The 276,308-nt window shown below is 46.8% G+C and overlaps 2 protein-coding genes and 7 long non-coding RNA genes across 15 annotated transcripts; 7 read left to right on the plus strand and 2 right to left on the minus strand.

Annotated features, from left to right (window-relative positions):
• The first annotated feature begins 1,417 nt into the window (after nt 1-1,417).
• Nucleotides 1,418-31,159, plus strand: KCNJ1 (potassium inwardly rectifying channel subfamily J member 1). Of its 3 annotated transcripts, XM_019421401.2 has the most exons (4): nt 1,418-1,598; nt 4,029-4,084; nt 13,487-13,638; nt 28,756-31,159. In XM_019421401.2, the coding sequence occupies exon 4, from the start codon at nt 28,777-28,779 to the stop codon at nt 29,893-29,895; it is 1,119 nt and encodes a 372-aa protein (XP_019276946.1). In that variant the 5' UTR covers nt 1,418-1,598; nt 4,029-4,084; nt 13,487-13,638; nt 28,756-28,776; the 3' UTR covers nt 29,896-31,159. The 3 variants fall into 3 exon arrangements, with proteins under 3 accessions (XP_019276946.1, XP_019276944.1, XP_053756238.1); XM_019421399.2 differs by lacking the exon at nt 4,029-4,084; XM_053900263.1 differs by lacking the exons at nt 1,418-1,598; nt 4,029-4,084 and adding an exon at nt 12,353-12,415.
• Nucleotides 31,160-39,528: 8,369 nt separating this feature from the next.
• Nucleotides 39,529-42,566, minus strand: LOC128776196 (uncharacterized). The gene is made up of 2 exons (XR_008421252.1): nt 42,481-42,566; nt 39,529-42,148 (listed from the first exon to the last, which is right to left on the minus strand). It is a non-coding gene; the product is annotated as an uncharacterized LOC128776196 (long non-coding RNA).
• LOC109250368 (uncharacterized) lies at nt 41,282-47,262 on the plus strand. Its single transcript, XR_002073009.2, has 3 exons — nt 41,282-41,602; nt 41,787-41,926; nt 43,731-47,262. It is a non-coding gene; the product is annotated as an uncharacterized LOC109250368 (long non-coding RNA).
• An 8,067-nt stretch (nt 47,263-55,329) lies between these two features.
• On the minus strand, nt 55,330-185,314 carry FLI1 (Fli-1 proto-oncogene, ETS transcription factor). Of its 5 annotated transcripts, none has more exons than XM_019421395.2 (10): nt 185,055-185,314; nt 183,773-183,853; nt 111,208-111,419; nt 100,403-100,557; nt 95,906-96,109; nt 86,690-86,755; nt 62,170-62,235; nt 60,436-60,495; nt 58,481-58,528; nt 55,330-57,219 (listed from the first exon to the last, which is right to left on the minus strand). In XM_019421395.2, exons 2-10 carry the CDS (start codon nt 183,809-183,811, stop codon nt 56,690-56,692), a joined length of 1,380 nt encoding a protein of 459 aa, XP_019276940.1. In that variant the 5' UTR covers nt 183,812-183,853; nt 185,055-185,314; the 3' UTR covers nt 55,330-56,689. The 5 variants fall into 5 exon arrangements, with proteins under 5 accessions (XP_019276940.1, XP_053756240.1, XP_019276942.1 ...); XM_053900265.1 differs by having other exon boundaries at nt 183,746-183,853; XM_019421397.2 differs by lacking the exons at nt 183,773-183,853; nt 185,055-185,314 and adding an exon at nt 177,720-177,830.
• LOC128776197 (uncharacterized) lies at nt 72,382-86,825 on the plus strand. The gene is made up of 3 exons (XR_008421254.1): nt 72,382-72,587; nt 72,914-73,010; nt 86,590-86,825. It is a non-coding gene; the product is annotated as an uncharacterized LOC128776197 (long non-coding RNA).
• Nucleotides 148,172-152,302, plus strand: LOC109250366 (uncharacterized). The gene is made up of 3 exons (XR_008421253.1): nt 148,172-148,740; nt 150,663-150,825; nt 151,909-152,302. It is a non-coding gene; the product is annotated as an uncharacterized LOC109250366 (long non-coding RNA).
• On the plus strand, nt 174,930-178,880 carry LOC109250365 (uncharacterized). The gene is made up of 3 exons (XR_002073006.2): nt 174,930-175,121; nt 177,333-177,870; nt 178,421-178,880. It is a non-coding gene; the product is annotated as an uncharacterized LOC109250365 (long non-coding RNA).
• Nucleotides 185,315-211,988: 26,674 nt separating the features above from the next.
• Nucleotides 211,989-225,377, plus strand: LOC109250362 (uncharacterized). The gene is made up of 3 exons (XR_002073004.2): nt 211,989-212,144; nt 223,154-223,288; nt 224,137-225,377. It is a non-coding gene; the product is annotated as an uncharacterized LOC109250362 (long non-coding RNA).
• A 103-nt stretch (nt 225,378-225,480) lies between these two features.
• On the plus strand, nt 225,481-231,902 carry LOC128776198 (uncharacterized). Its single transcript, XR_008421255.1, has 2 exons — nt 225,481-225,983; nt 226,144-231,902. It is a non-coding gene; the product is annotated as an uncharacterized LOC128776198 (long non-coding RNA).
• Nucleotides 231,903-276,308: the final 44,406 nt, after the last annotated feature.

The raw sequence follows: 276,308 nt of genomic DNA on the forward strand, positions 1-276,308 counted from the left end.
TGGGTGCAGGAAGGTTATCCTACTGGTGGAGTTGGGATACCTGCTTCGGCAGGCAGAGGACAACACAGCTGGAGATTGAGAAAGGAGGTACTTTTGGAGAAGGGGTGAACCCAAGGACAGAGGAGCAAGGGTGGAAATTGGTGTGTTCACAAGAGACCTTCTGTGAAGGGGAAAAGTCATATTTAGCACGAGCTTTGAATCTCTCTTCTTTTCCCTTTTCCTGTGCTGTTCCACAGACTAGGTCTCTTAACGATCAAACTTCACATGGGAAATACTATTATAAGCTGTTTACTGACACCTGCTATATTCTCTTTCTTTTACTGAGATAACTGATTATTCTTACAAATGTTTGAAAAGAACATTTCCTTTTTCCATGTAATCATGCACTCATTTCCATTTTATCCTCCTTGTGAAAATCGTGATCTATTAACTCTCCTGTGTAATTGAATGGCGTCAGAATCGCTGACACGTGGCCTCGAAACTATGGTGCCACTCTCCAGTTTCTGCCATTCTTTCAATCGCTGAGACAAATAAAGTCCGAAACCTCGTAACGTCTAGCGTGGTATTGATTGAAGAAGGGTTCAGACAGTAAAGGGATGTGTGACCTGCCCATATCCTTGCCTCCACCCCCCCAACTCCTCCATGAAAACAATGACCGCTTATTAAGGAGACTGTTTTCTGATGCTCCAGGGAGTGACAGTGAAATGAGTGACAGTCCATGGAGGACACACATGACAAGGAGGAACACTAAGAGAGCATCGCAAGGGGGGCAACACAAGATCTTGTCTCCCTTAGGATGGTCTAGAGGGAGGCGGGGCCTATGGGGTGGGGGTGGGAAGGAGATAAGAAGGGTGATGCTTGGGGCATGTTGACTTCCATGAGTGTCGATGCCAAGTGCATTACATACATTATCTCACTCCCCACCATGGACTTCAGAGGATAAGAATCTAGGAATTTGCTCTCAGGTAACATAGTTGGTAAAGCAGGGGGTTGCTCCCACCTAGCCAGTTCTGTAAAGTCCCTGCTACAAAGCTCTACATTGTGTTGGGACCAGGGAGACAGATGAATGGTCAAGGGAAGGTCAGGGCAGCTTGACCTTCTGTGGTCACTGAGTGAGCCATTGAGCAGGAAAGCTTTGGAGGGGCTCCCTGGGGACCCCAAACACCCACACCTGGGGGCACTTACCCTATGTGCACATGTGTGCAACCTCATGAATTTGACTTGGAAATCTGTCAGCATCAGAGAATTGACCTTGTGGTTCCAAGTCATGGCTCCATAAACAAATCTTTCTTAATTAGCCCTGGCAGCTCAACACCTCTGGTGTGTCTAGCCCATTTCACTGCCACGCCTACTCTTGTTGGATCCAGTTCTAAAGTAAACTATGTTCTTTGAGAGCTCTTGCATACACATGAGTTGGCAGCCGGTCTGAGCTGACCCATAGACTCTTAAAAACCAACAGGGCCTCAGCACCCTCGTCTGGGATAACCAAACTCTTGGACCAAAGGTGCAAAGTCTTGCCCACATCAAGGATCTGGCTGCTTTCTTGGGGACCAAGAGATTGGGTTTTTGTTTCTACGCTTACTCTGGCAATCCATGAGGTAAGGGGGAGAAATGCCACACCGCCTCTGTAGAAAAGAAAAGTTAATTCTGGTGGAAATTTAACCCTCTTTTCCGTACCTCAAGTCTAGACAGACCACCTACCACTCCGGGGGATTAGAAGTGTGGTTTTAACTTGCTCACTTGATGCTCTCTAACTCCTGTCACATATGGATTACAAACTGTGAGCTTCATCCTGCTGCCTCTTGGCCATTTCTCAGCCCAGAGCTGGAGCACAGCAAGAGCCTCTGATCCCACCATGCCTGGTTCCATGGTCTTCCCCTCTTGGTAGTAGAGATATGTTCAGGGATTTGGTCCCTGATGGCATCCTTTCCATTGCTGCAAGAACTTGCATAATAGTAGGACCTCTCTTAGTGCTTCTCCATCATGAAGACGGAGGATAAATGTGCTAATGAGGTCTATTATGGAAAAGATGCAATGCTTACCTGGGTCAGATGTGTTGGTAAGACATTTTGCTTCCCTTGTCCCAAATGCCTTTTCTTCCTTTGATGAAATGTTGCCAGATTAAGAGTGAATGCATTCGGATTTCTCAACATTTATTCAATTCCCTACATTTCTGCTGTGACAAGTGCTTTGTAGCAGTGAATGGCAAATGTTTCCCTATGCTCTGCTTTGTAGAAACCCCAGAGTGACCAGGCACGGAGCCCCCTTCTCCAAACATCTCTGTCGTATAGATTATGCATAGTTGCTCAGAAGAAGTTTGTCTTTTGCAACAGACAAGACTTTGGGGAAAAGTTTTTCTTTTTCTTTAGTTGGGCATACAAAATAGAGCAAAACATGGTGATTGTGATCAGGGGGCCATTTCAGACAAAAATGTATCCAGGTCTGCCAGTGGGTGCCCTTTAGTCATGAGCTTGGCTTGCCGTGTCTCACTCTATGCTGTTTTGTGACAATGTATTCTCACTCAGTCAGCTTCAGTTTCTTCAAAGCAGGGTGAGGTAGGGGCATCTGAGAAGGTGTGAGCCATTGGAAAAACATTCTGTGTATATATATATATATATATATATATATATATATGTATATATATATATATATATATATATATATACACACACACACACACACACATACACACACACATATATATAATGTATACACACATATATATGTATATATACACACACTCACATATATATCATATATACATATTTGTAACTTAAAGGCATAAAGATTGATTTTCTTCTGTGTAAGGAAGCACCCCAAGTCAGTTTAGGGGCAGGGCTAAATTTGCAAGAAGCGCGGTAAGTGGATTACTTGTGAATGGTTCTTGGAACTTGGGTGACTTTCAGTTTTCTCTGGTTTTTAAAAATTCAATATTTAAAATACTGTAATTGCCAAGAATGCTTTGCTCTACAGAGCCGAAATTCAGAATTTCTCATGCATGTCACTTTCCTGTTGTCAGCAATTCATTTTTCTATGCTAGGTTACAAATCTACCCTCGACCTGTTCACAGCTCAGTGATTTTCCAAAGATTTCGGCTTCGACTCTCATGCTTTACCTTTTACCTGCCCCATGACTCCTGTGGATTTAGTGTTTCCTAATTCCTTCTCGTCAAGTTTTCACTGGGATCGCTTCTATATCTCAGCAGCTTGACCTTGAGTGTGACCCAAACTTCACCTCTCTCACTTCTACCATTTAAGATGCTAATAATGACTATTGCTTTTCTTCTCTTGAATAGTGTCCTCATTAATATTATTATTATACATATAGGTTTCCTTCCCTCATTTGCCTTTCAACAAGCTTATAATGAGTGCTCATGATGTTGTGGGAACTGTGCTTGGTCCTGGGAAGTTACTGAATAGCTCTGGTTCTCACGGCACTTACAGTTTAGGGGGTACATACACGGAAACAGGTGATTACCCTCTAGCAGGATACATACGATGATGAATAAGTCCTGCTACACGCAGTGTAGTCGTGATTTAATTGTTACATACATAGGAAGGACATCCTACTGTGCCTGAAAAAGACTTCATGGAAGCATGATCCTCAACTCCTTGGGTAGACAGGATGGAGCCTGCTGGGGGCAGGGGGAAAAGCATTCCAGAACAAGGAAATAGCACTTAAAAATATGAAGGCATGAGAGATGGCGGCATATACAAGGAATATGAAGCTGGTGTGGCTGGGGATGGGTGGTAGGGGGAGGGGTGAGGAAAGATGTCAAGTGTCAAGTCACTATGGAATGAATTTATTGGCACAGAAATCAAAGTTTGCCCAATAATCAATTGAAGATAGTTGAGAATAGTAATTAGTTTTAAAGACATCTATTTAATGCCTTCTTTTTTCTCCACACTAGCTGGGTGTTTTCAGAGGGGGAAGTGATGGTCAGCTTGATAAGAGGCTTGAAGCAAAGAAAGCCCAAAGTGGCCATCTACCTTCATCTCAAGGCCAATAAAATCACTCTGATTTTACAGGTTGAGAAAAGAACGTACTGGACTGTGGAATGTGATGACTTAGTCTAAGTCAAAATGTAAGATGAAAGGACATAGACCTTCCCAGTCTGCTCTGTCTTTTGGAATCTATAAGATTCATGAATGCTATTAGCTCTGCTCTAGATAGCAAAAAAGTGGCTGGCTTGATTATGTAGTTCATAATCTTCATGAACAAGCAGGGAGTATATGGAAACTGGAAAAACAAAACAGAATAAAACCAAACCAACAAAACACCTTCAAAAAAGAATGAAAGAAAAAAAGAAAGAAAGAAGGAGAGTAAGAGAGGGAGAAAGAAAGAAAGAAAGAAAGAAAGAAAGAAAGAAAGAAAGAAAGAAAAAGGACGAAGGAAAAATTAGTGTGAAGACATATAAGAGGTAGACCCCTAGACAAGTCAACAATAAACAGAAAACAACCTTAAGGTCAAAGGGCTCATAGGAGTCAGTTCTTGGTTCCAGATGGAATGATCCTAAGCCCTCCTTGCTGAATTTACTATGAAGGATGTTCAGAGCAAGTGTCACTGTCTTTGCTGTTGCCTTGTCAGAATCTGTGAGCAAATAGAGAACATTGCCCTCACACGTGAAACTCCCTGGTTCTGTTTGAAAATAACAGAAAAAAAAAAACAAAACAAGAATAATACAGAGTCTGGGCAACTTCAAGACTACTAAGAATCCAAGTCGTTTCTCCTGGAAACTCTTATTAAGGGCTCTAGCTGTTAATAGAAAATTCAACCTAATAACATCACAGTAAAACACCAGAACATTGGAACTAACTTTAAACAATAATTCTAAAGGTTCATCAAGTCCATTTCACCCATTATGCAAAACAAGAAACTATGGTCTAGAGTAGTGCAGTGACTTTCTCAAAATCCCTGAAAAATACCAATCTGAATGTATCCAGTGTCACTTTCGGTCAGTAACTTCCTCACTCAAAGAAACCTGTTGTTATTTTCCCAAATTGGTTCCCCAGGATGCAACAGTCTGCCTCAGTGTGCACATATCTGTCCCACATTACATTACATTCTGTAGTTATCAAGCCTTGTAAATTCTGCATTCTAGTTAGATGTATGTAAATTCTGCATTCTAAGGTTCTTCTTGAATACTCTGTGAAACGCAAGCCAGAAATTTCCATTTATTTACAATTTCCCAATCTCCACCACCCTCCCTCACTTCCAATTGCACAAACACCAACGTTTCTTTGCCTGAGTTCAAGAATTGTATTTAGCAGGGTGGATCAATGTGGCACCATATCCCCAGGGAGCAGATTTAGATATGCAACTCGACACCATTGGTAGCAACAGGTTAATATTGTCTTTGCATTTAGAACAACCAAAGCTCTCTCAGGTGACTACCCCTAGGGGAAGACTCATGGTTCACTGCCTTTGATTAAATTCTTGGGAGCTTTCTGGCTCTATCCAGATCTGCCATTTGTCCTTGAGGAGCACGACAGTGTCTGGAAACTATGAATAACTGTTGCTACCTTCTCACAGGAAAAGACTCCCTGAAATCTGGCCCCTTGGCGATCAAGTCCGATGATGTTATGTTCAGAGAGATAAGAGTAATCCCAGTCTTGTGCTGGACGGCTCATTCAACCATTTCAAGGATCAAGGTATTCTGTTGGTTAGGGAGCTAAGCCACTGATGAATTATGCATACAGTATGGAGAGCTTGACTTGGATTCAGAGATAAGTCACAGGAATGGCCAGAAGGTCACCTTAGAAGGAAGCTTTCTGTATTGGGCTTTTCTAAAGTGTGAAGACCCAGTCCCTACCCTGCAGAACTTTCGGTCTCACTGGAAGGACAGGTGTGAGTGACAGGCAGAAATGAGGCACGTTCTAACTGGTGGGACTCTCTTACCGAGTCTGTTTCTAGGGTGGCCTGAGAGAGGTGGAGTGGTTGAGGAGACAAGGCTTGTCTCCTCTCCCAGCCACTCCATCCCCCCAGATGGGGGGAAGAAGAGGAGACCTGAGAGGCCCTAACTAAGAATGCATACCTGGACTATGTCCAAGAATCCCTTCAGGGTCTGGGGATCTTCATGTTCCCTTGCATTGTCTTCAGGCATTGTGTGTGAGACTCAAGGCTTCCTTCTTCAGCCAAGGCAAATGCTCACCTCTGTTAAGACTCGGACGAGAGGAAGTCCACCGAAGAAAGAGGCTGGCTGAGAAATAGAGAAACATGTGCACAGGATTTGGCTTTTATTCACCTTTTCATACATGTGTTCCTTTGGCTGGGTGTTTCCAGCCTGTGGTGGTATTTGCAGTTTTGGATTTCTACAGACAAAGACGCTTAAGTGTCTAGTGGCAGTGTAGGGAGAGGTGTGGTGCAGGGGGGGATGTGGGCCCAGTCTTGGCAGGCGCCTGGAACAATGTGAGTGGACAGATCCAGGACTCAGGGCGGGAAGCAGCCCCATTCCTCCCAAGGAGTCTGCCCATCGTGGCCTGGAAGTAAAGATGGGAAATGGGTCATCTTTTGAAAAGTTTGGCCAGGGGTGGTGGGCTAACATTGCTTTCCAGTGTAGGAGGGGGCTGGTTTTCTCATGCCTACTGAAGACAAGATGACGGTGGATTCAAACCTCAGCCTCAGGATTTGAGTAGATATCAAGGAGAAGCTTGGGCTGTAGCGGTGTTGAGAGTTGGGGAGAGATCTCAGAGGGAACTAGAATCCATATGTCTGTTTGGGAAGTTGTTCAGGGGCTCCTCACCAATATGCTCTTGGAAGTCTCTTTCCATCCCCAGGTCCCAGAAAGGGGTGGAACATGAGCTCCTGACTCTTGTCTTATGTCCTTGTACCACAGAAGTGTACCCTCAATGACCCCGCTCTGTCTAGTGGCTTAGAGAAGCAGATACGTGTTTCTAATGACACACAGTTTAGGTGTGTCCCAGGGACAGCCACCTCTGGCTACCTGTCCCATTCAGGCTTTCTTCAGGCTGCCTGGGCCTCCAGGATAAATGGGCCTTGTAGCTTCCTTCCTGCCTGAGGTCCCAAATACCCCAGAGGTGCCATAAACCCCGGGCAGCCAATAGATCAAGGTTTTCTTCACCTCCTCTGTGCCCTGCCTACTCTTGGCCCTGCTGCTCCAGGCTCTGGTGTCCTCACTCCTGAATGTTGGCTGTTCTGTTCTAAGTGATCCAGCCCCTCTAGGGGTGCCATTCTAACCACCCTGCCCCCACCCAGTCCCCTCCATCCCTCCTCAGTTACCAGCGAGTGCTGCCGCAGGAAGCAGACCTCTTCGGTCCCCTCAGCTGGCCACTTCACTATAGCAAAGTCTGGCGGAAGCTGGCCTGCAGTGGATGTGTCTTTGCCTGCTTAGCCATGTGGGCAAGGCGGGGCACGGGGACTCTAACAGCCAGACCACAAAGGCTAATTTCCAGATGCAGATACAGTAAAAACAGCACTAGTTGTTGATTAGTGACCAGATGCTGAGCCATTCTAGACCCTGTCCGTGGCTGGGGATGGAGAGGAGGTACAACACCCAACAGAAAGAGGCTGGCTTCACCCCTGCGCTGATGACTCTCCTTGCCCTGGAGTCACTAAAAGTAATCCCATTGTTCACAGTGCAGTTTTGCTTTTCAAAGTATTCTAGGCAAGTCCAGCGATGTGGTCCCCATGTCTCAGGGAAATTACTGCACCGGGGCACAGGTTGTGAGCGACCGGTCACATGAGTTGGTCAGGGGAGAGCTGGGTCACATGGTCTCCACGGATCTCCCTTGGCATCACACCTGGGTTTCAGAGCCTCTCACTTTCTGGAGCAGCTCCAGACTGGTTTCTTCTTTCCACTCTCCTTGCATCATGCTAGCTCCTGGCCCTGCAGCGAGAACCTCCACGCTGTGGGTCTCCGGGCCCCTTGATCAAGCTGATGTGAACTACAAGGACCTACCCCTGCAGTGGCAGCGGGCTACTTTTCAATATTCCAATTGATGATACTGCCACTTTTCTTCCGATAGAATCTTCTGGAATCCCTGACATAGTAATAGCAGAAAGACTTCCTGAGTTCTTCAGTGCTTCTCTTCCTGCAAATCACATCCATATTTTAAAATGCGTTCATTTCCACACTTATTCACTCCATGCCACTACACCTATGGATTGTCAGGCACTTATCTGAGGCAGATAGTTATCGCTTCTATTTTAAATTGTCAACATAGGTAAGATTCTTCATTGGAAAACTGCTATAGCATCATATTACCCTTTCAGTCAAAAAGTCCTTCCTTATGTCTAACCGAATGAACTCCCTATTGCTACAATTCCAACTCACTTTTGTATCACCCATCTGGATTTTCCCAAACTCTACATCATTTTATCTGTATGATGCCCTTGGAGGTAGCTATTACTATTACTATTATTTGACAGATGGGAAAACTGAAGCTTGATCTGTGCCCATCCTAGGGTGGAGGCAGACCTCCTTTCAGAACTCTCCTGACATTCTAGAACTCTCCGAGCAATGCCCTGGGAAGGAGTCAGCAGGTGCTGCTGCAGGGAGTGAGGGAGGGTGACTCTGAGCTTACCCTTGGCCCCAGTGAGTACCTTCCCTCTCTCATCTTGGCGTTGCTACCCTCACCATCTTTGGTGGCCCATGCCCTCCCGATTACCAATACTTGTCAAGGTTACCTGCAGGTACTGTGACTTTCTTAACCCTCATGATGATCTATATTATTGTGTTTATTTGGTTTCTTTTTTATTTTATTATCTGTTCAGCTCTCTCCATCCCCCTGAATTTCGATCTTTTTCATACTATATCCCAAGTGCCTAGCACAGAGCCTAGTAAGTGATAGACTCTCAATAAATATTTTTTGACGGAGAGATAACAAGGAAGAATAAGAAAAGGAAGAACAAGCAAGAAGGACAGAAAGAAGGGAAACAATTGAGAGCCTGACTTTTCCCCTCTGCCTTTCTGCCTTTCCTCCCTTACCATGGACATTGGAATTCATCCATTAAATGGGCCAAATCTTATGGGACTTGTGGTAGAAGGATCTAGAAGACTTGGGCTCTCATCCCAGCTCTGCCTCCTATGAAACTTCCCTATGCCTCAGCTCCTCTCCTGTAAAACAGAATAATTATATCTACCTCACGGGGCCATGGTGAGGATAAAACAAAATAAAATTTTGCATTTCTGCAAAACCAGTTTCTGGCACATGGTAGATAGTCAGCAAAAGTTGTTCCCTTTCCCCTACAGTAACTTCAACCTTTTGACCTCAATCCTGCAAAGTAAAATCAAACCCTGCAGCATGCCTCCAACCACATAGGAGAGGCTATCTTCCCAGCTGGTATGAGGATCTTATAGAGAATACACCGCCAGCCTTCTGTCTGTGCCAAAAAAGTCACATTGGAACGGATGCATTTTAATGAGCTGCTTCTGGTAATTAAACCCAAGGGACATATATACCAGCTGAAACTACAGTAGGCTGAATTCTAACTTTCTAGCTCTGTGAACTTGGATTAATAACTCGGCTTCTCTGATCTTTGGTTTTCCCCTCTACACACTTGGAATAATAATGATGGTGGAACTATTAAGTGTGAGCATGGAGAGGGCCTGGAATGTAGTAAGGCCATAACGAAAATTTGTTTATTTATTTATTTATTTATTTATTTATTTATTGTTTTTAGATAGAGAGAGAATGAGAGAGAGAGTGCACAAGCTGTAGAAGGGGAGGGAGAGAGAGAGAGAGAGAGAGAGAGAGAGAATCTCAAGTAGGCTCTATGCCCAGCGTAGAGCCCACCGTAGGACTCCATCTCACAACCCTGAGATCATGACCTGAGCCGAAATCAGGAGTCGGTTGCTTAACTGACTTAGCCACCCAGGCACCCCTAGTAAGGTCTGTAAATGTTAGTTTATGTTGATCCACGGGTTAGAAGAAAAGCTACCCTCAAGACTAAACTAGATGCAAGAAAACTTCAAGGAACATTAATTAATTGCCAGTTACTTTTATACATCTTGTCTCTTTTCATCTCTGAATAACATGAAAAGATACAGCCCCTTCCCATTCTCTTTCATTCATCAGTTCATTCATTCCACAAACACTAGCTGTAGCCAGAGAGATAACGGGTCGTTCTAATAGTGAAACACGGTGGTGTGTAGTTGACTTATTTAATGCTATTCTGGATATCTTTCCTTTCAGGGCTCAGCCCTAGATTGCACAATTCCTGAAGGAGAGGGGCTTTTCTCTGGGTGCTTCTGCTTGGCCAGTAGAGTACCCCCTGTCCTTTCTTCCAGCTGCCCTTGCCTGCTAATGGGAGCCATCATCCCAGGGCCTCACTGCAGGCTTGCACTCCGATGGCTCTTTCTATTTCAGCCACATTTTCTTCAGCTTCTCTGAGCCTTTGCACATGGTTCAGCTGCTTTTTCACTCTTAAAACCTCCAAACCCAAGACCAAGTAAATCGATGCTAAAAACGGGCAGTTTTTTTTATCCCATAAATGAGTTCTCAAAAACGCATGCATTTCTTATACACATTTCCAAGCACAGTATTGAGTTCATAATACATGAGATATATGTGCCACTACACATTGTAGAAAACCTAAGCTTAACTTTAAAAGATGAGAGAACAAAAGCCCACAAATGCATGCAATGCTTATGAACATTCGAGATCTCCCTGCTACTTATCGGCGTAGGCGTTTATGAATTTACCACGTGTCATTTTCATGCCATCGCTGGATGTTTATTTGGTCATTAGTTGGGTGAGAAAATAAGAAATGTGTTCAGCTGTAACTTGGAGGAAAATAACTTCTCTTTCCCTCTCTCTCTCACATGCACAGCCCAGTGGGTGCCTTGGATATTAAGTGGTGAACAGATCAGAGCAAGTCCTCACACTGTTCTTTCAGCCAGGGGAAGACACAGGCTTTCACTCACTTAAGAAATATTTCTTTTGGGGCGCCTGGGTGGCGCAGTCGGTTAAGCGTCCGACTTCAGCCAGGTCACGATCTCGCGCGGTCCGTGAGTTCGAGCCCCGCATCAGGCTCTGGGCTGATGGCTCGGAGCCTGGAGCCTGTTTCCGATTCTGTGTCTCCCTCTCTCTCTGCCCCTCCCCCATTCATGCTCTGTCTCTCTCTGTCCCAAAAATAAATAAATAAAAAAAAAAAAAAAGAAATATTTCTTTTAATTTATTATTTATTTAAAAATTAAAAAAAAAATATTTGTTTATTTTTGAGAGAGAGAGGGAGACAGAGCATGAGCAGGGGAGGGGCAGAGAGAGAGGCAGACACAGAATCTAAAGGAGGCTCCAGGCTCTGAGCTGTCAGTACACAGCCTGATGCAGGGCTCAAACTCACAAACCGTGAGATCATGACCTGAGCTGAAGTCAGATGCTTAACCAACTGAGCCACCCAGGTGCCCCTCAAGAAATGGTCCTTGTGTTCCCACTATGGATCTAGGTGCTGGGGATTCAGAGGAGAACGAGGCAGGCTGCTCTCTGGGAGTGAATGTTCTAGCAGAGGCGAGATAGGAGGTAAACATGTAGGAAAGAGGGAAACAAACAAGATGCCATCTGTAGTGACAAGATGGGAAGAAGTGAAAGCGGAATGGGGTGGCAGTGATATGAAGGGGTGCTGGGGAGAATGGCAGAGTCTGGGTCATATAGAGCCTTGAGGTCATAAGGACGAGAGGAAGGCAAGAGAGGCTTTAGCAGGGTGGTAACTTGATCTGATTTACACCATTAACACCTCACTCTGATGGTGGGGAATGTATCATGGGGAAGAGGGAGAGAGAGCACAGAGATCCTATAGCCCCCTCAAGAACTTACGTGGTTTGGACAACAGGGTTGGGATGAAGAAGACAGACAGGTTCTGAACATGGTTTGTCAAAAGAGCAGACGAGGCTGGCTGATGAATCGTGCTGGCGCAGGGATGACAGAAAGGGAAAGGATCAAGACTGAATCAAGGCTTTGCTTGAAGTAGTGGGTGGTTGTACCATTGACAGAGCTGAGGAAGTCCCCGATTAAGAAAAATAAATGTAACGTAGGTTGTATTAGGTGCTAAGAAGGAAAAGAGGAGGGTGCTAGGAAAATGTTTTTGGAGAATTCTCAACCCAAGATGACTGTCCCCAGGTATGATGTCCTGGTATGTGGTTGGGGGAAGGTGCACTTTTCACCCCCAGCCCAATGGTCATGGGCAATGAACCTCTGCTAAGAGCTTCTAGAGAAAGGATTGTGCCAGGCGCATCACCAAGGCCCATGCTGCAGCTGCTGCTGTATCTGGAAATCTGGTAATGCTAACCTCAGAGGGGATTCAATTGGTTTGGCACAATTACATCTCCGTGGTCTAATCCAATTTCATCAATTTATGGCCAGTTTTTTTTCTTCTGTTCCTCAGCCTTTTCTCTCCTTTGTTAATTTTCCCCTAGAAGCCAGCCAGACAGACAATGTCTCCTCCTTCTGGGTCTCAGGTATGCAAAAATACACCGTATCAGTCCTCTTTAAAGCATCCCAGAGCCCCTGTCACCCCCTCCTAGAGGTTCTGGTGGGAGGCCCTTTTAGATGAGCCAGTGGGGACAGAGACGTGGGAGGCAGAAGAATGTTACCCGAGGCCTGGCATCTCCCCCCAGGCAAGACTGCATGGCCTTCCCAGCATTTCCTGTGCAGTTCATACAGACACTTCCGAGCTGGTCCTGGAGCCAGCCGCCTGCTCAGATCCAGACTGGGAATTAAAATTATCCCCCAAATGCCAACTCAACCTTTGGCTGCCTCTTCACCAGGAGTCCTCGGCCCTCCATGCAAGGGGACCCAACATTATGAAGTTTTTAATGTACTGGACCCTCTGCTGGGTGTCCTGACACTGATTCCTGCCTCAGCGTTGGGAAACTGGTATTCCTAGTTCCATTTTTTAATGGTGAACACTTGGGTTCTGAGAAGCAAATTAATTTATTCTTGCTGACAAGTGGAAGGAGTGGAGTCCAGGACAAGGCCTACACCCCCCTTACGGCCCGCCCCTTCACAACCTTCAGGATGCCTGTTGGACCCCATCTTTGCTTTGCCCACCCCACCCGCTGGACTTTTGGGATGATGTTCTCAGTCTTAGTGCTGCCCACGGCTCTGACCTCATACCCTCTGGGTGCCCGGCAGCGATCATTGAGGTCAGTGCTAAGCCCTGGAGTCAATCTCTTTGTCATTCCTAGTGGTCTTCCTCTTGTCTCCTCCATCTTGACCGGCGCAGCACAGGGGAGACTTGGCGACATGGGTCGGGGAAGGACGAAAATAATGGTGGCAATACCCATCACTGAAAATGGGGACAGCTATTGGGAGTCTGGTGGGCATATGGATGGACAAGAACCAGAAAACAGTGGCTTTGGCTGGAGGGTATACCATTCAGCAGAGTCATAAGACCGACACATCAAAAAGAGAAAAAGACACAGAGAGACAAGGAAAACAAGCAAACATAAACAACTCACGATGAACTCTAAGATCTTTACTGTTCCTCAACTCTTCTTAGTGACTTTTCTTTCTTTTTTGTTTTCCAGGTTTAATGAATTACGTGGGGACACCGGCCATATAAAAACACAGGCAGGCACTCAGTCTTGGACCAGTCAACCACGGAGTTGGAATTCAGGTCTGACCCAGGACCACGGGTTCCAAGGTGAGAGACTCTGGGGCACCTGCACGAACTCTCCAGGTAGACTGGCCTTGTTGCTTTTCACAGGAATCAGTGCTCATAATAGGACAGGGGCTATATTTCAGTCCCCCACCCCCAACCTCATGTATTTATGATACTTGGTAAGATCAGCTTTGGTCCTGATATTGTATCATCAAACAGCTCATTATGGTCTATATTAATCCAGGTGAGGATTTTTTTTATTTTAAGGCAGGCAACTGAAAATAGAAACAGGGTGGACTGATACATTCTTTCTTGCTCTTTTTTTTTTTAAGTTTATGTATTTATTTTGAGAGAGAGAAAGGGGGAGGGAGGGGCAGAGAGAGAGAGAGAGACTGGGAAAGAGAGAATCCCAAGCAGGCTCCATGCTGTCAGCATGGGGCATGATGCAGGGCTCGAACACACATGAGATCATGACCTGAGCCAAAATCAAGAGTCAGACACTAAAGACACTTACCCAACCCAGGCGCCTCTCTTGGTCTTGACAGTGGTGCTTGTTCAAGAAGGGTGCAAGGGAAACCCAGCCCTGCCTTTGAGAAAGGGGTCGACCTCTGGGAACACACAGTGGGTAGTTTTTTGTCATTCCCCTGAGAGGCTGTGAGTCCGGGCTCCACACGGCTCTGCCCTCAGCAGTCACCCACAGAAGCAGCGAGAACACCGCCCCCCCGACCCTGAGCCAGTCATGCTCCATATCCCCTTCTTCTCTCTCTTTGGTGCGTGGGGGAGTAGGGGGAAGGAATGATATGGAGGGACTTGGGGGCAAGGAGGGGCTTTAAATGGTCGCATGGGATTCTGGCTTGTCTGTGAGGTAGTACTGAGTTTCCAGAGAGGTCATTGTAAATGAGACTTGAGTTATTAATGTTGCTGGCTCCAGGAATCAAAAAAAAGGGGAGGGGGGCAAGAGGACAAGCAAGTGATGAGGAGCATGTGAGCATGGGGGTTTGCAATGAGGCCGGGTGGTGTTAGCACAGAGTGAGGTCAAGGCCACCTCTGGGCATCCCTTCAGATAGCCTGGGAGTCCATGGACCTGCCTGCTTTGGGGAACCATAGATCTGGCTCCCCATCACACGAATTTAGCCTGAACTCCAGGCCTGGGATACGTGAGGAGCAAGTGGGCAGAGCTGAGATGGCCCTTCACCCCGGATCTGCCAGGTCAGGGTCATACCGTGTGCGGTTCTCAGTCCTGGGAAGCCCAGGTGAGGATGGGCGAGCCGGAGGCACCCACGCTCTGCCTCAACCACTCTACCCATCACCACCTGGCCAGGGTGGGGAAGAAAAATTTCTCCCCCAGATAAGGGGAGAAGAGACATCTCTCCATATTCTAGTAGAGATTCTATGTTAGGAGCGAGGGGAAGCAGGAAAATCTCCCTGTACCTCCAGGCTCTTGTGACCAAGAAAATCATTTTGATGGTAGGGCCTCCAAAATCACAGCGACGACCTGCTGCAGGAGGGAGGTGCCACCTCCAGCCCAAGCCCCAGAAAAGGCCCTGGGGTAGCGCTTCTGGATACAATCCACCCACTTCAAGTATGCCATGGTGGTTGGCTTAGTATGTTCACCAAGCTGTGCAACTCTCACCACGTCAATGTTAGAGCATCGTCATCCCCACAGAAAGAAAGTCCATAGTCAATGTTGGAACATCGTCATCCCCGCAGAAAGTCCATACCCGTTGGCAGCCATTCCTCTCTACCTGCTACCCTGCAACTCCCAATCCGACTTTCTCTCACCACGGATTTGCCAATTATAGACATTTGTACAAGCACAGTGCTTTCAAGATTCTTCCTTGTTGTAGCATGCATTAGTACTTCCCTCCTTTTTTATGGCCGAACAATATTTCATTGGATGGCTGTGCCCTGTTTCTCTTATTGATTCATCGGTTGAGTGACACCTGGGTTGTCTCCACTTTCTGGCTACTGTGACGAACGCTGGTATAAACATTCGTGTGCAAGTTTTCATGGATGCGGTGTATTTTCCCTTTAATCCCCATGACAACAAATGGGCATCATATTCCTGATTTAGTAGGAAAAGCCGCAGCTCAGAGGTGAAGCGACAACTTTGGAGACAGAGAAGCTTCTTTCGATTTGGTCTGATCATGACAGGAGGACAAGTAAGAGGAAATAAGGTGGGGCTCCACCTTGCCTTTCCAGGTCATTATACACACCATTGAGTAAAAAGAAATGGCAGGAATGAGAGAAAGTGCGTCAGCAGGTCCGCTGTGGGCTCCACTGGCCTTCTTTTGGGAGGCGGGTCTCGATGAGAGCCTCACGCTTGCCCTGCCCTGGCGCGGTTCTAAGGTCTGGGAAACGTCCCCCCTTTCCCAATCGCCTCCTTGTTTCGGTGGCAGACAAGAGGAGCAGTCAAGAGTGGCTCAAAACAACTGCTGGGGTAGCGCGTTAGGCTTGTGAGGACTCAGGTGGGACGTCTGTGCAGCAGTGCCCATTTTGAGAAGGTTCCTGAGGTGAGCTCTGCCCGGTCCCGGGAAGAGCCCCAAAGAGAGGAACTCAGCATGGGCCCAGGGGTGGCTCTATGGCATGGAACAAAAGGGTCACAGAGGCTGCTGGCTCTGCTTGTCTCTGCCCCCAGGGCTTTCCCAGAAAGTACTTGGACCTGGGAGTGTGGGTGACGTGCCGCCCCATTAATGTAGCTCCAATGGCTAGTTGGAACCCAAGCCAAAGCTGGTAATCATTGACCCTCAGAGGCTCCCTGGGGCACAGCAGTAGAATCAACAGGAACACTGGCTCTCCAGCTAATCCCCTGCTCTGTGGTTTATCCTAGAGGCTTGCCCTTCTCATCACCTTTCTAGGACGCATGATGTTCTTGTAGCCTGGACCCTGGTGTAGAGAAGCCCAGCATTAAAGGCATTGCAGATAATGACGCGACTGGGTCTGTCAATCTGCCGGCTGTAACTTGAAAGGAAATTAGTGTTGAGATGCTAGCACTGCGGGTGTGAACAGCTTGATCCCTTTCCATAGCCCAGTGTCGTCCAAGCCCTTTCCAGCCATTTGCAAGATTGATACGAATGGCCCCATTTCTTTGATGAGGAAATCGACACACCGAGAGGCTAGGCAGTACCCAGGGTTCGAGCTAGTAAGTGACCGACACCAGATCCAAACCCCACATACTGACTTCTTAAATCCTTCCTGGGAGTCACTTGATGCAGCTCTGATAGGGAAACAAACATAAGCTAGAATGTGAGACCAGAAGGCATCCAAAGTTCCCTCCAAACTCAAGAACCTGGTATTCTTTTTTTTTTTAAGTTTTTTTTTTTTCAATGTTTGTTTATTTTTGAGAGAGAGAGACAGAGCACGAGCAGGGGAACAGCAGAGAGAGAGGGGGAGACAGGATCCGAAGCAAGCTCCAGGCTTCGAGCTGTCAGCACAGAACCCGATGCAGGGTTTGAACTCACAAACTGCAAGATTGTTACCTAAGCCGAAGTCGGACACTTAATGGACTGAACCACTCAGGCGCCCCCAAGAACATGGTGTTTTGTCTCTTGTCTTTTGCATGTCTATCAGAGCTGGGTTATACCAACATGATACCCCTTACCTTGGGGACAGAGTCATGAATTCTAGTTCCCAAGTGCCATTACTCAGGTATTAGTTGAATTAGTCCCCTAATTTTAAATTGCCATTTGGAATTCTATAGGTTTTCTTAAAAATGAAGTGCACTTTCTTGCTGCAGATGCTCAGGAAAGTATGTTCAGAGCCTACAGACCACACGGAATTTATTCGTTTCTGGGCTGGAAAGACAGTTGATGTAATTAAACCGCAGGGAACTAAAAGGGTCAGATTAATGAGAGAATTCCCACACTAATAACAGTGTGGGATGAAAAGATGAAATTTAAGAATTATTTCATTCTGGATGTGTCTAGTTTGCAAAAAAACAAACTCCTCCCAACACATCCCTTTACAAGATAAACATGTGAGAGGGTGATTATTTTATTTGCCAAAATCATTCTTCACTTTATAAATTATTCCGTGAAGGATTCCTTTAAATATCTAATATCCTAATGCATATGTGATACGACTTACTGTTTATAAGCGATTTCTGTTCTCATACCATCTTCCGAGAACACCATAGAATTGGTTCCAGGATAAGATTACCTGTCAAGACATGGACAGAGACATTTGCCCTGTCATGGAGTTCTTTTGAATCGTAATGAGGCTAAAAAGGCCATGAGACTAGAAAGGTCTTTGGATTGTTGTGTGAATTCAGTTTTCTGTCACAGGTTCACTAGAAACTGGATTCAACAGGTAATGTAGCAGCACTCAAGAGGTCCGGCCTGCGTGCACAGGAGGGGTCTTAGAACTGATTCATCTGCCCATTCCTTTGTGGCGAAGTCCCATCTGTTCCTGGGAGAGACGGACCCAGGAGTCTCTAGGGATCTGTCCTCTCTCTCCAGACGATAACCATATTTGCTGTGTTTCACTAGGTGTCTTCCCTACTGTGATTCCACCCCAATCCAGCGTGCGTCCCGATAGAGGCAGGTCGGCATATTCCACACCCAAACCCGGGCCAGCTCTGTTGGCCACGGCAGGTTTCAGTTATACGGGAAGCTTTGAAAATCATCTCCTTGCACCTCTTCACACAGAGGCAGGTGGCATGGACTTCTCTGTGAACAAGCCAGCGAACCACCCAGGCTAGAAGAAACCAGATAAGGGTTTGGTTATGAGGAGTGTGAGGCCACAAGGCCGGATCATCTGCCCTGTCCTGGTGCTGTGGAGACAGAGTCCTGCCATTAGAGAGCGGCGTTAGGCTCTATTCCCCTCCCCACATCCCCTTCTGGAAAGTAAGCACTTTGAGCCATTCACACCTCACTGTATTGATTTATCTCCTTGGCAAATACTTACTGAGCATCTACTGTAGGCTGGCACTGAGCCAGGAGGCACTGGGGATATAGCAGGAGAGGAGATGGAGGGGGTCACTGCCTCCAAAGCAGCATAAAAGTAAACACGTAGGTTAAAATGACTGTAAATACTACCCCCAAAAGTCAAGAGTGCAATCGACTATCGCAAGGGGGAGGGAACCTGATTTAAATGGGGAGGGGCTTGGCCAGGGACTCTTCCCTCTTTGAGAGACGGACATTTATGTTTCTTTCTGAAACCAGGTAGTCAGTCTGGGGTTTGGAGGAGGGAGAGCAGAGAGCCAGGTGCTCCCAGCAGGGGAAACAGCACATGAGGCCAGATCGGAAAGGTGAAGTGACTTGCCCCCATTTCTGTAGTTGGTGTGAGGCAGAGCCGGCTGCCCAATGTCTGTCTTCTGTGTCTGTATCCCCGGCTGTTGCCTAGGCGTGCCCATGGCACTCAGTGAGTGTCGTTGAACTGACCGACTCTGAGGCCAGGGTGCCTGGCCCTCCTGCTCGAGCAGTGAGGACCCAAGGTTCGACTCACGATCACTGGCAGATTCTCCTCTTCCAGTGGGGAGGAAGCTCCCTAGCCTCCCTCACTAGCCATCACTCCCAACGAACCTCTGACCATGGAAGATGAAATGGCCGCACCCTGTGGAGATGCAGAAATATCTCCAGGCGGAAGATGGCATTGCCATAACTTCAGGCCACCGCCTACAATTAGCTCAAGCTATGACAATCTAGAGATTAGGACAATCTCTAGAAGCTTCCAAAGAAAGCACGATGCTCGACAACACATCTTCAGCAGCTTCCACGGTTGTGTCCTAATCACTTTGGCATCATGACCTTTCTGAACTCCTTCTGGCGTTATGAGGTCCTTCTGGTGACATTGGGGTGCGTGGCCTTCTCCCCCAACATGCACTATCAGATCCAGTCCAGTTGAGCCTGGACCCTCTCCATGGGGGCCCCCATGGCGTCACACATACTCTGCCTCCCTCAACTTTTCTGGTGCTTTGGCCCATGCTCTTTCTTGTCCCTGGAAACTTGTCCCCAGTCCGCCAACCCAAACCTTCAGGTTTTGTGTCTTCCAAAAAGGTTTTGTCTCTTGCTGGTTCTTACCTTCTATGTGCTTTCTGCATTAGGCAAGGAAACATGTGGAAAATCACCATGCCTGGTGCAAAGTAAGTAGGTGCCGAATAAATGCGTGCCTTCCCTGTGCCTTGTTCAGTAACTATTTTGAGTATGCCACTGGGCTTAAAAGCAAGGGCTTCTCAATCAGGCAGAGCTACGTTCTTCTAATCTTTGCTCTTTGGGCTTTTTGCTTTATGACTTTGAGGAAGCTTGCTTAACTTCTCTGAACCTCAGTTCCCCATCTCGTAGGGTTATGATGAGAATCAAATAGTAACATGTACGTAAAAGATTTCACTCTTCTGCCGGCGCCGACATTGTAGGCTTTCTGGGCCCCACAGTTTCACGGCTCCAACCGGGCACCATCTGCATCATGCTCTAGAGGGCGCTGTTCACACAGAATGCAGGAGAGGCGGTCAACAGGATCCTAAAGCCCTCCATGATGTCTTAATAGCCATTTCCCACTCCCTCTCGGGAGACTTTTCTCAGCCCTAGTCTTTCTCTTCATTCAGTTTGAGCTGTGCAGCTTCGTTTTCACCTTGACTTCCTCTGTTAGCTGTGGCTCAGTCCCCTCATACCCGATGCCTTCTTGGTAAAGAGCTGAAATCTATGAAGTTTAGAAGAGAAGAATTCTTAGAAAAACCTCCGGCACAGAAACCAAGTAGATCCACCTGTGTGGCTGTGAGTTTCTCTTATCTTCTAGTGCTTTCTCACTCTGCTGTCGCCACTCCTCGCAGCCCCCAGGGGTGCGTTGCTCTCTCTTCAAAACTGTGAGCCAGCCAGAGATGAAGTGCCTCCTTTTGGTCCTTCTCTGCAGAGCTGAGACATGCTGACATTTGCTAAATACCTGAAGTTGCAATGACAAAGAACAACAAGGAAGCAGTATTGAAAGTACACACAGAATAAGCGTCTAGCTTCCAAAGCATAGGTTTCTGACTCCAAGGCAAATGCACGCCGTCACCAGAGACTGGTAAGACCCGCAGACGTCTTGCTTGCGTCCAGCTTCACTAGCTCCCGGGCTGACTGGATTAGTGGGAACATCACACCTCTTGACACTTGCTGCTAGGACCCAATCCAGATGCCATGAAAAAATATAAGTTTTTGCGGTGAGAGTGTAAGGATCTTAGGACGACCAATTGTCGTGGTGAATACGATAGCTAGATAGAATTTAAAAGCTGCACCTGAAACTTTTAACTCCTTTTAGTGACTTTGGGTATTTCAATTTGGTTATTTCCTTGGTTCTGCACATCCGGATACAAAAGCAAACAAATGTGTAAAGTGACCATATGGCTTGTAAAATGGCCTATGACTTCTTAGCTATACCTTTTCTTCTGTGCGCTTTTCTGTCCTTTGGTGGTGTCAGTGCCTTCCAGCCGAAGAGTGCCAGGAACATCCCTGTAGTTGAACAAGCTGTTTTTTTGCAACTAGTGACAACACAGACCATGAATTGTGGGAAGCCTCGTGGAGTGCTAGAAAATACTTAAATAAGGGGCACCTGCATGGCTCAGTCGATTAAGCGTCTGACTTCGGCTCAGGTCATGATCTCACAGTTTGTGAGTTCAGGCCCCACGTCGAGCTCACTGCTCTCAGTGCAGAGCCTGCTTTGGACCCTCTGTCCCCTTCTCTCTCTGCCCTCCCCCACCTCGCACATGCTCTCTCTCTCTCTCTCTCTCAAAAATAAACATTAAAAAATTAAAAAAAGAAGAAGAAGAAAATACTTAAATAAGATATAGGCTAGTTTAAGCAATTTGGGGAAGATTTAAAGAAGTAACACTTTGCTCTGGGTTAGATGCCAGGAACTCAGAGTAATGTTATGGTTGAATATGTCAGTAAATCTTATCATCTAGAAGCGGGGGGTGGGGGGGAAGACGGGTGTGCAGCCCAAGTTGTTATTGGTGAAGAAGCAGTGATCACCTTTATTAGCCAGGACTAGGGGGATTGGGGTCATTTTTGTGGTTTGGACAATGTTCAGACATGATTACGGAGTCGCCCTGTGTGATGCTGATGTTTTGAGAAACTGTTTGCGTTCACCCGAACACAGAGCCCTCACTGGGAAAGCCAGGACCCAGCTCCCAGAAGCCAGGGCTGCTCTTCTCCTTTGCAGTGGGCATATGTGCACGTATTCAGTAGTACGATCAAGTCCTAGTCAAGGTCTGTGGTGGGAGAAGGACAGCGCCACCCCCGGTACCACTCTTGGGGGTATCTGGGTAGGCTTGTTAAGAATAATTATCATTCCTTCTATTCTCTTTCCACCTCTGCAAGGTAAGGCTTCTGCCCTGGTTATAGACAAATCCTTTATTCATTCATTCATTCATTTAATTTTAGAGAGAGAAAGAGAGAGTGCAAACAAGGAAGAGGGGCAGAGAGGGAGAGAGAGAGAGAGAGAGAGAGAATCCCAAGCTGGCTGCACACTCAGCGCAGAGCTTGATGTGGGGCTCGAGCCCACATCATGACCCTGCAATCATGACCTGAACCCAAATCAAGAGTCAGACGCTCAACCAAATGAGCCACCTAGGCACCTCAGACAAATCCTTTATAAAAGCATGTTCGCTATTCCCAGGTTTTCGGTTCCACGTGGGAAGATGGGCTCTGGAGCCAGTACAGTTCATAGGCATTGATGCATTGGCCGAACCTTTGTCTCTTTCCTGGAAGCCTTTGCCTTCCCCTGACTGCTGTCTCTAATATAGCCCATTTTAACTCCACACAGTGTAGACTTCGCGTGGCCTGGGTCAGTGACACCTCGTTAAACTGTTACACACATTTACATTTGTAGACTAATAGTAACAGTTCTGACTATTTATTGCCTAACCACTGCATTCTGGAAACTTTGGAACTCTATGTATGGATGACATTTAAAACGCACTGCAACCTTTGAAAGTATATTTTAGCAGCCATTTCAGAAGTGAGGAAACTGAGGCTCAGAAAGACTAAGTGGCTTTCTCAGGTCACCTGGTCATTAAGTGGCAGAGCTGGGATTCAGTCCATGTCTGTGTGTACCCAAGCTGGAGTTCCTTCCACCTGCCACGCTGCCTTTGGTTATCACCTGTGCCGGGAACATCCTGGACCAGGTTCTCTCATCCTTTCTTGGTCCCCATGCCTGGCACACCTCTGCAGTTATTCAGATAATGCTACTGGACCAGCTGGCTCCAGAAATGTCTACAGAACACGGTGTCCTTTATGAGATCACCGATACCCTCAGATCTTGTGGTCCCCTGGCTCTTGTTCCCACAATCTTTTCGTTGGAAGGAGCCAGGCACCCAGGAAGGCCTGTGCTGCATTCTCACCCTGGACACAAGCAGACTTACGGCTTCACGGTGGGCAGGGTCTGGGAGGACCTTTACCCCAAAGGAAAGGTGAGGTGTTCCTGAAGAGCACTCCTTAAAAAAAAAAAAATTATTGATTTATTTTGATAGAGACAGAGACAGAGAGACAGAGAGATCACAAGCAGGGGAGGGGCAGAGAGAGAGAGGGAGAGAGAAAGAGAGAGAGAGACAGAGAATCCCAAGCAGGCTCCACGCTCTCAGCACAGAGCTCGACGGGAGGCTGAATCTCAGGAACCATGAGATCATGACCTGAACTGAAATCAAAAGTGGGACGCTTAATCGACAGAGCTACCCAGGCACCCGCTGAAGTGCATTCCTGAGTCCAGCCTGGAATGTTGAGGTTCAGGTATCCTTCTACATGCCATGAGGCCAGGAGGATTGGTTTGTACCGGCGTGCCAAGGTCTATTTGAGAAGAGCCCACGTTGACCCCAAGTGAGCTGCCTGATGGTGCTAAAGACAGACATCAGCAGTAACCCTTCCTGGAATTATGGAACGAAAGGGAAACCACCCTCTGTCTCCAATAGGTTCTGCATAGGAAAGGGGTAGTCCGGGAGCCAGATGATTCAGTCAGGGCCCTGAGTGTTTGCAGACCCAGCTGGGTGGCTATCCTACAACAGCTTGAGATCACTTTCATAGAAAACAGGAAGTTCTCTGTAGTAGCGGTTAAGTGCAACATACCTTAGCAAAGGTGTGTGGAAGAGTGTTTAGGTTTGATGTCCAACCTGTTGGGTCTCCTCTTTGGTGGCTGCTTTAAACCCCTGTCCTCAGCCCTTTCAGAGCAGCAAACATGCCACACTGCGATTATTCAATCAATCTGTGAGCAACTTGAGGGCAGGGACTGTTGTCATTAACTCTTCTGTTTCCTAGCAGAGAACCTGATACATAGCACACGTTCAATAAATGGAGCGTTTGCTTGATTATGTTAATGAAGGAGGCTGCGACTTTGTCCCATAATCCCACTCTGCACCTTGCTCTCATAGGTCCTCAGCAATGTTTGTTGATTCAGTTGACTCTTGGCTTAAACAAAGCAGTAAATTCTCATGGACACTTGAATTTCTCCTCCACTGCCGTTGCAAAGGAACTACAGAAAATCATTTGACTTCCGCTCGCAGGACCCATAACTCATAAGTTCTACCTCTAACATAAAACCTCGTTTCTCAGAAACGTTCCTCGGTGGGATTAAGGCAGTGAGAGGTTTGATGAAAAGGCAGACTAGAGTAAATGTTTTATCATTTCTCTTTAGGAATGATGACCTTTGTGATTCAAGTAGGAGGCAGTGAAAGCAAAGTTTTGCTCTCCCCCCTCTGATATTGTGGCTGCCAAAACGCATGGGGGCGGGGGCGGGGGTGAGGGGAGACAAGGAGGTGGTGTGAAAAGTCCCCTAGGAAGCTCCAGGTCCTTACTGGCTTGTTCTCAGGTGGATCCCTCCAAAAGAACGGCTTCTGTATCCGTTCTTGGAACGTCACTAAGGAGCGCACACCGTGGGTACCTTGCTTAAGGTGACAGGAGTTTTGGTTGGTGTGGGTACCGCATGCAAATGGATTGGGCACTTTTATGGACAAAAAAGAGATCCGGGAGGAAAAGATGTTTATTTCCAGGAATTTGAAGGGCTCTTAAACAGAAGAGACTTCAGACTTATTTGGTGTTATGGTGAGTTGTCACTGAAGCGGAACTAGACCAGTGGTCTTCGTAACGGTTAGCCATCCCGGGTTACAATGAAAATATCTCTTGTGGCGCTCCGCCAGTGAGTGTGTGGACCCTTGCTTGCCTTTCCCGGCACCTCTTTCCATCCCTCCACTCTCTCTTTCTTCTGTTGCTTCTTCCAGGGTCACACACAATTACAGTGCAGTTGGTTAGTACTACGCCCACAGGTACATCTCCTCTAAAACATCCCAGAGGGGGACCCATATAGCCAACCCACTGGTTTTATGCGTGGGTTGATGAATTTCTTTATCACCGCTCAACAAATACTTACAGTTCCTACCACATGCAAGTCTAACACCATGCTCAGGCCTTGCCCAGGAGAGCACGTCTCTGCCTCTCAGATAAAAAGCTGCCCAGAGCATTCCCACGGTTTCTCATCGTGGCGTCTCCCACCCCCCCGCTTGACTGGAAGCTTCTTCACAGTGACAAAGACTGCCCGTTTGGTAAACGATTGTGTGCGTCTCTAATGTCCAGCACAGAGCCTGGCATAGCAACACAACATTGTTGAATGATGATAGATAAATACATTAATGTATGCAAAAAGGCAACGAGTCTTCTGTCAGTTGAAGGATTTTGCAGAGGCTGACTACCCATCCAATAGAGATCTTTTAGAAAAGATGTTCCTCTTGGGCACATACGCACCACCCCACCCCACATCGTAATTGCTGACTTACTGAGCTCACTTCCCCATTTGCCTGTGAGCACCTCGAGAATGGGAACAGAGTCCTATTTGTTTTTGAAACCCTACACAGTAAACATAGCCCCAACGTTTGGAAAGTGTACAAAAAGTCTATTTTCTGAGAATGGACTCTTTACAGAACAAGCATACTGGAGCCCTGAAGGGAAAAAAAATGGCAATAATATAATTCACCTGCCCTACCAGGCCACTAAGAGTACCTTGGTAAATATTAGCCAATGCACAGCCCTTTGCTTGCTGTTAAGATTTACTGATTTCGACAGAAAGTAACTTAAAAACTGTACATGTTATACAACCCAGACACCAGGGCCGGTCTCTAACCACCCAATAGTATGACAAATACATATCGGCTCTGTCTGTGGTTAGGTTAAATGCCGTTGTCTAAGCAAAGTAGGCTATGTGCTGAGTATAATGGGTCTGCCATGTGAATGATGGGTTTGGTCAAGGGGTGGATTTGTCCCGTATTCTTACATTCTCCGGGTATAATTCTTCTCACTCTTTGAATAAATAAACCAAAAGCATTGGCTCACTTAGTACATGTAAAAAGTACGTTCAGTAAATGCCAGATTTTATGAAATAAGTCCAACAATAAAGGCCGCTTTTAAATCTGTTTCTTACCTGACAGGGCCTATTGTATAGAGAGATTATCATGGTGTCTTGTTTCTTCCTGGTGTCTCCTACTTTCATCTTACAAATATGTACTGATCTAAGTCTACATATTCACGTGTATCTTTGCAAACACTTGGAAATCTCAGTATCTCAGTGTGTTTCAGAGAATAGGCTGAGAGATTGACGATAACTAATTCTTTCTGGTGGAAAGCTAATAGGCATGACCTATGAGAAACAGTAAGAGAGCTATATGGAGCGTGGCAAAGGAGAGGAGGAAAATGCTGGAACTCAATCCATGCCTGCTGCCCAGAGACCTTAGCTGGGGGTTTGTCATGTCTTAGCATGACGGTATTCAAGCCATGTGAGGTCTGAAAAAAAAAATACATACCCAGCTTGGGGCTTAGTCTGAGAACAACCAATTGCCTTGGTTTAAACCACACAACCCCACTATCAAATTAAGCGTTTTCAAGCTAATACAAATTAGCATCAGTCCACTGACCAATGCCTGAAATAAATTAGGCTGAGTCTAAAAGAAATCAGCCTGCATACAGAGGGCAACTCTCAAGGCCACTTCCTTGCTTTCCCCAGGCATGGAAGCTCCGGTTTGGAATATGCTTAGGATGCTGGTAAGTGCAGATGGTCTGGGGGAAAGCTTTATAAGCTGACATTTTTGTTTGAGCTCTTTAAAAAGCCAGGAAGATATTTTATTAGCCATGCAGGCATGGAAATCCAAACGGATCCAAGAGATAAATCAGAGGGCACTTGCTCCCTTTACGGAAATGTTCTTTATCAAAATGAAACGAACTTGAGACTGGAACAGAACAGTCGTGAGGAAGAAAAACTCAGAAGTTGCGTTTTTGGAGCCATCTCTGGAAATGCAATGCGTGATGGAGAGAATGTGGATTCACTTGATAAATGTTGGCTTGGGAATTTAGCATTTTAGGTGCCATCCACTCTATGAAGAGCTTTTAAAACAGCGCGAGCTTCCATGAACCCAGGAAAGGGAGAAGTCCCCAGTGAATGTAAGCCAGGTTAAACTATGTGTGTGCAGAGAAAGGAGAGAGACTGGGGAAGGGGTAGACTCTTCTTCTTCAGTGTGCCTCACCTGGGACCAACCCTAAGAGTCTTTGGGGACTTGAGGTCAATGAGGGTTGGGTGGGATGTCGGCAGGGCCCTCTGAGTGTGTGCACTGCTGTTTGCTCTCCTGGTAGCATTTTCTTTTTTTATACCTTTAGAACTTGTCCTCAAAATTTCAAATCACCACAGCTGTGGTTTTCTCTTCACTACTTCTACCTGGTGTTGGCTTCTTGTGTTTTCACCTGCTTTAAGGCTGTGAGCAAAACACTATGGGATAGGACTTTTGTTTAAAATTTATCACTAAGTTGGTTTCGCTTCCCAGTTTGTATGAATAAACACATTTTTGAAGGGGGTTTTGAAATCTATTTTAGAAACATATTTGCATTTAATTAAAAATACCACGAAGACATTGCTAACCATGGTGGGCACACCTTGGGATGGGGGAGGGCACACCTAGGGGACAGGGAGTCTAGTGTTGATGACCATGGGTTTCATCACTGTAGGCTGTTTAGGGGAAAATCCCTTCACTTTTTTTGCTGTAAACTGAAAGTCACAATAATGTCATCAACAAGAAACCATTGATCAGATAGTATTTTGAAGAGCTTAACACATTCACTGAATTATTCCATTTATGTTTATTGAATAACTAGTAAGTGCCCATAGACTGTGCTGGCAGCTGGAAGAGAGGAGTGAATAAAGCATGATTCTAGCTTTATGGAGTATTATTGAAATCAGAGCTCCCTTCAGCTTAGGAGCAGGGAAGGAAGTATGAGATATTGAGGTGACCGTCATACTATTCCTTTTAGGAATCTTGGCATACCGTGGAGAGAGACAGGAAACAGGTTTATAGCTCTATTGAGAAAACTTCTGAGATCATATGATAGGACTTGACCAAACCATATTGAGGAGCCCTGTTCTAAATAGTCTCAAGCATTAAAGGGGGGAAAAAAAAGGAAGTTGACCAATATTTGTCTTAAAATGTTTGAGGCGTATCTGGCTTTAGAATATAAAAGGTAATAACTGAGATGCAGCCTGGTAGAATCTCCTCTGGGCTGGAAGCAGGGAACCTTACGTTTTATGTTTTCAGTTGTCACCCTGCCACCGGTTAGTACAAGGCTTTGGATAGGTCCTTAAAATTTTCTGGATCTCAGTTCCTTCATTGGACAAATGAGAAAATTTAATTGGGTCAGGATTTCTTTTGATAGTGAGTAATAATAACAGTATATAAGATGCTTTAGGTAGTATATTGGTGAGCCTTTTTTATAGTTATTTGTTATCGTATATTACCAAAAATGTAAATAGTGCTTCCAGCGCCTGCTTTCACAGATATTTTTGCTTAGCATAAGGCTAAGTTTATTAAAGGAGAAAGAGTGTTGATTTAAAGAATGATATCAAATAAATCATAGTACAGGACATAATTGGTTATCACAAACATTTTTCAGTTTGTGTGCCACTGACTAAGGGCAGGAAACATTTGAATACATGCCCTTTTAAGTTCCTTCCACTTCTATCTCTGTGTAATTATTTTTCTTCTTCATATTTAAGCACTATGGTGTCCTAGTGGAAAGTTTTTACCGAAAATAGTGTTGTGGTATCCAGAATAAACTGTTAGTTTTCCTAACTTGATCAGTAATTGAGATCCTTTTGAATGGTCTTTCATATATAGTTAGCTCTTTATGTGAGTCACCTAGTCCACTGCTGCTATAAACATAATTTTGTTTTGCTTTGTTTTGTTTTGTTTTTGATGTGTTTCAGATCAGAGTGCTGACAGAAAGAATGTTCAAACATCTTCGGAAATGGTTCGTCACTCACTTCTTTGGGCATTCTCGACAAAGAGCGAGGCTGGTCTCCAAAGATGGAAGGTGCAACATCGAGTTTGGCAACGTCGAGGCACAGTCGAGGTTCATATTCTTTGTGGACATCTGGACGACTGTGCTTGACCTCAAATGGAGATACAAAATGACCATCTTCATTACAGCCTTCTTGGGGAGTTGGTTCCTCTTTGGTCTTCTGTGGTATGCGGTAGCCTACATTCACAAAGATCTCCCTGAGTTCCATCCTTCTGTCAACCACACCCCCTGTGTGGAGAACATTAATGGCTTGACCTCAGCTTTTCTGTTTTCTCTGGAAACACAAGTGACCATTGGATATGGATTCAGGTGTGTGACAGAACAATGTGGCACTGCCATTTTTCTCCTTATCTTCCAGTCTATACTTGGAGTCATCATCAATTCTTTCATGTGTGGTGCCATTTTAGCCAAGATCTCCAGACCCAAAAAACGTGCCAAGACCATTACATTCAGCAAGAATGCGGTGATCAGTAAGCGGGGTGGGAAGCTCTGCCTCCTAATCCGAGTGGCTAATCTTAGGAAGAGCCTCCTTATTGGGAGTCACATATATGGAAAGCTTCTGAAGACCACCGTCACTCCTGAAGGAGAGACCATTATTCTGGACCAGATCAACATCAATTTTGTAGTTGACGCAGGGAATGAAAATTTATTCTTCATCTCCCCACTGACAATTTACCATGTCATTGATCCAAACAGCCCCTTCTTCCACATGGCAGCAGAAACCCTTCCCCAGCAAGACTTTGAATTAGTGGTGTTTTTAGATGGCACAGTGGAATCAACTAGTGCTACCTGCCAAGTCCGGACATCCTACGTCCCAGAAGAGGTGCTCTGGGGCTACCGCTTTGCTCCCATAGTATCCAAGACAAAAGAAGGGAAATACCGAGTGGATTTCCATAACTTTAGCAAGACAGTGGAAGTGGAGACCCCTCACTGTGCCATGTGCCTTTATAATGAGAAAGATACTAGAGCCAGGATGAAGAGAGGCTATGACAATCCCAACTTCGTCTTATCAGAAGTCAATGAAACAGATGACACCAAAATGTGACAGTGGCTTTTCAACAGGAGTAATGGAAAGTCTTGAAGATACCCGGTGACTAGAAGTATGACGAAGTGATCAAAAATTTGAGGGTATGAAATTAAGACAAGAGCCTTCAACGTCTACCAGCACCATGCCCCTGAACTCCATAGCCATGATCTTGCAAGACACATAGCTCTACAAGGCACCTGCATTAGAACATGCAATATATTTCTAGAAAACTGCAATATGGAAGCCATAGGAATTCACTTGGAATCTTGAATATGATTATTTGAAATCATGCAATGTTGATAGAAACGGACAAAATCATCGACAGTTTCATGGACAGGACAAAAAAGATCTTAAAATTCTCTTTGAAGAAGTTATGAGCTTTAGATAGGATCAGAATTCTTATTTAGATTCTACTGATAAAAAATAAGCCACCTTTAACATTGGCTTTTGTCAAAGAAAGAAAAAAAAAAACAGTCTCCTGAGGATGGAGAGAATGAACTAATCGAAGATGGCAAGAAAAGACTGATATTCAAAGAACAACTGAGGCTCTGAGCTTCTCCAGCCCTGGTTGTTGGAGCTTTGGTCCTAGTCTGGGTCATGCTGTGTTTACTGAAGATCAAGGGGAGGCTGAGTCCACGGACTCTCCATCTCTATGTATCCAACGTGGGGAGGAGCGCTGAGCTCCATCTACTTTCTGGCCCCGCCAGACACTGCAGCCCAAGTTCGGTTTGGGCCCAAACGATCTCATGTGGTATGTTTAGACAGAGGCTAAATCACCACTCTAGAATCTCAATGAACACCTTCCTGCAAGGAAGAATGCTTGATTTGAAAATGGTGATGTTATTTCTTCCAGTTTGTGTTAGGTGGGGTAAGGGACTATGAATTGGGGTAAAAGAGTATTTCCTGATCTTCCAAGAAGGCAGTGAAGAGTTTGAAGGAGCAGCGTCAGGGTAGAAGGGACAGTACCGCCAATGCTTCTGAGAAAAAGAAAAAAGTATCTTGTGTTCTTCTGCCTCGAGTTTGTACTGAAATGCTGTTTCTAAAGGAGACGGGTGGGATGGGCTGTGACCCCACAGTGAGGAAAACACAAGGTCTCCCTTCCTCAAAGGGACCAACTGAACATAAAGACGGATCTGTAGAGAAAGATTTTACTGTGAATGTCTCTTTCAGGGCTCCTTCTGCATTATTGTGAATATATTCTGGAAGGAATGGTACTTAAAGCTGCTTAGGAATCAAAACGTTCCCAGTGTGTTGATTGATCTATTAAATCTCTGAAACTGTGCGCGTGCTTTCCAAAAGTGTCAGTTACGGTGCATGAACTGTAACAGACCAACAGGTGACAGCCCTCTTGCTGAGGGTGGACTTTCTCCTGGGAGATGTGGGAGGGGTGGGGGAAGATGGCAAACAGGACCATATGTTGTCTCGACGCCAGCTCACCTCCGGGGGGAAGTGACCTTGGCTACAGACGTGCCTCTTCCTGTGCGGCTCCATCGAATCACTCCAATGTGTCTTGGCACATGAAACGGCAGCTGTGGCAGTTTTCACCAAGGATGGTTCTGTTTTCCGGGCCCAGGGATGAGTTTGATCAGATTCAAACACACTTTGGTCCCTCTGACCAAGAGCAGTAAGAAGTCTGATAGGCTAAGAGTTGTGCACTTTGTCAGTGGCCGTAACACCGGAACAACTAGCCTACACGGGAGATTACTCTGTGCCTGGAGGTATGCTGGCACTGCAATTTGATCTATTGACAAAGCTAAAGGAAATGAGGGAGCTAGAATTCTCTGCTGGCCACTGTCGTGAGGTTGTATGACTCCGTAGTCCCTTCATTAACCTGGGGGGGTCAGAACACATTCCTTCCTGTCGGTTCTGCTCCGTTAGCAGCATGCTTGGGGATTGCCGGAAGTGAAATGATCTTATGCAATCTATTCCTTTAGACTACTGAAGAGCTGAACAACTGGAATCTTTGTGACTGGTGTCTCTTACTGGGTTATTCGGGGGAATCCGTGCTTTCAAATATTCCTTTATTAGGATTAAGGCATTCTCCTATCTGGAGTCCCTTTCCACCTTTTTTTTTTTTTAATGTTCATTTATTTTTGAGAGACAGAGAGCGGGGGAGGGGCAGAGAGAGAGGGAGGAAGAAGATCCGAAGCAGGCCCTGCACTGACAGCACAGAGCCTGATGTGGGACTCGAACCGATGAACCATGAGATCACGACCTGAGCCAAAGTTGGACGCTTAACTGACTGAGTCACCTAGGCACCCCAGAGTCTCTTTCTTCATGCAAATCCCCCATGAACCTCTAGCAATCATTAATATACTTACATCCAGGAAAGCCCTGGGGAAATGAGGGCCCACAGGTATCTTTTAATAATCTTGAGGGGTGGCTGGAACCCCAAAACAGCATAAAACCCCTGGATGTTTAAAAAGAGGGGGAGGCCAAGGGTATAGGAGCTCAGTGAGTAAAGAAAACATATGGGAAATACAAGGTTCCAGAAGGCTAATTTGCCTATGGGTTAATGCCAGTGCTAAAGGCAGGCTTTTTACTCCAGTGAAGTAACATGGTTCCCAGCAGGACCTGACCACGTTAGTATTGCTTTTGTTCTAGGTGTGCCATGTTCTATTTACCGAATTATCAATCCATTCTAAAAGCAATTCGTCGCTGTGTATTCCTTTCAAGAAAAACTGCATCCGTGATGCTGTACCATATTCAAAGTTTTCCTGGTACTCACTTCCCTTGAAGTGCCTCATTTAGCTCTGTTGCTATGGGGGTTTTGGTTTGGAGAGTCTCAACTTGGCTTCATCTTCCAGGGCTTAGGTGGACTCAATATTGCCAATATTCAGAGTTAAGGTTTGGGAGATGGTCTAAAAATGTATTCCACAAGAGAGAAAGCGAAGAAGGAAGAGATGGGCTGTAAGCAGCCAAATCTAAGAAGTGAGAGGATTAGAGTGTCCGTTTCCACAGCTTATGGGTGGGTGACAGGACAGCAAAGAACTTTCCCTGTGCGCTGTGCAGACAGTTGAGGAGGTGCCTTCCCTGGAGATTTTTCACAAAATGGGACATGGGTCCTCAACCGGGTGGTCCGGTGAGTAGCATGGGGGATCTTTCCCCGTCCAGAACACACGTGAAAACCGCTGATGCAAAGGATGCAAATGAGCCCCTGACCCCGCCCCTGGGCCGTTGTTGTCTGCCATTACAGGAAGTGCATGTCAATCAAAGCTTGACAGGGGAGATAGAGCATTTTATTTTGGAGCCAGAAGTTTGAGAACAATGACTGGAATTTCCTCTTTCTGTCCAGCAAGGGCTGTTTGTCACTGGGGAGATAAAAGTCCAGGGGTAGGGAATAAAGGTTATCGGGAACAGCGCAACACAGAGCCGCGTGGGGGGGCGCCGCGGGAGGAGGGGTTATGGAGGAAATCTATTTCAATGCCTGTCATTGAGTTTCCATTAAAAGAACATTCAGTTAGGAATTCAAAAATAATTTAATCTCCCCAGCCAGATGCACCCAGCTGGACTCCTTGGAGCCGAGCCCTGCAGACGGGGAGATTTGTACAGGGGCTGCAGGGACTAGAGTTGCATCTCGAACCAATACATCCTTGACTGCCCTGGCTGTTGTAGAAGATGTAGGTGGCTTTCAGACTACTGAGAAACCCAAGACCTGGGCTATAGCAGAAGAAACTTGCTGTAGGGGCTACTTCCTGAGTTCCTTGTATGTTTCAGGTTCTGTTTTAAACATCTCATATACATTACCTTATTTAATTTCCCCAATGACTCTATGATTCTATTTTTGCATTTATTTTTCACTTGAGGCAGCTCAGGTAAGGAACTCGTCCAGAGTTACTAGCTGGTAAACGGCAGGGCTGGAATTCAAACCCTGAGCTGTCTTGAAAGCCCATGTGTTGAAAATCGTTCAAATCTGCATCCTAACACAGCCCACCTCTGAGGGGACTCACCAGGGCCATCAGACATTCACGTTGAACCCAAGGAGACTTGACACATATCCCTGGTCCTGTCTTACACTTTGGGAGAAACCCCTCATAGTTTAGCACAGAGTGGAGCCTCTGGCTAGTGCTTAATAAACACCTCTGGACTTACATGTTCTAGGAAGAGGTAGTGTTTAACCAGGGCCTCTGGATAATCTGCTAGGTTAGCATCTGGAAATATCCTGGGTACCCTGAAGATTTGCCTCGCCTGTTGGTGCAAACTATCTTTAGGCCTCCTGGGTATTGGATAGACTACGAGTTGGGGGAATTTAGGTAGAATCCTGGGGCCTGGGACTCCATTTCAACACAACAGCTGCTCGCGGGGGGCCTACTGTGGGCCAGGCACTGAGGATGCAAGAATGAGGAAGGAAGGGTGGTTTCTGCCACTGCTGTAACTGAGGGGCTCAAAGCAGCCTGGTGGGTGTGAGCTAAATTGGAAAACTGCTGATTGTGGAGAAAGTAATTCCCTCCACTTATGCAACAAACATATAATAGTTTCCATAATGTGATATTGACATGACTGTTAACAATAAGACTACCGACTACCGCTCTAAAATGATTAAAACAGTTCTTGGGGGCACCTGGGTTGTGGCTCAATTGGTTAAGCAGCCGACTCTTGATTTCTGCTCATGGTCGTGAGATGGAGCCCCATGTCAGGCTCCCCCCTGGGCATGGAACCAGCTTGGGATTCTCTCTCTCTCTCTCTCTCTCTCTCTCTCCCTCCCTCCCTCCCTCCCCCTCCCTTGCTCTCACTCTCTCTCTTTCTCAAAAACAAAACAAAAAAACCCAAAACAAAACAAAACACCACAATTCTCTGTAATATGTCCTTCTAGGGATGTGGAATCAACAAATGGTTTTAAAGTTACTTGAAGTAGTTCTTTTCTCTGTGGTTACGTACCCACTTGAAATAGAGTTAGGTCCAATGGTTTCAGTTTATTTCCAATTATGAGAGCTTGTTTATTGTTTTCCTTTTTGATATAACCGTTTTCTTGGATTAATTATGCAAAAAAAATTTTATATGGTTTCAAAAAATCATAGGGCAGGGTATAGAAAACTCATTTCTATTCTCGTGTCGTCTCTGTTCCCTTCCTCTTAGAGAAAGGTAATGGTTCTTAATAGTTTTATCATGCTATTGTGTCACTTTGAAAAACATGAGCAATACATTGGGGAGATATATTGATACCCCCCCCCATTCTTACACAAAGGCAGCATTGTAGAAACACTGTCCCCCAGTGTTTTGTCCACTTAACAATATATCCCGCAGATGACCATGTTACGATAATTGCTGATGATACCCCACTTTCCTTCTCTGGCTTTTGCAGAAGTTGCTGGAATCTTGCTCCGGAGGCTCCTGCCCTGCTCCTGTGGGCCTGAGAGATTGTGGATGTGGCTGTTTTACATTCCTAAAAGCCTGCCTCCCTTTGCTGAAAGCCTGCAAGGCTTACCCTGCCTGTGAGCCTGGGCTCCCAGAACCAGGGTTCTTAGCAGGAGATAATCTGCCTGGGACCAGCAGCTCTTTAGGGATCAAAACTCTCTGGAATTTTGGTTGGTTGGAAAGTCAGAACAGGTGCCCTCAAGGAAAACACCCTCATTGCTGTACACGGTCTGGGATGTCTGCTAAGGGAGCGGGGGGATTCAATTCCCAGGGCATTCTGGGTAATCTCTTTTGATTAGGATCCAGGGACTCTTTGGAGGCTGGGGGTCCAGGAAGCCACCATTGTATGCAAAATTTCATGCACAAGTACTAAAATTAAAACAATTAGATGAATCGAATAAATAAAATGCTCGTTTGAAGCACGAAAAAAGTCCCGAGGGAGGTAGAGGTAGGGGTAGGCTTCTTGGGGATGGCACCTGACTGGGCTTAATGCATGGGAGAGGTTTGAAATAGGGAGAGGGGAGGGGCAGAGAGGTGGACAACCAGGTGGGAGGGTTAGTCCTAGGCTAACAGAAGAACAGGATGTACATTTGCATGGGGCTTCTGGGAGGTGATGGGTGGTTTATGTGGCCACAGCATGGGTGTGCAGAGCGGAGGGAAGTAGCACTCTATGGTCAAGAGTCCGAGGTTTGGTGTCAGCCCTGGGTTTGAATCCTGGCTCCATCAGTCAACCACAGTCTCTGAGGGGCAAAGACATGATTAAATGAGTATTTTAGAAATATAGCTCCAGTGTTGGTGTGTAGGATGGATTGGAGAATAAACTGGAGGTGGAAACTAGCTGTCAAGGGAGGGAAGGAAGGTGCCAGCATTCCCACTGTTCAGGAGGATAAACATGCTCAGAGACCATGTGACTTGCCCAGATCACCTAGCTACATACATACAGATAGGAAAGCAGGGGCTAGACCCCAGAGCTTCTATAATCTAGTTAGTTTGGTGTTCTTCCCTGGGCTGCCCACAGCCTTCATGCCCAGGGATTACTGGTCCTGAAAGAAAGCTCACAAGGAAGGTGGCAACCGAGGTCAGGGGATTGCTCACCAGGACAATAGGGCTGGGAGTCTGTGTCTGGGGAACAGAGAAGTCACCACATACTTGAACTGTTTCCTTGGGCGTACACAGAGGCCACCTGCACATACCTTTGCACCTGGCATCCAAGGAGCCCAGGAAGAAGGTGAAAGGCTTGTTTCCACCGTCACAGAAGTGACTTCATCTAACCCGATGAAGTGAAAAGTAAGCGATTCACTAATTAGTGGGCTCTTGGATCGCCAGCAAAGTTGGTTTCGGCTGAACCAAGAGTGACATTAGAGACCATAATTATCTCGATGGCTCTCTCGGTGCCCCACATCACAACTTGAATCTGTGACCACCTCTTAAGGATATACCCTGATGAAAGCATGAAAGAAAAAGAAAAAAAAAAACATAGATAATAAAGAAAGAGATTTTGAAGGCAGGAAATACAATGTGAAGTTCAGTGGCTTTGAAGGCAGATCTGCCCAAGCTTCGCTCTCCCATTTACTGGCCATTCTTATCTAAAACTAGTTCTTAACCTTTCTGAACTACTTTTTTTCCCCAGTTGTAAATAACAGTAGTCAATACCTATGTTAAAGAGCTACTGGAAGGACGATCGTATGAAATACTATGTAACGAAATAATAGGTGAAGCGCCTAGCACAGTGGCTACCATAGGCTCCCACGGGATGGTAGTTTGAGTGATGCTAAGGTGATGGTTCCGTTGATGATGGGCAAAGACAAGGAAAGGCAGAGCCTGACCACAGTGGTTCGTCCCACCCTGTGCCTTCACCCTGTGCCTGAGTCTCATCATTTCCTACTCCCTAGATTCCACCCTTTGCTTTTTGTTCCCAGCCTCGAACTTAACCTGAGGCAAGGTAGCTCACCTTCCTCCCATCACTGCTTCTGCTTCCACCTGCAGATGCACAGAACCTTACACACTTAACAATGAACAGGACCTACGATCCTGTTCCTGATCCTACCCTGTTAGTCTACAGGTGGAGAAACCAAGAGCTCCAGAAGGAAATGACTTGTCCAATGTGTCTTAATGGCCCTTGGAAAGCATCAGTTGCTTCTCATATCCCACCGCTTGACTAAGAGAGTAGAAACGGGTGATATTATTGAACTAACTAGAGAGGAAGGCTAAAGGGAGGGGACGCTGAGACAGTGGTCTGTCATAAGGGAGCCTGCACTTTTCGTTAGTGCAGTGTGCCTCTGGCCAGGAGGTGGCGCCACATACCTCCAGATCACAAAGTGAATGCCGGCCCCAGAGAAAAGTTGGCCTCTGGCTGTTAAGTGGTGCAGAGGCAGCCGTGGCATACCCCAAGGGAGCTCTTTAATAAGGCACTATGTTTAGAATATTTAAGAGAAATATTCTGGGTCATCCAGTCATTGCTGGGCTGACAACATGTCCGTGAAAGATTTTGAGAAATGAAATTGCGAAGTCTAGGACTCTAGAGAGGTTAGGGTGGCGGAAGAGAAAGTTATCATTTATTATGAGTCCACTAGAGCTGAGGTCCTTTGACATTTTCTCCACAATGAGCTGAATTAATATCATTATCTCCCATCTTACAGATGAGAAGAGAGGGGCTTGCCCGAGGTCTGTATGTGGCTACTGAGGGCAGAGCTGGTATGTAGGTGTGTATTACACATTTATATTAATTTCCCCATATAACCCTCACCACAGCCAGGGAGGCAGGAACAGCCCAGCTATACAAGCGCAGGTCATGCTGTGTGCAAATTCCTGGACCCTTCCCCAGCTCCTCTCTCCTGGAGGCCTGGGTTCCAATCCTGACTCTTCCCAGTGGCTTTTTAATGACTCTGGCAAGCGACTTAACCTCTGAGTTCTAGCTTTCTCATCTGTAAGATGAGGGCAATAAGCAGGAAAAGTTGAGGAGAAGATCAATTGGGAAAATGTAGGAGAACACACAGTCTTCATTAGAAAGCAAGATTCTAATTTACAGTTATTTTCACTGCAGATGTCTAATAGCTTAATTCACATAAAGACGTACACAAGGCTAGGTGTCACCAGATTATTTGTAGTGATGAAAAACCTAAGTGTACCACAATAGGGAAGTGGGTTAAAAGCAGTGTGGACCCAGCTAGAGTGTAATACCATGTTACTTTCAACACATATGTGGGCACTCAGCAAGGTCCTGGACATGTGCAGGAGAATAAAATGCACAAGGAGCACCATGGAGCTCATATTCTAGGGGCAGCTGACGGGAGACACAGTTGTCAAAGGGGAGATAGGGCACGAGGGGTCCTAACCTAGTCTGGGGCACCTGTGAGAGCCTGCCTGAAGAACAGACATCAAGGTGAAGCCTGAGGCATCGGGGAGAGCTAGCCCAATGTTGGGGGGCAGAAGGTATGGATCAAGAGAGGGGAGTGCTCCTGGAACACATCCAAAGTGCAGGATGTGAGAGCACAGTGCCTTACAAATCACATTTAAAATACACGTGATGATTGTAGACAATGTTGCCCCAATGCAAAGTGAAAGAAATGTGGACCGAAAATTATACACACTACAGTTTTTTAAAATTTAAATCTGGAATATTTTTAAAAACATACAATTTTGTTGCATATGTATATGTGCATATACATATTTATACATATGTGTATATACACATGAAGACTTAGAAGTAACCATAAATTCACTTCATTCATTCATTCATTCATTCATCAAATGTGTTTGGAGGGCTGGTAGTCCTGAGATTGCTAAGTACAGAAGGGATACAAGTATGAAGAAGGTGGTCAAGAGCCCACTGTCACAGGCTTACTTTCCAATGGAGGGAGATGGGAAAAAAACAAATACATGATCTGTAAGACAGGCTACAAAGAACATTAAAAAGGGTCCAGATGGAGACGACTGGGTGGGCGGGGGGAGGGGCTACTTTAGGTAAAGTCATGAGGGAAGTCCTCTCTGAGGAGATAACACTGAAAACCGACCCAGGGGATGGAGTTGGCTATGCAAAGATACAGGAGAAGAATATGCTAGGCCAGTGGTCCTCATGGACATCATCTGGGGGGCTCCAAAGAATACTGATGTTTGCCGCCCCCACCTCCAGATTCCGATTTAATCCCATAGGGACACAACCTGGGCATTAGGATTCTTCAAGCTTCATGGGGATTTTTACCAGGTTTCCTGGAGACACTGATAAACCGTGAGCCTGAAAACTACCAGTCTAGATAGAAACATGTGGAGGTGATTCACAGTCACTATCTCATCATGTGTGGATGGTAACACGATGGTTATGTTTATTGTCATTTTTTTAATAGTCTCTATTTTGCAGATTTTCTTTTATAGCCATGCATTTTTTTTACAGTAATTTTAAGTAGAAGATAACTCACAGAGAATACATTATAGGGTCGAGGGGTCTAGATAAGATAAAGGTCCAGGCCCCGCCTAGACCTAGGACATTTGAATTCTAACTGCTGCTGAATGAACAGCAGTGTGATCTTGGGCAAATTTTACCTCTCTGGGCCTCAGGTTTTTCTTCTCTCTACAATGAACTCTACAATTCCATGATTCTGTAAATTGGAGCTCTCAGTAAGCAAGAGCCAGCAGAGGCCTGAATAATTAGAAACATGACTCTATGTGTGGGGATGTCTCTAAATAAGGGCCATCTCTAAACTTCCAGAGTTCTAGAGGATCCGATCAGATGCTTCTTTTGTTTTCATTTTTTTTTTAATGTAGTTTTCGTGTGAACTTAATATCTGTGGTTTTCTTATGCCACCCCTGAATGAAACACAAAAAGAGGAACCATAGCCTTCTCTTTGTCCTCTTTGTCCCAGCATGACCAACCACTCTGCTGGCCTCCCTGTCCCCATCCTGCCACAGTGTCTCTGAGGCCCTGCATAGAATCGTTCAGGGCCAGCTGGCGAAAATGCCTTCTATTTGGCCTCTGAAATTTGCCAGGACTCTGCCCACATTTCCCAGAATTGTTCCCTTGCCTCTTTCGCTTTCCCCTCAAAGAACACAAACCCCAGGAGTTGGGCACTCAGGTTTTTTTTCTCCAACCGGACCACATTCTTAAGGACTCCATTGCAAAGTGAAGAGGAAGGAAAGACAGACTGCAAGTGTTTGTTTCTTTTCTGCTTCCTGATTTCGTTTGGGCTGTGGTCAAAGCCATTAGTGTGAGGGGCTCACCCGTGGGCTCTGCGGTCACCATTTCTGCTTACTAAGAGGACAGGGAGGTATGGTGTGGTGCAGTGGGCAGAGTCCTTGAATCTAGCCTCCTCTCCTGCTTCTGCCCCCAAGACCTATCACTTCATTGCTGTGTCTCTCAGGAGGGTCCCAGTTACAAGAGCCAGTTGTGAGTCTCTCTTCCCAGATCCGAGTTCAGACTCTTCCCATCGGTAGCTTGAAATTGGCTACCGTGCAAGCATTTGTACCCTGGAAATCAGCAAAGGCTGCAAATCAGGACCCTACCCCCGTCGAGAGCAAGTTGTCAAGCATTCACCAGCACACCACTGAGGGTATGTGCCAGGCCACGCTGTGTCCACAATCCTCTGAGAGCATTTGTTGTAAGTGCAGGATCCCTGGGCTCCACTGCTGACTCTGGAGATAGAATCTTTAGGCGCCTGAGGTGATTCCAAAGACCTGCACACTGGAGCTGGCTTTCTAATGAGTGGTGGAATCAACAAATTACACATCCTTAGAGATTGTTGTTGGTTCTTGAAAAAATTCTGCTTCTGGATGCCACACGATGTATTTTCAGGCTCCGAGCAGTCATCACATCATCCACCACTAAGCCGTCTTTTTCTTGCAAATCTGGGGACAGCTTTGCTCATGACTGAGCCTGCTGATGTATTTCTACCTTGATAAGGTAATTCCTGCTCCCAGGTCTTACCTCAACCTGATCCTACGATGGGAGGTCCCTGTAATTAGCTGGCCCTCACTAGCCATGGCTTCGGGTAGCCAGTGTTTCTTTTCAGAAGTGACTTCTCAGGGGAAAGCTGAAGAGCACAAGGCATAATGAGGCACCTACCGATGTCTCTCCATGCCCTGAGTTCCCTTCTGGAATGGAAAGTCACACTAACTCCACAGGGGCTGGCCTGTGGCGTACTGCTTTATGCCACGTTGGACTTAATGGCAGCTCTTGCTATGATCTGGGGAAGGAAGGAAATTGGTGCCAAAGAGGGACAGAGGCAGGGATGTTGTAAGTGTCTTGAAATTCTACTTGACAACACTTAGTACACTGCCGGCAGAGAGACCACGGCAAAGCAGCCACCAGGAATGTCTTCTGGAAGCAAGAGGACGCTGGGTTAGGGAGGAACCTGTTACCTGCAGGGAGAAGCACCAGGTCTGTAATGCGGGGACTTCAGAGCTGTGGGATTCCTTTCCGATCCCTCTCCTGCCTCAGTTGGCCAGCCGGGCCCTAGGTTCTCCTGCTGTCTGATCTTGACAGGAATGGCTTACTGTATCTATCTCTGATTTCCTTCCCGTCTCTCTACTTTCTGACCCCAGCTTTTCTATCTGCCTTCCAGAATCCCTCTGAGTTAGGCCCTTCCTGCTTCCTAGGCTCCGGTGTCTTTTTCCGCCTCCAGCCCTCCACCCTTGACGTTGGACAACCGCCTCTGGCCGCCGGGTGCGGGTGGAAGGCTCCCCAGAGCCTCTTCAAGACGTGGTAATGGCCCCGCGCTCTCGGTCTCCCTAAACTGATGGAGAGGCCAGACCCTCCCCACTTCTCTCCGGTGAATGGCCGCTGTCTCCTGAGAAGCTGGGTTGGGGATCTGGGGAGGCAAGAGAAGATTCCTCAGACCTGGGGAAGGGGGTGGGAACGCACGCCCGCTGGGGCGCCCCCGAGAGGCTGTCCGCGCTCACCCAGGGCAGGAGGCAGGGACCCAGTCTGCAGATAGAAAGAGAGAGAGGGGACCTCACTAGGGATCAAAGTTCAGGCTTCCTCCTGAACTGACCCCCAATCTCACCCCGAATTACTGTCGTCTTCTCCAGAAAGTGACTCTCTCGCCAGGTCACGTGGGCCCCGGCCTGGGGAGGGGAGCCTGGCAACCCCCCCCCACCCCCCACCCCCGCCCGCCGCTGCGCACCACCTCTCCCTCCTCCGCTCCCGCCTCCCGCCCCCCGCCCCGGCTCCGCCCCGCCCGTCCCCCGCAGCGCGCCCCCCCACCCCGGTCCCCCACCCCCGGCTGCGCCCTCCCCGGGTGCGGGCGGCCGGCGTACCGCGGGGCTGAGCCCGAGCCGGCTCCGGCTGTCTGCGCGCCGCGCTCCAAGGCAGCGGGGTGAATGGACGGCATCCAGCCCGGCCGGCAACTTGAAAATAAAAATAAAACAGAGAGAAAAGAAATAAATAATAAGGAGCGCGCCAGAAAGCCAAAGAAAATACGATCGCCAGGCCCGAGCGGGCTGCGAGCCTGCAGCCGGCCCTCGGCCGCGGGCCTCTGGCACTGGAGGCGGCGGGGCCTTTGTGCTCCCCCGGCCACCCCCTGCGCGTTTCTGTCCTAATTGAAGAAACACAATCCCCGGGCTGCGCAGCGACGCGCCCAGCGGCCGCCGGAGGCCAGAAGGGGCCGCTGGCTGCTGGCGCGGCCGCCAGAACGCCCCCGCCCCGCAACAGGGACCGGCTTGTTCTTTGTGCCGGCAAATATTTATTTTGGTTCAAGTGGACGCCTTTCCACAAAGACCACCTGGTTGTAATCAATAACACCTATTTTCAGATAATCTGCCGCTCTCTAGGCAGAGCCCACGGCACTCACCCAAACAGAGACCTTTTCAAAGGACATTTTAAATGGACTGGATTCAGAGGGCTGGAGGAGGGACCCGGGCTGGGGGGGGGGGGAGTGAAGGGCGGAGGGGAGGGGAGCCCGCGGACCTGGGTGGTCAGGCCGGAGCTGGGCCCAGGCGCTGCCAGGTGGCCCTCTCCCCTGGGACCCTGATGGGGGTGGGGAGAGCTTCCAGGAATGTTTCTCCAAACAAATGAAAACCTTTCTCTGGTGGGCCAAACGTTGCTGTAGACGTAGACTTCTAGAAACTCTGACAGTAGCTTCCTCTTCCATCCCGAAGAGCATCTATTTGTCAGATCAGGACTTGGGCTGGAAGCAGCACCAAGGGCACTCGGGCTGGCCAGCCTCCGAGGAGCACCTTGCTTGTAGAGTGAGCATCAAACTAAGAGCGTCTCACAGGACAACGGTTCATGCAAGAATGTGTGCTGATCACCTCCCTGGGGCTGGCTGGCATGTGCGAGGTGTGGATGCAGCCTGGAAGGAGGTGGATAAAAGCCTGCCTTCATGGAACTTACATTCCACTGGGGAGAGACAGACGGTAAACCTGTAAGTAGGTAACATACTCAGAGAGAGAGGTGTATTACAGGAACAAAGAGATATGTGAAGACGCTTTGAAAACTGTAGATTGCTTTGTGTTTCAGTTCAGAGGTGGAAACATCTCTCTGGGCTGCTTTGTCTCCTCCGTGGCAGGTGTCAAGGAGGTGAGTCCATACAGGTGGAAAACCCCAAAAGAGTCGGCAGGTGCTGCTGGCCCCATGACATTTCAGGTGGAAACGCAGGCCTGGGTTCAAGACCACCTACTAACCTAATTTCAGAGCCTCAGAATCCTTCATCTCGGATGGGGCTCAGTAACACCCACCTCGATGGGTTGCTGTAAGGATTAGATGAAAACTGATAGCCTGCTTCACTCCATGTTACTTCCTTCCTCCCCAAAATGCCATGTTTTAGTCAAGTGATGCAGTATCCTGGTGTAAAACGCCATTTTTAGACTTTTCATAAGATGATTTCAGATTTCTAGGTGAAGCATGGAAACCAAATAAGTCCTGGAAGCTGAAACTGGGGATTGCTTTCACGGGAGGTGCTGGGCTGGGTCCTTCTGCGCTCAGTGTCGTCTTGACTCTGGCAGTAGGATTGGCCCGGCCAGTTGGTCTGGGTGCCTGCCGAGCCCACAGCCTGACTCAGGGAAGAGCCAGGCTTGCTCTGCAACATGGGACTCTCCTGGCCACCACTGTTGGGCCCTGACCCAAGGACAGCTAAGCCATGAGCTCCAAGTAAACCTTGAGGTGCTCAGAGTGAGGTGACTAGTTAGCTTAGCAAGTAAATAACTCAGCAGGCCTCCTCTCAAATATTTCAATGGGAATATGGAGAGATCGAGGCATGACATAGTGGACGGCCACAAGGGAAGATGTGAAGCAGGTCTCTTAGTCATGGGAACTTAGGAGCACGTTCTCTTGAACTCCCTAGGCTCTAGCAGCTTTCTTGTTCCAGCTCCATGAGGCTGTCTGTCCATTTTTGCCAGATGTCCGTCTTCCTCATTGCCATGGGTGTTTTAGAGTAAATTCCCAGTACTTGAGGAAACCAGAGTGAGTGCCTGCCCCTTACAACTCAAAGGCCCACCTTTTATTAGGCCTGTCTAAATAATGTAAGGCTATTCTCTAACCATAAGCAGCCAGGGTGGGGAGAGGTATATAATGGGCACAATATAAAACCGTTCAGAAGAGTTGTCCTTTATCAGTTAGTAAGGGCCTCCCTGCTGTCAGAGGATCTGCTGTAAAATCTCAAGAAATAACTTCTCATATCCCAACACTGTTTTCTCTGTCCTCAGAGATGGTCAGGAAGAGGGGACAAGACTGATTTACTTAGTCCTTTGTGCTGGTGGGGCCTGGCTGGGGCTGAATTTATGTCACTGCTCTTCATCAAGAATGTGGCTTTCTCCTTCTGATGAGATGTCCCTCAGCATTGATTGTTAGCTCGGAGCTTGCTGAGAGATTAAACTTGGGCTCAGACAACCCGGTGGGGGTCGATGGCCCAGGAAAGATTATGATAAGGCAGGGGTGAGGGACAGGAAGAAGGGTGGTGTGCTGGAATTTAGGATAATTGAATTTGCTGTGCAGCCAGCAGTTATGACCTGGGTCATCCGCTGGATCTTGGGTCGTAAATCCACTAAGACCAGGAAATTCCAGGGTTAGGCCAATCTTTCCATTTTTTCTCAGAGACTAAGATGGTTGAGGATTTAGAGAGGAATGGTTTTCACCTTCTAAAGAAGCTGTGACTCTGAGCAAACTAATATTTTTGCATTACGATACTTAAACGTGTATTTCGGAAATCAAGTATCAGTCCCTCTGTCTTTTTGTCAAGTTTCTCCCAGGAAAACCAGCAGGACCTCCTATTTATGGACAATTGTCTATCTGCTCTGATTACCCAAAGTGCTGGAGGTGGAGTGGGCTCCCTCCAGGGGCCTACTGCTTGTGAATTATGAGACCCTGTTTTGACTCCAATTTTCTCTCCATTGCCTTTCGGGCATTTGCTAAGGCAAAGCTGTGGGACCATTTGTAATTAACCCACAACAAACTGAACAGCTGATCTCCTGAAATCTAGATATTTCTTGCAAAGTAAGACTTGACCTAAGGCACACTGTATGCAAGTAATTTTTATGGTGTCTCCAGAATTTTCTGGAAATGCTACAAATACTCCAGGATATTCCTCTTGGAGTGAACCAAATTTCCCATAGGTGAGCTGCTTGAATCCTCTGGGCGAATGCAGGTGTCCTAAGAATGAAGGGCAGCTTAGGGGATGACTGTGTCTTTGGCCACACAGGTTATTGTGGGGATGGAAATCCTCACTTTCCTCTGCTACCCTCTCTTCACTTCCATCTGACCGAAATCTTCAAGGGTTGGCTTTGAGCACAACCACCAAGTCTAGGATTTGTTGCTGGATTGAAGCCACTTGGAAATTTGGATCAATGGGAGTTTTGTGTCTTGGATTCTGATAAGATGATCACTGAGGTTTGTTAAATATTCAGCATGGAAAGAAGACTGAGAACCATCTTTGGCAGGTTTTAGCTACAATCCAAATTCAGTTTGCTTTTCAGAATCAGTGGCAAGTTCCTATTTCTTCCCTGTAGACTACGTCCCTTGGGAGAGACAGCTTGAATTCTTCACATAATGGTCTCAGGTGGATATCTTACGTGTATTGGTTTCCAAGTAGTCAAATATTCTATTATGATTTTTTTAAGACAAAACTTTGAGTTATTCAGAAAAAAACTAGGTAAGTGGAGGTTCCTAAAAAAGACAAGGACTGAGCAAAGGAAAGGGAAGTTGTCAGGAAAAGCTGGGGTATCTGGAAAGTATTGCTAAAGTATGGGTGGTACTTGATTAAATATTTCTGAAAGCCAGAGCCTAGAGGCAGTACAAGAATCATTGGGAAAGAAATACTGCATATTCTGGGGAAACCAATCAGTACCAAACACTGGCTTGGTAAAAATTGCCAGCAAATTATAATAGTGCTCTGGTCTTATACTTTAACTGTATCTCTCACATGTTTATTTTCTCTGTGTGTCTCTGGAGTTAACCATAAAGACTGGGGACAGACACCTTACCCTGCCTCTCAGACCTGCTGGGCAGCTGGACCCTGGACATGTTCTGCCCAGCAGGTGCAGTTTGACAAACAACAGGCATGTATCAGACCCTTCCATAAAGCCACGCACTTGCTAGGTCCTAGGAATTAAAAAGAAAACATTGGACACAGCTCCTGCCCTTCATGTCCTTATAGTCTAATGGAGGACACAGGCCTTCAAATACAAATAGATCTGGATCTTAGCACCGATTGATAATCAAAAGTAATTAAAAAGTTGATGCCATTCTTAACCCCAGCCTCCCTCAAAAAACACTTGTGGCATATCCGAGAGTATTGTTTTTCCACACTGGCCGGACATATCCTTCCCCATCTCCTTCCACTCTCTCCCCTGGATACCCAGCTCAAGATTACTTGTTTCATTTGGGAGTGCCTGGGTGGCTCAGTTGGTTAAGTGTCCGACTTCCGCTCAGGTCATGATCTCACAGTTTGTGGGTTCGAACCCTGTGTTGGGCTCTGTGCTGAGAGCTCAGAGCCTGGATCCTGCTACAGATTCTGGGTCTCCCTCTCTCTCTGCCCCTCCTCTGCTTGTGCTCTGTCTCTGTCTGTCTCTCAAAAATGAATAAATGTTAAAAAAATTTTTTTTAAAGATTGTTTTATTTTATGCCCATCCCCAACCAGCTCCTAGCTCCTTGGTCTCTCTGGTTAACTCCTATATCTTTCTTTCCTTTCTCTTGTTGTACTCTAGATTCTTCATCTCAAAAGGTGTAGGGGTGTGTGTGTGTGTGTGTGTGAGAGAGAGAGAGAGAGAGAGAGAGAGTACAGAGACAAGCAGAAACCACATTGGTGAGATTTGTAGTCCCTTGTCCTCACCCATGGCCCAAACATACATATGTTCAGCAAGATTTGTGCAGTTTTAAATGTATATTTCCAGATCTTCCCTTTATCTGCTTCTCTTCTTTTCACCTTTCCCTTTCCCTTCTTTCCCGTTCTTTTCTTTTCTCTCCTAAAGTATTTATTCTTGAAGCCATACAGGGAACAGAATGAGGAAAGTATCAGAGTGCAGTGTTATCAGGGCCTGCCCTGGGGGACAAGAGTGTCCCGGAGTGCAGTGCTAGTGTCCAGGTGGAGTAAAGACAGTACCCATGGGGGACAAGGGTGCGGCCTGTCATGAGTCAGGGCTTGAGCAGATGGAGGAGGGTGTCCCTGCAGAGGGGTGGCCTGGCTTGGGGTGTCAGAGCTTGGACAGGATGAGGAGGACATCATATGGAAGCATGGCCTGGTATGGGGTAAGGAGGGAGCCCATGTAGTGAGGTGGCCAGGGTGGGAACTGAGAGCCAGAGCAGAGAAAGGAATGTCACAGGGGGGTGGGGGTGCAGCAGAGATAGGAGACTGGTTGCATGCAGGAGGACTGATAAGTAAGTGCCTAAATTATGCTAAATGGAAGCCATGTTTCTCACTGTCAAATAAGGGAATTACAATACAGAAAGGGAAAGACTAGGGTGAACCCTGTGGTGTTAGATTGGAAATGGACGCATCTGAGTAAATGTCAGGTTTTCAATATAGATGGAGAGATAAAGAAATAACTATGGACATCAATGTCTAATCATATCTGATGGTTAATTTTAAGTGTCAGCTTGACTGGGCTAAGCGTTGCCCAGATAGCTGGCAACACATTATTTCTGGGTGTGTCTGCGAGGGTGTTTCCGGGAGAGATTGGCATTTGAAACTGCAGACCAAGTAAAGATCTCCCTCACCAGTGTGGGTGGGTGTCATTCAATCTGTTAAAGGCCAATCGGTTGGGTAGAGCAAAAAGGGGGAGGAAGGGTAAATTCTCTTTCTCTGCTTGAGCCAAGGCATCCACCTTCTTCTGCCCTCAGACACTGGCACGCCTGGTTCTCAGGTTTTTGGAGTCAGACTGGGATTTTCACCATTGCCCCGACCCCTCACCCCATTCTCTGACCTTTGGATTCGCTTGGATTGAATTACATCACTGGCTTTCCAGGTTCCTCGGCTTGCAGATAGCATGTTGTGGGACACTTCGTCCTGACGATTGCATGAACTAACTCTTATAATAAATCCCTTCTTATCTCTCTCTCTCTCTATGCATCCTATTGATTCTGTTTCTCTGGAGAATCCTAACACAGCATATGTATACATGTAGATATCTCTGTGCGTGCGTGCGTGTGTGTGTGTGTGTGTGTGTGTGTGATGTATGTGTGTGTATGTACATATGCTACCTAACTCTGTCCCCTGGAAAGGCATGGGAGCAGTGACCCTGCAATAGCAGTGAGCACACCTAGTACCCAGATTTTGGGCTCTAAATATCATTTTCCATTAAAAAGAACCAGCGATCCTTGGAGAAACAACTGATTTGGGGGCTAGGCTAGGGAGCCCCAAATACATTGTTGGAAAAACAAAGAAGTGCTCAAAGATTGGTGGGAACTATCAAAGAGCACAGATGCCAACTTTAATGGCGTCCCACTGGGGCAAGATCATCATCAGATTAAACAATGATAAGAACACATATCTAGTGGATAGAATTAGAAACCATGAGTCTCTAGAGACATAAATAAATGAATACATTGAAATTTGAAGGTGAATGAGATATTTACATGATTTCAAAGTACCTACCCACAAAACACAATACTTGTTGATTACACAGGGGAAAAGTACAGTGGACAAGCTTGGAAGACACTACCTTTTTTTTTTTTTAATTTTTTTTTTAATGTTTATTTATTTTTGAGACAGAGAGAGACAGAGCGTGAACAAGGGAGGGGCAGAGAGAGAGGGAGACACAGAATCTGAAACAGGCTCCAGGCTCCAAGCTGTCAGCACAGAGCCTGACGCGGGGCTCAAACCCACGGACCATGAGATCATGACCTGAGCCGAAGTCAGACGCTTAACTGACCAAGCCACCCAGGCACCCCAGGAAGACACTACCTTAATCAAATCACCAAAACGAACTTGATCAATAAAGGGATAAGTTGAAAGTGTGTGCCATCCATAAAGTGCATGGAGAAGGTAGCATCCCTCTGTGATACTGCTGTTGTAGATGCCTAGCCTAACTCTAATAATGAGGAGATACCAGACAGCTCCAAATGGAAGGCCATTCTGCAAAATAACTGGCCTGTAATATTCAACATTGTCAAAGTTCTAAAAGTCAAGGAAAGGCTCGGGAATGCTGCAGACTAAAGATGTGGGACAATAGGGCCCCTGGATGGATCAGTAGGGCCCCAGGGTTATGAGATCAAGCCCCTCATCATGCTCCTTGCTCAGTGGAGAGACTGCCTAAGATTCTCTCCTTCTGCCCCTCTCCCCTGTCTCTACTCTCTTCCCTCTCTCTTAAAAAAATTAAAAAAAAATTAAAGATATGGGACAACTAAATGCAATTGGGATTATGAACAGAATTCTTTTGCTACAAAAGGCAATAGTAGGACAATTAGCAAAGAGTGAATGGTGCCCAAATCTGTCCATATTTATTCTCCTCTTGAATACATCCCTTGTGCAGTTTCCAACGGCCAACCTTTCTGAAGGTATAAAATGTGCTTCTAGTTCTTACAGTGACTGTTCCTAAATAAAGGTGCTACTATCTGAAGGAAAAAGAAATCTATGTTAATTTTCTGATTTTCACAATCGCACTGGGTTACGTAGGAGAACGTTGTTTGTAAGAAATACACTCTGCAGCATCTGGGTGTGATGGAGCCATCAGGCTGGCAACTTATTCTCAAGTGCTTCAAAAAAAAATGTTCATTGTAAATTCAACTTTTCTGTAAGTTTGTGACTGTTTCAAGCTTTTAGAATTTTTTAAATTAAAATAGTATATTCATGATATACAAAGGAATTGGAGAGTGTGATTCGACTCTTATTTTCTGATATCTGAGAACGACAGACAGCTACTTGCCAAGACAATACCTCGCGTTTCCATAATTCTTTTCAACATGCGGAACGTTTTTACTTACAGTGTCTTAACTTGACTCCCGTGACAACGCTGTACGGTTATGACGATAATCTTCATTTTACAGATGGGAAAATCAGGCTCAGATGTAGTATGTCATAATTAGGATAGTGGAAACGACCGGCTTCATACCCAGGTCTCTCTGACGCCATCCCTGTTTTTTTAATCTTTTATTTTTTATTAGAGAGAAAGAGAGAGAGTACGAGAGGGGCAGAAGAAGAGGGAATGAGAGAGAGAGAGAGAGAGAGAGAGAGAGAGAGAGAGACAGAGAATCCCAAGCAGGCTACATGCTCAGTGCAGAGCCCAACTGAGGGCTCAATCCCATGACCCTGGGATCATGAGCTGAGCCCAAATCAAGAGCCAGATGCTCAACCGACTGAGCCGCCCGGGTGCCCCTCCCTGTCCTGTATGTATTCTCTTAGCGTATGGTCTGCAAACAATCTGGAGCCAAGCTTACTAGGCATAAAATCCTAGCTCCCAGCCTCTACCTCTTAGCCGATTTAAAAACCCAACCCAGCATTTCTGACAAAGGGCATTTTTCGCATTCTTTCATAACAGTCTCATTTTATTTGCAGCTTCCTGCAGCTGGCAGCATGCTCTACAGACTTCAGGTATAGGCAGAGCCAGCGAAGGGCAGACGCCCAAGTCGGGCACTGGCGAGGGCTGGGGATGGGGAAGACACAATGGCTCTCTGGAAAATCCAGTTTACTCCCACTTTTCATTCATTTGGAAAATGCCTTTTTGACCGCAAAACAAAATCTACCCTGCACTCAACTCTCCGAACAAAGTGCTCACCGGTTACTGAGGATTTAATAGAAGTTCTCGGAAGATGAGAACTAGATGAGCCTAGCACATACCAGCAGATAGCAGTGATTTTAGATATACTTCCTGTACAGTATTTAATAAAGGGTTTTCCACATGTGTCATCTCGTACCTCACAGGAACTCTTCACAGAGACATTACTCAGTTCCTCGGTTCAGAGGTGCAGCTGCGTCGCCTTGGAAAGGTCAGAATTTGAACCCAGGACCTCTGGCATTACATCCTTGCTCATTTATCTACCTAAATTGCCTCTCTCCTCCCACTAAGAAAATACATGAGGTAACTAACTCAGTTAAAATCCAAAAGGTTAGTTTAGCAATTGTAGGTAAGTGAGTGGTCTCACTGGAAACTTTTTCTGTTTCCCCTTAGAGCTTTTAAGCAAAGTGTAAATTGACTATGTGCTTAGGAATTTACCAGCTCAGACAGACTGAAACAATTAGACAGGAGGCCAAGTGAGAGTGAGAGAGGGAGACAGACCCCAGGCACGTGAGCCGACATTCCTTTCAAAAGCTTCCCTCCATATCCTTTTGCAATTGGCTGAAGCCCTAGAGGTTTGACTGGCTAAACCACTTCCTCTCAGAAGTGTCCGTCAACCCCCAGGGGAGCCTGGGATTTGTAGTCCTGACGTCTGCTGACCTTTCATAATCCTTCAGATGGACTCCCCGGCTGAAGGAGTACAGTGTCAATTTCAGTAGCTTTCTATATGATGAAGTATCCAGTGTGCTTTTTGCAAGACACAAAGCTCATCCTGGATAAGAGTTGAAGCCCCTGTTTACTTACCAGAGCCGAGTCCCCTGGTACCCCTCATTCTAGTTCTTTATTACCTCCCTTCTCTCCCCCATTCACTGCCTCCTCCCGAGGGCATGCTGGACACAAGCCCAGCATCGCAGCTGATGTAGAGGAACCTCCAGGAGGCAGATCCCCAGCTAGGTGTGGGATCAGGGCTGGATAGCAGAAGAACCATGCCAAAGGGTTGCTGCCCCAAATGGTACCTTCTCGATAGGTTTTAAGGTAATATATTTACGTGATGGTTGTTGACTCGATAGGTATTTGAGGAAGTGGACTGTGACACCAAGTCCACAGACAACCTACAGAAAACACTGCATTTTATTTTATTTTTCTTTGCTTTCTATTCCCTCCCCAAACATTGCCTTGGCTTGGCAGCACCTTGGCTTAGGATACACAGATCTTCCTTTCCACCCTGGTGTTCTGGAACCTCCGGATCTCTTTTGGTCTAACCTATACCCTATCTGAGGGCCCACATTTTAGCATTACCCACGGACTAAATAAACACAGTCAACTGCATGCAGATATTACTGGTGAAATTTTAAAAATGGTCATCTTAGGTGTTATTAAATCTTTAGTGGTCATTGACCACCAAAAATGTAGCAAAACAACAGATGTCGAATTTATATCTTCCTTTGTGTGGGAGTCAACAATACGTTTCGACAGTAGAAAAAAATGACCTCCTGTTCAAAAGAGTGTTGACTGGCATGCCAAACCTTGGGAAAGAATAATTTCCATTAGAACCACTCACGGGCTTACCACGCTTCTGTATGCCTGGCTTGCACTGTTTATTAGACTGAACGAACTTCATGACATAGTTACAGATAGTTGAGTGGGGAAAATACTGAACAAGCAGCCAGGATGGCAAAGAGACTATATGTCCTTTGCCACTGGTCAGGTCAGCTGGATGCTCTTGAGAAAGCTAGTAAACCCTAAATCTGGGCATTACAGGGGACTGAATGCCAGCCTTCACACCACACAGATGATTGTAAGGAGAAAACGGTTCCCTGGTCCCATCAGGGAGGCAACGACTCCCTAAATGTGGGAGCATTGTGGGGAGCAAATTCAAGAGGCAAGGTTTGGCCAAAGTTCTGAGACTTTGTAGAGGTGATGGACATAGGCCAGTGCTTGAATAGGGCATATAAAGAAAATCTCTTAAAAAGGTGAACGCCTGATGGTCTAAGCATCCCGTTTTCCCCAGAGCAGCAAGAAATACTTGCCTCTATTTTCCCTAATGATTACTTTGCAAAACTGATGGAAAATTGCTTGGCTGAGGTGGAGATTTGCAAAAGAATCCAGCTAAACTGTTCTTTTTTTTCTTAACTTTTATTATTTATTTTTGAGAGAGAGGAGGAAAGAGAGAGAGAGAGAGGGAGACAGAGCATGAGCGGGGAGGGGCAGGGAGTGAGGGAGACACAGAATCTGAAGCAGGCTCCAGGCTCCATGCTGTCAGCATAGAGCCCGACTCAGGGCTCGAACTCTCAAACCATGAGATCATGACCTGAGCCGAAGTTGGATGCTTAATCGACTGAGCCACCCAGGAGCCCCAAGCTCGACTATTCTTAAACATACCTGGCCTTTATCATTTCTCTTTCTATGCTTGGATCACTAACACCAAGTTTTTATTTTCTCCTTTCTTAGAAGTCACTAGAAAACCCATACATACATACTCATTCCTCTAACAACTACCTTTCTTGTTGAGTGTTGACAGAAAGAGATATGCAATACAAAGAAAATAGGAAGAAAACATTAGAATTTCAGTTTTAATTTATTTTTATATTGCTCTTGAAAAATTTCCTGTTTTGTCTTTGTTTTGTAATATAAATAATAATAATGTGACGGTGTGTATGATTCATAAATCAATGTTCATATATTGAGAATATTTGCTTAACATTTTTTTTTGTACTGGTAGAGTGCAATTAAAAAAAATTGGAAAGAAAACTTGGAGACCAACGTTCTGGGACACATCTCCTTTCATTTAGGTAGACACGTTGTCTAGAAGGTACTCAGTGTTAGCCAGGGAAGATTGCATAGATACCGATGAGTCTCATTTGCCATACCGTCAAGGATTTTCCAGGCCTCATTTGTTTTCGTTCTAAAATAGAAGAAATGAAAACTAGCTGCCTAACACTGAAGCAATTTGAAGCAAGTTTCTTCCTTGAAAAGAAAAAAGACCCTAACAATATGCTCGGGTCATAAGACCCTGTCATGGGACTGGAGGAAGCTGGGCCATCTTATTTGTTAGACTATCAGGAGGATGGCCACTTGGGTTTGAGGCGCTCAGTAGAGGCAACAGACTGAAGTTAGCTTCATTCTGGTTCTTGGACACAGATCATCCGTGGCCATGGCTTTCATCTTCTAAATCCCTTTTAGGCTGGAGAAAGGTTTAAACGACATTTAAAAAATTTTCTGCAAACGTCATCAATAATGTGAAGGTTAATTTAACTATCGACTTGACTGGGGCCACTGGGTGCCCAGGTTAAACGTTATTTCTGGATTTCTATGTGCAAGTGTTTCTGGCTGAGATTAGACTTTCTATCTGTGGACTCAGTGAAGTAGATGGCTTTGCCCAATGCTGGAGGACTTCATCCCATCCACTGAGGGTGTGAATAGAGCAAAAGGCACAGGAAGGAGGAATTCACTCCTTTGTGTCCTGCCTGCCTGCCTGCCTGAGGTGGGACATTTTCCCTGCCCGTGGACTGAGATTTATGCCATCGCCTTCCCTGATTCTTAGGCCTTCAGACTCAGATTAGAGCACATGGCTGGCTTCCCTGCGTCTCCAGCTTGCACAGCAGATCATCGGACCCGTTGGCCTTCATAATTTTGTGAGCCAGGTCCTCATAGTAAATCTCCACAAATACCATATATCATATCAGCCCTGTGCCTCTGAAGAACCTTAATACAAACAACAATAAAAAACCACATCGATTTTGTGCTTTCTGCTGCACACATGAAAAAGTCTTTCGGGTGCAAGAGGTCCACAGAAAAGTTACCCTGGGCAAACCCTTTGAACTAATGAGGGGTAAATAAGAAACCAGTGTCCTTAGTTCTGAGAGAAGAAGGCACAATTTATTTAGTCAAATTATTTTACAACATAGTCTTCATTGACAGTTGTCAGCTTAACACTTAATATAGTCTTAAAAAAGTCAATGATTACTTGCAAAATTATATATATTTTAATATCTAAAAAATATATTGCATATATAAGGCAGGAACATCCCTTGTATCCACAAGGGAAAGTTTGTTGTTTTCGAAGTTGTGATTATTGCATTATGGCTATTTACACACATCGCCAAAGCATTAAAGATTTAAATGGATTGCTTTAACCTGCTTGTGCGCACGTGTTAAAGACGGCACAGTGCTTCTCTTCCTAGTAAAGTCAGTGACTTAAACGTCCTGGTTGCTTTTTAGCAATAGTCACATTATGCTTTTTTCAAACCAGCTATAAAAACGTACAAACAGCCCAAATGTACAGATTGACAAAAGATGTACAAATTACATTTAAAAAAATAACAACGACCGATTTGATAGTAAAATTGTATTTGTGACCGAGGTCAACTCGTTTATTTATTCTTTTTACTTTTTTAATTATTTATTTTTAATACTGTGAGATATAGGAAAATAACTCTGCATAATTTATACAGTAAGTTGCCTTCTGATTGGTTGACCCTGGACTGGTGGTCTGACAAACGCACAGCGCTTGCGAATCTGTTTGTGTCTAGAAATCCCTAAGACTTTTCAAAGTTCTGGGACCCACTGTCATTACTTTAAAAAACTATTTAATTCTCTGTCTTTCAGGAATGTCTGCATTTGCATTAACATTTCTTAGATCATATCTTGAGTATTTCTAGAGAGGATGGTCGGCCTAGTGCATGTCGACCACTGGGAGAAATTTTGCAATGCCCATGGCTTCTTAAATACGACACACATGTTCTTTCTTTTAAATTCCAGTTGGGTGAAAACTTCACTGGCCTTCATAACCAATGTTCCAGTTGCCATCCACTGAATTAGGTCCTGCTAAAATACGGTTATAAGCTTCCTGCCTCTAGTTTCACTTAGTCTCAAACCAGAGCGTAACTGGTTAAGTCCATGATTCTTTATCATACTGAACCCTACAAGGTCCATGATGAGACCCGTGTATTGATAAGAAACTGCTTTGGTCATAAAAATACAAAGAGAAGGTACAGTTTCTTTCCTAGAACCATGATACAACCATTCCAGTAATCTAAATATTCAACTCAGAAGATGGTAGGAGATTGAGAATCCAAACTGGTGTACTGGCCCAGAAAATGATCCATCTTTGTGTTCAAGGTAGAGGAAGCAAAAGTTACCAACATTTAAAAAAAAAAAAAAAAAAGGATTGTCTTTTTAAAGAACAAAGGTTCTATCCAACAAGAAAGAACATCCAGTTTTGTTTTCTCTTCAAGGCCACATATGTCCTTTGGAGTCCAAAGTATCGCAGGAGGTGTGAGGAACGGGGGCTTCGGGTAGAAGGCCACCGATGATTAAGCTTCTAGTAGTAGCTGCCTAAGTGTGAGGGCACGTGGGTGTTAGGATGGCGGGGGACATTGGGGTTGGGGTAAATGCCACCCGTGGGGGAGGTCCAGTATTGGGACGCTGCTCCAAAGAAGCTGGAGGAAGTGACAGGCATGGAGGATGGGTGGGGAGGGACAAAGTTCACCTTCTGTTGATGGGCGTGGTAGGAAGGCATATAGGAGATATCAGAAGGGTACTTGTACATGGACGACTCGGTCGGATGCGGCTGCAGAGCCTGGGCGATGCCGTGGAAGTCAAATTTGTAGGCATACCTTTTGCCATGCACTTTGGTCATAATGTTTTTATCATAGTAGTATCTGAGGGCCCGGCTCAGCTTGTCATAATTCATGTTGGGCTTGCTTTTCCGCTCCCCCCAGCGCCTGGCCACCTCATCGGGGTCCGTCATTTTGAATTCCCCGTTGGTCCCCTCCCAGGTGATACAGCTGGCGTTGGCACTGTCGGAGAGTAGCTCGAGGAGGAATTGCCACAGCTGGATCTGCCCGCTTCCTGCAGGCAGTGAGGCGGACGGGAGAAAACAGAGGATCTCAGCCTGGGAAAGCCAGAAGCTCAAGTCCCTAAATGCAAGGATCCTCTCGCCCTTCATAAGAAACCCTTAATTTCCTTTTACATGCAGAATCTACTGATTCCGGCAGCCCCTGTTTTCATTGTTGACTTGCTTTTCTGTTTGTCACTGAGGCTGCCTTCATAAGCAAGATTAGACCTTAAGATAGTGTGCCCCAAGGCACACTGGGAAAACTCCCTGTGGGTAATGAGGTGCTGGCTTCCTTAGAACCAGCTGTATGATTTGGGGCAAGCCACAAAAAAATCTGGGGCAAGATTTTTGAATCTCTTCTTCTCATCTCTGTCTACTGGATGAAGTCCCCCCAAGTATTCCTGTCAGCGTGAAAGGGAGTCGGGGCCAGGAAACCACTGCCAGAGTCACAGGCAGAAGGTGAGGCCCAGGCGTCAGGCTGAAGGGACCTGGAATGTTCCTCAGCAGAGCCCTAGTGCTTGGCTCCCAGGTCCAAGTCTTACAAAGAAGAGCTGGGGCAGAGAGAAAACTAAGGCGAGAGGGAGCTGGGTGGCTCCTGCCTCCTATCCCAAAACAGGAAGGGCCAGGCACTAAAGAATGGGCCTGCAGACACTGGTGACAGGAGTGCCCCGGGATGGGAAGGTGCGGGCTTTATTACTGTAAAGTTGCCAGTTAGCTCACATACTTGGTGATCTTGGTTTGGAACTCATTTGAGAGCTATTCTTAATAACAAACTCTTAAAATACATTGTCAGAGTCATTTTATCTACAACTTTTCAGGGACACCCCTCTTTCATAAGGCTGGATAACTGTAACACTTTCTGAAGTCAAGAATAATACGTCTTTGGAACATCTATTTACTTGTGACTTCCAGGAGGACCATAACTGAGAACTCACTGGAATTGCTCATCTTTCCTCCCCACCCTGCCTTCTTTCCCTACAAAAATTTCTACCTGTGCCATTTATTACTAATCTCAACCTCCATGCATATATGCAGTGCTAATATATTTGTTTTTCCGAAGTAGCCTCAGCTAACGGACATAACTAATAACAACCTAATAACAACACCCAACCTCTCACTTGTACCCTAGAGAAGCAGATGTTGACCATTTCAAGGGAAGGAGTGCAAGTAACTTCCTACTCAGGTGTCTGAACGTAGGACAGAGGTCTCTGTGTGACCTCACAAAGCTATGGAACTTTCTGGAAAGAAAAACCTTCCAGGCCAAAGTAAACTCACCGGGGTTGGCTAGGCGACTGCTGGTCGGGCCCAGGATCTGATATGGATCTGAGGAAGCAAAAAAGGAAATTAGCTTCACTGTTATTAAAAATATAAAAACAACAGCATTAATAATAAGAATACCCCCGGGGTTTATACTTTTATTTCGGTATCATAGAAAAAACTGATTTCAGAAAACTTTACTACTTTTATATGCAGGCCTCAAAGATCTGGGGCATAGTTATAGTTTTCATCCCCATAATTACAGAAACATAGGATACCAGCAGTATCTTTTTTTTTTTTTTTTCATATTTGGTGTCTAACATTTGTCATTACCGGCAGCAGAATCGTGAAACCATATGGAAAGAAGCTGGCTAATACTCAGTCCTAATGAATAAGGTAAAGGATGGCTCGTTAAATGGGTTTAAAGAAAGGTCTAATGATTCTTAGTCTTTTAAGAGCTCTCTACACACGTCTGTTTTTGTGATGTAGCATTAAAAACACGTGCCTGGAAATCATGCAGCCCGGATTCTAGCCCCAGCTATGTTGCCGACTAACTGATTCACTGGACAGTCTCCGGGTATTGGTTTCCTCATGTGCAAGATGAAAGCGTTGTGCTACTTGACTCCTTAGTTCCCTTCTAGTACCAGATTTGACAAGACTGGCCAGAGTTTGTATTTGAGCTATAAAATGATTATTCTTTATATCTCAGTGTATGTAAAACTTCCGTGATTATTTCATTCTAAAAAAAAACTTTGTGATTCTGGTTCTGTGAGGTTGGTCTTCCTTTTTTCAAGGGAGAAAATGGTATAGAGCTGGATCATAACTTGGCCAAGCTGTCAAATGTTTGGTACAATTTTGCTATTTTTGCAAATTGTAATTGCAATTTTAAGAAAATCAACATGATCTTTAGGTTTCTGCTTACAATCATGAATTAACTTGAAGAGTCTTCAAAGCTACCTCGTCTACCTTCTTGCATCCACATATATGTGTCGTAGGTACACAATATGACAATGAAAATATTTTTGGCAGGTAATGTCTAATTTTGTTATTGTTGAGAATTCTTTAGATCCACTGTGTCAAATCCTGTTTGGTTTGTATTTCAGAGTCAGCAGGCTCTTTCTTAACCTTCCTGATGAAATGTAGGTTAATTCTCTATTGCTCTGCCTTTGGTAGAGATGGGAAACAATATTTATCTGTCCCGAAGCAAGTGACTTGTCCAGAACTTACTCTCAGCTGTGTCACACAGAGAAGACACAGAGGTTTGGGAGTGGACACAACAGCTGTCTTCAGATATAGGAAGGCCCTTCCTACAGAACAGGGGGAAGGCTTTCCAGAGAGCAAACTAGAAAGCTTGATGGCAGTTAGAAGGAGGGAGACTTTGGCTCAAATAGTAGAAAGGAGCCTACCGAAACAGTGAACTCGTTACTTATATAAATATTCAAGTAGAGGTGAGGTCATCAAAATACAAATGTAATAGAAGAATGTTATAGACCTAGTTTCATTCCAAGAGTCTCCCAAGTCCTTGGTTTTAGAAGTTCCCCTGCCTAATTTGTTAAGCTGACCCATTACGGGATGGGGTCATTTCAGAAGACAAGTTGTGTGAAACCTCAAAGGTTTGGACAGCAGCTTGGGAGTCTGGGGCTACAGCTCTAGTTGTCTCATAAACCAGCTGGGTGGTTTTTGGCAAATTACTTGACCTCTCTGGGCCTCAGTTTCTTTATTTTACAACATGAGGCGTTGGATCTTTTAATCTTTACATTTGTTCTATCTCCCATAGTCAATGAGTGTTTACCTGTTCTAGGGCCTGGTACTTGTAATTCACAGAGCGATTACAGGGAGTCAAATACAGACCCTCTCGGAAAGAGAAAACCGAAGACACACACTGTCTATTGTCTCAGCCCTCCTCAGTTGACCACACAGAAACAATGGTTGGATAAGGAGCAAAGGAGAGATTACCGATCACGGACAGGTACCTGGTTGGGGCCTTTGTTCAGTATTCTTACTCATTGCTTGTGCTCCTGCAAGTGGGGGGCCTGCGGCAGGGAAAGAAATACGGTAAATGGGGTCACTCTCTGTGAGGGAAGAGGAACATCTTGGTAAATGCCCTCCACAAGGAACACGAATGTACTTTGTCATTCATTTGTTCATCCTCTCACTCTCTACTCACTCATTCATTTTAGTTTATAAATATTTATCTGGAATCTACTGGTGCTGGCAGTATTCTTGGGGCTAGAGATTCAGCAATGAACCAGCAGTTCTGGTGGAACTTACCATTTTAATGGAGAGACAATGATAAACAACAAAAAATATACAGCACAGCATGTCTAATGGTGTTGCCACTGTGAACTGCATTTTTAAAGAGGAAACTTAGAGGTCCTTAATGGGACAGTGACGTATGCGCGAGCGTCACACGCGCGTCATGCTTCCGTGTTTCGTGAGCTCCCCTCACGGAACCTCTCACATACAGCCTTTCCACTGCCGCCATAGCTTCTCCATCTGAGCTGCTTCTTGCACGGCTTCTGGCTTACTCTGTCTCTTTCCTCGCTACTCCCCTTCTTCCCACTGGTCCATCATATGATATTTAGCTGGCTCAATCTTCTGAAACCATTTCACTCCACCACTGAGATGCCTTGGTGAGTCTTCACTGACTAAAGAATGAAGGTCTACCGTCATACTACCCTTTGTGCCCCTTCCTTACCTTTCCAGAACGCTTCCCTTTGTGCATCCTAAACTCCAGGAACCTGGAGTCCTCACTGACTCCCAGACACGTCAACCTTGCCATCTTTCCCTGGCCCCCATCTCTCCGAGGAGGGTCTGTCTTCCCCATCTCTGCAGGTCCAAATCCTGCCCCTCTTTTGAGAGCCAACTCAAGTGGTTCCAGGCCCACAGTCCTTCCCTGATATCACCCAGATGGAAAGAACTGTGTGTGTGTGTAACCCCTCTCCCCAGCCTGACAGATTGGCCTGGGTCTGGTTCATCTTTGTGGACCCAAGAGTGCCAAGTCTTGGGCCGAGAATAAACAAACAATGAATTGTTTGAAAGGACAATTGCATTGAAAGGAATCCTGGTTATTGCTTGGACATCAGCTGGTCATCCTAACCCCTTCCTGAAAGAAGTCTCTTCACCACTGATTCCTATGCTTGACCCTTCGCTTCCTACAGGTAGCAAGGTGGACGGACCCCTTCTGGTTAGGAGTTTATAGTCATTTTTTATCCCTACTCCCTTAATGGGAGATTTTTTGGGTCAGACTTGAGCACAGATTGATGTGTCAGAGCCCTGCCATCTCCTCCTAAGACTACCCTCCACCTCAGCCACTCATGACACCAGCACAGGGATATTGGTACGATTAAGTTCCAACACTCAGAGGAGGAAAGTCACGAAGGGCCATTATGACGTAAGTGACTGGGTCCAAATCCAGGGACCTTGCATTCATACAGAACCCAGTCCTGAGAAGGCTTCGCACTTCAAAAATTCTGAAACCAAATGCAATGCAACAAAACAGAAGGGTCTGAATGAAAATCCCATACCGTCTTTCAAGGAGCAGATATCACCAGCAGGCCTTAAATTGGCAGTTCATTTGGATGTCCTCCCCCAAAGCAGGACAACAAATGTTCACCCTGTCCTGCTCTATCTCATGGTCCTGTTCTCCACCCCCCTGTTTGTAGAAAAAATGTTTTCCTCCAAATAGTAGTGTGACATTTACTTACTTTTGTTGAGGCCAGAATTCATGTTATTGCCCCATCCTCCTCTCCTGACTGAGTCGTAAGAAGGGTCTGATGAAAAACAACAGGGAGAGGTATGTCAGCATCTCCTGCTTTGCAGAAAGGTGGCACGAGGATTCTCTTTTAGCGATCAGGAGAAATTCAATTTAATCAGCAATGCCTTCGTCAGCCTAAGTTCCGGAAGTGTACTCCTCCGCGGGGTATGGGTGGGAAGGAACATGAATACTGACTGAAAGCTGAAGGAACAGGAAAAATCCTGAATGTGAAGTCAGAGGATTGGTTCCAGTTCTGTCCCTGCCGCCACTTGTTGTGGGACCTTGAATGAATCATTACGCTTCCCCAAGCTTCAACCTTCTCTAACATGGACAGACAGGAACATGTACACGATTTATCTACCTTAAGGAATTAGGGTAATGTTGGGAACTGCAGGTCTGTGTTCCCCCTCCCCCACCGGCCCCCATATTCACATGTGGATATCTCATCCCCTATGTGATGTGGTGACACTAGGAGGTGCAGGTTTGGGGGGTAATTGGGTCATGAGGCTGGAGCGCTCAGGAGTGGGGTCAGTGCCCTTATAAGAAGAGGCCGTAGAGCTGGCTTGTTTTCTTCTGGCTACGTGAGGATGAGAGAAGTCAATGGTCTCTAATCCAGAAGAAAACTCTCACCAGAACCCCGCCCTGCTGGCACCTTAATCTCGCACTTGAGCCTCTAGACACATGGTAAATAAATACCTATGATTTATAAGCCACTCAGTCTATGGGACTTTGTTGCAGTGGCCTGAACGGAGGCAGGTGATAATCAAACGAGATAACGTATGTGAGGTAGCCTATAAATCTTTGTACACATATAAATTAATACAAGTTGAGAAAGAAAAAACTTGTCTACAGTTGTATAACAAGGTCCTTTAAGCAGCTCTGAAGAGATGGGCCGTGTCCAATGCCCTCCACAAGGGCCCATGGTGTTCCTAAAGGCTGATTCCAGCTCCTGACATCAGCACGCTGATGCCAGTGGCGATGGCTCAGGGGTGTCAGCACATTACAGACTCTCCATGCTTTTCCAACAGTAGTGGAGAAGCCTGGGCCCGATGACCACAGAGAAGGGGAGGAGGCCAGAGGTGTGGCTGAAAAGGGGGCAGGACCAAGAAATGAGGACATGGAGAAATGCTTCCCGCCTGGAAGGGCCTAAAGCCTTGCTCCCAGGTTGCCCTGGGGAGCATTCCATTGAGCCGGAACCTTTTGTGGTCCTCACCACTTTCCCCAAAGAGTCCACAGGCCTCCATAACCATGTTCAGACCTTGCATAACTAACTGGCTGGAAGCTTCTTCTCTTCCTTTCTCAATGAGGGGATCCCCATTGCGATACTGAACAGCAGAAGACCTTAAGGATTCAGAATTATGACTTTCAAAGTCTTTCCATGAACAACAACAAAAAACCCCATAAAAGCCACCCGAACAAATGAAGCAAAACCTCATCAAACAACAGCCTGGCAGGGGTGAGACCCAAACCATCCTCCTCCACCCCTTCGGAGCCTCTTGAACAAATTAAAATAAGAACCGAGAAGATGGATGGGCTCAGTTGACTGCTTGTTCTCATCGGTCGTGGCTAAGAAGAACCAAAAGACAAGGACCGGTTTCTTGTGGCAAAACCCACGTGTGGATGCACATTCTGCCTGGCTCTGGCAGAGCCAGCCCAGTTTTTAAATTCCCGTCTGTAGCAGCTGGCATGAAAAGCAAAACAGAAAGTGAGAAAGATGGGGATGGGGATAAAGGACAGAGAAGGGGACAAAAGAGAGACAAAGCTCAACCTGCCGAAGTCGTCTGTTTTTATTTTTATTTGGCAGCCCCCCCACCCCCGCCACCCCACAATTCCTCCTGACAACGGATTCTTCCTCTTGCCTAAAAACAAAACAAAGCAAAACCAAACCAAAACCCCAACTTGTTTACAAGCCTGGAATGAGGTGGGGGCGCTCATGAGCGTTTTCTGGGACATCTTGCAGGTGTCCACAGAGCGTGTGCAGTGCCGGGAGAAGCAGAAGGAAAGGCGAGATTCTTCAAGATTTCTCTTTGGGGGTGGGGGCGGGGGCGGGGGGGCGGAGAGCAAATGCTGGTCAGGCCTCCAGCAACTTACAGCTGACTCTGGAACAACACTTGGACTGCACAGGTCCACTTATACATGGATCGTTTCCAGTATCGTACTATACACGTATTCTCTCTTTCTTGTGGTTTCCTTAATATTTTCTTTTCTCTAGCCTACTTTATTGTAAGAATACAGCATATAATAGACATAACGTACAAACCATGTGTTAAGCGACTGTTTCATGCGAACGGTAAGGCTTCTGGTCAACAGTAGACTATTCGCAGTTAAGCTTTTGAACAGTCGGAAGTTAGACACTGGTTTCGGACAGTGTGGAGCCCTCGCGTTGTTCAAGGGACAGTCGTAACTGGGAGTCTGTCCTGCATTGTATTCCGTGCGTGGCCAGAGCCTGGATGTGAAGTAATATGGAACAAGTTCCCCATCCCTGCGTATTGAAATAGGAGGAGACGAGTAAGATTGTGGGGAAATACAGGCCACGTGTCAAAGGAGTGGTGGCAATATTAGGGTCCACTGGAGGTTAAGGAGGGAGAGGTGAGTGTAACTGGGGCCATCTGACTTGAGTGAGACCTCTCTGGGGAGAAGAGAGGGAGCAATCACCATGTTCAAGGCTGTGGTGACAGCAGCCAGCCAAGTGAGATTGTGGGTGTGTGGCACCACCATGAAAAAGGGTGTGGTGGAGAATGGAGCCTGTGGGGAGGTGTGGGATAGATGGGAGCACCTGGGGAAGGAGGCGATTCTCATAGGAACAGAACAGAAAGTGGGATCGAAAGTGACAAGTTCATGCAAAAAGAAAAAAAAAATCAGTAAGTTCCAGGAACTGGTGTGTGTCATCCACAGTTCTGACTCGACTTATGATTTACTGCACTGATAAGATCTCTGTCTCAAAGTTTACTTATTGTTTTCTTCGTCAATCATTATTCTACTGAAGGCTTCCACCCTATCTGAAAGCTATGTTATATCCATTCCGAAGACCCGATTATGGCCACAGCTATAATTACCATCGACTTATCAACTTTGCCTCCTGTTCTTTTTTTTTTTTTTTTTTTTTTTAATTTTTTTTTTTTCAACGTTTTTTATTTATTTTTGGGACAGAGAGAGACAGAGCATGAACGGGGGAGGGGCAGAGAGAGAGGGAGACACAGAATCGGAAACAGGCTCCAGGCTCCGAGCCATCAGCCCAGAGCCTGACGCGGGGCTCGAACTCACGGACTGCGAGATCGTGACCTGGCTGAAGTCGGACGCTTAACCGACTGCGCCACCCAGGCGCCCCTGCCTCCTGTTCTTTTACGGCACCTCCAGGAACACAGCAAGCACACAAAGGTTACAGAATGCATGGGTGAGTTCCCGCTAACCACCCGAGGGTGGGTGATGGCTGGATTCTTCTCTAACTCCAAGTGCCCAATCCCGGTGTGAAGCCAATGCTTTATCAGAAAAGTGTTTGGTAACCCCATCTTTCCTGCAATGCCTCAGGGGCTGTGGAGGGCTGCTGTGGGGTGCAATTCTCCCACTGCCCCACCGCAGGGGGAAAGCCTGGCTGCAAAGACTTTCGAAGACCTAACCAACCCCGGAAAGGAAGTGACAGAAACAGAGAGGCCACCAGCAATCAGCCTGTGCATTTAACAGAGCAATAAATAGCAAGAGGCATCAGCCATCAGCTGGTGTCTTTAGCCAATGGTCTCAACTGTCCCAGAGCAGAGTGTGAAATCAGGGCAACACGGACTACGAGGCCCCTCCCTTTTGCTTTTTCATTCCTATCTCCTGGCCTGGAAAGTCCTCCCACTGGCACCTGCATCCACAAAGGACCCCCTGGGCCCGTTTACTGAGGAGTTTCACAAATGTACTCTTTGGGCACAGGGGTTCGTGGGGACAGCTGCTACATGTAACATTTAAATGAAAATCAGTGTTTTTGGAGTAAGTCCTATTGTAAAGACAAAGCATGATGCTGGAGAAGACCCAGGCCCTGAACCAAGGTCCGGCACTCTGCCTTAGAGTGCTGAAGAACCAGGCGGCCTTGCGGATTAAATGAGATATCCAGGTAAACGCTTAGCACAGTGAGAGGGTGGAGACAGCCTTGGTACATGTTGGCAAGTAATATCATTATCGGCATCATTAGCATATGTCTAAAAAATGTTTAGCCCCAGAGACATGTTCTCTAGCCCTATCCGATACCCATTAACTTCTCCCCTCCCCCACCCCCTTACTCGGTTCTTAGTTTTTCCACTTATCGCCTGATTTAATCACTCACTCATATTTGTGGTTTCTGGTCTGCATCTCCTACCCAAACGTCAGGCCCACAGGGGTGGCAATCTTTCTTCTGTTCCCTGATGTAACCGAGCACCTAGACCAGCGTCCCGCACAGAACAAGCGCACAGTAATTCTTTGAATGAATGAATAAATAAGGCCAATATTTTGTCCTTGCCAAAGATACGAGCTTCCTCTTACTGTTTGCTATTTCACTAGCTGAAGAGAATTCAAGGCCCCTACGCTGACTTTCCTTAGGTGGTTCGAGTCTGGGTGACGAAGCTTATAGGCACGTGAGCCCTGTGTGCCCTCGGGGCATAAAGGACAACAGTGCACGTACTACAAGGCATAGGCCGAAACCTTGTCCCCACAGGGAAGTCAAGGAGCGGACACCATACATCTACATGCCTGTATTTTATTTTACGTAGTTTTAAACAATGTTGTTGAAATGAGGGTTTGTGTGTTGTTTTGTTTTGTTTTGTTTTTCTCCTAAAAGTCACACAAGGGAAAACCTAGCAGTGTGGTCAGCTCTAGCTCCAGACACACAAACAGAAATATGTCTGTAACCGAAATGGAAAAGCCTGGACCGGGGAGTTAACCCAGCAACTCACATTTCTATGCAAACACCAACCCTTCCTGGGCCCGATGCCTGGCTGTGTCAGAGCCCTGGACCCCTGTGGCCGGCCAGCTCAGGGAAAATTCTCTCGTGGGGTGTTCCGGGTCCACATAGCAGCTTGAGTGGGCACCAAGCCCCGCCTCCACCCCACAGCTCCCAGATGTGTGTGCTGTCTGCGTTCTGAGAACCGTCTTCTTTTCTTTTCTTTTTTTTCTTAACGTATTTTCTATTATTTATTTATTTTTGAGAGAGAGAGAACCAGTTGGGGAGGGGTAGGGAGAGACAGGGACAGAGGGCCCGAAGTGGGCTCTTTGCTGACAGCAGACAGCCCAACGTGGGGCTTGAACTCACCAACCATGAGATCCTGCCCTGAGCCAAGGTCAGATGCTTAACCAACTGAGCCAGCCAAGGGCCCCTGAGAACTGTCTTCTGAAAAGACATGCTAAGGTAGCAGCAGAGGGCCCAGCATTCAAAAATGTGAACATTCGGGACCAGCAGACCGGTGGACGATCTTCTAACAGGTGGCAGATGGCCTTATCAGCAGAAAAATCACCCAGACTCTGGCAAACTCACTCTCTGGCTTTATAGAATACTAAGATGGCAAATCTCATTGTGATTCCTTTTCAGAGAAGTCACCCAAAGGGCTCCAGCTGGAGCCCATGGTTTCAGGCAGCCCTAAAATCAATTTCTGCCAAAGCAGAGAGGGACCAGAAGCTTGTTCTGGAGACTCTGGGCGTTACTGGGCATTGTCGATAATTCAGCCTCACGTATATAATGGCCTGAACAGTATCTCCATTATGTGATACTCAGTGTGGCTGAATCTGACACTAAATGGCCTCTCAGAATTCAGGAGAGCCTCCCGGAATAGAGAAATATGAGCATGGAGATTTTTGGTTTTTTTCTGAAAAGTCCCTGTTGGAAGGGGAAAGCTTTTTCTGGACATGACCTTCTCATAGACATCCCAGTGTTAACTCCGTTTCTGTGTGAAGCTTTTAAACGGGTCCTAGAAATCTGGCCAACTGACTCAGGAAAGAAAGTTTCTTTCTGCTCTGACGCCCACGGTTGGCTGTCTGAAGGCCTAACGGACCAGGGAACACGCAGCCCTCCACTTTGTCATGACCTCACCCGGAGGCCCACGATGCAGTGACACCAGCACACAAGAGCCTCTCTCTTTATTCCTCACGACACGAGGCCACGCTCTCAGTTACTTGATGGAAAGAGATGAATTTTCCCTGAAACTTCTCTTTGGATTTCTGGTTTTGCCGCTGAAGCATCTGGCAGCACTCAGCCCTGTTTATCCGTGGAGAGCCCGGCTTCTGAATGTAGACCTTTCAGCTGAAGAATGGACAAGGCTGTTCACGCTTAGAGCAGAGGCTTCTCTCAGTCAGATCCATACTTCCTTTCTTGAAAGAGTGAGGATGCCAGAGGAGACCCAGAGCCCTGAACTCCCCAGGAAAAAGCCAAGCCTGCTCAGAAGAAGATACATCCCCTAGACGCTCCCAGGGAAGAACCATGTGGGAGGGTGGGGGGCAACCTTCTTTGTTGTTGGGAGAAGTCTGGGCCAGACGACCCTCCAAAGCCCCTTCTCCCTGTGAGGTCCTGGGCTCTTCTGACGGGCCCAGTCTCTGAGAAGCAGGCCCTACTGACCAATGACCCGACTCGGGCTGCTTTCTTCCCGGCTCTCCTTTGTGTTGCCTTTGACGCTGCCCCCTACTGGTGAAAGCCTGCTCTGCTTCCTGAACCTTCCCAACCCCCACCTCAGAACCGGCTTCTCATCTGCCACTGTCTCCATGATAACGCCTACCAGCGACCCTGCCAGATGTCTGACCTTCTGGCCTGGCTCTCCCACTTCAAACACAGTGAGCGGCAACTAGCACCTGAGCAGTGGCTGTTTATGCAGGACACAGGAAGTCCCTGTGAAGGTGTCCTTTTCCTGTGGTAAGCCTTGGGGCTTCTCCAGGGCTTATGACACAATGTTTAGAAGCAGTTGGCCTCCGGGGACACCTGGGTGGCTCAGCCGGTTAAAGCATCCAACTTCGGCTCAGGTCATGATCTCACGGCTTGTGGGCTTGAGCCCCACGTTGGGCTCTGTGCTGACAGCTCAGAGCCTGGAGCCTGTTTTGGATTCTCTCTCTCTCTCTCTCTCTCTCTCTGCCCATGCCCCACTCATGCTCTATCTCTCTCTGTCTCTCAAAAATAAATAAATGTAAAAAAATTTTTTTTTATTAAAAAAAAAAAGAAGCAGCAGTTGGCTCTAGGTTCGGATCCTCACTCTGCCATTGTACTCTGCTGGGTGATTCTGGTCAAAAGGTTACTCTGCTTTTTTGAACCTCAGGTCCTTCTTTTCTCAAAAAGATGAGGAACACGTGCTTTATAGGATTGCTCTGAGGAAACAAACATTTGATGAACAGCAACTTAAAAATATACACCATATACCTGTAACTGAGTCAATCTTCCTTGCACCACTAAAATGTTTATCTGGAGAGTGGAGGTTAAAAAGTTCATCAAGGAAGGCCTTGGAAAGGAAGAGAAACCATAAAGGAGAAGAAATAGTTCCATTCCTGTGCTCCTGAATCAGGGATCCCCAAATTGGAATCAAGTGTGGCTCTCTCTCTCTCTCTCTCTCTGTTTTTTAATGTTTATTTATTTTTCAGAGACAGAGAGAGAGGGAGGAGCAGAGAATCCAAAGTGCGCTCCTGCTGACAGCAGAGAACCCAATGCAAGGCTCAAACTCACCCACTGTGAGATCATGTCCTGAGCTGGAAGTCGGACGCTTAACCGACTGAGCCACCCAGGCGCCCCAAGTGTGGGCTCTCTTTTGAAACAAGAAATGCTTTAGCCTGGACCGTTGTGTGAGAGACACCTCCCTAGAAGATGGCGAGGGGCAGTGGCTATGGGCTGCCTGCTGGTACAGTAGGCTTAGGTGTTAAGAGTCTAGCATCAACCCAATGGCTAGCAACTCTAGGTCCCCGCCTGGCCGGCCTCAATGCTCAGAGCTGCGTCCTCACCTCACTTCAACCCGTTCTATAGGAGCAGCCTCGCCTTCACCTCAGTGGCATCTTATGTTCCAAAGAGCAACAGAAGATCTTGGCTTCCACTGAGACCTCAGGAGGAGGGAAATATCTAGGGAAGGCTTTCCTCAAACTTGGAACTCACAGAAAAAAAAACATCCTGGATCAGATTTCCTCTGCTCAAGGATCTTGTCCTGGAATCCAAACAGCCCCTCAGCCTCAGAACCAGCCCCACTGCGTGGAGCATAATGGAGGTACTGTTTAAGATATTATATGTGCGAAGGGAAAAAAGGACATATGAGAAAAATGCCTGAAAAAAAATGGATGGTTTTTAAATACGAAAAGTTTGGAAAGGCGAGTGGCGCATTCGCCAGGCGCGGCCTTGCCATAGTCACGTGACTCTCCCTGCTGAGCCTGGACCCTTCCTTCACTTTGTTTCTCCCATGGGCTCTGTGTCTGAACGACACAGGAGTCTAAATGACGTATTTATTTTGATAAGGCCTCAAAGTGGGATTTTTGGGGCCAGCATTATGTGGAAAAGCAATCCGCACTGACTAGATTAATTGGGTGTTTGCCCACATTCCCCTCCACATTGGGCCATGTAGACACAACTGAAGTGCAAGGCTTTTGGTCAAACCTGCCTCAGGTTTTAAAAGGCTTCCAAGTAGGAAAAAGAAACGCTAACAGTTCACTTAGGTAACAGGGCTTGAGGAGAAATGCGAGGTAGTCTGTGTTGGGCCCCCTCGGCCCTGCTGAGGACCTGGGTCTGAAGGACCTGTGCTAACATTTTCATGGCGTGGTGGTCCTCACTCGCTCTGGCCATAATGGGTACCAGCCTGTGTCTGCTCGACAAGTCAGTTTGGGCATCATTTTCTTTTCAAGGCTCTCTGGTGAGAGTCTGATGTTCATTGTTCTTCCTTGTTCTGTCTTCTTGTGAATTCTTCGTATCTCCCTTTGCCTGGCGATAATCATTTGGAAGAGAGGGACTGTGTCTTCCTTGCCTTCGTTTCCCTCGCCCGCTCCAAGATTCCTCCCCTCCCCAATACTAGCTTATTGGACTTCATCGATATCTCCTATCCCACAACCCATTCGTTCATTCAGCCAAATTTTATTGAGAGTCTGCTACTCTGTGAGACATTGCTCTACGTGCTGAGAATACAGTGACGGCTCGATGCACATCCCTGCTCTGTGGAGCTTACATTCAAAACCAACAGCAAACTACATCGTATAGGAGAAGGTGGTGAGTGCTGTGGAGAAAAGGAAAACACTGAGAGAGAAATAGACAGCCCAGCGGTGGGGAGGGCCTCGCCGAAAATACGTAATTGGAGCGAAGCCTTGAGCTGTCTAATGTCGTGAAAATAGAGCTCTCCCCAGCACCATCATGTTCTCAGGAAGAGCGACCAGACGGGCCTATGTTGATCTGAAAGCCCTCCTGGAAAGTCAATGCCCTTTTACTAGTTCTTTGGTCAGTGAGAATTATTCTGTGTTGGAAGACAGCAAAATTAGTGAAAAAAAAAACCTGACAGTGTTCTTTTGACATTTGGGTGAGGGCAGTAAAAGGTGAGAGTCTAGTCCAGGAAAGAGTTCACCAATTTCTGCATATGTAGAATCAGGGTAATTGGTAACGCTAGGGTCTCAGCCTCACGTGGACTTAGGATTGCCATTCAGATCCAGAAACTTAAAATCCCAACACTACGATTTGCCTTTTGACCTGTATCCGAAATGGTTCTCTGGGGCCAGTGTAGGACAAGTGGACAGGTCAGTTCATCGTGAAGGAATACTCCATCTTTGTGGCCTGGCAGGTAAGCATGAAATGCTCTCATCCCTGAGTTCTGTATCCACACAACGAAAACACGGTAGTTAAAGAAGAACCATCACTTCTTGGTAGGTGGAATGCGATCTCACTTATATAATAGAATCAGAGGCTTCTTTTCAGACTGGAAGAGACCTCAGACATTATCTAAACCAGACATGCAAATTAGCACAGGCCTGGAGGCCCAAAGCCTGAGAGAAAGCATATGTGGCCGTATAAGAATTTTAATAGAAATTGAAAGTATGACTCATAGCATAAAAACTGCCATTCTCTAAACTCCCCTAGGATATTGGGCAGGACTGATAATTATTCTGCCGGCAGGCCAAAGACTTTCTAAGCTCACAGATTTTTCAAAATTATAGCAAGAATGATTTTCATCTCTTTGGACAAGTAGTACCTAAATCTTATCAAGCATAAGGTCGTTTGTGGTATTAGTAAGTGCACCTAAAGATTTTCATTAGAAGGAATTCAATAACTTCTCTTTAATCTGTTCCAAGCAGGGAAACAGCTCACTGCAATTAGAACTCTGGGTTGGGGTTCAGAACTCCGTCATTTGCTTCCCATCTCTGCTGGTGACCAGCTGCAAGGGACTTAATCTTTCTGAATCTCAGTTAACCTATCTGTAAAAGGTAGGTACCGGGGAGGGGGGGGGGAGGATGATTCTTCTAAATTTAAGAGTTTGGAAACCAAAGGGCCCTTTTAAACCCCACTGGGTTCTACTGAGGAGAAATGAGATCATGTATGTGAAAATGCTTTATATACTCCAAAGTGTCCTATAGAATTATAGCCACTATCCTGTTCTGCTATCCTGTTCCAGAGTTTAATTCATTGGAGATAGGGAGTTAATCTTTCTGTGTCAACCAAAGCTAATTTCTTTTGGTTCTCTCTTTAGTGAAGCATAAGGATTGAGTAAATATTGAATTAGATTGTCAAAGACTAGATTTTTCGTCTCCAGTGAATCCATCAACTGGGTCCATCCATCTGTCAATGATATTTACCAAACATCCTGGAAAAAAGGACGTAGGACCAAACTCACAATTCAACACTACGAGGTGATCTTGTAATTAGGTAATTAGGTTCATAGTTTGTGAGTGTGGTCAGGGTTTGAGAGGAGATTGTTGTCTTGGGGAGTAAGGAAGAAATAACTTTGAAGAAGGTGGGACTTGAAATGGGCTTTGAAAGGTGTGTTGAATTTTAATAGACAAAGTAATAATACCACTTAACTACCACTTCCTCTTTAGAGTATGCCTGACACAAGAATCTGAGCTTTATCAAGGAGGCATGTTTAAACTTTTTATTGACCCTCCCATGTGAGAGCTTACAAATCCCCGAGATGAGAGAGGAAAAGCCCACACAAGTCCCGGTTAGTGTTTCTAGCTGTACTCTTTCTTCCTCAAAGACTTGATCTTTTCCCCAAAGGCTCTTTCATGAGAAATAAGTTCTTTATTTTCTTATATAGGAGCTTCTCTAAACTGAGTAAGTTGTTAACATCTATACAAAGAACTTGGGAAAAGCTTTTATATTAAAATAACAAACGATGCTATCAATGTCTTGGCTTTTCACTAGAAGATGCCCCAAACCCCTACACCTCTATCTGGCAGGAAAGAAGCTGCTCTCTCTCTCTCTCTCTCTCTCTCTGGAGAGAGAGAGAAGATGGAATTTGTCTTATAAGCATGAGACTAAGCAAGCTTCCTTCAAAGACTTTACAATAACTACTTCCTCCAAACAATCTCCCTGTATAATTTCTGTATCATTATATTTTGCAAAACAAGTGCATTTGGAATATTTTGTTTCGAGGTGGCCACCAGTAGGTCCTCTGGAGCCCTTCTGGACTTCCTATTTTCTTTCCAAAGTACTTTGGGAACTCACTACTCAAAATAGCCACAGGGGTCACTTCTAGTTTCTATTATTAACCAAGACCACATGGTAATAGAAATGGAGTTACATCAACCAAGGCCAATTTCATTTTGAGTCGTAGCTCTGTTATCTGGAATGGGATGAAATGTCTGAGTCAAAGTGAAACTTGGTAGACATGAGAGGCCTAAAATAGCAAGAGTCAAGAGTCTGGAGATGAATTGGAGATTCAGAACTTGAATGGCCCACTTAGTCAGTGTGAGATCCTACCGAGAAACTGGCATTAACTGAGGTGGGAGCTGCACCCCACTGGGCACTGCCATGGGAGGTCCCTCCCCAGTGGCAGGGGAGGAGTTGTTGTCTGCCTGAGGGATTGGAAGGGTGCTCTTGAGGTCAAGTGGCCTCCAAATACTTTCCCACAGCCTTGCACCTTTCCTCTTTCCCCCTCCTAGGTTTACTTAAAGCCATTTTCTCTTCTTAAAATGCAGCAGAGCTCATCCCTTCATTGTCATCAGTCATTAACGTTACTGGGCAAGTTGGTGCTGATTGGGTTCTTGATTTCTCCAGGGAGCATCTAAGAGCAGCTTCAATAAACATATAGACAAAAGACATGCCCAAGGAGGGCAGGAAGGCCAACATGGGAGTTTGAAAGCAGCAAGGACCAGGACTAGGGGCCTGAGTGCCTTTGGGCACAGGGACAGGAAAAGGCCAAAACTGTGGTGGCAGAAAGGGTGCTGATACAGAGCAAGGAAGGCACACTTCTTCTCCCTTAAGTATTCAAATAAAGCTCTGGCTCCCCATGGTGGGGTGATGTCAGGGGACAAGATTTCGGAAGCAATGGAAAGCACTTATTCTAAGAACACAAATCTCTCAGCTCTGACTTCATCCCGGGCCCCTTCACCCAGCACAGGTACATAGGAATTGAGAAGCGTGTGTGGGGTGGGGTGGCTAGAGGGTCCTGGCACATGTCTTCAAAATGCTCACAGGCATTCTGGTATCTTTCTTTCTCCTCCTTGAGAACCATGGGTCAATGAAGCTTATAGAGGCAAGGGATTGCTTACTGGCTGTGATTTGAGGGACGTTTCACAAATAGATTTATTAGACTGATATCTATTCACCCTCATTCTAAAAATTACGACTGTGGGGTGCCTACGTGGCTCAGGTGGTTAAGTGTCCAACTCTTGGTATTGGTTCAGGTCGTGATCTCGGTCGTGGGATGGAGCCCTGCCATTGGGCTCCACACTGAGCATGCAGCCTGCTTAAGACTCCCTCTCCCCCGCCCCCTTCCTCTCAAAATAAATAAACACCAAAAAAATTAAGATTAAGTTTGTTGCCATCCTTATTGATTGACCTAGTATTCCATAATATATCGTTTCCTTGTCTAGATCTCTTCTCTTTTGCCTTTATTCTTTTAAATGTAATATTGAATACAAAAGAACGTGTAATGCCATGGAAATCGTAAAGCATATTAATGAAAAGCACATCTATGAAACCACCTAACTTGCTTCTTGAAATGCAGACACTGAGTCAGGTTCCTGATTTTTTGGACCACAGCAGGAATCCCTTAAGCTAATCATGTCACCTTAGTAGCTAGGTGACATCAGCTGTCTGGAAGAAATTGGCCTTTCCATGGGGTGGTGTATGGAATAGGAAGAGGCAACTGTGAGGCCTTGGAACTGCCCTGTGGGCAAGAGGCTGCAGTAACAGACCCAGTTCTCATACTAGCTTTGTGATTTGGGGTTAACTTCTCTGTGCCCCAGTTTTCTCATATGTGAAATGGGAATAATAATAGTACCAACTAAATGAGGTTGTTATGAAGTGCAAACGTGAAGTGAATAGAATGTTCTTGGCATGTGTAACCACTAAGTGAGTGTTAGCTGTTATCATTATAGGGGAAGGTGATAAAAGGAAAGGAAGGAAAGGAGAGGAAGGTTGAAGTCAGTAGGAGTTACATTTTTCCTGCGATGCTACTTTCCTTGGCTTGGTTCTCCTTTGCCTTTTTTTGCAATGGAACACACAGCCGGAGGACCCAGATGTGAAGGGCCTCCAAGGGAAGCTTAAGCTGATCAAAACTGGGCCACAAGGGCGAAGGAGAACCATCATCTTGTGACTAGAATCTGTTCTCGGCAAACTCTTCCCTTTCCTCCTGGATGGGACTGATCATAGCTTCCGAAGAATCACCTTGGGGGTCAAGTGAAGGGGAGATTGGAGGCAAGGTAGAAAGGAAAGGCAAGTTCCATACCACCTCTACATCATATGAAGTCCAAATATCACTCTCAAATTGGGAAACAGCACGAAGAGTTAGTTGTATAGTAAACTCTTGGGAGTCGTTTAAGGCATTTTGCCTATAATTTTCATCCATCGATTCAGTGGCCTTGTCTAAGACAAAGTCCCCATCTCCAAGATGCTTCAAGTCTTGTAAGACAAAAGACTACTATGACAGAATTCATTGAATGCTAAACTGGGGAAACAGTGGCTACAAGCAAAGCTCTCTGGGAACAGATGGATGATCATATTGAGGAGATATCATCTGACTTGCACCTTAAGGTGTGAGGCACATTTCTTCTCCATCAAATATTCAACTACAACATTGGCTCTCCATGGTGGGGGTGTTTTGGGGGTGGGGGGGTAGATTTCAGAATGTGGCTTTCTAAGACATAGATTGGGGTGTGGGGGGGGGGAGACAGAGGAGAAAGGGTATGTGCCATTGGGCAAAGCTGTCCCATTCCTGAACCCTGAAAACACCTAGACTGTTCCGGGACATGTGCCTGTGGATCCTGCCTCACTCAACCTGGACAGCCTTCAAATACACACACACACACACACACACACACACACATACACACACTCACACGGAAAAGCTGGTTTTGCCTCACAATTCCACCATGTTGTGGTGGCAAAGTCAATTGATCTGAGGAAGCCAAGACTGAGAAGTTCCCACCTGGCACTTTAGGCAGTCACCATAGTTGCGTGTGTGTCTGCCCCATACAACCCTGGAATTCTCTTCCTGCAGTGAAGAGAAACCTCTGAATTCTCTTCCTGCAGTGTGATGTATGGTGGTCTATTTCTTTAAAACAGGCAGTCAGTCAATCCAACATAGATACTGAGGGGAATGATCATAGCAAGAGATCTTTTCTTGGATATATTTTTTTAAAAATCCTCAAAGGAGGGGCGCCTGGGTGGCGCAGTCGGTTAAGCGTCCGACTTCAGCCAGGTCACGATCTCGCGGTCCGTGAGTTCGAGCCCCGCGTCAGGCTCTGGGCTGATGGCTCAGAGCCTGGAGCCTGTTTCCGATTCTGTGTCTCCCTCTCTCTCTGCCCCTCCCCTGTTCATGCTCTGTCTCTCTCTGTCCCAAAAATAAAAAAAAAAAAAAAATCCTCAAAGGAATAAAATGTATACAATTTGAATATTCCTGAGACAGATAAGCTCCTTCAAATAAGGGAACTCCTTCCTTAACTAGAACTAAAGGGGAAAAAAAAGAAATGTCCCAACAAAATTCCTCTATACCTTCCTCTAACACTGCAATGGTACAATACTGAAAGTCGTTTGCCTCATTATTCTGGAACAAATTTACACTTGTCTTAGGAAACAGGCTAAGTGTTTCCAATAATTTAGAGAAAGCATGTCCTAGTCGCTGTGTGGAAGCCACACATGTGTGATAACAGTGCACACAGCACACCCATGGAAAAAAATAACAGTGCTTTTACTTAAGAGAAAGGAAGGATAATGGTTACTTAGAAAGTGTCCCAGACAAGCTGTCAAATTGAATTCAGAGAGCTGGAGTCTGACTCCGGGACAGGGCTGGCTGGCTAAATTCCCTTGGGATTGGGGTTTCCTGCCTGCTACAGTTTGGAGACAACGACTCTTTGTTTCCAGCTCTCTCTCTTTCTCTCTCTCTTTCAATCTCTCTCTGGTGAACACACACACACACACACACACACACACACACACACACACAAACATGTAGCTCTCCAAAGGGTCAGATCGCAAGCAGACAAAACATTAACTCTGGAATTTCAAAGAAAAACAGTTTAAAAAAAAGTAAAATGGAGAGAGCAAGCTACTGTCTATTCTATAATCATAAATCCTGACTTTGGACCACAGAAACAGCACTCTCTCTCTCTCTCTTTCTCTCTCTCTCACACACACACACACACACACACACACACACACATACACACACACATTCAGCAATCATCCCTGCTTTGCTAAAAATGGATTAGGGGTGTTTCACCATAAAGGAAAAACATATAATGACAAAGTTCTTAACAGGCCCTCCTGTGAGGCCTCAATACCCTTAAATTCTAAGTGCATGTTAACCATCTAACCTGCTCCATTAGAGAGGTTATTTACTCCCTAAAAATAACAGGAGCTCACCTCACAGTGGTACACATGTTCCAGAGCAATCCCCCACGTGCTGCCCTGTCCGAGGCGTGCCCACGCCCAACCCCACACTCACCCTCCCCTCCTGCAGAGACACTACACTCAGGAGGCTGCCCGAAGCCCACTCTCCCCCAAATGCTGTACTCAGAGACGCATCACCCTCATGCACTACGCGACACGCACAGTGCACAGCTTTAGGAATACGTATTCTGAGCTCATCTCTGTGTCTTTTCCCATCAAAACGAAACTTCTCAAGGCATCTTTTAACTTGTGGAAAATTTCAGAGGCGTAGAAACGCAGAAACAGAAGTCGACAGAAGCGTAGAGGGCCCTTTATCCTGCTTTAACAAGCAAGGACTCAGGGCCAGTGTCCTTTTAGCTCTCCTCCCACCCACTCCTCCTCCCCAGCCCCCATTATTTTGAAACAGATTCCTGGCTCTGGGTTCCTTTGCTGAGCTTCCTGTCCCACAGGGAGAAGCCCAAGGGGACTTGGTCTCTCAGCTTCACGTGAGCCACCCAGAGTCCATGCAGGGCCCCCTACCTCACGCCCATGTCACCCATGAGCCTTGTTGGGAGGCCTTGCTGCTCCCACGGGGCATGCTCATACACCCCCAGAGAAGCTCCCCTGGTCCCCTTCCCCAAATCGAGCCTGAACACATATGGCGCCTCCACACTGCGGCCCCCACACATAAATGGCAGGCCCAGACCCACTGATTGGTGTTGGGGTCGACCACCTTCCCCTGGTTTCCACAGCCATTTCCAAGACTTCCAGGGGTGTCCCGTCTTTAACTGCGACCTCGAAAATTAAATCATCTAAAGGACACCCCAGAGAGGATGTAATGCAGGGGGAATGGCAAGATCTGGTGATACATCACCCATACTCCACCACACACTATTTAATTGCTTACTGGCCTAATCTACAGATCTCTGATTCCAAGCCCCTTGATGGCAGGTGCTGGTTGGCACACCATGTTTCTGGGGCTCCGCCCAGTGTCCCAAACACGGTAGGTTCTTAATAAATGAAGAGGTGATGGAATAAGGTGGAGAAGGACGCGAATCACAGAATTTTGGTCCCTTTCTGACCAAGGTACCGAGTGACTTTAAGCTCTGCCACTTGCCTTCACTCCCCGTGTGGTCTCAGCCGGGCCCACGTCACCTCTGGCCTCACATCTCTTTGGGATTTGCATTTAATGATTCTTTCATCTCTCCATGAGTCTCAGAGAACTTCTTGTACGTAGCATGTGTTTTTCTAACTGATTATATGCAATTTCATTTTACTCCTTATGAGTTCCACGTGCATCTCCCCAAGAAGACCTTACGCACCGCCGGTGTCTCACCCGTGGTATTGCCACGCCAGGTGATATGCTAAGGTACCCTTCTCAGCCTTCGGCACAGTGTCAGCAAATGGGAACCCCTCAAAAATATTCTAATTATTTTGCAATAATGCCAACTATTATTACAATTCATGGAGCAAACATGGAGCACTTATTGGAAAGTCAGATACCACACTAATAAGTGATTTAGGAGTACTGTATCAGCCCTCGAGGGGTACTAAAATTGTCCTCATGTTATACATTAGGAAACTGACACAGAAAAAGTAAGTGACTTGTCCAGGATCATACAGTCTGTGTACAGTTTTTTCTTTTTTTAAACTTATTCATTTATTTTGAGAGAGAGAGAGAGAGAGAGAGCATGAGCTGGGGAGGAGCAGAGACCGAGAGAGAGAAAAAGAGAATCCCAAGCAGATTCTAAGCTGTCAGCACAGAGCCTGATGCGGGGCTTGAACTCATGAACTGTGAGATCATGACCTGAGCCAAAGTCAGATGCTCAACTGACTAAGTCATCCAGGCACCCCGAGGTTTTTTTTATATAATTTTTTAAATGTTTATTTTTGAGAGAGAGAGAGAGTGAGACAGAGTGAGAGCAGGGGAGGAGGCAGAGAAAGAGGCAGACACAGAGTCCAAAGCAGGCTCCAGGCTCCGAGCTGTCAGCACAAAGCCTGACGCGGGGCTTGAACTCATGGACCACGAGATCATGACCCGAGCTGAAGTCAGACGCTTAACCAGCTGAGTCACCCAGGTGCCCCAAGGCACCCCTAGTTTTTAATTAAGATGCTACAATGCCGAAGTAAGAGAGGAATATCTATCTTCGGTAAATTCAGAGCATGAATTAAATAATTTAGTTAATTCAAATTATCATTACATGCTTGAATTAAATATGTTGAGATGATGATATGAGAAACAACCTGGAGGGAGGAAAGAAGCCAGAGGCTTACGTTTGAGCCCTGCTCTACCCTAAGACCTGGATGACTTCAAATGAACCCCGTAATCTCTGTGCCTAGTTTTCATTACCTACAGAATGAAATAATAATAATAATAATACCAGCCCTGCTGTCTCATGGTGATGGCATGAGGCGCAAATGAGATAATGGATGTGCAAATGCTTGGCAAACAATAAAGGGCTGCAAAAAAGGGGCTGTTGCTATGTGCACAGGCCCCTGCCATCTGGAAATCTCCTTGAGGGAAGCCGGGCTCTTGTTAGCAAGATCTTCAGTGCCAGTTAGGCATTTCTCTCCAAAGGATACGGAAAGGTAGTTTCTCCCCCCCTCTTTCCCATACTTGGAGTGTAAGCAGACAGACTTTTTATCCATCAGCCAAGGCAACTGCTAGCGATGGCTATTCCACAGGCTGACAATCTACCCGCAGTGGAGAAGTGGTTTTGCATTTAGCAGCCGGTTCTGAAAGCCTTCCCAGGCTGGGGCAAGAAGCTCAGTGCTACATGGGCCCTTGGCAGGTTTATGAGTTCCAGGAGTTAATAAACAAGGAGCTCAATATCCTCTGACTTTTGGAGAGGCAGAGGTATTTAAATAGATCCAGCATGAGGAGCTAAGGAAATGAGGGTTTAGCCATGCAAAGCAGCCCTGGACCAGAAGGGTGCGCTGATGACTGCATTTTAATTTTCCAGCTGAGAGCACTGGGGGTCCCTAAGGTTTACCCAGAAAACAAGGTGCAGCTCTGACCTGCACCCCCAAACACACCCCCACCTCCGCATGGAGGGCAGAGAGAACAGGTTTGGAGTTAGTGGTCCTGGCTCCAGGTTGCGGATGTACTTGGTAAGGCCACTTAACTTCCAGAACCCCAGTGTCCTCCCTATAAAATCAAGGTACCAATACCATATGTATTATTTAGATACATACGGTGAGGGCTTATAAGAGGAATTTCTGAGATGTGAAGTGAGGTGCTAATGTAAACTTGTTAAAATCAGTGATAACGATCACATCATCAATGACAATGTTGAAAAGAATGAATCCTGATCACGTGGTCCCTTCACTCAACCCACACCTTCATCAGTCAACCTGTAGGTCCCGGGCTTCCTTCACGAGAGGCCAGGAAAGGTCAAGATCAACCCCCCCAGTGCATCTCCAGGAAAACCCTGGTCAGGGGAGGCTCTGAGCTGGTCTCCTTCTCCTCTTTCTGGTTTGTGTCTGCACTGTAGCATAGGCTTCCCAATTTGGGCTGCAGCTTATGAGAGTAAACTGGAGAGTTTTAAAAATTCCCAATGTGCATGTGTCACTCCTAGATATTCTGAAGTAGAATTGGTCATGTCTGGGGCCTGGGCATCAACATTTTAATTATTTTTTTCATTTAAATTTTTCATTTTTTTTATTGTGCCAAAACATCCATCGCAGAATTTACTGTTCTATTTTTCAGTGTACATTTCAGGGGCATCAAGTACGTTCGTGTTGTGTAACTTTCACCGTTGGAACTTTTTCATCATTCCAAACTGAAACTCTGTACCCATTCAACGACAGCTCCCCATTCCCCCCTCCTCCTGGTCCCAGGAACCATCATTCTATGTTCCTTCTCTATGGATTTGCCTACTCAAGGTGCCTCGTAGGAGTGGAGTCGTACAATATCTGCTCTCGGGCACCAGTGTTTTTCAAAAGCTCTCTCAGTGATTCTCTGTGCAGTTCAGACTAGAAGGCAGTGCCAGTCAGGGGTTGGGTATGACTTCATCTTTGGGAAAAGAGAACAGTACAGGGGCATGGAAGGAGATGACACTGGGGAAAACTGTGGCCACAGGGGAAAATAATGGGCAAAGTTTCAGATCTCTGCTGCGACAACATATAGGCCAGATACTGTCTGCATGGAAATCGGGCCAGAAGGGAAAAGCTGTATTTGCCAGGGACACCATCTGAAGCAGGGAAACCTCGACTCCTACAACCGGGGTTGAGTCTTTGCTGTGCTGTTGACCAGCTGTGTACTCCTTCAGCGAACCACTTAAAGTTGCTGAACCTCGCTTTCTCTCTCCGCAAAACGGAGAGAGTCTTAACTACCTCTCAGGATGTTTCCAGGTCAGAAGCGGAGGCAAAGCAAGAGGGTGTCTAAGGTATTACAAAACCTTATATAGACGATGGTTGTGGCTGCTATCGTAAATGGGTAACAATTGCTTCCGTCCTAATTTATTTTTTTAAAGTGCATTAGCCTTGATAAGTAAAGTCAAGCAAGCACAACTGTTTTAACTGGGTCCAATCCGCGAGTATAGAATACCTTGGGTAAAGCGGCTTAGAGACTGCTATAAATTAATTTTAAAAATCAAGCCTTATTTCCTGGGCACAAATGACCCTCCGAGGGTGCAATCATTTGCAAGAGACAAGCTGGAAGGGTGATTATGCCATTTTAAAGAAAAAGGCACTCTCATTTGATAAATGAATGGAAGAAGCACAATAGACATCATCTCTTCAACTTCTTTCCTTTGTGTGTGATGCCAGCACCTGCCCTTTGTGAGGCACAACACACACACACACACACACACGCACGCACGCACGCACACACAGCTCTGTTGCTCTAGAAGAACTCTGGGCTTGTTTGGGGCTGTGTGTGTGTCTTATTCCAACAACGTGGAGTCAAGGTGGCTCGGTGTTTTCTCTTGAGTTTTCCATTTAATGTTTTCAGTAATCAAGACAGCTATTAGAGAAAAAGCAGGAGAGGAAGAGAGAGAGGGAGAGAGAGAGGGAAAGAGGTGGGGAGGAGAGTGAAAAGGAAGGAGAGAGAAGCCTGATTAGCTTTGTCTTGCTAATGCACTTTGTTTTGTGGACGATGGGCCTTTCAGACAGATTCAGACCACCTCACAAGGGGGGAGGCAACACAGAAGCAAGACAGCTCAAGTGGAAAGCTTTACTGGGGACAAAAGATGCACCTGCAAAGCACAGACTTAATGGTCTCTAGAGGCCAGGGCCGATGTTGGGAGATAAATGCCCCGGCACCACCTGAATGAGGTCCTGGCAGCGTGCGTTTGCCTGGATACTACAGTTAATTCATTTCAGAAGAGGGGTTGTTGCCCAGCAAGAGCGAGCTACTCCTGCAATAAGCCTGAATAAGCCCAGTGGCACTGCAAATGCTCGGCCGCCCTGTACACAAAGGAGCCAAGGGAAGGAAATGCAGTATGGTAGGTAAAGGAGAGGGCTGAAAGCTAAGACCCCTGGAGGAGTAATGAGCTGCAGCTCATCAATGCAGCTCAATTCAGACTTGCTTCTAAACGAAAGTCTTTATTTTAAGCCCATTATCAGATATTCTCTCATTGGCTCGGCCCCAGTCTCACTGGTTGCCAGCAGGGTTTAGCCTGAACAACTGAAGGAACTTTGAAGGATCTCCTTCTTTTCCTTTCCTCCCCTTCCCTTTCTCCCTCTCTCCCTTCAGTCCTTCTTTTTCGCTTACCCCCTTCTTTCCAAGAGCTGGATCCCTATCCTCAAATGAAATTTTAACTCAATAAATAAACCAGATCAAAACAGTGTGGCCCTGATGAAGGCGGAGCCCTCACCTGCGGTTCTAGAACATCCCTTTAGAAGCCCAGAGCTCAAGAGTCAAACCCCTACTGACTTAGTTCAGTCCTTTTATTTGACAGGAAACGAAGATGCGGGGCATGAAGTGATCTCCCCAGACCAAGCCAAGGGTGCCCTGACCTCGAATTTAATATGTTTGTCACTATAATATATTTTCTCTATTAAGACATCTGCAACATGATGTTAACTAGGTCAGCAAGTAAAATGTGGCTTGGACTGCAGAATGAGTCAATATGACTTTAGCTTTCATGGCAAAATCCAAAAAAATGTGATTTGGAAAGGAAAACAGTAGCATGAATAGGATGGACCCAGCGTGGGGTAGGAGGCGGGGGAGAGGAAATAAATGAAACCACAAAAGTTTAAAAGCAGATTCACCATGTTGTATATTCCTTTCACTAAATTCTCTGGTTATCATCTGATTATAAATTGTTAACAGGAAACACAAAGTTCTATGTGATCAAAGGTGTGACCATGGCCAAAACACCCATGCTTTTTGGGTCTGCCTCCTCCATAACTCACGAGGATTCTGAATCAATGTTCCTTAAGGCTTTTCTGTTAGAAGAGCTTCATGTTTCTCTGAAATCTTATGCTGAGCTATACTACATGCAACCTACATGGAAAATTTCTGCCTTCATTCATTCAATTTTACACCAGATGTACATTATATATATATATATTATATATATATATATAATATATATAATATTATATATATTTATATGATTTACTGTCATTATATATGTACAATATATATATATTGTGCATTATTATATATATATAATATATATATATGTATGATTTATTGTCAAATTGCTTTCCATACAACACCCAGTGCTCATCCCAACAAACTGAGGGTTGATGGGGGGTGGGGAGAGGGCAAAGTGAGTGATGGGCATACAGCAGATGTACAAAAGTGGCAAAGTAGAAAGTCAAGGAAGGGAGTGTGTTCATCAGACTCCTATTCGCTCTTTAAGCCGCCACTCAAAATTCTCCTCCTCCGTGGATTTTCTTTTTTTTTTTTCTTTTTGCCTTGGGCCGATTTTTTTCACTTACATTTTTTCTCCCTTAAACTAGGTACCATGAATCATTCACTTGTTTAAATGCCTAGAATCTAGGGGAGCCTGGGTGGCTCAGTCGGTTAAGCATCCAACTTCGCTCAGGTCATGATCTCACCGATCGTGAGTTCGAGCCCCGCGTCGGGCTCTGTGCTGACAGCTCAGAGCCTGGAGCCTGCTTCAGATTCTGTGTCTCCCTCTCTGTCTGACCCTCCCCCGTTCATGCTCTGTCTCTCTCTGTCTCAAAAATAAATAAACATTAAAATAAATAAATAAATAAAATAAATGCCTAGAATCTAACACAGTATCTGGAACAACACATCCTCACAATGTTTCGTAAGTAAGATGTGGAGAGGTGCTATTGCAATCAAATCCTCACTGGTAAATACCATTTGTTGAGGTTGTTCCTGTCTCTCTCAATTAAACCAAACCCACTAGACCAAATCCCCACATCACCACTTTAAAAACAAATTGGCGTTGCTAAAATTTGTTAGGAAAAAAAAGAGACCCTTAAAATGTGGCTTTGCAAGAATCCTTAAAAATCTTCATTTCATTATCTTCAACAGAAAAAAGCCCCCAACTTCCAGCTTTGAAAGGGTGCAGTCCTCTAAGAGCAACAGCTTTTATTTCATGGGGTAACAATGTCAAGTCCTATCTTTGATATTACAAGATATTTAAAAACCTTGCTATATTTTTTTAAATGTTTTTATTTTTATTCCTGAGAGAGAGAGTGTGTGTGTGTGTGAGCAGGGGAGAGGGGCAGAAGGGGAGAGAGAGAGCCTCAAGCTCAAGCAGGCTCAAGCAGGCTTCATGCTCAGTGTGGAGCCCAATGCAGGATTCGATTCCATGACCCCAGGATCATGACCTGACCTAAAACAAGAGTCCCACGCTCAACAACTGAGCCAACCAGGTGCCCCAAAACCTTGCTGCATTTTTGCAGTTAGTGCAAGCGGGATATGCTTTGGCTTCTTTCCTTGTATGCTAGAAAAACCTGAGCGGAACAAAAGATTTGGTGCTTGAAAATTAACAAAGGGAAACCTCAATAAAATGGAGTTGGGGGGCCAGAGAGACCTAGTGGGGGGAGGGGGGCAGTACAACTCACATGTCAATTACAGGAAGAATGGTCAATTACAGACTTCAACAGATGTGTCAATGACCTACCACAACAGATGAATCTCAACAGGAAAGAATCATCAGTTACAGGTTCCAACAGGGAAAGATGTACATTATATCTCCTATAAGAAATCAGCTACCCCCTGCACCTCAGCCAATGAGAAGCTGTCATCACCCCCGAACTCTTACTTTTCTCCAGTGGACTTACATTCATAACTCCTCCCAACTTCCTCCATGTTCTCCATAAAATAACGTTCCTCTCTCCTTTGTTTGTTGGGCTGACCTATGCTTTCGCCATAGCTTGTTTATCCTGAATTGCTATTCTCTGCCCTTCCCACATAAACCAGTTTTTGCTCATAAAATAACCACCGATCTTGTTTTTAAGGTTAAGAGTGCACCGATTTGGAGTTCCCCACGCCAATCTTAACAGCATGGAACCATGCCGTTCCTGGGACTGAAGAAAATGCATGAGAGAACAGACTCACCTTCTTTGACACTCAGTCGTGAGGATTGGTCTGTGTGGGAGGTCGTGTTATAGGCCAACAGTGAACCTGTAAGGCAAAGCAAAAGTGCGTTATAACAAGGGTAGATCAGGAGTAGAAGATGGGAGGAGAAGGGAGTCAGGAGGGGAATAGATCCGGGTAGGTAAGAGAGACAGATGGCTCCTTGAGAGAAAGAGTTCATGGAATCCATCCTGCCTCCTGCGGGGAATGTGTTTGATTCCTGGAGCTCCGGCCAGAGCTTGTTAGGACAGAATACCCGTGAGTGGGACACGCACAGCCCTCCCCAGCAGCCATATTTACGGTTCTGAAGCTCCTGGGTGTCCACACCCCATCATGGCAGGAGCACAGGACTAAGACTCTCCCTGTGCGGCCATAGGGAAGTCTAGACTTTGATTTCTGCAGCAGCAAAACGAAGGGGTTAAACTACAGGAGGAGTTGGCAAGCTTTTTCTATAAAGACCAGATAGTAAATATTTTAGGCTTTGTGGGCTAACTGCAGTCTCTGCTGTACATTCTTCTTTGTTTTTGTTTTGTTTTGTCTTGTTTTGTTTTGTCCATGGGCCAGAGTTGGACCGATCTGGCCTGCAGTTTGCAGTTTTGCCACACCCTGGAGAAGCAGCTATACAGTTCCTGCGTGCTATGGTATCCGGTGGGTTTACAGACAGGTCATTTTACTGGCGGGTGAGATGCTTGGGTATCGGTCACTGAGAATGGAGGGGAGTGTTGGCGGTTGGGAAGGGGTCAGGATGGCAGGAGGGCCGGTAGTAACCCTCGCCTTCCTTTGCAAATGTCTGAGAGAACACAGCTGATCGTAGGGCACAATACATTCAATTTCCAGAGTGCTGCTACCCCATCTCCTAAGATGAACCCTTAACACGTAAGTACTCATACCGGGCACTGCCCTAGGAACTTCACAGGGGTGACAGTTCTTTTCTGTTGCACGTAAAAACTCCCCCTTTCCCCTAAAATGGGGCTCGTTCCTTAGTTTCAAAAGAACCCAAGAGTTTCGTTTTGTGAACTGTAGGCATGTTTGCAATTCTCCTCGAGAGTCTCCTGGGGAAACTTGCAAGTGCCCTCAAGACCAGGGCTGGGATGTGCTTTTGCAGAGGACAGGATAAGCCTGCCATAGGTGTTGGAGGCTGGGGAAGTCATTGCAAATTTTCCCTTCCCTCTGCAGACGGGCGGCTGACTTGGGTGCCAGGGCTTAGGACAGGGGATGGGCTGGCAGACGCTCCTATTTTTAGCCTCCAGTCATGGCGGGGTTGCAGGAGCACAGCCGCTGCCTCACCCAGCTGTGGGCGTTTGGTTGTGCGCCTCGGAGAAAATGTGTGCCCTTCCAGGCCAGACGACGAGGGAGAGAATTTTACGGGAATCACCCAGCTGCCCAGCACCTACGACTTGTGGCTTGGGCGACTGTTCCTTCTAGCTCTGAAACCATTCCAAGAGAAAAAGAGGGGCGGGGTGGAGGCGGTTCTGAGACCACAATATGCCAAAGCGTGGATGTGTGCAGACCATTTTAGAAAGGAAACAGTCACGTGCGTATAATATCCCAAGAACCAGAGGCATTTGGTTAGTCCATTCTGAAAAACATCAAGGATCAGGTGAGGCTGTGACAACCTCATTTCAATACAGTTGTTATGCAGACAAGAGTTGAAAGTTAGACCTGCCTCTTAACCCTTAGCTCAGTAGCCTCCCTCAATTTACCCAATCTCTCTAAGCCACAGAGAAAATGGTGTCGGAAATGGGCTGGGGTGCCTGGGTGACTCAGTCGGTTAAGCGTCTGACTCTTGATTTCAGCTTGGGTTATGATCTCACAGTTTGTGGATTCGCACCCCGCGTCGGGGTCTGAGCTGATGGTGTGAAGCCTGCTTGGGATTCTCTCTCTCCCTCTCTCTCTCTCTTTCTCTCTCTCTGCCTGTGCTCTTGCTCTCTCTCTCTTTCCATAAATAAATAAACTTAAAAAAAAAAAAGCTTTAAAGGGCACCTGGGTGGTTCAGTCAGTTAAGTGTCCTACTTTGGCTCAGGTCATGATCTCATGGTTCATGGGTTCAAGTTCCGCGTCAGGCTCCGTGCTAACAGCTCAGAGCCTGGAGCCTGCTTCTGATTCTATGTCTCCCTCTCTCTCTGGTCCTCCCCCGCCTACGCCCTGTCTGTCTCTCTCTCAAATGTAAATAAACATTAACAAAAAGCTTTAAAAACAATAAAATGGGCTAATAACAACATCTACTTAGCACAGTTGTTGCGACAATTGGATAGAATAATACCTGTAAAGTGCTCAAAAAAGACCTTGGTTCATAGTAAGTGTTCAGCAAATGCTAGCTGGTTATCATTACTATTTTTATACCCCTTCTCCCACAGACACCACAATGACATACAATGACCCCTTTATAAAAGAGCTTGCTGAGCATTTGTCTTGTCTTCTGGACCTGGAGTTGCGGACGGGTTCTGCTGCAATAAGAAATAATCCTCCATGACTGGAAGGAGGTTAAGAAATAGAACCGAGCGTTCCAAGGGAATAGAAAAAAAAGTCTCAGGAGTAAGACCAAGAATGTCTGCCTTTCTGTCCCCGACATTCTCTCCCTCAGGCTGAAACCTCACGGCTGGAGCAAATAAAGAAAAATGATGGTCTCAGAGGAGCAAACTGCCTGAGTCATTAGTGCAGATTTAGCTGAGAGCACGAAGCTTAGATAAACCACATTTATTAAATTTTCCCCTTGGTGAAAGTTCTTCTTTGGGCACATATGAATTCCACAGGAAACTCCCAGAAAGCCAAGAGAAAGGGTCGTTTGACCTCTGCAAAGCTTGCATGAAATACATATTTCATGGTAACCTAGGAAAAGGATTTTGCCCTGAAGACCGTTCCTGGTTCAAGTTTCACTCCTGGAAGGAGGGGCTGGTTGGGGGGCATCTGGCCTCCCTCCCAAGGGACTGACATCCTTCTCCGATTTTTACTTGACAAGTTCTTCAGGCTACAGGGGGTGGCACAGCACACCCTTTTCTTATGGGAATTTGTTCTGATACAAGAAGGTCTTTCCTGGAGCCTCGTCTCTCGCTCTGTTGCTTTGGATTTTTTTTCTCCTGCTTTGAGGCTCCATCTGTGTAGAGCTAAGGTGAGCTCCTAATCTTTCCTGACACCATCCTGTCGTCCTGTTGGAGTAAACAGGCTGTGATAGGAGGAGGGAAGGCAACTCTCCTGAAAGCAGTATGCACCAGACACTTTATATCTGTTCTCTCCTTTTATCCCTAACAGCCAGGCAAAGCCAGTGTCACGTTCTTCTCCTTTTACAGATCAGCACTGGGAGAAGTCAAGTCATTTTCTCAGGGTCACACAGCCACAAAGCCCAGGAAGCCAGGATTCCCATTCTGGTTTATCTGCAAAACCTGTTCTCAGTCCAGCAGACCCTGCAGCCTTCAGGCTAAATCTAAGAAACAGACAAAACTCACCTATGGTGTCGGGAATCAAGACAGTGGTTACCTTGCTAGGGAGGAGTGGGGGACAGAGAGAGGGCGCAAGGGGGCTTCTGGTCTACTCCTTGACCTGGGGGGTGATTATACAAGTGAGTGGAGGGGTGTCTGGGTGGCTCAGCCGGTTAAGCTTCCGGTTCTTGGTTTTGGCTCAGGTCCTGATCTCACGGTTCGTGAGTTTGAGCCCCGCATCAGGCTCTGCACTGACAGTGTGGAGCCTGCTTGGGATTCTCTCTCTCCCTCTCTCTGCCTCCACCCCACTGGTGCTGTCTCTATTGCTCTCAAAATAAATAAATAAACTTAAAAACAACAACAACAACAACCAAGCGAGTGGATTCCCTTTGTGCCAGTTTCTTGAGTTGTGCATTTATGAATTTTACTCGACTCTGCACCCTTCAGTTAGAACGTTTATTTATTTGCTTAATGTACGGACACAGGCATATAAGTATATCCGCTAATCCGGGGCCCTGGAAAGCATGAAGTGACTGCTGCCGAGAATGGACTGGCCTTTCCAAAGTGAAAGCATAAGGGAAAAATAATTTCCCCTTTTTGAGTCCATCCGTCACTGGATATCATATTAGGGATCTGCAAAACGATGGAAATGAGCAGAGTGAAGCTTTGCAGGTGTGAGGTAGAGGCCCAACAATGGGTCTTTCTTTGGTTCTACGTTCCCCCAACGTAACTTGCTCTTCATCGGGGACACCTGGAGCCAGGGAGACAACCGTCCTCCTTCCGGTGCCAAAGCCTTTGTCTCCTGCCTATTGAATGTGGGTTTCCCTTTCTCTGGGCTGCATCAATGGCTCTGGCTGAAGTGTAGGGGTGGGGCGGGAGGAGGGAGCAGAGAAATACGGCTCCATGTTCTCAACAACAGGCCTGGCTGGACGACTGAGTCCAGGGCAATCTGGTCTTTTGTTCTGCCCGAATCCTGTTCTCTTTTACTGGTCAGATCCCGGCCTGGAAGGGATAATGCTTCACCAGCTTAATTGCCCGGACCCATCACCTTTGCCCAACCATCTGAGGCTGCCGGTGGGAAGGCCGCGGAACGCAAAATGTGTTTTCCATTAAGTTTAAATTAAAAATCGGACTCAAGATAGATACCTTTTCTGCAGCCTCCCTGCCGCACGATATATCATTCTCTTGCGCCACCGCGATTTCAAAACATGGTCTCTCGGCACTTTCTCACAGGTCAGGCTCCGAAACACATACAGATCTCCACTTTTTGTAAAATGACAAAGGACTCCTTTCCCTTCTTCGGCCTCTGGCCACCCCAAGCCCAGAACCTTCTGGGCTCCCAGAAAGCCCAAACTCCCCCCAGTGGCCCTGAGTCTGAACTGCCAGCCTGGAGGGCTCTCACTTCCTCTGAGGTCCGTCCCCAGCGCGCCTTGTGACGGCCCAATCTCATTTCCCGCAGCCCTTGGCCTGTAAATACGGCCTCTGCCAACGGGGTGTGCCCGACAGAGATACTGGTGGGGCTGCCTGGCGGGTCCAGGGTGTGGGGCGGCACCGGGAAGAAAGAAGGACAGGGTTAGCGTGGTGATAGGTTTGGCTTTAATCTGCCTCATTCCAGGAGGCCACAGGGAAGTTTCGGAAAGCATTTATCTCTTGGCGCAAATGAAAACAGAAAATGCTGTGGGGAAAGTGGCCTGGCCGGCAACATGGAAGCGTCAGGGGCACGAGGCTAATTCTAAGGTAGAGAAGGGAGGTTAGCTTCCTGTCTCTCTCTCTTGGGCCATCTCACATCAGAGCAGGAAGCTGCGGGCCGATGGCGGACTGAGACCTAGGAGGCCTGGGGCTTAGCTCCCAGGCTGCTCTCCACTGGCGTCCGCCTTTGAACCAATTTCTGAAGCCCTCCAGACCTCAGTTGCTTCGGCTTTAAAATGGGGGTTATAAACAATTGTCCACGTGGTGTCCACAAGGGGGCATCCTGTCCCTGTACAGTGAACGACACCTGGGGAGATGCACACCTGAGCCCCGGTGTCCCCGGGGGACTCCAGAATCGTCCCAAGTACTGTGGGCATCCGTCCCAGCCCCCCGCCCCCACCGGCCCCCTCCCATGTCCAGTGCGGGTGATGTTACAGAGCGCGGGTGTAGGGGACGGCCACTCTGCCTGGGACAGCTGAAAAGCTGAAGTACAGAGACCAAGCACTTCCAAGCAGTCCAGATGAATCCGGGCATGCCAGGCCACCAGACGGGGCATAGAGGCACTCAGGACACCACTGTTTCTTCTCCACCCCGGGGAAAATACATTTTAACATTGAAGTGTGGTGTCTGACATTTAAAGGTATAGCTCCCCTCCCAGACAACCAGAGCAAATGCTCCAGCACCTTTAGTGAAAGTGTGAATTTGGTGCTAGAGCTTCTTACCCCACACGGTTTCCTTGTTTTCTGTGCAAGTCCAGAAAGATCAGATACGTTGGAAGGATCCAACGAATGTGGCGTCTTCTGACTTCCAGCTAAATCAGAGGGCCTCCAGTTTTCTTCGGCTGACTTTTCCTTAGCCCCACGGCATTTCCGCCCCCATCTGCGTCGAGGAGCTCAGCTACTTGCGCCCCACCTCTTGCCAGAGTGGGGGATGTTTGAGCCCCGGCCCCCTCCTCAACAACAGGACAGAGGACAAAGCACCAGGAATTAGCACCCCTCTCCCCTGCCTCCACTCAGCTGCCCCAACCTCTGTCCCCAAAATACCGGCCTCCCTGCCTGAGCACAAAACATCCGCTGGAAGTAAGTCTGGAAAAACAATAAAGTGTTTGAAGGCATGTTGGTCGGCACGGGGAGGGTTCCCTGCAATCCTGCGCGCAGACAGTCACCAGGCACATACCTCCCGCAGGGGTCTTAGCTGGCCAGACACCGCCCAACACAGAGCGTCCCCAAGACCAGAATCCGAAGGGAGACACCAGTTGAAGAGAAGCATGAATCAAATTTTTTTTCCCATGATGGTGCATCATTTTACGCTTAGGTTCCTCAAAAGGCCCTTGGACTATTACCATACTATGCTCTGGCAGGTTTTATTTTCTTTTTTTGAGCCTTCATACAGCATTTTAATTTTTGCTTCTGCAGGCAGACATGGTTTTTCTATCATGGCACCGAGCACTTCATATTTAGCTGTTGCGCTCAGCGTCATATCACATAGGCACCTTGTTCCATCTCCTCTCCACCCTGGAAATTTCCTCCGCTCATAAACAACTTTCTGGAAACTTCATATTTTTATTGCTTTGGGGCATATCTACATATGTAGTTATGGGGCCTATCTTCCTCAACGTCTACAAATATTCTTGAAAAGAAAGAAGGAAAGAAGCAGCGAGGCACTCTTTTTCTTGCCCTCGTACTTGTGGCCCCCAAAAGACCAATGCTTCGGCCCTCATGCTTCACAACCCGCTCACTCCTCTGCCCCTTAGTGTCTGTGCTCCTCTATCATGGTTACCAGGGGCGACCTTAGCCAATGCCTGAGCCGTTGGGGCAGGTGTTGGTCTTGCTTCGGGGTCTGTGGCTTGGGTTCTTTGGTGGCAGGAAACCCTAATGGGGACTTTGGTTGTTTATGGACCTGCCAGAAAGCAGGCCTGAATGGTTTCACATGGCATGAAAGGGAGTTCCCCACGTCAAGTCAGAATGCACTTGAACATTTCCCCAAGAAAAGCATCTGCCACGGAACCCCAAATTATTGGTCCCTTAAAGTGATCGGACGTACTGTCCATGTTGCTGCTGTCTCTCTCTTCTCCCACAAAGAAAGTACAGGGGCCAATGATTCCTGACCCTCCACCATATGATGCCCAAAGAAGCGGAAAGGTAGGCTCCAACAGCGTCCTTGCTTTGCTGATCCACGCTTCTCGTGCCCACCTTACGTTGCTCACTTCCAACCTCTTCCCTGCCTGGCTAGCATCGCTGCGGGGCTCTGTGCAAAGAAACTTTAAAAAAAAAAAAAAATTCCATAAACATTTAAAGGCTGAGAAATACAGATCATTAGAAAATGCTAATTCTCCAAAGCTCAGGAAAACTGGGTAGAGACTCGCCCCCTTTTTTTGAGCTTGTTGTTTCTTGGGCTGACCTCACGTTGCAGCAAGACTCAGACATGAGGTAACTGCTCTGGTGTTAACATACGCTGCATCATCCACACTCTCTTGCTGGTTACCAGACGCCTCGGAGAGGTGACCAGAGTGCCCGGAGGCACCAGTGGAAACTTCCAAAGGCATTTAAAAAATTTTTTAATTTTATAGCCAGTGTGTGTTGCTTCCACCCCATGTAGCATGCTGCTGTAGAATGAGACAGAAGAGTACAGAGATGGTGAGCTGAAGCCGCATTGAATGATGGGGAGACAACAAAGAAATAACCAACCAACCCAGAGCCCAGGAGACCAGGAAACGCAGCCCGCAGGCACTGTCCAAAGACCTCAGCTTGGAAGGGGCTTTAAAATCATCAAGTTCCTTCATTCCAAAGCTTAACTCCTACAAGATTCCAGGCAGCTCTGGCTATTTTTTTTTTTTCTTAATGTTTTTTATTTATTTTTGAGTCAGAGAGAGACAGAGCATGAACAGGGAAGGGGCAGAGAGAAAGAGAGACACAGAATGGGAAGCAGGCTCCAGGCTCTGAGCCATCAGCACAGACCCCGATGCAGGGCTCGAACTCACAGACCGTGAGATCATGACCTGAGCCGAAGTCGGACACTCAACCAACTGAGCCATCCAGGCGCCCCCAGGCAGCTCTGGCTATTGACGGCAAACACTGAATCCCAAGGTTGCCTGTCTATCCCTGCTCAGGGCTGACTGTTAAAAAACTCCCTCGTAGAAAGAACCCCCATCAGTCTTCCTGCAGCGTCACCTCCCTGATCTCTGTGCCACCTTTTCTGGCCACAGACAAATCCTTCAGTACTTGGGGTCACTGATATACCTACCACCACGCTTGGATTTCCAGTGAAGCGTTAGGGCTGAGGCTATTAGCATGCCTGAAAGAATTGTTCCTATCTCTGTGCATATTTAATAGTGAATGAAATGCACATGGAAATGATGGGATCTTGGTGCCTGAGAACTCTGATATCGGATAAATCTTTTGAACGACTACACAGTTTCTTTCATAAAATCGCCTTTTCCAAAGCTCTTTTATCCTTCTCGCTGTGCCAGAAGAACATGTCCAAGAGACCCTCACGCACATGGAAGGTCGGCTGCTCCCCCTGTTTGGCTAGGAAGGGTGCGTAGTGAGCAGCCTGCAAAGGTGGGGTTCGGGTGGGCTAGAATGACACCAAAGAGAAGAGGAAGCTAATGTGTACGTTTTCAACACCTTAAATCCTAAACCCATGAATCTAGAGTTTACCGGAGGAACTTTGAATCTTTGCACACGAAAATACCAGCCAGGGTGTCCATCTATTTATAATTCCAGGGCAAAGTAGTTTCTGGAAAGGGGTTCTCCTGGCAACTACACTCTGGCAGGCCCCACTGGGTCACAGCTCCCTGCTTTTTTCTCCAGTTCTTATTCCGCTTCCCTTGACACTACGGGACTGGGTCAGCCCCCTTTCAGGGTCTGTAGGAGCCCATGAGACCTTGGCAACTTCACAGGCCTTGACGTGTGAGGTAGCATCTGCCCAACATAAACTGACTGTGGGGGGAACCAGTTTCCTTTTCCTGGATTAGCTCCATGGGAAATCGGTCTTCATTTTGACAAGGCCGTTCAGAGTCTTCTCCCAGCCCTGGGGACTCGGCCACACCCTCCGAGGGGCTCCGCTGCCCAGAAACAGACAGGACACTTACTTTCCCTGAGGTAACTGAGGTGTGACAACAGCACTTCCGTGTTGTAGAGGGAGGTGGCTCGGAGGAAGTCCTCCTTGTTCATTTTACACAGTTCCTTGCCATCCATGTTCTGGAAAAAGGATGTGTCGATCTCCATCAAGCCATACTCCTTTATCGCCCATTCCAGCCACTGCCGCACGTGCTCCTGAGTCCACAGCGTGGGGTCTGCAGAGGAAAGGGCTCATTAGCAAGGGCAGGGCCGGCCAGGACTCCCCTGCCTTCATGAAGGCTGCGTATACCCTCTCTCTCCCCATCCCTCCTTCTCCTTGTCCTCCTCCTTCCCCCGTTCCCCCCTTCTCGCTCCCCCCACTCTCTCCCTCAGTGGGAAAGTGGGTTCCCTCCCAGATGGTCCTCCTAGAACTCCCATCTGGCTCCTCCACATCTGGCACTGCCTGAACCACTTAGCACTCCGGGGAGGTTCTTAGATGTCTCCCTAGGCATCGTGACAGAACATTCCCTTTAAAGTATTTGGAGGGCCATTAAAACCTTCGCTGGAGAAATGGTGGCATCCAAATGAAAGTAAACACAGTTCCACGGACCCAGGGACCAAAGTCCTCTGGAAAGGGAAACCATCTGTATCTTAAGAACATTAACGATTGCACGGGAAGAACACCGATCTCTCCGATGGCTACAGAAGGGAACACATACGTGTACAGTTTTACTGCAATTCCATCTGTAGAGTTGGAAAACCCAGCGCTGTGAGCCTTTAACATAAATCCAACCTGGGTTTTCTCCTTGTGGAGACAGCTGGGTTGAAATTTCTACCAGATCATCCCCCAAACTTTTTTTTATGATATTTAAGTCCCCAGAGATGAGGGAAACACACTGGAGAGAGAAAACCTTTCAGCCCTTCAGCCTTTGAGTGAACAAAAATAATGTGATGATGGAGGTCCTCTCCACCCAGGGGCCTCACAGTTCCTTTCTGGCTAGGTGTGTGGAGGATGGGTGTGGGTATGCTTTGAGGGCTGGCGATGAGTTCCAGCAAATTCCACAGCAGGTAGAGCGCTTGTCTCTTATCACAGACTGGAAGCCATCTCTTTCCTTGGCAACCGATTATCAGCAAATCCAACAGACACCTTAAATATGCCCATCAGAAAAAAATGCCCATCACAGAAGAAAACTGCATGGCTCTCGGCCACATGAGATATCTGCCCATGTGAAACATTAGGCGGGAAACCACATAATTAAGCAACAAATTTCATGGTGGTAGTTGAAGGAATCATGGCTGGAGGGGAATAGTGTGAACTTGGAGAAATACGGAAGGCTGCCTGGACGAGGGGAGGAAGCTTGGCCTTGTAGGCAAGCTGTCAGCCCCCAGCTTCTACTGGGCCTGCTTCCTTAGCATATTTCCCAGGAAAGGATATCTGTGCACCTTCCCAGCCCTTCACCCTCTCATTCAGAGTCTGTGAAGGTTCTGGGCAAATATGGGAACCAGGTTTGAAGGATTAGGAGTGGCCGTGGGGAAGGGAGAGAAGTTCTGTGGCCTCCCTCTCACGGAATACGAATTCCCCAGCACTTTTACTCAGAGCTTCTGCTGATCACCCTTGTTTGCCATGGGCTCTCCCTTTCTCCTTGGTTTTTCCATGTGAGTATCTAGGTGGCAGGGGCTGAGTCTGCTCTGCGAAGGGCCCAGCCTCGGCCCACGGGCGGGAGTGGTTGCTGTACTGGCGCTGGAGGTACAAGAGATGGCAAAAGAGGAGAGAAGAGACTTTGGAGTTCAGGTCACAGACTGCTGGCCAACAACCAGTACCTGGTAACTGGCCTGGATCTGGGGGGCCTACCGTGTGCCAGCTGCCTCACGCATCTAGAAAATCCAGCAAAATGGCTTTTGTCTTCATTTTACAGATTGCAAGAGGAGTTTGGAAAGGTTAAGTCCCCAGCTCAAACTTGAGCCTTCCCAGGACTTCACTTGGTGGAGGGGGTGGGTCCCCCTGACCCAAAGCCCCTCCTCTTGCCTTCCCACCTGTGAGTTGTTCTGCCAAATAACAGAGCTCCTCCTAACGCTTCATTGTACAAGTCTATATGCATCTCTCTCCCTCCCTCCCTCTCTCTCTCTCTCAACAATTTCTTGGTTTGTTGACCTCTTTTACTCTCCAGAAACAACTAGGCATGGGCCACTGGGAAATGGAAATATTCTGTACCATTTCAGAATTCTAAAGGAAAACGGCACAGGTGGGCAATGGATTACGCAGCATTTTTATTTCATCTGATCTCCTTTGCTTCATCCTGACTCCTCACTTTTAATGTTTGAGGCCTCAAATTCGATTTTACACCATGTATTTAATTTATTTTAATATTTCCACTCTTGCTTTGGGCTCTATCACAATATTATTTCTCTCCCTTTACAGCACAATGAATTCTAAAGCTTCCACTCTGGATCACGCTAAACTCTTCCAAATGTATTTCCTGGATGATTTAGTCCTAGTTTCTTCCCATCTGAACCTGAAACTGGTGATTAACCAGAGCCCTCGTTTATACTTGTCTCAAAATCTCCACCATAAATTCAATCAGTTGTTTCACAAATGTTTTATTGCCTTGATTTGTGGACTTGCCCAAATGCAACTTTCCCTCATGTCCAGGCGGCTGGCCTGGAGGAAGCCAGAATGTCTGATGATAATGTTGAAAGATCTCACCAGAGGGAAAGTAATGAAGTAAATCCATAGCCAGCGAATTCATTGCAAGAAAGGCTTTGAAAACCCTTTGATAAGAATTCACGCTATTTTCACCATTACTGCTATCATTATTATTACCTTGGTCCACTGAAGACTGACATTTTGATATTCCTTTTGGAAGTATTTCAACACCAACTCAGAGTGAAAGGGTCAACCAAGCAGCCTGTCTGTTTGCCCCTCTCTCCTCCCAAAAGTGACTACGAAAATGAGATGGCATCCATATTTGGTTCAGAGACAATCTCTGATGCCCTGACTCTACAGAGCCCAAGAGTGCCTTCCCACGCTGGCCACTGTTTGGCAAAACAGGGCAGTCTGATGCCAGATGTGCAAAGGCCCGGAGAAGCTTGGCTTTGCTTAGGGGAGAGCAGCGAGATCCCCACCCTGTCTGCATTATCGTTCCTTCATTGTCTGCTTCTTTTGATGAGAAGGGAGGAACACGGTTTTCTTGGACCTTACAAATGCACCTGAGCTAAACATTCCTGGTGTCTGAGGGAGGGAGAGAGGGAGGGGATCAAACGTTAAATGATATAAGTAGTATAATGTAGAGAAAGCAGTTAAATGCGCCCGGCATCTGGAAAGTGCTCAGAAAATAGGAACTACTCTCCCTCCTCCTGTGTGAAGCCACGTGCTTGTGGAAAAGGGAAACTCAAAAAAATCCTTTATGAATAGTTTTCAGGTCCTGCAGGGCACAGAAAAATTCCTATTTTCCCAGCTCCTCCTGCCTCCCTGGGTCCCACACTTCCCACCCTCTGCCACCTTGAGTTTGGCCCGGCGCGCAGGGATGCTACGCGGCCATAGTCTTACGAGATGGTGAGACACGGCTTCCCATGGAAAATAAATACAAAAGGGCGTAGGAAGGAGAGGCTCATTACAAAACCATGCCTTCTAGGCCAACAAGCAAATTCCTTTGCACTACCTCAAAGAGATATCTAATCCTTTGCCCTCAGACACCACGGCACTTACACTTTTGCAAATGGAAGGGGTTGTGCCTTTTTGGTCATGTTATTTTGGTAAGATTAGTTTTAATCCCTGCCCTGTAATTCACTCTGCTTAAGATTTGGACGTTCTCGCTCCTTCTACCTGGCACCGACTCTACCCGCTGCAGTTTTCAAACCCCCTTTCTGACCAGGCTGCTGAGCTAGCTGGTCTAGCTGAGGCAGAGCATCCGGCCAATGGACGGAAGGCTTGAACAATGATTTTATTTTCTACAACCAAACAGCACCAATACCTAGGAAAAATAGGCTATTTTTACATAATGACATAACTTGCTGCACACGTTAAGGCGCTCCATTTGTTAAATATAGTTATTTCTATTTTGAAACGAAGAGAGCTGGCTGTAATTTTGGAAAGGTGGAAGCTTGCAGATGCCAGGAAGTACTGCCTGATGGACATGACAGACCTCTGCGGCCACTCTTCTCCTTAAAGGCAAGGGCGGGCCCGTCCAGGAGTTTCTGGGACTCCTTCTGGTTTCAGACGGCCTTGCCTCTGCCCTCTTGGCAGTCCTCATCCTGTGGTACCGTGTCCTGAGGTCGAGTCTATGACGTGACCTGTTTGAGGGTGGGCTCCCGGCACCTGCCCTTCAGGGTGCTGGTGACACTTGGGACACTATCTTGAAGGACAGTGGGAAGGAAGGTGAGGAAGGTAGCTCTCCTAAGTCAGCACTTCCATAGCGAATAGGGTATCAGGTAAAGCTTCAGATGCCCAACCGGGACAAGCCCGCCCTCCCACTACTAGCCCAGAAAAGTGAGGGCATGGATGCCAGCCGGCAGCCTGGTTCCCAAAGTACCTGCGGGGACGATGACCCTCCTCTCGTTGGTGGTCATGTTGGGAGGAGGGGGGCCGTTCTTCTCGTCCATGTAGCTGTTGTAGTTCATGGCGTTGGACTCACTTCCACCAACTAGCTTGCTGCATTTGCTAACACTGCAGTCCACTGGAGACTCCCTGAGGCGAGAGGACACAAAGCCCAGAGGAAGTCATCACTCCGGCTGCCATCAGCACAGCGTGGGCAGACAATCATGGCGCCATTTCCCAGCCCCACTTGGTGCAACGCTGCTGCTGCCTTATTTCTATCCTCCACGCCACCACCAGGGTTTTCAAATCCCAGCCCAATCCTATAATTACGGCACTTAAAAACTTTTGGCAGCTCCCTACTGGCCTCAGACTAGAGTCTGGACTTCTCAGGACCGCATCACAGCCCTCCCAATCTGACGGCAGCTGACATTTTTAGCCTTGTTGCCAGGCAACCTGTGCTCCAACAGCACTTGCCCTGGTCTTGGCCCCCAGGTAGGCCTCCGCCTCCCACCCCCACCCCGGCACTCTGTTTCTGCCATGGTTCTAGCTCTGGTCACGCTGGGTGATTGTTAGCTTAGCGGGTCCTCTTCCCCCGCTGGATTGGGAGTTTCCTGAGAGATTGACAGGACTTCCTCCTTTAAACCTCAACGTCTTACGTAGTGCCTTCTATAGGAGACGAGTGATCAATGTTTGCTGAGTGAAGTATTTCTACTGCACATATATGATTTTGATGCATTTCTTGTACCCGGTTCTATTTTAACTTCCCAATACCCATCCAATGGTTCATATCTCCTCTTTATGGTTAAGGAAACTGAGAGGTGAGGTGACTGGCCCAGGGTCACACAGCTAGTGTGACCTGAGCAGGACTCAGGTCTTCGGTGTTAAGCTTTCCCATCAAAACACCCATATGGGCACGCCTGGCTGGTTCAGTTGGTAGAGCATGTGATTCTTGATCTCTGGGTCCTGAGTCTGAACCCCACGTTGAGCATAGAGTTTACTTTATTTTTTCATTTTTTTAATGCTTATTTTCAGAGAGAGAAAGAGTGCGAGGAAGGGAGGGGCGTAGGGAGAGGGAGAGAGAGAATCCCAAGCAGGCTTCATTCTGTCAGGAACAGAGCCTGACGTGGGGCTTGATCCCCTGACCCTGGGATCATGACCTGAGCCAAAATCAAGAGATGGATGCTCAACCAACTGAGCCACTCAAGCACCCCTATTTTTTCAAATTAATTAATTTATTTTGAGAGACAGAGACAGAGAGAGAGAGAGCACAAGTGGGGGTGGGGGGGCAGAGAGAGAAGGAAAGAGAGAATCCCAAGAAGGCTCTGTGCTGTCAGCACAGAGCCCGACATGGGGCTTGATCCCATTAACCATGAGATCATGACCTGAGCTGAAAGAGTTGGTTGCTTAACCGACTAAGCCATGCAGGCACTCCACAGAGCTTACTTTAACACACAGACACACACACACACACACACACACACACACACACACACGGGCTGGTTGCTTCATGAAGAAGGAATAGAATCCAAGAACTTTAACCTGATAGAAAGCCTGTGCTGTGGCCTTTGTGGCCTTTTGCAGCCCTGGGTGCCACGCTCACGGAAGAACCAGAAGGAAGTGCAAAAGGCAAAAGTCATCCAACTCCGTCTTGATGTACGGAGCCCAGTTAGCACCTGGTGTGTTGCAACATGGGTGCAGGGAGCCTGCTCCCTGGCGCCAGCTCAGCGATGAGCAGCCGTCTGGAGATCTAAGCCGACACTCCACTTGTGGCCACCCCGTGCCCAGGAGCGGGCCAGCAGAACGCTCCACATACCCCGCCAGCCCAGCATCGCGGCCCCTCCCAGGGTGCCTGGGGGAAGTGCGGTCCTGCCCTGCCCTAGCTTCCCTTCAGCCCCTCCGGCAGCAGCAGGACCAAAGGAGACAACTGGAAGGCCCTGGAGAGGCTGCAGCCGTGGTTGCACAGCACAGGAAGCATCGGACCTGGGAGACAGCCAGTTCTCTCAAGAGCTCCAAACCAGGCCTTCAGACCAAGGAGTTCAGATAAGGTTCAGATTACAGCTGCCCAACCTTGGGCCGCAGAATGACTCCAGGCTTCCCAGGGGCCTGGCCGCTGCCCTCCTCACTCTGCTTTGGGCAGGGACCAACCATCATGAGGACTGAAGGAGCCAGGTCGTGCCAGATAGGGCCCCGCCCATCCCGCGGCCGGTGGCGGCACCTCCAGAGGCCTGGAGAGCAGTCCCTAACACAGAGGAAGGGAGTAACGGCCCGGGGTTGGGGGGCGGGGGGAAGGGAGGGGGCAGGGGTGGGGGCTGGGGGCCCAGGCAGGGCAGAGGGGCCAGAGCATATCCAATAAAAGACAATTAAATGAATTTGTCTCTTAATCTGAAAGGAAAAAAATATTGAAGATCACTTATCATAGCTGGGAGATAAATGCTCCACTGAGATATTAGAAGTCAGACGGTAATTTTTTCCTGATGTCTTACAGAGGGGAACATGGGCTGAAAATGAAAATAAGATGTATAACTTACACATGTTAGAATTTAAGGTTTTACTATTCGCCTACTGTTTTTCCAGGCAGAGAACCAAGAACCAGCCGTCAGAGCCCCAGATTGTTGAAGGTTTAATGTCCCCATGGCAGTCTGCGGAGAGGCAGTAGCACATCAGGGCTTTTCACCAGTTTGGCCCTTTGGCTTCTGCTGTTGAAGGACTTGGCCCGTCCGGAAGCAGTCCCAGAAAGACCCTGGTCCTGTGTCTGAGCGGAGCTCTGGCCAAGCTCGCCGGGTCCCCCACCCTCCTCATGGCTAACCACAGGAAGGCGCGTGCGCGCACTCACACACACGCGCCCACGAGTACACGCGTGCACACACACACAGACACGTGCACATCCCCAAAACACATGCACACGCAGGCCGCCGCGGCCTGGCGGCCTTTCCCAACATACTTGTCCACTGTGAAACAACCCAAGTGCAGTGGGAGTTTGCAGGATTAAGTTGGCCTTCAACCAAGGGAGCAACATTTTCATTGGCTGGGAACCCCGTGGCAGAGGGTGGGGTGGCCAGAGCACGCGCTTCCTCTGCCGGATGCTTGAGTGCAAGGGCCGTGGGCAGGGGTGAGAGAACTTTCGGGGAGGAGGGCAACATCCAACTGGGGGCGGGCATGACGGAAGAGTGGGTGCTCTTCCATAGGCCGTGCCCCCCATCGGCAATATCAGGGAGACAAGATTCAAAAACTGATTTCCCCTGTCAGCTGGGCCGCTGGTGATTTCTGAGCTAAAAACTGACCTCTTGCCGTGCAGGGGTGAAAAGTCAGAGCCACAGAAATTGCCAAAGCGGAGCAACCCTTTATGCCATAGCCACCGATGGCAGGGCCGGGCCTTGGCACCAGGAATAGAGAAAAATAAATGCGAAAAGAGGAAACATTTGGTAAAAGGCACCTGGTGAAAAGAGGAGCCATGAGCCCTAAGATGAGCACCTGCCGGGAAGGTGGGTGCCCAGGTCACAGGATCGGCTGGCTCCCAGAAGAGGACATCAGAAGCACGGCCAGGACCAGGGTTCTCTTGCTGGGGTGACCACTGGGGGCCGAACAGTAGATGGAACCTCCATGTAAGTTCTCCTAGTTCTGCTTCCTCCTCGCTCCTTCCCCCCGCCCCTCTGGATGCACCTACTCCCTGGCAATACAAGGCAAGCTGTCTGGCCGCCCACTCGTGGGTGCTTCTCCTCTGGAATGAGGCCCTGTCCTCAGTCCCAGACCCCTCCGCTAGGGGGGCCCTCAGAGAAGCTTGGCATCACCCTGGACCACTACACTTGACCAGGCCAGCCCTCCTCTGAGCGCCCAGGGGGAAAAGGAAGGAGAGCCATGCCTTTAACCTCCGGCCTGCCACGCTGCCCTCCATTCTCAAGCTCTTGGGCGCTGAGTCTCCACCAGATAGCACACGCCTTACATGCGGCCATCGGGCTTGACAGCTACTGCCAAGTACCAAGTGGGTACTGGCGAAGCCCAGCCTACAGGCTGCTCTCGGTGAGGCAGCTGGCGCCTGTGAAGAGGCCCAGTGAAAACAAGAGGGAGGGGGAGGGGCGCACGGATGGAGGGGAAGAGATCTGGCCACTCAGCTTGCCTCCACGGCTGCTGATTTGTATTGAGAACTGCACTTACAGCTGACGTGGGGTTGGGGCCCGCAGGCAGCTGATAGCACTAGGACAGGTGACGAGGGGGCCTGGGGTGGCCACTACAGAGCAGGAGGAGGTGCTGGCTCAAAGAGCATAACTCAGAGCATCTCCCTCTCAGGATGGCAGAAAGCCATGGCAGGGGAGGCCGCAGCAAAGGTGACATGGACCCTGCAACCTTGTCCTCTCTTTTCCCCTTGGGACATAAGCTCTTGACTCTTCCCGTTCTATTTTTGTGGGTTCAGTGAACACTGCTTTAAAAATACTGCCAGCGGGTTCCCAAAGTGCCTTGCAGGTGTTAAGCAATTTAAAACAAGGTGAGAAATCTTGGGTGTTTGGGTAAAAGAAGATTTCAAAGACTTCTCCTGAAGACAACCCCTTTAGACTATGGCAGATGTCTTCTATGTTTGCAAGTGACATATTGGATAAAGGGTTAGTATCCAAAATCTGTAAAGAACTTATCAAACTCAACACCCAAAAAACAAACAATCCAGTGAAGAAATGGGCAAAAGACATGAATAGACAACTTTCCAAAGAAGACATCCACGTGGCTAACAGACACATGAAAAGATGCTCCACATCACCCATCATCAGGGAAACACAAATCAAAACCACAACGAGATACTACCTCACACCTGTCAGAGTGGCTAAAATGAACAACTCAGGCACCAACAGATGCTGGTGAAGATGCGGAGAACGAGGAACCCTCTGGCACTGCTGGTGGGAATGCAAGCTGGTGCAACCACTCTGGAAAACTGCATGGAGGTTCCTCAAAAAATTGAAAATAGAGCTACCCTACGACCCAACAACTGCACTGCTAGCTATTTATCCAAGGGATACAGGTGCGCTATTTCAAAGGGGCACATGCACCCCCATGTTTATAGCAGCACTATCAACAATAGCCAAAGTGTGGAAAGAGCCCAAATGTCCATACACTGATAAATGGACAAAGAAGATGTGGTATCTATCTATCTATCTATCTATCTATCTATCTACAGCGGAATACTACTCGGTGATCAAAACGAATGAAATCTTGCCATTTGCAACAGTGTGGATGGAGCTAGAGTGTATTATGCTAAGTGAAATAAGTCAGTCAGAGAAAGACAAATATCACATGGCTTTACTCATGTGGAATTTAAGATACAAAACAGAGGAACATATGGGAAGGGAAGCAAAAATAATATAAAAACAGAGAGGGAGACAAACCGTAAGAGACTCTTAAATACACGGAACAAACTGAGGGTTGCTGGAGGGGTGTTGGGTGAGGGAAAGGACTGAAAGGGCAAGGGGCACTGAGAAGGACACTTGTTGGGATGAGCACTGGGTGTTATATGTGAGTGAGGAATCACTAAATTCTTTTCCTGAAACCATTATTACACCAGATGTTAACTAACTTGGATTCAAACTTTTTGAAATAAATAAATAATTTTAAAAAATATATCTATATACAGCAAAACAAAACAAAACACAGACATCTTCTCTACTTCCCATTCAACCCAGAGCAACTCAGAGTGCACCTCGTGGATCCACAAGTCTGTGGCCCAGGCTGGCTGTCCGTGGATCCTCTGTATTCACACAGTTCCTGCGAAGTCTCAAAGGCCACCCAAACCACACAGTTGCGTTAGGACCTATCACGTGTGTCTCCCATGTGATGTTAATGCTGTGCAACAATTAAGCAAATCTGCGTTGTCTTTGGGATTTCTGTAGGATCCGTGCACAGGCATGTGCCTATGACTTGTTTTTAAAAAGAAATACGCAGTGGGTTAAGAGCAAACTTCAAGAAGAGAAAAAAAAAGTCATCCATAATATAGCCATCACCCTAACCCCATAGCTAGTTTCATCTCCATACAGGATAGGTGCTCACAGCTTCTCCGGAACCCCGAGGACAGCTTCCCACCCAGGTTATGTGTGACATTTCCATACTGCAGGGTTCAGAACTTCAGGAAGCACCTTAGGAAGGTGTTTTGCAGTCACAGAGGCAGAAGTTAACAGGGTGTGTGAGGCCGATCTTCCTGTAGGTGGAATGTGAAGTCTCTACGTGTCTCCTAAGAGCATCCAGATCCTCCTGGCCAGTCCCATAGGGGATGTCAGGGTAGACTAACACCGACTCAGATTCTGTGTTCCAGGCACATGAGCCAAGCAGGTCCTTGCATTTCTCCTCCATAAAATACTATTCTCTCCTTCACGGGCTGTTTTCCCCAATCCCTCTGGGTGAAGCAGGATGCGGCTGACAGTTATTTGCAGACCACAGCTTGGGGTCAAGTTGCTGAAGCCTACACAGAACCTATATGGGCCATGCTGTTTCAAGAACAACTCACTCTAGCAGATTCAGCCACAACAGGAAGATGTGGAGAAAGAGAGCCAACCTCCCACAACACGGGCAAGCTAGGCTTTCTCTGAGCAACCCAGACCTCAATCTCTCCACTTGATTCCGAGCCAAATGACTTAATGCTGGGATGAAAAGCAAGAAGGGCATTATAGCTTTAGGTACAGAGAACACCTCCTCCAAAGACACAAATACCTATGGGTATTCCAATAAGCATGAAGTAACTTGGAAAACCCAAGTTATCAGAGACTATGGAGGGAATCGTGGGATGGTCCAAAGCATTCTAACTCAGCGCTGTCCAGTTGAAGTAGAGTGTGAGCCACACACATAAATTTCCATTTTCCAGTAGTTGCATTTTTAAAATAAAAAAAAACAGGTGTAATGAATTTAAAAATATATGAAAATATATTAGTATATGAACTCACTACAACCAAAAGATTATCATTTCAACATCATCAGTATAAAAAATAATTAATGAGCTATTTTACTTTATCCCCCCCCCCGCCCCCACTAAGTCTGTGAAATCTGGTGTGCATTTTAGATCTCGAGCACATGTCAGTTTTGGATTAGCCACACTTCAAGGGCTCAGAAGCAGCGTGCGGCTAGTGGCTACTGCCTTGGACACCACAAATCTGGTCCATGAGCCAAGAGACCCCAAATGGGGTCAACACACAGGGTTGAGGATGAGAGATTTAAATCGCCTGGCATCTATCTCATCGTGTCATTTCTTCTTTGCATGATCAAATAGTAGAATCTATCCTCAGCAAAGACGTTTTTCTGAAAACCCCTGCTCCCTGCTGCCCACCAGGCCAGCTTACATGTGGGCTCCTGGAGAATATTTACGAGGTGCTGGCAATGGCCGTCCCTAGCCTGCGTGGCTCTGAGAGCCCACGGTATCTTCTTTGTTCCCCCAGGGTGAGTGAGACTCCATCCATCTTTCTGAACCTACTCTATCACCTGAGGACGGTCGGGGTCAGGACAGGCAAATCAAAAGCAGGGGCTGCTTTGTGCGACCAGAGCCACGTAAATACCACGTCTGTTCTTTAGAGGTGTTCACACAGCTCTCCTCCAGCTGGCTTCTGGTGTGACTGCAGCCAGGGATGGCTGACAAGTGGGTCCTGAAACTCGATTTCCTTGCCCCAGATTAATAGGTTGGAATGCCCTGCGGGGGAGTGAGAGGTCAGCTCGACAGTGTGGCCTCCCCCTGAGCACAGATGCAGGCTCTAGCCGAGGCAAAGTGGGCAGACCTTGGTTTCTGTCCTGGCTTGTACACCATGACCCATATGGCTTTGAAGAAGTATCTTCACCATTGAGTCTCGTCAGCCACGCATTCATTCACTCATTCATTTAACAACTCTTTCTGGAGCACGGATCAGGTGACAGGCATTGCTCAGTAAACAAAACGAGGCCCTGCCTGCATTTTAGTGAGGGATGTGATACGAGTCAGGAAGAGCTAAGAAGACCTAAGAAGGCAAAGAGTGACAGGTGCTGTCTTAGAGCAGGCGGTGAGGGAGGTCTGCTGAAAGGTGACATTCAGGCACAGAGACCTGAAACAAGTGGGAGAGAGAGTCCTATGACTTGATGGAGTAGGAATGCTCCAGAAAGAAGGAATACAGGCATGAGACTCTGGGGCAAGAGAGTGCTTGGGGTCCAGAGTCTTGTGTGGCTGGTGCGGAAGGAAGGAGGGAGACAGGAAGGAGAAAATGAGTTTCATAGAAATGGGGGCCAGGTAGAAGACTTTGGGTTTTGTCACAAGGCAGTAAAGGATTTTGAGCACGAGAGTTAAGTATTCTGAAAGGATGGGGTGTCTGGATGGCTCAGTTGGTTAAGTGACCGACATCTACCCAGGTCATGATCTCATGTTCGTGGGTTCGACAGCAGAGAGCCTGCTTCAGATCCTCTGTCTACCACCCCCCCACCACCGTCTCAAAAATGAATAAACATTAAAAAAATAAATATTCTGAAAGGGTTAGTCTGAAGAACAGACTTTAGGAAAGCAAGCAGAAGCGAGGACAACAGGGGGCAACTGAGGCAGCCTAGAAGGACAGGTGCTGCCTGTCTGGGTTGGGGCGGGGCAACAGAGGTGAGCAGTGGTTGGGATTCAGGCTACAACAGACCAAAGACTCTCCAAGGGTGGAATCTGGATTTTCAATAAGCATCAGGAAGGTCCTGTGGTTGGGCCAGTTTGGGAAGTATTGCTGAATCGCCTTCCTTGCTGCCAGGCTGAGTGCCGGCAGAAATTGGACCAGGAGCCCAAAGGCACAATGTACAGGGAGGGAGGGAGCAGAGAGGTGGCCCACAGGCCAGGAATCAGAAAAGCCCAGCTCTGGTGCCAGATTTGCCTCCTCTAAGTCCTCAGACAAGGCGTCTACCACTCCCTGCCCCCAAAAGCCCAATTTGCCTTCAAATGTCAAAATGTAATGGCGACATCTACCTCACGGGATCATGGTGGGAAGCAAACCATAAGATAATATGGAAAAATATTTAACAAACGATACCCTCCGTCCACTATGAGGGGCTCACTATCCTTATTATCTGTGTGGAGAGATGCTCATGTGAGGGACTCCTGGCTCAGAACCTCCGGGCCTTCCTAGAAGGCTAGACTCTGGGAAGGCGGCTGTGATTCCGGTGACTGGTTCTGGTTACTGGGATTGGAATGTGGAAGGGCTGGGGGTTCCCACAGGCGAGTCGGAGACCAGGGATTGTCTGGGGGAGGTCTCCTTCCCAGCTGCACACTCGCCCCCTTCTCTCTCCTTCTGTAGACTTGTTTCCTTACCGACCTCATCCGCTTCTAGTGAAAACTCTCTAGAGATGATGCCCAAACCTACATTCCAGCCCCCAAATATTATCTGAGCTTTAGTTTCCAAGGCCTAGTAGACATTTTTTAGCTGGATGTTCTACTGATTGCTCCCAGGAATCTCAGAGGGAACACTGACATCTCTTCCCAAAGCATTTCCTTTCCTATGTCCCCTGGATAACATCACCATCCTTCCTACAATCATCCAAGCTCCAGTCGTTTTTTGTTCTTTCCTCTCATATACCCTCCAACCCCCAGAGACTTCAATGTTTGTCCATCTGAACCCTGCTAATTATCCCTTTGACGTGTCCTTCATGCATGTACTTCTTTTTATGTCTCTAATTATTAAAGTCGCTCAAATTCAGAACTTTGTAATCTCTTACCTGAGCTATTTCACTACCTTCTTATCTTTCTGAGGCTCCCTTCCCCACCACTGTATACAAAGACCCTCAGTTCTGTAAATGAAGCTCTGAAGACAGCAAATGTCAAGTCTACGCTTAAAGTCAGTGTCTGCATACAGAATAAATTCCATATTTTCTTAGCCTGCCATTCAGGGCCCTTCATTAATTTTCATTTTTATCCCCTTGTGCTATAGGCCCATTGACTTGCCCGATAGTTCATGAATGAGACTAATATTTTCTCTCTTTTTTGCTCATGAGGATCGCTATCACTGTGGAGCACTTTCTGAGTCCCAAGCACTGTCTTGGGTCCTTCCTCCACAGCATCAGACTTAACCATCGGGACAAGCCTATGAAGAAGCAGATCCTCTAGTCCTGTTCTGGGAAAAAGACAGCTGGTGATCAGACAGCTAGATAGCTTGTTCAAGGGCAGAGCTGGGAATGAAGTCTGGGCTACCTGTCCTCCCGGCATGCCCTTCCTTGACCCTCTGATTCTTCTCTCCTTGGGCTCTCTTCCCTGCATTTCCACAAGAACAGTCTTACTGCCCTGGGCACCACCAAGTTCAGCTACACTTTCCAAGTGTGATGTGTCCTCCCTTGCTCAGTGAGACCATAGATGGGCTCACCTCTGTCGTCACTTCTGGACTTTTCCCGTAAGGGTGGTTTGGTCACCTTTGCTCTAGTAAGACCCACCCAGAGGGGTCAAGTTTCTTCAACAGGTCAGGGAGGGTAGGTTCTCACTAGGGCTTCCCCAAGAGGGGCTCTACCTGGGCCTGACACACAATAGGTGTTCCACAAGTATTGGCAGAGGGCCGTTGAGTCCGACTCTGACCTGGCTGTTGAGGGATGTACTAAGACTTAGAGAGCCAGGTGGGCTTAGAAGCCAGTAGGGCTTCCTGGCCCTACTCTACTCCCAGCCCTCAGTTTTATAGCCTTCTCTTGTCTCAGCTTTCTAGGGGCTGACTCAGGCTCCCTGGCCCAGCACCAGCAGCCACTTCGGTCAGATCCACTTGACTCAGACACCTGGGGAGCAAGCATGCCTCAAGCCTCCACCAGCCCCTCAACTGGCAGCTGGCCGCACCTACCCCTGGAGCTGCACAGGCCTGGTGGGCTTACCTGGATCCATTCATGTGGTCATACTCCCGCTTGACATTGACCCTCACCGGCTGATTAATCCATTCCTGCTGCGGCGGGAGGGGGTTGATTTTGTGGGGCTGGCCATAGTCAGGACTCCCTGAGGCGGTCATGTCGGCCTTGGGGAGATGGGCCGCCGCTCCGTAGGCAGAGTCGAAGAGGGACTGGTCGTCGCTCACCACCGACAGAGCCTCCTGGAGGGTCAGAGAAGGAGACGGAAAGCCCAGTGTCAGTTCATCCAGGGTTACTCTTCACCTCCTCTCCCTCTGAGCTGGCAGGGTGGCCCAGGGCTGCCCCAGGCGGTTGCCCAGGTCCCTGATTGACTCACACTCTGGGGGGCTGTTTATTCCTACGCAAACTCCACGGGTTCTCTGAAGGTTATCCCAGGTGAGGAGGGAGTTTGGGCAGTGGAGTGGGGAAGGAGGAGCCATAGGAGCACGTCCACTGTTGTGTCTGCAGAAAGGAGGGCGGGGAGCCAGAGGCCAAGAGGGGTGGTCACACAGCGTGCACGTGCAACGTTCCCGTGGCACTTGAATGCCGAGCTCTGTCGGCCATAAGCAGAGAGGCCTCTGACCAGCTGTGTGGAGCTGTCAGGCTGGAGGGGGATATGAAAGTGAGCATTTACTTTATAGGTGAGGCCACTGAGACCCACCCAGAGAGGTTAACTATCCAGCCCAAGGTCACACAGGGGAAGGGTGGGGCCCAGGGCTGTGGCTGCATCTAATTTCAGTTTCCTTATCTGTAAACAGGAATAAGAATAGCTTTTTCAGAGCTGATAGGTGGGTTAAGTGAGAAAAATCGTGGTACATACAGGTGTCTGGCTTGTAAGAAACAAGCAGCAGTTTCCGCAGGGGTTCCCCAGGGTGTGCTGGTGTATCTTACAGATATCCATGATTCAACTGGGAGGCTGCCTGCCTCTTGGGGACAGCGCTCTGTCATGCTTTCTTGCCTGACTCCTAGAGAGGATAGCTTCCTGTCTTAATCTGATGATTCAGTTTGCCCAGGAACGAGGGCAGAATTTCAGCTCTGTGGATGGGGGCAGTCGAGGAGAGGCCTTCTGCAAGACCCTCAGTCTTCCCGCTCATACCGTCCCATCGCCCGGAGGAAGTCTGGCTTGTGGATGCCTGAATTGCGAAAGAAAGCCTTGCACTTTGCAGAGGTCGCCTACCAGCCAAAGCACCACCATAGGATTCTCCCACTATTCCAATTCACATCACATCACGGACCGGGGTGTGAAAATCACTGTATCGCATAATCACACCAAAGTAAGGGGACCGCTTTGCAGAAAAGAAGGACACAATCTAGAGGGCAGGATTAATTTACAATCTGTATAATCTACAATTACACAATCTATAATTATGAAGAGGAGATGGAATAATATATGACAAATATCTAGAACAGCTTCTGGCAGGGCGCCTGGGAGGCTCAGTCGGTTAAGTGTCTGACTTTGGCTCAGGTCATGATCTCACAGTTCATGAGTTCGAGCCCCGCGTTGGGCTCTGTGCTGACAGCTGGGAGCCTGGAGCCTGCTTCTGATTCTGTGTCTCCCTCTCTCTGTCCTTCCCCAGCTCATACTCTGTCTCTGTCTCTCAGAAAATAAATACACATTTAAAAAAAGAGAACAGTATCTGGCATATAGTGACCCCCAATAAATGTTAGCTCTCATGATTACTGGTGTTCAAGTAAAGATTCTCTCAAACTACTTGTTATGGGGTCAATCATTCCCTTAAATTCACATGTTGAAGCCCTAACTCCAATACCTCAGAACCAGACTGTATTTGGAGCAAGGGCCTCTAAATGGGCCTGATTCCGTTAAAATAAGACCTTTAGGATGGGCTCAATCCAGTCTGACTGGTGTCTTTAGAGTAGAATTGTTGGACACCCAGAGTCCCCCATGTGGAGAGGCAGCAAGCCATCTGCAAGCCAAGGAGAGAGCCCTCAGAACCCACCAGCACCCTGATCTTGAACTTCCAGCCTCCAGAACTGTGAAAAAACAAATTGCTGTTGCTTTAGCCACCCAATGTGTGGTGTTTTGTTACGGCAGCCCCAATAGCCACCTTTACCTAAGCCCTCCCTACACTTGTCAAATTACAGGCTGTTCCACCAGCTAAAGTCACTGAAGTCGCTGCTTCTCCCGGGGCCATTCTCAACCCCAGCAGGACAGCCACATTTCAAAGAAAAAGGCTCTTCTGTGGCTGTTTCCTGCTGGGATCAGGGAAGAATTACTGGAACACACTCCAGGAAGTCTGCTTCTGCACCAGAAGGCTTTGGATAGTGTAGATACGGCCAGAGATGGCAGTTTCAAAGCTGAGCTACCTACACAATATTGAAAGGCTCCCGTCCCCCAAATAAGTGGGTGTTCCTTGATTCAGACCTAAAATATGCTGGGCTCCTTGCTCGTTTTCCAACTAGTGCCCTTGTGTCGGGCTCAGAGAAAAGCTGTGCTGCCTGGAACCACTGTCTTATGGTTATTATATCCATTCTCCATGTCAGTTAGGGATCAGACCTGCCTTTGTATCCCACACCAGTTTTCAGTTGTCATCCAGGCCCACAGTGTTACGGTTCCAAGTTGAAAGGTGTGACACTGTAATCTTCCAGATAGTTCAGCATGAGTCCCTGAAATTCCTAGGGTTCTATACTAGGAGCAGAGATGACATTACCACCACCTAGGACCCATAAATGTGCTTTTGGTGACAAAGGTGGAGAACACTCACCAGTTCTGCTAGAAAAAGAGACTGCGTTTAAGGAATCATGTTAATCGTACCACAGGGTATTGTCTTCTACTGTGGAGAGCGGCTTTATGCTCCGTCATGCACAAATCTTGGAGTTTCCAATTACAGAATTTCTCATCTCCCATCTTCTAGGGGAGAAGAAATTCAAGGAAGGAGGCCTAGGAGGCAGGACTGGGGATAGTGATGCTCTGGGGAAGCATGAAAGATCTCTCTCATCATTAGCCCCAAAGATGGTGGGCCAGGAAGCAAGAGAAAGTAGGGTTTCAAGTCCAAGGGGGCCACGCAAGGTGTCAAAACCAAGGTTCGAAGCAAAGATTGCAACAGAAAACAGATAAGACAAGTTGGGGGTTCTGGTGGCAGACCGTGGAGAGACTTCTTAAGGAAATGAGAATACAGACTTACAGGACAAAGTGTAGGTGTAGTAAAGGGCACAAAACCTGTCCGAACTCATTTTGAAAAGTAGCTCACAATCAATGGAAACTCCAGTCAAGTGGCAACATCACAGGACAAGAGATCCCTGATCTCCTCCAGAACAACTGTCGCTCCTCCTGTCTGACTTGTCTACCTCCAGGCACGTGTGCCTTCCCAACGCCTGTCTTCGTCGGGCTCTTTCCACTATGACTACACACACTTGTATTCTCTGCCCTCATTCAGCCCACTTTGCGCACGGAGCTCCCTTGAAAGTCACAAATACATCCTGCCACAATCTCTGCTCCGATACCTCCCAGAGCTCACTCCATGTTGACCATAGCAAATCTACTGTCATCTGCTTGTTTTCCCACAGCTCAGCTTGGCCCCAGATGTCCACGCTTACATTTCATGACTTCCCTCTCCCGCGACTCCTGCCCAGCGCTAACTGTTTCCACTGCTCCACTCAGCGGGCCCCACTCACATAACACTTCAAAGGTCCTTGGGCCGTGAGTACCCTTTCTTTGTACTTTCCACCTGCGCACATATCCGATGCTTCTCATTTTCTAAGGCAAACAAGATCTTCCTCACCCGTGAAATGTTCCCTGATAATGCCCTGCGACTCGTTTGAGCTTATGAAAGCCCAGTGAGAATACTGCGTGGGTAGGCGCATACACCCACACACGTACTCTCTCTCTCTGTCTCGCTGCCTCTTCCTCTCTCTCCCTCTCTGTTTTCTATTTCCAGTCATTGATAAGCAAAGGGCTTTTTTTATTCTTAGAACAGTATGGAGAAAAGAATTAGTGGTTGGGGGAGGCTGGGAAAAAGGAGTAAATGAAGGAAAACAGCTCCCTGTCTGGGCTGCTGGACTGAATTAAGAAGTCTACTAAGGGCAGGAGACCAGAGATGAGGGCCATTAAGTGGGAATAATAGATTTAGGCAGACTAGACCCCAAACAAGCTGATTTGAGATCCTGGTGGAAAATGAAAGCTGGGGAGGAGAACATTCTCACCATCTCTGAAAGGAACTAGCACCCTTTTGGCCATTCAAGGCTGGAGCTTTAGGAGCATCCCAAGACCACATCCCTTCTGACTGTATGATGGCGAACCTTCTCTGAGGCGCTCTAGTGGCAGTGGGCGCAGGGAGGGGGGACAGGCATAGAGGAAAAGGCAAAAACGGAACATGGCACTGGGCAACTGACTTGTGGCCAACAGACTTGTGTTAGGGACTCATGTCACGGTAAATGATATGGGTGTAGTGACGAAGGTGCCACTTTTACCACGTGAGGATCTATGGAGCTGGCAGATACAGCTTTTCACATGAGCCTCTCTTGCTATCTTACGCATGTCTTATAAAGCTGTTTACTTTTACTTCAACCCCTAAAACTTTGAAAAGTTTATACATAAAACTCCTACTTATACTTAAAACTCTTCACAGGAAGGACTCGTTGGTCTTCATGAGCTTTTCACTGATGAATTGTTGATGAGAATTTCATTTGGGGATGATAGACTGAATTTAGAAAGAACTTCAGCACGAAAATTCACAAGCTATTCTCAGTGACGAAGTTCCTTCAGTTTTTAATGACCTCACTGTTTCTGTTGACTTTGGACAGGACACGGAAGACAAGTTATTCTTGTAAAGACTGTTGCGTCCAGGTTGCTTTAGAGCATGCTACATAAAAATTGACTTCAACGTGAAGAAGACAGAAAGCGTGGGATCCCTAACCCCTTGTGGTATTCAGTTCTATGGTTAATCCTCGGCTTAGTAATTAGATTCTGAAAAGCATCTTTCCTTTGCTAGAAAGACTAGGCCTGTAACTCAGGGTGCTCTGGGCCCTCAGTCACTGAGTCTTAGACCCAGAGGGAAGCACACAGTCCCTTGACTCCTACCACTTTAGTACCCTACTTGACCCATTTGCTGGAAAGCCCAGACAAGGGCAACTTGGAATGGCAGCTTGAGTTCAGAGCTAAGTGGATGGCCACATTTGTCCATAGAAATGCTGACCAAGCTGTGCTAACCTTCCTTCCCATGATCCCCTGCTGGCCCAGGGAGCCAGCAGAGGTATATGGCCAACGGGGCACTTGTCTTGATACGGGACTCTCCTTACCCAATTTGGGTGAGATGCCATTAGCACAACACTTATAATATTTCCTGCATTCTCATTATTGAAGATAGATCACAGCAGTCAATTATCATAACACATATTAAGCGCAAAACACTGTTTGTACGAGTAATCTGATTTAATCCTCTTAGCAATACTTAGCAATACTATGAGGGATGTGCTATTATTACCTCTATTTTTTCAGATGAGAAAATGGCTAATTCAGAGAAGTGAAATAACTTGCTCAAGTCACACAGCAAGTGAGTATGATCTGGGATTCAAATTCAGGTTCGCTGCCTGGGCACCTCCCAGGGAGACTATAAAGCACTTTGAGGGTACCTCTTGAGTTTATTGAGCACAATCTTTAAAGTTGGAGAGATATGACCTCGAATCTGAGCTCGAACAGCTGCTCACTTGCACACCACCTATTGTAGTTTATTTATACTCTATGAACTTCATTTCTGTATCCGTAGAATGGGGGATAATAACAGTACCTCACCTGCTTGATTCTGAATGAAGGTAACACGAGATAATGTAAGTGAATTTCCCAAATAGAGTGTCTAAAGTTCTTAGGACATAATAAGTACTCAAATCTAAAAGAAGCCCAATGCTGAGAGATGGCACTGGGACCCTGGTGTTGGAGTTGTGATGGAGGTGGTGGGGGCAGATAAAGCCAGAGATCTACCTCCTTCTCTCCTGTGTGGGTTACTTAGAAGTAATGGAAGTTGCCTAAGACTCAAAATTAGCAGGTTCAGAGATAATAGTTAGATTTTGAAATGCAAATTCCATGGGTTTCTGAACACACAGCCTACTTAGCTAATGTGTTTCCACTCTTCTTTTTCAGACTTCTAGGTGACACAGACAAGATTCTGTTAAATAGCCATTAGGGGTGCCTGGGTGGCTCAGTTGGTTAAGTGGCTGCCTTCAGCTCAGGTCATGATCTCACAGTTCGTGGGTTTGAGCCCCACATTGGGCTCTGTGCTGACAGCTCAGAGCCTGAAGCCTGCTTCAGATTCTGTGTCTCCCTCTCTCTCTCTCTGCCCCTCCCTCACTCATGCTCTGTGTCTCTATCTCAAAAAAAAAAAAAAATTAAAAAAATTAAAACAAAATAGCCATACAAGTGAGGAGAAGAGCCATTTACTGCTGAGATAATCAAAATAGTAGGTGGCTACTCGTATTGCCATTCATACGTCGTATACGCAATAAACATCAGAAAAATGCCAGTAGGTCTGTGAGTTCACTAAAAACAACAACAACAAAAAAACCTTTACTTTGGAATTTGTCATATGTATTTTCTTCTTTCTTTCTTTCTTTCTTTCTTTCTTTCTTTCTTTCTTTCTTTCTTTCTTTTAAATACTAGCAGATGTATCTTCCCAAAATTTATTTTCCTTAGATTAAGGCAAATGTTATTTCCCATGTGCCTGTCAGTTGGGTGATAGGGGACTGTGGTCAGAGCGTTGCCACATGATGGCCTGGCTGATATCGATGATGAGCAAACAATTGCATCTCTGAAAAAGCTTTGCTGAAGCAGAGTTGGAAAAGCCCCTAGCGTATCCAAAAAGAAAAAAAGGTTTAAGATGGGTCCAGAGAATCTCCCCATTCTTTTTTTTTTTTTTTTTTTTTTTTAGGTTTATTTATTTTGAGAGAAAGCTTGAGCAGGGGAAGGGCTGAGAGACAGGGAGAGAGAGGATCCCAAGCAGGCTCTGTGCGGTAGTGCAGAGCCTGACTCGGGGCTCAAATCCCTAGCTATGAGAGCATGACCTGAGCTGAAACCAAGAGTTGGGCACTTACCCGACTGAGCCACCCAGGCGCCCCAGATCTCCATTTTACTCAGGAATACGTGAAAGAAATTTTTGCTGTGGTCCCTCCCGTCCACAGGAAGAATGCACCCATCATCCATAGTTATGAGTCAAATGGAGTCAGAGGAGGAAAGTCCCTGATGCCACCGTGGAGGGAGACCCTTTCCCTTGCTCACCCTTACAGTTAGGCTGAGTTTTTATGCTAGCCCAGGGGAATGACCTAAGACATGGGGTCCCAAGAAGCACGAATTCTACATTGTTTCCTCTCCCCTTATTTTCCCTCTCTCCTGTCCTGAACCCCTAAAGGACAGACTTCTGTGGCTGATGAGCTTTGCTCTAGGAGGGTGAAAGGATGTCAAAAGCAGTCACGCCAAGGTCCCTGCTGCTGTCCTCCTCGGCGGGTCCATTTGACTCGCAGACCAGGCCTCCGGAAAGCTGATCTCTGGGTCACTGCAGGGAGCACACAAGCTTTGGCTTTTTGTTACATTCTTTGCATAAAGACACGAAGTCCCCCGCTCTTGCCAGCCAGGGAGCATACACAATTCAGACAAGACCAAAATCCTCTGTCTTCATGGCTCTCGGAAATCAGCAGGCTCTGCTGCAGTGAGAGCATCCAGCTCCGGGCGGGGACCTCATCACAGCCACACTGAAATACCACGAGGAGGGGGTAGCGGCTATCAGTTCGTTTTCAAGCCTTTTGCTTCACTCTCTTCTCTACCTACTGGCCCGGCACCCACTTCTTGTTCATTATGTCGGTCCCACAGACGGACAAAGAGAAAAGAAGGCAAATTTTAAGACAAGTTGGATAAGGAGGAAGGGGGCACCAAATATTAAGCAGAAGCCCCTCTCACAGGGTGTAGAGTGGGAGCTGCCTGTGTTCATATCTGCCATGTTGTCTTTTCCCAAAAGGGCCATAACGATATTTCCAGTCTTTGCCACTCCCCATCAGAATGCAGGCTCTACTTCCCTCCCCACCCCACCCCTTGATCCCAGATGGGACTTCATGACTGCTTCAACAAACGGAAGGTGGCAGAAGTGACCTTGCTGGACTTCCAAGGCTAGGTGATAAAAGGCATTATGACTTCCACCTGCTTCTTGTTCTCTCTTGGGTCTCTAGTCCTTGGAAACCAGCCACCATGCTGCAAGGAAGCCCAAACCAGCCCAAGCCGAGAAACTACAATCATGGAGAGGCCCACAGTGAGAGGAAACAAGACCACCAGCCACCAGCCGGCAGCAACCTCCAGACTTGGGAGGGATGAGCCTTCAGATGAAGGTTTGCTCATGAGCATAATAGTTGTTTTATGCCACTAAGTTTTGGTATAGTTTCTTAGGTAGCCATAGTAACTGGAACATTTTCTATCGTGTTCATCACCAACAAGGGAACCCATATCCAGAGGAGGCAGAAGGTGATTGTCTAAGTATCCTTTTCACCACGGTTACTGACACTGGCTTCAGGAATCAGAACCAGGACTAAACAAATGGGGTAACTGAGGCACAGAGCATAACCTCTCTAGGTTCACACAGTGAGGGAGGGTCAATCTCAGCCTGAGGGCGTAACTCCTCTGATAACCACCTATCAGAATTACCCTTAACTAGCAACGAGAAAACAACAAACAAACAAAAGGCAAACAAGGGTGACTTTTTTAAAGTAGAAAGAGGGGCGCCTGGGTGGCTCAGCTGGGTTAAGCGTCCGACTTTGGCCTAGGTCATGATCTCACAGTTCTCTTGAGTTCGAGCCCCGCATGGGGCTCTGTGCTGGCAGCTCAGAGCCCGGAGCCTGCTTCGGATTCTGTGTCTCCCTCTCTCTATGCCCCTCCTCTGTCCAGTCTCTGTCTCTGTCTCTCTCAAAAATAAATAAACATGAAAAAAAAATTTAAATACATAAATTAGAAAGAATAAATAGAACATGCACTATTTCATATTGTGACGCTTACAAGGAATTCCTACAATCATTACCTCCTTTAGCTTTTTAAGATGTTTGTTAAGATCGTGATACTATTAAAAAGGAAATTGAGGCTTAAAGAGGTTCATACTTGCTTCACGTCCCTCAACTAGTGAATTGCCCAGCTGGTGGCCTGACTGCAGAACTTACACTCTTCCCCTAAACTAGTTCCAGCCCGTGAACTATAATCCTAGGCTGTGCCAGAGAGCCAAACCTGCCATGGAAACCCAGAGTGCTTCGCTGATTTCTAAAGTATTTTATTGAACTCTGTCCCCCCTGTTCCCCTTCACTCAATCCACCCACCCACCCCCAACTTAAATCTTCACTCGCTGGGGAGGGGGCTCTGCAGTGGGCGACCCAGGGAGAGGCAGCCAGCCAAGTTCCTAGAAAATGGAATTAGAATCCTTTGCAGATGAAAGTACTTTATTTAATGGAGTTTAATAAATTAAGGGAATGAGCCTAAATGGGTTCAGAGAAGAGGGTCTCTGTGTTCTGTAAAGGTATGCCATGTAACAGAATCCAGAGCTGTGGCCTTGTGTTAATCACGATCCCCATTAGGTGCTTCTCCAGGTCTCCCATGGGTATCTACCTTTGCCTGTTGACTTTGAGTTTTTACAGTCACTGTTTTGACCATAACCACATTTAAAGGGCATCTCTAAACATCAAAGTTAAATTCTCCTCCCACAGAGAATGATTTTACTGCTGAAAAGAAAAAAGTGCTGAATATGGAAACTAACAGGAAGGGGATAGAAGGTTAGTCTGAACCCCAAGACAGGAACGTTTTATAGAATGCTTTACTTTCTGTTTCTTTACAATGGGTCTGACCTCTCTTCAACCTGCTTTTTCTCGATGACAAAGGTGACAGCAAAAGGGTCAGCTAAGATCTGTTATGTAGAGTTCGTTACATCTGACCATCCAGGAGTCAAGCTCCTCTCCCGTAATAGGCACTGACCTGACCCCTGAAGTGGATCCCATGGTGCCACAGGGGCAGAACCGAACAGGGATGGGAAGCTGAGGCTCACTAAGGTTAGGAAGCTTAAATGTTCACTTCTGTGAAATGGAGCCTATGTTCTCCTGCCAGTTCAGAAGGGCTGACGGGGGTAAATAAAGCCCTCGCTGGTGCAACTGGGGATGATGGACAGAGCTTTCAACCCCAGATGCCATGGGCAGAGGCGGGTAGGGAAGGCGGAAGTCCTGGAAGGTGACCCAGCTGGACCAGTCTACCAGGTAGACTCCTGGTAGACCAGTAGTTCCCTATGTACTTTTTTTTTTTTTTTTTTTTTTCTTATTGCTGCACATCACTTACATTGGGACAGTATTCTGTCTGACTTCACAGGGGAGGCTGTTCCAGTCATCAAAAATACTGGAATATTTCCATACCAGTGGCTCCACTCCCTTCTCTGTCTGGGGACCACTAAAGGGTCAATGACTCCAAGACGAAGGATTGGTGCCCTAGTGCCCGTGACATACAGGTGGTTATATATCTGAATGTTTCCCCGGATCTGGAGGGTGGTTTTCTGACTACAGAGGTGTTGGCGAGTGAGGACCATTGAAGATCCAGATGGGGCAGGGAGCATGTCTGCTTCAGGAGGGGTCCAAAGGCAAAGGGTGGAGGAAACAAACCACTTTGGCTCTGTCTTCATCCTGTAGGGTGTTGTTTTACAAATGTGTTCTCATAAAAGGCACCGGTTACAGGTTGGGTCAAAGCAGAGCGTTACTGGCTGTGTGAATTTGAGCAAACTACCCAAGCTCTTTGTTCCTGGAAAATTTTAACTGTCTTCTATCAAATGTTTAAGGCTCTCTGACGATGGTGAACGACCTCACTGCCCTGACCACAGAGAGCTGAGGGCTTGGAAGAAACGTCCTCTGTGGGGAGAGGCTGCAACGTTTCCTCACAAAGTCTGCGTTTCACCCAGTGCAGGGGCTAATAGAATAGCCTCGGAGCCAGGATAAAGTTCCTGACCTTTCTTACTGCTTGAGAGTGGGAGCACTAAGAATTGTCCTTGGAATCTTGTCCTTATGGGTCTGGCTTGGTAGCTGGACCAAGAGGATCTCAGTCTGGTCTGTGGGGACCAGACAAGACGCTGAGTGACAAAGGGAAGGGGGCAGTGAGGCGATTCAGATATGAAAGGATGGGCTCCCCGAAGGGGCAGAAAGCTGTCCACCAGGGGGTGGAAATGACACTTTCTACAACGTTCGTAAGTGCCAGGGAGAGGAGGAAGTAGATGGCAGGTGCCCTTGGGTGCTTCTTTGACTTCTGGGGTCATGGGAACTTTCCCATCCTTTTTCTCAAAGACCAGCTCTGCTGCTGGAGGTGCCCTGAGGAGAGGAACCCCAATCAGTCTTATTTTTTGTTTCCATTCCCAGTTGCTTGCTCCATTCGGAACACCCAGTCAGTGTGCAATAACCTTTTTTAGTGGATACAATCCTTGGAGCTGGTAGGAGACAAAGAGACTCCCGGCCCCTGCCAGCACCTTTACCACCACTTAGACTTCCCATTCTATCTCTTGGCTATGAGCAATTTCGATTAAGCCCTGGACCCCAGGCTTGTCCAGTTTTTGGTTTTGAAACAGCCACACCCAGTGTTGATGTCTTGTTCAAATTTAAACACAAAGCCACTGACCAATCCTTCTCAACAACCACTTGAGGGCCCTATTCCTAGAAGCTATGATCTTATCTGACAATTGCCTCGTGTGACAGTTTCCATGGCAACTGGTGCCCTCATAATCACAGGAAAACCACAAGGAAACATGCACCCGGGGGTGGGGGTGGGGGTGGGGGTGGGGCTTTGCTCTCTTCCTTCCAGCTTATACCTGAGGAGCACCCTGGACGGGGGAGACGAACGCAAAACCAGCCTCAAGAACCGGAGGGTCCAGTCCTGTGCACACCAGTTGGGAAATGTCTGCCAGCCTCAGCTGGCACTTGCCAGGGAGAATGCCATTTCCCCGCGATGGACAGCTAGCTGTCGCACAGGGGACTCCACTTTATTTCATTTCCTCACGAGGCACTGGGAACAGAGGAGCCCCTGAATCCATCTCATAGCTCTTAATGGCTGTCTCCTTTCCCTGATTCACGCTTGAGGAGTCACGCTTGGCGACCTCACGCCCATCGAGTCCTGAGTGTGCAATACTTCCAACTCTCACATCTGGATGAACCATGCTATCCCAGGTGCTTAGTCCTCTTGTGGCCCCACGGCATATGGTTACCATATTGTTGCAGTGACGTGTGGCAAAAGCCCTGAGGATGGAGATAATGGAAGGAGGTGGTGCCTAAGGAGGTCCTTTCCTGGGCTGGCTCGGCAGCCCTGACCTGCCTCTGCCTAGCTTGTGTGCTTTATTTTATCCTGTTCCCTCTGGGCACCCTATGCTCACGTTTCTGTCTTCTTCACTATTCCTGCATCCTGCCCCCATTTCTTCTCTCCCTCTCTTGCTCCTTCTGTTGCATTTTAATGTGCTGTTAACATATTTTTAATGTTTATTTAGTTTTGAGAAAGAGAGACAGAGCGCAAGCCGGGGAGGGGTAGATAGAAAGGGAGACACAGAATCTGAAGCAGGCTCCAGGCTCTGAGCTGTCAGCACAGAGCCCAACGCGGGGCTCGAACCCTCAAACCGTGAGATCACAACCTGAGCCAAAGTCGGACACTCTACCGACTGAGCCACCCAGGCACCCCTCCCTCTTTTTTTTAATGTTTGTCTATTTTTGAGAGAGAGACACACACACACACACAGAGTGTGAGCAGGGCAGGAGCAGAGAGAGAGGGAGACACAGAATCCCATGCAAGCTCCAGGCTCCGAGCCGTCAACACAGAGCCCGACGTGGGGCTCGAACACAAACCATGAGATCGTGACCTGAGTCAAAGTTGGAAGCTTCACCGAATGAGCCACCCGGGTGCTCCTTAATGTTCTATTTTTAATAGATTCTCCTCTTGTTGTATAAGACCCAGCACTCTGAACCTTTAGACACCTATTCAATATACATTTCTTGACTGCTGTTTTGGTGTCTGCAAATACCTATGTGAAAACCAGCTGGCTTTTTCCGTCACTCGAACCAGCTATCCCTGCACAGCACTGCCTTTCTTCTTCAACCCTGCCTCCTCAGGTCTCATTTACCCACCAGACTTTTATGGAGGACCCACTGGGGGTCAGGCATTCGGCTAGGCACAGGGGATACAAAGATAAATGAGACCCCAAACTCGCACACTTGCCCTTAAGGAGCTCAAATCTGGGCAGAAGACTGATCCACACATCGATACTTATGTAGGGGTGGGACGAGAGGGCAGTGAGTGAGCTCAGGGAAGGCTTCCTGGAGGAGGTAGAGCCTGAGATGGGTGAAGGGGACCTTCCAGGACACCTCAAGTGCCACCACCTCCAAGAAGTTTCCCTGCCTCCCGCAGCCCCCCACTGTCCCCTCCACCACTGAGTCATCACTTTATTCTAGACGGCTTTGTCACATTGCTTTTATTTTCATTTCGCTTGTGCCATAGAGGGTAGTTTTTCATAGGTTCACATTCTGTCTCTCTAACCAGACTGTGGCTTTCCATAGGCCTTATTAACCCTTAACTAAGTGCCTCGATTCCCTCATCCCAACAATGGGCACAATGACAGGACCCACTTCAAGTGGAGTGGGTTAGCATATGTAAAGGGGTCCCCACTGGGTCTCTGCTCTGAGAAGGGAGTGGAGCCAGACTGACCGGATCTGGACTCGACACTCACCACTTGTTAGTTCTGTGACCTGAGGCAAATTCTTTAATCTCTCCGTGCCACAGTTTCCTTTTCGGTAAACTAGGAATGATAATAATTGTATTCTAAACTCATGCCTGTCACATAGTAAGCACCCTCTGAGCTTAATCTTCTTAGTATGATTCACAGATTCTAATGTAAGAAAAGCACATCATTTCCCTGGGCCTGTTTCTCGCGACATTAGACCGACTGAACTAGATGATCCACAAGACCCTCTCCAGTGCGGTGTAGGATGGATCCTCCAGCCCCATTTGCCTGGGACCGTCCCAGTCTATGCCGATTGTTCCAGAAAATGTTACATAATACCTCCTTTCACTCTCAAAATTATTCCCGTTCGGATGATCCATCGGATGGCCAGCCTATCTATGAGCAAGCTAAGAGATCTCAGTGTATCGTAGCTTCATGGGACCACTGCCCTCCCTTCCAGGGAGGAGGTAAGGGGAACCGAGGACAGCCTGGTCTATGCACAAAAAGCCAAGCATCCGCTCCTCTTGGAGCTCAGGCTGCATCCCCGGGACACAGCTGGTCTTTCGGCTGGCAGCCGCCCTCAAGGCAGTCGCCCACTGGGTTGGCCTTCATCCTTGCTTGACTTGAGTGCCAAACCTAGGCAGTCTGGCACCGGGCCTCCTGTCTCTCGGCATCCATCTATAGGAAAAGCAGATATTTTGTGAACAAGTCCCGCCATGGCCTTCCAATGAAAACATCTCAGTGGGATTACATGGAGATATTTTCTTTGTCAATCTCAGTAAAGCTATTTGCACAGAAAGCCCAGCTGAAGCCCACTGACAGTTCCTGGGGACTTGGGACTGATTTAGTTACTCTATAAAGGGTACTTAGTGTTCTACTCTTGGACGCTTCTGAAGGTACCGGCCTTGCCCAGTAGGAGCCTGTCTGTCTCTCTCAAGGGCATGTGTCATGGTGGCAGTCAGGCTTAATCCTTGATGTCTCAGAAACTTAAAGGAAATGGGAAACTAGCCCGCCAGGTGGGGATGCCCTGAGGAGATGTCCAAAAACCTCATCAGCTCCTTTTTCCTTCTCGGTTCCCTTAACTCCAGGCTCCATTGTCAAAGGCTGTCAAGTTCTTATACTGCCGCTTCCGCTTAGTTTTCTGCGTGGTTGAGATCTCCCACGTTCATTACGGGCTCGGTGATTTCCATAAGGAGGCCAAAATCAATGATGTCAACCTTCCCAATCCTGCCCTTCTAGGGAAACTGGGAGCAACATGTCCCTGGGGGAACCTCATAGGCACCTTGCTCCTTCTAATCCTGACCCAAAGAAAGTTTCAAGTCTAACAACCTGAATGACTTTTCAAACGTGTTAAGGATTCTGGAAAAGAACGAGAACGTGCTCTATAAACTCAGTCTTGCAATCAAATCAGAATTAAGAAACAAAATGTGACGGGGCGCCTGGGTGGCTCAGTTGGTTAAGCGCTAAGGTCATGATCTCATGGTTCGTGAGTTTGAGCCCCGTGTCAGGTTTGCTGTCGTCAGTGTAGAGCCCGCTTCAGACCCTCCGTCTCCCACTCTCTTTGCCCCTCCCCTGCTCATTCTCTTTCTCTCTCCCTCCCAAAATAAATAAATAAACTTAAAAAAAATGTGGGGTGCCTGGGTGGCTCAGACGCTGGGTTGAGCGTCCAACTTCAGCTCAGGTCACGATCTTGTTTGTGAGCTCGAGCCCCGCATCGGGCTCTGTGCCGACAGCTCAGAGCCTGGAGCCTGCTTTGGATTTTGCGTCTCCCTCTCTCTCGGCCCGTCCCCTGCTCGTGCTCTGTGTGTGTCTCTCAAAGATAAATAAACATTAAAAAAATTTTTTAAGAAGCAAAATGTTTATGTAAGCTTATTTTTTTTTGTCTTTATTTTTTTAGAGAGGCAGAGCGCAAGCAGGGGAGAAGGGCAAAGAGAGGGAGAGAGAGATTCGTAAGCAGGCTCGCGCCAAGAACAGTGCCCGACGTGGGGCTCAATCTCACGAGAGTGAGATCATGACCTGAGCCAAAATCAAGAGTTGGGTGCTCAACTTACTGAGCCATCAGGTGCCCCAATATATTATTCTTCTACATAGAAAGACATGGAACTTGTAAATTTATCTTTTAGACCAACACTGTCCAATAGAAATTTCTGTGACAGGAAATATTTTAAAATCTGTACTGTGCAACAGAGAAGTCACCAGACCTGTGTGGCTATGGAGCATTTGGAAGGTGGCTAGTGCGATGGAGGAACTGAATTTTAAAATCTTAGTGAATTGTAGTTAATGTAAATTGAAACAGCCACGTGTTACTAGTGGTGACTACTGTGGCCAGCAGAGGTTGTAGATACCTGTGCTTGGTGGCCAGACTAGGGGCTACTCAAAACATGCAACATGCAAAAGTCACGTTGGCTATTTCCTTAACGCGTCCGTCCTCTCTCTTTAGGGGAGCGTGAACATATTTGACGCAAAAAAAAGCATTCATTCGTGGATGCATTCGTTCATTTAACAAGTATTTATTGGGCATGTGCTATGTACCAGGCTCTGTAATAAAATTCAGGACCATGTCAATGGAAAAATGGCATCACAGAATGTTAATAGCATTATTGCTACTAGAGAATTAGGACATTTGTAGAAACTTCCCCCTACCCCTGATCTGACCCTAGCTTTTCAGGGAAGCAAATATCAGACAAGCACGCAGATGCCTTTGTAAATGAGAGGGTCGCCCCTGGACGGTAAGTAGCAAGGAGCAGCTCCAAATCAGCCGTGTAATCACAGCCTGTGCCTCGGGGCGGGGCTGGAGATGGGGCAGGGGGGGGGGGGGGAGGGTGTAGTGAGAGAGGGAGAAGGGGAGAGAAGATCCTGAACTTAATACGGCAGGAATTACGGTCTGCTGTGAGGATTAAAGTAAATAAGAACGAGGCTCCTAAAAGAATTTTGGAAAGGGTAAGGTACCCGCCCTGTCACTTTACCACAGCTCATGTAACAATAGACCATGTCTTCTGCCACGTGTAGCATCCCAGAAAGCAATAAAGCAGCTGAGCCACTGCCTCCCAAGAAGGTGGCAGGACGTGAAGTACTGAGAGATGGCCCGACCAACTGTCAAGGCAGGGGGATTTCAGAGAAGGAGGCAAGCAGTGAACTGAGCAGGAATGTGGCCGAGGGGCAGGGCGTTAACACTTCATCGACTATCAACAAATGTACTGCAGGGACTTTCCTGGTCATAAATAGCCAGCTAGGACCTCAACATTTCATCTCATCCTCTGAAGAGCATATAGCAGAGAGAAGGGGGCATAGGCCCGCCGCCACCACCCTCAAAGGCTGTTCCCAAGAGATTTGGAAGGGCACCGGTCTCCATTTAGTAAAATGGAGTTGTGGCTCGCTCTGCAGGGTCCTCTAATGAGATACCTAGATCTCCAGTGATCTGGAAAAAGCAGCGGTAAGGTGCCCCTGTATCCTGACTGGCTGGAAGGCAAACTCTGCTTCTCCTCAGAGACCCAGAGCCCACGTCTGAGTGGGCCGGTGATTTTACGTTCAACCGGAGCTTGCAGACTGTGCGCTCCTGGCCTTGTAACACATCCCTGGTGCTTCTCGAAGGTCCAGCCCTTGGGAGAGCAGCACTCAACTAGCACAGCTTGGGGGCTCTGGTGTGCCAATGCTGCCTGGTAGCCCTTCCCTTTTTCCCTTTAGGTTAACAACAACATTTGCATGAAAACAGGATCTCTGCTGCTGCACATTCTCTCCCTCCTCTCTCCCTCCCTTCCTTTCTGGTCACCCTGTCCCCGTCTCTCCCAGGCTGTGGCTCAAACATCGTCTAAGCCATGACCCACCAACGCAGCCCCATCTGACCATTACGATGCTCCACGTGACCATGAACTCACCCCTCTGAAGGGAGGATTGTATAATACTAATTCACTCCACGTCTCTACTGTCCACATTTGATGGTTGAGAAAGACTTGCTCTAAAACATCACTCTTGTAACCCAAAGGGCTTCCCACACTGTAGTTTTACAGGGGGTTTCCCCTTCTCTCCCAGCAGATCAGTCCTCATAATTATTTTAATATAGGCTTATGGGAAAAAAAATTGTGTTCTCTAGGCACACAGAAAATTATGGGGCAAGGAGGAGAGGAGGGGATCCAGGCAAGGAGAGATCAGAGCGGCCATATTTACCAGGTATTGTTCTTTGACAACCCAACATTGTTCTAAGATTTCTCTGACTTGTTTCCAAGACTCTCAGTGGAATAATTCTATAAGCACCAAATGTAAACTCCAAAGGGAAAAGTGAAGAGATGGAAAACTGTTGTTGTTAAATACCCTTATTTGTTGTGATAACAGATGTACTCTTTCAGTAAATCCTTCAGATCCTATGTGGGTCCCTCGAAAGCTTTATAGAGAACACCCGTCGGTTTAGAGACAGCCCGATCACTCTCCCTTCGTGTGCATGCGTTCACCCATTCCCAAATATTTATTTCAATACACAGCTTCTCTTCCAACTCCCACCTTGGGTCTGAGGATTTCTTGGGGGATTACTCTCTGCACTCGTGGAGCACAGCCATGCATAGACGTCGATAGCAAGGAGGCGTCTATTTCCTTCTACTATCGGGGCAAGTGAATCAAGGCCCATGTGTCTCTCACACGCGGGGACAAGAGGCCCAGCTGGAGGGTCTGGCCAGACCCGATGCAGCTCAGACGTGGCCCTTTGCTCCTGCAGCAAGAGGAAAATCCTGTCAAAATGGCTTAACGATCTTCTAATATTTCCATGCAATTAAGGCCACATCTGTCTCCCAGGCCCCCACACTCCTTTGCTAGTGCACAGACATGAACCAAACAGTCTGTCTTGTCGATCTGGAAGGTAACAAAGAGCTCCATTCATAACTGTAGGCACTTTCGCCATGTTTTTTTTTCAAAGTAAAATAGAGTTTTCACTTTGAGAATAACCTGTGTGGCAAGCAAGCGAAGGATTTTTCCCCCCTAATAAATCAAATTCAACAGCCTAATAAAATGCTGGCTCCCCCATTCCCCCCCACCCCCTCCCCCCTCCCACTGTCCCACTCCCTGCCAACAATCCCTCTGAATACAGACTAATGGGTGCACCCAAAGATGGTAGGGGGTGGTGAGCTGGGAGCAGGAAGGGAATTCAAACACCTTTTGAAGGTGTGATGGGTTTGTCTGGCAGATGAAGTCCTGAGATGGGTGGGAGCAGGTAGATACATAACCTTCCTTCCCCTCCCCCACCTCACCTACTTGCTCAGCCTTTCTGGGCTGGTTTCAAAACACTCCTTTTCTGCTGCTGCTCCCTTTACCCCACTACCCATCCCCGGGCATTGGGTAAACCCTCTGCTTCCTTCTTTTGCATGTGGAGGAACAAGACAACCACGTTCCTAGGGATGGAGCAAGTTGGACCACACCTGCTGCTGAGCCCTGCAGGAGCTTGCTTCTCCTCAGAACAAGGCTGAGAGATCTCCCCGGTCTTTGAAGCCTCCAGAGAGTGAGTTTGCAGGAGATAAGTGCTGATAAACATCGAGTTTGGTGCTTATCTGCAGCAAACACAATCTTTTGAGGTTCTCTCTGCACTCACAGGCCATAGAGACTCTAATCAGAAAACAGAAGGGAAAATGCAAAACCAAGCAGTATTTGCTGCTGCTTTTTCTTCTTCTTTTTTGTTTTGTTTTGTTTCGACCTACACACTGGAAAGCCCAACACAGATACTATAATAGAGGGGACTCCAGAGTACAAATGCAGCCCTGGGTCTTTGCTTTGTTCCATTTTTCTGTTGTTCAGACATCAGTGGAGGAGATATTTTCAGACCTGGACATAAGAGGATGAGCCAAAGATTTATAACAATGGCAACTGCCTGTAGTATTTTCTTTTCTAAAATGCTTTCATGTGCATTATGTTATCGGGCCCTCCTGACAACACTCTAATGGTTGACAAGGCCCAATGGTTGACAAGTAAAGAAACTGAGCCTGAGCTAGGTGATATGACTTGTCCCATGTCACAGAGCTTGAAGTGGGGGTTCCAGGAGTCCAAGTCAGATTTTTTTCCTATTCATTGTAGCCCACACAGAGGCTCAGCAGATAGAAGAACACTCAGAAATGGAAATGGTCTTGAATCTGGGCATCTCACCTAGAAGCATTTGGAAAGCTTGGGTGGCAGGGGATGAGCGCTGAGCTTTAAAACACTTGACTAATGCAAGAAAGGCAGAGACGTGGCTGTCTCATATTTCAGTGCATTGTTTATACCTGATTTCTTAGTATGGGATATTCGCAAGAAACACATGTAAAAGAAATAGTGTAGAGTAGAAAGCGCACCGGAACAGAAACATGGGATCCAGAGCTCTGCTCTCTCCACTACTGACCAGCCATGGGCTCTTGAGCAAGGATTACTTCTCCGATTTTCCATTTCCCCTTCCATAAAATGAAGGAGTGGGAGAGATGGTATGTAAGGCAGAAGGGCAAAGGAAGCATGGAGAGTGTTTGCTCCCCATGAGCACATTCTCTAAAAATTGCACAACCACAATGACAATATTATGGTAAAACACTGATGTTCCTTGTTAAGACTAAGATGGAAAGCTCAAGGGTAGAACCTGGCTACACTTATCTCTCCCAGCTCCAATGTCCTATGGTGCTGATGGGAGAGAGTCTGTAGCTCAGGGAACTACTGTTGGCTATTTATGTCCCTACAGATCGCAAGCTATTTCCACACACGTTTTTATCAAGCAATTCTTCTCCTATTGCCAAAGCCTCCACATTATGTACATCATATTGACGATTTGCAGTTGGATAGAAAGTAAACCCTCCACAAAAGCCTCGCCAGTAACATCACAGCAAAAGTAATTGGAACTCAGCCTAAAAGATAGTTTCCTGAGGGAAAAGGTGATGCATCATCTGCATGATCTATCCCAGGAACCTCAATAAACCCTCAATGGCCACATTTAGGATGTGAGTAAGACTGAGGGGAGGGGTGTACGGTGAGGTAAGGAGGTTCTTACTTCATTGCTATTTGAACTTTTTAAAGGAATATATTATATGTATTATCTCTTTCATTAAAAATTAATTTTAGGGGCGCCTGGGTGGCTCAGTCCGTTGAGCATCCGACTTCGGCTCAGGTCATGATCTCATGGTTCGTGAATTTGAGCCCTGCGTCAGGCTCTGTGCTGATAGCTCGGAGCCTGGAGCCTGCTTCAGATTCTGTGTCCCCCTCTCTCTCTGCCCCACCCCTGCTTGTGCTCTGTCTCTCTGTCTTTCAAAAATGAATAAGCATAAAATTTTTTTCAAAAAATTAATTTTAAACGATGGGTTAAAAAAAATAACATCTTGTTCATGGCAGAGTTCATGGTTCAGAGACCGGGGCCTGGCCAAAATTCCTACCAAGGGTTCACTCAAGCTGTAGAACTCACTGACGTTGGCGAGGCACCATGTTGCAGATGGCCAGTGCTCAGGTGTGGTGGAGGCCATCTAGAGAGACGTGAAACCAGCCTCACTGGTATCTATTGGATGAGTCTCACTCAGAAATGCCTTGCTTTGTGCTGTGTATTCTGGTTTTTGGGCTTTGTTTTTGTTTTTGTGTTTCAGCTCCCAGTTAGCATGGTCCTGAAGATAACGCTCCGAGGTAGGTCAAAGAGTTTATAGCCTCATTTTACAGATGAGGGGAGAGAGCTGTGCTGGTCCCCAGGTCTCATTCTTTCTGTCTGTTGTGTATCAGGTGGCCTTTCTCCTGCTTCCATGGAGGGTCCACACCATCATCACTACATAGTGATGTAGTGGTTGGATTCAACAAATTCAGTTTGAAAGGGTCTTGTCCATTTAAGAGTTAAGTCTACTGGAGAAATATGACTCTTGAGCTCAGAAAGATTACCCATACTCTTTTTATATAGACGTATAGACCCTTCTGAAAATGTTTGCTTGAGCATGGGGAAGAAGCCTCAGCGTTATCGTCCGGTTAGTACCATCCTTTGGAATGCAAACTGGGGTCTGTTCCTTGTTTGGGGTGCTGAGTCAGGCTCTACTCCCCAATGGCAAGACATCATAGTCTTTTTCATGGTCTCCCACACACACCTGCACACGCACAAATACCCACAAATTAGAATGCGTTTTGAAAACTACTAAATATTGCCCTATAAATACTTAACTCATGCAAATAATGTTATAGCAGAAAGTATGCATATAGACAACATGGTAGCTATCTGTCTTTTCTAGAGTCAGAAAAATATCCATTCTTTCTAGTCTTCTTTCGATCGTACATACAGTATTCGATGAGCACTCGCTTTGGAAAGCCAGTGAACAACACAGTTTAGAGGTGTACCATTAGCCATACGCTCTGTGTTTGGATGTTTCAGCTACACTGGAGATTTTTATCTGTACCTGGCATGTCTTGGGTGTGTCCGAAATGGGTGTATCTCACCAAACCTCTCCAGGTTCCCACATTCTCAAGGTTGCTCAAGTGACAAAAGGATTCAAGATATCAAGCCAACAATGAGAATTTCAAGCATGACAAGAGTGCCATAGGCACCCATCTTGAAGATTTCAGAAGCCAGAGTGCTAATGCCACCATCAAAAGCTGTAGCTTATCAACTCATGTTACGCCCTTTGTGGGAAGTTTCCTGAGTCTGAGATTCCTGACTGTAAGAATTCTTATCAGGTCTTCTTTTTCTAACAGTTGCTAACTGACAGCCTTGCACGTATTACATGAATGTGTGCAGCTCATCATAATGGAAAGAAAGAACAATGTACTTACCCCGGGAGGGAGTGGGGGTTGGGGACCTGAGGAGTGGTTGCATGTTAAGCTCTAGCAGCTTGCATTTCCTGTTTAGTGGGGTTGGGCAAAGGGTTTAAATAGTAAGGTCTCACTGCTAAACCAAATAGACAGCCTCCTTGGTCATGCCCAAGGAACTGAGATTTGGCCCCTGGATATCAGATGGGGGTGGAAGTATTAGGGAACTTCAGGATCAACTGCTCCCCATTTCCAGTTGCTTGCTTTTTTTTTTTTAATGTTTATTTATTTATTTTGGAGGGGGTGGGAGGGGCAGAGAGAGAGGGAGACAGAGGATCCCAAGCAGGCTCCTCGCTTTGGGAATCGAACCCAGGGACCATGAGATCATGACCTGAGTCGAAATCAAGAGTCAGATGCTTAACTGACTGAGTCACCCAGGGGCCCCCTGGCTTATTCCATTGTCCTTTGTCCTATTCCTTCCAAGGTCCTCTCTGTAAAGTCAGGTTAAACAATTTCTCAGACCAGCACATGAGACCCTTAAAGGAAAAAAAATTAAACATCTTATTCTTAATACGACTTTCTGTTTGCAGGAATCATAAATTTCTAAGGGGACCTGGCATGTAAGGGTGGGGAAGGCTGAGAAAGGCCGATGAAATTCATAAGCAGTTCACTATTTATTCTTCCAATACAGCCAAATTCAGACTCCTGGTTCATTCAACTACCTAGTAAATCACAATCACATGGGTGTTACAGTGTGACCTTTTATTTGCCTATCTTGTCTACAGACCTAATAATACTACTGATTGTCATTATGATAATTTTTGACTATCAAACTGATCTGTGAAGGAATTATACCAACTACACATCCACAAAATTCTCCTAAATTAGAGGTCAGCTCTCTGAAAATGAAAACCAAATGCTATCTTAGGAAGTACTTTATTTTCTGGGATTTCTCCAAATCTCAGAAATAAATTCATCTTAAATCCTTCAATACAAATGATAGCCATTATTAATTACCTTTAAGTTATTATGGAGGAATTTAAGCATAGAGCAAGGGGCCAGAACAAAGACTTGGGCTAGTTTAATTCCTGTACTCAGCTCATTCTCTGTCTCTGTCTGTCTGTCTGTCTCTCTTTTTTTTTTTTTTTTTTGAATGTTTATTTTATTTTGAGAGAGCAAGGGAGGGGCAGAGACAGAGGAATAGAGAATCCCAAGCAGGCTCCATCTGTCAGCACAGAGCCTCATCTCAGGAACCATGAGATCATGACCTGAACTGAAATCAAGAGTTGGCTGCTTAACGGACTGAGCCACTGAGGAGCCCCTGTCTCTGTCTTTTTAATGGAAATGGCAGAAGATGCATCTTCTACACTTATTTCCCTCCATACTGTGATTCTAGCAATAATAATAACTGGGATTTTTAGACTATTTTATAGTTCAAGACATTTATCTTAATAGGAGCCTTCCCACACCTATGATCTTATTTAATACCATAATTCATGGGGAAGTAGGTAGTATTATTCCCCTTCCCCATTTTGTGGATAAAGAAAGGAAGGTTCTGCAAGGGTAAGACCTCATTCCTGGTCACAAAGCTGCTAAGTACAAGAACACGAGCCCAGCACCCCAGATGCCAGAAACCCAGGCTTTCCATGGGGCTACGCTTTCTCTAATGCATTCGTTGCCCCAAAACACACCGGCAGTGAGTACGTTTAATTGTTTATAGTGACACCATTTTTCTTTGCTTTGTGATCCTGCCGCCTTTGTGAGACTGTAGGTGAGCGTTAAGGTGAGATTTTTATCTGTTAGTCACCGTTTTAATGCGCAGTGGGCTCATCCGAGGCCCAGGGACACTTGCTGATTGACGGCACGCACTGGACACGAGGCTGCTGGCTTTGACATTTTAAAACTGCACACTTCCTTCAGTGACACAGCAGGCCCAAGCAACAGGCCTCACTGCCATTTCGGCAAAACTAGGAAGTGAAACTGGCCACCGAGAGCAAATGACCACCAGCCAGAGCATTAGTGCAAACCCAGCAAAACGCACCAAGAGTCAGACCTCGTGGGTGAGAAGGACAAACGCCTTTCATGTGCAGCTATCTTTGGAGAGATGTCACTCGTTCCTTCCTCTCATCCTCGTTTCAGTGACAATCATCCCCAACTTTTGAACAGGTTAAATCGTGCACCTTTATATGGGTTCTTACACAACACTCACCCCTAGACCTGCCGTTTGTGAAAATCCCGGTCTCTGCACATGCACAAGTATGGCCCTGTCTCTAAATTTTCGGGCCAAAGAATGTTCTGAGAAGGACAAGGCAGGGTTGTTTTAATGTGAAGGAGAACGCTAGTTTTGCTCACATTCTCCTCTTTCTACAGCCTCCTTCTCACGTCCTGTGTCTCCTCGAACCTGGTCAGATCTCCACCAGATGGCATTAGAATTTTTTTTTGGTGTGTGACTGCAAAGGTGTTTTCTGTCTGCAGCGTGGAGCCTGGAGCTCTGGGAGGCTGCTGAGGCTTAGGCAATAGTAATCTGAACCCTTGCATCTCAACAGCAAGCTCCGGTCACGGTCATATGCTCAGGCTCCCCCCTCCCCCCCCACCCGCCACCCTCCCATTATGCTGATCACAACCCAGATAGGCGGAGCTTGTGGGAGCCAACGCCTCTGAAAAGCACCGGTCCCCCCAGGCTTTTTCATTCTCCTGGGCCCAGGACAAGAGGGAGAGAAAATAAGACACAAACTTCTTTGCATATGAATGCATTAAGATGTGTCTTTCTGGGTACCTTTGTTCCATCTGAAAGGACGGGAGGCGGCCAAAGAGAAGCGGCTAATTAGACAAAGACAGATGGGCACATCAGAAAACATTCTGCTGGATCCTGTATTTGCACAGCGTCAGGAATTCTCAGCCTTCTACCACACATGATGTTCCTGCCCACCAAGTCCAAAAGGACAAATGTGGTCTTTGTAGCTTGACGTGAGACACTCCACAGATTGTGGACTAAGGTCGGATTTGTGGTCTGTTACTCACTTTGCTTCTAATTATTATTGCTGTTGTTGTTGTATATACATGCGTGTATATATATACATATATATACACGTACATATGTATGTGTATATATATACATATATACACATACATATGTACGTGTATATATACACATATACGTATCTATATACACATATGTGTGTATATATGTGTATATAGATACGTATATGTGTATACATATTATTATATATTATTATATATAATTAAATTATTATGTATATATATATATATATATATATATATATATATATAAACAATAACTTAGCTCTGTTCAGAAAGCTTGTCCTGGAAATGAATAGAGCTGCTGACGTGTTCCTCAGGGTACTAGCCTGGTTAGTTTCTCTGGAAGCCTGGCTCCTGAACTTGGTGTATTTTATTTTAAATTTTTTAAAAGTAAAATTTTTAAAAATCAAAGCTTCCTGAGACCATTCTAGATCTAGTGAATTAGGATCTCAGGAGCCAAGCCCAGGAGCCAGTACTCTTTACAGTCCCCAAGTGAGTCTTAGGCAGACACAAATCTCCGAACCCATGTTAGGTGCTCAGTGAACAAACTTCCAGCATCGCATTTGTTTGGAAAGTGCTGCAGAAGACACTGCTCCTCTCCTTTCCTTAAAGGTTCATGAGCTATATTAGCACATGCAACGTTCTGATCAATCCTGAGGCAAAGAGGCTTTTGTATGTTTCTAGAACCCAGAGTTTGCCACGCTATTTAAAAAAAAATTATTTTTATTTTTATTTTTAGAGAGAGAGAGAAGAGAGAGTGCACAAGCAGGGAGGGAGCAGAGAGAGAGGGAGAGAGAGAAGCTTAAGCAGGCTCCATGCTCAGCACAGAGCCCCTTGTGCTAATTATTAGCAGGACCCTGGGATCATGACCTGAGCCAAAATCAAGAGTCAGATGTTCAACCAACTGAGCCACCCAGGCGCCCTACCACACTATTTTGAACACAGGATCCTGTTGCGTAAAACCCCTTTGAACATCCCTCAGCCACGTTTTGGAAGCAATGAAATGCCCTAATGGTATCTTCACCACAGGTCACTAGAGGACCCTACCTCCCTATAGGTCTCACTTTCTTTTCCTTTCCTGCCGTAAACCACTCAAACTATCTCAAGAGGGAGGCACGCTCAAGACAGACAGCAATTATTTATTTATTTATTTACTTATTTATTTATTTATTTATTTTGGGAACTAGCTGCTTCTTAGAATCATAACCCGCTTTGGGTAGGTGTTGGAAGCAAGGTTGCATAGTCCTTCCTCCCATCTTTATTACTTATGTGGAAATATTATCTCTTCGGGGGGGGGCTTTCCTTGAGAGGTCCCATCTCAACGATATCCAGCCTTAAGTTCTTTTTCAGGACACTCTACCTTTTTCCTCTTCCTTCATACCACATTTCTACTCACATATTCATTTGTGCAGAAGTGTGATTGACGTCTCTCCCGCCACTAGACTAAAAGTCTACGAGGGCAGGGTGTCTGGTCTCCTTCATTTACCTGCACAGCTAGGACTTAGCACAACGCCTGGCAGACAGTAAGCACTCAATCAAAACTTGCTGCCTGAGTGAATTACAGACTTTTTAATCCAGCGACTGGCACAGGACATGTGGGTCCAAGTGATGTAGACTCACAGTGGTTCTGTCTACACATCAGGGTTTCCTGAAAAGCTTCTGAACAGTGCAAGGTTGTGCCCCACAGTCTCCTAAAGGAGTAGGAGGGTGTGACAGAATACCATGCTGACCACTGGCTGGGTGGGTGGAGAAAGGGGGTGGGGGGCGCTGCGAGCTTTATTCTGGTCTCTTATGACTTACTCTAGGTTTTAGGACAAGTCTCTGCATGTTTTGGTGCCTTAATTCACTGCTTCGTAAAGCGGGCGTCCCGTTTGCCACTCCAAAATTACACTGTGAGATGTCTGCTTGAGCATTTTGAAATCCTAAAATGAGAGGTGATTCTGCAGTTCAAATCATGGTTACTATTTCCAGCGCTGTGGGTTTCTAGCACGTGGCTGCGACCCTGGGGTCCTGCCAAGTGATTTTTAACACAACTTCGCTCAGAAAGTGTTTTACTGATGCTGTCCCTTTAACAGCAAGAGGGCCGCTCCTTTGCTAACTAACCACCCTTTTGTACTTGACCTCTTCTGTTGTGGTGCACAAGTTCCACAAGCAGACCGTCCTGGTGGGACATGCCTGCTGGCTCTTTGGTGTTTTTCTCACCGACATCTATCTGCAGCTTGGCAACCTGAACCCAGAGAAGACAACAGCACACCTCAGAGACACCACAAGGTCAAGTGTCAGGGGCTTCTTCCCCTTGGGCAGTCCCCCAGCAGTGCTGGGCTAATCCAGCCCAGGTTGTCAGCAGCACAGGAAGCAGAGGGCATGGCTAATGTACATGTCACCGTGTGGCTTATGGTCACAGCCTCACCCTACCTTCGAGCCTGCACAAGCTTCAAGAGCAGCAGGAAACGGCCAAGGGTATATATATAGCCACACTGTGTTTATCCCAGGGTGCTGTTTTGCACAGATTATTATGAACTTCTTCACTGGGACAGGACATGGCATCTGCCTTTTCCGCAGGGCCTCCTGAGGTGCTTGTAAAAGTAATCAATCCACCTGAGAAGGAAGAGGGACATTACGCCTTTTTGGTTTCTTCATTTTCAAGGTGAACAGACCAGTGCGTTTTCTTTTCCAAAGGATTTCCGGATCCATTCAGCCAAGGCTCAGAAAGGATGGGAAACAGCCATGGAAAAATGCGGGATTTTTGTGAGCCTCTAAATACCACTCATCTGGGAAAATCATTCATTCCATAGATTGAGTTTCCCCTGAAACTCATTAATTAAACTTTGCTCCCTACCCCCTCTCCCCGACCCCTTAAGTTCTCCTGGCAAATAAGTAAGTCCATCCCTTGATAGTGTAGCCTTCACACAGCCCTTGCTCTAGCTCCCTGGAATCCTACTAGGGCAGAGCCAACAGAAAAGCTGTGGGTACCCAGGCTTGAGGGGCCCCGGCACCGCAGAACACTTTTGTTCTTAAACAGGAGCAGCTGGAAGGAAAGGAAAAAGGGCCCTCGTTCTAGCTCCTCCCTCAGAGCAGAGTTATTCTTCATGGCTTTGGATGTGACTTCCTTGGAATTCATCGAACTCTAGACTAAAACGCATATTCTCGGGCTGGGCTGCGGCTTTCGGCTGCTCTGATTGGCCCTGTGCCACCTGCTGAATAAACACGGGGATGAGCATTAGGAACAGTGAGCTGTTGAAATACTGGTCCCACAAAGGGTGGGGGGGTAAATGCTTTGGTCGAAGGTGCACGCTTGGGTGACTCTGAGCAAATCAGGAAACTGCTCTGAGGTTCAGGTTTTCATCTGTAAAATGGGGATAAGGAGGTTGTGAAGATTCAGTGAGAGAATCCGAGTAAAGCTTTCAGCACAGCACCCACATAACTGACTCTATATAATACGGGGCAGTCCTAGCTGAGGTAGTAAGAATATGAAATCAAGGTGGGACTTTAGATCAGGCAAACTCCTGGGGAGTATAGACCCTGATTTCAAGATTTTCCACTCTTTGTGCTAACTCAGTTGACTGCCTCATTCAACATGATTAATATACTCTCTATCTGGGACTTGAACTGCTCAGAGGGCAGCTGGCTCACTATCGTTCCTCAGAGCAACCTCTAACACAGTGCCACTTCACAAATGTGGTCTTGGTTCTTCCTATGCTGAAAAGACGTGAAACTTACACGATGCATTGTGAAAAAAATAGGCATCCCCTTAGCGCAAACATTCTGGAGGACAGTTTAAACGTTTTCCCAACCTCACAGACCCGCCAGCCAATGCCTGGGACGTGTGCCTCCAGGCTGGCTCAGAAGGACCCAGCCCAAGAAGCAGAGGCGAATGCTTCTGGTTTCTGTCCTTCCAAAAAAGGGGGTAGGTATTTGAGTCTGTTTTTGTGTGCTTTCTACTTGGTGCACGGAGGCCAAAGGCAGTGAAAAAAGGGACCTATGTTGTGCTGAGCCCAGTACTCGTTCAGGAGTCCTTAGTGGATGCAGAGTGCCCAGGGAAACCCTCATATAGCTCCAGCCCGATCCTTTTCTTTCCCACCTCTTTAACCGTACTGAATCTCAAACCATTGTTGAGACTCATTATTGAAAGTTGAGCACACAGTGGCAGGGGCCAAAGCCTGCGGCTGTGTGCGCCCAAGATTAAGACTTTTATCTGATCTTCGACAATTTGCAGAGGAAATCCTGTTCCAAGACTCAGAGCCCTGAGTGAAAGGTTGCCAGCAAGTTCTTCCCTCCCACCTGTGAGATAAATCAGGACACCTGAAATGTGAACACGGGCTCAGTGTTTATAAATGTAATAATCTCACTTCCTGTGACTCCATTAATCCCCCCTCCTGCCTTTTTTTCTTTTGAACACGGCATAACAAAGTCTCTTGGCAGAGGCTGGCTGGGTGTCCTTAGCGTCCTCATGTATACAGGGTCACAAAGCAGAGGTGGCTAGCAGGGGACAGATGCTCCCCGCTGATGAGACCAAACAGCCCAATGTGAGGAAAACAGGATTCCCTCCTCTTTAGGAAGAGCTGGTGTAAACTGGGGAGCGAAACAAGATATTCCCTATAACTGAAGGAGGGAATCCCCAAGACAGAATTTGCTTGGGGCGGGGGCGGGGGGGGGGGGTCTGTCCTGATTCTGTTCCTTTTCCCACCACTCCTCCTATTAGTTGCTTTACTGCCAAGCAGGAACGGATCTGCTGATCGGCTGGCCCCCAGGTCCCCCCTGAACTGTGCTAGGTGTCTGGGGTGGGGGGCAGTACGCAAGAAAGGAAAGTCATGGAACTTGCCCGAAGGACCTCATGCTCACAGGGACTGCAGGAATTATGAACGTGATGATGTGAGAAAACAATGTAAGAGCATCAGGCTACAGGAGAACCACCCAGAAGCAGGCAAGAAAGGGAAGTCTGGTTCTAGGTACGACACAGCTGAGGGGTCTGACCCCAGTACCCTCACCTGGGCAGCAAGGGGGCTCACAGACAATTCCTGAGATCTTTCTGGATCCGGCATTCCCTGATTCTGTGACAGCCCCTGCCAGAAAATTCATTAAGGATGAAGCCAGACCCTGCGGCCACCTAAACTGGAAACTGGAAGCTCACTGCCTCGTTCGTTTCCTTGTGTTCACAGGGGCAGACCATGGCCACCGCACTTGCGGGGAAGAGCGAGTCTGCCGCACCACTGGCTCACAGGCACTTGAGGCTGTCCCCTTCGGATTCCTCTCCCTGCTGGGCTACTCTGCCCGAGGCCCAGTGGACAGAGCCCCTTTTTTGTTTTGTTCTGTTTCAGCCTGTGAGGAAAACGAACTTGCTAGTCAGTATGGAACTGTCCTGAGGGGAAGTGGGGGCTGGGAGGGAACCTTTACTTCTGCCCAACTCGGGACAGAGAAGAGAGAGGGGATGCCTCTCCTCCTCCCTCAAGCGCTGCACCCTCCTACCTAACAAACAAGCAGGTGTGGAGGTCGGGAGCCCAGCCTGCTCTGACGTGGCCACGGCCAGCCCTTGCGATGCCGGCCGCCGGGTAGAGGTTGGCGAGAGCTCACCTCACACATCTGTCCCCAGTGGCACATCCAGTGACCTCAAAGAGGGATCTAGAAGTCCACCACGGCGGGAGGATTTCCATCATGGAAACGGGTGCACAGACCTGGAGAGCTGGTTTTTAAACACCTATTAGCCCACGTGGTGGGATGTACCTGCTTCTCAAGCAGACGACCGCTCCCATAGACCTTGAGTGGGCACTGACTCAAGTCTTGAGTGCCTTCATCGCACTGAAAGGCTGAACCAGGGCCTGGCCACTGCGGTTGGCACCCAGGCCTCCTGATTCCCTACAGATTCTTTCCCCTGGAGAAAGGGAAAGCAGTTTTCTGTGGCAGCTTTTCTAATCCATCAGCTACCAATTCTACACCAACAGTCACTACTGCTTGAGGAGCTGCTAGTTTCCCGGCACAAAACCGGGTACTTTGTGTAAGTTTTCGCATCCCATTTCACCCCCAGCGTGGCCTTATGAAGTAATTTCCTCCATCTCATAGTTCAGGAAGGTGAAGCTTGGGAGGTTACCCAGCTTACTGGTGGCAGAGCTAAGATTTGAACTCAGAGCTGCCTGACTCCAAACCGTGCTCCTGCCAAAGTCTTTCCGTTACACAACATGCCAACTGGAAGTGAACAGTGGTATTCCTCCTCCTTGAAAATATATCCAAATGATATCACTTCTAGGTAGGGCCTCAAGTATGGCACAGCTCCCAGGGCCACCATGCAATCAATATTACCCTTCCCAAAGACAAACCACCCTCCCCCACAGGACACACTTCCTCTTCCCCCTCCTCTACCCCAGCCGTTGTCCCTCCCCTCCTTCAACCTCTACTCAGAACTTACTTCCTCCTTGAAGCTTTCTCTTATTAACCCCACCCAGTTTTGATCACTTCACCAACTTTGCTTCTCCTCCAATGCTTAGACTCAAATTCACAGGACATTCCTTTTGCCTTATTTTTACAGCTGGAGGCCATTGGGTCTTCTTCATCGAGCTGTACCTCGCCCCTCTCTTTTGTGCTCATCCCATGGTGCCTGGCAGTGAGTGCTGTCCCCAGGGGCCTCTTGGGGTGGGCCTCTTTTGTCTGTGTCTGTGGGCCTAGGGGTGGCCTGCTCTCCCCATCCACGCAGCAGGGTGCAAGGACATTTTCTCGATGATCTGGCCAAATGACTCAAGTGCCATGTTTGCTCTGGCCGAAGATGGTATTAGTGTGGAGCTACGGCAAGAAGTCAGGAGAAAGAGGCCCGGCCAGATTCATGTCAACTCTGGGAATTCTTCTTTCCAGACCTCACGCTCAATGAAACTTCTGAGGACTTTCTTTGTCTTGGGCCAGACGAGGACTTGATGCTCTCTCTAAGAGGGTCTTAGGATTTCTCCTCATGTCCTTTCTACTCCCCACTCCCTTAGATGGACTTATTTGTTGAAATTAGCAATAGAGCAGGAGTTTGGGGCTGGGTTTGGGGAGGTATCTCTCTGTTTGATCAGTGGGGTCTGAAGGGTGTGAATACATAGGTGAGTACGAGTGGGTGTTAGCTGGGGAGAACGGGGCTGAGACAGGAGCTGGGACACAGTCACACATATGACTATGTGCTTCAAAAGTCCTTGAGTGGACCTAGAGTAGAGGCTGGATCTTGAGTCTTCTGCGGGAAGATACCAGAAGTAACAGCTGGTCTGATTTGCATTTGGGAAGCCAGACTGTTTCAGACAGCTCAGCTGATGCAGGGAGCCATTCCTCTGAGGGTTTTCCTGGCCAGCTAGGACTCCTCCCTCTTCCCAAACTCCTCTCCTGCCTTGTTCCCTACTCCCCCCTGCCCTGAACGCATATCATTCCTCCCCCCTATAAAGACCCTGCTGCTGTTTCACACTCCATGCTTCTGTCCTCCTGACACGTTAACAGGCCTCCCTCCCGCATGGCCTACCACTTTTAGACTGGCACACACAGTTTTCACAAGAAGGGTTTTTGTGGTTTGGGTTTTTTTTTTTCCTTCATAAGTTTGCAGCTGCTAGTTTTGAAACCACCAGCCCTGGGGCAACTCAGTCAAACAGAGAGCAAGAGAGAAAGAAAAGGAGAGAAAATAAAAGGAGGGGATGAAAGATGTCTGTAAATCGTGTATTACATGCAAAAGGTCTGTGTGGTGGCCACATCCTTGCTTTGACTTCTCTGCCAGGCTTCTGTGAGTGAAGGGCTCTGGGACACCTTTGGGTGGGTTTGATGCAGGGTGCTCCTTCCCCCAGAAAGGGCCGGGGCCTGTGCTCACAGGTGAGATGTGAGGGGCTGACATTTTTGGCCGTGATCTGAAAGGGGACCTGGCCAGTTTCCGAGGCACTGCTCAAAGACGTGCACAGGTGTGGACATACAACCTGTGCTTGCTGGGGACAGGGGAGAGGTGGGTGGGAGGAGATAGGGGGAAACCCTGATGAAATTCCTGAGTATTCTGTAAGGATCGAGTTCAGGCTCACCTAGGGTGTTACTTTACATTTGAAAAATAAGTATAGTTGGCCCTGAAACAACGTGGGGGCTCGGGGGCGTGGAACCCTGTACGGTTGAAAACCCACCTCCAGTTTTTGGGTCCCCCAAAACTTAACTACCAACGGCTACTCTTTTTTTTTTTTTTAATTTTTTTCATGTTTATTTATTTTTGAGAGAGAGAGAGAGACAGAGTGTGAGCAGGGGAGGGGCAGAGAGAGACGGAGACACAGAATCCAAAGCAGGCTCCAGGCTCTGAGCTGTCAGCACAGAGCCCAATGCGGGGCTCCAACTCATGAACCGCGAGATCATGACCTGAGCCGGAGTCGGACGCTCAATAGACTGAGCCACCCAGGCGCCCCCCAACAGCTACTCTTGGCCGGAAGCCTTGCCAATAACATGAACAGACGATTAGCACCATGTTTTGTACATTATATACATTCTATACTGTATTCTTACAATAAAGTAAGCCAGAGCAAAGAAAACATTATTAAGCAAATCATGAGGAAGAAAGAATATGTTTATACCGCCCTGCTGTAAACAATTCGAGTATAAGTGGGCCCGCACGGTTCAAGCCTGTGTCGTTCAAGCGTCAACTGTATTTAGCTGAACAGAGACTTGAGGCAACACGAGGAGCCAGAAATAACTGAATCCAGAAAACACTTCACATTCGGGTCTCCCCTTGCCCCTCCTACATTCACTGTATTTGTGGCAGCTAATTATAGTTTTTATCTAAACCAACAGAAAACCTAGAGTCACAGCCCAGAGTCATACCCCTGGCCAGAGCATGGAGGCCTGTCAAGACGGTGAGCTGGCAAGCTTATTCTGGGGGGATTTTGCATGTTTTTTATATGCTGGCATCCCGACTTAAACCCCATAACTCTCTGTGGACCCTGATGAAAACACTTCTCCTGGGGGTTGGAGGGAGAATCATGGTCCTATTACCAAGTTGATGAGAAACGGCTGGTCCTCCAAATCAGGCCTGCTTTGACCTGAATGGGCAGAGACAAAGCCGGGCTGTTGAGAATCTCTGCTTCCACAACCTTTGGTTTGTGCCTCTCCTACAACAACGAACCTATTCTAAATTCATATCATAATTATTTGTGGTCATGTTTCTCCTCACCCTCTCTCTCCACTTGCCCCTCACCAAATTTATGGGGGGAGGGGAGAAGGGAAGTCTCCTGAGGGCTTGGGATATGTTCTTTTTAGAATTGAATGGAATATTGGTTGCCATACTGTCTTATGAAAATGTGTACTGATTTTCCTGTCACCTGCAACATAAAATCTGATTCTCTACAGCCTGGCATTAAAGTGTTTTAAGAGTCACTTCGAGTCAATTCTGACTAGTTTCCAGCTTCCCTCAACTTTTGTGGCACTCTTACTAACATGGCACGCTCTTTCCCAAGTTCATGTTCCCGTTCGTGCCGCTTCCCTCTCCCTGGAATACCCTGTCAGGTACATTCCGAGTCATTGTAGAAATCAGCTCCACTGTTACCTGCACCCTGGGGAGCCATCCCCAACCCTCTTAGCTCTTTCCAGCAGTTAGTTGTTCCTTCAGTTGGTCTCCTGTGACACTTTGTACATGTTGCAAAAGCACTTCCTGGTCTTTAGCCTCTGAGTGTCCGTATATGCCTGCTTCCCCCAGGGGACGCTGACTTTAACAAAGGCAAGGACCATGTCTCAAGCATCATGGCATTCTCAATGCTGCACACTGCCTAGAAGTAGTAGGTGCTCAGTACATGTGTGATCATTAAATTAATGAAAGACGGAATGGATTCCATTCATCCATCCCTTGGAATCCCCAGTGGACTCTTCCTCTACCTGTCCTCCTTCTTTTCTTCTCCACCACACGTAGCCACCTCCTGACGCTCAGGCCATATATGGCGCTAGGAATTCAACTCTTTTATTTCCATTTCTGCAATTTCTAGATCCTTGTGCACAAGCTTCGTAAAATTATGCATAGCCACTGCTGCTCGTCATGCTCCTGGGCCTCCAACATTTGGAAAGATACTGATTCAGGAGGCCCTTTATTACCCAAAGATATAGATACCCATGAAGACGAGCCTTCCTGGATCACAACGTACCTCATCCATGAAGCCTTCCCACACCAGTCCAAACCCCCAACGATTTTCCTTTCCTTCTGATTTTTTTATTTTTTATTTATTTTTTTTTTTGGCTTACCTCCCTTATGCTGCCTGATTCCCTCACTTTCTCCTCAGTTCTCTTTAATTACTCCACTGTTGTTCTGGACTCGTATGCAGTTGTCATGGATATTCTTTTCTCCCCATTCTCTGGAGACTCCCCCACGGTTCCCATCACTCAATACATGATCAGAATACAAAATGAATGACTGTGGTAGATGTCCCTACCACATCTGCATACTGTATCACTCTCCAGACAGGGTATCCCCAAGAGAACTTGACCTCCTTTGACTAGCTGCTGGATGCAGCGATATTAATTAGCCACATCTCAATGAGCATAATTTCTGTTATGGAATAAATCCCCAATAATTTGCACATTTTTGAACCACAGAGTTGCACTTTACGGTGGAAGCCATACCACTCAGTTTCTCAGTTCAAGTATTGATAAAAATTGCAGAACTCTTCCCAGTAGAGAGAGCTGTGTCCCCTGGAGCCTGAGCAGCCATATCCCTGCAGAGCTCGCTTATACCCCAGGGCCACAGACGAGAAAGTGAATGCTTACTGTGAAGGCCAACTGTAGCCAAGTAGGCCAGGGGGGGTTTTTGATGTCTACAATCACCCAGTTGGTGCCTCCAGCCCGTTTTGCCCCTTGTCTGAACATCCTCCTCCTGTACTCCAGTGGGGCCTTCCCCTCTCTGGGTTGGGCCTCTCTGCAAGGCATCCCTTGATAAATTCTCTTCTGCCTTCTCTCCCTCCCCTCCCCCACACCCTGTCAAAACTTGCCCGGTTTGCTACCTTCACAGGACCTTGCTCAGCTAAGCTCATGTAGTAAATGCAATCACTCAAGTCATGTCAACCAGTAACTTTTGCATTTTGACGTGAGCTTCCTGGAGGCTCAAAGAAACGAGCTCCTGGTGACCATTTCAGGCAGATGGGATACTGGTGATGGAGTCCAAGGCTAGCCATGGACACGGGAAATCTTCCTCCCACCCTCTCCCTGCTCCAGGATGACCAGGAAGTCTCTGACTCCAAGGCTAGTCAGGGGGGTTTTAGACTAGAAGGGTAGGATAGGAGGTCCCCCACAATAAATCCCTGGCCTGGGTCACCTGGCTTAGAATTCAGGGTTTGAAAAGTCATTCAATCCCTTCATTCTTAAAGCTGACCTTCTAGGGAGTCTGGAGCTGGCAAGTTTCAGATTCATTTGCGTCAACATGTTGTTTGGTTAATGCAGCTGAGCATCTAAGCCCATTTTCTTAGAAACAGGAAATCCCAGTGTGCCAAGAGTAAACAGATCCCAGCCCCCAAAGGTTTGAGTTCATTTAGGAACTCCCTGACCACAAGGGTCTGTGGAGCTGTATGCTTGAGCCAGGCTCGCTCTCCTGCCCATAATGGATCTTGCACAAAGAAATCGGTCTCTCTTCAGCTCAGCACCTAGAAGAGCTGTGAGCTGAGCCAGGCTCAAGAGAGGCTGGGGGTAGGTTAAGGACAGGATCCTAACGTCAGACAGCATGGAAAAGTATCGAGGGTCTTTTGTAACTCAGGGGGTGTTTCCCCTGAGACCCCCACCACAGACTCTTTGATTCCAGTGGCTTGCTTATAATTCTTTGTATCTTCCACAGCAGCAGGGAATCTTGTCTGTTTTATTCTCCATCCCACCACTACCACAACACGGTGTCTGGAACAGGAGGCACTAAGTGCATAGCTAGGGGGATGAACGAACAATTAACTAAGTGGCACCATGAGAGTCAAGGCCTTCGTGAAGAAGCTTGCCCGTGCCGGCTTCGCAAGGCATCATGCAGGGGTCAGCCGCCATGGTCCTGAGGGGCTCAGAGAGAATTCTCGTGGGCAAACTTGTCAGCACTCAACCGGGAAGGACTGATTCTACAAAAGCGGCCGGGAGGTTCCAGCTTCTCAAGGTGAGTTGAGCAAGCTCAGATAAGTGGAGGCTGGAGGAGAAGAAAATCAGTTGGCTGGCTGGAGGGGGAAGGGCAGAGGGCTGGCCAGGGGGGCTCCCTCCCACGGCAGAGATCCCGCTCCCTCGCCAGACAAAGAGCCCTCAGACGGCTACCACCCCAACCTCTGCCACACACGGAGAAGGAGAAGGCGAAAGGGCCCGGCCTCTTGCTGACAGCCAGCCCTGCTGACCCCGTTTGCTGTGAGGGGGCAGATGAGTGGCAGACGGCCGCCTCAGAGGCTGGAGTTGCTGAGCAGTGACAACAGAAGAAAAGAGGCAGCTCTTATTCTATTCTTAGTAGTTGCTTTCCACGTATGTGTAAGTCAAACATCCTATGCAAAAAGAGGCCTCGGGGCAGCAGGAAATTCGGAGTTGTGGGTGTCTTTGTGCTATCACATCAGGTCCTGGGTTTGCCCGTAATCCGGTCTCCGCGGGGCTTCCGTGGGGCGAGGCCAGGGAGGTGAGCTGAGGCGGGCCCCGCCTCCCCAGCCTCTGGCTTTATGACTCAAGGGGGACTCGGTGACTTTTCTTAACATCCCTTTTTCAGCATTTCATGTGGGTTTCTTTCTAAAGGCTAGAAAGAATACTTTATTGAAATCAAAAAGAAGTAAGTCTAGCCCTGTTAAACAATGCCATCCCAGGTCCAGAAACTGGGGAGAAGCAAAACAACATATACTGAAAGCCCAGCACTTAACCTTCATTTAATGATTTACTGTGCATCCATTAGAAGTGGTGATGGTGGCTCAGTCGGTTAAGCGCCAGCTTCAACCCAGGTCATGATCTCGAGGTTCGTGAGTTCGAGCCCCTCGTGGGTCTCTGTGCTGGCAGCTCAGAGCCTGGAGCCTGCTTCGGATTCTGTGTCTCCCTCTCTCTCTACCCCTCTCCAGCTCATGCTCTGTCTCTGTCTCTCTCTCTCTCTCCCTCTCTCAAAAATAAATGAACATTAAAAAAAAATTTTTTTTAAAGTAATACTGTAGAATAGTATTTAATGATACAGGGAACATCTACAATTTAGTAAGAAGAGACTAAAAGGAGATTGCAAAACAATAGTGTACATATGCAGAAAACAGGTTTACAAGGATGCAGTGAGAGCTTCTCAGGGCCATGGCCATTCTGGCTCCCGCAATGGCCCGCTTTCCCTTTTAAAAGCCTACTATACTTATCTACTCAATAAACTCTTTCTCCCCATTCTGATCTTGGGTCTCCAATTCTTTGGTGCATCTGGGGCAAGAACTGAGCCACCTGGTAACAATATGATTCTGGTTATATAAAAAGAAGGCATATATGTCTAGATATTTGCACTAAAGAGACTATAAGGAAACACACCGACACGTTAACCGGTTATTTTCTGCACAGTGGGACTCCGGGTGCTTTTGTAGTTTTCTTTCATGATGTTTCCACAGTTTCCAAAGTTTTTCCAAAGCTGATGTATTACTTTGGAAATCACTATTTAAAAAAAAAATTCTTCAAAAAGACATAATGCGTTTGGGGCGCCTAGGTACCTCCGTCGGTGAAACGTCCGACTTCGGCTCAGGTCATGATCTCACAGTTCTTGTGAGTTCGAGCCCCGTGTCGGGCTCTGTGCCTGGAGCCTGGAGCCTGTTTTGGATTCTGTGTCTCCCTCTCTCTACCCCTCCCCCCCTCATGCTCTGTCTCTCAAAAATAAATAAACATTTAAAACATTAAAAAACAGACACGATGCATTTGATGAGCAAAAGAAAAACTTAAGCTACAACACAGAAAAGGAAAAGAAGGAGCAGCCTGTGTAGTGTCTGAGGGAGGTGTGCTGAGGGAGCCATTTTTCTCAGCGCTGGGTGGATTGTGATGGACCTTACCATCCTGTCCCTGACTCTCTGTCTCCCCTCCTTTCTCATCCCTACGCAGCTCTCTTCCTTCTGACCGATGACCGCGCAGGGCTCCAACAGCCCCTTGCTGCCCTGTGGCACCTGTCAGCCGGGCATGACTTTCGGCTTGTTTGAGGAGAGCAAGAAAAGCCAGGGCGGCACAAGCAGATGTGATGAACGCACCTCCGCTTCCCAAGGCCAATGTGAGTCTCACTTGTGGCTGGAGAGCAACTGAGACCTCTCCAGGTCCAGGGAACTCATGCTTTGTGCACCCAGAGCCCTCGCTGCCTTGGTGCAAAGCCCCACTGGAGAGTTAATTAGCAAGATGTCAGCAACTCCCAAATGCCACACCTGTCAGATACTGGCTCCCTTGGGTCCCCAGGAGAACGTGCTCAAGCTGTAAGTAAGTAATATATACAGACGCATATGCTTTGTATCTATGTACACAGAGATGCACGTATACACGCAGGCGTACATATATGCACGTATCAGACACACACATATGAGAAAAGAGGGGACAGATCGAATGCGCGCGCACACACCCCAGTTTGTCCTCACGGCATTATGAAATGGTACATTTTCTTCATCTAACTGATGAGGAAACTGAGAGCCTAAGAGGTTAAGTCACAGGGCCAGAAGTGGCAGAGCTAAGAATCTGAACCCAGTCCTGCATGTCTCCAGAGCTCTTAACCAGAGTCCCGCTTTCCCTCTAGTGTCGCCGTCCCGGCAGGCTGCTGTGGTTGTGGTACGTCCTAACGCCCCATAATTACTGGGTTCGACCCGGCCTCCAGAACAACCGTGACAAAATTTGTGGAAATGTTCACAACAGCTCTCGACTTCCAGGTTCTGAGATCAGAAACGGAAGTTTCAAAATACCGAAAGTTCGTTTATGTTGAACACACTGCTTAGGCTAAAAGCAGGAAGTCCGAGAAAGCCTGATCTCATGAGATTTTCAGCCCAATTTGGATCCACATCTGCACTTCTGGATTTTCCACTGAGTCCAACCACCCTCAGCTGCTCTGAGCTTCTGCCATTTCACCGACCCTCCACCTCCCGCACGGGGCATCGATAAGTAATAAAATCTGCTGCAGTTCACGAAGACATATCCGGTGATTGGCCGGTTGCAAGGTGGTGAGCTGGGATAGTCAGGAGCGAGGAACAATTGAAGTCTGAAAAGCATGTATGTTGCTTTTTGTAAAGTTACAAAAAAAAAATAATAAAGCAAAACACACAAAAGCTCGAAACAATAAGTCATCCAAATAATGGCCTCTGTTCTTCTCTTGCAGGTGCAGGAAACAAGTGGAAAGGAATCTGGCCACCTACTCCTTCCCTGCAGACCTGGCCTCCCCATTGGTCAGATTCCAGCGAGGCTGGAAGAAGAAGGGCAGGTGGTGGTGTTCAGAAATGTGCTTTGCATCACCAGCGTTGGGGGAACCTCAGAAGGTTGGGGAGAATCGCCTCTGTACCCCGAATCTCGTGGGGAGCGAGTCCCGCGTGTCGTGGATGCGAAATCTGTGACTAGGAGAAGTGAAGTGATTTGCTCAGCATCACACATCTGGTCTACAGCAGGAGCTGGGATGAGAACTCCAGTCTACGACATCTGGGTCCCCTTTTTCCTGTTAAGATGGCTGTCCTGCCTGCCTTTCAGCACTCAAATGAGTTAATAGATGTCCTAGAGTTTGTGTGTGTGTGTTTTTAAAAATTTTTTACAGTTTTTGTTTATTTATTTTGAGAGAGAGAGAGAGAGAGAGAGAGCACAAGCAGGGGGGGGACAGAAACAGAGGGAGGGAGAGAGAGAGAGGATCCCAAACCGGCTGCACGCCGTTCACCCGGAACCCGATGCAGGGCGCAAAGCCACAAGCCATGAGATCATGACTTGAGTCAAAATCAAGAGTCAGACGCTTAACGATTGAGCCACCCAGGCACCCCTAGATGTCTTAGAGTGAATGTTTTCTGGGGATGCCATTATGGATGAGGCTTCCCTGTTCAGAGGCTCCCAGGAACAACCCGTTCCCACCATCCCTGGCACCACCTTAGATACCCCTGTGGGAACATCTGAGGGCTTTGGGATAACAAGAATCCCCGGTGCTTTGTGATGCAGACTCCTCTACTCATGGACTGGCCCACATTCCCTTGAAGCACGACTTTAACTCAGCCACATCTGACTGAAACAATCCAGGAGAGGTGACGGACTGCATCTTAGGGCCACCTCCTCCCCAGCTCAGGCACACAGGGGTCACTGCCTTGCCTCGTAAACCTGCACAAACGGGGTGCAAAGCAGATGCAGCACGACGCATTCAGCAGCCGTGTGGCCTTGAGTAAATGACCTAACATCTCTGGGCCTCAGTTCCCTCATCACAAGATGGGAGTTGCGATATATATACCTCACAGGTTGGTGGGGGAACTAAAGGGAACACACGTGGATGCAGGCTCTTCCCTCCCTTCCCTGCAGTCCAACACCGTCCTTTTGGGATAAACCCCAAGCCTGCATGTCTTGGAAGCAGCACCTCTGGGCCCCAGAAGAACTGCCAGAAGCTGGAAGAAGGCTTCAGATTGGCAGCATATAGGCTTTCAGAGGAGTTTCTTACACTTAGCAATCATCGCACACACACTGCCTGACAGCAAGACCTTCATGAGCCTGCTTTTCTCTTAGAGAGTGAATTTCCTGGGCATTTCCTCTCTACTGACACAGGCCCTGTGCTGTCTCCTCTGCCCCATCACAGGTGCACGGGCTTCGCTGGGCACCCTGGTTCCGGGTGTGCTTGGAGCAGGGGTGAAGAGGGTAATCTCCCCCACCGCTTGAAGTTACAGCGGGAGGAAACAGGGCCTTTCATGTGGCAGTGTCGGGCATTCTCCCTGGAGCGGGTACGTTCCCCGGAAGCCAAGCCGGTGGGCAGAGGCCCAGGCCGCTGCTGCTTCCTCCCCACCTTGGAAAATTACACAGAGTGCCACTTTGCCCACTGGCTGCCGGGCAGATGCCCCGCTGCTGGCTGAAACTATTCTACCTCCTTAGGATGAAAAACAACAATGTGCCATGCCCACAGTGACCAGCGTGCCCTTTCCTCTTCCTCCTCCCGGCCCTGGAAAAAGTACAGGATCTGTAAACAAGTCATTAGATTCGAGATCCTGCCCAATTTAGACTCTTTGTCTCAGTGTTCTCCAGAGTAAACTCGTGGTCACACCCACCCAAACCAAGCAAAGCCCAGAAGGAATGCAGGGCCCTGTGGCCAGGCTAACCACAGCTGACCCCACGATGCCCAGGGCTCGGTGCACTCCCGGGGCTGGGAGGGGCCCGCAGCAAGCCCTGTGAGCTCAGGTTCCAGTGGGGAGAAGAGCAGTGCCCTCGGACCGGCCAACAGCTAAGATCCCGGTCTCTGGGTTCAATTCCCCAAAGCAGTTTTAATTTTGCAAATGTCTCCCCAAACTATCAAAAATCCCAAATCCACCACCTCCTTTGAAGTCTGGCAAGAAAACCCCCAAGATCAGCTTCTCTTTTATTCCTGTACTTCCCGTACAGGCAGGCTTCTAGAAAACAGAGGTTGGAGAAAATGAAAGTCAATGCCAAATACTAACCAGACAGAAGACTTTTCCCCACGCCCCCCCGCCCCCCCCCCCTCAGCTCTGGCATTATGGGCTGGGGAGCTGGGCCCCTCTCCTGCTGCTGAAGATCTGTTTATTTTGCACTCCATAAAGGGAAACCAGGCCCTTTTCTGACATTTTGGCTCGGAGGGGGTGGGGAGAAAAAGAGGTCCAGAATTTAAACTCAAAACCAGATCAGCTTCTCTAAATCTCCTGGTGCTTTTTCTGTGATGCTTCAATGGGCCACATTGTACGAATCAGGCTTTTAACTCTCCCAGCCCGTGATGCCGACATCTCTAACCCCTGCGAAATGCCATAAACTGCAATGACCCCTTCTTGACTTCCCACCACGCCAGTGCGCCCCAGATGAAATTAGGGACAGACGGCGCTCACAGGCAGCCTGTATTGCCAGCCTCACTGGCCTGCCTCTGCTGCCCGCCAGCAGGGAAATCTGCTGTGCCTGAAACCAGGTTCTCCTGAGCTGGACGGTGGCTTCCTTTAAACAATGAAACAGGGAATTTCCTTTGTCCTGGAAATGTTCCGCTTGTCATCCACGTTATCCTTATCAGCAGACCACAATGCAGCGAGGAGAGGCCCCAGTGTGCTCAGGACCTGGGGGGTATCATTGCAAAATGTTTTCTTCGCTTTTTCCTCTGCCTTGAATTCAAAGCATGACCTCTACCAGCGGAATTCAATCAGGTCAGCTCCCAGATTCCCCAGTGGGGAAATAAAAGTAGCACAGGCAAAGTCTATTGTTTCCATCCCAAGAAGGTAGAGACGTCGTTTTCTCTCTTTAGCATCCCAGTAGATGAGGTGGGATGGGGGCGAGGGGAGGTAATAAGAGGGCGCTTAAAAATTGTTTAAGATCTCAGTAATAAAACATAGCCTAGATCCTGCACTGCCCCTGCACTGCCATAAGGTTTTCCCCAAACGTGCCTGGCATCTGTGCTTCAGTCCTTTGCCGCGGCGCTGGCCAGTTGAAATGCAATTCATTTTCTATTTGGACAAGTTTGAAACTAGATTCCCACCCCCCGGCCCCCACCCCCCCTTTAAACAACAGGAGAGCAATACAGTTAGGAAAAGGGGTGGAGGCATGTGGAAACACCAGAAGGCCAAAGGAATTGCAAAAATAAACTTCTGCTAATGTTAACACTCTTGTATTCCAGGGAAGGCATAATTAATTGTATATGCTTAGTCACTTAGCAACCCCGAACTCTTATTCTGAAAAGCTGAAAATATTTCACATATGTAGTGAGTAAAGTCTTTGGGATCAGACAGACCCTTCTAGCTGCATAGCTTTTGGCAAGTCGCTTGAGTTTTCTATGCCTCCACCCCTTCTCATGGGTAAAGTGTGTCTAATAATAGATGTATTCCATGGGCTGCAGTGGGAATGAAGTGCTAAAATGCATTTAAATTGCTCAGGACAGTGCCTGGCTCATCAGTAACTACTCAATAAATGTTATTATTATTATCATCATCATCATTACAGATGCCTCCTGCAAAGTTGTTTTAAAGTAAAGGGCCCAGTAATTCCAGAAAAGATCTTGAAAGCCAATCCCAGCTCTGAGCCTCTCTAAAGTCTTTGATCACAGAGCTTTCTCCGAAAAGGAAACACCAGGTAAGGAAAGCCCACCTCCTCAAGGAGGTGTTTACTTGTTGCTGTTGTTTTATTTAATCTTGCAAAATGCTTTCAAGGCCGTCTTTATTACAACATGGCTTTGAGGTAAATTTATCACTGGCAGGATCTCCCCCTTCGGCAGTGAGAAAACGAAGGCCTGGGGAGACCTGGCCCTTGCTTAAGGACCCACAGCCCTTCATAGCAAAGCCAGTGAGCATGGCTTCCAGGGCTCTGTCTGCCAAAGAGCGGCCTCGCTTTGCCGGTGAGGAGTCACGCCAAGCTGAGACCAAGTTGATTCCGCCAACTGGAATTCTCCAAGGTGGAAGTCAAACTCCCAGAATCCTCTTACCCTTGAAATTTCTGGATGCATGGTATATTATAAGCATATCAACCACTACCTGTATATTCTATGCACTCAGTTAAACACTGGTATGGTAATGTCTCCAAAGGTCATTGTCCTCTTACCATTTTCTTTATTACACTCTACTTGCCTTGACTGCAGAAGAGAGAAGCTAAGAAAACGGCTCATGGACGCACAGATAAGGCCTGTGCCCTTGAGGGACCTTGGATAGAGTGACGGAGCTTGTGATGCTGAACTTAGCCATGCCACGGCGAGGCTGGGGAGGAAAGCAGCCATTTCATTCACCCGCTAATTCGGCCAAGACTGATTGAGGGCTTACTTCTCTTTTAGGCTTACTCCTCCTTATCATTCAAGGGTCACCCTCAATGTCACTTCCTTAGGGAAACCTTTGACCTCTGAGACTAGGCCAGGTCCCCAGGTTATGCTCCCCTGAAGCACCCTGCACTTCCGTTTTCACAGAGCTCTTTGCTCTGAAAGCAAATGGCTCAGTATTTGTTTTCCCTCCATCACTATAATGTGACGGGGCAGGAGCCTCGCCTGTCTTTATTTACTACCATATCGCAGCGCCTAACATAGAGAAGGCGCTCGCTAAGTACATGAACCAGCACCTGTGCCAGGTGCTGAGGTCTCCAGGAAAAACTGGCAGAAAGTCTGCCCTCAAGGAGTTTATGCAAACATTAAAAACCCATGCTTAATGCAGTATGACAGGAGTAACTACAAATTGCGACGGCCACACAATTGTATTCTATACACACTTCCTCACTTCATTCCAAACAAAATCTAAAAAGAACAAACGTGGAAGTTGTCAACCCAAAGGGACGTTTTTCTGAAAATGCACGAGGCACAGAAATATGGAGCTAGTTATGGAGCCTATATGTAATCGGGATGAGACTATGAGAGACTCTAACTGGTCATTCACTGGGGCCTGTGGATTGATCTGTATTTTAATTCATCCTTTCTGGAGGGCAGGCAAGTGTAGAAGCAGACCACACTGGTTCATCACTCCTAAAACCATCCCATAGCACTAGGCTTCAGGAAACTTTGCCTTGTTTTCTCTGCGGCATCGATCCATCCTGGTTTTAAGCAATTCGACTCAAAAATGCATGCCACAGATTCAGTGATGGGCATAGGACTGACCTTCACAGTGATGTCAAACTGAACACTTTCTTTTTTTTTTTTTTTAAGTTTATTTATTTATCTTTGAGAGAGAAAGCGTGAGCGAAGGAAGAGCAGAAAGAGAGGGAGAGAGAGAATCCCAAGCAGCCGCCACACTCTCAGCACAGAGCCTAATGTAGGGCTCCAACTCGCAAGTGAGAGTTGAGCCATGAGATCACCACCTGAGCTAAAATCAAGAGTCAGACGCTGAACCCACTGAGCCACACAGGTGCCCCAACCTGAAGACTTTCTAAGTAAAAGCCACCACAGGTCCACTCATTGTGTGTCTCCTGGAGAAAGACTAGGGTGTTTATTCCTCTTGCTAATTTCTGAAGCCACATCAGGTATAGCATGTTCTATGTTCCTATTATCCATGGGTGAGGGCCACAAAGGAAAGAGAGAACTTGCCTCCTGTCTCAGAGATGTCAGGCTTTTGGATCTTGGTAACCGATAGTACCACAGAACAGTACAAACCAAGGGAAAACTCATTGGAGGGAAATTGGGGTTCAAAGAAGCCACTCTAGCTAGTTCTTTTTTAAAATAAGTTGGCTTGTTAATATTTATACTTAAGGAGAAATCTTCCTACAACAAATTATAGGGATCTGGGAACTAGAAAAGCCAACCATCTATTAATAAGATGGAGTCCTACATAATAGAAAATCATATATTCACAGCAGCACAAAGCATTAGAACTGAAAACGACCTTAAAATTAATTTAGCACAATGCTGGTATTTTATAAACTCAAATCACCATGTAGTACAGGATTCTTTTTTTTTTCTGAGGTCATTTTTCAATGAAAAGATATATAGAAAAAGCCCATACCTTTTTTGGCCAGTCCAATATACATTTACTCACAATTTGTGAATATCCCCATGATCAATTCCAAGTGCTTCCACTTTATTGAAAGGAAAAGAAAGCATTATATTCTTACAGGTCAGCACAGAATTGGTGAAAAAACCGGGAAACTACAGAGTAAACTTACTTCCAGCTCCAGGCCAACCCTGGTAGTACCTGGATAACACTGGACATTTACTTTTCGTTTGGTTTAATGTCAGTCCTAAGAGGAAGTGGAAGTGTTAGTCTCCATTTGGACAACACACAGCTGACTCAATAAAAAACAATCCAGGTAAATATATCCTCTGACTGAATTCAGATTTTAAGATGCTTTTGATGTGAATGATATAGACTTGTACTATCTGATAGGGAGTCACTAGCCATATATGGCTATCTAAATTTAGATGAACGAAAGTCAAGTGACATGAAATGAAAAATTTAGTCCCTCTTTCGCCAGCCACGTTGCGAGTGCTCAATGGCCACTTGAATTTGCGAGGCTAGTGGCTACCATATTGGGCAGTGCAGAACACAGCATTCCCACCTTTACAGGAAACCCTACTGGATGATTCTAAGACATGTCTCTACATCTGCCACTCTCCTTTGCCTTTGAGATAAGGCTAAGGAAGTTGAGAACTACTAATGACGTTTCCCAAATCCCTCACCCTAAAAATTGTGCAAGAGCCATATCTGTCATAAAGCTTCCTACGCATCAATACTCTCAAAAGAGAGATATCTGAACCTTCCACAGCCCAAGAAAAAGTTGCTCTCTTCTACCCAAATCAAATCGAAAACCAGACATTCAGAGTTACTTGGAAAAGATGAGATTTTAGCTCGTTCCAAATGTGTAAATGTTTAGGCAAGACATAGGACGTAGTTAAGATGGCAGGAGGATGAGTTTGCCCAGAACCTTCATATGATCCAACCTCACAGAGATAGACCCACTGTTAAATGAAGTGAGTTTCCTGCAAGGTGGCATTGATTTCCATCGTGTGAGATGCTCTTCATAACTTGAAATACATATTCGGGATGCTGTACCATCTCTTTACCTTCACTGTGTGGTTTTTGTCTAAAAAACAGACTCATCCTTCAACAGAGCATCAAGATCTTGGTGGTCACTTGTCTTCCGGGGCAAAGAAATAGGACTGATTTTAGCTAAACTGCAGTTTCGGAAGAACTCTAGATCACTCTCTGAACAACTCAATGTCCAGCCCCATGGACTGTGAAATCCCCATTCTGTTGGCTAGGAATACAACTCTAGTACATTATTCAACATGTTTGGAAAAAAGATTTAAGGAGAAGCGCTGAATCCTCAATCCTAAATGTCTGGATGAGCACTTTAAAATGAACTGTCAATTTCATGTTCCTTTCTTTATGTCAGTATTTAGCGGCTTCAGTGTGGGTAAAATATTGGCAAATGTTCTCCCTCTCACTTCTGCTCACATAATAGTATTTGGTTGCATGGCATAGCCTGGAAGACAGAGATACAACCTCTCCTGCAGCAGTGATGACGCATGATGAGAAGAAAGACTAAGCTTGCTTTGTCTAGTCTCACGTGGGAAAAAGGCCATGATTATTCCCGACTTTGACACTGACAGAGGACCGTCTTTGAGACAAATTACTTCTTTCATTCTGCTGTTCTTTCACTCCCATTTAAATCAGTTAAACCTATGATGCTTCAGACAGACCAACACAACCCAAACAAATCCACAGCCATTGCTCAGGGGAGTTCAGATCTCCAGTTCCTCCTAGACTGGAAAACGCTGCTTTCTGGAATGGAATGGTAAAGCAGAGCTTAGAGAAGGACTGAAATATTAGCTCCGCTCTGAATGAACCAAGTTCAGATCTGGCCCTGTATTGCCTTCACTCATGACCGCAGGGACACTGAGACAAGAACAGAGGTGGTGGCACAGGTGAATCAGTCAGGAGAGCCAGTGGGGCGTCTGGCCAGCTGGGGTGGGGGGGATTTTAAAACTGTTCCCAAGGGAAGGTTGTAAAAGCTTTGTGTGTCATATTCCAGGAGGACTCTTCAAAAGCAGAGACAAACCTAAACAAAAAACAAACCTGAGCATTGGTTGGACAGGAGAATTTTATTTCTCTGGTATTTTCAGTTTGACACACTCTCTTTATCAGCAGCACAAGCCTGGAATTCCTGAGGCTGCACTCATATCCTGAATTCAGTTTTTACGTAAAACCTCCATTGATTGGGGATGGGAGTTTCACGAGTATAACAATGGCCGGATACGAGGGAGGGAAAGGAGGAGTATGTGATGTTTGGTCTATACTGATGCATTCATAGGGGCGAGTGTCTTTATGGGCAATGAGATATGAATAAGTAGCCGATTGACAAAATTAACCAAATGCAAGTAAGTCTTTGGAATCATTAAAACCAGAAAAAGCAACCAAACCCCTGGCTTCAATTGAAGAAACATTTTTATTATCTGTTATGTACAAACACTGACTCGGATGGGAAGAAAAACTAAAGTAGTAATAATTAGCATTTACCTAGCACTTTACAGGTACAAAGTGCTTTTCCTTCTGTACTTCTTTGAGTCTTACAATCGGTCAGTAAAGCAGCTGGAAAACTTCATATACCTTATTATTATTATCATCATTACTCTTCCTATTTTACAGATAGGAAAGGAGAAGATTAGAGAAGTTACTATGTGGCCCAAGATAACACAACTAATAAGTTGGTTTAAATCGAGATTTTGATACTTCAAAATGGCCTACTTACTTACATGGCTCCCATGAAACCATCTGCCACTCTCATAATGATTTTCAAACCCCTCCAGCATCTCACTGCCAGCCTTCACAAGATTTTTGGGTTCCCCTTCTTAGGCAAGAAGGACCACACAGCACACAGCATTCCCACATTACATTGTGTGAGCACAAAGTGACATTTCATAACTCAGGCCGACTGAATATTGCTAACCAGCTCCAAAGAATAATGACAGAAGGGTGATTCCTTAGTAAAAAGTTCAAACAAGGCTCAACAACAAAAATGTTGCATGATTTACAATTGACAGTAAGAAGAACCATGTAATGAGCCACTCAATAGTCAAACTGTAGCAATTCATTAAAGCCTTGCTCCAAAAAATTCAAAGCAACTCATCACTCCACATTTCTTGCCAAATCCGTGGGAGAAGAGGGTTCCTGCTAGTAGTTTTAATCCTTTTGGGTGGATGGAGAAGCTGAGGTTTAGAAAGGGAGAGTAACTGGCCCAATGTCGTCCAGTCAGCCTAAGGCCAAACCAGGAGCAGAACTGAAATTACCCAACCCCTTAGCATTTTAGAGGGACTGATACGTAGATAGGATAAGGGGCCTCTTCTCGGGGAGCACAGATCTGCTTTGGAAGAGTCTTCTGCTAATGTGCAGAGGTGTACCTGGATAGGCTCATCATTAAACCTTTTTAATGTCTATGAGGCAGGGTGGAGGATGAGGTTTGCTCTAATTGCAAACCACTAACTCCCTCTGATCCCAAGGGAGTTGAAAGCAACATTAGCATCTGGAAAATGCCAATCCACCTGTTCCTCCTCCCATGAAACTGAACATTCAACCGACAGCGTGTTGGTGGCGTCGACCGGCTACATTAAGGACTCCTATGTTTCATGTGACACTCCCTTGAGCCTTCTAGAAGACCCGAGGTCAGAGCCACCCCTCCCTTGCAGTAGTGGGCATACCTAGTTGCCCAGCTTCATTGATAGTCCTTATTTTTCCATAGGAGTTCACCTGCACCGAGGCATCTGTCTCTCTCTTTACCCTAGTAAATGTGCACGTTTTCTGCACAATACTTAAACGTTCTCTCCTGTTTCCAATTATTTTTAACAATTAAGCATGCAAATGTCTGAGGAACATTTATTAAAATTCTGTGGGCTTTTAGGAGGGAAAAAAAGATGAACCAGCATGAAACTGAATCATCAAAGAACTCTTACAAAACCAGCATTTTGAGCCTTTAATTGGAAGTGAATCAGAAACAGGCGTGTGAAATTTCCCATGAAATACACACAGGGTTTTAAAAATCAACAGGGGGGGGGGCGGGGGCGGGGGAAAGGTGCTCTGGGCAGAGAAAGTGATGGGAAGAAATGGTTAATTATGATAAACTCCAACCCAGCCCCACTACCTGGTCATGGCTTGTCTATAAGCTTTTCTGGGGCCAAATTTGGGGAAGGATGTGAGGATGACCCTGGTACTCCTTTACCACACTACAGACCCAGTAAGTATACAGAGATCCGCCAATCTCCAGAAAGAAGGGCTTAGAGGCCCTTGCGTCCAGAGCAGCAAATCCACAGGCCTGCGTACCTTCACTAAGTCACCCTGGGAAAATTCTCCACATGCCAGTTTCCTGAAATGACATTTCCAAAAAAGTAGTCTGCTCTTACTCCCTCCCCTTTCTAGAACAGTGCAGAAAGTACAGGCGCCCCTCAAGTTCTTGCCCCTAGAGAAGTCCTATGCTGCACCAAAGACCCTATTCGAACGGGATTACTTGTGCCCTTTGGCCCAATATACTCTTATTGAGGAGAATTCCAAGGCCCCTAGAAGAATCTCTACAGACAGGATTATCAGGGCTGGAAGAGCTGCAGGAGTTAACTCATGGATCTATGTTCTAGGATTCCTGATTGGTCACAAACCTGGTACAGGGCTAGGGGCAGAGTACGTGCCAGGAACAGAAAGGTCTGAGGCTCATACATGTACACGTGCAGTCCCTGCCTTTCCATCTGGAGTTGCCAAAGCAGGGTATGTGGCGCTTAGTACCCCAGTAATCCCTGACCCCACTCTCACACATTCTCCTCACGCCATATAGTTTCTGAGTTATTTTCCTCTTTGAAATACCCTTTCAATCTATTTTCATCTAGAGATGATGCATTGAGGATTGGGTTGGGAGAAATCAGTATGAATTAACAATGATGAATTAGCCCTGTCATCTTAGAAATAAGTTGCTTGCCTGGGGAGCCACATTTCAGTTTCAGTTTGTTTTCCATTTCAAATCAGTGATCTTTGAGGCGCCTGGGTGGCTCAGTTGGTTAAGCATCCGACTTTGGCTCAGGTCATGATCTCATGGTCCGTGGGTTTGAGCCCCGCATCCGGCTCTGTGCTGACAGCTCAGAGCTTGGAGCCTGCTTCGGATTCTGTGTTTCCCTGTCTCTCTGCCCTCCCCCACCATTCTCTGTCTCTCTCTCTCTCTCTCTCTCATAAACATTAAAAAAATTAAAAACAGACCCAAATCTGTGATCTTTGTAGACAAAAAAATGACTTTAGTAACATTTGGTGGCTGCATGATTGCTTAGATGCCTAGCTGGTTTCTGTGCAAAGTGCCACCTTCAATTCCCTGGGAGTATTGTACAGTTGTAAGGAAATAAGATAGATGAACAAAGAAAGCATGAATTCATTAGGTCTTGATAACTTTGCTCCCGGAAACACCTTTATGGCAAAGGTGTTGTTTGGGCGCATGAATACCCGAGTCCTGCTTCGAGTCTTTTTTGCCTGGTTCTCACCTTTAGACACATCATGTCTTGAAGCCTCAGTTATCTTTCCTGTGCAATGGCCTCTTAGGTTCTAAGAGTTTCGGGGAGTATAGTGTAAGTTGACAACTTGTGATATTTGCACTAGGCCATACGACAGAGGAAACAGCTAGCTCCCTTGGTAGTTCCCTATTACTCTGGATTGTGCCTCAGGGTCTTTCAGAAATAATGTGCACAGCAGGTGGCAAGGCCGAGTGGTAAGGAGTGACATGACATACTCCGGGCAAGTGAGGAAAGCAACAGCTTCATCCCAATTTCTGGAATTTCTTCTTCCACTGACGTCAATGACCCTTTGGAGATACTTCAAAGCTTCTTTGCTTAGATACATGTTTCTAGAGTTAGAGTTTCAAACATAGCTAGAATGAAATCGCTAATAAGAGGGTTTCTTTGCTGTTATGCCGAATTAGGTTAACAAAAGAGTAAACCTTAAACACAGAGGTGTTCCATGTGACTCTTGAAGCTGTGTACACGAGTACGGGGTTGGGGGGTGCTCGTGTAGTGTTAGTGAGGAGAACGGGTTCAGTTTCCCTCCTGGAATGGAATCCAACTACAACTAGGAGGACTTCAAGTGGCTCATGGACCCCTGATAATTGCACGTGAGGTCCATCACACTGCCGTACAGAATGCTGCGAAAAACTTGCAAAGACAGGTCCTCGGCCCGACGCATTGAGAATGAAAATTTTAAAAGAATAGGTTCTTCAGTGTGAAATTATGTTTGGTCCCAAGTATCCTTGGAGCTATGGTTTTCTTTGTTCTGCCAGAGGAAAAAGGAAATACATCAGGAAGCTGGGCCAGTCCACAGGAAGTCTCACTTGGGCTGATAAAAGGAACTGATGTGAGGTGGCTGTGGATGCAGTTATAAGTCAATCAGCCTTGAAATAACAAGAAATGCTATTCAGGAGAAACTGGAGCTGAAGTTAGCCTTTCTCGATGGTTTCCTTTTAACCTTGCAAAACATTCCCTCTTTGTGTTTTGCAGAAGCCCCAGATCTGTGTGTGTGTGTGTGTGTTTCCAAGTGCGTGTAGTTTGTGTGTGTATATCAGTGAAAGAGAATGAGAAGAGAGCAAGAGTTAGAACAGGAGAGAAAAGGAGAGGAGAAAAGGTAAGGAAGGAAAAGGAGAAGCATTGTAAGTCAAAGAATACGCTATTTTCTACTGAGCTACAAAACTTGGTCTTTTTTATCATCTCGTGGGCTCATTAAAGCAAAACAGAACCTGGAGGTTTCACGGTCGCTGGCCTGTTGTCCAGTACACCTGCTAGAAAGACTGGGTAGGGACTCTTACCTAGGAAAAATACAGGGCTTAGGCTTCTGGAATAAAGGGTGGTAGAGAATTGAGATATGCCATGAATCTGACAAGTGCGGACTAAGGGTGGGGTCACTTAGACTGAAGGGCATTGCCAAAAAGCAACAAAACTTACATGGTCTTCAATAGGTGGGTTCGATCTGGAGCCTGACCTTCATGGATGTATGTGTCAATCTGGCAACGTATCACAGTGGCTGAGCTCTATGAGCTCGGTAGGCAAACAGGATTAGGTTCAAATCATTGCTTTTCCACTGTCTACCGTTATGACTTTGGGTAAGTTACTCTACCTCTCCGAAACGGAAACAATACATACATCATCGGGTTGGTATAAGGATCAAAAGTGAGCATCTCTATAGAGGTTAAAACAGACATTGGCACATAGTAAGAGCTAGAGAAATAGCTCATATTTTTTTTTTCTTATGACTCTGATTTCTCCCCCTTCCTCTTCATTGCTATCCCCTCTCAGATGGAAGGTGAGTGAGCCCCTTGCTCTTAAGTAAGAAGTAGGGAAAGACAGGCCTTGGCTAGGGCCATTGGGGGTTCATGTAAAATAGTGGGTGATACAGTTTCAAACTGAATTGGGGCCTCTCAGGGTTGACTGTGTTTTTGCCCATAGCATAGCACCACTTCCTGTTTCAAGAAGAAGAAAAAAAGCCTTCCAGAAAACTCATTAAGAGGCTCAAAATTCTTCTTGGACATCAAATAAGTCCTCAAAAATATCGTTTTCTTAAGGGTTAAGTGTAAATGAATCAAAACCAGACGAATTCAATTTCCCTTCAATTAAACAGGATTTTTTTAAAAGTCCAGGGGAAAGGCGCTTGGGGCCAAATGTGTTTTGGGTTTTAAATGAGACCAAATTTTGGGAAAGAGTGTAAGACCCCATAGCGGAGTTAGGCCCTATTCTTAGTTTGCATTAGTGCAAAGGGATTAGCACAGCTCCAGTGTCACTTGGTAATAAAAACAACCAGCTCACAGAAATTCACAAAGCACCTCCGAGAGCCCCAGCCTTCAACTGGCCTCAAAGATCACTCTAGAATTCAGTCCCGAGATGGTAGAGAAGAGCCACATGGGCTCCAATAGAACTTCTATGAGAGGCTCACTCATCCACATCCCCAAATAAGCAATGTTTTTGAAGCCTGTCAGGGATCAGAGTTTTATGAGCGTGGGAGCTCAAAGGAAAATTCGAAATTATACCCTCATTGGATACTCGAGAAAACATTTAACATGAGAAAATGTGCATGAATTTGGAAGGACTGAAGTGACTTGCCTAAGATCCTATCACTCATTTGTGGCAGAGCCGGGGCCAGAATTCAGGTCTCTGGATCCCAGGCTGGATGATTTTAACTCTGTATTCACTACAGAGTGGGACCTAAAAGTCTCTGAAATCAGCACATTTGGGTTAGAATGCTGGTGTCTGGCCCATTTTTTGACATGTCTGTTTCTAAAGTCCCTCTTTATTTTTTACATCCTTTTACAAAATTTTTTAAAAAGTAATATATACTAGTGATTAAAAAAAAATCACAGACTACCTAAGTTTATAGTGTGAAAAATAAGTCTATTTCTCCCTGCCAAGAGGCAACCATTGTTAATTGCCTCTTGCATATTCTTCCAGAAATTGTCTATGCATAACCATGCCTACAGGTGCATTTTCTATTTATTTGTGTATTTACGTATATATTTATACAAAAATGGGACCACAGGTTTTGTAACTTGCTTTTTTCCATGTGAAGGTATACCTTGGGGGAACCTTCTAAATCAGTGTGTCTGGACAATTGATTTTATTCCATGTAACACTTGCACGGTGTTTTCTTATATACATCCTCCGTAGCGTTTTTAACAAGTTCCTTGTTGATGGATACTCAGATTCTTTCCAACTTTTGCTATTACAATGGTACAGAAAACTTCACGTACATATATCTTTCCTATCTGAGTGGACATGTCCATAAGCTAAATTTTTAGAAACTGGAATTGTTATCAAACTTCTGTAAATATTTAACATCTCGATCGATGCTTCCAATCCATGTGCCATCCAGAATGTACCAAGCTAGATTCCCCCCATGAGATAAGGAGTGACATTTCCCCCTTACCCTTTCTTTTCTTTTTTTCTTTGAGAGAGAGAGAAAGAGAGAGAGGGAGGGAGAGAATCTTAAGCACACTTCACACCCAGTTCATGGCCCACGTCGGGCTTCATCCCGCAACCCTGAGATTGTGACCTGAGCGGAAATCAAGAGTCAGATGCTTAACCCCCTGAGCCACCCAGGTGCCCTTCCCCTTCCACTTTCTAACACGAGACATTATTTTAAAAAAAAAAATTTTTTTTGGAGGGGCGCCTGGGTGGCTCAGTCGGTTAAGCGTCCAACTTCAGCTCAGGTCACAATCTCGCGGTCCGTGAGTCCGAGCCCCGCGTCGGGCTCTGGGCTGACGGCTCAGAGCTGGAGCCTGCTTCTGATTCTGTGTCTCCCTCTCTCTCTGCCCCTCCCCTGTTCATGCTCTGTCTCTCTCTGTCTCAAAAATAAATAAACGTTAAAAAAATAATAATAAAAAAAAATTTTTTTTAACGTTTATTCATTTTTGAGACAGAGAGAGACAGAGCATGAGCTGGGGAGGGGCAGAGAGAGAGGGAGACACAGAATCAGAAGCAGGCTCCAGGCTCTGAGCTGTCAGACGCAGGGCTCGGACTCACGGACCGCGAGATCATGACCTGAGCCAAGTCAGATGCCCAACCGACTGAGCCACCCACGCGCCCCAACATGAGGCATTATTAAGCTGTTTTAATCTTTGTTACACTGCACTCATAGGTGATAAATATTGGAATTTCATGATTTTCATTTGGATATGTTTATGCACATGCTTGAAATTCTTTTCATATGCCTATTGGCCATTTCTATTTCTTGTTCTAGCATTGTCTATCATAGCAATTTTGCCTACTTTACTGCCAACTTGTCTATCTTTTTCTTATTACCTTGTAAAAAATCTTGTATACTAGGACATTTGCCTTTTTTTTATATCTGAGGGATATTCTTCAGTTTCTCATTTATCTTTGCCCTTGATTTATGGTATTTTTCTCTGTGTTAAAGAACTACAGCTGAGAAAGGGAGAAAAAGGTGTCGTCTCCCTGGCCGAGGCCCTGGTTTTCCAAAAAAGGTCCGTACAACAGACTAGTATCACCAAGAGCAAAGAGACAATGGAAATTATAAGCTGGATGTTACCACTGGGAAAATGTGCCTAAATTTCTTTATAGTAAAAAGCCACAAATAAGATTCCCCCAATGAATATTGCTGATCTTGGAATCTCTAATAGTCAGAGCTTAGAATCTGGAAGCAGACAAAGCTCTATCCTCTAGAAGTCTGGAAGGAATACTGTAAGCATTGTGTTCTTGTTCTTTTACATGGAGCTCTGTTGAGCACTGTGCCCGGCTATATTATTCACTTTTGGGTTGAATGAATAAATGAAGGACTATGAATTAAGTGATAAATGCCGAAAGGTGAAATGACTCTTCAGGCATAAGAACTGAGATCTAAATATATGCATTTATATCGATTGTAACAGCATTAACATAAAGACAACTCACAAGCTGAGTAATTTTATAATAATAACTGTTCGCATTTCTGCCACATGAACAACAGTGCAAACTCATTCATTCTCAGATCTCTTCACACCTAAAATCAATGAATACCCATATACGCAGACCCAACAACTCTGCTACTGGAATGTTAGATTCCAGTAGACATGTGAAACCCACACGTGTCTAGAAATGCAAGGTTAGAGCTCCCATGGCACCTGTAATTCTGGCCTCTTGCATGTGTGCACTGAGATGTGACACATGGTCTTTCATTACCTTGGACACATAGCACTGTCTGAGTAAATGGGCTCTGCTGTTGGGAAAACATTTCAGTTTTCCAGTCTACATTCTCCAGGAGGTAACTTGAAAACTTTACACACTCTGGGGTCTTGATCATGAACTGCATGGCAGGTACACTCTTCCCCAAAGGTGGGAACCATCTTAAATATGTCGGCATTTTTGGTTCATTTTTGTAGGCATAAACAAATCGGAAGGTGTTGTAAAGTGGAACTGAATGACGTGAAAATGCATCTGAACATTTAATCTCTGATCCTGCTTGGAATGATGGCGCTAACCGAGTTTCTGGTTTGCTTGGGTGAAATTTCAGTATTCCTAAATGAGGTGGATAGGCATAACCAAATTCTGAAAGTATGTCAGACCTGTCTGAATTTCCATCGAAATTTGATTTGAGTCTCAGGGAAACAACCTTTCCTTTTGTCTCTTCACAATTACTATCTGCTGACTCATTCTCAAAAGGAACTACAGTTGTACCCCAGGATAGATGGCCCAGTCGAAAAGACGGCTTGTGGTGAAATCTCTAGAACACTGAGAAAGAAGACACACTGACATGAGTGAAGAGGAAAATCACATTTTTATGAGATCTGGCGAAATAGAGTTTCTTTTCCCTTCCCTGACGCCATGTTTAATCAACAGGTATCTTAAAAGACGGCTGATAGCATGGTTTGAGTCTATCGCTGGCTTTCTAACCCTGTTAGTCACTTTTTGCGTCCTTTGACAAGTGATGGAGCCACTTCTTTCTCCATTTCCCAAGGAGTAGGATGAGGACAGGAAGGGTTCCATTCCTAAGAGATTTGTACTTGGTCATCCCTCTCTTCAAAATTGTGTGACTCCTCCTTTCTACACCTAAATTCTTTGTTACGACATTGAAGGTCCTCCGTAATCAATTCCATCCAATCTTTTCACTTCTACCTTTGCCTTCATTTGCACCCGGCCCACCCACCCACCCCATCACCAAAGTATTCTGACTTCTAAGAAAGCCCCTGAACCATTTCTTCTTGTGCAAGTCCTACCGATCTTTCAAAGCCAAGGTCCAGGTCCACCTATGCCAAGAGGCAAGGTGTATATAGGAAAAGCAGGTATTCTGGAATCAGAAACCCTGGGCTTGAAACCCAACTCTGTCATCTATTAGCCGTCACCTTAAATAACTTACCTAACTTTCCTGAACTTTAATTTCTCCCATACAAAATGGAGACATGGTGGTATTATCTCCCAAAGGGCTATCAGAAGGATTAAAGGCAAGTGTTTATGCAAAAAGTGTTTGTGCTTTGTAAATAGAAGGGACCGTACACATGACTATTGGTGTTGGGTCTTTCTGTGCCTGTCCAGTGGAAATGGCTCTTTCCTTCCTTGAGGCTACCATAACACTTACTGCATTTCTCTGTGTACACTCACATCCCATCCTCCTGCTCAGTCTCCAGCCCAGCAGCCTTTTTGCCACTAGCATTATATCTTGACAACACTTAGTTACCCTGCATTATAGTCATGCAAAAGGCCTTGCTGATTTGCATGCTTACTGACTTGCATTAATATGACTGGCATCAGTTTATGACGCCAGCAAGGCAAAGGTTACAGAGTCTCATAAAACCAGCCAGCTTCACACAGAAAAGGTTATTCCATAGATTGTCTAATTCTGTCAAACTTCCAAGATATTGGCTCCAAGAGTGACAATATGGGGATAGAAAAATCCCACCCATTGCCTCTGGGAAACATCTCCAAGTACACAGGCTACTGATGTTGGGTCTATGAGGTCAGTGGAAGAATCACAGTGACGTCACTTAGTAATGCCCCCCCCACCGATGAACTGATACATGAATGGAGTGAGCACTATAGATATAAATCATTAAAGCAACAGAAAATGAAGCAGAGTATAGCAAGGAAAAGACACCTGCAAAGATCTGAGGTTACTAGAAAAACTGTTATTCTGGTTGATGATTTTATGAGATTGTGTGTGTGCGCGCGCACGTGTGTGTGTGTGTGTGTACACAGTAGCCAATGTCCTTTGGCCTTCTCAATTTGTCACAAAACAACAAGCCAAAGATAGAAAGGCTGTTTTAACTACAGGCTAAAAAAAGAAAGTCATGTTATTCAAAACAAAACAAAAACAGGATTCTAGACCTACATATTGTAGTTAATTGTCTAAAATGAATGAAAATAGTAGATTTTCAATTGGTCTGTACCCTGAAAACCTGTCTACCAAGCTATAGATAGAAAAAGACTTCTTTCAGAGAAGACGAGGATGGCCTGAGTATTGACTTACAATTTGAGGATATGTTTTTGAAGTTTGAGGTAGGATAAAGGCCTCAGTCCATTAGAAATCCTGCCCGGCGATTCATCATCATAAAAATTTTCCCAACATTTTTGCCCCCCCAGGCAACTCAGTACTAGCATTAGATGACTGTTATACATTTCTAGAAGATAGACTTGGTTTAAATTAACTGCTTTTTAAAAACCAATGCCAAGTTAACTGGTTGACCCCAAACAGAAGCAGACATCGAAATCTGGAATCTTATTTAATGTGGTTGTTTTCCAAGACCTACCTACTACACAGTCTGAAAGATGAGCCAGTAAGGCATATTGTAATGCATCTGAATATATTTAACTTAAATAGTCAAATATTCAATTATTCAAAGAATTGAAATAGGAATTCATCCCACCTGCCTCCAGTCTATAGAAGGGCCCATTGGCTATTTAAGCAAAATGCTGTACTTTTTGTTGTCCCCTGGTAATGGAGACCTTGTTTGTCTATAGGAAAAGAAGGATTTCTTTTGAAAAACAGCAGTTTAAAAATCCTATCTGAAAATCTGGACTTTTTAAAAAAATACGGACATACTTCAAGATGGTAGTGATACATTATTCATTAAATAACAGAAATGTCTTTAGTTCAAAGTGCTAGATACGTCATGATTTTTCTTTTAAAGACTTCTCTCTCTGTGTTTCTCTGTCTACTTCTCTCACATACCCACTGCCTTCGGGATTCTATAATTCATGATAACGTAATGAAAGCAAATGAAATCTTCGTGGTGTCATGGAAAGAACACTAGCTGGAGGGTTAGGCTCCCTGAATTCTCATCTTGACTCTGTCAGGAGTTAGCTGTGTGATCTTAGATAATTCATTAAATAACTCTGGGCCTCAGTTTCCCCACCCATAGAATGCGCACGTGGAGCTCAGTAATCTGTAAAGTTCTAAAGTTGCAAACCTGTAAACTTGAATTCGAATGGCAGCAGAAGCGGAAGGAAGATTTTTGTAGGAATTATTCACAAGCAAAACAGGGGTCACCATTTGGTAATTACCTGAGGCAAACAATTCGATGTGGTCATGGGGACAGATAAACTGACAAAGTCTATCTGGCCTGGAGTCCTCATGAATCCAGGCGATAGGAAGGTTAAAAGATGGGGGGCGGGGGGGGGGGGAGAGGGAGGCAGTTCACTCTTCAAAACAAAGGCAAGACCCCTTTCTGAGGGCAGAAGTAAAGTCTTTGTTCCCAAGTGCTCCTCACTCTGCTGGTTCCTCCTCCGCTACCATCCTGAAGTTTCCCGACTGGATAAGCACTGTCCTGTCAGCGATGACCCATCCTCCTGGCCCCATCTGCCACATTGGTCTCTGTGCTGTTTTTCAGAGCCCAGCGCTGACCTCAACCTATCTTTCCCATTTTGCTCTCCCAGCATTAGGGGTTGTATGGTGCTGCATTTTCCTGAGGTAAAGGATGAAAACTGAAAGTGTCTCTGCTCGATTGTGGCTTTATCGAAGCATCCTCTCCGACCATCCTGGCTGATACGACCACATCACTTTCTATCCCCTAACCTGCTTCATTGTTCTTCAGAAGGGGTATCACTCCTGGACACAGAATTATTTATTTATGCGTCTGCCACCTCCGTAGAGTATTCATGCCAGCAGGGTTTTGATACCTGTTTTATCCTCAACACAGAAAGCAGACCCTTGGAGCATAAAAGATGCGTGATTAATATTATAGTAATATTAATATTATGTTGAACTAATAAAATATGTCTTATGGTAAATCCAGAGCTCTGATCTAATGCTCTGACCAATCGATCCCCACAAGCCCTATCCCCAAGGAGAAATTCAACTCATGTACATTCAGCTAAGGTACTAAGCTTTCTTTAATCCTTACTCTGATTTCTGGCAAGGGAGCACCTTGGCCCCATTTTGTAGATGAGGAAACTGACATTCAAGGAACCGAGATGCCTCACTGTAGGGCCCACAGGAACCGAGTAACAATTGAGAATGGACTCAAGTTTTTTGACTTGGAGTCTGCTGTGCATTTCTCTGTCTCATTCACCATGTCTGCATCCTCAGGGGTCGTTTCCCCATCTTTAATTGGGACCGTGGGCATTGAATCAAGCTTTCCTGGATGGAAGAATGAGATTCAATTGAAGACTGCAAAAAACCAAGAGGCGGGTTTTGAAACCAGGTCATCTCTTGAGCAGCAACCCGTATCACGTGATTTTCAACACTGATAATATCACTGTGGGGAGCAGGGGTGGGGTAGGTGTTGTTTAATATCTCGGGTTAACTTGTGTGTGGCAGAAGAAGTGCGGAATGGATCCTGAAAATTTTAGTATTCCTAACGTGATGCTCAGAGCCTTCCCAGGAGACATTCTTGGAGAGGAGAAGGGAACATGACACAGAAGGACTTGTAACAAGGGCAGCGAGATTAAGATTTTGAAAACACTGAGTTGTGTAAATTATGCACAGAATAAAAACCCTCTGCAAAGAAATCCAGACTCCCCTGGCATCCTGGAGCAAATACCTCCTTAGTGCTGAGACCCAGAGGTATTTTAAAAGATAGACATGCCTTATAGTTGAGGAAGAAATATGCAGGTGCATAAAAATCATATTCCGGAATTACTCGAAGATGATTTGTCAAGGTCACTCAAAGTGGGAACCCACATTCTAGGTTTCTGTCTACAGACCTCAATCTGTATAAAACTAGATTTCGTGAACATGCAGGTACATGTCCTTATGGGAGCATATAATGTGATATATTAGGAAGAGAGGATTCGAAAGTTACTACTGTAGAGCTAGTTTAGTCCCACTGTTTCATTTGTACAAAGATTTTGAACTTCACATGGGTCTAATGGACCGTGCACTCTCACACGGAGACCAGAAATCCACGGGCCTCCCCTTGTCCACTGTCCCCTGCAAAGACAGTGCTGGAATCATCTCCGGAACAGGGTCTGGGGAACATCAAGGTCCAAAGGTCACACAGGAACAGGAAACTGGCTTTCACACACTTTCAATACCAAAGTATACACCAGCAAGTCAATTCTGCAGACTTTGGGTGACCAAAGATAACTCTGAAAGTCGCTGCTCTGTGGGTGCGTCTGCATAGCCGGGTCACCTGGACAGGAGACAAGGGTGCTCCTGAGGAGGGTTTGGAGGGGCTCCCAGGCTCCCACCACCCACATGAAAAAGAAGACCTTTATTTCCATCCTTGGCATGAAGCACCAGGGTCCTTAAGCCTGCTCTCACTGCCTGCCACGCCAGTCCCTGTGTGTGTATCTAAAGAGGTTAGCACATCTCGGGTACACAGACCACAGCTTCCTCCATTTGCTCAGGGCCTTAGAGGTCCGAGTATCATGGAGATATTGCTTCACTTCTCCTTAGGGTGTCCACATCAAGACCCTGGAGCCATCTTACCAACCTTCCGGATCAGAGGGAGTGCTTCTGGGTAAGGGGTAAGTGTCCTGATGAGGGGGGCAGGTTTCTAGAGCAGAGCATCCTTTTACCAAACCTGGGACACACAGACACTTGCAAGCACACGCCCCGCAGGCAGAGGAGCAGGCGCAAATGACCAGTGGCCACCTCCACCCTCGCTATAGGGACACTCCTCACCCCCACGCACTTTAAATTGGAAGAATCCAGACTCACAGAGGCTCCCCTTAACCCAGTACAACCAGTTATCGCCTCTCCAGATTTTCAAGTTCCTTCTGTTGGTGCCTTTTACCTAAGTCAGCATGTTTCAAACTTTCAGAAAAGAAAAGGAAAAAAAAAAACCTTAGAAAATAAAAACCACTACTCCACCCAAATGATAAAAATCTCTTCAATTCTCCAAGCACAACATCTTAGTCTCCTCTTAACTCAGCACTGAGCGAGAAGTTGATTCCTTTGGGTTCTGGGGAATGGCGGGCTCTGCCAGTCCCCACCTCACCAGCCTAATAGTTTTTCCAGACTGACTCCTGCTTGGTGTTGCGGGACAGCCTGGAAGCCGACTCCTGGTCCCATTCATTGCTCTCGGTCCTCTAAGGTCAGTCACTTGAGGGGGTGTCCCTCCTCCCTGCTCCTGGCCCCACTTCTCGCTTCCAGAAGGAGCAGGCAATCAACACTTCTGAAGTCTGACTCGAAACCCAGACCCTCGGCCACCCCTCTGGGCTGCATTTTGCAACTCAGACCCAGGCGCGAGGTGTGTGGGGTGACGCGAGGGGGGGGGGTGTGGGGGGTGGATTTGGCAGGGCGGTCGCCGGGGCCGTGGGCTCAGCGCCGGCCACCGAAGGAGAAGGGGCTGTGCAGGGCGCGGGACCCTCTTTGGGAAACCGTGGAGCGCGCCCTGCCCCCGGAGTCGGCGCACGCCGGGGCGCGGAGAGCCGGGGCCGGGGGCTGGGGCTGGGGGGGCGGCGCGGAGCGGGGCCGCAGAGAGACCCCCCTGTCGGCTGAGCGCCGAGGCCCGCCCGTCAGTCCCGGGGAGCCGGCAGCTCCCGAGCGCCGAGAGCCGGCAACGCAAATACCAAGAGGAAGGGAAACCAGCCCGCGCTGACATGTAAACAGGGGATTCCATCTGGAGGAGCCCGCTCAGACAGACCCCCAGACACACTCACTTGCACCCCGATCCGCCTGCAACCCATCCACTTGCCCGCCCCAGGGCCCTCCAGGCGGGGACCAGAGCTGGTGGCGGCTGCATCTCCCGCCCCCGTCGCCTTCGGCCTTGGGTAAGAAGAAGCCGGCCGCCGGGCCAGTGCCCGGCGCCTGGGCCAAGACGCCCAGCTTGCCCGGGGATGGGGAGAGTGATGGACCCGGGGGTCCCCGGCTCCTGCCTTGGATCTGCTCCCGGGGTCCCCAGGTTTCACGCGGACCTCCGTCCGCAGCCCGGCCCGCAGCACGTACGAGCGGGCCGGACACGGCTTCGGGACAAGGGGTGCGGAGGGCGGGGGGGGGAGATCGCTGTCGGTCGTGAACCCGGAGGGTCGCGCCCGCGAGTGAGACTCGCCACCGGAGCGCGGGAGGAGACGGCGCGAAGCCGGGGCACGGAAGGAAGGGAGAGTGGCCACGTCTTCCGGGACCCCGGCGCCCAGCGCCAAGCCTGCCCGCTGCCTCGCCGCCCCGGCCGGCCCCGCCGCTCCCGCGCCCACTGCCCAGTCGCTTACCTTAATAGTCCCGTCCATTTGGCCAAGTCTGCAGCCGAGCCCCCCAATATTCCACACATTGACCCGGTTACAGCCTGACCTCGCAGCCCCTTCGGATTAGCCCGGCGCGGCCTCCCTGGCGCCCTGGGCCCTCCCTGCGTGCCCCCCACGAGCGCCCTGCCCTCGCTCCCCTGTGCACGTTTGTTGTTGTAGCGGAGCGAAAAAGAGACAGTTAACCGGATGAAACTTTTTTTTCAGCTAATTTTGGGAAGTGACTTCACTTTGCGAATCGGGGAGGAAGTCCTATCTCTCTCTCTCTCTCTCTCTCTCTCTCTCTCTCTGTCTCGCGCTCTCCTCTCTCTTCTCTCCCCTCTGCTCTCTCCCTCGTCTTCCCTCCCCCCACACCCCCTCTTCCTCCCCTCTGCTGGTCCTGCTTTTCGCATCACACACACTATATAAATATACCCGGAGATGCCCAGATACATTCGTGCGCAGCGCACACAGGATACTTGCTCCTGGGAGATAAGAGAGAGCTGGGAACAATGCCGGGGTCCACGCCCGGCGCCCGCGCCCTGATTCCCGCAGTCTGCACCCCCACCCCCAACACCTTCCCCCAAAGTCCAAAACCAAACGCCTTTGGCCTCCTTCCTTTTCCCGGGGCCGTTGGCCGAAGGTGGCCCTCTTGACTCATTCCCTTTCCGTTTCTTCCCACAGATAGGTTCATTAATGCTTTTTCCAGCCGGAGTAAACTTATGGGGGGGGGGGGGGTTAAGTTTACTCGGGCTGGGGATAACCTGGAGCCTACTGCCCGGGAAGATCCGGACTCAGACCGAAGGAAACCAACCATTAAAAAAATGCATCCAATGGGAATTTTTCCACTCGGGCCCTCGGCTGCCGAGTCGCGGCAGACTCCGGGAGCTATTTCACCGGCCGACGCGGACTCTGGGCGGTTTCGGAAGGACCCCACCATCGGGGGCGAGGACTAGGCTCCCAGTGCATTGTTAGCAGAAGGGCGCCCTCCGGGCGGCGCGCCTCGGCCCTTTGCTCCTGGAGAGCTCCCGGCGCCCGCCCAGGGCCAGGACCGGCAGCACCATAGGCCACTTCTCCGCGCCTTCTAGGGTCCAACCCCTTGCACTTTACCTAGACCAGATGGCCCAAGTCCCAGCGTTCGGCCAGAGCCGCCTATGCAATGCTACTCCAAGCCCCAAGAAACCTACGCTACCGCGGGACGTTCCCTCCACACTGGTCAACAGGTCTGCAGAGCGCAGCACTCAAGATCGCGGCACCGTCATCCCCACCCAGCCGTGAGGCCAGCCGACTTTTGGCCCGCCTTGTCGGCCCCCGCCACCCGGAGACCTCCCCCGTCTTTCTGCAGTGCCGCCGAACCCTCCAGTTGGGGCAGCCTCAGGAGTCCGGCGCGCAGCGAGGAGACATCCCCCCACCCCACTCCTCCCCCAGGCGCTCTCGGCCTGACTCCCTTCTCCCCAACCTCCCAAACAGGTTACCTTGTCCACGCTCTCCAGACCACGCTTTGGACTTTTTCACTTTTATTTAAGAGTCCACCCGGGGAAGGAGGAAAAAAAAATCCAGAGGAGATCCGAGTCAATTGGAAAGAAAAAAAAAAAATTCAAAAGGGTGTCCACAGCGGCGAAAAAGGTGACTTATTAATTCTTTATTTCTTCTGGAGCAATTGAGCCAGAAAGCTAGCTCGCCTCCCTCCCTCCCTCCCCCCACCCCCTCTCGAAATTAGTCTCATCAATTCAGCTCCAATTTTGGGTTCGAATACAGACGCGGGTCTGAACGTGACCAGACCTGGAGTGGCGGGTGCAGCCTGCCAGCAATTGAGACTCGGTGTGCGTATGGGGGAGTGGGGTGGGGGTGGGGTGGGGGTGGGATGGGGGCCGGGCCGACCCCCCCACCTCCTGTCTGCTTCTCAATCCAGGGGTCTGCTCCGGGGCTCCCCTGGGACCGCCACATCTGGTTACCGCTAGCGGGGTCAGTCCCCCCCCCCCCCCTTTGCCTGGGGCCACCAGTTCTGGAGTTCAATTAAAAGAAATCAGGCTTAACCCTTTCCTCCCCTAGGCCGACCGCCTGCCCTCTCACTCTTCCCTTCAGCTTTTCCACATGCTTTCCAGAGAGGAAAGAGGTTAAAGGGAAAGGAAGAATGAATTACATCCTTTCAAACCCCAAATTGTTTCCTTTTCAGCCCAGACTCTGTCGACCTTCAAACGACAACAGGGCTTTCAGGAGGGTGCGGGGAGACCACTTCCCACCCGAACCTGGCCAAAAACCCGGCACCCCCAGCCACATCGGCCCTCTTTCGGGCAGAAGGGATTCCAACTCCACCACCCGGAGGCCCCCTTCCGGGTCCTGGGCAAACACTGAGGTTGCTAATGGCCACCCCACTGGAGCCGCTGTTCCCCCTTCCTGACGCACTCCTCCAAGTGCTTGAGAAGGCTCCTCTATGGCAAAAATGTTGTCTAGGTCTCTCTTCCCAACTTCTATTGAGCAAAGATCCTATTACCTTCACTGCACTGATCAGTACAGTTACCCCAGTAAGCCTAGCACCCCCAATTCCTTGCAGCAGCAGCTGTCTCTCCCATTGGGAGTTGCTCAATATGCAACTAGATTAAACTGAGGACTTGCCCTCCTGTTTTCACCGTGGAGCTCAATAGCACTTTCTGTTTCTCCCTGAAAACCAAAGCTATGGCAATTTCGTAATTTTGAAGAAGATGGGGGGGGGGGGAGAGGGAGAGTGGAGGCTGGCGTTGGCATAACGGTCACCCCTTTGTGACTTACTGACTGGCACCCCTGCCATGCCTTTTGCTCGTTCTGAGCCCCCCCCAGGAGGAGCTCCTGTCCATTCACAAGGTCCTCCACCCAGAAAGGAGAATCCCCCTCCCCCCCCCAACTGGGAACAACAGCTCTCTGAGGCATTCCAGACTCCCTCCACCCCACACTGACATGCTGGTGGGCAAGTGTGCCCCACTTATGTAACTCTGGGTTTGCCGCTCAGCTCCTGCTGCTGCTTCTATTTTCAATCCTGAAGGGGGGAAAAGCCCTAACCAAACACAACAGTAAACAAGTCTGCCCTGTTTCATGTGGTTACCACCAGACATCTGGAAAGATGGTTTGATCCTGGCAGCTCACATTGTTTTCACGAGCAGCCAAAGAGAATATTTCGAATGTTTGCATTGAGACAAATTGATAGAGAGCCTGTGGTGAAGCCGGCTACAAATGAAATCTGTCTTTGAGTTGGGGAGGGGAAACCCCTCCCCTTCGCCCCTCTCTCCCTCCCCTTCTGTCCTCTCTCCCGCCCCTTCTCTCTCCCCTTCCTCCCTTCCTCTCTCCTCTCTCCCCCTTCTCCTAGCATAGCCAGGGACTGGTTACCCCAGCCCACACACTTGCACACACCCTCTTTCCTGGCTCACCAGAGACTGTCCTGCCGGCCTTTCCCAGACTGGGCAGGGCTGGTGACCCGCGGCCAGTGCCTGCTACCAGCCGTGCCCATTCCACCAGCCCAGACCCACGTTCAAGTCAGGGAGCCCTCACACAAAGCCAAGGAAGCAGGGCCAGCATTTAAAACAAAAGCTACCAGGTCTGGGGGGGGGGGGGGGACCAACAAAACAACTCACCACACATGTCTAAGCCTAGGGTCACGGGCAGAAAGCACGAACACGGAGGCGAGTATTTAGGAAATATTTGGGTTTTGAGCTTTTTCGCTGGAACTTCGGGGCTATGACTTGCCTCGCACCATCCGCACTTGACAGTATTTTCAAACATGCGGAAGTCCTGCTTCCCGCGGGAGGGGAGCGGCTGGGCGAAACGTGTCTTGGCTCTCTCAATGTCAGCCCTTTTGACCGGGTCAAGCCTTTCCAGACGCGACTTCCTGGGCTTCTTTGGTCCCAAGCCCAGGTTGGGGGTGGGAGGACGCGACAGTCGGAGCCGGGTCCCCAGGGTGCCTCTCCGGACCCGGGTCACTTGAAACCCCGAAAGATGCCAGGCCTGGCACAGCTTGTCGGGCGGATCCTTTCCCCTGCGTCCTCCCTCCTCCCCCGCCCCTCGGGTCCAGCGCGGCCTCGGCGGGTATTCGAGCTGGCAAAGGGGGGGGGGGGGGGGAGAAGGGGGGAGGGGGGAGAAGCGGGGGCGCGGGGGAGGGACGGGCGAGCGAGCGCCAAAACTCCAGACTGCACAACTGCAGCTTCAAGTGTCTGGCCCCTCGCTCGAGGCCATAATTAATTTGAGATTTATTTTTATTGGAGAACTCGAGTCTCGTCTGACCTTAGCCAAACAAGGCAGCTCGAGCCGCCCCTGGATGCGCTTGAATGCCGGGGAATATTTCTGCAGGAAGGCTCTGCAGGCGCGCCTGCTTTGAATTTGTTTCTCAGACTTCATCTACTCACAGATTGAAGGAAGATTTAGAGCCTCTGCTCGCCCTGCCCGCTCCCCACGCTCGTTCTTGCCTTAGCGCCAAGCGGGTTCAAAACGCTACGTGGGAGGCCGCGGCGGCGGCGGGAGGGCCGGGGGCCGGCTGGCCCGGCTGGGGGAGGGTCTCTGCGCCCAGAGCCCGAGGCGCTCGGGGCCGGGTCCCCAGACCACGCGGCGTCGACTAGGAAATCCCAAGGGAGTCCGAGGCCGACCAGAGAGCGCAGGCTGACAAGAGGTGGAGACCAGCCAGGTGCCGGGACTCTCACCCAGCGGCGGCGCCTAGACTGGGGCTTGGGGTGGGGGCGGAGGGGAGTGGAGAGGGGAAGGGAGAATTTCATCCCCTCCGATCTCCGTCCTTCCTGCCTCCCGGCCGCCCCACACGGCATTTATTCTAAGTACAGACCTGTGTCCTTGCAGCCCCTCTGCAGGACCTGTTGGCCAGATGCTGCCCCTGGGCCGTGTGGTGCTGAACATTCTGGAGCTCTAAGCCTCCTTTGGTCTGGTGCGTGGTGTGCATGCTGGTGTCTCCTCCAGCATGCAGCAGGGGCTGAACCAGCAGGGTAGGTGGTGAGGGAGTGAGTGTAAGGAGTAGGGCAGATTCGCTAAGGGGGGAAGTGGAAGACCCTGACCGTCTCGTGGGACGGGCGAGGGACCTTCCGAGTAGTGCCCCTCGCACTGGGATCGACTGCGATTTGCATAGCACGGGGCCAGGATTCCTCTTGGGTCTCCTGCCTGCTCCACCCCGTAGCTGCAAGTTGGGAAGTCCAGGTTGAAAGCCTCGCTGGGGGGCCAGGCTCCTAGGGTTTGAATTCTGGCTCCGCACTTACCAGCTCTGTATGTTTGAGCAAGCTCCTTAACCTCTTTGTGCCTCAGTGCCTTCATCTGTACAGTGGTGTTATAATAGGACCTACCCCTGGCGGTCAGCACAGTTCTGTCCTTAGCACCACCCCTTACAAGCTGCGCTCCGTTAACCTCTCAATACCTCGGTTTCTCATCTGCAAAATGGATTACCTCCTGGGGTTGGTATTAATATTAAAGGAGTTAGTATAAATGCAATGCTTAGAACAGGACCTGGCAAATGTAAGGGGTACCTTAATGGTACCACCATTATTCACTTACTGCGTGTTATGGCCTTGAAGAGTCACTCGTGTTCCTTCGCTCCCTGCCCCTTGCTCTTTCCAGCCTCATCCCCACTCTAAGGGCTGTCCTGCGCATAACCCCCTGAGCACTCTGGGGGGTTCTCAGAGCCCAGATCGCTGCCGGGTGGACAGGGTGCCCTTGACTGCTGCGCCCGGCTCGGCTTCAGGCCCTGGGCCTGGGTGCCTGGGCTCTCAGTGTTTGTCAACAACCTCGGAGCCGGGTGCCTGACGCGCAATGGCAGGGGCTTGGCAGCCTGGGACTGTTTGTGCCCCTCTGGCAAATGGTCGATGTAGGGAGCCCGCGGAACAGACCCAAGATTGTCCCTGCCACGCAGACCTTTCGCCGCCGTCAATGCACCCCTTTGTGCAACAATACAAACTTTGTGGCTGCTGAAAAATCCATTTTTCCCCCTTGAAAAGAGCTCCTGCGGCGAGCGGCTCCTTTGGCTGCCCACAGCTCCTGGACTGCATCCTCTCTCCCTGCTCCCCACTCCAGACCGCTCCGCTCTCCTGAGCCGGTTTGCTTTCTCTCTGACTCCGGGCCCGGGTCAGTCTCCTGGGCTCCCACTTGCCCCTCTAGGCTTTGTCATCCCTGAGGTTTTGGATCCCCGAGTGTGTGCAGACCGGGGTGGAGGAGTGGCTGGGGGCGGGGGTGGGGGGGGGGAGGGCACTTGCTGTCTTTGGGGCCGGGCTGGAAGTGAGAACTCCCTAAGCTTCTGGAACTGGGCGTGGCGGGGGTGGGAGGGGTCACAGCCTGCCTAACCTCTCCGGAAAACTGGACTTAACGAACCCCAGCGCGCTTTAAAGCCTCCCGGTGTACGGTGTACGCCCTGCCTCTTCCTGGGGGCCATCGGTCCAGCCATCTATTCATTGATTGTCGATACATGGAGTCACTTATTTTTCATTCATTCATCATAGATTAAACACCTCTTCCCCGCCAAGGCTCCGGGACCCGGCCTCCTTCAAGTGACTATAAAACTCCTTTAGATCTTGGGAAGGGGTGGGAGTCGGGACATGAGTACCTCGTGTCAACAAATTTCCCTTTAGAGAAATGGGAGGAGGGCTGGACGCTAAAGTGGCTCTCCCCCAGGGTCGAGCCCCATGGAGGTGGCCACGGGCCGGCAGACTGACCCACACTGCGGTGGCATTCCCGGATGCCGGAGGGAGCTCAGCTTGGGCAAGCAGGTGGGGGTGGGGACCTCAGGGGCGGAGTTTCAGGGAGAAGGGGGCGGGGCCGGGACCCGAGGGGTAGGTTTTCAGAACCGCGGTGGGCCCTTCCTCCTCCGACCTGGGACTCCGACTCGGGCTGGCCCCGGCTCTCGGGGCTGCTACCCGGAAGGAAGGAGGTCGCGCCTGGGTCCCAACCCCGGGCACCCTCAGCCCCGCCCCGCTGGCGCATTTTCATTTAAACGTGCAACCCAGATGTCCTGGCCTCGGTTTGTTTACATTCTTGGGAACTGTTGTGAGTGGGAAAAAAGTTCTATATTCTGTCAAATGTAGCAGTCTGCTCTTTGGAGGGCGGGTGGGGCCAAGAGAGGTGGGCTTCAGGACCGACGGGGTGTCGAGCCGGTGGGAGAAGCGCGTCGCGTTCACACAGCCGCGTACACACGCCCAGAGGCTCATGTGCACGCTCCCCAGTACACGCAGACCCTTACTTTGAAACCTGTTGTGCGCCAGCGGCGCGGGCGCAGGACCCACTGGGACCCGATGCTGGCTCGCAGGTCCGCCGACTGGCGTCTCGGCTTTCCCTGCCCAACCTCATCGCGCTCACCCACTTCCAGTCTCCGATCAGTGCCTACCGAGAGCGTTCCTCCCCAGCCAAGGATTCCCGAGGGTCTGTGCCACCCTCGGGTGGTCGGGAGCGCCCCAGGCTCCAGATCCACCCGCTGAACCCTCCACCCCTTTTCCCGGGGAAAGCGGGGAGCGACCACAGGCCCGGTGGCAGAGGGGCTGGGGGTCATTACCTGTTTAAAGACGCTGTCATGTCTTACCTTGACGTAAGACGACGTGTCGGGGACTGTCTGAAACATCCTCCGTTGGTGAGGAAGGGTCAGGAAGGCCCAAGAACCAACCTGGGTGGGAGAAACCTCAGTCACCCGAGAGTACAGCATGGGTGAGACGGTGGTGGGTGAGGGGGCAGGTGGTTGGGGAAGGAGGCTGGATGGCTCTGATCGCCCAGACCAGAAACGGAGGATCCCCGTGGTCAGGTACTGGGAGCCAGTTCTGCGTCTCTGCCTCCCGACTTCAGGCTAAGGGATGGCGAAGGTTGAGAGCCGGCTCAAGACGGCCTGTGGCTTTTCCTTGCAGTCCTGTAACCCTCCTCTATCCACAGATGAGACCACCCACCCCCACTCTGACCCCGGGCCTGGGTACTTTCACACCTAGGGACACAGGGGCCCCTCTGAGCCGGAAGAGAGAACCCTGCCCTGGTAGGGGTCGGTCTCCCCAGGAATGCAGCCCAAAGCCCCAGGGAGCAGATATTTACAGAACTGCCAAGCTTGGGCCCTCAGGGCGCAGATCTTCAGCCTGCCTCCCCAACCACCTCAGGACTCCACCAGTGGCCAGCTGCCCCCCCTCTTCCCTGCTAGTGGACCGCTTGGGGAGGACGACTGGCTGAAGGTCCTAGAGATCTAGGGAGGCCCTTTCCCCAGCCCCGGCTCCTTAAAAGAGTTTTGAAGGCAGAGACCAAGATAGTGAATGACGCAGCCGCATTTCTAGTGGCGGGGGAGATGGTGTGTGAAGTCTGAATATTTGGGCTAGCGGGTGCAAAAACCACCCTAGATGCCAGGTGCCTCTGGGTGAGTCTCTCCCTGCCTTGCCAAGTCTGGCCCTCTTGCCTTCCTTCTCTTAAACCATCTTTAACGTGGCAGCCTGCAGCTTCTCCGGCAGCCAATGTGTTTCTGATAAAGCACTTTTCTCCCCACTAACAGATTCCAGCTTTTGGCTCCTGAAGCCACAACACACACACACACACACACACACACACACACACACACGAGTTCAGGGACCAGGTACGTTCCTTTGGGCTCCTAAATACCTCTTTCCTGCCTCTGTCTTCTCCCCGGGAGTGTCCCCGATTTTGTTTGCAACTTGGAGTGAAATTTGCAAGAAAAGGGGTGGGGGGCTGGGAAGGAGAGAAAAGAAAGCCCCACTCCAGAGAATGAGAGAAAGAAAGAGTCCCAGAAAGCATCCCATTTCCCTACTGCAGCTGGAGCAGGGAGAGGCGCCACCACCCTAAGTCCCCTCAGAGATCCCCCCTACACGAACACTCACCTTAGACACCCTTGTCTGTTTGGCCAGCGGCAGCCGAACTCCTGAAACTCCAGGATGTCTGAGCTCTGAGTGCTAATTCTCTGCTACCAGAGCCCCCGAGATCCTTGGTGGTGCCAGAATTAAACCTGCAGGCTGCCCGGAGTCAAGCTGCACCTTTCTTTGCAGTGTATCCAGACCGCCAGCCTGGGTCCCAGCAGGAGCTGGGGGGCCCGCAGGAACCGCTGGGCTCCTCTGTCTGTGCGCCCTGCCGCTTTCCTCTCTGCCGCCTCTCTCTGGCTCTCTTCGTCCCACTCCCCCTTCCTCTCTCTTTTCCCGTCTTTTAATTTGATTTCCGTTTTCTTATCAATATTTCAACTGCTGTCTGATGAATTGTTCTAATAGACAGCCACCCGTGTGTGCCCCTAGCTGCTTTTCCAGAAACCTCCCGGCGTTGCTAGGAAATGTCAAGGAACACTAGAAACCACACACATATCGCAGACGTAAAGCCAAGAGGAGACGTGGGGACCCAGGCCTCCTTTCATTTGATTATTTACTTTTTAAATGATCGCTATGCAAATAATTATTCCTAGGACTTACATAGTATGAATGAGGTCCTCTTTGATTTTTCAAGCCCTGAAGTTTGGCTTACTTAAGGTTACCTTTCCCTTTATGTGGACCTCCCCTGAATACATCTTTTTCTGATCCACATTTTCCAGGCAGCATGTATAAGAGCAAGGTGATTTGCAAATGTCAGGGAAACAACCCTATTATGGAGTTTTAATTTCAAAACCACAACATTTAACAACACCCTCTCTAAGGGGGCATTTCAGGGTCCTCGAATTTGTGTTGTGTTTTTCTTTTCTTTCTTTCTTTTTTTTTTTAAATTTTGGAATGTTGCTCATTTCTTCACTCTAAGACGTGGCCTTGAATGGGGCTCCGATTGCCGAGTCTGTGCTCACATTCACTCTCTTTTAGTTGCCCAGTCCAGGGCCATTCTCCACAAAACAGCCCGGCCTCGGCCTCGAGAGGAGTTGCCAGTGTTGCTCCCTCCCTGGCGGGTGGTTTTCACACCCTGGAGCTGCTTCTGAGTCTCCAGTAACCAGGAGCTTCAGCACCAGCTCCCCACCCCCCCCCAGAACGCTTGGCAAAGACCAGAGCAGATGAACTTGGGAGGGAGAAGCAGGGGGGGTGGTGACAGGTAAAGGTAGAGAGTGTGTCAGTTTGTAAGAGCAAAACCACAGCTTTGTGTACCTCCGAGAATTAGCCTCAGTTGCTCAAGCTTTGTTCTTTCTCTGGTGCCTAGACCCCTGACTGTTTTGGTTCTGGACACTGAGAGAATTAATTCAGTACCTGTTCCCTTTTCTCTGCCTCCCCACTCCCTACCCCTCAATTGGCTCTGGAAATTTCTGACCAAGAGCAATTGCTAGGATTCCATTTCTGGAGAAAGCACACTTATCACCCAGATCTCCCCATGTGGGGGGTATGAAGACTGGCGGCAGGGTTATTCATTATTTCCTTCTCAACAATATCCCGATTTTTCTCTCCGTCCTTCCCCCAAAGCTCAACATATTGAAACATTTTGCTGCTTACTAGGAGCAGCCAGGAGAGCTATGAGGTGAAAGGCCAGCCTGGGACCGTGACTGGGGCTGCCTGGGCTGGGGGCTGATGGCCAGGCTGCCCCCTCCCAGCACATTCCTGACCATTGCTTAGGAAAACAAGACAGGCTTGTGGAGGGGAGGGGACTGAAGTACAAGAACCAGTGCCCCCAGAATTTTGTTCCTGGGATTCTTGGAGAGATCCTCTTGCCTCCCAAAGGGAGCAAACACTATTCCAAGCAACCACAAATAAAACAGAAGGTGCTCCTGCATCCTGTACCGATGTCGTGCATTTTAAACAGAGGTTCTTTTCAGGCAAGTTGGAAATTTGAAAATGAGGGCTTCAGCTATATTAGAGGAGGTGAGCACTAAACAAATTGTCTAATTAATACCTTACCATCCAGATTAAGTTTCTCCAGCCTTGGTCTTTTGTCATTTTCTTTTCACCTCCCTAGTCTCCTTTCTTTTCTTGGAGGGGACTTGTAAGAGATCACTTGAGTACTTTCTCCAGATTTCACAGTTGTTATCACAGATTTTAAATTCTTCCTTCTTTATGTGTCACAGGTGCTATCACGTCCTTATTTGTAGACCTATATATCTGAGGTTTGCCTCTCTTCACTGGATTGTAAACTTCCTGAAGGCAAGCATTGAGTTTGTTTTGTTCATTGCAGGATACCAGTGTCCACTGAAATCGACAGGCAGAGAAGTGGGGCAATTACTTAACCACATGTCTTCTTTCTGAACAATAAGGGGGGGGGAAGGAAACATACAAAACAAAACCATCCTGTTGTTATTAAGGGCAAACTGACAGGGACAGTTCCCTTGAGTATACTAATTCATTTTCTGCTTTGCAGGGTTGCATGAAATCAGTGCTCATGTGTTGGCTTCCTTTTTACATACATGGTTTAACCAGGAATCCTGAGATCATCCCTCTGCCCAAGTACCATGGGTATGGTCAGCTGATGGGGGTGTCCTCCCCTAGTTTGGTACCCAACTCTTCAGGTTGTGTGTGTGGACACACGCACTCAGGTATGTGTCCTATTTCTTCCTCTTCCTATAATTTTAAGAGCCAGAATGAGCATTCACTCCAAGGATCATGCATATAATAAAATCTTGGTGGTCCTGGGAAAAAAAGATGAGCTGATCTGGATTCCCTTCCAACTGGGGTTTCAGAGCTGGACATAGACCTGGAAGCCTGCCATGTTTGTGTATGTGAGGGGGTAGGGTGGGTTAAGGATGCCGAATGGGAGAAGTGCCTGCAGCCCCAACCACCCGTCTGGGAATAGGGAGGTGGGGTACGATTAGAACCCTGGCTATCTCATCCTCTGGGAAGATACAGCCAACTCCCTTTGTCACCTGGAGCCTTCAATTTGACAGAAGAAAATTGCTGAAATTGGTAACAGCTGCCATAAGGAGGAGCCTAAGAGAGGAGAGAATGAAGGGAAAGGGGCAGGAAGACTCATTAAAGCCAGCTTATCCCTCTAACTGCTTCCAAAGGGAAAGGGTTGTGGGGGGGTGGGGGTGGTTTGCTCCATAGTTATTGCTGCCTCACCAGCTCATACCAGGCTGCTTCCTTGGGTCATAGAGTTGTAATCCAGAGCCTGGTCATTAGCAAGTGACCCTGGTACAGAGTTTAGGAGGGTGGGAGATTGGAATCCAAGAAACGCTCCCAGCAGGGGAAGGGGGGGCACTTTATCTGGGTGGTGCCACCATGGGTTCTATGACAATTAGGACTCAGCTTCCTTATTTGGCTAATGAGAGAGCTACCATTAGATCATCATGAGATGCCTTCCAATTAGAGTATGCGGTAATTCTGTGAGAGTGTTTAACCTGGGAAAGGATGTGAATCAAAGGCAAATTAATGGTCTAGGGTTAGACAGAAACTTTGGGTTCCAGTTTTAGCTTTGCTCCTGATGAGTAGTGTTATAAACTGAATTGTGTCCCCCCTGAAATTTATACTCAAAAGCCCTTACCACCAGTAATTCAGACTGTGAATGCATTTGGAGATAGAGCCTCTAAAGAGGTAAATAAGGTAAAATGGATGGACCCTAACCCGATAGGACTGGGGTCCTTATAAAGAGATTGGTACACGGAAATGTGGAACACAGAAGAAAGACCATGTGTGGGCACAGTGAGAAAGCCACCAATGGCAAACCGAGGAGAGAAACTTCAGGAGAGAACACACCTGCTGGCACCTTGATCTTGGACTTCCAATCTCCAGAACAGTGAGGAAATAGATTTCTGTTGTTTAAGGCACTAATACTTTGGTATTTTATTATGGCAGCCCTAGAGAACTAGGTATTTTGCCATGATTTGGTTTTTCCAAGCAAGTAAAAGAATTGACAGGGTTGCCACACTTTACTCAACTCTTCTGGAACCCATTGTGATGATAAATATCTATTTATTGCATATCCACAATGTTTCTGGCCATGTGTAGCCTTGTGTGTAAAGCAATATTCTGGTCTTTGTGGTTCTTTCCACCTCCCCTCCCCACCCCCCAAAATGGCTTAAACCTCATTGAGTTTCAATGTCCTCTATATTTTCTATTCCTTTCGCTCTTAATGACGGGAAGGAAGGAAGTTGCTTCCTGCTCCTCTAGCAAGCAATTTCAGATTTTAAAGGGTAGCCAACGAGATGTCACGCTCCTTATCTCTCATTATTTGTGTCCTCTTATAGCCCTTGCCAGGCTGCAAACCTAGACTGAGCTCCTGGAAATTACAAGGAGAAAGAAGTGGGAAATCTGCTCAGGGAGATAAGTCCAGGAAATGGAGGCAGTGAGTAGAACGGGGTCCCCTAAGAAGAGCTGGCCGACGGGGGCACTTTGGATTTTGAGATGTGTGTGAGCTGGTCAGGCCTTTGATTCCTATCATATACCAACACACACACGCACACATACACGCTGCCATTCACACGTACTCTCAGTGTAAAAGGGGATTTTGGAATGGGGGAACATGGGGTGCAAAACAAAGAGCATTCAGAGCAAGGACGGAGAACCAATGGATTGAGAGATCAGTGATCCGAATGGGTGCAAGAGGAAGGACTTCTCCCAGGCTGACAGATTCATCCCTCACCTCTAGCTGCAGATTAGACATATATAAAGCTTCCCAGGACTGCAGATGAAGAGATGAGGTCACTGGAGAATGGATGAGACCAAGCATTAAAGCAAAGAGGAGCCCTAAGACCAAAGACTTTTATATACATTATATTCTTTCCCTCTGGTCCCTTAGCAAGTTTTTCTCCTCCTTAAGTTATCTCTTCATGAATGTCAATTAGTTAATTTGATTTTATTAGCTAACCCTGAGCCCTGCTCTAGCTTAAATTTTTATAATTCTAAAGAGCTTATTCCTAGTCTCATCTATGGTTATACGTATTTTGTAGGTTATTGGGAGACATTCTTTCTCCTGTTCCTGTTGAAAAAACTGTGGTATTCATCCTTCATAATAACTCTAGTAAGGTTTCCGTGTGGCTTCAGTGTCTTCTGATTGAATGGAATAATTCATTCATTCATTTTCAGGGGAAGGGTCATGAGAAGGACCTGAGTGATATCACTGAGAAGGCAAAGGTTTGCAAGGACTGTATTATCTTTGCTCTGTCGACTTGGACTTAACCCTAAAAAAAGAGGAAAGAGAACAGAATTAATGAAAGCTTCAAGTTCGGGGTCATGTGTAGAAGGAGTCACTACCACAGTTTAAGGAGAAAGAATCGGTGACTTTAAAGGCTTCCAGGCATAATTGGATGGAGTGGGACAGTCAGTGTGTCCTCTGCAACTCTGAAGTGGACGATGATTGTCTTAGCTGAAAACGAAACAAACCCTTTGGGACGCTGTTGAGAAAAATGCCAAAGAAGAAAAAGTGTGCCCACTCTGGCCACCGAAGACATTAGAGCAATGCTGTCTGAAATACAGATGCCATTTTCATTCTTCTCTTCTTGCCTTCAAAACCCCAATTTACAGAAGAAAAAAGAAAAAAAAAACCTTAGACAAAAGTCGAGAAGGGCCAATACTAGTTACTTTTGGCACAAAGGTCTTGCGGTATGTTTTTTAATGGAGGAGGTGGGAGTAGGGTGAGGTGTCGGAGGTATTTGAGTGAGGAGAGAGATCAATAATATCTCTGATACTAATGTCTAAGGATAATCGTTTGAGAATTGAGATGCTTTTGACCAAGTACTTCCAACCTCTAGACGGAAAAGACGCTGTGTAAATACTTGTCTGATCAAATACTGGTCTGATGTGTCATTATTGTTTTTTTCAGTGACCCTCAACTTTGATAGATGGGGACAGTGGGGTCCTGGAGAGAGCATGGTCACTTAGCGTTACTTCGATGCACGTCACAGCCGAACACAAAACAATGTCCCCCACTTAACACAATAAACACTGGGGACTCACTGCCTTGTGAGTTCCTCTGAGGGAACCTGCTTTCCCTAGATAAGAGATCAAAAGTAGAGGGTATATTTTCATTTTCTGGGTGTCTGTCTTTAAATCAGGCTTAGTGAAGCAAGGTGTCTCCTAGATTTTTGGTTGAGGGCAAGGGGACACAGGTTTTTTCCAAATCTTATGTTCTCTTTTTAAAAGGTCAGATTTGTGAGTGACACAGGGATGAACTGAGCAACTGTGAAATTCTCATTGCTTCAGAGTGACTGGGTATTGTGGAAATGGAAAGAATAGGAAATTATATTTCACACTCTATGAAGCCTTCTTGCTGCTGCTTCTGGTGATGGTTTTGGTTCCATCTTATAAAAATGGACTAGAATGGGAGGGGCAGGATAAAGCGGATCTTGAAGAAGATCCTACTGCCTCAAAGGTGGGTTGGCCTGTGTGGCTACCAGAGCACATGCGACTTCAAATTGAGCTAGTTCTGCATGTCCTTTATTAACTCAGCTAGCCACTCAGCTAGCTAGCTGTTTTGTCCTTTTGAGATCCCTATTTCCTTTTCATTCTGCTAAACGCTTTATATAAGCTCACTGGCAGTAAGAAATTAGAGCCAGGGAAGAGGGTTCCCACTGAAAATTTTATGGATCAGCTGAGACAAAGGTCAAATGGCTACCAGGACTTCAGCTACTAGCTTGGGAAACCAGTTATTCCAATTTTTTTTTAACTGAACCCCTAGATGATTCTCTTCAAGTTCACTCACGGTAGAACTTTAGCAAGTTTTCTGAAATGGTTTCCCTGTAAGGGCTGACAAGGGGGTATGGTCAAATTTTCCAGCTGGGGAGGCTTTTCGATTTGGAACCAAACTGAATTTTGGCTTGCATCTCTAGAAAAGAAACTGGTCATGGCTGTGGGGCCCAGAACCCCGAGAGATGATAAGCATTTGCAATCTTGAGCGCTTATCTTCTCCTGTATCTGGCCTTCTTGCATTTATAAAGTAAATCGGGAAATCTCACTACAACAGGCTTTCCTGTGAGGAGGCTGGCATTTCCTGCCTGCCCCACTGGGGACAGGAATGGAGGGAACACACTGCTGATGTTCAGGTTTTCCCATTTCAGCCCTGCAGCTGCTGCGGGGGTTGGGGTGGGGGGTGGGGGGGGGAAGAGGGCACCCACCCAGAGATCAGCAATGGTGTGAATTCGAGCTAAGGAGGTCATTGTTTTCCTGATACACTTTTCATACAGCTTTCTTACACATAAAAGAAAAGAAACACCCATTGTTACTTATTTGAACACACACACACATGCCCAGGTACATATTCTGCATATGTGTGTTGCATGGATACCCAGCTGTCTTGCTTTGATGAAATTCTTACTTCTGACAAACTGCCATTAAATTGGTTATCTTAAAATATAACCATTTGCATTTTGTTGCACCAGGGAAATATTCATGTAAATTCCATGGTTTGACATCTTAAGGGGCACCTGGGTGGCTCAGTCCATTAAATGCTCGACTTCAGCTCGGGTCATGATCTGGCAGTCCGTGAGTTCAAGCCCCGTGTTGGGCTTTGTGCTGACAGCTCAGAGCCTGGAGCCTGCTTCAGATTCTGTGTCTCCCTCTCTCTCTACCCTTCCCCCACTCATGCTCTGTCTCTCTCTCTCTCTGTCTCTCATAAATGAATACATGTTAGAAAAATTTTTTTTAAGTTTGTAAACAAATAATGCTTTTGTAAAGAGAAGTACCTCTCCTCATTTCTTGCACTTATTTTTAGGGTAAATTTTATTCCGTTTCTGATATATGTGCTATTGAAAAGATCACATGTATTAATAAAAAATTTCACCTATTGCTTCTATCAAAGATGTGAATGTATGTAGAAAATCTGATCTTGTTCTATTATAGTATTTATATCACAAATTTTACATAGCACTTACAGTCATGTGTGATTGGACAAACCCTAGAGAAATTCACACTCAATTTCTGAGATGAAGAAACAGAATCTGAAATAGAAATTACTTCTTTTTTCATGGCAACATTTAAATATGTTATTTCATTAAGCAACATGATTATTGTTAGCACCATCTTTTACATGGTGAAATTGAATCATACATTAGAAACCTGAATCTCTTAGAATCATTAATATATTACTTAAGTAATGTGTTTTAGACATTATCTATAATTATGTAAGTAATTTATCAAACTTTGCAGGGGGAGTCACAGGGCCTGGCTAGAACTCAAGTCTTTTCACTTCTTTTTTTTTTTTTAAGTTTATTTTTTATTTATTTTGAGAGAGAGAGAGAGAGAGAGAGAGAGAGAGAGAGAGAGAGAGAGAATACCAAGCAGGTTCCATGTTGTCAGCACAGAGCTGGGTGTGGGGCTCGAGCTCATGAACTGGGACATCATGACCTGAGCTGAAATCAAGAGTCTGATGCTTTAACCAACTGAGCCACTCAATTGCCCCAACTGAGGTCTTTTCACTTGTACTCTTCTATTGCCTTGTTGAATTTCTATGAACATGGTACATGAAATTGACAAACTTTCCATCTCCTTTAAGTGGTGGTGGGGTTGCTCAACATCAATGACAATTCACTGATTTCAGAACTCCCTTCTCTCTTCTTCCATGGTTAGAACACCTAGTGTTGCTTTCTGTTTCCTTTCCCTTTATCCCAGGAGGAAGGGTTGCAAAGATAAGAAAGATAGCTCATATATACTCTTCACCTACTTTTTATCATGTTCCCGTATTACATAACGATGGTGCCATTCATTATCAAAGCTTAGCATTTGTTCAGTACTATTAAATAAACTTCAAACTATTCAGATTTCATCAGTTTTCCTGCAGTGTTCTTATTCTGTTCGTGGGTCCAGTCCAGGACCCCGTGTTGTACTTTATTGTCAAGTGTCCTTAACCTCCTTATATCTGTAGTAGTTCTTTGGTCTTTCCTTCTGTTGCATGACTTTGACACTTTTGAAGAGCATTGGTGAGGTATTATGTAGAATGCCTCTAATCTGGGTTTGTCTGAAGTCTTACTATGATTAGATAGAGTTATGTATTTTGGGGAAGAATACATAGGAAGAATGAGCCTTTTATAGCACATCATCCTGGAGGGTCCATGACATTGATGTCTTATTACTGGTGATGTTGACCTTGAACACTTGGTCAAAGTGGTATTGGCCAGGGTACTCCACTACAAAGTTACATATTTTTTCCCTTCACAATTAACAAGAATTAGGAGGGAGATACTTTGTCATTAACAAGTATTTGGTGGGGGGGTGGGGGTGGGGAGGCGAGGGAATACTTGGAGTACCATGCAAATATCCTGTTTTTCCTTACCCTTTTGCTCACTAATTTTAGCATCCATTGGTGGATTTCATCTTAAGCAATAATTACTGTGGTGTTCTAATGATGACTTCACTCATTCCTTCTACATTTATTAATTGGAATTCTTTTTAAAAAAAGAATTGTCCCTTCTCCTTTCTCTCTCCATTTCTTTTCATTTCCTTCCTCCATCCCTCCCTCCCTTCCTTCCTTCCTTCCTTCCTTCCTTCCTTCCTTCCTTCCTTCCTCCTTTCATCAGTATGAACTTATGGATATTTGTTTTATTATTTGGATTGCCATCTATCACTACAATTTATTTTGTTGCTCCAATTTCAGATTGCTTCACTTGGGCCATTGGGAGCTCTTTCTGAATTTTTTCCTTTAGCATCTCCTTATTTTCTGGCACCATGCAGTGCTTCAGGATTATCTTATATTTTCCCTGCCCCAGGCCTGCAATCATTTGCTTCTCCAAGGATCCCTGGTTCCTTGGATTGAGAATGGTATTTAGAAACCAAGATTAGAGGTTTAGTTGTGCTACTTGCTACTAGGGGTTACAGCCGTAGTCCCTCTCAGCAGACAGAACAAGGAAATATGTCCTAAATATACACACATATCTAGATTCCTTTCTGTATCTCTCTAGTCTGCTAGCGCTGCCATAATGGAATGCCACAGAAGGAATGGCTTCAATACAGAAATTTATTTCTCACAGTTCTGGAGGCTGGAAGTGCAGGATTAAGGTGTTGACTGAGTTGGTTTCTTCTGAGGCTTCTCTCCTTGACTTGCAGCTGTCCAAGTCTTTCTCTATCTTCCTATAAGGACATCAGTCATCTTGGATTAGGGCCTCATCCTTAAGATTCATTTAACTTCACTTATGTCCTCAAAGGCCTTTCTCCAAATATAGTCACATTGTGGGTTAGGACTTCAGTCTATGAATTATTTGGTCCATAGCAATCTGTATATATATTTTAAAACGAGCTAATGCTGATACCGCCAGCTCAGTGCTATACGGCTCATTTTGGAATTTCCTCTTTGCTTATGTGTAATTTCTGTCTGCAGCAGTGAGGAATCTGGCACTTACTATCTACAATATATTTATTTATTTGTTCAACCGTAGCATACCTATGAAGCCCTTCCAGAATGGCTAATCCATGCCCTTGGGAGAAACAGATTCACCCAACTAAAGTGTAGCAGTTTGGTTCTTTTTATATATGGTCCTTTTTATGTTTCGCTTTACAGTGTTTGGTCAACACACTGTTTCCCAAAGTTACTAGGTCCCCTTTCTTACTCAACCTTTTGGTGTGGTTATGTCAACCACTTACAATGCAGTTGGGTTCAGCTGTCATGGAATGAATTCCATCTGGGGTTCTCCTAAAATTGGGGGTGAGTTTTTCAATTTCCATACAGTAAAACTCACTGTTCTGTATCGCATCAGTGCAGAACTATACTACTGTTCCACCACCCCCCAAATTCTTTTGTGCAGCCCTTTCTCCCACCCCCAATCCCTGACAAGCACTGGGATTTGCTTTTCATCCCCAGAGTTTTGCCTGTTTCATAATATGAACTCATACAATATGTAAACTTTGGGTCTAGCTTCTTTCACTTGCAAAGTATATTTAAGATTTATTTATGTTGGTGTATGAATTAGTAATGCATACCTCTTCACTGCTGAGTAGTATTCCATTGTTGTGTAGTACTCGCTGAATGGATGTACCACATTTTAGTGATCCATTCACCCACTGAAGGACATCTATGCCATTTCCAGTTGGGGTGAATATAAATAAAGCTATAAGTACTTGTATACAGGTTTTTGGTTGTATGTAAGTTTTCAATTTGCTTGGGCAAATATCTAGGAGTGGGATTTCTGGCTTTATGCTAAATGAACTTCTAACTTTATAAGAAACTGCCCAACTATCTTTCCAAGTGGTTGTGCCATTTTGTATTCCTTTTTTTGTTTTTTAACGTTTATTTATTTTTGAGACAGAGAGAGACAGAGCATGAACAGGGGAGGGTTAAAGAGAGAGGGAGACACAGAATCTGAAACAGGCTCCAGGCTCTGAGCAGTCAGCACAGAGCTTGACGCGGGGCTCGAACTCACATACCGTGAGATCGTGACCTGACCGAAGTCGGATGCTTAACCGACTGAGCCACCCAGGCGCCCCAACCCATTTTGTATTCCTATCAGTAGGTTTGAGAGCTCCGTTTGCTTTTAATACTTCTGAGCATTTGGATGTAATTTGCACTTCCCTAATGACTAACCATTCTGAATAACTTTTCATGTGTGTGCTTGCGTCTAAACATCTTCCTTGGTGAAGTGTGTTTTCATGTCTTTTGTCCAGGATTTTATTGCTAGTTCTTGTTGAGTTTTGAGAGTTCTTCATATACTCTGGAAACACAGCTGTTATCACATTTATGTTTGCAAATATTCTCATTCATTCTGTGGCTTGTCTTGTGATTCTCTTAACAATGTCTTTCTAGGGGCACCTGGGTGGCTCAGTAGGTTAAGCGTCCGACTTCAGCTCAGGTCATGATCTCATGGTTCGTGGGTTCGAGCCCCACGTTGGGCTCTGTGCTGACAGCTCGGAGCCCGGAGCCTGCTTCGGATTCTGCGTCTGCATCTCTTTCTGACCCTCCCCAGTTCACGCTTTGTCTCTCTCTGTCTCAAAAATAAGTAAATGTTAAAAAAAAAAAGTCTTTCTCTGAGCAAGTTTTAAATTTTGATAAAGTCTAGTTTATATTTTTTCTTGTATGAATCTTGTTTCGGTTGTCATATCTAAAAAAATTCTTTGCCATACCTAAAGTCATGCATATATTTTCCTGTGTTTTCTGCTAGAAGTTGGATAGCTTTAAATTTTATGTTTCAGCCTATTATGTATTTTGAATTAATTTTTATATAAGTTGTAAGATATTTGTAGTGGTTCACTATTTAATTACTTAATATGTTCCATACAGACATCTGAAAGTTCAGCACTATTTGTTGAAAGGACTATCTTTTCTTGATTGAATTGCCTTGGTACCTGTTCCAAAAATCAAGTGACTGTATTTGTGTGGGTGTATTCGTGAGTATTCCATTCCATTCCACTGATCTATATGTTACCTTTTGCCTATACCACATTGCTTTGATTATGGTAGCTTTGTAGTGAGTCTTGCAATCATAGTGTGTATGGATGTCATGAATCCTGTGACTTTATTCTTTTGCAGGATTGTTTTGGCTATTCTAGTACCTTTGTCTTTCCATATAAATTTTAGAATCATCTTGATATCTCAACAGGACTGCTGGGGTTGTGTTTGGGATTGTGATGAACCTATAGTAAAACCAAGGGAACTGACATTTAACAATATGAAGAAACATAAAATGTGAGTGCATCTTCTAAAGAATTTATATATGTAACACTGGTGTTTATTGTTGCATCTGAACTTATTGTACGAACTTTTGCTCAACTTCGTCACTGGTGCCTAAAATGAGCCACAAATATCAATATTTAACCTTACATAAATGGTTCAGTGCAGGGACATGAAATGTAAACATATATTTACCCTTGATTATTAAGGGATAAAGGGCAATGATTCTCCAGAATGAGGTGTGAATCATAATGCAATGCTTTACATACACAATGACTTATTTGTGCCTATATTTTGATTATATTTACAATTAAAAAGAATTGTTTCCTTTTTTATCTATAGGAGAACTCCTGAAAAAATATGTAGAAATTTGAGTATATATTAAGGGCTCGGAAAATTGATTGACTAACAGAGCTATCAAGACTAAATTCACAACTACGTGTTCTATTAAATGTCCACCACGAGCAGTACTATGAAGGAATGTAGTATGGTGGGTAAGATCCAGTTTTGGGTCAAATAGACCTATGTTTGTGTAATGGCCCCTCATTAACAAAGGGTTCTAACAGGTCAAAAAATTTCAAATAAAGAATAAACTATTTCATGTATTAAAGTACTTAGCCCAATGTCTGGAACTTGATGCTCGATAAGTATTAGCTATATGAATAAACAGCTTTTTTATCCTAGATGTTTTAAATATTTGTTATTGTCATTGATGAAATTTGGTTATACCAAACTCTAAAGAATTCAGTAGCTACGGTTGCTAAAGTGCCTCTATTCTGAAATGTAGTCACATCCCCAGAAAAACTCTTAATTAGAAAAGAAAATCACAGAATTGTTTCCATTGAAATCAGTCTACATATAAGGGAGGTATTCAAAAATTGTTTTTCAGAAAAACCAAAAGTATAAGTGACTGAATGCTGACTGATTTTTGAACAGAGCTAGGAAGCTTGATAATTGAATTGCATTCAATTGACTAATTATTAAAGTCAGAAAGCTCTCTTTATTTATTGTCACACACACACACCCACCCACACATTGTGGTAGGTTGAAAAGCTAAATGTGTTTGGCTTTAGGAATTCATCCAGCTGAATTTATAAACAATTCTGTTTATAAAGTAGGACTGTGTCCTACTTTTAGATCCATAATCTATCAGATTTGTGGAAACTGAGGACAAAAGGAAAGCGGTTTTCAGTGAATTTTCCCACTTGGTTAAGGAGCAAGGATAGGAACACACCATCTGATTCTCAGCCCAGAGTATTGTGCACAACTTGACCCTACGGAGTCAGTTTTTTTCAGGAAGTTCAGGACAGCTCCTCAAAAGCGACTAGGCAACACCAACTCGTGGGGACCCAGACACAGGTTCACAGGGAGTTCATGAAAGGCAATGGGCCACCTGAGCCCTAGAGGATTTGTTCAGGTGCACCCTGGCTGGGGGCTCTGGGACCTGGAAGAGCTTGAAACACCCTGGGCTCTCCATGGTGGGTAAGTTTGAGGCTCTCTTCTCGGATTCCATTTCCTGCCTCTAACGGCCACAGCTTGATCGTTGAGACTTAGCCACCCGTGACTGTTGAGGGAAATAGAGGGAAAATTGAGCTGCTGCTTGCGTCTCCTCTTCTGGCACCAGGGGCAGGGCCCGAGATAATTGAACCCCAGCCAGAGCTCGCCCTTCCCTGTCACCCTGTGTGTGAAAACCATTCCGTGAGGATCTGGGACAGAGATTCTGAGAACCTTGCAGGAGAGATCCTTCTATGCTTATTTTTATTTTTATTTTTCCTTTGAGCTTAGAGATGAGCAACTTTGTCTGTAATGGAGAAAGACGAAAGTAATGCATAATAAAAGGGCACTCTTTTTTTTTAATGTTTATTTTTGAGAGACAGAGACAGAGACAGAGCGTGAGTGGGGGACGGGCAGAGAGAGAGGGAAGCACAGAATCAGAAGCGGGCTCCAGGCTCCAAGCTGTCTGCACAGAGCCCAATGCGGGGTTCGAACGCACAAACTGTGAGATCATGACCTGAGCCGAAGTCAGATGCTTAACCGACTGAGCCACCCAGGTGCCCCAAGCGTTCTCCTTAATTCTAGAGAGGGGGCCGGGGAGTGGATATTGAGAAATGGAAATCGGGAGTGATGGAATTTGGAATCTTTGCCCGGAGAGGTGTCAAGGGTTTGTTCTGTGTAGACATTCGTCTCTGGTCTCCATTCCCTGGCAACTTCTGCCAGTCAGTCTCCCCCGCGCTGGACCTCTGTTTTCCTAGTCTTTTAAGTGGGGATACTATCCACTCAAGAGGGATAAAAATGGTGGCCAAGGTCCTAAAATACACGTCCCAGGCCCATGTGCAAAGAACCATGCCTTAAAACCTGATTCTAAAAATTCACTGATAGCTAAAAATATCCTGTTGACACAGGCCTGTCGGCACCCTCTGATTTTTCATTTTACGTGCACAAATTTATGTTTTTCCATTTTCGTTGGCTGGGGTTCTGTTATTTGAAGGTAAGGTGTGGGAAGTCCTTCAGAGGTTCAATGGGAGACAGGGAATCGGATATAGTTTTTCTCTCTGGAAGAAACTTTCATCGAGATTAAAAAAAAAAAATGTTTAGGCTCCGCTTTGCTACTGTAACCTCTCGTCTTCTGCCAAATGGCAATACAACAAAGAAAGCCTCCTTTTCAAGTCTCTAGTTAATAAAACAACACAACGCAAGACAAATAAACAGAAACAGAAGGCTGGAGCTCGCATAACTCAGGGAGCACATGTGTGGAGCGAGGAGGAGCGCTTTGCTCCGAAGACCGGGGAATGTCTCCGCTGGACCGCCACACCTCAGTCCCGGCCGCGCGTCCCATGTCCCCAGAAAGAAAGAGCTGGCCTGGAAGCACCTCATGAGCAAGCGGCTTTTCTTGTTCTGTTGCTCTTTTGCAGTCCTGCCCCTGTGCCCCCCAGGTTAGGGTTTTCTGCTCATGGAGATTTGAGTTGGGGGCTGGGGTTCTGGACGTTGCTGTTACAGACATGCTGCTGGAAAGGTTCTCCATTTGGTGCTGGGAAGTGTGGGTGTGACTGGTCGCGAGTCGTTTGGGGGTGTTTCGGGAGAAATTAACAGGCAGCTGACTTATTTTCACTATCAGATCAGCCTTCTCAGACTTCTGTTCTTTTTGTTTAGTGCTATGGTGTCTTAGGGCTCACCTGGGAGCGCGGAGGGCTTGGGACCTCGTGATGGGATGGAGGGGTGGCTGGATGCCGGAGAAGGGCTGGTGTCCCTTCCCACCCCAGGGTGGGTTCCGAGTGGGGAGCTGGGCATTGCTCGGGAAGAACTGGCATTGGAGCGTTGGCATTGGAGCTGGGCATTGCTAAGGAACCCTCTGGTTGCATACTCTTCTTTTCTTCTTCGACCTGTAAAAATGCTCTCTCACCTCTGGCTTCCCCTGGCTTCCCTCCCTCCGTCTTCTGCCAGGACACACAGAGCAGTGACTTACACCTCAGGATTGAACATAAGCCCCAAGCCCATGAGGAAAACATTTCCTAGTAGTCGTGTTTCCTAGGCATGTGGGGGAGGGTTTCAAGTTCTTCATCTCTGTTCTCAGGGGACGTCTTCAGGCCAGTGTGAGCCAGTATCTGTGAATCAGCTGCTGCTCAGATCTGGAAACAAAGAGCAAACCCAACACTTGAAGAACTGCTCAGGATTTATGATGTTTCAGAGGAGAAACTGTTCATAAAAAAGCTGACGAGCCAACTTCTCTGCAACGTGTTAAATAACAAACTAAGGGTGTAGCGCTGCTTTTCGTTACTCGGAGCAAATGAAATGACAGGAAAGACCGTGGAGCAGTTGGTGGGATGTCTGGGACTTTGGAATGAAACCACACGGGATTTTCATCTTTCTGAGGATTTCATGCAGTTCGCTTCTCTTCATTTAGACCCGCTGCCTCTCCTGTTTTGGATAGAAGTGTCTCTTCAGGAGGTTTTCTGGAATGTAAGAATCCTCCAGTTCTCTCAAATGCTCCTTAAATCTTGCTTCTTTGTTGAGGGCTTTATTAGACTCATCTAGAACTCTTTTTGGATGATCACCACAGAGAAAGTAGAAGCGGGACAATTTCCTCATTAGGAAATTGTAAGTCGTAAACACCATAGTGGGTTTGATGACTGCCTACCTGTCTTCCCTTCCTTCCCGAGCCAATGTTGGCACAATGCATACCCCTTCACGCACTGCCCAAGTTTCTCAGGGATGCCTCGGGTACCCTCACCTCCAGGGAGGGGCTCAGATTCATCTGCATACATCAGGGCAATTCTGTCCTGAACACACTTAGATCAACAGTGACCACAGGACCTTGTGTGGCCCGAGGCAAAGATGGCAGAGGCTTCTGGCAATGCTCTTTCTCGCTTTTAAGAGGAACAGTAAATAGCCACTTTTTCTCCCTCCGCCTCAGTTTCTTCCTATGGCCGTGTTATTGCCACAAGGGAAGCTGCCCTGAGGACAGAGTTGATACCCAGAGGAAGGCAGCTCGAGAACATCTCAGGGAAATGCAGCCAGAGTCCTGATTGCGTGTTCTTGGAATCTGCCTAAACTCTGGATGTCCAGTTATATGAGCAAATAAGAGCCATCTGGGTCAGCTGAAATCATCCTGTCCTAGGGTTTCAACTCTTGGCATGGTGTAGAGCTATCTGTTGGAAGAGAACTCAGGTAGGAATCCAAGGATCTAGCTGAGGGTCTCGGGGAACCACGTACTAGTGATGTGTCCCGGAGCAAGTCTGGTCGACCTTCGGCACTTGATTTCTTTGTTAAAGGGATGTAATGATCACTGCATCTATATGTCATAGGGCTGAGTAAGAATCAGATAAGTCAGCTTCCAAATGTGTAAAATGCTGTTATTAGCATCATTTGCTGGTTCAGTTCATTATTCTATTATGATGAAAATAATAGTGGCTAACTCTATTAAGAGATTATTAAAGGGGCGCCTGGGTGGCTCAGTCAGTTGAACAATCAACTTCAGCTCAGGTCATGATCTCATGGTTTGTGAGTTTGAGCCTCGCATCGGGCTCTGTGCTGACAGCTCAGAGCCAGCTTCTGATCCTCTGTCTCCCTCTCTCTCTGCCCCTCCCCCACCCATGCGCACGCACACACTCTCTCTGTCTCAAAAATAAATAAACATTAAACAAAATAGAGATTCTTAAATGTCAGGCCCTGTGCTAATTGCTTTAATGACTTAGCTAATTTAATCTATATTGCAATCTTATAAAATACGTTATTATTTCCCCATTTTGCAGATGAATAAAAGGAATTAGAGATATTAATGTTTCTTCCCAATATTATACATCTATTAAATGGGGGAGCTTATATATATATAATTATTCAAGCAACATCCGTGACATAGCAATTGCCACCAGCCCCAAATCCTATATAAGACTTGTTCCCATTTTCAATGTTTTCCCATGCGTACTATCATTATCTAGCTTCCTTTTATTTCTCCCTAAGTCCTTCAGCTTATAAGACTCTCCCTTTCATAATTAACACTGAATGTACTTATTCCACTCAGCAAAGAAATGGAGTTGGTTTACACGAGACTTCTAAAGGTTTGTGTGTGTGTGTGTGTGTGTGTGTGTGTGTGTGCGTGTGTGTGTGTTGTAAGAATAGTGTGTTGGGAGCCACCTGGGTGGCTCAGTCGGTTACATGTCTGACTTCACCTCAGGTCATGATCTTGCGGTTTGTGAGTTCGAGCCCCTCGTCAGGCTCTGTGCTGACAGCTCAGAGCCTGGAGCCTGCTTCAGATTCTGTGTCTCCCTCTCTCTCTGCCCCTACTCCACTCTCTCTTTCAAAAATAAATAAATATTAAAAAAAAGAATAGTGCTTTGGGATATCCATAATAGTAATGAGTGCTTTAAATATTTTGAGACTATTAAAATCAATGCACTTATTGGGATAACGTCTGAGATAGTGGCTTGCCAGTCACAGATTGTAGCTAGAAGTGGGTATTGCTGATGTCTGGCACTGGAATATTGAAGGTAGGTACAGATTCTATCTTTAATACCTTACTGTCTAAACCAATAGTTTTCCAAAGGGGACATTGTACCCCTCCCCCCCCCCCAGGGGATTGTCACAACTAGGAAGCAGTGGTGTCCTATTGGCCTCTAGTGGGTATAGTCCTAAGTATCCTCCAGTGCACAGGACAGTCCCCACAACAAAGAAGTATCCAGTTCTAAATGAGAATCTTGCCGAGGTTGAGAGATCTGGGTCCAGACTACCCAAGGACCAGTGGTGATGTTTCCTTTCTATACCGTTCTTGCTCGGCTAGGAGTCAGGCAACCCAGCCTGTTCTAAAGGTTCTGGAATGTTCACAAATTGACACCCACACTGAGGCGCAGCGAAGCCTTGGAGTTTGGCTGGGACATCCTTCTACTGGAGGAGCCAGTAGAAGCCAGTAGAAGCAAGGTTTCTTGCAAGAAACTGGTGACAGAAGACTCTCCCTTGCAAGAGTTGAGATGAACTGATAAACGTCTCGAACAGTGTGCAAGGGTCTTCAGGCACTTCATTTCTACTGGGACCTAGTGTGGTGAACTGACACGCTGCCTGACTGTCTCTATGCACTCTTTCCGTTCTCTTCTACCTATCCCCCGAGGTTTACTTCTATTGTCTCAGCCCCTGCCACGTTCTAATCTTGACCTCAGCACATTCGCTCCTCTACTGCCAATCCAGGTTACCATGATCATGTCTCCTTGGGCTGGAGGGGGTGATCATTTTCCTCTCCTTCTACTTTTCTCTCGCGTCTTTGCTCTGGCAGACACATCGCCTATTACACTCACGACCTTCTTTTTGATTCACAGGCGCTTAGAACTTGGAAAAGAGTAGAATATTACAATTGCTTTTCTTTCAGCCCCCTTGCTGTAGAAGTCAGACTTTTGCTTATGGCCATGTGGATGCCTCTAACAACGAGGAGACAGTTGGGGCACACAACAAAGAAAGAAAAAAAATCAAAACGATGAACATGTCAAGATCTTACTTCACTACATCAGAGATTTCATAAGTTTCCCCCACCCCCCTTCCCCTACACTTTGGAGTTTAGGAAGGAGGTGGTGTTGGTAGAGGATAGTTTTATGGGTTTAGCCAGATGTTAGGGACATCTGGTGACTAGATGTTTGTTTTCGAAGCATTTCTGAATGTTACGCTCAGAGGCTGCGAATCAAGAATAGAATAGGGTCTTCTCTGGCCACTCTAAAAGGCAGCACTTGCTTTGAGAGTAGAGATTAGGGACAAAAGTAGGAGAGGTGGGCTTGGCCTGGCAGAAGGTAGCTTATTCCTCTCTGTGCCTCCATGTCTGTGTTTGGAGACAGGACTCTACGGTTCCCCGATATAATAACCATGATTCTAGTTATAATTTATGGAGCACTTACTATATGACAGGCACTGTACTAGACGCTTTGCTTATGTTTTCTTATTTGCATTCAGTTTTCATATGCTAGAATCTGTGAGGCACTATAGGGGTGGCTCTTAACTCTTTCGAATCTACATTTTTTTAATCTATATTTTGGGGGTGGATATCATTCTTTAGACTTAAACATACAGTTCTCACATTTAGAGATTGTAGTGTTCCCAAACCCAGTATAATATTTGTTTGGTTGGTTGTTTTCCACATGGTTTTCGTGGATTGTCTCAATTTATCCACATCTGTTGTAGTCCGGTCTTGCCGGGTTAATGGTATTATTACTTGTGATGGTGAAAGTCTTCAGGTGAAAGGAACTTTCCCATCCTAAGTCAAAACATGGGACCTTTGTTTCATAAGCTCCAGGCTCCAACTAGGTAAATCAATTGATATTTTGAAAAAGGACCAGGTTTTCTGGAGCAAATATCTCTTGGACTCAAGTCTTTGTATTTGGTGTGTAAATTCATACTTTAAAAAGAAAATGCTTCCATGAGAGTATACTGGGTGTGCATATTGGATGGAAGAAGATTGTGAACAGGATTCTACCTCTTCCCAAACCCTATGACCAACCCTATGGGGCAACTGTCCCAAGGAACTGTAGGTGGCTCCTAATGGAACATTCTCTAGCATTGGACAGACATTGTTAGTGGCAGTAGGGAGAAGGTTCTGAGGTAAATAGGAAGCAAGCAAAATTGGATGGCAAATGTGGAGAGAAACAAAAATCTAGAGTCTTTCTTTTTTTTTGTTAATGTTTATTTCTGAGAGAGAGAGAGAGGCAGACAGAGGGTGAGTGGGGGAGGGACAGAGAGAGAGGGAGACACAGAATCCGAAGCAGGCTCCAGGTTCTGAGCTGTCAGCACAGAGCCTGACGCGGGGCTCGAACTCACAGACCCCGCGATTGTGACCTGAGCTGAAGTCAGATGCTCAACCGACTGAGCCACCCAGGCGCCCCCAAAATCTAGAGTCTTTCAAAGAAAAGAATAGGGAGTCGAACATTAGCAGAAGGAAAAATTTCAAAGCCCAGGAGGTAGGAAAAGATCTTGACTTGGGGGCCAGAGACCAGTGGCTTAGCTAGGGTCTAGGAAAATCTCGGAGATGCAGATCCAGAATAAAACACGTGTCAGTGGTTCCGTTTGGGCTGGCCTTCTAGATACCACTCACCTATCCCAACTGCTATAGCGGGGCAGTCCTAGCACAAGATTCAGTGCAGAATCTGATACGATCAGTGATAAAAGGCTGGGGAATTGGTGGTACCAAGGAGGAAGCCTGTGTCCTGAGGGCTCTCCTGACCTCTGTGCTCCAAGAGGATATCTCCGTTATTTGAAGACTAGAGACTTATCACAGCTTAGAGGATTTGCAAGGGATTTGACTGCTGGATTGGTGTGGGCAGGCTTACTATGCTCAGATGGGCACCGCTGGACCATAATGTCTTGTTTTCATAAACTGGGGGAAAGGATTTGATTTGTCAGGAGAGTGGGATGAAGAGGAATAAGACATACGGTGGAAGACTGGAAGTTTCTCTGTTCAGTGACATGAATGTATCTCTTAAGATTAGGAAACAGATCTTAAGAAAAAAAAACAAAACTGGCATAGGTAGTTTTGAAAAAGTATCTAAAGCAACTCTGAAGACCAAAAAGGCCACAAGTAATTCACATTTTGCTTCTCCTGCTTTTCTAAGACCCTTGCTTTCAGTGTTGGACAGCCAGAAATATCAAAAATTGACTGTAAACCAGGGCCCTCTTCTTTCATCATCCTATAAAGAGGAAAGCGTTTTTCAAATTTGGAAATCTTAAAAATAAAGAGAATAGTTTGTGAATGGATCCTCGCAATAAACAAAGAAAACAGAATGATTCCCTTTTATGATATCAAATTTCACATACAGTTTAAATATTCTTACCACTTGGAACCAACCAAATACTTTCAGCTCTATAAAGTTTCCATTATTTCATTTAACCAGAGAAATCTGCCAGCTAATATTTTACTAAGCCTGAAAATATTTTAACTGGCCCTCTCCATATCTATCAAGTTCAAAGGGATGGTATAATTTTTGTATCAATTCTCCATAAAGTTTAGTCCCAGAAATGTGGATTATAGTTTCAATATTTATTAAAAATTTTTGTCTATTGGCTGACTTATTTTAGGCCCATGGGCATGTGCTTTTATTGCATGGTAGGCTTAAAAATTCATACGCTCGGGTCTAGATGACTCTAGCATTTTGCTGTTCATGAAGATCATTTAAGATGAAAGGCATTAAAATAAGGTAGACTTTAGATATCTAAGCATCTGTTTAATTCAGCCCTTCTCCTCTATTACTTATTTCTGGTGCTGGGCATCAAAGAAAAAAATAAAAAGTCGGCACTGTTCTCTTAAAAATACGTCAAGGCCCCCAACTCTTTAACAACACAGGAAATGTCAAATATTATATGGATATAAATAACTCAGTAAAACAGGGTTACAGGAACATCTGGCTTTGCACAGTTCCACGCACTCGGCTGGCGCAAAGATATTTCAGTAATACTATCCAGTCGTTGGGTTGTGTGACACCGTGGGGGCACAGAAGGGAATTTGAGTGTCGAGTGAAAAATGTGCTTGTAAAAGGGTCTGAGTTGTTATCTGTCTAATCCGTCCTAATCTGTTCAGTCATTTGCTCTGGGGGCTCTTAAGAGGGAATACTGACCCCCTCTGGAAGCCGGTCTCTTAGACAGATACCCCCAGAGCCCCTGGGTTAGGGATGGAGGGCAGAAGGTTAACGATCCTCGGGACACAGGCTGCCCTGAAGATAACTGGAGAGATCATTTTTAAAAGGGACATCTTAATTTTCGGAGGAACATGCAGCTCTATTTCAGTTCTAACCTTGTGGAAACAATCTGAAGGGGAAAATAGTGACAACATCTCCTTTGTTCCTGCCAGCTTTGCCTTGTGCCCTGTTCAGCTCCACTGTTCAGTTTCCCTCCTCTCTTTACTGCATCACGTTCTCCACCAAAGGCTCTCCTTTTATTTTTAAGATCTGACTTCGTTGGATGTTGGGCAGACTACCATTTGGGAAAGGCAGTTTGTGCAATCCAGACTATTTGGTGTTCGTTTCACTTATACGCACTTAGAAGAGAAAGCAAAACCCCCAGACAAATCCACACACACCAACAGTTTCACACAAAGGCACGTAAGGGTTACGGTTTTCCTCGATGTCTAGATTGCAGGGTTCAGCATCATCAAGAGTAGGAAAGAACAACGTTATCCACATCAGAGGGAGGCAAAGCCAGGTATAAATTATAGGTCCACATCTTAGATCCCTTTAGGCTCATTCCCAAGTACATTTTGCATGTATTTATTCTGCAAATATTGACTAATGACCACGTGCCAAGCACTGTGGTAGGTACAAACTCAAGGCCCTTCCTTGTCTTCAAGGAGCTTAGAGTCTACGTGGAAATAAATAGTAACAGTAGACTAGATCGGACCACAGTGCAATATGTTCTGAAATACAGTGAACCACCAAAAGAAAATAAATTGCAGGTAAAGACAACTTGCTTAAACATCTCCTATGAAACTTGTGAATATCTAGTTACATTGATATCTTTCTATCCTTTGGAGAACTTTCTGGAAATCACTGATCCTTCACTAAAATCAAGTCTAGTGGTGGAGGCACAGGCAGCTAAATGGCAATGCTGTCCAGCACGAGAACAGGAAGCGGAGAGGAAGCTGCTTTCTCTCTGAAACACGTGGGGCAATTGTACGGAGTTGAAAGAAATCGCTTTTTGTGGAGTATGGTGGGTAAGGGTGCATGCTAACCTGGTTCTGCAGTAGTTTCCGGAGACCCCCAAAGTGCTACCCTTAAGGCATAGCTTCTTGTGTTCTTTCTCAAATGGCCTTCTTCCATTCATTCACGAACCGGTGAATTCAACCACCATCTATTTATAGAGCACCTTCTAGGAACGAAGATGTGCAGGAGAACACAATTCCTAGCTTTCAAGGAGCCCTATCACATAGAGGAAATCCATGTAAATACACAGCTACAGCACAGTGTGAGTGTTAAGGATCTGTGCCAGACTGTAGAGGGAGATAAAGATCAGGTTAGAGCGCAAGACCCCAAGCGGATGGGTTGGAAATCACCTGATGGGCCAGAGTAATTCTCTCACTGAGTATTCAGATGACGGATGGCAATTTCATTCAAAACCATCCTGATTGGGCCACATAATTTATTTACATTAGTTGGATAATTTCTCAGTTCCCTTTTGCTATGGTCTTCGTCGACTTGACTTGTAAAGGAATGACCAGTGAGTCAGCGGAATTACAGACTCTGCCTAGGCCACTCGTCCAGTTCTCCAGAACCTTCAGAGGGTGCTGGGGTGTATTCGCTGGGGGAGGGGGTGGGGTGGGGAGGGGGGAGGTCCCGGCCCCCACACATGCAGCCCAGCCCTAGATGAACACTGTTGAGTGTCACTTACCAACCTGCTCTTCTGCCACTTTCTTAACACCCACTTTCTCCTTTCTCTTCCCATTCTGTTCCAGGGATCTGATGGAACAAACTGCCCTCAGACACCACTGAGATCGTGACACAGGCCAGTGCACTTCAGGAAATTCAAACTGACAGGAGCCCCTGCCTTCTGCTGTTGCAAAAGTGGCTGGCTGTAGCAAGACGCCAGCTCAGAGCCACGGGCTGGCTGCAGCTAAAAGTTCTTGACCCTCCCTCCGGAGAAGGGAGTGCCTGGGGGGCTGAAAGCTTTGGCGGGGTTGAGATAAACACTCAGGTTAAGGCATTTTTCATCTGTTTAACCAGATCTCATTATATTGTCAAACAAGACTGCAGCGCTCACAAGAAACAGCTATGGTATTCTTGTTGAGAGGTGGGACGAGAAGGAAGAATTTATTTTTTCCACTAAGGTTAATTCCTCCGATACTGGGAGGCCAGGCAAAGTTTTTACTGGGATGGAAATGAAGGCTGAAGAGGTGAGCTCTTGGAGTCGTTGAAGGGAAGCCTGATGGCACTTCATATGGCCCTGTCTTGCCAGTGGGGAAGAAAGAGAACGTTAGTAATAATCTTGCCTACATCCTAGGCAGAGAACTTCCCCTTTTTCAGGGCACCTACATAAGTCATCCCTAATTGCATATTCCCTTGCTGTGTCGACTCTCCTTCATTGACTCCAGGAAAATGCCACCTTGCTTTTTTTTTTCCTTTTTTAAAATAACTTCTCTTACCTTTTCCAGGTTGAGTTAAATGTAACCATTGCTTGGTCTTGATGCTCCAGTTAACTACATGACCATGCTACCCAGCCATGAGTCCAGATTGTACAGACCTAGTGATGATCCATGTGAAAATACTTACAGTTAGTCCTAAAACGTGGTCTCACTGAAACAGACCATCTGCATTTTAGAAAATCCAAAGCAAATGTCTGGTAAGCGAATTCTTTCATTAGCTGCTAATTTCAATCATAATCCTGTTTTATATATATATATATTTTTTTTTTTCCTATTTCATATTTGAAGAGCACATTCATTCTTACAGCTCATTTGTGTTCTAATCATACAACTGTACAACACAGCTTTAACATTCTTAAAGCTGTTAGTTCTTTATTTAGTTACTAGTTACCCGTTGGTGATGATGATCTCTCTGTACTCCTCTCCCACTTTTGCAGCAGTGATTTTAAGCCTTTTCTGCTCTCCCTGTGCTTCTAGTCCCTCCACGTCCCCTCCTGCTCTAATCTTGGGTCTTACTTTACTGAGAAAATGGAAGCTGTCAGCTGGCATTGCCTTTAGCTGCCTGCCACTGAACCTGCATTCTCTGTCTCCATGTTACCCTTCTTCCTTCCTATGAGGGGTCTCTTAGGATCTATTCGGTAACTATTTTACAGAGCAGGAAACATACAGAATGACCTGGAGAACTGTCCACTATCTTACAGGAAGTAAAAGGTGGTGGCAGAATTTGAACTCGGGTCCCCTGACTTTTGGTCCTCGTGCCCTTCCCCCCTCCTTCCATTTTTAAATAGACTTTATTTATTTAGTTATTTAGTTAGTTTAGTTTATTCATTACTTATTTTGAGAGAGTGAGTGGAGGAGGGGCAGAGAGAGAGAGAGAGAGGGAGAGAGAGAATCGTAAGCAGGCTCCATACTGTCAGCACAGAGCCCAATGTGGGGCTCGAACTCATGAACCATGAGATCATGACCTGAGCTGAAGATGGGCACCTAACCGACTGAGCCACCCTGGTGCCCCCCCCCCTTTTTAAAGCGCAGTTTTAGGTTCACACTACAATTGAGAGGAAAGTACAAAAATTCCCATATACCCCATGCTCCCACAATTAATGACATCACTTATCAAAATGATACTTTTTTTCTACCAAAGATGAACCTTTGTTAACACATCATAATTACTCAGAGTCTATAATTTACCTGAGGATACATTCTTCATATTGTATATTCATTGGGTTGGGACAAATGTATAATGTATCATTATAACATTATATAGAGTATTTTCATTGCCCTAAAGATCCTCTGTTTCTGTCTAATTCATCTCCCCACTTCTGCTTCCTGACAACCACTGAACTTTCATGGTCTCCATAGTTTTGTCTTTTTAAGACTGTCATATATTTGAGGGACGCCTGGGTGGCTCAGTCAGTTGAGCATCCGACTTTGGCTCAGGTCATGATCTCGCAGTTTGTGAGTTCGAGCCCCACGTCGGGCTCTGTGCTGACAGCTCGGAGCCTGGAGCCTGCTTCGGATTCTGTGTCTCCCTCTCTCTCTGCCTCTCCCCTGCTCATGCTCTGTCTCTCTGTCTCTGTCAAAAATAAGTAAACATTAAAAAAAAATTTTTTTTTAAAGAATATCATATAGTTGCAATCATGGTATGTAGACTTCTCAGATTGGATTCTTTCACTTGGAAATATGCATTTAAGTTTTCTCCATGTCTTTTTTGTGGCTTATAGTCATTTCTTTGGAGCATGGAATGGTAATCCATCATCTGTCTGTAGCGCAATTCATCCATTCACCTACTGAAGGGTATCTTCATTGCTTCTCAAAACATCCCCTTGGTTGCTGCTCTAAACATCTGGGCAGGTTGTTTTCAACTCCTTTGGGTAAACACCAAAGAGCACAATCGCTGGACTGCATGGTAAGTGTATATTTGGTTTTGTAAGAAACTGCCCAGCTGTCTTCCAAAGTGACTGTACCATTTTGCATTCCCATTAGCAATTAATGAGAGTTCCTGTTTCCTCACATCCTTGTCAGCATTTGGTTTTGTCGGTGTTTTGGATTTTGGCCATTCTAATAGGTCTGCTGTGGTATAATTTTTTTTTTAATTTGCATTTCCCTGATGACTTAAGAAATAGAGCATCTCTTCCTATGTTTATTTGTCATCTGTACGTCTTCCTTGCTGAGTTGTCTGTTAAGATGACCCACTTTTAAAAGTTTTCTCATTTTGAGTTTTAAGAATTACTTGTGTGTGTGTGTGTGTGTGTGTGTGTGTATGTAGATAGATAGTTAGACAGATAGATAACAGTCCTTTATCAGACGTGTCTTTTGCAAATGTTTTCTCCCAATATGAGGCTTGTCTTCACATTCTCTTGATTCTGTCTTTCACATAACAGAAGATTTTAATTTTAGTGAAGCCCAGCTTATTAATGCTTTCTTTCATGCATTGTGCCCTTGTGTTGTACCTAAAAAGTCATCACCAGGGGCGCCTGGGTGGCGCAGTCGGTTAAGCGTCCGACTTCAGCCGGGTCACGATCTCGCGGTCCATGAGTTTGAGCCCCACGTCAGGCTCTGGGCTGATGGCTCGGAGCCTGGAGCCTGTTTCCGATTCTGTGTCTCCCTCTCTCTCTGCTCCTCCCCCGTTCATGCTCTGTCTCTCTCTGTCCCAAAAATAAATTAAAAACGTTGAAAAAAAAATTAAAAAAAAAAAAAAAGTCATCACCATACCCAAGATCATCTAGGTTTTTTCCTGTGTTATCCTCTAGAAGTTCATAGTTTTGCATCTAAGTCTATGATCCATTGTGAATTAAGTTTGGTGAGGGGTGCAAAGTCTGTGTCTAGACCCCCTGTTTTTGCATGTGGATGTCCCTCGTTCTAGCACCACTATTGAAAAAGCTGTTTCTGTTCCATTGTATTCCCTTTGTGACTTTGCCAAAGTTGAGTTTGCTATACTTATGTGGGTCTATTTCTGGGCTCTCTATTCTGTCCCACTGATAATTTATCTGTTCTTTTCCCAATACCACACTGTTTCAATTACCACAGCTTTATAGTAAGTCTTGAAATTGGTAGTGTCAGTCCTCCAACTTTGTCCTTCTCCTTCCATATTGTGTTGGCCATTCTGGGTCTTTTGATTCTCCATAGAAACCTTAGAATCAGGTTGTTGATATCCATAAAATAACCTGCTGAGCTTTTGACTGAGATCACGTTGAATCCATAGACCAAGTTGGGAAGGGTTGACACCTTGACAATATTGAGTCTTCCTATTCATGGATCTTTCTCCATTTATTTTGTTCTTTGGCTTTATTCATCAGAGCTTGGAGTTTTCCTCATAAGTATATATGTCAGATTTATACCTAAGTGTTTTCATGTGTTGGGTGCTAGTGTAAATCATATTGTGTTTCTAATTTAAGTCCTACTTGTTTGTTGTTGGTATATAGGAAAGCAATTGACTTTTGTATATTGATCTTGTCTTCTGCAATCTTGCTATAATCTCTTAATAGTTCCAGGAGTTTTTCCTTGATTTTTTTTGGGTGTTCCTCATAGATAATCATACCATCTGGGAAGAAAAATAATTGTATATCTTGCTTCCCAATCTGCATACCTTTTCCTTTCTTATTGTATTGGTATTGTAACCAGTATGATGTTGCAAAGAAGTGGTGAGAGGGAACATCCTTGTCTTGTACTAATGCCCTTTTCACCGTATTGTAGTGCCTTTTAATCTCTCTCTCTCTCTCTCTCTCTATATATATATATATATATATAATCTTTATATATATATAACATTTATATATATAAATTGAAAGTTTATTTATTTATTTTGAGAGAGAGAGAGAGAGAGAGAAGCAGAGAGGGAGAGAGAATCCCAAGCTCTGACAGCATGGAGTCTGACTTGAGGCTGGATCCCACAATCTCGAATGCTTAACTGACTGAGCCATGAAGGTGCCCCATAATCTTTTAAATTAGGGGGGGGTGGCTCCTGGATGGCTCAGTCAAAGATCCGACTTTGGCTCAGGTCATGATCTCATAGTTCATGGGTCCAAGCCCCGCAATGAGCTCTGTGTTGACAGCTCAGAGCCTAGAGCATGCTTCGGACTCTGTGTCTCCCTCTCTCTCTGCCCTTCCCCTACCCACTCCCTGTCTCTCTCTGTCTCAAAAATGAATCAATACTAAAATTTTTTAAAATAAATAGATTAGGGAAGCAAGCATTTTATTATAAAATGTTTATAGCAGATGTGTCTGTCAAGCATCCATTCTGCCCTTGCTCATTTCCAATGGTCCTGAATTTGTGTTTGGTGATCTATATGGTTCTAAGGAATTTGACCGCAGCTCCAGCTCTAGCTTTTGAGAAATGGACCAGCAGCATCCCCTAAGCCACAGTAACTGGTTTATAAATAGGCCTGTGTCCTAGCTGGTCTAATCTGAGTGGCACACAGATGGTTTTATTTGCCTTCTGCATGGTATAGTATAAAGATGGAAAGCCTGGAGCCGCTGCAACCATTTTGCTGTTATGAGGGAGGTCAATTTGGGGGTGAAACTAAACACTAAACACAGAAATAGACCAAATACAAAATATTTGCAGGAAATGAAGCCAGAGCCCTGTTTAACCATAACCAAACATTCTGTTACGTTATCCATAAAATCCTGTCATTTCTAAGCCACTCTGAGTTTAGTTTTCTGTCACCTGTCACAGAAAGCATAATTGACTGATACATTTTTGTCTGATTAATATATTTTTCTTATAAACAACTCAGAAAATTCTGAAAAACATAAAGAAGAAAATAAAAATCATCAATAAGTCTACTACCCAGAAAAATTATTGCTAACATTTTGGGGATGCTTTTGCAGTTTTTATTGAGGAGAAATTAAACATAAATATTATATACTAAAACTTTATCTCTTGATTTTATTTCCTGAACATTGTATTATATGAAAATTTACATTGCCCTATGTAATCATCACAAAATTTTTTTTTTTAAATGGCAGTGTGTTTCAACCACTTATGTATATAGATATTTTTTTCAAAGCTGCTGAAATGAAACTTAGTGTTTGGGCTTATTTTTGTGTATTCTTTTGTAATATCTTGCAATTTCACTTTCTATCACTTGTGTTATATAAGATAGATATATCTTCATTAAACGATCATTTACTGAGCACTTACTACAAGCTGGTGGTAGGTTGTGGGGCAAATGCATAAAAACCAACCCCAGTCCCTGCCCTCAGGGGCCTCATAGTCTGGTGCGGAAGGCAGGCATTTAGGTTTGACTATGTGTCAAACCACAGAGATAAATTCATTATTACACAATGAGGCTTCTGTTAAAGGGGAGGGAATCTTCGATGTTAGAATGGTGTGAAGTGAAGTGTGCCATGCAGAAATCGTGTTTGAGTGGATTAGGCAAAGAGAGCTGGATTGAGGGAGGGGGATGGGTAGGGGAGACTCTTCTCTGCAGAAGAATGGGTAAAGGCCACAGATCAGGAGGTAGCTATGCACATTTGAGGAAGTGGAAGGTCACCATGGTTGCAATCCTGGGAGGACAGAGCAGAGGGGAGAGGCTGAGAAGAGATGGTGGGGGTGAGGTTGAAGGGGGGAGGAGAAGTTGATAGGAAGGCAAGGACCAGACCGGGAAGAACCCTCTCTTTTCTCTTCATTTTTTCCCCCTTTTATCCTGACTGAGATAAATGGGAGACATCAAAGGGTTTTGGCAAGGAGCTGATAGCATTGATCTTTGGCCTGCAAAGCTTATTATGACAGGGTAGGTGGGAGGATACCAGGTGACAAGCTCCACCATCTAGAGAGCTATGGCCATTGGTTTGGGCAGGTGGTGGAAGAGGTGGAGGAGAAACTATGAGTAGGAGACACTGATCCCTATGGAGGGGGCCTGGTGACAGGTGGATGTGGTGAGTGGAGGACACACTCGGCTTGTGGGTTCATGGGAATAGATGGAGGGGTGCATTGAGAGAGAGGGTCATGAGTATAGATAGTATCCTCCAGGAGAGACTGAGGCGAAGCAGCTCATGTGGGATGGGCTGGGCAGCCTATAGCTCACAGGAGAGGTCTGGGCTGGACAGACACATTGTACATCATCAAAGACAAGACGGAAATTGCAGTCTTGGGTGTGGAAGAGATTGTCCTTCACGAAGGAGGATGCAAGTGAGATTCCCATTCACAAAATGGTCCAGGGTCCGTCTTCAGGAACACCACGGTTTTTTTTTCTTTTCTCTGAAGTATAGTTGATATACACTATCGGATTAGTTTGTATTAGTTTCAGGAGTACAATGTAGTGATTCACCATTTCTACACACCGCAAAGTTACAGCCAAGATAAGTGTAGTCACTATCTGTCACCATCTGAAGTTATTACAATGTCATCGACTATGCTGCTATATTACTTTTCATCTCAGTGACTTATTGATTTTCTAACTGGGAGTTTACAACTCTTATTCTCCTTCTATTTTATCCACCCCCATCCCTCCCCCTCCAGCAAACACCAGTTTGTTCTCTGTATTTTTGAGTCTGTTTCTGTTTTGGTTTTTGTTTGTTTGGTTCGTTGGTTGTTTTTGTTTTTAGATGCTACATGGGGCCCCTGGGTGGCTCAGTCGGCTAAGCGTCCGACTTCAGCTCAGGTCATGGTCTCACTGCTCGTGAATTTGAGCCCCGCGTCGGGCTCTGTGCTGACAGCTCAGAACCTGGAACTTGCTTCCAATTCTGTGTCTCCCTCTCTCTCTGCCCCTCTCCCACTCATGCTCTCTTTCTCTCAAAAATGAATAAATGTTAAAAAAAAGATCTGTTTTTAGATTACACATGTAAGTAAACTCATAATGGTATTTGTTTTTCTCTGCCTGACTTAGTTTACTTAGCATAATGCCCTCTCGGTCCATCCATATTGTCACAAAAGGCAAGATCTCATGCTTTTTTTATGGCTGAATAATATTCGTGTGTGTGTGTGTGTGTGTGTGTGTGTACACGCACGTGTGTGTACTTTGTCCACTCATCTATCAACAGGCACTTGGGTTGCTCAAGGGCAGATGACTGGGTGGGAAGGATAAATCCCCAAGAAGCAGCAGAGAAGTCCAAGAATAAAGTGAAGAGTGCAGCATCTTGTCGTCTATAGTAAGAGAGTGCATCGAGAAACACAGAGTCATAACAAACATCTAGATCTGCAGAGAGGTCTGCACGGATGAGCACTGATACATGCTCTTGGATTTTGTAGCATTTGGGCTTTTAGTGACTCTAGCAAGTCCTATTTCGGGGATATGATGGGGGCAGAAGCCCAGTTGTGGTATGAGGAGAGGTTGGGAGAAAAAGGAATGGAAACAGATCTTATGAAAAACTTCTAGGAATTTTGCTGGGAAGGGGAGCAGAGAGTTAGGGCTAATGTGGTTCTCAACTTGTCTGTCCACAAGAATTATGTGAAGTGCTTTAGAAAATCCCAGTGCCAAGGCGACCCACTAGACCTAGAATCACTAGGAGTTGGACCCAAGCACCGGGACAGTTTATAAAACTCCCAGATGACTCCAATGCACAACCCAAACTGACAATTACCAGGTTAGAAGGAGATATGAGGTTGAAATTATATACAAATACATTTTAAGGACTGCAGAGTCTTGAATGTGCTTAATTGTTGATAGGAGGGGTCTAGGTGGGAGGGAAGAGTAGGCACAGTTGTTTGTGTAATCCTGAGCTGCAGGAGAAAGAAACCCATAGAAGCAGTGGAATGCATTATGCTTTTAACTGCACCATGGGTTACCTTGACGTGTAGAAACATATTTTAATCTGCATTTCTATAATTATCCAAAGTCAAGAGTAAAGTTGCTTTTTAAAGCATTTCCTTTTTAAAAAATTTTTTTTCTAATGTTTTATTTATTCTTGAGAGAGAGAGGGAGAGAGAGAGAGAGAGAGAGAGAGCATGAGTGGGGAAGGAGCAGAGCAAGAGAGGGACACAGAATCCAAAGCAGGCTCCAGGCTCTGAGCTGTCAGCACAGAGCCCGACATGGGGCTCGAACCCACAAGCTGCAAGATCATGACCTGAGCCGAAGTCAGACGCTCAGCTGACTAAGTCACCCAGGTGCCCTTAAAGCATTTCCTATAGAAAAGAATGCAGCTAAGCATTTTCCACATACCTTTTTTCCTTTTCCTGAGTTTTTCATCCAGATGATGGTTGCAAAATAATTATTTTTTACACACTGTATTTTCCTTTTAAAATTCACTTCTGACATTTGCATTTAATTTTGTCACCATGGTTTAAGCCAACTGTTTAGATTTAACTCTGGATGTAATTTATTTAAATGCTGCCTACTGCTATGATGTCCCTATGACATCCCCACTCCTGTCTGAAATTCCTCCCTCATTTGGTATGTGTGTTCAAAAAGGTATAGAGCATGATGTTTTCTGAATTCTTGAGTAACTGAAAATATTTTCTTCTTACCTTCACAAGTAAAAGACAACAACCATGAGCATAGAATTCTTATATTTCAATATTCTCCATAAATACTCGGCCAATATTATTTTCTGTTCCACGATAGGTAACTTGGTTTCCTACCTGTATACTTGCAAGGTGTGTTCCTGATATCTTATGTTCACAATAAATTTCCAAAAGGTGGCTCTTTGTTGTTGATCTAGCTTGGGACATGGTGAACACTTGTGGTTTTGAGGACATTTTTTCCTCAAAAAAGTGTTCTTTAGTTCTGATTCTGATTATTACTCTGGTTTGAGCAGTTTTGGTTTATTCCTCGGGAACACTGTCAGCCTTAGACACAATCTTCGTTCTTTGTCCTTCATGTCTCTTATTTTTTCTGTTTTCATTTGACCGTTTTCCTTTGCATTTGGGAAGAAGTTTTCAAGTGTATTCTCCAGTTACCAACTGTGTCCTTCTGCAATTTCCAATCTCTTTTTTGCTGCCTTCAATGTACTGGGACTCTATTTTGCATTAGCTTGTAATCTTCCATAATTGTACTCCTCCCCTCTTTACCTTTTTGCATTCTTTTAAAAATCATAGCCCATCTCACCTTAGGCGTTCTGTTACTATGTCAAAGAGACTGTATCTTCTGGCATTCTTTCGGAGCTGTCATTTTAGAGGTCTGCTATTTTCCAGAGTCTTTAAGATGATGCAATGTGTCTCTTGTTCTGTGACTTGTTTTTCCCAGTAAAACCCCTGGCTAACCAACAAGTTTGCAAATATTCCGTATGCAGATTGCCTGTGTATGCCCTCTGTACCCTTAGGCATGTGGTCAATTCCCTGTTTCTTTCAACCCGTCTGTTTGTCAGGCTGATATAGACTCAGGCTGTGGCGGAATTCCCAGTGTCTGCTCGTTCCCCACCCCACTGGCTTAACTGGCACGAGAGAGCATCTTCTCCTGCCTGCAGTTTACCCTTCTCTGTCACACTGAGCATAGGGCTGCATGAACCCCCGTAAGCTCCAGCATTCGTGGCAATGGGAACTCACCCTGCTTCTGTCACTCTACGTTCGTTCCCTCCTTGTCCTTTTCTTCTCACACTCAGCCCTTGCAGGAGGCAATGGTTCTGCTGCAGAACTGTGTCTGCAGTCCCTGCTTCTAGTCCCTGCACCCAGGTTCTGTCCAGTTTTATCCCCAGATTTGCAGCCTTTGGTGGTGGAAGCAAGTCCTGATCTGGGGAAGGGGCGCACTTGCGGACGGAAGTGCCTGAACCACAGAGGGGCAGCTGACTGGCTTCCCTGCTGATGCTGATCTTGTAGCCCTGAAGCAAAGCAGAGAGATGAGCAGATGAGCCTTGCTTCCCACCCCACCGGCCGCTTTCCTCCATCAAGTTCTATAGGATCTGTAGCCCATGGGTCTTCTCAGATTCTACCAATGTCTGAAATGTTGGCATCGTGAGTTGTTCTCCTTTTCTATCTTAGAACATTAAATGGGAGGCCAGCGGAGTTTTCAATGAAGCACTTAAATTGAGGCCAGATGCCATTTTGTGCTTCTCTTTTAAAATTTGAGCGGTGGCACCACAAAAATAAATCTCAACCGAGTAAGATGAAAGCTTTGGGCAAAGGCGAGGAAATGGTGGGAGCCAGCCCGGTCATGTGCAGCAGGTGGCTTGTGGACGGGTGCCCCTCCGCACGGATCAGCTTTTCTTTTGCTGCCCTCTGAAGGACTTAACCATTCCAGACTCTCTCGCACCTCTCAGACTATGTAGATTTCTCCTCTCTTGGGGATTCTGAGATGTCGTACATCTCCTTAAATGGTTCCATCCTTTGTAATAGGGTGTTTAAAGTGTGCTTAGACATGAGTGCAGCTGAAGCTAACTGCACAGGAAGAAGTTAGAGGGGAGGATGCTGGCAGACCGAGACCCTTGGGGGTGCCTCAACAAGACAGATGGGTGCCCACCAGACACTGCATAGACTCAGCTGGTCCCCTGATAGAAACACCTATGGATCAACAGAAGGGAGCTGCCCGGAGGGCTCTCTGAAGTAGTTGCCAGAAGCACGTAGTGTATTTGGAAGTCAGAGTCCATTCCATTCATTTAGTAGGAGCCAACATTTACTGAGAACCTACCATGATTCAGGTACTGAAATAGGTATTGGGGATACACTAGCGAACATGATGTATGCTCTACCCTTAAGCAGCTTGCAGTTTATTGGTGGGGGGGAGAGACAAGTGGCCAGGAAACCCTATGTGTTAAGACCTGTAATTGAGGTAACTCTATGGTACTATGAGAGAGCAAAGGAGGGGACAATTTAATCTCAGCAGATCAAGGAAGAATTCCTAAAGGAAGCAATGCACAAACTCTAGAAAGAAAAAGGACATAAAGAAAAGAGTCCATATTTTAAAAAGCTCTAGTATAGAAGGATACATTCCTAGGTTTAAAAAGACCTACGTCTGCAAGATCAAAGCAGACACCAAGATCCACTCAAGTTCATGTTTATAAAAGGTACACATGTGGTGAGCAGCGAACAGCACACGTTCCGGAGCCAGACCATTTGTGGTTGAAGTCTGGCTCCATCACGTAGGAGCTGTTTGAATTTAGGCCATCTGCTTAATCGCTGGGCCTCAGCTTTCTCATCTGTAAAATGGAAATAACAGGAATACTTACCTCAAAATGTGTTTGTGGGCATTAAACGAGTTAACACATGAAAGTTGTTGAGATCAGTGCCCAGCATTGAACATCAGGTGCTGGTAGGCACATTCTTACCAAATTATGGAGCCTCGGGGGTACCTGGGTGGCTCAGTTTGGTGAAGCGTCCGACTTCGGCTCAGGTCATGATCTCGCGGTCCATGGGTTCGAGCCCCGCGTCGGGCTGTGTGCTGACAGCTCAGAGCCTGGAGCCTGCTTCGGATTCTGTGTCTCTGTCTCTCTGCCCCTCCCCTGCTCGCTCTCTCTCTCTCTCAAAAATAAACGTTAAAAAAAATTTTTTTTAATTACAGGGCCTCAGAGTAAAAGGGAAAATCTTTTGGACTTCCAGATGAAAAGAACACGATATGTTAAGAGTAACATCTGACTTCTTATCTGCACCCATGGACCTTAGGAGATGGTCAAAAACCCAATAACTAGCAAATCTACACCGAAACAAAAGGGATTGATAGTGGCCATGTACAATAAATGCTGAATAATGATTTTGAAAATAACAGTATGGATCATACAGACTGTAAGGGACATTCTAATAATGTCCCAGAGCTAAATATCTTTAAGAAAATGAGCTGGTAAAATGGGGAAGGAAAAACCTCATAAAGATCACTTTTGGGGGAAAGAGGACTAAGGAGAAGTAAAATGTTTGCAATATCTCATATTGAGACTTGGAGAGAGGTAGGGAGAAAGACAGTCCTGGCAATAGAAAGAGTTGGTATTTTGACAGATGCAAAAATAAAGAATCATGTACCATGGGGCACCTGGGTGGCTCAGTTGGTTAAGCGTCCAACTTCAGCTCCGGTCATGATCTCACAGTTTGTGAGTTCAAGCCCCATGTCAGGCTCTGTGCTGACAGCTCAGAGCCTGGAGCCTGCTTTGGATTCTGTGTCTCCTTCTCTCTCTCTCTCTCTCTCAAAATTAAATAAATGTTAATTTTTTTTTTAAAAAAAGAAGAATTATGTACCAGATTAAGGGCACTTGGAAAAGAAAGATAACCATTGATTTTCCCCTTTTAACATTCACTTTAATTTAGGGTTTTGATAAGCTACATTCACAATGTTTGCACTTTGAGTACAATTGCCTTTTGAGTTAGTACTGTCAATAGGACATAAATTATTTGAAAATTCTGATTATAAGAGTATAATTAATGATTGGAGCAAAATGTAGACACGAGCAATACAGTTTATGGAGGAAGTATGGAACAATTTATTATTTACACTTGCCTTTATTTTCATCTCACTCAAACATTGTTTTTCCGTTATATCAATCAGGCCTTCAAAATAATTACTAAATTCAGACATCTTTGATATTTTTCTAACTTTCAGTATTGCAAAGACCATAGCTTTGCCCATTAAAAAAAAAAACCAAAAAACCAAAAAAACAAAAAAAACCCCAACTGTGGTCATTGTAAAGGTTTATCTACCAGGCCAGGAGGATAGAATATATATATTTACCAGTATGTTAGCTTGAGTTAAACTTTTAAATATTTAAACATGTATTATGTTTGGCCTGCATTTGTACACTTGACCTGGACCCTGCAAATGTTCAGGGATGGACCCATTGCTCAGAGTGTAGCTACCACTGTGCCTTTAGTATCCTGTCAGAGAGAACCTGCTTAAGTGAGCATTATATAATTGAAAAGCTATTAGTAATTCCCATACGAAGGGATTATAATGTATACTTACATTCCTGAAGACAGAGTTCAGCACTAGGTTGGAAAGAAGAGAAACCTTTAAACAGTGGAGGGGGGCGGGAATCTGAATTAACAAGGGATCTCCGTGGCACTTTCCGGCCACGGAGCCTTTGTGCTAGTTAGTACATTGCACAACGTGCTCTTTCCAGTGTTCGAGGGGCTCGCTGATGAATGTTCTGGAGCAGCCCTGACCCTGCTTAACGTGAGATGTTCCTGTGAAGTTCCTTAAGGACACCATGGTCTGCTCATCTTTCTACTTCCAGATCTGGAATAGTTGAGACCAAGTAAGTGTTTGTTGAATTGGAAGTTTCCAGGGGTTCTGGAAGCCAGACTGCCTTGGGTCCAGAGCCTCCTTGTGGCATAAAGTTCCTGGTGGTCCCTGGGTAGAAACTCCATTTCTTTGGGTCTCAGTTCTGCTGTCTGGAGAATCCTAGCACATACCTCAGAGGGTGATGGTAAAGATGAAATGAATGTATACATTCAAAGGACACAGATCAGCGGGAACTAGAGAAACATTCGCTGTTATTATTAAGCAGGGTTAATAAATGGTTCAATTCAACACACATCAGTCGAATATCTGTCTTCCGCCAGGGTGACGGAGGGCACACACAGGTCTGTCATGGGCCAGGCATTGTGCTTGGTTGTGAATATCAGCCTAAACGGCATTGTGCTTGGTTGTGAATATCAGCCTAAACCCAGTCTCTGCCTTTTTGGGGGTTCATATAGTAAGAGATTCAGATAATCTTTTATCACGTGGTCCTGGAAACTCCACGCGGGAGGTCTCGGGCAGGTGGAAATTATTTCCTAAAAAAGTGGGGTCGAAACTGATAGAAACTCTTTACGCTTCTTGGGGAATGTGAGGAATCAAGATCCATTCAGGTTGTAATGGCATTTGATTTTGTTTGCTCGAAATGTGAGGTATTTAAGGAAAAGCAGTTGCAGGTTTGGGGATGAGCACTCATGACCGGGGGCAGTGGTTGCACAGACCACAGCCTTGCGGTCCCCATCCGTGGTCTCTGTTTTAAGGCTCACTTGGGTGTCCTGTGTGTCTTAGCTTTTGCATCCAAACGAGCACCATCTCTGGGGTTCCAGAGTGTTGCTTTATCTTCTGAAACATTTCTTCCTCTTCTAGACACTTCTTCACAAGCTTCCTGTTGCCATCAGAACTGACACATCCTGCAGAGGCTTCCAGCTCATGGATCAAGCGTGTGCAACAGGGGAGTCAAGTTGCATTGAGTGTTTCCCAGAGGAGTTCTTTCTTCCTCCCTTTTTCTTCCCTTGCTGGCTTCCTTCTTGTCCCTTATCTCTGCACCCTTCCCCACTTGCCCCAAATCCTCAGACTTCCTCTGTAGATGCCAAGTGATGATTTCAGAGACTGTGAGTCCAAGGGCTTCTATTTGGGCAGGACCCTTATGGGTCTCCTTCAGCTCTGGATAAAGCAGGTATTCTGACCCACTCATACAGGCAGGATAAATCTGTAGGTAATTAAAGAGCTCCCAAATCTCCCTTCTGTCCTATGAATACTTCCCATGGGGGAGAGGGATCTCCATTTCATAACCCTCACTCCCTGAGGTCAGGGCAATGAAGACTGCTGGAGTTCCAAATGCTAAATGAGAGGAGATAAACATCACTCACTGATACCGCAGTATGCGTTAGCCTCTCGGCTACCCCTGCCTCCCAGGGGTTCTACAGGTAGGAGACCCCAAACATGTGACTTTTACAGGAGCTAAGGAACCTGGAGAGTGGGGAATATTACCTGAAGGACAGAAATGTATGCCACGGTAGAGAGTCTCTGTTGACATGGGCTTAGAGCATCTGAAAATGAAGGCAAACCGGTTTCCTCTCTCCCTGCTTCCTTCCTTCCTTCCTCCCTCCCTCCCTCCCTCCCTCCCTTCCTTCCTTCCTTCCCTCCTTCCTTCCTTCCTTCCTTCCCTCCTTCCTTCCTTCCTTCCCTCCTTCCTTCCTTCCTTCCTTCCTTTCCTCACTCTCCCCTCTCTCTATTTCTCTTTCCCTCCCTCCCTTTCTCTTTCTTCCTTTCTTTCTTTCTCTCTTTCTTCCTTCCTTCCTTCTTTCTTTCTCCTCCCAATCTCTTGATCCTTCCATTCATTCATCTATCCCTTTAACAAGAATTCTGAGGGCTTCTCACAGCCAGGCTATGTTACTTCCACATTCTGGGGATTCCGGGATGAATATTGCCCACGAGGAGCTCAGTGCAGACGGAAGGCCAGAGCAAGCAATAATCAAACTATAACACTAAGAAGCACTATTAGAGCTGGGGACACCTCACGCCCTTTCTGCTGAGGTCAGAGACATTTTCGCAGGACATGTGAGCAGGAAGCGGAAGGTGAATATAGATTTTCCAGGGGGGCTTGGTTAGGGAGGGACTCTGGCCAAAGCTGGTATGAGAGCCCGAACTTGTCCAGGAGGGGGCAGCTCCCTATGTGCAGGGGTGGGGGGGTAGCATGAGAGACTGGTGGAGGGCGAGGCGTGAGAACGGACCGTGCTGGGACCGTGAGGAGCCCAGTCACTGTCTGGGATGGTGGAGCTATTGAGGGCTTAAGGCAGAAAGCACGGGATGGAGCTCCCAGTAAACATCTGTACGCTGGGACAGTCTGATTGACAGCACTCATGGCTTTCTTATAAAATACGTGTTTTAAAGTTTAAGGATGAGGAAATGGAAAGGAGGATGTTAAACCAAGAATGTTGAGGTGAAGAAGCACTCCGAGGGTGCTGTGAATTTCCCTCCAAGCTGGGTATTTCGAGAGGACGGAAATCCTGCTGAGGACCTGTCATTCCCCCCTGCGAACATGGCAGTCAAACCAAGTGAAGCTATGACAAATGGGGAACACGTAGTCAACACAATAATTAAGACCCCAATCCAGTAACTCAGGTTTCATTTTTCTTGGGTTTTCCTGCTTGGCTTTGACAATGTCTGAATGAAGTCTAATTCGCCAGAGTCTGCTTTGCCATCGGCCGCCGGTACCAATCTTAGTTTCCTTGAGATCCATCCTTTTGTAGGAAAGGAAAGAAAAGGAAGTCTAAATATTCTGCCAGTGGCCAGAGCTGGGGAAGGGACACTGCAGAGGGCACAGAAATTCATCTGTGGGGGGCTGTCCTTATCTGTTCCATTTTCCTTAAGGCACCATAGAGGTTTCATCAGAGATCCCGGAGGGTCTTCTGTGGGGCCACTGGAAGCGTGTGCAAATGTGGCCCAAGGATGTCATTCTCCAGAATTAGCCTGCCGGCAGGCTCAGCCTCCCATGGGTCCTCCGCAAGGCCTCCTGAAAGCTGGAGGTAATGGGAAAATAATCCAGTGGGGAAGGGAGGGGAAGAAGCACACGTATGACTTTTGGCACGTCCAGAGTGAGATTCCCAAGCCGCCTGTGGCGGTCTCAGATGGGCAGGAAGGCCAAGGTTCTCTCGGGTTCTCTGGTTGTTCCTGCTACGATGTGTTGTTTATTTACTTTTGCATTTCAGTGGCTTCTGATTCATGGCAGCAGGTGGGGAGAAAGGGAAAGGAAGGGACAGCAGCTTCCGTGGGGCCTGGGAGTCTCTCCCGAGTGACAGCTTTCTCACGTGGTTGCACTGAGGGCTCGCGCGTTGCAGGCACAGCGAGCGGCCACCAGGGGGCGGGCTGTCAGGGCCACAGGCGAGCTGCCGCTCTCTCTGGTCGGCGTCCCGCACAGGATGGCTGCGGGGCTGCCCCAGGTTTGCCTCGCCAAACCGAAACTTCGAGAAACCAAGGGCTCTGGACGTATTACAATGTCTGGCTCTTGAGAGGTGCTCTGTAAATTCTAGAGCCCAAGCTGACGGTGGCTCAGGCTTTTACAGCCCCCTCATCACAGACGGTGAAAACAGCGTGACTGTATCATGCATGTTCAGAAGTCACCTCCTGGCAGAAGCAGGACGTGTTTGTACCACGCTGATTCGGTTTACTTGTTTACTTATGTTTCGAGTTTGTTCTGTTGTCTTTATGCCTGTTTCTAAAATAGAGCCAGCCGGTGGTAGTCTGTGGGTTCAAGACTGGGCAGCATGCATATTCCTTTTGCACCGTGGGGGCACAGCCGGGCTGAGGCCGGTCGTTTTTGAGGGCAGTGGGCAGCGGCAACCTGAACTTGCACATGACCACCGAGAGTAAGTGTTCCTTGTGCTTTGTGCCCTGAGCACCTGGCCTGCCTAGCCCCCGGCCCTGGTCCCTCAGCACGGCTCCCAACGAGGCGATAGCTGGTCAGGAACAGATTCTAGAAGGTAGAGCGTGCACAAAATGGGAGGGCATGACCTGCGAGACTGACAGAGGCAGCCTGAAACGCCGTTTTGCTTCCCCAAGGTCAGGTTTAATTCTGTCTTGGATCTCAGATCAGCTTTGGCTCCAAACAAATTTGGACCAAAGCTCAGGTATTTGAGATCAGTTACACCCTGTCATACTGCTTCCTCCTATGGCACTGGGTCACCCCAAGGGCACCCCTTCTTGCCCCGCTCCCCGTTGCCCATTTTTTCTCTCTTGTCCCATCAGTTCCCTGCTCCCCGAGCTCCCCTGTCCCTCCACTCTCCTCCCCGCCCCTTGCCATTGTAGCCACTGGAGCCCTCCATCTGGCTTCCCATTATCCTTTACCATTTTTTAGCTACATTTTGTTTTTAAGTATAATTTTACGACTCAACCTCGTGGTCTCCTCACTCAGCTAGAAGTCAGAGATTCTCATCAGCTCTTTTACTTGCTTTTAATCACCTCCTTCTTCCATGACCCCCACTCCGGGTTCAAACCTCACATCTTCTCCCTCATCGTCTCAAGCTACCTGTAAATATTTCACTCCCCGGTGCTCACAGTGGCTCTTACTCCCATTTCGCAGGGGAATGAAAGGGAAGCCTCTCAGGAGTGACCATTCCTCTATGGCCACTGGCTACTTCTCTATACCTTTCTGCACCTGTACTTCCTTCCTTCCCCTGGGCTCCGAGCAGAGGGGCCAAGTCATTCAGCTCTGCCCTCGCCCCTTGTCCACCTGTCTGCTTCTGAGTCTCCCAGGTCAGACTTCCTCTTCCGGTGTCTTGACCTCCTCCCGCTGCTCACTCTCCTCCCAAGCTTAGAAACGTTCGAAATTCCTTCCCATCCTTGAATCCCCCCTCTCTCGACCACACTTTCGCCCCCAAGTCCCACCAAATTTCTCTTTCTCCTTCCGTGCACCCTTCCCCAGAGCAATTTTCACTGGCTGTCTCCATTCCCTCACCTGACATTCACTCCCTGACCCCATCCAAAATGTGTCTGGCCCCAACTGATGCCAGCCTAGCCAAGAGCAGCGACGGGAAAATTATTTCCTAACCTGTGAGCTGGGGTTCAGCAAGGGCATCCGTTAGGAAATGGTGAAGTTCAGATTCGGACTTGGGTTTCATTTGTTAAATATCTATGCTTTTCCCACAAGTCGACGCTGACGGGGAGGGGCTGGCAGCAGGTGCCTTAGATCCCTTGCAGGGTTTCATCTAAAAGGCAGGCTTGGGGGTGGGTGGCTGGTGGCTGTGAGCACCATAGAAGTTAGGGAAAGTGGTGTTCTTGTTATTGGAACTCGTGCTCACCCCTCTCTTCAGTACTCACTCCCCACCGTCCTCACTAAAGCACGCACTCACCCTAGAGACCCACACGCGTCACGTTCACTATTATCTCGCATGCTTAGCAGAACACATTGTGTGCACCCCCAAATTCTTTGCTGAGTGAGTGGAAGACGAGGTGGAAAAAGAGGGCAATGCCAACAGTATTTCCTGGGTCTTCAAGTGGGGAGAAAGTGCCTTCCTGACTGTCAGCCCTTTGGAAGAAGACCATTCTTGGGCACTGTGTCGGGGACTCCTGGGGCCGGTGACTGGCCGAGGGAGAGAGGCAGTGACCTGTGCCCAGGCCTGGGGTGCAGCCCAGCTCTGCTAGCCCCCGACCCTGATCTGGAAAATGGGACGATCACAGGGTCCACCTCAGGGGGTTGCTGGAGACTATAGGGTGTAAGCCACATGCCTTAATGTGGCTGCTGTTGCTGCTGTTTGGGTGACAATGGTGACAGTGGGGATGAAGGTGATGACGAAGATGTAATTCTGCTGTCAACACAGTGCACTCAGTAAACAACGATTGAGCACCTACTGCATACGATGAAGTGTCCCGGCAGGGCAGCACAGGGATAAACAAGGCAGCCCCCTGCCCTTGAGAGGGAGGAGCCCGGACTTCTTTAAACCTGGGGGTCACCCTAAAGCTCCCAGACTCTGTGGCTTTAGGAGGATGGCCCTTCTTAACGGGCGGACACTCCTGGCCTTGCAAGAGCCTTTGAGGAGAGACCCCTCCAGGATCTCAGGGGTCTCTCAGGGAGCCCCATTTCCTGCTCTTTTCCAGAAAGAGAACTGTCAGCAGCTTTTGACTCTGTCTTCCAGGGGCAGCCAGGGTTATGAGAAAGCCACGGGGTGGGGCCCCGGGGAAGGATCACATTACCTGACTTGGAGCCCCTGCTTGGTAACGGGAGCTTAAGAGGCCATCACTTTCCACTGCCGACCTTGGGGGGAGGGCAGACGTTTGAGGGGCTCTCGGACGAAGCCCCAGGCTTTGGGATAGTCCCTGCTCTTGGGTTCAATCCAGAAGCTCCAGGGGCTTGAGGGTGTGGTGCTGCTTTCTAGATCAACAGAGCAATCCTTTCATTTACTCCCTGTTGCCAAATGGACTTTTGACTTCTTCTCTGTACCCAGGACCCCCAGGCGGCAGGAGGTGAAGCCCAGAACCCAGGGCAGCCCCATCTGTCTGCCTCGAAGAGCCACCGACAACCAGGCTCTGCTCGAGCAGGCATTCAGGCTTCTGATTTCCGATCAATTATTCTGTTTGGGTCTTGCAGGGATCCTTGTTTTTACGGGCATTTAAAAAAAATTACAGAGATGCTAAAGGTCTGGGCCATTTGGGACACAAGTCATTTCTTTCCTGACCTCTCCCATCATGAGGGGCACCCAGTGGCTAAGTTGATGTGATTTATCTTTCTTAAAACATTCAGGTACTCTAAAGGTGAATTTGGGAATGCTTCTCTTTTTTCTATTTGTTTCTTTCATCTCTTTACCTCTGCTTCATTGCAAACTTCCTCTAAGTTGGATTCTAGTTGCCTCAAAAGTTTCATGGAGGCTTTTTTGTTGCAGTGGTTATGTGCTTGAAGTTAGGAATTGGTATACGGGCCTCCACTGCCAGCCATACTGGTGATAAATGCGTCATACTGTCCTCAGGAAAGAGGTGATAAAGGACATTTAAACAGAAAAACTGAGGCTAACTCAGGGAAGATATCTTTGGCTCCCTGGGAGGCCACTGTCCCGTCACTTTGTCCCAGTGTCGTTCCAAACTCGGGCCAGGTGCGCATCCTGGAGGAATCCCAGGTTTCCTTTCTAAATCTGTAGCGTCCACTAAAATCCGAAAAAGCCATGCATTGCTTTTAGGACAAACTGCAAACCCTCAGTGGGGCACACAGGATCCTTCCCCACCCCCTCAGCCTGCCTTTCCAGCTTTGGCTTTATCCCATTCCCCACTTCCCCCGGCATGCCCCAGCCCTGGAAAAGCCCCAGGACCCACTGGGGTCTCTGAGAAAGTTCTGTGTATTCCTCTGAAAGGGGCATCGCTGCCCTGCTATGCCCTCTGGTAGGGACCCTCTGGCCTCATTAGAGTCATACATGCCAGGTCCCTCCTTCAGCAGTGGGCTCTGGTTGTCTTCTGGAAAGGGACAGCATTGTGCCCATCTCTGTCCCCCCAGCTCTCAGCACGGCGCCTGGCTCCCAGCACAGGAACCAGGAAGAGCTGCCTGGATGGCATGAGGGGCCCAGCGTGTGACAGTGAGGGGAAGTGTGGTGCTCTGACTCCCCAGGTGGGTTTGGACATCTGTTTGCCTGCGGCTCCTGGAAGGTCTCGGTGGCTCGAGCCTTGCACCAGTAGCTTTTGAGCAGAAGGGGTCTCTCTAATCGCAGAACACAGGTTCCCCAGGCCGCAGCCAAAGGAAGCTGCCCAGAGGGGCATCTTCCAGTGAGGGACAGAAGCCAGACTTCCTTGAAACTCTGGCTTGTGCTTGTTAGTTGCTACTTTGGGAGGAAGTCAGCACCTCTCCCTTCTCCAAAGAACCGCCCCTAAATTTGGCCTCCTTCTGGAAGGCAGCTTTCAAGACCTCCTCCCCATAGAAGACAGCTTCTCTCTTCTTCCCTCTTACCCCCTAAATTCACCTGTCCTTTTCCTTAGAAATGCAGACAAGGAGTTTCTTTTCATAATAATGTGTGTGTGTGTGTGTGTGTGTGTGTGTGTGTGACAACATATAATTGGGAAGTCCTCCCTGAACTGAATTTTGCTATTGTCACAAGTTAAAAACAATAGAGAGACTAAGAATTTAAAGTAAGAGTTAACTGAATGATTTTATGTATACGTAATTTATTTTCTGATGTGGTGTGCCCGTTGCCCCAATACTAGGTACTCGTTTCTCTACCCATTAATTTGACGCCTCATTTTCCTACTCGCCCACAATGAGATATGGCCTCGCATCTGTCAGGATGCTGTTCTAAAAACAACAGAAGGCAACAAGCACTGGTGAGGATGTGGAGAAACTGGAACCCTTGCGCATTGTCAGTAGGAATGAAAACTGGTGCAAACTGTGGAAAGCAATATGGAGGCGCCTCAAAAAATTAGAAATAGAGGGGCTGCTGGGTGGCTCGGTCAGTTAAGCGTCTGACTTCAGCTCAGGTCATGATCTCACAGTTTGTGAGTCTGAGCCCCACATCGGGCTCTGTGCTGACAGCTCGGAGCCCGGAGCCTGCTTCGGATTCTGTGTCTCCTTCTCTCTCTCTCTGCCTCTCCCCTTCTCATGCTCTGTCTCTTTCTCAAAAATCAAAAGAAGTTAAAAAAATAAAAATAGAGCTACCCTATGATCCCTCAATCCTGCTTCTGGGCATGTATCCGCAAGACTTGATATCAGGATCTTGAAGAGATATCTGCACTCCTGGGTTCACTTCAGCGCAGTTCACAGTAGCCAAGATCTGGAAACAACCTAAATGTCCACTGACGGATGAGTGGACAAAGACATGGCTTATACGTAGAGACGACAGAATATTACTCAGCCTCTAAAAAGAAGCCAGTTCTACCACATGTGACAACACGGGTGAATCTGGAGGACATTACACGAAGTGAAACAAGGCAGTCACACAAAAGTTGATAAAAGTTGATAAAAGCATCCTCTTCGTTATCTCTCTCTCCCTCTCTTTTTTTTAAAATTTTTTTTAATGTTTATTTATTTTTGAGACAGAGAGAGACAGAGCATGAACGGGGGAGGGTCAGAGAGAGAGGGAGACACAGAATCCGAAACAGGCTCCAGGCTCTGAGCAGTCAGCACAGAGCCTGACGTGAGGCTCGAACTCACATACCGCGAGATCGTGACCTGAGCCGAAGTCGGACGTTCAACCGACTGAGCCACCCAGGCGCCCCTCTCCCTCTCTTTTTAAGGTCATTTATTTATTTTGAGAGAGAGACAGAGCACATGAGCAGGGGAGGGGTAGAGAGCGAGGCAGAGAGAGAGTCCTAAGCAGGCTCCACGCGGTCAGCACAGAGACTGAGGTGAGGCTCGAACCTGTGCACCTTGAGATCATGACCCGAGCTGAAGTCAAGAGCCAGGCGCTTAACGGACTGAGCCACCCAGGTGCCCCCCTCTTCATTATCTCTTTTAATCAATTCCCTGCATGTATGGTTATTTTTATTGGGAGGCCTACAGTCCATGATATTCTACATTTCTCTCAATAGCTAACAGAAATGGCTGAATTGTCTTTGGGCCAGAATGGTGCTCACTGACACGACTCGTGTTCTTAAAGATCACCAACCACTTCTATTCATGGATGAGGAAATGTCCCGACGGGTGAAGTGACCGGTTTATCTGGCAGATTCTCCCGGACTCTTAGGTTAACATAAAATATGCACTCAAAAATGCCTGGAAAACATTTCCACAGACCTATTCTCCATGTGAGGAAATCGAGGCACAGAGAAGCCACAATGTTTTGCCTACGGTCATGCATCTGCAAGTGGTTGACCGAGGACGGGAACCTGATTATGGCTACTGTTTCTTGAGCATTTATTTTGTGCTGGGCTCGGAGTTAAACAGTTGCCATTTTCTTCTCAGTGCTCATGGGCCCAGCCCGGAGAGTGTGGGAGGCAGCGCAGGGTGTGATGAGCCTAGGCTCCACGTTACACCATGAAGTTTCAAATCTGGTTCCGACGATCACCAGCAGTGAAGGTTGGTAACTCCCTCTGGGTCTCGGTTTTCTCATCTGTATAACATGGACATCAGCACCTAAGTCATGGGGTTTTTTTTCACCTTATCCTCTTTTACTGCACCCCTCCCCATTGGCCTGCAGGGGGCGCCATTGAGCTGTATTCGCCACGTTCCAGGCCGCAGAAACCGCACAATTTGAAATCACATACCATGAAAAGAAAAAGAAAAGACTCAAACGCTGAGATCCAAACTGCGAAGACTTTGGTCTTTATGAGAAAACAGCTCTTGAAAAACAAAATTTCTCCCCTGCAGGAATGAGAGGATTTCTCAGAAGTCAAGTCTCTTGTAATGTGTGTCATGTCTTTTCTTTCCTCCATGTACTTAAAAAAAAAAACAACTATATAGCTATGTCAAAACACACACACACACACACAGAGGCACACACTCACACACATATGCGCACACACGCACACCCCGCACACACACACACACACACAACTCTGGAGACAGTATCAATGTCAGACTCTGCAGCCTTAACTTTGTCAGGAAAGGTGTTTTCTAGCCTGACCGTCCATCCACAGAATAAAACAAATGTTTGCCTCTGGTTAATGCTAACAGGAATCTAACATGTCCGAAGAGAATGGAAACCCTGGAAAATAATTGGGACCAATTTTTCCTTTGCTTATTTGCCAAATGTGAGGTTCCAAGCTGGGTGGTTTCTCTGAAAGCTTCCAACAGGAAGGCCTGAGTGCCCGCTGTTTGGAACACGGGCTGTGCCCACCTGGGGCATTGCTACATCCACTTCCCTGCTCCCTGGCCTGACCCCGGTGCCCGCCTCTGTCGGCCTCCTTGTGGTCACGGCCTGGGCTCTTGGCAATTGTCAAAGGCCCCGTGATTACCCTTTTCTCCCATAAACAGTGTGCACTCGTGTGATTTCTGTTTCTCTCAAGTGTAAGCCAAGTGTGGAAGAGAGCTCAATGAAAACCCTCCCAATCCCATCTCTTCTGGAGGCCATCTTCTGACCATCTCTAAATGGAGGCACCTTCAAGGGCATTAGCCCATTTCATTACCAACAATCTCTTGTGATGGTCTATGTTTTACAGGGGGGTACAGAGGAGGAACATAGCTTCAACGTCACACAGCTACTAATGGGGCTTTGTGGAGGTTCTGGCTCTTTTGATTGGGTCCTGGGTCTTTCAATAACCACATCCTCACTTCTGCTGAGTTGCGGCCAGGGTGAAGATCAAGTCCATTCAGCTTCATCGGCTCTCCCCTCCCCGTCTGCAGGACTTCCCTGGGGAGTGTGATAAGATCACCTTTTGCTCTGTCTCCCCCTGCCCCTCACTCTCCGAAGGTCGTCTTTATCAAAAACGTCTTCACTTCTGGCCTGACCATCAGGGCCAATCTGGTGGCATCTGAGATATACTCAGATCCCCCCGGGTGTCCCCCATTCTGGTCCTGGCTTTCCTGGCTGCGTGGGCACCATCATCTCCTGGTCTGAATCTTCTGCTGTGTAAAATGCAAACACCCCCATAAGGGATGGCTAATTTAGTCCCCAGTGTCTTACTGTGATCTAGTTTACAGCTCCTTTTTTTGGCTGAAAAAGAACTAGGAGTGGGAGCAGAAACAGAACGGTCAGCAAAAAAAGAAGGGAGGAGGTGCTGCCTTTCAGGGCTGCCCCTGAAAAGACACCACCCTCCGTAAACGGAAGTGGGTTGAGGTAGAGGATGTCACTGCTTGTTTCAAAACGCTGGTCCCACCTGATGGGCATTGAAGAGGGCACCTGTTGGGATGAGCACTGGGTGTTGTATGGAAACCAATTTGACAATAAATTATATTTAATATAAAAAAAAAACCCCACCGGTCCCACCCTCCACACCTACCCAAGTAGGCAGATCTTCACAGCCTAAGGCGGCGACCAGAGATGAATATTAATTGTACGCCCCCCACACACTTTGATGGCATCTGCAAGGTCTAATAACGTGTGCTGTTTTCTGCCCCACAGTGTGGGTGATCACCGACGCACCCCAGTAGTGCTATTCTGGGACCAGCCTCCACTCCACAAACACCCCGTTCTGGTCTCAGAAGGGCCAGTCACAGAAATGTTTCCTTAAACAGGACTTTAAAGAAAATATATATATATATATATATATATATATATATATATATATACATAACCCTTTAATTTATAAAAAGCGAGTCAAGTTCATCTATTTTTTTTTTTTTTAATAGACGGAGCTATAGTTAATAGTTTACAGGCTTTGACTTGGGTTGTCCTCTTTCCTGGGTTGATGAAATGTTCCTGCTCTGCACCTTTAAGAGATTACACACCTCGCTGGGAACCTGTCATTCCTTTGAACGCTCAGCTGAAGGGTTGCTCCTCAAATGCAATCATTAGGACTTGAATCCTGGAGAATCTTTAAGCAGCAAATACCCATCCGCTAGTAACCCCAGGTCGGAAAGCACACCCCTCTGAGAGCCACGGAGCTGTGATCATGTGCGACACATCTGAGCAATGTCCGGGGTCACTGGGCAACCCCAAACACACACAGCCCGGCCAGAAGTGGCCTGGTGCATTTTGCTCCCCAGGCGGGAGGCAGCTGGGTTGTAACTTACTGCACACAGGTCGCTCCCCGTGACTCGGAGTGCAGATGACGCGTTACAGTGTCCAGCGGTGCTCTTTCCTCACCACTGTCCCCATTTCTTCCCTGAGTGTTCAGCCAGGGTGGTCCTGATAAGAGCTCTGTCACCAACAGAGAGTTTTTTAACTTAACAGCCTGCGTGCAGTGGGGGCTCCTGAGCTCACTGGGGGTGAGGGGGCACAGGAGGGAGTGAATCGGCCCCAGAATGTTCTGGGATCAGCCTCCCCTTCATTCTTCTTCTCTTTCTCTCCCCTGCCTTTCCTTTCCACTGTTTCCCAGGTGGGTGACTTTCCTTGTTAATCCCCTTCCTCCATAGGTGATAAAGCCCCCCACCCCCACTTCCAGCATTTTCAATCAGGATGAAGGAGTACAGGCATACTCCTTCTGGTGGTCATTCTTTGCAGGGCACCACCAAAGACTGTCACTCAATTAGCAAGAAGAGTGGAAATTGCTTTTGATTTCTGGGAGGGACCTGGTGCTGAGCCTCCACTGAGTCCCAGGGTATCTCCAGATCCCAGTCGGTCTCACTGTGGCACCAGGCGCACCGGTTGGGTGGGGGAGGCAGACTGCGGACGTGGGGGCGGGGGCGGCGGCGGGGGGGGGGGCGGTTGGCAAACCCACGTGCTTCATTCCTGGATTTTTTCTGTCGCATCTGCTGGATTAGAGCCTTGGCAACCAACCCTACCCGCTTAACAACAATTCACGGCATCTAATTGCTCTTTCCTTTTCATTTTATTTAGTAACTGGGTTCAGCCCAGGAAACTCTGGCTTCCAATCCTTGAGTGTTTTGACTCAGGGACCGTAAACCGTCTGATTTCTTGGACAAACACAATCTTGAGGAATTTTTCTCTTCGCACAATGGCCAGGCTAGGTGAATGTCATACCATGCTTCTCCATTCAGGCCTTGGAAGGTTTTTTGTTTTTTTTTTTTTTTTTTGTTGTTGTTGTTTTCCCCCTTCCTACAGACGTCAATCTACTTAAAATAAATACTCCCTTTGGTTTTGGGGGCCCTTTCCTTTGGATTACTCACCTTTATCTCTGGGATTACAAAGCAGCTGGGAAGCAGAGATAGGGTTTATAGTGACTTTCACACAGAGCAGAAAATAGGCCATGCCAAGCAACCCAACTCACGTTTTAGATTTTGGTGACCCTGGAATTCACCTTTGGCTTTGAAGATTATACTCCTTTGCCCTATGGGGCCATCTACCTGTTGCTTTCCTATTTGGGGTGGCTGCTCTCTTCCTGGTTCAGCTTCCCCCACCCTGCACCCCCACCCCCAGCCACCATATGCAACCACCGGAGTCATCTTTCTGAAGCAAATCTGGTCACATCTCCCCCATTCCCCTTTTGGAAACCCCAGAGGACTCAGATAAAATCCCACTACTCAGTCAGGCAAACTGAGTTCCATGGTGCAGGCTGGTAGGAGGTGAGGGCTGTTACCCTAGTGCTTTGGCACGTGTGATTCCTTCTGCCTCAAATGCCTTTTCCCTTCCTTGTTGGATTCTTCTGTGTCCATAGAGACCCATTTCCATTTTTGCTATGTGAAGCTGTCCTACGTAGAAGGTCTCCCCTGCCCTTCGTCCATCCAAATAGCTGCCACCTGACTCTTGTCATTATCACTTCCAATCAAATATACCACTAGCCACTTAGTTCTTCCTTTTCTTTTCATCCTTCTTGCCTTCCTTTTCCTCTTCATCTCTTTCTCTTCTTTTTTTATTTTTTTTCAATGTTTATTTTGGGGAGAGACAGGGCGCCTGGGGAGGGGCAGAGAGAGGGGGGACAGAGGATCTGAAGCGGGCTCAGTGCTGACCGCAGTGAGCCCGACATGGGGCTCGAACTCACAAACCATGAGATCATGACCTGAGCTGAAGTCGGACGCTCTACCGACTGAGTCACCCAGGCACCCTCTCTTCTTTTATTTTTTAAATAGCTAATAATATTATTTTTGAAATCTCTACTTGTATGATAGCTGGCATTCCACCAAAAACAAAAGGTTCCCATGCTAATTTTTGTCTTATCAAATATTCACACTGCGTGGATTCTGACCAGGCACCTTATGTTTGCCGTCTCACTTAGATAGCACACTACCCTGGGAGTTCAACGTGATCTGTTCATTTTCACACAAGATAGACTGAGGCTCAGGGAGTTTAAATTGCTTTTTCAAGGTCACACTGCCAGCAAATGGTATTATTCATACTCAGGCCTCTCTGACCTGGAAGCTGGCCCTTTTTGTACTGCCCCTTAGCAACTGCACAGTGACTGGGTATGTGCACGCGGGACCAGAGGGCCGGGGCCCCGAGTTTAGTTCTCCCGGATGCTTCCTGTGAGCTCCTGGCTTTTCTGCACCCCCTCGTCCGCGTGTGAGGTGGAAACAGATATGCTGAATGCAATCCTCCGGAAAGTTGCTAAGGGCAACAGGTTCATAATAAATCGCCTGCACTTAGCAGGCATTCCAAAAAGGTAAATGAGGACTTTAACACACTTCTCCACTCTTATTTCCTATCCCTTCCTGAATTTACTGTGTTTTCCTGGCCGGAGAAATTTTTCCCTGGGAAGAGTCAGCTGCCATGATTCTGGGCTGCTGGAGAAAAACAGGGGTGTTGTATCTTTAAACTGAGGTCAGAGGTGGGTCTGGTTGATTTTGGCATAAAAATGCTTAGAGACTCTGAATGACCAGGTTAACGTTGAGTGTAGGGCAAAAATGGGAGGCTGCAGGGGAGTGGGGAGGCAGGGGGCGTGGGGCGTGCTGTGGGCTGGAGCAGGAAGAGACCCAGGCAGGGGGCCGCTGAGCGAATACCCGAGGTGCAGGCTCTGATGATGTGTGCATTCTTGGTGCTCCTCGGCACAGCCATAGATTCCTTCCAGTACTCACTCGTTTAAACACCATTTATCAAACGCTTTACTATGTTTCAAGGGTGAGATGGACGGAAGACAAGCGAACAAACAAACAACGTGTCCGGTGGGGATAGTTGCTGTTACTCAGGGTGGAGGCAGGTGTGGCGGGGCCCGTGTGCTGACTCGGATGGAGCGGACAGAGAAAGTCTCACTGGGCAGGGCGCTTGCCTGATCCACGGAGAGATCCAGGCCCACCCACCCAGGGCTGTCCATGGTCGTGGTGACTTCACGCCATTGCTGCCATAGGGCACGCGCTCTCCCAGCTAGGTTCTACTTACGGGCGGCTTTGGAGGGGCAACTTGAAACCGGGTCCTGCCGGGAAAATCCAGAATGGGCTGCTGCCGATAGTGTGCCAGTAGTGTGCACTTGGGTCCCACGGCACCTGCTCAACAGCCTGTGCACCTTGAGGCTTTTTCCGGGGAGTAAGCAAGGAATACACAGCAAGAAGGCCAGCCCCCAGCAGCGGCGGCTGACACTGGTCTCTCGCTCTCAGTTTCTCTCCGTGCCGCTTGCTTTGTTCCGCACTGAGCAAAGGCGGCCGACGCTGGCCGGCCTGTGAGCTCGCTAAGTGCCCGTGCCCGCCCTGTTCAGGCCCCCAGAGCCCAGCCCCCCGGAGCTGGCATCGTCCCCTCTCCTAAGCACAGAGCCCGCCTGGTTTTGAAAACTTCTTGCCCACGGAGTAATTCTATCTTGCCATATCTGCCCCAGTTATGCTGAAGTCAGGAGAGCGCTGTTTTGTCAAAGCTGCCTGGTGCCCAGCACATGTCTCTGAGCTTCCTACCCACCTCTTTTCTTCAAAAACAGGAAATCACCTCAGGCCAGTGTAAAGCAGCCCCCACACCCAGGGGTTTGGATTTCATTCGTGCTCAGAAAGTCGGTTTAAGACTTGGCAAGTTGTGCCTCTCCAGGGCCCAGCCATTTTCCCCTCCGTCCTCCTGCCGTCTTCTAGATTTCTCTCACTGCCCTCAGCTTCACCTGGGCATTCAGACCCTTGTTTCTTCCCTGGAAGAAGGACAGTGGTGGGTGCAGGGCGCGTGTGCGTGCACAAGTGGGAGGGAGAGAGGCAGAGAGAGAGACACACACAGAATCCAAAGCAGGCTCCAGGCTCTGAGCTGTCAGCACAGGGTCCCATGCGGGGCTTGAACTCACGAACTGTGAGATCATGACCTTCGCGGAAGTTAGATGCTTAACCGACAGTCACCCAGGCGCCCCCTTGCTCCCCTTTCTGTATCTGAATTCCTTTCTGTGAAAATAAGAGGCCCATAGTCCTGAGAGATGGGGTGAGGAATGAATGAATGTGTTCCCTTGCTCTGTCACCGGTGACATATCCCTGCCACTGCTTTATTTGATTATCAGCGACAGAAAAATGTAATAACATTGAAAAGAATCCAACGACGAAGTGGGTTGTTGGAGGGGGGCTGGGTAGAGAGGAATTTCAGCCAAGACCCAACAAATCCAAGAACAGGATGTTGTGGGAGGGATTCGTGCTGGGTCATCTTCGATGGATGCCACCAGAGTCTTGCTTCCTGTGCCTCAGGTTCCTCTGCAAAGTGTCCTGGCGAGCAGACTCTCTTCTCCCAGCTCTTTGCTGCCACCTCGTCTGCCCCAAGACTGCCTCTGGGACTCCAGGTGTGTGCCTTCTTGGAAAAACAGGTGGCAAGGTCTCTGGACCCCTCCAGGCTCGGAAATGCTTGGTGGCCGGGAGGAGAATGACCCAGGTCTCTTTGTGAGAGAAGTTGAGAAAGTTTACAGCTTTGTCTCGGGACATTTGCTAAGCCATGTTTTAAGAGAAATCACGTCCGATGCAACAGGAACCCACCGCCGAGCAGTGAGATGCATAGGTTCTCAGGCTCTGCGACCCTATGGGAAATTGCCCTATAGGGCCCCACAGCCTGGGAAAATGGCCTGGAGGTTTTATCGAGTGACTAATATCCTACAGGGATCCTTTGGGTCCCAGGACTTGTATCGGGGTCAGCAGCCCAGCCCCCCTTTGAGCAACACCCCTGGGACCATTCATGTCCATCTGGAAGAAGCTCATCTCTGAGTCCGATTGAGGACTTGGTTCTTTCCCACCTCTCACCCGGCCACGTGATTGACACCTCCTCTCACATTTTCTGTTGGGAAATCCCAAAGCATCTAAAAGGCAAGCAGTGATACTCAAGCTGTGGCCAAAGGTATATGTGTGTTGGGTTGGGGGGACGGGAGGGCTGCAAGAAAAGGAGAGAGAGAGAATGAAAGAAACACACACACACACACACACACACACACACACACACACACACAGAAGAATGTAGAAGGGAAATGGCCAGGAAGAAGCAGTGTCTCCAAGGCCTAATACTATGCCATTATAATTAATAGTTCTGTCATATTTGACACGATATGACAACATTAGCGATGTCTGGATTATAGAGCTGGGTGAAACAGTGTCAAAGGAACAAAAATTTCTTTCTCCCTCATTTGGGGGACATCGTCCAGCAGAGGATGTCGTATGTTCAGATGTGTAATGTGTCCCTGACCCGGGCCTCGTTCCTCATTATATAGCCAAACATGGCATCTGTTCGGTCACGTTATCCAGGGGGAGAAGGATCCCCAAATCCTTAATCACCGTGAGCTGCTGAAACCCCACTTAATTTCACACCACCAGCCCGAATCCCTGGCAAGTGGTTACATTTACAAGATTTCATCGTTCTTCTTTTGTGGAAATGACAGCTAAAGCTTGGAGCTGGAAGAGGTCCAAGGAGGCAGAGTTGGGGATATGGAGATTCCTGAGATTTGGATAACACTTAAATGATTTGAAATCCTGACTTGTTGGCCGTATGGCTCTATTAAAGCCCTCTGAGATTCAGCCTCTCCCTGCGGGCGATGTCAGAGTGCCTCCGAGGATCTCATATGGTTATTGTTCAACAGAGAGGTGCCCTTTTTATCATCTGGTGAAATTGTCTAGTTTTGTCCGGTGAGACTAGGACCCGGACTGGCACTTGGCACAGGGGAGGGACTCTGTAAATACTTGCTGAGTAGAATCGACAAGCTACACGGGGCCTCAAAACCCAAGTCTGTGGATTCAGATTCAGGGCTCTTTAGAATCGATTTCACCCCATTCTTTTTTTTTAATGGGCTTCTTCTCTGCTTTCAACCACACAGACAGCAGAGGCTTCCGCATGGTCCTTCTTAACGGAATGGGTTCTGCTGAGGACGTGATGTGGACGCGGTGAGTCTAGCTCAAGCTGCTTCTCTGGGACCAGAGACTAAGAGGCTGAGCTGGGAGTTCTGTCCAGAAGAGGAACTGGCAGGTTATGCTCTCTCCACGACAGGCCTGGCTGGAAGCTGATAAGTGATCTTCAGAGATGTCGAGGGAGCTCTGTTTCTGCTTCCTTGCAAAACCATGACTCAGGAATATTGCTCACATCCTCAGGATGGCACGGGGCTAAAAATAAGCCATGATGGAAAAGACCCCAGTGAGAAGCGGTGGGGAGGGGGGTGGTGAGAACTTGAGAGAGCCGAGAGCAGGAGGGCAGGGAGACAGGAGATAGGAGAAAGGTGCCAGTGGAACGGGAGGACGGAGAGCAAGGGGGGGAAGAGCAGAAAGAGGAGAGGGGAATGTCTGTTGGATGAGAGACGAGCCTTGGTACAGGATGGAGGAGACAGAGGAAGGAGGGTCCCAGAGAGAAGATGTGTCATTGCATACACGGGCTGCAAACATGAACTTAACATTAGGCATGGCAAAACAATCTGGAGGCTGGGCTCAAGGTCACCAGCTGCTCTCCTTGTCCCTAACTGAGAGCATCCCCAGGCTCTCTCTTTCTGAGAAATGTCATAAATGTCTTCAGTTATCAGTTCTATGCTGGGACCCCAAATCTTCATCTCTGACTCTAATCTCTCACCCGAGGTGGGTCAGTATCTTCAACTGCCCATGGCACTGAGTTTCCAACGTAATTCTGAGGAGCCCTAACAATCTGAGGGGCGGGAGGTGGGGCGTGGAGGGGCCAGAGCCCCCAGAATGCCTACTTTAAAAAAAATTTGTTTATTTGTTTTTTGAGAGAGTGAGCGAGAAAGAGAGAGAGAGAGAGAGAGAGAGCAAGCCAGGGAGGGGCAGAGAGGGAGAGGGAGAAAGAAATCCCAAGCAGGCTGCATGCTGTCAGTGCAGAGCCAGAACTCAGAACCGTGGGGCTTGAACTCAGAACCATGAGATCGTGACCTGAGCTGACACTGAGAGCCAGACACGTAGCCAACTGAGCCAGCCAGGCGTTGCCCAGCATGCACGCCTCGTTTGAAACTAGCCTATCTCATCTCCCTTTCAATCTACTGTATGTATTAGGTTCCTCCTAAGGTTTGGCCGGCTGCTTAAAATAAACTTGGCAACCACTGACTTTTAGGTTGAAACCGTCTTTGCTACAATTTAAAATGTCCCCGATGAAACGCGCCCGTACCCCCACCATCTGTTCTGTGTCTTCCCCTTCTCTCCTCACCTTTGCCTACGACAACCATCATCCCAGGTAGTCAGACTCCAGATCGGGGGGTACGCTGAAGAGCGTAATTCCCACCGCCACGCAAGATCCCATCTGCTGCCTTGGAAATGCCTCTGAGATCTGGCACTTTCTCGTCCCGTCTGCTGTGGAACCCTTGGTCCCAGCATCCAAGGGCCCAGATCGCTGTGGCACCGAACCCGCTATTCTCCCCTCCCCTTCTGTGCTGCCCACCCCTTTCTGACAAAACTTCTCTTTCCATCTTCGTTCGTTTGCTGCTCGCTTTTCAGAACCCCTCAGTGCTCCCAGGGCCTCTCATGGAAAAATCCTCCACCCGGAATTCAGCAGGATCTCTCGGCCTGCAGCTTGGCCAGTTGGAGTCATCGCTCAGACTCTCCTCTCTGATGCGAGGTGCCCACCTCCTTCATCTCTGCTCTCCCCCCCTCCCACCCCTGGAACCCTCCCCACTCTTTGTCGACTCTCCCAGTGTTGCCTCCCTTTTGACTTTCCTCAAGGCAACCTTCTCCACCTTCTTCTCTAAGACTCCCAAATCGACTTGGAGGTAGAAACCAGGGTACAGGACCCAAGGAGTCTACCTCCCAAACACACAGCAGAAGTTGTCCGTCTTTTCATTTTGCGTCGAGCCCAGGGTCAGCCTAGAGAGGCCATCCCTGCCCTACCGCGTTTTCTTCCGTTCCTTGCAACAGAAAACTAGTCTCTGGCTGAAATTCTCCAGGCCCCCATGGGAGGAGTATCCATGGCAGAGCTCTGTATCCAGCCCCAGCCAGACCCTCCTGCCCTCGCCCCACCGCCCCAGCCCTGGCCCAGATGGGAGGCCGGCAGACAACAAACACAAAGGACAAGGCTCTGCCGATCCCGCCTGTCTCAGCGCTGCACCAATTTAAAACAATTTTTTTAATGTTTATTTGTTTTTGAAAGAGAAAGACAGTCAGAGTGCAAGCAGGGGAGGGGCAGAGAGAGAGGGAGACGCAGAATCCAAAGCAGGCTCCAGGCCCTGAGCTGTCAGCACAGAGCCCGACGCGGGGCTCCAACTCACGAACCGCACGCGAGATTGTGACCTGAGCCTAAGTCGGACACTTAACCGACTGAGCCACCAGGCACCCCTGGGCCAGTTTGTCCTCTGTCTTCTGGCTCCGCAGGAGGCTTCTCACAGTCAGTGTGGGGAGAGGCAGGGACAGATGTGGAGACATAGCTGACAATCAGTGCGGGGAGAGCAGCAGCCCCCTCAGTGGGACAAGGCTCTGGGAAAGGCAGCCGGAGCCCAGGGGGAACAGAGTGGGCGCCATTCACCCACCCAACCCAGTGTTCACTGACTACCCCCCGGCCTTCCGGGCCTCACAGAGCTCATATCTCCCTGAGGCCTCAGACCCCCAGTGAGGTCAACAAACCAGATGGATCTCAGAACCAGGAAGGAGCCAACAGAGCCCTGGGGTGGTAGTGACTGCTGCTTTGGACCTGAAGGTCAAGGACAAGAATAACGTTAGGTGATGTGAGTCACCTTGATTTTCCTCCTCCTCCATCCCACTGATTATTCTGTCCATGACTTTTCTTTCTTTATTCAGCTTGGGTTTACTCTCATTTGTTCACACCCCTGTTTTCTGCTTTCCATGTTCTCTCCCTGCTGGTCCTTGTCAATCTTTGGTTTCTATTTATCAAGAGGTTTGATAGCCTGGAAGCTTTCCTTTTCTTTTGCACTTATCTTTTCCCAGTGAAAACTCTGGAATCCCAGGTTCTGGGTCATGTCTCCACATCACCAGATCTCACAGACTCGGAGGGGGTGGAAAAGACCTTGAAAGTAAGTGTGCCCAGTCCTTTGGCCTTCTGGCTCTCTCTAGATCTGTCTCTGTCTCTGATTTTGTCTGTGTCTCTCTTTTTTCAACATTGCCCCATTCTTTTCTCCACTTCTTTCCTCACTTCTTGGTGTTTTTATACTACTGGTCCCGCAGGATGGACAGTGGTCACAAGGTAGGAAGGAAATCCTCTCTCACTCTCTGAGGCTAGCTCATCTTTCCCCCCAGGAACATGGGAAGATCTTGTTTTAATTACCGTCTTTGATATGGGCCAACTTGATTGGCCACAGTTGCATGCCTGTCATCTCATCCTTCCCTGCTTTTGTCTTATGCCTCTTTGTTCTGTCAAACTCAGGGGAGAAGGAACTAGGCAATTTACTTTTCCTCTTCTGGAGAATAGGGAATGCAGGGATGGGGGGACCCAGAAACGTCTGGACTGTGCTTTTTGGTATGTGGTACCTAGCTTTCACTAAATCCCCCCTCCTCCCATTTCTTTCTTGTTGTAAAATACTTTCGGAAGGGAAACATTGCAAGTCAACTATGGGTGCTCGTTCTTCCCTGATTATCAAGGAAGCTAGGCTCCGTGGCCGGCTAAGTCAGAAAGCGCTGGGATACTCTGGAAATTGCACAGGGTGGATTTGAGCCACAGTGTGGCCATTTATCAGCTGTGGGACCTTGGGGAAGTTACTTCATCTTTCTGAGCTTCGTGTTCTCATTTGTCAAATGGAGACAGAATAATAATTACTTCCTAGACTGTGTGTGTGAGGACTGAATCTATTAAAGGATCTAAAGTAACCTGGCATTGTGCCGAACGCATCCTCTTTAATTATTAAACACAGGCTGAACACCTCATTTTTGCAGAGCCCGGATCGTGCATTCAGGGGCCACGGAGAAGAAGCAGCCAGGACTGGGGGGATCTGGTTACAGACCTGGTCCCCTCCCCTGCCTGGGGGGCCTGGGTCTGAGCTGGAGATTGGAAGGCCGGCAGCCAGGCCCTTCTCCCCAGGAGCTGGGGCGCACATGAAAGCCTGTCATACCTCAGGAACCGGCCGCTGTGCCGAGCATCTGGATGTTCTTAGATCTCTGTCTGGATTCCTTCTGCTTGTCTTGTAGAATCACTTATCAGCAGCAAGCAGACCAGGGCTTTGGCTTTCCTCTCTGTGGCCCAGCCCCGCTGTCTTCCTATCCATAAACACGGTGGAGCAGGGGACAGGAAGGTGGCCCCAGGGCCCGCAGAGGAGGCTGCCCTGTGCGCTGTCCCTCCTGGCCACCCACCCCCCTCCTGCCCCCACCACCACAGATGCTACAGCAAGGCCTCCTCTCCTGTCCGGTGGCCCTTAGTTCCCCACACTTGCAGCTGAGAGGGGCTTAGGGATCGGGTGGAAATTTCAGAATTGTGCGGAACGTGTGAATGTTGAGAGCTGTTGGTAAGTCTCCATTCACCATACCGTTCCCTCCAAAATAGTCCCCTGTTGGTTGACTGTCTGCACCTAGAAGGACCTATTTCTCACACTAGGGTACTTAGGAAGCCGTGGGGAAGGCTGGTTGCAGCTTGGGGAATAGACCGTGCCACTGTGGTGTCCCCCCCCCCACCCCGGGGACTTAGAGCATGCCTCGGCCTTTGTTGCTGTGTCCCCCCAGAGGACACACTCCAGGCCGGGATTCCAGGTTGGGGGCAGGAAAGGAAACCATCTGGGGCAGGGGATGAGACTATTGGACTGTGAGGTAAGATTGTTAATTGTCTGTCCTCGGTTTACTTTCTCTCAAGCAGCAGGAGACACAGTCACCCCTTCTCCTGGAGACGCTTTCCTCGCTGGCCTTCAGGAGGGCCCTTTCTGGTTTTGCTCCTACTTTGCGGTCTCCACTTGGCCCCTTCTGTTGGTTCCTCGCCCTCTTGCCGCCTCAGCATTGGAGGGCCCTTGGCTCTCGGTTCCACGTTCTTCTTTCCTCCCTGGCGAACTCGGCCAGTCTCATGGCTTTAGGAGGCGGTGGTCTAGGAGGGCCACTCCGTGTCTGTGTCTCCAGCCCAAACTCCCTCCTGAACTCCAGACGCACACGGGACACCCACAAAGTAGACGCCTTGAATTCACGTGGCCACAACCAGATGCCTGGTCTCCTGGTCATGCCTGCCTCAGTCTTCCTTCTCTCTGCCGCATCGCTTCCCCACTTCCAGTTTTTGAGGCCATGCTCCTTGGAGCGGTGCTTGACGCCTCTGTTTCTTGCAACCCCATCCAGCCCGTCAACAAATCCTGTTGGCTCCACTTTTAAACTATATCCAGCATCCAGCTGCTTCCTGTCCCTGTATTGCCACCGGCCCAGTCTAAGCCACGTCATGTCTCGCTGGAGCTCTGCAAATGGCTTCCTCTCCTGTGTTCTCCACCCTGTCCGTGCTGTCCTATTGGAAGCTTGCCTCCGTGAACAGACCACGGTTCTCTTCTTCCTTCACCTTCCTTAAGTCTTGCCAGCCGTCACTTCCGCAGTATGTCCTGCTCTGAGCACTCTGTATGAAAGAACAGTAGCCCCTTCTGCTATGCCCCCTTCCCAGCACCCCCACCCCTCTTGCCCTGCTTTGTTTTGCACCACAGGGCTCACATTATTACTTCTTATGCCCTCCATTTCCTGTCTTTCTTCCCTCCCTAGGTTGTAAGTCCAGCCAGGGCGGGAACATTTGTCTCTGTGTCCCAAGGACCTGGTGACACATCACAGATGCTCTGTCACGGGCAGAGCATTGCTGTGTTTTTGAAGGTCGGTTTCTTCGCACTCTGGCTGTGGCCCGAAGGTCCTTAGGGATCATCCCAGACAGGATAGGGGCCCCCACCCCTTCCCTGGTGCTCTGTCAGGACCCTCTTCCAGAGCTTGTTGTCACAATTTGTGAATGCATATGTACTTGGGTCCTCGCTTGTTCGTTAGCTGTCTCTCCCTTGACCGTCACCACCTCATCGTGTGTTTGCTTTATTTTCTATGGTGTCCCTAGTACGTGGCAGATAGGCCTACAGAGAGTGCATGCTTGGTGATTACAATATTTATTTATTTACTCATTTATTTATTTATGATGAAGGATTTGAGGCTCAGGGAGGTTGAGTGATCAGCCCACAGACATGGGGCTAGGAGGGGGAGCCCACCTTGAACCTAGACCTTGTATGGCTGAGCGTGCGCCTGTGTGTGTGCGGGAGCGTGCCAGGATCTGTGTTCTCTCTCCACTCTTGCACTGTGCCGCCAGCCCCCCGCCCCCTGCACGGAGGGCTGTCCACAGCTGCCATCTCTGGTTACCTAGTCCCCGTTACCTGCTGCCATAAGAGACGCCTCTGCTCTTTAGGCTGCTTTATTCTCAAGAAACCTCATCTGACACCCCGCTGCCCAGCACTGTGAGGTCCCACGACTCCCTCCTGCCCTCTGAGCCCAGCCAAATCCATGGCTTCCCAGCAAACAAAAGGCCCAAGGTCCTGTCTCTGCGTGCACAGAGTACACGGCCTTGGGAGATTTTGAACATTGCGTGGCAGCCACGTGAGCTATGTCCAAGGGCAGGATCACGCCTGTCCAGATGCTGCCCCCCCAGCAGGAGCCAGCCGCACTGGCCTGGCCCTGTAATGCCAGCCCACCGAGGGCACAGCTGAGGGGGCCCAACCGTCCCACCCATTGTTTCTCCTCCTCCCCCAGGGCAGGTGGCACACTCACATCTGCATCCCATGAGGAACGTGCTGGTCTTTTCTACATGAAGGGAAAGGGCAAAGAGGAAGCAAAACAAGGGACTCTTTAAAAACAGGGGGGGACAAACTAGGGGCCGCGCTTCCAAGCCAGCTGGAAAGGGCCTTGAACTCACTGATGGGGACGGACAGGAGCAGCTGAGCACTTCACCCCACGCCCACAGTCAGACCCCGTTCTAACTTTGTAGCCTCTAGGAGCCCACGCTTTTCCAGAGAGGCTCAGACCCGCCCGACAGGAGTTTAGTGCTGGCTCCAAGCACGCCTCATGAGCCTGGCCTCCTGTGGTGGGGCAGCATAGGCCTCCCCGGGGGTGCCCAGTGGGGCAGGACTGGGATAGACACCTGGATTTAGAAGTCGTGGCGAGCCCAGGGATCGGTTGACCCTTGTGCAAACTTGGTAATGCCTGACCTGATGCACGGAATCTGAGGGCTTATCTTTCACCTCCCTGGGCAGGAAGGTTGAGAATAAAATGGCAAATGAAATGGAATCTTTTTTTTTAAAAGTATCTATGAAGCTTTTATCCCCCACAGTTATAGCATTGGACACGACCATTGTGACCCCATTGGCGGTTCGGCTACTTTCCCCTTCCCAGTTGTGTATGGTTGTGTTTCACTAGCAGGAGTCACACTTGGTTCATCAACAACATTACAAAGGGCCGGGTCCAGGTCTGGGCTTCTGTGTGCGACAGCTGAGAAACAGCGAGGTTAGGTTGGGGACTCAGGAGCTGTGAGTAGAGCCTGAGTTATTCATTATTGCTTCCCAGCTTGGTGCACACACACACACACACACTCCACATACACATATGCAAACATACACACACTTAATTTGCAACAGGCAATCCCTAAAGCTGCCCATTCAATGCTGTCGCTATTCTATCAAAGAAATATAGATCTATAAAAAAACTTTGCATTCCGCTTCAAAGAGTGACAGGTGTGCAGAAATGATTTTATAAACAAGCCGAAATGTTGACTCACTTTGCATTGTTTGCTCAGATGTTATAGGTATCTCCTGGATTGCGGGCTTTGAGGCAGATTTGGGGAGAGTTTTACAACTGTGTTAGGATGGTTTCTTCACCTTAAATGGCTTTTGGCTTCATTGTTTTGGAGAAAATATGAATCTATATCTTTTTTACTAAACTATTCTTAGAGCACTGCTAATACCACCTGACATCTAGACAAGAGAGGGGGAGGAAAAGAGGGAGGGAGGGAGGGAAACAGGGAAGGAGGGAGGGAGGAGATATAAAGGAAGGAAGGAAGAAGGAAGGAAGGCAAGAAGGAGGGAAGGAAGGAAGGAAGAAGGAGATAGGAAGGAAAGAAAGAAGGAAGGAAGGAGGGAGGGAGGAAGGAAGGAAAGAAGAAGGAAGGGGGAAGGAAGGAAGGGAAGAAGGAAGGAAAGAAGGAAGGAAGAGAGGAAGGAAGGAGGGAGGGAGGGAGGAAGGAAGGAAAGAAGGAAGGGAGAGAGGAAAGGAAGGGAGAAAAGGAAGGGAGAGAAGGGAGGAAGGAAGGAAGGAAGGAATGAAGGAAAGAAGGGAGGGAGGAAAGGAGGAAGAAGGAAGGAGGGAAGGAGGGAAGGATGGAAGGAAGAAAGAGATAGGAAGTAAAGAAAGAAGGAAGGAAGGAGGGAGGGAGGAAGCAAGGAGATATAAAAGAAGGAAAGAAGGAAGGAAGGAAGGAAGGAAGGAAGGAAGGAAGGAAGGAAGGGAGAGAGCAAAGGAAGGGAGAAAAGGAAGGAAAGAAGGAAGGGAGGAAGGAAGGAAGAAGGAAGGAAGGGAGGAGGGAAGGACAGAAGGAAGAGGAGATAGGAAGGAAAGAAAGAAGGAAGGAAGGAAGGAGGGAGGAAGGAAGGAAGGAGAAAGAAAATGAGCCCATCTCTCTCCTGGCATGACCATCCTGTGGCTATTTCAGGGCAAGCCTATAAACCAAGAGAAGGACACACGAGTTCCCGCTCCTGGTTCTGACCTCACAATCAAGACATGGCATCCACCTAACTGTGCCCACAGATGAAACGGGCTAGCCTCCATTGCCCTCTGATCCAATCACAAATCGAGGAAGCCAGTCTCCAGCAACACCTGCCAGGGGCGTCCTATGTAAATGGAGAGACAGCAAACCTCACGGCGTCAGAGAGAGCCGAATATGGCAGGAGGGTGGAGCCCTTCGTCAGCCTTGGACTATTGGCTCCCCGAACCCCTACCTGCTCACACCTGTGCTGACGGGTGGGTCCCGGGGCCCATCTCCGTTCTGAGCTGGTCCTGACGATGGCCCAGAGTAGGCCAAGAGTGTGGCCTCGTCACCCGTTTTAAGACAGCATTGCCTTCAAAGACGGTATGGTCTCCTGCGCCATGGAGGGCCTTGGACACACACTGCAGATGAATCCTGGGTGCTCTATAAACGTAGCGTCACGTGTCCCTCACCTGTCGTACCTGCTGCTCTTTGGCGCCAAAAGGGCGCCTTCTTTTCTCCCCCCTAATCCTCGAGTCGGCTGCGCAGACTGAAGGCACGTCCCCCTGGGGGACTGGATCCAGCCTCATGTGCGCCCAGCCGCTGACCGGGTCTCGTGCATGACGTCTCAGCTCCCAGCACTGCTGGTGACGCTGGCTCTTCCCAGATCGCCCCCCGCCCTGGCCAACCCTTTGCACTGAGCTGACCTCTCTGCTGCTGGCTGTTTCCCAGACTGCATCACACCCGGCTTCCCCCGCCTCCTCCCATCTGCCTTAGCTGCAAGGCCCGACAGTTTGTCTCCCAACGCTCGTTCACATGAGGGCGGCCTGCCGCTCACAGGGGTCAGAGGGGTCGGAGAGGTGAAATGCCTTGCCGAGGACCCTCAGCTAGTGGGAAGCAGGGTCTGGACAGCACCTGCTAGGCCTTGAGACTCGTGTCTGTGAATTCTCCCCTTGGAGCAGCAAACACAACCGGATCACGTGGTGCTTTGGCCGAAGCTGGACTGGGGAGCACGTTGCGAGAGGCAGCTCTAATTAGGAGTTCAATTTCATTAGATAATGAGCCGCATTCTCTCTGGCCCCAAGCCTCTCCCCGGGAACAAGGTCAGCATCGTTGGCTCTTCCAGACGCTTTCTGGGTGGTGCAAACGCCCACACTCCAAGCCACATGAACGAGTGGGAGCCCGCGGATACTCAGACAGAACACAGAAGCGGGTCAGCCAATGCAGTACAAACACACGGCCAGAGAGCAGGAACCCCACGCTCCGCTCCACGCACGGCTGTGGCCAACAACCCACGGCCCCAGCCCGCTGCTGCAGGTGCTGATTTGCATGGGGTGGGCCTGGCCTCTCCCATGAGGTTTTGCCTCTCCAAGTTTCTTTTCTGCTCTTGGGAGATGAGCAGCCTCTTTAAAAAGGAAGAAAAACAAGACACTAGTAACTCTCTTCTTGGACCCGGGCCTTAAGGTGTTTCAAAGCCTCCCGTGGCTATTTCTGGCCCCATTGTCGTCGGGGTCTGAGAGGAAGGTCTGATGGCATTTCTTTGCTTTAAAGGCAGAAACAGAACATTGTTTCTCCCGGCTTTGATTTAATGGCCAAAAACAGTTATAGGAAACTGTTCAGCAGATGTTTTATGAAACTCAGAAAAGATTGGGTCTTTTAGAAGGGCTATTTTTAGACGAATGCTTCCTACCATTGGAGGTTTGGTGCTCACAAAAGGGACAGAAAACAGGAGAGGGAAAAAGAGAGAGAGAGAGAGAGAGTGAGAGGCAGACTTGGAGGAAGCTTTGAACATTTTGATGATCGCATTTTATTCTTCCTTCCATTTTCAGCATAGATTAAATGTACCTGGGAATCTGCGGACGACAGGATGTAGAGGTGATTCTAGGGAGGGATGGTGCCCTTTAGAGTTTCCTTTCTAAAATGAAAGTTTGCTGGGTGCAAGGGAAATCTACATTTTCCATGATTCTCCACCTCCTACTAAATGTTGCAGCCACATGGAAATGCTTTTTTTCTCTTGCCCACTTCACTTTCTTGCCTCCCTTTGCCTGATTTAACCTCGGCCCCTCTCACCGCATCCCTGCTTTCCTTCCCTTCTGCCTCTTTTCCCTGTGGCGCTCTCACTGTTCACACTCAGGTCAGCCACAACCTCCCCCGCGAAGCCTTCCCTGACAGCTTTAGAGTGAATTGGTGATTCCTCCTTCGTAATTAGCTGGCCATATGTCAAACACTGTATTTGCTGCTTTGCCTTACGATCCATTTCTGCATCGGGCTCCTTCCTTAGGTTGTAAGCGTGATGAGGTCGGGGATTCTGCCTTCATTACCCTTTCACGCTCCCCACTAGCACTGTTTAGTGCAATCATAGCCACAGAATAAATGTGTATTGAGTGAAAAGACTGATGCAAAATAAATGGGTCAGCCAGGTTAGGGAATTTTGTCTTCGCCCACAAGAGCAGAAATCCATCTGACTTTGTCTTTGCTAATCCAAATCAAGCCCAAATCTGTTACTGCTGTAAGATAATAAAATAATTATTATTTGGGATCATGCCTTAAAAGCTGATGTGAGAGTATCCGGCCTCAGATATTTTATTCCAAAACTTTCGTTTCCTCCAGTCTACAGGGGAGAACAGTTTTTGCGGGGGCAGAGGGTTAAGGAGGCATCGGGTGCAGGGGCCCAGGTAAAATCCCTGGGAAGGAAGAGGGCACAGAAGGAGGGGAGTGGGGAAAACTCAAAGCAAGTCTTTCCTCCTTCACCACTTTTTCTGGGGCCATTTCCACCTGGAACAAGGGGACAAGGGTGGCTACCCCCGGATGAAGATGGACAGATGACCTTCCATGTTCTCTCTTGTCCTAAGGCCACTGGCCAGTGTCTAAAAGTGAGAGGAGTAGCACAAAAGTCAGTCACCTCTGTCTTTCTGGATATCCCTGCAACTCTGCCCGGGAAGAAAGAAGTTCCCATTTCATTCGACCCCTCACTTTTCATGGTCCCCTAGGTTTCTCAAGAACCTAATTGAGCCATTTTCAGAAAGCACTGTTGAAATTGTTTTTAATGTTTGTTTACTTTTGAAAGAAAGAGAGCATGAGCAGGGGAGGGGCAGAGAGAGAGAGGGAGACATGGAATCTGAAGCAGGCTCCAGGCTCTAAGCTGTCTGCACGGAGCCTGACGCGGGGCTTGAACTCATGAGCCGTGAGATCATGACCTGAGCCGGAGTCAGACGCTTATCCAACTGAGTCACCCAGGCGCCCCCAGAAAACACTTTTAACTGGCAGAGGTTTAGGCAAGCTCTGGTATCTGGAAAATAAATCATCACGGGGTGGGTGAGGGCCAGTGGCCGCCTTACCGTGCTCTGGGCAAGCACTCTAGAGTTTCCTGGAGCTGAACCCGGGCAATGCTCCCTCATATATTCCATGGCCCTTAGTGATTGCTTCCATATCCTTGCATTTTCTTAGAGTTATCTTTCTTTTTGAAGACTACTATGTTGCAGTTACCGTGCTAAGCGCACTAGAAGACGCTCTCACGTAGTATAAAGCACACAATATAAAGATGCTTCCTTCTTATTCGGGAACACTGTCTTTTTATGTCCGCAGTAACCCAAAGAACTGAGTTCTCGTCTTACCCTTTGTTTCCAGGTGAGGACACCATAGCGGTCTGATAGGTTACATGAACCTCTCAGAGTCAGCCGACCGGTGAGCGAAATGCTGGAATTCAAACTCAGGCTTGGCCAACACCAGACGCCAAGCTCCAAAAGTCTTCACCATTGATTTCAATTTCCCTTTGGACTGAGTTCCACGTGAAGCTCTCTCTTAGCGGAGCCTTTTTCCTTTCCAAACTTTACACACTCGTTCAGACAATCTCCGTGTTTGTAACTATTTCCAAAGTTCTCTCCATGTTTCTAGGACGACTCCTGGCATTTCTTGGCCTGATTAATACATTCTGTAAGCAAAGACAGACATTTCCTGCTAAGAGAAAGCGGTCTCAACATGGAAGAAATGGCCACAGATATGAAATGTCAATGCGTTTCTAGAAATGGGAACAACAGATTATTAGAGAGAGCTAGCAAAGTAGTTTCCAGTGGAGATGGTTTTTTCCCAGGGCATTGGCAACCTAATTTATTTGCCCCCTACTTATCTGCTACGATTGAGCCACTGGTACAGAGCTCAGCAAATATTTTCTGAGCATTTCTGTACCAGTCAGTCGGACTTGGTTATGCTGTGGAGACAAAACTCCAAACCTCAGGGGCCTGTGGCAACACTTCTTACTCATCAACATCGCTTACATGAACATCACAGGTTGGTGGGGGCTGTGGCGGCAGGGGGGCTATGTTCAACAACATCTGAGTCACTCTGGGCCCTGGGATGATAAGCAGCTGTCACCTGACACGTGCCAGAGAGAGAAACAGAATGGTTGAAACTGTGCATGGGCTCTCCAAGCTTCTGCCAGAAACGCTCTGATTTCATCAGTGAAAGTAAGTCCTAAGGCTACTCCCAATTTCAAGGGCACAGGGAAGTGAAATTTCACCACGTGCCCAGATTGGGGAAGGGCTGAAATACTCGGTGAACAGATTTGATGGGTTTACTGTTGGGTCAGGTATCATTGGACAAACAGAGCAAACAGGGCTCCTGATTCCTGCCCTCAAGGAGCTGTTTGTGTAGTTGGGGGGCCAGGGCTTGCCCTACATCGGTTGGTTGACGAACACGATGAGTTGGCGTAGAATAACGTATCCCGTTGAACCACGAAGGAAGGGATAGTAGGATTTCAAATACAGTGTTTCAAGCTGTGAGGAGGCAAATGAGGAGAATCTGATCTAAAAAAAAAAAAAAATGCCCTAGATAGTATGGTGTTCAAATAGAAAGAGTAATTACACAAATTTTGGAGATGAAAGGATCCTCAGAGATCATCAGATTTCGTTTCACTAACTTCCCCTCCTCTGCTACTTTAGAGGCCTCCACTGAAAATTTGGATCATCTGGTTACTTGTTCCCTGAGCAACCATAAGCTCTGAGAACAGCCCCTGCTTTATCTGTTATTTTCGGTTCTTATCAAATATCGGGAACACAGAAGGGCTTATTATTACATGTTGTTTGGATGAGTTAATCCCGCGAAGCCCATTTTGTAACAGGTTTCTTAGAAGAAAGAAGAGTTTGGAGACCACCCATGGAGAGTTACCGGCATGGTCAACTGGGCTCAAAGCACTCTCCTCAGCGAAGGTTCCCAGTACTTCTGCTTTTTCTCCACAGACCAGCCCACTCTGGCTCAGCACGTGTCCTTGTTTCTTGGACACCTTCTCACCTCTACCTTTCTGCCTGGCCACTCCATGAAGAAAACACCGGAGTCTTCTACAATAACAATTGTTTAGAACTAATATACTTCCCCTGGTTAGGTCAGGGTCAGCATGGCTAAGAATCTTAAAAACACGGAATTTTTAATGCTGAGGCTCTATACGAATCATCTATCCTACCATTGTTTTTTTCCTTTGCAGAAATGGAGTCTTGAAGAGCTTGGGAGACCCTCCCGAGGGGTCCTAGAATTCACCGAGACATGGGAGCTAGAATCCAGGCCTTTGAACTAACATTTCACCACTCTTTATATTCTGTAATTATGAACACATTTCTGTTTAGACTTGTTGATAAACTTTGTACTGATACCTAACACCTTATATTTCTCCCTTCGTATCAAACAATGTTGAAAGTAATACAGAAACAACTAAAGGAAATCAAAATAATGTGGTTTACGTACAAGGAGAAGAGCAATCCCATGCCCAACATAAACATGAGATCTCATAGAAAACCTCTGCTTACCAAGAAAACTTCACCTACATGAACGTCATCGTTGCTTCCCGGGGTGGACCTGGAAATCCCAGAAAAAGCAGATCGCCTCTTCAGGATGGCGTCAACGGGCAGACCCTGATTCTCATTAGAGGTTGTCATAGTTGGGGTGGGGGTGGTGGGGGGGGGGTGCGGGGAGGGAAGCAGATGAGATTGGAAATCAGATTTGACACGATTTGATGTCTGAGCTTCATTTGTGTCATCTGTAAAATAAGTTCAGAATCTTGCCTGGCCTAATGTCCTGTATATCAAATAAGACAACGAGAGTGAAGGTGCTCAATGAGCTGTATGTGAATAGTAGCTGTTGCTAGACCCTGATTCATGGAAGGTAGGAGATTATTTCCTCTCCTAAGCTTGAGGCAGGAATGGAAAGAAAGTGGAGTTATCCCAGGTTATTGACCAGGTCTGTGCTTCCTAGTTCACCCATCATGTGGAGTTGGACTAGGAAAGAGGCTAAGAAGAGAAAGGGGAAGAGTAGAGCAATGGGAGATATGGTGAGGGCCAGCTGAGGACCAAGGAAGGTGGAAAAGGAAAACAACCAGCTCTCCGAAGTAGGGGAAGAGGTAACATCATCTCATGAATAACAGCAATGGGACTGTCCTCGCTTCTCTTCTCCGAAAGCAAGCGTTCTCCAAAAATAAACCAAGGGCAGAAAGGTGGCCTAACGCTGTGGTCACTAATATGGGCTTCGGCAGTCAGACTGACTTGAATTTGAATTCAGACTCACTTGTATGTGACCTTAGGCGAATTATTTAACTTCTCCTGGCCTCATTTTTTCCTTCCAGCAAAATAAGAATAATAATACCACCTCCCTTAAGGGTTGTTAGCTGAGATAACGCATGTGAAGTGTTTAGTTCAGTGCCGGACAAGTGGGAAGTATGTAGTTAGCACTTACTGTTGTTAGCAATGTGGTAATTGGTAGGGGAGATGATTCTTGAATCTGAGCTGAGATCTTATTCACTCGGCTCCTTCCATACAAAGGAAGCCAGAATCCTTGTGCACTTTCTCCTTCCCCTTTTCTCTGATAAACCCGGGCTCCTTTTCAATCAGTTTTAATTAACTAAAAATTTTTGGAGCATTTCTTAAGGGTTGGCCACAATCAAAGGCAAATGAGACAACTCATTTGCCCATAGGGAGCTCAGTAAATTAGGATGAGTTTAAGAACTTCACAAACCGATGTAATGTTCTTTATTTCTGATGGGACTATGAAACGTGACAATACGAATATGCAATACTCCCCAGGTCCTATTAGACTTATCATAACTGCACACTCCAGCTCCCTGATAGTGGATGCGATTCCAACACAGCCTTGTATGGAAGTACAAGTTTTCTTCCAGAAACTCCACTATGTTGTTATAACTGGTATCATAATTAACTAAGATGAGACTTTATTTCCTGTTTTCTGAGGCTGTGTTTGCTGTAACCTAGGATAAATAAACCCTGAAGCAGTCATTAGACCAGGAAGCATTTTTAGGGCCTATATCCTGTCCTGGCAGGGAGACGGGATCAGATGAGCTAACGGGTCTTTCCATGGTTAACTGTTACGACAGCTGCCATCCTAATAATGGCGGGAGCATCAAAACAGCAAGCTGTCCAGTGAGAGAAAGGTTGAATTTTAATTTCCATCAGCACAGGAAACTGAGATATCAAGGCAGCCATGTTTGTTCCGTTTATGTAGAAATTAAAATTAGAATGGGAGATAGTCGAACCCACCTGTTCTAGGATGTATAACAGACTCATGATCAGAGAGGAGAAGTAACAACAGCAAAAAATATAATAACACTGTAAAAATAAACCTCTTGGAAGGTTTTTATTTTATATCTGGAGGGAAATCATGTGGTCCAACACCTCCATGTTTTTTAATTTTTTTTGTTGCTGTTAATGTTTATTCACTTTTTGAGAGACAGAGACAGAGTGTGAGCAGGGCAGGGGGCAGAGAGAGAGGGAGACACAGAATCGGAAACAGGCTCCAGGCTCTGAGCTGTCAGCACAAAGCCCAACACGGGGCTCGAACTCACGAGTTGTGAGATCATGACCTGAGCTGAAGTCGGACGCTTAACCGACTGAGCCACCCAGGCGCCCCAGCAATTGGTTGAGCGTCCGACTCTTGATTAAAGCTCAGGTCATGATCCCAGAGTTGTGGGATTGAGCCTGGTGCTGTGCTCTGCTCTGAGCATGGAGCCTGCTTAAGATTCTCCCTCTTTTTTTCTTCTGCCCCTTTCCCCTGCTCTCTCTCTCTCTAAAATAAAAAAAAAAAAAAAAATCTGAGTGGCAATGAAGTGTCACTGAGTGTCTGTAAAAGAAGAAATAAGAAGGTGTTGGGAGATCATATGAGGTCTAGTCCTCCAGCTCTGGGTAGGGAAGACCGGTCTCAAGCCTCTCCAGTTCTAGTGAAGATCCCCCTGAACCTTAACGTCCCGCCAAATGACTAGAATTTCTCTATTGTCAAGCATTTATCTGCTGGGCAGATAATGACATCTACTGGTAATATGCTCCAAGGAAAAGACCATTAAACAAGAAGGCAACTGAATAGAGTAGTTCTATCTGTGCAAAATGGCTATGATCGGAATCAAATCTGAGCGTCAAGCCCAATAATTCTGAAATGGAGAAAATCAACTGGCCCCACACATTTATCCGAAGGACAAATGAGTCAAAAGTGCAAGCATTTGGACCTTACGAAGGAATCTACACATGTATGAGATGATTTACCTTTCTCACTTTCGACTCCATGGTCTTGTATACAAACTCTTTTTGCTTGCCTGGCCTGTAGCATTTTCTGGCTGCCTTCTCAAGCTACATTTTGGCTGCAGGGTGACTGGGAAGGGCAGTTTTGGCATTCAGAAAAAGCATCTAGCCCATGGATGTGGGTGGCATATAACAGAGCCAGGAGAATTATTACTCTTACTGGCTCCTTCTCTCTGTTCTTAGGTCCCTCCATGGGACCATTTTCTCATCTCTCTTCCAGATTTGGGGGGAGCACAGAGGCACTGCATAGAGTTTGGCCCTTTCATAAGCCAGACCACAGGGGATCCAGCTGTGTGGCCACCCCTTCCTACTCTTTCTGGCCCGGTGGGAGGAGAATGGGCGTTGGGCACATTTTAAAGCCATTTTTATAATATTGATGCTGCAAGTCAATGAGAAGTCTGAACCCAGCTTTCCAGGCAGGGTTTGCCAAAGAACAAAGATCTGATTCATACTAACTCATTGACTGCCTTATTTGTAATTTCCCCCCTTAATATTATAAATGCAGGCAACCAGGAATGCAGGCTTCCCAGATGAGAATTTGCACAAATCATTTTTGTTTTCTATTTTCTGTCTATTTCCTGTCCCACCCCCACCCCAGCCCAATGTACCCCTTGGAAACACCACCACTCTGGAAAGTAACTAGAGAGCCCTTTGTTTCGAAGAGAGGAAAGCCATGCGTGTGAGCGGGGGCGAGAGGAATTTTCAGGGCACCTTCCAGTGTCTTCTCAGAGCCCGACACAGTAGAATGGATGGTAATCCAGAGACTGTTGGAAAATGTAAAAACTCCAGGTCTTTGAGAAACTCCAGGAGGATGAGGCTGGCTACAGGTCTCTGTGAAGAAAGTTGTCCATTCACTGCCCCCCACCACCACCCCCACCCCCGAGTGTTTTTGAGGTGTGCTGTGAGCTGTGTGGGTGGCTGGGTGCAGGGTGTTCAGTAAGTCAGCTCTTCATGCAGAAATCTGATTATGCCATTGCCATCATTGAAGCTGTTGACTTAGAAATCATACCAAGCAATTTTAACATTTGGCACATTCATTTGCATGCCGAAAATTCACAAAGACTGCCCTGCTGTTTTCCACAATTTCTGGTTCACACAGTCCGAAAACAGCCACCGGCAGTGTTTCCTAGAGTTTAGGATTTGAACTTCTCATTTCCTTGGGACACTGGTTAAAGGAGTAAGACACGGGCAAGGAACCCATCGGAGGAGGAGAAGGTGGAGACAGAAATTTATCAAGAGATATGTCTAAGATTCCTGGTGGTTTTTTTAGACCAAATTTTGTAGTCTTTCCAAAGGTCCTCAAAGCATTTGTAAACCAAATCAGAGAAATAAGAGCATATTATTCATTTTTAGGATTTTCTTGCTCAGATTTACCTCATGCTGACATATCACATGTCACGAGGGAAATGATTACAGCCCAGTATCTCCCAACCCAAACGGTCTCTTCCTTTAAAAAGCCGAGAGATTGTATACATATAATTTATTTGTGCGATAATGAAAAGCCAAACAGAACAGATGTTATGAAATGAGCAGAGAAAGTTGACATTCCCATTTTGCAGTGAGTCATGCTCCCAAAAGGTAACCACTTAAACTATTTCTATTTGTGGTATTTTGGTAGCGAATTCCATAATTTATGCAATGGACTTCTGTGATTTCTTGACTTCATCACTTTAGGCCATGCCCATTAAGCATCGATACCAAACATAAGATAATGTACCTCACAATACACCCAACCCCATCAGCTTCCTAATCTTTAAGTGATTTTTCGATTTTTAAGGTTTTTTTTTCTTATCATTATACCTTTGAATAATACACTTCAAATTTTCATATCTTGATTCATTACCTTTAAGCAATATCTCTGATCTCATGTCATGTGAAATGAGGAAATTAGCACTCCTATATTTGCATTCAATTTTGTAACCATAAGTAAGTCATTCATGCTTTGTCGGTAAATTGATTCTAAAAATTGAAATCCCATTTGTATTAAGATTATATATTCATATTAAAGATGGTTCAACCATAGGGGCAGCCGGGTGGCTAAGTAGGTAAGGCAGCTGACTCTTGATTTCAGCTCAGGTCACGATCTCACAGTTCCGGAGTCTGAGAGTTTGAGCCCTGCATGAGACTCCCATGCTGACAGTGCAGAGCCTGCTTGGGATTCTCTCTCTCTGCCCCTCTCCCATTCATGCTCGCTAGCTTGCTCTCTCTCTGTCTCAAAATAAAATAAACTTCAAAAAAAAAGAGAGATGGTTCACCACAGAACCCAATTGTGTAATTAGACTTTATATAACGAGATACAATTTTATGTCGCTACACATGTGTGACAATGAAAAACATGCCAAATTTTAAGAGCAAATGAATTCTTTTTCTTATATTTCATAAAATGGTTAAAATCAGATCACATCCTCTTTTTCATCATATGGCTTTCTTAAATAACTTTTTGTTTCTCCTGGTGTTTCTGATTGCTTTTTTTCCTTATCAATCAAAGCAGTTTATGTTTTCACCTTTCATCCAACTTGTTATTAATTATATGTTACAAGGGGATCTATCTTCTTTTAAAGACATTTTCCTGTTCTATGATTGCTTTTAAAACCTACCATAAACCTGTCTCCTGGGTGAGGTCCATTGTTTCCTAGATTTTATTTTCACCTTTTTCTTTGTTTCTATTTCTATTTTCCAAAAGTGAATGTAATTTTTCATTTCAGAAAGACTTCGTGGAAGGTAACTTTTCACATTCTTTGTATGCTTGAAACTGTTTTTATTCTGTTATAATACTTGCTTGAGAGTTTAGGTATAGACTTTAGTTTCCAAATAATTTTTCTTCAAAATCTTTAAGAGATGACTTTATTATCCTTTAGAATCCAATGCTGCTAATTTGCAGACTCTTGCCAATCTTACTTTCATTCTTTTGTAAATGACTGGGTACCTTCTTTCTAAAAGCTTTTTGTATCTAATCTTATCCTTGAATGAAACTTCAATTGTAAGCTTGGTGACTTTCAGGTGCCTGGCGGGACCAGTTGGTTGAGCATGCGACTCTTGATCTTGGGGTCGAGTTTAAGCCCCGTGTTGGGTGTAGAGATTACTTAAAAATAAAAATGGGGGCGCCTGTGTGGCTCAGTCGGTTAAGTGTCTGACTTGGGCACAGGTCATTATCTCACAATTCATGAGTTCTAGCCCCACGCGGGGCTCTGTGCTGATAGCTCAGAATCTGGGGCCTGCTTTGGATTCTGTGTCTCCCTCCCTCTCTCTCTGTACCTCCCCTATTCGTATTCTGTCTCCCTGTCTCAAAAAATAAACATCAAAATTTTTTTTTAAATAAATAAATAAATACAAATTAAGAGATGCCTGGGTGGCTCAGTCAATTAAGCTTCTGATTCTTGATTTGGGCTCGGGTCATGATCTCATGGTTTGTGAGATCGAGCTCTACATTGGGCTCAGTGCTGACAGCACAGAGCTTGCTTCGGATTCTCTCTTGTTTCTCTCTGCCCCTCCCTGTATATGCGCGTGCACTCTCTCTCTCTCTCTCTCTCAAAATAAAGAAGTAAATAAGCTAATCAATAAATCAATCCATTAATTAATTAAAAATTAAAATTAAAACATTGGTGGCTTTCTTTAAAGCCACAATCTCTCATAAATTTTCTTCTCATGTTTCTATCTTTTATTTTCTCTTTTGAGAAACCTCATGAGGTGAGTGTTGCACATCTTACATTGATCTTTTATGTCTATAAACATATATTATTCAATATTTTGCATCTCTTTACATTTTGCTCTTTGTTCTAAGAGAACTTTTAAGCTTTTATCCCAGGTATGTTGTTAAATTTCTATGGGGAACTCATATGTTTAACTTCAACAATTAATTTGTTCATCATTCACTTGTTTAGCTAAAGCTTATTGAGCCCTTGTTATGTGCCAAGCATTCTCTCTTGGGACAGCGCAGTGAACAAAAGTTACCAAGTATCTTTCCTTTTGATGATTGTTTGTTTTGGTGAACAAATCAGTGAACAAGTAGATATAGAATAAGTAAGTGTTGGGGTACCCTGGTGGCTCAGTCAGTTGAGCTTCCGACTTCAGCTCAGGTCATGATCTCGCGGTCCGTGAGTTCTAGCCCCGCATCGGGCTCTGTGCTGACAGCTCAGAGCCTGGAGTCTGTTTCAGATTCTGTGTCTCCCTCTCTCTCTGACCCTCCCCGATTCATGCTCTGTCTCTCTCTGTCTCAAAGATAAATAAACCTTAAAAAAAGAATAAGTAAGTGCTAGGAAGAAAAAGAAAGCAGAGTAAAGTGGAGAGGGGGCACCGAGGATGGGGATGGTTGGTGTTATTTTATACAGGACAGTCAGGCAAGACTTCACTGATAGGTTAATATTGCCATGTGACACGTATGAAGTGACAGGGGGAGCTATGTGGAACTATGGCAGGAAGAGGAAGGGCAAAGGTCCTGAGGTAGGGTCTTTCTTGCTCTTTGACCTTTGTCCATAGTAGATCAAAAAAGTATTTTGGGACATTCCTAACGATATCCAAAATTTTAAGATACTCATATTTTGTTGCATTGGATGCTGCCATGGGATCCATTGGCAACTAACCTTCTGGGCTCCAAAATAAATGAACACTTATGTATATTTTCCATCAAATAAACTTATACTGAGAGGCTCCTAAGGACCAAGTACCACGTGAGAGGCTGGAGATACAAGGATGAATCGTTCACAGTCCTTACCCTGAATGTAAGCAAATAACTAATGTGTAAGGCAGCAAACACATTGGATGTATGTACAAAGTAATCGAAAATGTGACTTGGGAATGTGAATACCTGATCCCACAGTGCTGTTGCTGGTGAGAAGGTAAAGTCAGCCAGGGAAGATTCAGAGAGGAGATGGTAATTGAGTAGGGTTTTTGTTATGGGGCATTCCAAATGGTAGTGACCACATGAACACCCAACAACAAATAGAAAGTTCTCATCAGGAGTTTTTATTCAATGAAATCTAGTTTCTGGAGGTCTGAGAGTAGCACAAGCATATTAACTTAATTTTTCCCGAGAGAGAGAGAGAGTCTAAGAAAGGAGGGGGTTATAAGGCGGTAGGACCATCAGAGGACCCTTAGTGAACAGTCACCAACACCCAGCTTTCCTCTGATTTTTAAAATACAGGTTTTTCCAAGTATGTGTGGCCTTGGACTGGAGGAGGCATGAGACAGGGACCTGGAACTAAACTAAACACCAGGAGTTTGTAGTCTAAAACTGGTGGGTTAGCTTTGGTCCAATTACTTATCCACAGTTACATCTACTCCAGTTTTAATCAATTAATTACCTACAAATGTTTGAATATAGTTTCTCCGTTGTGCCAAAGCTCATCTTACAACTTCTATTAACTAGGCCTAGCTTGACGATTTTGAAATAAAGCACTTCATCTTTTCCATTACAGCCCTGTACCTATTTAAAAATAGCAGTAGAGGGGCACCTGGGTGGCTCAGTCGGTTAAGCCTCCGACTTGGGCTCAGGTCATGATCTCGCAGTTCAGGAGTTTGAGCCCCGCCTCGGGTTCCGTGCTGACAGCTCAGAGCCTGGAGCCTGCTTCGGATTCTGTGTCTCCCTCCCTCTCTGCCCCGCCCCCACTCACCCTCGGTCTCTCTCTCTCAAAAATAAATAAACATTAAAAAAATAAAAATTAATGAAAACAGCAGTAGAGATCATCATTATAGTGGATTCACAGATTCTTTGTACTGGATGGAACCTTAGCTGTCTGGTGCAGTGTGAGAAACTTCCCTGCAGCATCCCTGCTGGTTGGTTCTACAGCTCTATTTCAACTTATCCCCTGCTTTTCCAGGCGCTCGTTTCTTTTTTGAATGGCTCCAAATGTTCAAAAGCTCTCTAAAGGTTCAAAAGCACTTCATCATTTTGATCTGAAATATGCTTCCCTTAATGTTTATCTACTGATTCCAGTTCTATGACACTTGTCTATTATGAGGCAATTTCAGTTCTAACAATGAAATATTATAACTGACTGCTGCAATGAGACAAGGCAGGATTCATCTGAGCTATCATAAACAAAATCTCCAACCCCTTTCATATGCAAAGCATTTGACTTTCAAAGCATTTTCTGCCTCTATTATCTCATTTTATTTTTCAACAGCTCAATGGGAAAAGACCTGCTAGGAGGATAGGCAGGGGTAGGGAGTGGTGCCTAGTTCAATGAATATTATTGCTGGGTTTAGTCACACTGGCAAGGACAGGAGAGAAATAATCAAGAAGGAAATGTCTCCAGAGTTGCTCAATGGTCTGATGCCATCATTCTTTGGAATCCAGCCTCCTGATATGTGGCAATAGCAGCACCTCCTGAGATAACGAAATGTGCCAGGACTATTCCTCACTTCCCTCCTATTTCACACCAGAATCACAAGTCTCTGGGGTCAACGGAATTCATGATAAAAGCAAAACATCAGAGGCTTCTTCACATCTTCTCTATGGATCTGCTACAGAAAACTCTCCGATGAGATGCTGGCTCTCCTTGAGATACCCAAATTGACAGACTCCAGAAATAGGCAGAGATAAAATTCAAATCTGTACTCTTGGCCTTTGTTCGTCGGAGGCCAGTAACGTGAACAGTTTGGTGAGACCTGAAGGGGCTGGGATGGGGGAAGAAGACAGTTCTTCCTTTCAGGCAATCGGCATGAAAAATACCTCGAGAACTCAGGATTGCATGCAGAAGTTTCGGGAAACGTGACAAATCCTTCTCTGAACTACTGTATCAGACCTCAGGAATTCCTTTAGATTCCCCATCCCCGGGCAGATTGCTTTCCCCATCCATTTTCATAAGTTACAGTGGAAAAACATTGTCTCTTCCTACCTTCTCTTTGATGTGGAACACGAAATCCTTACTGGCCCTTCTAAAAGCAGAAGAGATTACAATTTCTGCTCCCGCTCCAAAGAAAATGACTGCGCCTTTTATATTTCCTTATGGTCTCTCTCTGGCTGGAGACCGCGAGAAGGCAGAGACTTACTTGAAGCTCTTGGACTTCTCTTTCTACACCAGGGAAAGGAGCCTGGTGCAAGAGCACTCTGTACAAGTACCTTTCGGATGCCTGGGGCTTCAAACGGACTTTGCACTTGACACCAGGAGAGTGGTGCCAAGTTTACAGAAGCATGGAAGAAGAATCCAGGCGCCCATCTTCTGCTGAGCAGATCAAAGGCATCACATTTCATTGTTTCGGGAGAAAGGAAATGGAAAAATAAAAGGAAAACCAAAGGATGAAGGAAAAGGGGAAATCCCTCTCATATGGAGGAGACATAGTAGGCAAAGCGGAACAGTTAAGAAATTGTGTGTTACGTGATTCAGGTACCAGAAGTCCACCTCCTGGACTTTCTAGAAATTAACTATGTAAGTTTTTACTTCATCAGTGAGGAAACCAGTGCCCCCAAACATGCAGCTGGTTAGTAGAAACTAGACGTTGACTCCAGGTCTCAGGATTCTTTAATTACTGGCAGAGTTTAAAATGAAGGCTCAGTCTTATGCTAAATGTCTAGACTTTGCAGGAATACATATGAGCACATCAGGAAGCACTACCAATGCTGTAGAAGGCAATGATTTAATGGCATTCAAAAGAGGTTAAGATTAATAACTAAGAAAAAATAGGTGAAAATATCGTGTGTAACATGACCTATTTTATTTTGTATAAATTAAAAATACTTGCCCACATAGAAAACCTAGAAAGAAATTGTCCTTACGAAATGTTATCATTGGCTATCTCCGGGGGGAGAATTATAAAGGAATTCAGTCTTCTGTTTTTATTTTTTCCATACTTCCCGAATTCTAAACAGTAGAGACGTATTAGTTTTGGATTTCAAAAGATAATGGCTTGGAAAAAGAGATAGAAGGCAGAACCGTTCTTGGATTTAAGATTAAAGTCCTTGAATTTCTAACTTGGGCAGTGATTTAAGAGGAAGAACATAATTTCAATATACATTCTTCACTCTAGGCTTCCTTGAATTTAGGTTACCTTTAGAGCTGACCTCTACATTCTAGACAAGTTCCAGCCCTCCCGTACCTCTGACCCATCAGAGGATTTTGCCTTACTCTAAGCAAGGAACAATAATGCTGTTTTTACTTTTACTCTTTTTGGGGCTTTTCAGTCTTCTTTAGAGGTATCTATTACCCAAACACCCACAATTTCTAAAAACTCATGTTCAAAGTGCCACCAGGAGAAGATAAAAAGTGCTGGACTGTATCATGTTGTGCTTTGGCCAGGGATGGGCTATGATGCAAAAGGCAACCCTAATTAGGAGTTCAATTTATTGAATAATGAACCAGATTCTCTCTGGTCACAAGCTTCTCCCTGGGAGCTAGGTCAGCATCTTTGGCTATTCCAGATGTTTTCTGGTTGGTGCAAAGTTTGAGTTCAAGCTTATGTGACTTCTTCAGCTGTCTCTTGAAAGAAAGGAAGGAAGGAAGGAAGGAAGGAAGGAAGGAAGGAAGGGAGGAAGGGAGGGAGGAAGGAAAGGAAGGGAGAAAAAGAAGGAAGGAAGGAAGGAAGGTCAGAAGGAAGGAAGAAATCAGTGTTGTAGGTAACAGATCTGTATGCTTCTTGGGAAGTTAAAGACTGGATTGTACAACCACAGTGTTTCTTTCCAGGCTCTCTGCTCATCCCATTCTGAACCAGTCCTGGGATCCCATTTCTATACATATATACACTATGAAGAGTTTTCTGTGGCCCATAGCCATTGATAAGAATGAGTAACATATTTCAACGTTTGTTTGTTTGTTTGTTTGTTTTTTCAGACCTAAAACTCTTGGAAAACAAACTAGGAGGGAAATAAAACTCAAAAGTCTAGATTCAGTCCGGCAATCACTGGTCAATTGCTTCTATTTTTCTTACCCTTAAGGAAAAATAAGATGAGGGATTGTACTGAGGCAACTAATCAAATAGTAAAGGAAAAACACTCCAGATGTGAACTGAATTACCCAGATAACAGACAAAAAGAAATCTGGTGTGAAGTCGTGACTCACTCTGCCTGTTTACACAGCCTGAATTTTCTGGTTAATTGTCAGTTCTTCACTTCGTGCTATGCAAAAGATAAATTATTCTCCTGACAGGTTTATTTTTATGTTGATTGGGGAAAGTTCATGCTGAAACGGTTGTGTGATGCGTTTTCTAGGGGCAGGTTTGGGTGTCAGAATTTTGGAAAACGTGTGACAATATAAGGAGCAGTGGAAGGAGAATTAAAGATCAAAGAACCAAAGTTAAGCAATTAGAGGTAAATTAGACAGTGGATAGCCAACATTCAAATACCCATCCATGCGACCTTCAATATCAAATATTTCTACAGCCATTACTTTAGGTCTTAGGTATAATGATAAGAGTTGCGGGAACAACGGTAAACAAGACTGATCCTCCTGTGCGTTTACAATGAAGAAAGGAGACGGACATCACACAAACAATTACAATATCATCGACGCTCCAAAAGAGAGAGTGTTATGCTACTCAAACATGTAACGATCCAGTGAGAGAAGGCAGATGCGGGTGGTCAGAGAAAGTCTCCTGGAAGAGGTAGAATTCAGGTTGAAACCAGGTGTATGTGAATGGTTGAGACATAGGGATCACCTTAGCATGTCTCCCTAGTCCCTGAGTTCAGGAATCATCTTGGTGATGGAGAGGAAGAAAGGGAAGTATTGAGGATAAAGATGTCAACAGCAAACCTGGCGTTGATTGAAAAAGCTCAAAAACAAACCAATCTACTTCTAATCATTCATCAGCACCAGACCAAAATAAAAGAGGACATTAATAGCTGATGAATGTAGCTTTCTATAAATCTCTTAACACATTTATGGCCGCAGCTGACTGCAGTTACTGGACTCCTGGGCCTAAGCATGTTTTGGTGGTACGTTGGGTTGCTCTTTCCTCTCCCTGGTTCACTGGGGACTGAACTATCTACTGAGTCCCCAGGCATCTGATGTAAAAATGGGAGAATCGCTCCGTCAACAGTTCAATTAATCTGAATTTTGCTCCTATAGTACTAGTTACCCTAGCTTCGAAACTAGACCCGTGGACTCACCCAAGGTGCTCAATATGCAGCTGACAATGGTTTTTGCAAAATCGTTAACCACTTAGATTTGAAGAGACGTCACAAATGTATTTATTGATTTTCTTAACCAAGAGATTGATCTCTCCGATTGCGTTTACTTATCTGAGAGGTGATGAGGTTGCAGAATCCCCAGAGTTTCCTCCCAGCTCACAAACTCGTGGCTTATGGGATTGTTGCCATGATGGTCCTGTTCTGGGAAACATATCTTGTCTGAGCAGATGCTGCTGATTTGGCCCACGCATGGGGCACAGATGGGAAGATGGCCAAGGCACAGAGAGAGGTCGCAGTTGGAGCAGAGGGAGCTACTTCCTGAGCACCTTGAGAAAGTAGAGCTCAGACGGCCTCCCAGAAGCCCCAGCAACTTCCCATAAAGGAGTATAAATCTAGTATAAATCAGAAAATATATTAATGGTCTCGATGTCCCTCCATTGAAAGCGGTTTGTCTTCGGGGCACCTGGGTGGCTCAGTCGGTTGAGCGTCCCTCTTCGGCTCAGGTCATGATCTCAGGGTCTGTGAGTTCGAGCCCCGCATCGGGCTCTCTGCTGATGGCTCAGGGCCTCGAGCCTGCTTCGGATTCTGTGTCTCCTCCTCTCTCTGCCCCTCCCCGCCTGTGCTATGTCTCTCTCTCTCTCTCAAAAATAAATAAACATTAAAAACAAATTAAAAACAAAAAACAGTTTGTCTTCTAAATTGGGACTAGAAAATCTGCTTGGGGGAAATTCAAAGAGTCAGCCCTGTTGTCACCTTGGGAGGAGGGCCTGACCCCAAGACTGGGCCCAATCTGTAATCAGTAGACTGTTTCAACAGGGAAAATTCACACAGGCAATAACACTTGGTGGGAGCTGCCCCCAAGCCACACCTGTGGCTGTCCATCTCTAAACTCAGCAGGTCCCCCTCTATCAGCAAGCATGTCCCAATTACATCATTGAATGTTGTATCGGCCTTTTCTGTCCTGGTCAGCAGACCAGCACTGCAGCCAGGAGGGAGGAGTCACCCCTGCATTCTCAAGATTCATGGAGCGTGGTGGTCAGAAAATGGGAAGCCTTGGGTCTAGCCCTTCCCTGCCATTGGTAACAATGGTTCATGTTCATCAAGTGCAAACTCAATGAATGAAATACTCAGCCCTCAATGCCTCTTTGAGTCTCACAATAATCCCTGAGTTGTGTGTATCTTTATCTTCATTTGACATTCAAGGAAACTAAAGGTAAGGAAACTTGCAATACCCAAGGTAACACAGCAAGAAGCGGGGCTGGGGTTCGAGCTGGGGCAGTTTAACCTTGAGTCTATAACACTGTGCTGGAACACTGTGCTCTACGGTAATCTTGATCACACACTTGAAAATAAAATTTTGCTGGGGCGCCGGGGTGGCTCAGTGGGTTAAGGGTCTGACTCTTCATTTCAGCTCAGGTCATGATATCACGGTTCATGAATTCGAGCCCTGAAAATGCAGAGCCTGCTTGGGATTCTCTCTCTCTCTCTCTCTCTCTCTCTCTCTCTCTGTCTCTGTCCCTCCTGCACACCCTCTCATAGTAAACAAATAAACTTAAAAAAAAAAGGAAGAAAGAAAGAAAAGAAAATTCTCCTGCACAAAATGGAGTAAACAAAATGGAGCAAAGCAGAAAGCACATATAATAAGAATAAAACAAACACACAAAAATGCCCCATACCACCAGAGAGGACTTGGGCAATTTGTGCTTTCAGATTTCAAGTGGTGCCATGCTGTCTGTGTTATATTTTGACCTGTCACGCCATAGCCTGTTACACTCACGAGGCCCATATTCATGTGCCCTGTGACAGAATTAGGCTTGCTTGCTGAAGTCAGTGAGGTAGTTTAGCTGGAGAGACATGGAAAGACGACACCAGTAAACGTACCGCAAATCACAGAACGGTGCGTATAACGTAATCCCACGAGAAAGGTGTAGGAACAGGTCGGGGGGCTGCATATCAAACCTTTTTGGTGTGACATTGGGTAAAAGGGAGCAGGGGTAGTGCTTCTAGTTTTTATCCATACTCTGCGGTATTGTTTGAATATACTACCACCACATATTAATTTAGTAATAAAAAATAGAGGTTTAAAACCGTGTAGGCGTAGATTGACAGAAAAAGTCAAGAGATTTCAGGGGAGGAGGGGACAGGGAACTCAGGGACACAAGTACAGAAAAAAAGGAAGAGGGTCAAAAAGGAGGTGGTTAGAGACGGGTTTCAGTGGGCCATCATACACCCCACAACCGCTCTGTTGGAACTTTTTGAACTTTACGGAATTCCGAGGATGGTCAGTGAACTCAAGAGAGCCCGGGTGGACCAGCTCAATCAACGCTTCTTTGCAGGGTGCCCCTCCGGGGCGCTCTCCCCAGGCCATTTCACATTGTAGACAGGGAGGAAGCAACAGAAAGCTGGTTCCGGCAACCGTGGGGTCCTGGGAGCACCATGCCAAGAACTCTAGCTTCTCCAGAGGCTCCCTGGCACAGAGGAGGATGAGCATCTGGGTGCCAGATGTGCACGCACACATACGTGTGCCACTGCTGATTCATCTGCGGCCCGAGACACAGGCTCTCAGCTTTTGATCATGGAAAGGAGATAGATGCATCACAAAGTACAGGGTAAGAAGTTCCAGAGCTGGAGGGCGAATAGACAAAGGTTCTCTGTTCCTTGCTTCCCTTTCATCTCGTCTTTTGGGGCCTCCTCGATATTTGGTGACCACGGGATCTGGGTTTTACCTCCACTCGGTCTTGATAATTGGTTTAGATGCCGCTTTCCTGCCTACGCCGAGTCTTCTGAAGCATCAGCAGTTGTTGTTGTCTGTTTTTAAGTGAGATGGAAGGAAAAAGGAGATAGCACTTGCAGTGCGATAAAGGACGATTGTGCTTGGTTTGTCATTAAATTCAATGCCACTGTGGAGGTCCAACGAGTCTTGTGTGCGAAGGGTGGTTTAGAATATGGATTACCCTAAACGGGATTCCTGCGTTCTTGGAGGTTGGGTGGGAGGAAGGGAGGTTGGTGGTGGAAGGGTTGAGCACCCTTGCAAGGCTAGGATTCTGGGAATGTGTCTTCTCCATTTTTCCTCTTAGGAAATACTAACTTGCAATGTAGTTTGTTAGGCTGGAAGAAGGAGAAATATTTCTCCACAGTAAAAGCAGCAATAGCTTGGTGGTAATTATTCTAGAAATTCATTCAGGCTCTGTTCCAATTGTGTCTAAACTATGCTGAAACTACCATTCTTCAGGTGGGGCTATGGAGATCTTCAGAAAAGCAAACGAGTCTTTCACATGGGAACCCAGAGGTATACCTGTCTTCTGGGTAACCAGGTTTTCATTTTTTTTTTTTTTTTTTTTTTTGAGGATCTTGAAATATGTAGTATCTTACCTGAGGTCCTTCTCCATCGAATTTGATATCATAGACCATGGAGAAGAACAACGAGCTTTGCCTTTTTCAGTTAACTGTTTATATCCAATCAACCAATTATATAGTAATCTCAACAACTTTGTGAAACCGTGATGGTATATCATCCCCTCTTTGACAGATGACTCAACTGAAGGGCTCTGTGTAGTAGAAGGAGGTCCCACGCGGCTCTCTGTGAGTGCATACCCACTTCTTTTGGGGGATCCTTTCGCCCCTTACCATCCATGTGGGTCAGAAAGCATTCCTTCTGTGGATGGTCTACTTTCCACTAGTGCTATACATTTTTTCCTTCAGGACAGTGTATTTTTTTTTAAAGTTTGGTAAAATATACCTAACATAAAATTTACCATTTTAACCGCTGTGATTTGTAGAGATTTTATTTTTCAGTAATCTCTACGTAGACTTAGCGCGGGGCTCAAACTTACAACCCCAAGATCCAGAGTCGCATGCTCTAGCGACTGAACCGGCCAAGTGCTCCTCCATTTTAACCACGTTAAATGTACAGTTCTGTGGCATTAAGTAATTATCACCACCATGCACGTAGAGAACTCTTCATCATCCTATACTGCAACCTTATCCCCATTAAACACTAACTCCCCATTTGCCACTTCCCTCTGACCCTGGTCACCTCATTCTACTTTTCGTCTCTATGAATTTGATTATTTTAGGTACCTCATTTGAGTAGAATCATACAATATTTGTCTTTTTGGTTCTGGCTTATTTTGTTTAGCCTACTATCCTTAAGGTTCATTCATGTGGTAGTATGTGTTAGAATTTAATTTTTCTAAGACGGAATAATATTCCGTTGTTTGTATGTGCCACATTTTGTTTATCCATTCAAAATCTCTTGATGGGCATTTCAGTTGTTTCTACACTTTGGCTGTTGTGAATAATGCTACGATGACCATTGGTGTACAAGTATCTGTTTGAGTCCCTGCTTTTGATTCTTTGGGGTGTACACCTAGGAGTGGAATTCTGAATTCTATGATGATTCTATGTTTAATTTTATGAGGAGCCACCATATTGTTTTCCATAGTGGCTACACCAGTTTTACATTCTCACCAGGATTGAGGAAGGGTTCCAATTTCTCCACATCCTCACCATCACTTGTTATTTTCTGGCACTGGTCTTTTTTGGGGGGTGGGTGGATAATAGCCATCTTCATAGGTGTGAAGTGGTATCTCATTGTGATTTTGATTTACATTTCCCTGATGATCAGTGATGTTGACCATCTCTTCATGTGCTTACAGGTCACTTGTGTATCTTTGACCGAAATGTCTACTCAAGTCCTTTACCCATTTTTAATGGGACTATCCATTTTTAATGGAGTTATTTGTTTTGTTTGGAGTTCTTACATATTCTGAATATGAATTCCTTATTATGGATTTGCGAATAATTTCTTCCATTTTGTAGGTTGCCTTTTCACTTTCTTAATAGTGTCCTTTGATGCATAAAAGTTTTTAATTTTGGTGAATTTTGGCTTACCTATTTTTCTTTTGTTGCCTGAGCTTTTGGTGTTCCATCCACGAAATCATTGCCGAATTCAATGTCATGAAGTTTCCCCTATGATTTCTTTTAAGAATTTTATAGTTTAGCTCTTATGTTTAGGTCTTTGGTCCACTTTGAGTTAGTTTTTGTATATGGTGTAAGGTAAGGATCCAGCTTATTCATTTATTTATTGCATGTAGATACTGATCTAATGCTATATTTTTGAAGATATTATTTTAAACAAAGCTTCCTGCTTTCTTGGGCATTCTCCAGGCAATTTAAACCAGTGGTGGCTTATTTTGCATCATTCAGATTTCTAGCTTATGCTCTTATGCTCTTGTCACCATGACAAGTAGTGGTAGAGATTAGAGCTAAGGTCCCAAAAGGTTGCTGTCTGTATGAACTCTTATGGACACAATGTCAAACTCCAGAGCCTCTTTTTTTTTCTAATTTTTTTTTTAACATTTATTTTTGAGAGACAGGGACAGAGCATGAGCGGCAAAGGGGCAGAGAGAGAAGGAGACACAGAATCCGAAGCGGGCTCCAGGCTCCGAGCCATCAGCACAGAGCCCGACGCGGGGCTTGAACCCATGAACCATGAGATCATGACCTGAGCCTAAGTTGGACGCTCAACCGACTGAGTCACCCAGGTGCCCCAAACTCCAGAGTTCTTAACAATCATCTTGTACACCCTTGGAGGACAAGAATCCAAGTCTTCTCTGCATTTTTTTCCCACGTCTCTTGCAACATAGTGAATACAACCATAGTTAGCTGCAATTGGCTAAATCGACAATGAGATTTTTAAATAGCATGTATTGTTCTGTATTACAACTACTGATTTATGTCTGTCTGCCCACGGCAGCGTGACCTTGTTATTTCTCTCGTGTCTAGCACAGTGCCTGGCACAGACCTTTACTAAACAAAACTGCATCCGTAGCACTATCTCTTTCGTTTTTCTAAGCCATGTTAAGGTGCAAGGGCCAAAGATGAGCAGTAAAATCTTGCTCTAATTACAACGCCATCTTAACTGCATTGCTAGCCTTATACAGCAAAGGAAAATGAGGATGTTGCTCTGAGTGACATTCAATAGATGTTCATAGACTTACCAAGTTGAGCATTTGTGTCTTCAGTAGAAAGGGAAAGGAATGAACCATGACAAATCTTATCTCCCATCTATTCCTCAAAGAAAATGGAATCCTTTAGGATAAAAGTGTTGAGTTAAACCAACTCAGTCAGCTAAGTTTCCAACTCTTGATTTCGGCTTTGTTCATGATCTCAAGGTTGTGAGATCAAGCCCTGAGAAGTGCTCCTTGCTGGGCAATGGGTGTGGATCCTGTTTAGGAGTCCTTCTCTCCCTTTCCCTCTGCCCCTCCCCTGCTCATACTCACTCTCTCTCTTTTTCTATCCCTCAAAAAAAGTATTTAAAAAAAAGCAGCCAAATACTGACTTAAAAAAAAATTCTCTAACAAAATAACCCTATTCATAGAAACGATATTACGTGAATGTAATTCTTACCATGGTTTATTACGTGATATTACGTGACATTCTTACCATGGTTCTGAATATGTAAATATAAGATGCTGTATATTTTCACCTAAAACAAATGCATGATTTTCACATTGCTCACATTTTCTCTAAGTGAGAAATATATGAACATTTCTGTCCTTTAATTGCTGCACGAGAACTACAAATCAGGGCCACTAAAACTAATATATTTTTAAATTTTTTTTCAAGTTTATTTATTTATTTTGAGAGAGACAGAGCGAGAACACAAGTCGGGGAGGAACAGAGAGAGAGGGAGAGAGAGAGAGAGAATCCCAAGCAAGCTCTGTACTGTCAGTGCAGAGCCCAATGCGGGGCTCAAACTCACAAACAGGGAGATCAGGACCTGAGTCAAAATCAAGAGTCGGTGGCTTAACTGATGGAGCCACTCAGGTGCCCCAAAACCAATCTATTCTAGAAATCACCCAAGACCAGGCTTATATGAATAGGGTATTTTAACTTTACTTTTAAGAACTCCCGATGCTCTACTTGGTCAGCTGCCTTCCATATAATTATTTTCTTCTTCTTAGGAAATATCACATTTCACATCAGGTT

The sequence above is a fragment of the Panthera pardus genome, unplaced genomic scaffold (genome assembly GCF_024362965.1).
Source record: "Panthera pardus isolate Hobbes unplaced genomic scaffold, ASM2436296v1 HiC_scaffold_12, whole genome shotgun sequence".
NCBI classification, from domain to species: domain Eukaryota; kingdom Metazoa; phylum Chordata; class Mammalia; order Carnivora; family Felidae; genus Panthera; species Panthera pardus.

Excerpts from the sequence above, each read along its gene's own strand:
- KCNJ1 (XM_019421401.2), top strand. The coding sequence starts at position 28,777 with ATGTTCAAACATCTTCGGAAATGGTTCGTCACTCACTTCTTTGGGCAT.
- FLI1 (XM_053900265.1), bottom strand. The coding sequence starts at position 183,811 with ATGTTTCAGACAGTCCCCGACACGTCGTCTTACGTCAAGGTAAGACAT. Across the intron at positions 96,110-100,402 it reads GAGGGTCATCGTCCCCGCAG|ACCCCACGCTGTGGACTCAG; the intron begins GTACTTTGGGAA and ends TTTCCTCTGCAG. Across the intron at positions 57,220-58,480 it reads CAGTCGCCTAGCCAACCCCG|GAAGCGGGCAGATCCAGCTG; the intron begins GTGAGTTTACTT and ends CACTGCCTGCAG.